General features: G+C 47.5%; 4 protein-coding genes and 1 long non-coding RNA gene across 10 annotated transcripts; 3 read left to right on the top strand and 2 right to left on the bottom strand.

The window, feature by feature from the left end:
* The first annotated feature begins 8,239 nt into the window (after positions 1-8,239).
* On the top strand, positions 8,240-12,545 carry LOC119064892 (uncharacterized). The gene is made up of 3 exons (XR_008392429.1): positions 8,240-8,379; positions 10,854-11,186; positions 12,118-12,545. It is a non-coding gene; the product is annotated as an uncharacterized LOC119064892 (long non-coding RNA).
* Positions 12,546-67,211: 54,666 nt separating this feature from the next.
* On the bottom strand, positions 67,212-77,111 carry TUG1 (taurine up-regulated 1). Its single transcript, XM_053669850.1, has 5 exons — positions 77,060-77,111; positions 74,261-76,603; positions 73,860-73,989; positions 72,531-73,163; positions 67,212-70,928 (listed from the first exon to the last, which is right to left on the bottom strand). The coding sequence occupies exons 1-2, from the start codon at positions 77,109-77,111 to the stop codon at positions 76,149-76,151; spliced, it is 507 nt and encodes a 168-aa protein (XP_053525825.1). The 3' UTR covers positions 67,212-70,928; positions 72,531-73,163; positions 73,860-73,989; positions 74,261-76,148.
* On the top strand, positions 76,591-116,689 carry MORC2 (MORC family CW-type zinc finger 2). Of its 4 annotated transcripts, none has more exons than XM_037166844.2 (27): positions 76,591-78,081; positions 84,965-85,018; positions 86,949-86,983; positions 92,791-92,859; positions 93,392-93,482; positions 96,900-97,008; positions 100,512-100,671; positions 100,782-100,893; positions 101,402-101,527; positions 102,085-102,164; positions 102,857-102,939; positions 103,471-103,556; positions 104,662-104,802; positions 104,895-105,049; positions 105,167-105,295; positions 105,823-105,928; positions 106,237-106,369; positions 107,859-107,933; positions 108,019-108,399; positions 108,953-109,084; positions 109,574-109,628; positions 110,030-110,171; positions 110,282-110,506; positions 110,600-110,693; positions 113,359-113,547; positions 113,640-113,732; positions 114,856-116,686. In XM_037166844.2, the coding sequence occupies exons 1-27, from the start codon at positions 78,014-78,016 to the stop codon at positions 114,922-114,924; spliced, it is 3,192 nt and encodes a 1,063-aa protein (XP_037022739.2). In that variant the 5' UTR covers positions 76,591-78,013; the 3' UTR covers positions 114,925-116,686. The 4 variants fall into 4 exon arrangements, with proteins under 4 accessions (XP_037022739.2, XP_037022741.2, XP_037022740.2 ...); XM_037166847.2 differs by lacking the exon at positions 76,591-78,081 and adding an exon at positions 89,713-89,867 and having other exon boundaries at positions 114,856-116,689; XM_037166846.2 differs by lacking the exon at positions 113,640-113,732 and having other exon boundaries at positions 113,359-113,538; positions 114,856-116,684.
* A 21,490-nt stretch (positions 116,690-138,179) lies between these two features.
* OSBP2 (oxysterol binding protein 2) lies at positions 138,180-270,096 on the bottom strand. 3 transcript variants are annotated; one of them, XM_037166805.2, is made up of 14 exons: positions 269,102-270,096; positions 241,438-241,646; positions 168,322-168,578; positions 153,571-153,766; positions 152,862-152,979; positions 150,828-150,879; positions 150,541-150,687; positions 149,534-149,779; positions 147,080-147,200; positions 146,703-146,806; positions 146,531-146,626; positions 146,265-146,449; positions 139,844-140,070; positions 138,180-139,723 (listed from the first exon to the last, which is right to left on the bottom strand). In XM_037166805.2, exons 1-14 carry the CDS (start codon positions 269,758-269,760, stop codon positions 139,578-139,580), a joined length of 2,763 nt encoding a protein of 920 aa, XP_037022700.2. In that variant the 5' UTR covers positions 269,761-270,096; the 3' UTR covers positions 138,180-139,577. The 3 variants fall into 3 exon arrangements, with proteins under 3 accessions (XP_037022700.2, XP_037022701.2, XP_037022702.2); XM_037166806.2 differs by having other exon boundaries at positions 138,180-139,720; positions 269,102-270,094; XM_037166807.2 differs by lacking the exons at positions 241,438-241,646; positions 269,102-270,096 and adding an exon at positions 196,703-196,902.
* LOC119043603 (charged multivesicular body protein 1B2-like) lies at positions 175,870-179,348 on the top strand. Its single transcript, XM_053669834.1, is given in 3 exon segments — positions 175,870-175,889; positions 178,626-178,774; positions 178,777-179,348. Coding segments are annotated over 3 exon segments (741 nt in total).
* Positions 270,097-271,527: the final 1,431 nt, after the last annotated feature.

Genomic DNA, 271,527 nt, shown 5'->3' with positions numbered 1-271,527 from the left:
AGGAAGGGTGAGAAGAAATCCACCCACTGAATAAAGGTGGGAAAGGCATGGAAAGGCCTCTGTGGCAAAGGAACAATGTGAATAGAGGCAGAGGGGTTTGTAATTGGGAAAAGGAGGAAGGGATGGGCTTGGATTGAGCAGGAAATGGGGGTGGTCCCTCCCATCCGTGAAGGTCCCTGAACACCAGGTGAGGAGGGTGAATATATCTTTGGGGCATTGGGGAGGCCTGGGTTCCAGTCTGTCCATCTGTAAAATGAGGGAGTTGGACTGGTGCACTTCAGGCCCTCCCAGGGCAAAGGGGTGTATCTGGAAGGGTCCACATTCCTCCATGTCCAACCTTGAACTTGGCAGAAAGGGAAGTAGCTGGAGCAGCTCAGGGGCCAATGGTAATATTTTGCTCTAGTGCCTGAGTCTGATAATAAACATTGTACCAGGCTGGCCGTGCCAGATCCCTGAATCACCCTGCTAGCTGGCTCCCACTCCCTCCCAGCCTGGATCCTGCAGAGAAAGCCCAGGCCTGGGGTCGGGACTCCAGAGCGGTGATGGATCTTAGCCCTGGATCCACCCTGGGCAAAGTTTTTGTCCTCTTGAAACCTAGGTTTCCTCATCTTCACAATGGCTGGTGAACTGTGGCCTGAGCTCACTAACCCCTCTCTCTCTAGACTAGACAACTTAAAATTCCAAGATTGTACGGGAGACCCCACCTTGACATGTTCTCGCAAGTGGCTGTGAGGCCAGCCAAGGCCAAGATCTTGGACCCAGGAGGGAGTCCAGGGGCTGCTGTGCACTGGGAGGGTGGGAGAGGTTAGAGATGGATCCAAGTTGGTCCTGCTCTTGGGGTCTCATAGCCTAGTGGTAATAGGGGGAGACATGGTGTGTAGAGTCTAAAAGTTGTCGAGGACGAAGCCCTCACTTGCTCTTTGGCAGGCTGAGGGAATGGGAAAAGGCAGGATGGAGAAAGGAACAGCACGAGCAAAGGAAGGGAGGAGTGTGAGGACTTTTGGGGGGGAAAGTCAGGTTGGTGAGGCTGGAGCATGGGGTCTCTAGAGGAAAATGGGTTCTAGTTAGGATTGGTTGGACCCTTCTTGTCACAGGCAGAACAGGAGGCCCCTAGAGTCATGGCCAGCAGCCCCAGGAGTGGGGCTGGAGACCTGTTTGGAAAACCAGTTTGGCAAGGCTGTCTCCTCCATGATGTCATCCAGCTGCTCTGTTCTCTGAGTGACAGTGCCAGATAAACTTCCGGCCTTGGGGGAGGAGTAAGGGGGACTGGCCCCAGGAGCTGAGGGATGGGAAAGGAGTGACTCTTCAATGTAGGAATCTTGGAGGCAAGTGGACCCCAGGAAGAAGACCTTGGGGGGCTTGAGATGCCCTCTAAGCTGCTGTGATGAACCCCAGGAGACCAGCCTCATGGACGTAGGAGAGGGTTCTATATGGCCTGGCCTGGATTTCCTGTGACTTCTTTGGGTTCCCTGCTGCCCGACTCCATCCAGGCTGCCCAGTGAGTTGGAACTTGGCTCCAGATCACCCTTACAATACATGAGTGGTTATTTTGTCATTACCATGACCCTCACAACTTGAGCCCTGTGAGGTAGGACCATCGTTATACAAATGAGAGGACAGGTTCAGTGAGGCCAAGCCACGCCAACACCTCACCCAGTATTCGAACCTAGAACTCTTGGTCTTAACTCTGGTACCCTGCCATTTGCCATTTGGGATCTCTTCCCACATGGGTCCTTGTCATATTTCTTTTTTTTTTAATCCTCATCTGAAGACATACTTATGATCTTAGAGAGGAAGGAAGGGAGAAAAGAGAAGAATAGAACGATGTGAGAAACGTCAGTTGGTTGCCTTTCGCATGACTGGGGATGAAACCTGCAACCTAGGCATGTGCCCTGACCAGGAATTGAACTCTTGACCTTTTGGTTTGTGGGATGATGCCCAACTGAGTCACACCAGCCAAGGCCATATTTCTTTTTTTTAAAGATTTATTTATTTATTTCTAGGGCAGAGGGGAAGGGAGGTAGAAAGAGAGGGAGAGAAACGATGTGTGGTTGCCTCTCATGCGCCCCCAACTGGGGACCTGGCTCACAATTCAGGCATGTGCCTCTGCTAGGAATCGAACCAGTGACACTCTGGTTCACAGGCTGGGGCTCAACCCACTGAGCCACACGAACCAGGGCCAGGGCCATATTTCTTAACTACTTATGAGCACGGGAGTTGAATCTTGGCATCATAAAGTCCTAGATGCCCACTTCATGGTCCAAATAGGTAATCGGAATCCCTGTATTCTCAGGGACAGGCCTCAGGTCACACAGAAGTTGGGGGTGGGGACACTCTGCCCCCCAGATGCCAGGTTTCCCGAATCCCATGTTTTGCCCTCCGGGCCTGGCACGCCCAAGCATAAAGTGACAATAACGGATACATACTGAGTGCCTACTATGTGCCATTCACTTATTTGATCATTACCACAGCCCTGTGAGGTAGGTGTTAAGATGATATCTATTTTACCCTGGCTGATGTGGCTCAGTAGATTGAGCACTGGCCTGTGAGCCAAAAGGTTGCAGGTTCAATTCCCAGTCAGGGCACATACCTGGGTTGTGGGGTAAGTTTCTAGTTGGGGGCCTACAAGAGGCAACTGGTCTACGTTTCTCTCGCTTCTCTTTCTCCCTCTCTTCCCCTTTCTACAAATAAATAAATAAATAAATAAATATTTTAAAGAGCCAAAAGATTATATTCATTTTATAGATAAAGAAACGGGCTCAGCGGGGGGAAGTCACTTGTCCAAGCTGACACAGTTTGTTGGTGGTAGAGCTGGGACTTGAACCCGGTTGTGTGTGCCCTTCCCCCAGTAGGCCTCGTTGGAGGCATGAAGACCCTTAGGCAAGAGAGTGCATGGTCCCTTTGCAGGATCCAGGGGTGAGCAGTGTCCAGTTCATAGTTTCCATGCAGGCCTGGCCTCCCCGAGGCGGGAAAAAAAGTGCTGAGGCTGTGGAAACACTGCTAACCTTCCCAGAGGAGGCAGCCACGGTGGGAGGGAGTGCTCAGTGCAGACCTCAGAGCCAAGTGCAGACGTGGCAGCCTGGACCCGCTGCAGGCGAGGGAGGGCAGGCAAGGTGGGGCCAAACCCAGACCGGCCTTCCAGCAGTTCCCAGCCCTCTGCCTGCCAGGCCTGGTCCTGCCTGCCCCTCTAGCTCCCCATCTGGATTTAAGATGAGGATTCTAGGCCTTATAATAACTGAATAGCAGCAAGGGCAATGCCTGAGGCTGCAGCCAGTGGTGGGGCTGGGGTCCCCCATAATCTCATGCTGGCCTGCAACAGTTTTCAGAACTTTGAAAATAATAGCAAGTGCTTATGAACTACGTACATGTGCTAAGTGCAGGCATTGTGCTAAAGCTTATCCACAGTAACTCATTTATTCCTTACGATCACCCCAGTGAGATAAGAATGCCAGTAGCCCTATTTAATGGGTAAAGAAACCGAGGCACAGAGGGTTAAGCTACTTGCCCCTGAAGATTATGGCAGCCTCCAATTGCTGAGCACACACATGTCCATCCTGGGCACTGTGCTAAGCACTTCCTGTGTATTTTCCCATTTGAGGAAAATACGTAAGGCATTATGGGCAAATTGCCATTTATTTAGATGAGAAAAAAGTGAGAACCAGAGGAAAAGGAAATTGTTCAAGCACACATGATTGATTGGAAGGGGCAGCGTTGAGACCCAAAGCCAGAACTCGAACTCTAGAGTGGTGAAGACTTGGGCTTCTGGAATCAGACAAACCTGAGTTTGCCAGTGACATCACTGCTCCTTAGCTGTGTGGCCTTGGCAAGTCACATCACCTGCTTGAGTCTCTGTTTTCTCCTCTGTAAAATGGGGGTTTGTTTGAGATGATGCTAATGCCACCTGTCAGATATGAAGGCAACCCTGGGGTCATTTACAGCATGCAATCACATCATGCATATTCACTCATTCAGTGCTCACCACAGCCCCCCAGGTGGGGACTGCTCTTTTCTTACACCTGTATTACAGAAGAGAAATGTGAGGCCCAGAGACGGGAAGGGACTAACCCGAGACCAACAGCAAGTGAGTCAGGATTTGGGCCCAGTTGCTTTGATTCCAGAGGCTGAGCTCTTGTCTCTTTACTCTTTGCATCCTGACACTGAGGCACAGAGAAGGTGTGAGCTATGCCCAGGTCACACAGCGTAGTGGGTCTCTAGAGCCATCTGATGTGAGAAGGCCCGGAGGGGAAGGCCTGTCTGCCAGCCCCAGGTCACTACAATCACAGCTTCTCTGGGCTTGGAGTACAAGATGTTTCCTAGCCTCAGATTTTTGAAAAGATGCCCTGCTCTTCCAAAGTTTAGAGTGAGATCCAGATTTTTGTGCCCCTTCTCTGGGAGGTTAGGACTCCAGATTCAGCTAGCAGAGGTGGGGAGGTCCCTTGTGGCCAAAGAGGACCAGTCCTTGGAGTCACCAGGGAAGCTCGGGGCATGAAAAGGGTTTCAGTTTTTGCTTAAATTCTGATTCTTCCATTCACTAGCCACTTCATCTGCCTGAGCTTCCCTCCTGTAGTAGATTGTTTGCAAAAATGACTTTGAGCTTTGCCTTCTTGAATGCAAGCCCCTTTGTAATGTGACTTCGGAGCTCCTCCCATCAGGAGTTAGAGTCTCTTTCTTCATGCTGTAAATCTGGGCTCAGCCATGTGACTTATTTTGGCTAATAGAATGCAGCAGAGGTGACATTGCCAGTTTTGAGTTGGACCTTAAGAAGCCTTCTAGCTTCTACCTACCTCTTGGAACCCTCCAAACTGTCGTGTGAACAAGCCTGGGCTGTGCTGCCTGAGGATGGGAGACCACTGGAGCAGGAACGAGTCATCCTAGATGAGGCTGTGCTAGTCCAGCACCAGATGATCCAACAGCTGACCACAGACGAATGAATGAGCCCGACTGAGACCAGAAGAACCTTCAGCTGAGCCCAGCCCAAATTGCTAGTCCATGAAATCAAGAGCTACATAAAATGATTTTCAGTTTAAGGTACTGTTTTGGGGTGATTTGTTATATAGCATTGTGGCAATTAATAACTGACACACAGTTTTAAACATTTTTTTAAATTCGGTGTAAGTAACTGGTGTAGCAACCCAGAAATCTCAATGGCTTTACCCAATTAGAGTTTATTTCTTGCTCATGCAAAGTCCGATGTAGGTTGGTGCTCTCCTAACCCATCTCCCTTGCAAGACGGCTCTCTTCCAAGCAGTGACACCCTCAGGCCCTCCCTGGAATTCATTCCTGAACCCAATGCATATGGAAAGGGATCCTAAAAACAAGAAGCTCACCCACTCTTAATTGCCGTGGCCCAGGGGTAATGTGTAATTTCATTTGCTAGAATGTAGTCACATGACTCTACTAAGTACAGGGGAGAATGAGCATATACCCTTCCTGTATATTCAGGAAGAAGAGTCAGGTTGGAGAATAGAAAACATTGCTTCTGCCACATTTCTTCCCTTACCAGGCTGCCGTGGAGATCAAGCAGAGCATTAACATCTATAAAGAATTAACTCCATTACCCAGCACAGGATGGTTTAAACAGGGGCAATTGATAGGTGAGGAATCTGAGACTCAGAGAGGTTGAGGAATTTGCCCAGAATCACACAGCAAGCCAATCAAGTAGCTGTTTTGTGGTGGTGAAGGGCTCAGGACAGGTCTGCCTTTGGACAGGTCTGGGTACAAATCTCAGCTCTCTCCCTTCTCTGCTGTGTGACATCAGGCAAGTTATTCAGTTTCTCTGGGCCTCAGTTTTCTTATCTACAAAATGAAAAGTCAAATAGTTTTAACCTCGTAGGGCTGGGGTGAGCATTTAGGAGCTGGTGTGTTGATCCCTGTCCTGCTTAATAAATGTGAGCCACCTGGGTAGATGTGATGCCATTTCTGATCTTACCTCGCAGGGTCAACGAAACATGTATTATGTTTTGTGCAAATCCTGTTTCTTCTTCCTACCTCTTGTGGTATGAATGGCTTTACTTACCTGGTTAAGAAGAAGAAAATTTCGGCCCTGGCTGGTGTAGCTCAGTGGATTGAGCACGGGCCTGTGAACCAGAGTATCATGGTTCAATTCTCAGTCCGGGCACATGCCTGGGTTGCAGGCCAGTTCCCAGCAGGGGACACATGAGAGGCAACCATACATTGATATTTCTCTCCCTCTCTCCTTCCCTTCCCCTCTAAAGATAAATAAATAAAAAATTTTAAATAAAAGAGAAGAGGAAAAATTTCCCCGGATGGACATCAGTCTCTCAACACACCTTTGAACACCAAGCCCCCAAACACCTGTGGTGGTTCTGACAGAGCTCTGAAATGCCTACATTATTGCTTCCTTTAGACTAAAGCTTGGCTCTGTGAAATGTATCCCCTTCTCAACACCCCTCTAGTACTGTCCCATCACTGGGATGGGGACAGGGCAAGAGGGCCTGGAGCTCCAGCTTGGGAAAGGCCAGGGCCGGGGCAGACCCTGCCGAGTGTGTGGTGTGCGCATTCTGAAAATTCCTGCCCACCCTGAAGGAAGGGACCAAGGTGGGTTGGAGGCAGTGTCCCCTCCTTTCTCCTCCATTTAACCCCTCTCTCAGCCTCCCCTTGGAGCCAGACAGACAGAGATTTGTACGCATCTGCTGATGCTCATAGGCCCTGTGGAGCTCCATCTGAAGGGAGGCAGACTCAGCAAACAGAGCCCTATACAAACAGATCGGGAGCAGCTCCGTGAAGAAGGAGCCACAGGACCCCATGAGAACATGTACCGGGGGACCTACTGTAAATTATTTTTGAAGTTTTCCTTTGAATAGTTAATCCTTGGAGGCCAGAGAAAGTAATTATGCTCAGACCTGGAGGATAAGAAGAAATTTGCTAAACAAGGAACTGAGCTGGTCTTGGGGTGAAGGGTGATGTTCCAGGCAGGGGAACAGGCTGTGAGAATGCTCTGAGGCAGGAACAACCTCTAGGGACTGATGGAGGACCGATGTGACCAGAGTTTGAAGGGTAAGGGACGAGAGGGGTGCAAATGAGGTGGAAGGGGGAGCAGGGGCAAGCCAAGGGGTCCCTGTGGGCAGGACTGGCTTCACAATTTGTGGGGCCTGTTGCAAAATGAAAACGTGAAGCCCCTTGTACAAAAATTATAAAAAATTTCAAGATGGTAGCCCTGGCTGGTATAGCTCAGTGGATTGAGCGCAGGCCTGCGAACCACACGATCGCGGTTTGATTCCCAGTCAGGGCACATGCTTGGGTTGCAGGCCGGTTCCCTGCAGGCCAGTTCCCAGCAGGGGACACAAGAAAGGCAACCATACATTGATGTTCCTCTCTCTCTCTCCTTCCCTCCTTCTCCTCTAAAGATAAATTAAAAAAAAAAAGTTTTAAAAAGAATTTCAAGATGGTGACAATAGGATCAACCAAGCACAGGGCCCTGTGCTACTACATAGGTTGAACACCCATGAAGTTGGTCCTGCCTATGGAAAGTCTGTAGGGAGCCACAGAAGGCTTTTGAGCAGGGGGTGATATGATTTGCATAAGCCTTAGTTGCTATCTTACTATACCACATCTGGATGGTGTGTGACCCTCGCCTCTGCAGAGGTGGCCTGATACATTTTCCTAAAATATTTTACTCAGAATGCCTCACTCCTCTGATCAAGAACCTGCAGTGGCTCCCACCCCCTAATAAGATCCAGCCCAGACTCTCCACCCAGACCCTGAAGGCCCTTCATAATCCACCCTCACCTCGTTTGGGTAACCTGATGTCCACGTAGGCTATTTCCTGAATCCCAGAGATGATGAACTAACCCAAGGACACGACAGTTACAGGAGGGCACGTCAGGACTGGAAGCCTGGTGCCGCCCCTGCCCTGGAGGAAGGTATAGCCACACAGTGTGCTTTGTATCTACCAACCTAGCACAGAAACCTGCATACAGTAGGTGCTCAATATGTACCTGTGGCAGTGGGGCACATCTTTGCCCAGGGTAAGGGTGTTCCAGAATCCAGGATGTAATTAGCATCCTTCTTGGCTCCTTTCTCCCATATCTCTAGGCATTCCCCAGGCCCCACCACACCCTGGGATGCCCAGTGGGTCAGGTCTTGCCCATAGACATGTTGTGTCTGGGCCTGTACAGCTTCTAAAAAGCTTTTTTGAATTTGTCATTGGCATTTAAAAATCAGGAAATTTCTCACGACCATCCAAATTTTTGTTTCTCTGCAGAGTGTCATACTTGGGTCTGAATTCCAGGGCACCACTTCCTCTAAAGTAGGTTCCTCTCTAAACCCCCAGTGGGACTGTGCAGTGTGAGATCTTGAAGAAGGAGCTTCCTAATTACCACCAAGGACCAATGGGGACCCTGGGATCTGACGAATCAGGTGAATAATTCCACCTTCTGAGGGCGGGGCCAGGAGGAGTAAACCCCAGCCCTCCTCTCTGCCAACAGGAAGAATGAGGGATGTTTTGTTCCCATTGTCACAACCAGCTCCAAACTGATGCTGACTCCTGACTCCCTGGGGGCTGAATGGGTGCAGTGGGTACAATGAGTGCTCTCCGCCATGCTGGTCCCTGCCACCAGGTCTTTGCTGTTGCCTTGCTCTCTGCTTGGGCCACTCTTCCTCCTCATCTGCACTCTGGCTGGCTCCTGATTACCATTTATGTCTCAGCTCACATGTCACGCCCATAGAAAGGCCTTCCCAGTGCACCTATCTGAAGCACCAGGCAGTACTCGGTACTGTGTTATTTAGATTTTTTTAATACCAGCTATTGTCTTAAATTATTTATTTGTTGCTGTTTGGCTAATGCTAGATGTGTGAGCTCCATGAAGGCAAGGACTGAGTCTGTCTCGCTCACCACCAAGTCCTCAGGGCCTAGAACAAGACCTGGCTCCAAAGAAGAGGTTGAACACACAGTTGTGGAGCAAGGGAACCTCGGGACTCACAAAGGACCTTTCCCTGGAGGGTGCACATGACCTGTGTGGGTGGGAGCTGGTGATGCGCCAGCCGGTTTACAATTCAGAAGCAATTAGTCACCAGTTAACTGATACAGGATGCAGCTGAGGGGCTGGAATTGACACTCAAAGAGGAGCCTCAGATTTCTTTCTGGGAAAGTATTGAGGGCCATGGGGAATCTCCAGGGGAATGTTTGTAAACCTCTTCTGTGTTATGGAAGGAGATGTAAACGATCAGAAGTCACCCCAAAGGGATCTGGTTCCTTTAAGAAGCAGGTGGGTTTAACCAGGCCATGGTGGCTGCAACCGGAAGAACTGGCCTGGAAGGTAAAGAGTGGGACTGAGGAAGAGTTACCCTCTCCTACTTTTGGGGGCAAGATACTTTAGGGTATCAGGAAAGATTCTTTTGTTTGCAAATGCTGGACACTTCCCTGGATTATCCTGAGCAAAGGGGGACTTATTGGAAGGCCATCAGAAGTGGTATTGAGATTATAAAAATTTCAAGGTAGATAGAGGGTGCCATCAAACCCATTGTTGTTTCAATTCACCCAAAATTATTTTCTGGTTTCCACACTTCCTTCTGATCAGCCCATTGGTGAGAGCTTTGCATTTGGAGTGTGATCTGTGGACCAGCATCTTTGGTGTCTCCTAGGAGCTTGTTGGAAATAGAGTCTCAGGCCTCACCCCAGACCTACTGAAGGAAGATCTGTATTCTCCCAAGATACTCAAGGGATTCGAGTGCACATTGTAGTTTGGGTTTGTGGCCACAGGAATCAACTGGTGTCACCTAAATGTGAAGGTTCCTAGGCCTTCCCTGAGAGCTGCTGCTTTGATGGTCTCAGGGGAATGGGTGTTTCCCAGAGTCCTTGGGGGAGAGGATTCAGCAATAAATTCAGCAAATAGTCTTGAGCTGCTGCCACTAATTCTTGCTCACGTGCTAGCGGGGTGGAAGTCTAGCCTACGGCCTCCTGCTCTGTAGGCAGGAGATGTGGGCCTGAGAAACCCAGGCCTGTGACTTCCCAAGGAGGAAAATGCTCAGGACCCTGGAGGGAACACCCTGTACACTGCTGGGTCTCAACTTAGTGGGGGGCTCTATTTTGAGGGCTTCATCTGCTTGACTGAAGGGAGGCAGAGGGTGGCCTGGGCTGATGTCAGAGCTGGGGCCCTTAACCTGCCTGCTGTGCTGCAGACAAGCAGCTCCTAAAAAGCTGTGTTCAGCCAAAGGATGGGAACAGCAATGTCGACTGGGCCCTATAGGAGTTTCGAAGTGCCTTCGCCCTTCATTATATTTGATCTCCATGACAGTCTCGTACAAAAGACCAAAAAGACACAGCCACACATGGGAGGCTCCTGCCTCTAAAAAAGGTTGACTTCAACCTCAGAAGTGACTGTAACAGTTTAGTGAGGGCTACTGCTTCACTTGTACCTCCCTCTTGGTCCATTAAAATCTGGTTCTCAAAAGTGCCGTTGAGGCCCTGGCTGGTGTGGCTCAGTGGGTTGAGTGTCAGACCGAAAGGTTGCTGGTTCAATTCCCAGTCAGGAGGGCACATGCCTGGGTTGTGGGCCAGGTCCCTGGTTGGGGTGTGCAAGAGGCAACTGATCAATGTTCTTCTTTTCTTTCTCCCTCCCTTACTTTCTCTCTAAAAAAATAAATAAAATCTTTAAAAAAATAGATAAAAATAAAAGTGCTGTTGAGTTAGGAGGTTGGGTCAGGGGTGAACTCATCTTTTCACATTTTGAAGTTAAAGTGTGACCATGTTACACTTGTATGGCTCGGTAAGACACAAGTGTCTATTTGGGCTTGCCCAGTACTCTGGGGTTCAGGAGTTTCATTTTCAGGTCCAAAACATTAACGGAGGAAGACAATTCCTACATCTCCCACTTATTTTCTGCCACCCACAGGTCCCAGGCATTACTTGGCACTTCGAAGTAGCTCCCAAAATTGCAGACAGAGGCTCCAGAGGAAATTGTCAGTCTCTACAAGACTTGCCTGGTGTTTGCAAAACTTATTCGATGACATCACAAGAAAGACTTGGCAAGTAGGATAAGGGAGTCTGGCCAGTGAAGACAGACAGAAGCCTGCAGGCATGGGTTCAGGCAGGACAGAAACGGAGATTGCCAATAGGTGGGGGTGAGGACAGAGCCAAGCACCTTGGAAGGAGAGGGAACAACCAGTTGGCATTACCGAACACGTTCACAAACACGGTCCTCCTGTATCCTCAGCAGCCCTGTAAGGTGAGATGTAATGACACCCCTCATACAGGTAAGGGTCCTAAGACTCATCAAGACCATAGAGCTACGCAAGCCAAGCCATGCACGTTGGACCAGTATGTGGCACATAGTGGGTGAACAGGTGGCATTTGTGGAATAAAAGTAGAATGTGTATATTTGACAGCACTTTTAAAAGGAATTGTAAATGTTGAGAAGTTTCTATTTTTGCATAGTATTGCCCCACAAGATACTAATTACAAAGGGACCCTTTACAGCAGAGAAACCCAGCAGACACCTTAACTGAGTTATCAATGTCACTATTATCAGCAGCAAATGATATCGACAGAATGTAGCTCCTGTGTGATGCACTCAGAAGGCACGACATCACTGCTGTGGTGTTCTTGCCTAAAATGCATAACTTTGATCTCAACGACATCAGACATTCAAATTGAGGGACAGCCTCTGAGATGACTGGCTGGCGCTCTTCAGTGTGAATGTCATAGAGGAAAGAGACTGAGGAGCTGTCGGAACTGAGACTCGACTAAATGCAATGTGGGTTCCCGGGTTGGGTCAAAAGGAACACTGGCAAAATTCAAATAAGTTCTGTGGGTTAGTTAATAATATTGTATTAGTGTTAATTTCCTGGTTCTGATCCTTGTACTTAGGTAAGATGTTAATATTAGGGGAAGCTAAGAGGGGGAGGTATAGGTGGTGAAGAGTTTAGAAGAACCCTCTGAACGATTTTTGCAACTTTTCCGTAAACCTAAAATTATTTCATAATAACAGTTTAAAGAACTGCAAAATACATTTTATGACATATGGAATTATATTTCAATTTAAATAAACTATAAACGTCTTAAGAAGTAAGACGTGAAAATACAGCTTCTTTGGATGATACTTTCTCCCCTTCCCTTGCTCATTTTTCTGTTATAGTTTGAATCTTTCTCTGTTTCAGAGATACTGAGCTCAAACGCCACGTCCTCCAAGAAGCTCTGCTGCATCTACACAGCTAGGAAGGCATCTTCCTCCGCTGAACCCCAGGACATCCTCGTTAGTGCAGACTCCATCCCAAGCCACAACTGATACCCGACGCCTGGATATTGGAACTGAGAAATTAACTGGCCTGTTTCTCATTGTTGGAGCCACGAGATGTGAAAAATAAAAGCTGTTGGCCACGATTCTCTCTGCCACAAAAGGAACCCTGTCTGCCGCTAGAGAGAGAAAACAGTTCACACAGACAGGGACAGAGGGACAGACAGACAGAGACCCATTTGTTCTGGAAATTTTCTGCCCTTGTCAGGAGTGGCTGGTCGGTTGACCCCACTGTCCACTACGTAACCCCCAGTAAAATCTTCTTCCAATAAATCTTTCTTTATTAAGGTGGCCAGAATAGTTTTATGTGTCTCTCAACACAAAGACATCAGTGAATACAGATACTCTGCCAGGGCTGCCCAACCTTTTGGCATCTCTGGGCCACCCTGGAAGGAGAGTTGTCTTGGGCCACACGTTAAATACACAGACACTAACACAAACTGGTGAGTGAAAAAAATGGTTTAAGTAAATTTACGATTTTGTGTTGGGCCGCATTCATAGCCATCCTGGGCCGCATGCAGCCTTCAGGCTGTGGGTTGGGCCCCCTGGTACATGTTTTATCTCCTGCTCATCTGAAGATTGTCAACTACCCACTTCAGATATAGTTCTCACTGGCCTGGGCTTAGGGAGAAAACTAGGACAATGTGCTGAGTTACTTACAAAGGTTACTTAAAAAAAATTGGTTACTTGTGAGATTAGTCTCTCCTATTAAATTTTATGATGACAGTAGAAAGTAGTGCTTTATTTTCTCTTTAATGGACTTTGACGAATAACAAAATGTTGGCAATTGCGTCTCCAACTTGGAAAGAACACTTTACTGGGATGTGAAATCCCAGAGTCTGTGAAGCTCAGGCCAGGTTAGGCTCCTCTGGGCGAGGGCCCTGGCGTGGCTCCCCCCATAGCTCCCGGCTCGGCTGAGGTTGGGCCGAGGTGCCTCCTGAAATCAGTCTGAGTAAGATAAGCTGATGAGTTTAGAAAGCTGCTCTAGTCTGCTGCCTGTCATGTGGGGAGGATCTGACTTAGAACAGTTACAGCTTATTCAATCACTTTATTCTTTTATGATTTTCTTTTTATTTTTTATTTTTTTAAATTGATTATGCTGTTACAGTTGTTCTATTCCCCCCTTCATTCCCCTCCACCCTGCCCCCCCATCCCCACCATTACCCCCCTTTAGTTTATGTCCATGTGTCTCAAGTCCTTCAGGTTCTATATTTCCCATGCTATTCTTGCCCCCCCCATCTATTTTCTATCTACTGTCTATGCTACTTATTTTCTGTACCTTCTCCCCCCATCTCCTCCTCCCACTCCCCTGTTGCTAACCCTCCTTGAGATCTTCATTTCTATGTTTCCACTCCTGATCTAGCTGTCCTTTTAGTTTGCTTTCGTTTTAGGTGTGGTTGTTAATAACTGTGAGCTTGTTGTTCTTTCACTGTTCATGTTTCTTTAACTTCTTTTTCTTAGATAAGTCCCTTTAACATTTCATATAATAAGGGCTTGGTGATGATGAACTCCTTGAATTTGATCTTATCTGAGAAGCACCTTATCTGTCCTTCCATTCTAAATGAAAGTTTTGCTGGATAGAGCAATCTTGGTTGTAGGTCTTTAGATTTCATGACTTGGAATATTTCTTTCCAGCCCCTTCTTGCCTGTAAGGTCTCTTTTGAGAAATCTGCTGACAGTCTGATGGGGACTCCTTTGTAGGTGATTGTCCCCTTAGCTCTTGCTGCTTCTAGGATTCTCTCCTTCATTTTAATTTTGGCTAATGTAATTATGATGTGCCTTGGTGTGTTTCTTCTTGAGTCCAACTTTTTTGGTACTCTCTGAGCTTCTTGGATTTCTTGGAAGTCTATTTCCTTTGCCAGATTGGGGAAATTTTCTTTTATTATTTGTTCAAATAAGTTTTCCACTGGTGGCTGTGCCTTTCCCCCCTTCTGGTACCCCTATAATTCGGATATTGGAGCGTTTAAAGATGTCCTGGAGGTTCCTAAGACTCTCCTCATTTCTTTGAATTCTTGCTCCTTGACTCTTTTCTGTTTGGCCATTATTTGCTTTCTTCTGGACCACTCCATTGATTTGAGTCCCAGTTTCCTTTTCATCGCTATGGGTTTCCTGTGGAATTCCATTCATTTCCATTAGTTTAGCCTTCATATGTTTCTCTAATTTGTGGCTATAATCAACCAGATCTGTGAGGATCCCGATGACCAGTGTTTTAAACTGTGCGTCTGAGAGTTTTGCTATTTCTTCGTCGCTTAGATTTATCTCTGGGGCTTTGAGGTCTTCCTGCGACATTTTTGGTCTGTTCTGGCCCTTTAAGTGGGAGAAGCGGCGCCTTGGACTCCCAAGTCGCTGGGCTGTGACGCTGTATGTGGAGGCGTGGTCAGAGCGGGGAAAATGGCGGCGCCCTCTACCGCCGCGGCCGGTCCAACCGCCCACTCCCTCGCCTGTCCGCTCGCGCGCAAATAGGCAACCGCAGTCAACACGCAGCACTGCCTCCCCACTGTCTCCTCTGCAGTTGCTCACCTGGTGGGTTGCTCGGTCGCTCACTAGGTCCAATCCTGCGTTTGGAACCCGTGCGTCTGGATTCGCGCGTCTGGATTCTGCGCCCGGGTCTGTCCGCCGGAGTCCTCCTGTGCAACCCCTCACCACCCGCCGGTTTCGCCCCTTACCGGTCGGGCTGAAGAATTTGTTGTTAACGAACTTCCGAAAAGTTCAATTTTCCGTGTTCTGGTTGTGTTTTCTGATGCTAATATTTAGTTGTCCCTAAACTTGGTTGTGTGAGAAGGCACGGGATATCCACCTATACCTCCATCTTGGCGGAAGTCATATTCTTTTATGATTTTCAAAGGAAGCCTCATTTCTTTACTCGCAGAATGCCCCACGAGTCCTTCCTAGGTGAGGTGGGGAGAGAGCACTGGAAGGGGAGTCAGACAGCACCGAAGGTCAACTTTGGCTTCCTTTCTGACCAGTTGCAATGTCTCAAGTAACTTGCTTCATTTTCCGAGGCTTGGTTTCCCAACCTGTGAAATGAGGGTGACATCTAACCCACCTTCTTCACAGGGCTGTTGGGAGAGGCTGGATAAGGCTTGGCTGTGATTTGGAAACTGGAAGAGCGGTGGGGACAGATGCTGGGTGTTATTTTACAGAGTTTGTTGGGGATATTTGAAGAGGAAACGATTAAATTACAGAAATGGGAAAGTAGGGAAGTTGCTAAGTACTTCCTAGCTGTCCCTAGCTCTGTTTCCTAGTTGCCTATGACCTCACCTCTCTGTGCCTCAAGTTCTTCATCTGGAAATCCAGGTCCCACCATCGGGAAAGTAATTCTTTGGGACAGCTCCCACCGGGCACCGAGGTACACAGAGAGTGGGTTAGAGAGAGGGTCCCTCCTGGTGAAGGAGGCTGCAGAGCAAAGGCTTCGAGGTAGGAATTCTTGCGCAAGGATGAGAAACACTGGTCTCACATGTTTTGTTTATGAGAACAATGGTAATCTTTCTCCATCTTGATGAGAATTAAGCAAGATAATGAGGGAGAGTGCTTAGCACAGGCTGGCACACTCAGTAATGGCGCTTATCCACACTGCTTTTGTTTTATTTTGCAGATGAAATGGAGCCTCTGAGAGGGGATGTGGCTGGCCCAGTCAGAGTTATCAGAAGTTGAGGATTTGAACCCATTTATTCTGGACTATAGAGGCCAAGCTCCGAACAATTGCATTACAGCCACACCATTGTGGGGCCTCTGCTCCGGCCCCAGCTGCCTGCCCGACCCAGCAGCTATGGGCGGCCTCACTCCTTGTGTGGGCAGCAGGGCCAGCAAGAACCCTCTGAGTTCCTTGAAAACCAAATATGGACAGACTGGGCCCTCTGAGGCCCGACCCCAGGTCTGGGCTTGCTCCTGCCTGCCCATCTGGGCTTGGGCCCTTTTCTCTATGCAACCTCCTGGCTGTGCCCCAGAGGACTCTGGGAGAGCCTCCCTTCAGACCCCCTCCTCAGAGCATCTTGTTGAGCAAGTTACTGAAAGAGAATGATGAGACCAGTGTCTCAAACATGCCACAAAAATTCCTGACCCCAGGCCTTTGTTCATGTGTCCCCTCCACTTGGAGTATCTCTTATCCATCCTTCAGGCCATATTGAGGTAGCAGGAAAGGTTACTTCCTAGCTGTGTGACCTGGAGGAAGTCATTCATTCCATTCATCCATCCATCCATCCATCCATCCATTTGTGTGTCCATCTGTCCGTCTATCCATTCTTTCTTCCATCCAGGGGACACCTACCTGTATAAGGCTCCTTACATATAGTCTCTCTTTCCAGACTAGAATCCCCTTGAGGACCACAGACCCGGTGCCAGAAGATAATTGTTCAACCAATATCCATGGGCCAAAGCTCATCCTAACTATGGTCCTGGTGAGGCTTTTATCTTTGTCACCCTATTTTACAGTTGGGAAGAGACTGACAGAAGGGGAGTCCAAAGGACACACAGAGATGAGTAGAGCTGAGGCTTGAACCCTGATTCGATTCTGGAGGCCTAGTTCTTAACCACTGGGCAGTGCTGCCTAACTCCTAATGGAGGGGGAACCATGGTGAGGGTCAGGTGATTGGGGAGGGCTGGGACCACTTCTCTTTCAGTCCTTGCGTTCTGAGGAGTTCCCTTCACACAGAGCCTGTCCATTTCTGAGGCAGCCGTCCCTCACATACTTTCCCTACACTGGCCCCTCTGTGACTGGAGCTGGTCTGATCCTAGCCTCCTCCTGAATGAGACTTTGAGAGTTCCTGTCCCATCTCATAGCCTACTGAGTCCTTTTCCAGGTCAGCAGAGTGCTCATCTCGGCCCCGTGGGGGAAGCAGGGCAGGGAGGATCTTCTCCATAGTTGAGATGGGGAAACTGAGGCCCCTGCACCGGCCATGTGCTACATCCGGGGTGCAGCTGGGCCTTGAATCTCTTGTTTTGAGGACCGGGGCATGGGATTGGCTGCTAGATCTTCCTTGAAGCCATGGTACGAGGTGCTTCAAGTCTGGCAGATCCCAGCTCCGCCACCACTACTAGCTCTGCAGCCTTGGGGAATCACTTCACCTCTCTGAACCTCAGTTTTCTCCTTCAAAAATGTGGACAGTGCTAGCAATTCTTTGAGAAGTGTTGAGAGGATCAAATGTAAAGAAATACTGGTGAAGCACTTAGTACAGTCTTGGAACACAGTGGGTGTTTAGATAAAGGGGTTATTGTTATACTAAGTGCCTGCGCAGAACATCAGGTCAGGACGATCCACCAGGCCAAGGGTGATGGTATCCACCGTCCCTTTATCACCACTGTGTGCCAGGCACGTTTAACAGGACAACGTCCCCATAACTCAGTGCCAGTTGCAGATGTGGTAACTGAGGCTCAGAAAGACAAAACGACTCGCCCTAACTCCCTACCCAGCTAGAGGAAGAGTCTGGGCTTGGACTCAAGTCTGTGTCTATAACCTTGGCTCTGCTCCTGTGTGCTGGATTGTACCTCCTATGTGGTGGATTCTCTGATCATGCTAAGACCCAGAGAGGAATAAGGAGTTACTTGGGGGTCCCACAGCAGCTGAGGGTAGGTCAGGCCACACGGAGGAGACCGTTTTTGGCAGCTCTGTACAGGTCTGGGTAATTCTGAAGCCCAAGGTTTAAGGCAGGGCCTGACTGACACATTCACAGACCTCAGAAGGATCCTGGAACCTGGTCCACAGTCTTGGGCAGGCCAACAGATCCCATCTTCCCCACTCACCCCTCAGCCCCCACTCTACCCTGTGACCACCCCTTCCCCACCCCTAGCTTTCTGCACGCCCCCCTCCTTTTTAATCAGCTGAACCTTTTGCCAAAGAAAACTTGGTGATGCCCACAAACCAGCCAGCCGGGGAGGAAGCTGCCCTGGAATGTTGGAGGGGGGTCACTGAGCTGTTTGTGAGCAGGCGAGCAGAGAACTGTGAGCAGCTACCTTTTTTGGGGAAAGTCAGAACTCTCTCTGTGGAATAGAATACCGGGGAGGCCAGTTCAGAGGCTCAGGCCTCAGTTTCCCCGTAGTCACCGCCATGGCACCTATGGGGTATGAATAACTTTAGCTGGTAATTTATCAACTATTGGTTGGGTGCCTGTTGGGTGCCAGGCACTGAGTGGGCTGCTTGGGACACTGTGGGGTCAGAGCTAAGCCCTCTCCTGGAGGCTCACTTTTCAAAGGGAGGCAGTTTCTTGGTAAGTCTCCCAATGAGCTAGAGAGTAGATCAAACCCTCGATCAACTCTCTGGGCTTGGATGGGTTTCAGAATTCAGAATTTTGGGGGGGTTTTAAAAGGTGATGCAGTGGGGTCTGGGCCCACCCGTCTCCAATCAAACATGCATATTGTTGTAGCGAGAAGTGAGAATATTTCCTCCAAGTGTAATAAACGTTCTGCACATTCTCAGTCCATTCAGGTCAGGTTTTGCCTCCCAGTGGGTTTTCTTTGAGTATAGAGAAAAGCCCCCAGTTGTTTTCTGGACTGTGGAGCTGAAGATAAAGGATTGAGGGTCTAATTCTCCTCCTCAGGGCAGAGGAGTCATATAGCCAAGGCCCTGGAGCAAGCAAAAGGTGCAGGTGTGTGGGGATACAGGTCTCAGCCATTCCAAACTCAGGAGGCCCAGGGAGGGCAGGGCCTTGCCTGAGGTTATACAGAGAGGCTCAAAATTCCCACACTCCTCCCGACCAACCCAACGACCCTGGCTGGGAGAGAAGCAGGGGGCTGAGTAGAGAAGGCTCCTTGGCCAGACCCTGGGCAGCCCACCAACCAGTTCTGCCAGGAAGGAGTTAAGTGCAAGCTGAACCCCCGCCAGGCCTTGCAGGGCCTGCCTGTCTGGAGCCTGTTTACCAGGCCGTGCTTGCATCATGGGCTTCAACGTGCAATGCAAACACACTCACATTCTTGGGTCATGAGAAATGCACAATTGTGGTGACATCATGCCCAGAGAGGAGGCTTTTCTCCAGCCTCTCCCCTGCCCACAGTCAAAGCTGTTTAATTAGCACCCTTAACTGGAACTCTTGTCTTCTTGTAAAAACCAACTGGAAAAACTATTATGGGTGGGGGCAAAGGGGGTTGGAGTGTGTATGTGTCTTAAGGGATAAAAATAGCCCATCTGGGACTCCTTTTGGGGTATTTGTAAGTATTAGCGCACCACTGTTTATATTATATCTATGTCACACTGGACATTTTCGTGGAGTTTGGCTTGGAGACGGGACAAGAGAAACCACCCATGTCTTTTTGTTCCCTCTAGTTTTTCTTTTTGGGAGGGAGACACGTAGGCCAAGTAAAAGGCTCCTAAGAGATGATTTAGACCAAGCCCTGATTATATGGCCAAGGAAAGGGAGGCCCAGAGAGGGGAGAGCGTTGCCCGAGGTCACACAGCAAGGCTCCAAGTTCCCACACCCCTCACATGCATTTTGCAGCTTTGTCCGCAGCCCCCACTTAGACTCTGTGAGTTGGTTTTTCTTCTTTTGTGAAGAGAGGTGCTTCTGGCTCTCGCTTCCTGGCTGTGTTCTGAGATCAGAGCAGAGGTGATGGTGGCGGCGGTGGTTATGCAGCTGGAATGGGAGCAGAGAAGCGCAGTTGGGACCAGAAGAGGGCTCAGTCTCACCAACCCCACCCCCCCAAAAAAAGCCTGTCCCAGGCTTTGAAACATCTGTTCCTCCCCTAGACCACCACAGGCCTCCTTTTGCTCCCCACTTCCCAAGACATCCCACCCCCTCACTGACTTCCTTCCATGAATTTTGAAGATTATTTCACACCGAGGGGTGCTAGACTTTTTAGTAAATGAAAATAGAAGACACCCTGTTAAATCTGACTTTCAGAGATAAACAACAAATAATGTTTTAGTATCACTATGTCCCCTATTGGGACATAGAGTGATCCAGGGACTCTACTCCCCTTCATCTTTATTGTCATCACTGTGGCAGATACTCTCAACTGCTCTGCCATCAACCTTTCCTCTCGTCTTCATTAACTGAGTCCTGATTTTGTCTGGGGCAGCATCGTGTCCCAGGCGGTGAGTCATGAATAGCCTAAGCCAGTCATGACAATCCTGTTCTCCTTTGATTTTTCCCAGACTCCTTTGCAGTCAGGAATGCTCTGGCGGTTTTAAAATACATCTGCAAATTTTTTGATACCCTCCTTTTCAAAAGGTGGAAATTCATCCCCTCCCCTTGAACACAGGCTAGACTTACTCATTTCAAAGAGTGACTTCCGGGGCTAGGTCAAAAGCACCACTGTCATTTCTGCCTTACTCTCTAGGATGACTCACGCTGGGAGAAGTTAGCTGCCATGTCGTGGGGACACTCAACAGCCCCGTGAAGAGGCCCGTGTGGGAGGAAGTGAGTCCTCCCTCCAATAGCCAGCCCCAACATGCCAGCCCGTGGGTGAGCCACCTTGGAAATAGCTTCAGTTGGATGACTGTGGTAAGCCAGAAAGATTTTTATATTCATCATATTTTTTAAACTTTTTATATTTTGTGATGTTTTAACATCTTGGGGTGCCTTTGTGGCTAGGGAGACACTGGCCTCCCAGGGCTAGTGAGATCCTAGAGACAGAGCACAGCTTGTCGGTGAACCTGCCTTTCATGTACAGACTGATGAGTCCTGAGTCCACACCCCCAACCACCTTATCATCTAACTCTCCCACAATGAGCCATCACAGCCTCTGCCATAAATCCACCCCGGGCCAGGTATCGGACAACTAGGGACAGCCCTTAAGCTCCAAACCCCACTGAAATCCAATCTGGCCAATCCTAAACCGGTTACCTTGAACTACCTGCCTTTCCCATAGCTGTGACCTTGGTCTTCTCTAGCTTCATTCTGCCCTCTGACCAACACCGGTGCTTTCCTTGGTGGCCCTGAAAGTCATGCCATGACTCTTGTTTCTGGGGAAACTGAGTAATACTAAACATTTCTTTCAATGGCAACTGTCCTCTGCATTTTGTCGCAGGGTCACCTGTATGAGTTGACTCAGGCACAGATCACACTTGAGAAATTTTGAATCACCTAACTAAGCCATTCCTGAGTATTGGGCTTGCATAAACTTGGAGAGATAGTACATGTTTCTTACAGCAGCTAGGTTTTGGGTAATTTGTTTTACAGCAATGAATAACTAACCCAGATGGTCACATGACCTAGTTCTGGCTAATGAGCCATAAGGGAAGTTTACTGGGGTGATTCTAGGAAGATGTCCTGATAAAAAGGGTCAGAAGGGACAGGAGAACCTGGAACGAGGATGATGCTTACAAAAGTGATAACCATCATGGGACCATGAGACACTGAAATATAAGAATAAAGGAGTGAGCTCTGGCCAGTGTGGCTCAGTTGGTTGGAGCGTCGTCCCATAACCAAAGGGTTGCAGGTTCGATTCCTGGTCAGGTCATATACCTAGGTTGTGGGTTTGATCCCTGGTCCCAGGTCCAGGTCCAGGCCCCCTGCCATCCTCTCTCTGGGGGCATACAGGAGGCAACCAATCAATGTTTCTCACTTGCATTGATGTTTTTCTTCCTTCCTCTCTCTCTAACAGCAATTAAAAAAAAGGAAAGAAAAAAAGGCCTTGGGTGAGGACAAAAAAAAAGGAAAAGAACAGAGGAGTAAAAATGTAGGAAGAACCTGTGTCTTTTATAACATCTCTAAGCTGGTGGACCGAGTGGCTACCTGTGTCCAGATTTGTAGGCAAGCGAACAATAAATGTCCTTATGGTATGAGCCACAGGATCCTGCAATGTGCAACTTCACGCATTCCTAACTGATATAATCAGCACACACAACAGTATCTCACTTTACTGGAGGAAGTGTAAGCAATCACTTCACTTATCTAGAATCTGAAATGGAGCTAAAAAGGCAACTGAGCACCAAAACCACATTGTCCATACCAAGCACCTTACTCTTAGGCATGCGTTCCTGGTCTTCCTTCATAGCCGTTTTACTTTTACTCTGGATACAGTTCTACTAACTTTCTCTATGGCTCCCATTTAGGCCACAGTAGCTTGGAAATCAAATTCAACTCAGTGAGCAATCAACTTCTACGTGCAAACACTGAAGGAGGCCCCACCCCCCCCACCCCTGCCCCAGGAGGGAGAGCAAAACCATCAATTGACCAAGGTAACTTGGGCTGCAGTGCAGAAATTGGAACAAGCCTGGAAAAAGGAAAAGAGAAAAGTTGCTGGTGAGTGCCAATCTATTAAGAAAATATTTTAAATGATTTTTCCATGGAAAATTCCATCTACAGGACAAACCACTTTCTTTTTAATAGTTGCTAATACTGGCTTCCAAAATACTGCAAGTACTTGTCTGCTTTGACTTCCCAAATCCTGTAAAAGTTTTCACGAGTGAAACAGTGTGCCAGGCCTGGATCTGAGTTCTGAGGAGATGCAGGGTGCAGCAATTCGAAGATATCCCAAAGCACGATTATTCCAGCTCTACCCTTCATAGATGGTATCAAAGCCCCCGGGGCAGGGAAGGAACAGGCTGAGGGACAGAGAAACCCAGTGACAGAGGGAGGACTCAACCGAGAACTCTGAACTTTCCCTTTCCCCAGGCAGTGAAGAAGGCAAGCCAATTCCCTCAAATAACCCCAAATTTCCTCTCATGAGGAGGAGAGCTTGGACCCAGTGCTGTGAGCACCAGGCCCCCACCCCCCACCAACTCCTTGGTCAGGAAGCTCTGCCTGCCCAGGATTTCCTGTGTGTGGGAAAGAAACAGGATGAGCAAATAACTCCTTCAAGTCTTATTTTCAAGCGCTCAGGCCATCTCTTTGCAGGTCTGTAGCAGCCCTGGCCAAGATGACCAACCCGTTGAAATATGTTTTGTGTATTTCTAAAAGTAATCAAAAGGATGACTGTGCGCCTGCGCAGCATGAGGCTGGACGTGGTGGGGAGAGGAGTCTGGGTCGTTGTCCCTGTTCCTGGGGAGCTGCGTTGGTTTGGGTCCTCCCAGAAGCAGACCCTAAGAAAGTACTGAACGCAAATAATCTTACCTGGGAGGTGATTCCCAGGGAATCCGTGCAGAGGAGTAGGGAAGTGAGACAGGGAAGAGAAGGCAGCCAGGAAGAAAAGTATTATCAAGGCAGTTGCCAGGTTGGGAAACCAGAGCTCAACCCTCCAGGGGAACTTTCTGAGACAGTGTGGAGCATGCCTCAGTCATCCCAAAGAAGGAGCGAGGGAGCTGGGCTATCGACCCATCAATTCTCCATCCTTTGTGATGCGGAAGCTCCTGTGCATGTAAGCACAAGTGTGCGCCTGAGGCCAGGACAATGCCATGAGGCATGGAATTACAGGCATTTGCAGTAAACAGCCTTTGGAGGGTGATTGTCAGGGAGATATGGGCAGTGTCTGCTCTCCAGAGGCTGACCATTAATTGGTTTTACACTCACAGGAAAAGGCGAACACAGGCCCAGGAGACATGTCCTCCCCTCCCTGGGTGGGGACGCTGAGGTCACGCACAGTGCAGTGGTGGGGCCTTTTGCCTGTCCAGGCCCGCATCGCCCCTTTCTTTCATGTCGGGAAACCATGTCCCCTCACTGTAGCAGAGTCAGCCAGTGCGCACAAATATCCACGTCTTTGCTTCCATGTCTCAGCCAGACTGCATTTCCCAGTCTCTCTTGTACTAAGGGGGCATGTGACTGATTTCAGCCAATGAAATTCGAGCAGAAGGTATGTGCGCCTCCCCCAGGCTAGAGTCACAAAATCCTCCCTTGCTCTTTCTTGTCTCTTTCCCTTTCTGTGGCAACTTTGTAGATCATGTTATGGCTTCAGAAGTGTGGAGGGAGATATCATGAAAATTGCTATGCAAATCATTATCCTTCATTAGCTCTAAGAAGGAAAAGGTTAAGATGATGTGAGCACTTTGGTGATCCAGGCAGAAGGAAGAGTGTGGGCAAAGGTCCTGAGGCAGGAAGGCAGAACCCAAAGCCCCTGTGACTGGAGGTACTGAGCAAAGGAGAGTGGCATGAGAGGAAGGTGCGTGATACTGATACAGGATTCATGGGTTTGGGGGAGGAATTGGATGGGAATGGGCAGATACTGTCCTGGCCCCCTCCCTCTCCTCCCTGGAGGCAGAGCACCAGTTTAAGAAGCCAGATTGTGACAGGGGGGGCTAAGCCTAGACACTCAGAATTTGGGGGTGTGTGTGGCTTGGATTGTTGTGGGGGTTCAGGGGCCCCCATGCCTGGAGTGCTTTGTCTTAGGGTCAGGGCTCCCTGCCCTGGTCTCCGGTAGGGGATGGGACTTTTGTGTCTTCTAGTCACAGCCAAGCCTCATCCCAGAGGATCATTCCCAAGTCACCTGGACTGAATTTGGTGAATCATGAAGTCAAGTGACTCAGACCCTCTCCTGGGCTGAGTGCCTCTCATCTCAGACTGATGACTCTCTGTTATCAGTGCTATAGGCTCTTCTAGGGGGCTAGTCTGGGAACCTCACCACATTTTTTTGTTAAACCTCAAGTAACATACTTTAAAAAAGTCAGAGCTGTTGAGCCAGAGCTGCTTGTCTGATCCATCCGGGGCTGTCTTTTGCCTGCCCCACCCCCACCCCCCAGAGCAAGGTCCTCTCGGGAAATGTAGCTGACCCAGCTGCATCCGTGGGAAGTCCTGGCCCCCACACTTTGCCCTCTGGCCCTGCTGAGGCCACAGGAAATATCCCTCTTAGCAGCCACGAGCTGTGATCCAGAAGACAATGACCGAGGGACCAAAGCCGGTTTGTCCCAGCTAACTTGTCCGCTTGGGTGGATGCCAGCTGCTGGAAACATAAAACTGAAGATTCAGTGGGAAAAAAATATTTTTAAAAAGCAAACAAACAATCCCAATGGGTGTTAGCTAACTTCTGAGGCTCTGAGGGGTTTTGTTTTCTTTATTTGTGTGTGTTTAAAACATAGGTAAGCCTCAAAGCATCAAAGACTCTGAGGTCTGAAGGTCAGCTGTCCCACCCAAGCAGCAGGCCCCCTGATGGTGTCTGCCTTCATGTGGCGGGGCCCTACCGCTCCATGTGGCTGTTAATCACATCACTTGGCCCTGGCCACTGTTCCCAGTCTACCTCCAATCTCCACCTACAGGCTGGAGAGCTCTTCTCATACACAAGTCAGGTCACCCTTTTTGGGCTGCCGTAGGCCGGCTGGCTCTATCACTTTTCAGGCCTCAGTTCAAACGCCACTTCCGCCGAGGGCTTCTGGACCACTCTATGAAATAGCACCTTTCGATTATTTTTTCTTAAAGCACTCAATGTGCTTAACACATCAAAAATGACCTGGTTTGTTCACACAAGCCTGGTGCATAGTAGGTGCTCGATAAATGTTTGTTGACTGAATATTTTTTCAGTGGTTGTGGCATTCAGATTAGAGTTTAGATCAGAGAATCCAGATTTCAGTGTATGCCAACAAACATTATTGGCTACAAACTGTGCACCAGGGGCGGGAGGCAAAGCAATCAGACATCCACTAATTCATTCATTCATTTATTCATTCATGTGGAGGGTAGAGCCCTGAGTAGATAATGGCTCAGTCTGGGAGCACGGAGACTCTGGCAGTGCATTTGAGGTAGGTTTTCTATAAAAAGAAAAGACAGGTGGGGACGGGGGGACTGTTCAGATTGAGGAAAGTGCCTGAGCAAAGGCTTGAAAGTGCGAGTGTGAATGTTTTTGGAAAAGGAAGAGAGCTGTGGAGTATGGAATTTAATTGATTCCCACTTTGGACCCCAGGGAAGGCAGAGACCTGGTTTTATCTGGGACAGCAGCAGGGACACTCCACCTCGTTTACAGAAGCAATGGAAAGATGGATGGGAATGGCTTAGGTGGGGGTGGTGGGCGGATGAAGCTGTTCTGTTGCTATGGAGGCCTCGAATGCCCTGCTAAGCGTTCTGGACCTTCGTCTATAGGTAACAGAGTCTAATAAAAACAACAATGTTGAGAAGCCTGTTTTAAGAGCCTGGAAGTTGTTGACTCCCGACCAGCAGTTCTCTAGTGATGCAGACTATCCCGAGATGCTTCTGGAAAATACAGAGCTCGGGCCCTATCCTGGAGGAGTCTAATTCTCTCTGAATTGCAGTTGGGCCTGGTTATCTGCCTTTACAGAGTCTTTCCACATGTTCTCATCATTCACCAGGTTTGGTGACCATGGAGGCTCAGAGCGGTGAAGGCTTTTGCCCAGGGTCATAGCCAGACAGCTGCAAAGTGGACATTTGGACCAGGTCTGCCTGGTTTGCCCGCTTCGTCTGCAACCTTCCTCTTCACTAGCTTCTTTTTCCAGCTTTATTTTCCCCTGGATGCGTGAATCTGGACCATGGTTGGGTCTGCCTGCCCCCCTGTTCTTTTTTCCCCTCCCCATCCCCAGTCTGAAAGGTCAGGTACCTCCCAGCGTTCCTCAGCCATGTCCATTTATGGCTCTGTTGTTCCAAAATGAGGCCAAATTTATAAACTCCCCTTTCTCGGAGACACGAAACAGTTTGTGCAGAGTGCAGTGTGGGGGCAGAGCTGGGAGCTTCGTCTGAGGCCTGGACTTCAGCCCAGGCCCAGGCCCAATGAGCTCTGGTGTTGGCTGGGCCCTGCCTCCCACCTTGCGCCTCAGTTTCTCCACCTACAGAGCAAAGGAACTGGACTAGCTCATTCCTTAAGTCCTTCTCAAGTCTAGACACATCCAGTTTACTGCTTACAAGTGCCAGTTCCTTAACCGTGAGCCCAGAGATTGTAAAAAAAGGTGCTGAAGGATGGACTGCAGCCTCTAGCCTCTCTCTTTTGCATGACTTCCTTTTTTAATTTTTGCTTCACTTTTTAAAAAGATTTTATTTATTCATTTTTAGAGAAAGGAGAAGGGAGGGAGAAAGAGGGGGAGAGAAACATCAGTGTATGTTTGCCTCTTGAGCACCCCCTACCAGGGGCCAGGCCTGCAACCCAGGCATGTGCTTTGATGGAAATCGAACTGGTGACTCTTTGGTTCACAGGCCAGCACTCAGTCCACTGAGCCACACCAGCCAGGGCTGATTTTTTTTTAATTAAAAAAAATTACCCGAAGAATCAACTTTCACTGTAAAGTAATAGGCACCCGCTCCAGTCCCCCATTCCTACTCTCCTCCCCACGAGTAGTGATGGTTGCCAGTGTGGGTGGAGCTTTCGAGACAGGGCTCTTTGCATGTGTGTATTCACACATTCATATTCACACAGGACGGGCTTTATTTCACTTACTCTTTACATAAATGGCATTGCTGTATATTTTGTTTGACATCTTATTTGTTTAACCTACTGTTTTATCCCTTTTTTCCTGTGTATACCTCATCTCTTAAAAAGTTTGATTGAGGTGAGATGTACATACTATAAAACTCACCGTGCGTGTAGACTGCAGTGATTTTCAGTAGATTTGCAGAGCTGTGCTATCATCAGCACAAGCCAGTTTGAGAGCCTTTCCACAACCCCCAGAAGTGCCCTTAGGCCCCGTTTTCAAGTCAGTCCTCAGCCTCACCTCCAGCTCCAAGCAACCGCTGAGCTTCTGTCTCTATCGGTTTCCTCTGGATATTTCATACCAACGAAATCATACAATGTGTGATCTTCCCATCTGACTACTTTTATTAACCATGACTATTTGAAGGTTCATCTGTATAATCCTCGCCTGAGAATGTTTTTATTATTGATGAGAGAGAGAGAGAAACGTTGATATGAGAGAGAAACATGATCAGTTGCCTTCTGTCCATGACCCAAGCGGGACTGAACCCTCAACCTTTGGTGTACGGGGTGATGCTTCAACCAGCGGAGACACCAGGCCAGGGCAGGGCAGGGCTGTTGTCTTTTTTATTGCTAATATTCCATTGCACAGGTTTGCCACCTTTTGCTTATCCACTTGCCAGTTGATAGACACTTGTATTATGTCCACTTTGGGGCTATTATGAACAATAGTGTTATAAACATTCATATACAACAAGTTTTGTTTGGGCATGTACGTACATTTCCCCTGGGTAGATACCTCAGTCCTGACCTTTTAAAGTGCTGTGGCGTTCTCCCTTGGAAGGATAGGTTCTGATGTCATAATGGACACTTAGTGTTTCCAAGGTTTCACTCTCACTAACCCTGCTGCTCTCAGCCTATTTACCAATTCACCTTTGGACACATGTGCAAGGAGAGAGATGGCTGGGTCACCGAGTATGTACATTTTACATTTGTTTTTATTGCTGACAGATGATAACAGAATAGTCTTCATTCCTCTTCCAAGGAATGGGGAGTGGCGAGAGAGAAAGTGTGAGAGAGGAAGAGGAGGAGCGAGAAAGAGGAGAGAATCCATTGTAGAGATATCACCACCACTCCCACTCTGCCCACTGAACTTGAAGGACTGAACGAGGAGAAAGACCACTTTCGGGGAGGGGAAAAAGTCCTCAGGGTGCAGGGTGGGGCAGTCCCAGGATAGCTGAGGCCAGGCAGGAGAGAGAAGAGGCTGGGATAAGGACTAGATCCCTTCCTCCCAAGTTTCCACTTTGCAAGCCTGTTAGGTAATGAACCCTCTGTTGCTGGAAGTATGTAAGCGGAAGCTGGCCAGCCGTTTGGAAGGGAGCTGTAAAGGAGCTCTCAGAATCTTATAGAAAATTGAAATATGGGGCCACTGAGGTGTTAAGAATGTGGGCTTCACTGGAAACTCAAACCCAACCTCTGCCAGTCCCTGACTCTGGTGCTCAGAGAGTAAATTCCAGCCTCAATTCTTTCAGCTGTAAGGATGGACTCTGGGTGTGTGTGTGCAGGTGGGGTCCGTGACGTTATGTGGGTGGGGCTCAATTGCAGGATCTATGGTTATGGCTCCCTATGGCTCACAGCACAAGCTGTGCTATCTGGGGACCCCAAGAACTGGGCCTGAGAGGACAGGGATATGTGCCAGTAGTCTCTAGAGAAGAAAGGCCCACAAGAGCCCGCACGAGGTGGGATTCACAACCAGACTCTCCCTACTTCCGATCACGTGACCTTGGGCAACGATTTAATCTGTGACTCAGTGTGCCTCAGGGTCCTCACCTCTATGACAACCTCACATTGCTATCAGATAGGGAGAATAGGTTAAATTCCATGTGACAAGCTCCCAGAACAACGGTGGCTTTCCCAAGAGAGTCATTTCTTTCTCTTGTGTAAAAAAAGTCTAGAGGTGAGCAGGTGAGCAGTCTGGCACTGACGGCGCCATGGAACACTGAGCGATGTAGTTCTCAGCTCCTCCAACCTTGGCGAGTGACCTTAGTCTTCTACCCAGTAGGCCACCCAGAGATCCAGCCCTCACGTCTGTATTCAGAGGGCAAGATGGAGGAAGAGGGGACAGTGGGACCAAGGGCATGAACCAGTCCTTAGAAGGGGTTCCTCCACTGTCCCCTAACAGTTTTGCTTAGGTCTCATTGGGTAGTGGCTACACCAGCTGCAAGGGGGGAGGACAGATATTGGGTAGACAGGGAACAGTGCTGTTTGTTCCTTCTAGCCCCCAAGGAACCCTTATTCAGACTTCTGCCACCATAGATTTATCTCACCTGTTCTAGAACTTTATGCAAATGCCACTACATGGAACATTCTCTTGTATCTGGCTTATTTTGTTCAACATTGTGTTTTTAAATTCCTGAGGTTTAAAAAAAAATCTCTCTCCATCCAGAAGGAGACGTTCATCCACATTCAGTCCTTCATTAATTTCTTCCATCATGAAGGCACTCATTCAACAAATATTTCTTAAACACCTATTGTGTGGGGAGGGCTGGCCTAACATAGTCTCTCAGGACAAAGACTGATGAATTCTGAGTCTCCCAAGATGTTCTCTGAGCCCTAAATATTTTGGTAGCAGCCCTCTTCTGAACTCCCCCTGCACCAGGTAGAATCCCTGGCACACAGAGGCCACATAGCTCGGTAGTAAGGAGCTCAGGCTCTGGCATTCAGAGATGGGCACTTAGTAGTTGCTTAATAAACACATGGCTGTGACTATTTTGTTGGCATGGGAGCATGGTAAGGAGCAGAGCCCTCTTTTCGAACCTTCACTGGCCCCATAAGGTACTATTACAATCTATATTTTACTAATGAGAAAAGGATGCTCAGAGAGGTGAGGTAACTCTCCAAAGGTTACACAGCTGATGAGTGGCTGAGGTGGGGTTAAAACCTAATTTTACAAATTTGAACTTTGATCTTTTCTCTGCAGGATCAGCTCACTCCTCCTTGCCTTCCTTTAAGCCTTGACCCACCCAAGGAAGAGCCCGGAATCACCATGGGCAAAGGCTGTGTATTTTGCTTTGCTATTTCTAGTTGTCTTTTTCCCACTTTAGGGTCCAACCCAGGATGTTATCCTGGCTTTGGATCTTGTCTGTTTCAGCTGAAAAGCATATTGGAGGGGGTGGGGAGAGGCATAACTCTCCAGCAGATCCCCTACCCCACCCCTGTCAAACACCCTGAGCCTGGGTTCTAGACAGTGTCGCTGCAATTTGTCCCCCTCCACCCTGCTTTCTGGGGACTGTCCATCTCAGGGCCCTCCTGGGCTTTCACTCCAAGCTTCTATCAAGTGGCCCCAAACAGCAGCATTTTCCTAAATGATGGGCATGAGATTACACATTTGGGCCACTTGTTACCAACGCCCTGACTCACCCAGCTCTTTTCTGTGAGTGAATGAGCTTTTTATTTTAACTGCTGGCTTTTAAAGGGCCCATACATGTGTTTTTCTGACCATGTAAAATCTATTAGAGAGGAGAAAAATGTGGTTCGGAGAAATAGTTAAGTTTTCTCCATGGGAGCAAATTTTCCAGGGAAGAAAATATGTTGACCTTATGATATAATTGAGTGGCTTTCAAAAAAAATTTCTTTTCAGCACATGAACCCTTTTGCACAGGCTGCTTACGCTGAGGCTCAATGTACAAACAATGAAAGTGGAGCTTCTGTGATAGAAGGAGGAGGGGTGGGGTGGCTGAGAGAAGCAGCTTTCCTCTCACTCCCTGGCCACCCGCTCCTCTGTGGAACCTGCCCCTATATATACGGAACCTAGTTGGAGGACCTCTGCTCACCCTGACCCAGGTGTTGGGACCGTGGGCCTGAGCTCCAGTCCTACCCTTTCTGAGTGTATGACCTTAGGAAAGGCAGCTGGCTTCTCTGGAATCAGTTTTCCCATCTGGGAAATGGCACAGTGGTCCTCACTATATCCTAACCCCCTGACCTTCTTGCCAGCTCTTAGATTTTGTGCTACTGAGGAACGTTGAGCCTAAAGAGGTGAACTATTGGAAATAGAGACTTTTTCAAAAAAGAAACAGAGTTCTCTTGTTCGCAGAGATTCAGTAACAAACCAACTGCTGTAAAAGTGTTTTCCAAGTTGAAGTGCTATGGGCCTCCCCGCAGGAATTGGTGAAAACGACCAATAGTTTCATTTACTTCGTTATCAGAAAGTGGATTAAGTTCAGTCATTCTGGTATATGCCTTAAACTTATATAGCACTATGGGTCAATTATATCTCAGTAAGACTGGGAAACCTGGGGAAAATGTCAAAATGAAAAAGAGAACATAAGAAATGTCACTCCCATAAATCAATGCAGAAATTAATTCATCAGTAATTCTTCCCTCGTGCTCAGTATATGAAACATACTAAGTAATGTGAAGTACTTAGTAATGAAAAGTCAAACTAAACGTTACTGTAGAGTTTTAAAAACCAAACATACACATGCAGCTAGAATAACCAACTGTTCCACTTCACTCAGACTGAGGAGTTTCTTAGGACACAGGACTTTCAGGATTAAACCCCGAGGGTCCCAGGCAAACAGGCATGAGCCGGTCACTCACCCTTCCCATGGCAGTTATTATGTGCCAGACACTGTTACAAACATTTTTCACTGATTCTCTTTTAATCTGCATCACAACCTTATAAGGTAGGTACTATTATTATCTTCGTTTTACACGTCCTCAGGGAAACTGGAGCTCAGAGAGGTTAAGTGGCTTTTCCAAGGAAAGAGCTGGCTGGAGGCAGAGCCAAGATGAAAACCCACCTCGAATGGCTGTGGTGCTTGTAATTGCTACATTGCATTGTTCTCCTCCTAAATTGTGTCTTTGCTGAATCACAGAGCTGTGGCCACTCTGTGACCAAGGCCAGCTGGGTGCTCAGGAGACCAAGGCCTTGCTCTCTATGTAATATTGAGAGGGCCCCACTTCTCCAGATCCTGTCCTCCAACTTGGTGAAATGAGGGGCCAGCATCCCACAGTGGTTTCTCCAGGTTTTCTTTAAAGCAGTAGAGCTTGTCAGACAATTGGGCTCCCAATATATAAAACAGATCATAGCCATAAAGTTTACATCTCCAACACTGAGATGAAAATTCTCCATGGTGTACAGAATTCCTGAAACTCTGCCCTATAGCCCGAGGCTTCCAGAGCAGAGTGTGAAAACTTGTGGTTTAATTGCTCTCTAAGGAGACTTTAGGCTTTAAAAATTAAACCCAACCTTTAATTTGAACATTTCGTTCATCCATGCAGCAAAATTGTTCGAGCTGCGTGAGATTTGCCAGGAACTGGGTCAGACGCTGGAGCTTCAGCGATGAACTAGACCAGGGTTCCTTCACCGTGGCACACTTGTCATTTGGGCCTGGAAAATTCTTTGTTTTGTCCTGGGAACCGTAGAATGTGCGCAGCATGCCCGGCATCTACCCACTAGATGCCAGTTGTGATGGCCCTGAATGTCCCCACGCGTTGCCCAATGTTCCTTGGGGGTAACAGTCAACTCTGGTTAAGGATTACTGAGCTAAACTAATGACGATCTCTCATCTCCTGAGCTTCTGGGGACAGGCCAACAAACATAAAAAAAGAAATGAGCAGAGAATGGTAAATGTGTGATAAAACAAAACGGGGAGATGAGATGTGTTATTGGTGGGGGCTTCTTCAGGTTGAGGGTGCAGAGAAAGTGTCTGAGGCACTGTTTGATCTGAAACTGATCGTCCGGCAGGAAGGAGCCAGTCAAAAATCTGAAGGAAGTGTGCCTCAGTCAGAGGAAGCAGTGAGAGCAAAGGCTGAGAGGCTGCATAAAACTTGGCTTGATTAAGGAACAAAATGGAGGCCAGCCTGCTAGGAGCATTGAGAGTGAGGGGCAGGGGAGGGAGGGTGAGCTGAGCAGGGAGTGGAAGTGAGGTAGAAATGGGGAGGATGAGACCACTGAGGGCCTCATAGATCAGGGAAGGAGGTTTGATTTTATTTTTAAATATGAGCATTTGCTATGTGCTCCTGGGCTAGGAGCTGGGGACACAAATGTGAATAAGATAGTTTACTTGTGCACCCACAGAGGATGAGGTTATTACTTATACCTGGGGTGAGTCTAGGAAAGCTTCATGGTGGAGGCGACATCGGAGCTCCCTTGAAGAATGAACCAGAATTTATCACATGATGAAAGGGAGCAGCAGAAATCACTTCTTCCCACACGTTATGCAAGTGATTCTGTCTATGCAAGTTGTTAAATTGCTGGCTCCTGGGTCCTGTCCCCAGAGGTGCCGGGGCCCAGAAATATATGTATTTGACCAGTATTGTAATGATGCTGAAGCAGGTGGGGGGGGGGTCCCCACTTTGAGAATGGTGCTCTGTGGCTTTCCTGTCACTTGTCTAGGGCTCAGTGGAGTTCTGAGTGCCTAGACAAGGCTCATTCTAGTTGGACAGCATTCACTGGTGTATTCTGTACCAGGACCCAGAGACAGAAGAACAAGGCAGAAGGATCCAGTCTCCACCTCTCTACACCCCCCGGAGGTACTCCCTTCTCTAGTACCGCAGGTCCTCGAGTAATGTTTCATTTTTTGTCATTGTGTTATAATGTTGGTGAGAAAAGAGAAGTCAATTCCTGGTTGGGGCCACTGTCTTTGTGGAGTTAGCACTTTCTCCCCACGTCTGTGTGGACTTTCTCTGGGGACCCCACTTTCTTCCCACATCCCAGAGTTAGGCGTGTGAGGTGAGTTGGTGTGCCTCCAATGTCCCCATCTGGGTGAGTGTGGGTGTGTGTGTATGCACATTGCTATGGAAAGAGGTCCTGTCCACAGTGGGGGTCCCACCTTGCACCCTGAGCTGCCAGGATAGGCTCTGGCCACCTTTGACCATGGCCTGGAATAAGTGGGTTTGAAAATACTTACCTTGCTTGTTTTTATTCATCTTTCTTAAATATATGTATAGCTCACATTTATTTCAGTGTTTAATATCATAAGTGTTTGGGGCCTTTATTTAGAAGTTTGGTGATTTTTTTTTTTTACCAGAAATATGCCATAGGAACTTAGCTCTTGTTTATATCAATTAGCCTGTGGGGAAATTGGTTTTATTACACTGTGCGTCATTTGGCTTAAAGTTGGCTTCCCAAAACCTATCAACAACATTGAGGACTTACTGTACAAGGAAACAGAGACTCAGAGGACATAAATGACACTCCCACGGTCACACAGCTCAGAAGAGGCCCCTCTGGACACTGAATTCAGGCCTGTGGACCCCCAGTACAGTGCTCTTCCCCCCACCAACAACCCAGGATGTTCTTCCCTAGAAGAGACCGCTGTGCACCCCGTCCACGAAGCCAGTGTCCACCGATCGGAAAATCAGCTCTGACTCACACCAGAGGGAGCCACATGAAGCTAGGCCAGTTGCCAAAACCAGGGGAGGAGAGTATGTACACAAAGGATGCTACGCATAAGGCCATGGATGTGCAGGGGCCCCAGTTGCTGGCTGTTTTTCTTCCAACTTGACACACATGGAGATGAAGGGGAAAAATCTCACAAAAATGTTCAGACCACAGGAAATATGTTGGCAACTGTGAGAGGTGTGGACAGAGGCTCTTGCAAGAACAGGCTGGTATGAAGCAGACGCCAGGGATGAGGGTGGGCCTGACTCCTGGGAGTATGACTAAGAACCCTCCTTCTCTGAAATCCAACTCCCTTTCTTTGTTAAGCTGGGTGTCCTTGCAGCTGGGACCCCACCAGATCAGGACCTGGAGCTGCGTGAGTGGGTCTTTAGTATGTAAATGTGTAAGCTTGAAATCAGTAAGTGTGTCATTGTGTCAGTGTGTGTAAGTGGTAATTGTGTAAGTGCCTAAGCAGGTAAAAGGGTAAGCATGGAAGAAGGTAAGCAGAGGAGCAAGTGTGTAATTGTGTCAGCATGTGAGGGTTTAAGTGTGTGTAAAGCACATGTGCAAAGAGGTAAACTTGTGAAGAGGTAGATGTAGGCAGGTAAGTGTGTAAACATATTGAGTAATGAGGTCACAGAGTCAGCAGGTAATTGTTCAGGCAGAAAGTTTATAAGTAAGTAAACACGTAAGCAAGAAAGCCTATAAACAGGCCAGCACGTCAGTGGCTGCACGTGCAAGCCTGTGAGCATGTGGCCACCTGCGTGAGGTGAGACCTGCTGCTTCCACACACCGCACTGACGTGTCCCAAGGCTGTTTCGGAATTTCCACCTGCTCACGGTTCTGGCCTGTGATAGGGTGAGGTGACAACATCTTAGACCTGGATTAGAGTGTTCTCAGTACAAAACGGCCTTAGGTCATTTGGGAGGTTACTTCATCTCCCCACAGTGTCAGGCAGGGCATGCACAGCTCCGGTGTGTCAGTGTACCGTGGGGCTCACATATACATGAAGTGTGCACATATGTGACATGACTTCAGGCGGGACAAGAATAAACCTTTTTTTCCTGTCAATCATTATGTGTGTCTTAGAGGAAAACTTAAAACTGCCCGCTAAAGTCATGATTTGGTTACGGCCATTGTTTCTTAGGGGGAGTTAAAATTGGGAATATAGTTATGTGCCATTTAACAATGGGGACAGATTCTGAAAAGTGTGTTGTTAAGTGATTTTGTCATGGTGCATTTACACAATGTGTGTATTTACACAAATCTAGATGGTATAGCCTACTACTGCAATGGTATGTGCTATACTTTTATGTAACTGGTAGCACAGTAGGTTTGTTTACATCAGCATCACCGCAAACACATGAATAAGGTATTGCGCTGTGACATCACGAGGCGACAGGAATTTTTCAGCTCCATTATGATCTTATGGGACCACTGTTGTATATGTAGTCTGTCGTTGACCAAAATATCATTATGCAGTTCATGATTCTACATGTGTGTGAATTTTGAAAAAGCGAGTTGATCCCACAACTGGGGCCCCTATGGGCAGCCTGGTTTGCAGCAGCAGCGGCTGTAGCAAAGCCCCAGGTCGTCATAGCTTCATTCCACAACCAGGGCAGCAGAATCCTGTTTCCCTGCTCTCCGCCCTATGGCGTAGACAGACCTAGACACAGTGGCTACGGCCTACCCCCATCCCTGCTAGAGGTCCTCAAAGACAGCAGATGATCCAGAATAGGATTTCTTTTCCCCTGATATGGCACCTACAGGATTGAACAGGAGCCTCAGCATCATCAGAAAAATGAAGTAGCCCTGGCTGGTGTGGCTCAGTGGATTGAGCGCAGGCCTGTGAGCCAAAGGGTTGCTGGTTCGATTCCCAGTCAGGGCACATGCCTGGGTTGTGGGCCAGGTCCCCTGTAGGGGGCAAGTGAGAAGCAACGACACATGGATGTTTCTCTCCTTTTCTTTCTCCTTCCTTTCCCCTCTCTCTAAAAATTAAAAAAAAATTAAATCATCTATTATATAAAGAACTAGGAAAATTACCATTTGAATGAGAAAGGAAAATCAACAGATGCTAGTATCAAGATAAAGTAGATGTTGAAATAATCTGACAGGGATTTTAAAGCAGTCATCAAAAAAAATGATTGCTTCACTATAATTATAAATTCTCTTGAAACAAATGCAAAAACAAAATCTCAACAAAGAAATGGAAGTTATAAAAATAACCAAGTCACATTTATAGAACTGAAAAATGCAATAACCAAAATAAGAGCCTTGCTTGATGGACTCATTAGTGTAGTGGATATGACAGAAAGTAGAATTAGTGAACTTGAAGAAAGGTCAATAAAATTTACTGAATCTGCACAACAGAGAGATAAAAGAGTGAAAATATATGCAAAGGACACATATGATAAAGCACTTTTATCCAAAATATACAAAAAGCACTCAAAATTTCATAATGAGGAAACAAAAAAGTTGATTTTAAAATGGGCCAAAAACTTAGACACTTCACCAAACAAATTATAAAGACAGCAAATAAGTATATGAAAACATGTTACGCATTAGAACTTCTGGCCAAGATGGAGGCATAAGTAGATATGCTTTGCTTCCTCACACAATGAAAAGAAGGATAATTTAAAAAAAAGAAACAACCAGAACTGCCAGAAAATCATTTGCATGGAGGTCTAACCAAGGAGTTAAAGATTCATTCGGACCAATAGGAGGGGCAGAAATGGGCAGCCAGGGTGGAGAGGATGCATGGCAAGGCAAGGGGGCATCCACATGGGTGATTCCACATTCATGTGAAGATAAGCTGGGAGGAACAAGGGAAGCAGGACAGACTGCAAAACCCAGGGTTTCAGTGTGGGAAACTAAAGACTCAAAACCTCTGCCTATAAAAAATCCGTGGGGGTTGCAGCAGTGGGGGAAACTCCCAGTCTCCCATGAGAGTCCATTGAAGAGTCCCACAGGGCTTTAAAATGTACACAAACCCACCCACCTGTGAATCAGCACCTGAAAGGGCACAATCCCCTTGTGGGAAGCAAGGGAAGTGATGGAAAGTGGGACAAGAGCTGAGCAAGCAGCATTGTTCCCCCTCTAACACCTCCCCCACAGGCAGTGCCACAACACAGCAAAGAGGGTTGCCCCACCCTCGTGAATATCTAAGGCTCTGCCCCTCACAATGTAGCAGGTGTGCTGAGGTAAAGAAATATGGCCCAGATTAAACTGCAAAAAAAGAACTAAGCAACAAGGAGACAGACAACCTATCAGATGCAGAATTCAAAACACTGGTAATCAGAATGCTCACAGAATTGATTGAGCTTAGTCACAAAATTAAGAAATGAAGGCTATGCAAAGTGACATAAAGGAAAATATACAGGGAACCAACAGTGAAGGGAAGGAAACTGGGACTCAAATCAATGATTTGGAACAAAAGGAAGAAATAAACATCTAACTGGAACAGAATGAAGAAACAAGAATCCAAAATGAGAGGCTGAGGAGCCTCCAAGACAACTTCAAATATTCAAACATCAAATCATAGGGGTGCCAGAAGAAAAGGAAGAACAAGAAATTAAAAACTTATTTAACAAAATAATGAAGAACTTCCTGAATCTGTCAAAGGAAATTGACTTCCAGGAAATCCAGGAAGCTCAGAGAGTCCTCGAAGAAATTGGGTCCAAGGAGGAACATATCAACACATATTATAATTAAGTTACCGAAGTTTAAGGATAAGGAGAGAATCTTAAAAGCAGCAAAAAAAAAAAAAAAGGACACAGTTACCTACAAAGGAGTTTCTATAAGACTGTCAGCTGATTTCTCAAAAGAGACCTTACAGGCAAGAAGGGGCTGGAAAGAAGTATTTGAAGTCATAAAAGGCAAGGACCTACATCCAAGATTACTCTATCCAGAAAAGCTTTCATTTAGAATGGAAGGGCAGATAAAGTGCTTCCCAGATAAGGTCAAGTTAAAGGAATTCATCATCACCAAGCCCTTATTTTATGAAATGTGAAAGGGACTTATCTAAGAAATTAAAGAAGATCGAAACTATGAATACTAAAATGACAACAAACTCACATCTATCAACAACTGAACCTAAAGAACAAAAACAAAAACAAACTAAGCAAACTGACAAAACTGAAAGAAATAGAAAAATCCAGGGAATTTTAACATATTATTCTCAGCAAATGATAGAAGTAATAGTTAGGAAATCAGAAAAGATATAAAAAAATTGAACATAATCAACCAAAAGAATCTAATAGACATTTATAGAACACTCCACCAAACAACAATAATATATATAAATATATATATATTTGAGTGCGCACAGAACATTCTCCAAAATAAACAATATCCTGGTTCATAAAACAAGTCTTAACAATTAAGAAAGATTGAAATCATGTAGTATACATGCTCTGACCATTATGGAATCAAACTAGAAACCAAAAACAGAAAGATAACAGGAAAGTCACCAAACTCTTGGAAATTAAATAACACACTTTAGAATAATCCATGCTTTAAAGAAGACATATCAAAGGAAAAATTTAAAATACAGAAATGAATGAAAGTGAAAGTGCAACATATCAAAATTTAGGGAACACAGCTTAAGCAGTGCCAAGAGGGACATTTACACCATTAAATGCTTACATTAGAAAATAGTAAATATATTAAACTAATGACCTAAATTTTCACTTCTAGGAACTAGAAATAGAAGATAAAAATAAACCCAAAGCAAACAGGATAAAGGAAATAATAAAGGTAAGAATAGAGAACAATGAAATTAAAAAACAATAGAGAAAAGTAAATGAAAACTCTCTTTAGAAAAAAGTCGATAAAACTTTAGCAAGACTGACAAAAAGAGAAATCATATCAGGATGAAATGGGAGACACATGACAGATATTATAAAGGATAATAAGGGAACACTACAAACAATTTCACATTGTTGGACTTAGAAGAGATGGACCAACTCTTTGAAAACCACAAACTACCAAAACCCAGTCAAGTTGAAGTATATACCTTAATAATCTTATAAGTATTAAAGAAATTAAAATTGTAATTTTTAAAGCTATCCAAGAAAAGTTCCAGGCCCTGATGGTTTTACTGGAGAATTTTACCTAACATTAAAAAAATTAATACCAATTTTATACAATCTATTCCACAATATAGAAGAGAAAAGTTCACTTCTTAACTTATTTTATAAAGCTAGTATTATCTTAATACCAAACACAGATGAAGACAACTCAAAAAGAAAAAAAAAAAGCCCGATAGATCACTATCTCACAAATTTAAATACAAAAATTCTCAACAAAGCCCTGGCTGGTGTGGCTCAGTTGGTTGGAGCATTGTCAGGTAGACCAAAATATTTGAATCCTGGTCATAGCACATACCTAGGTTGTGGGTTCGATCCCTGAATGGGGCATGTACCCTGGTTGGGGCCTTGCCTTCTGATTTCATCTGTAACGAGACACATGAGGGAGAAAAGGGCAGCAAGGGTGGTGTCCTGGGCAGTAGAGTCTTCCTTCTCAGTGGAGACAGGCTCTGAAATATGAGAAGGTTATAGGCTTCTTGCCCCAAGGGGCAGGACCAGAATGCTTCTTCCAGAGTAAGACCAGAGCTCTTCATTGAGCACCTGTTCAATGTTGGGAGACAGGCCACAGATTCCCAGAAGAAAATTTTACCAACAAAAGCAGCAGCCTTCTGTCTCCACAATGAACTCACCAGGAGGAGCTGGAAAGTGGTATTCATACTGTTGGGCTAATGAAGAGTGGTCATCTTCCTTGCTTTTATGTGACCACAAGGCTGACCTTTGACCATGAGATGGGTGATGAAAATACCTACAGGTGCCAAGATCTTAACATAAAGGAGAGAAGCTCATTGGGTATAAAAAAAACCCTGAAAATAAAAGACAAAACCCACAAGATCATCTCAGTAGATATAGAAAAATCTCCTCGCAAAATCCAACACCCAGCCATAATAAAAATACACAATAAACTTGGAATAGAAGGTTATTTCCTCAATTTGATGAAAAAACCTACAGCCAACATCATACTTAATGGTAAAAGACTGAAGTGTCTTTCTCTTAAGATCAGAAACAAAGCAAGGCTCTACTTTTGCCACTTGCATTCAGCATTGCACTGGGGGTTCTAGACAGGCAACAGGCAAAAAAATATGAAATGAAATGAAATGAAATGAAATGAAAGGCACCTATCTAGGAATAAAGAAGTAAAACTGTCTTTGTTCACAGAAAACACAATCGTGTATATAGAAAATCTAAGGGAATCTCCCTCCCATCACACACACAAATCTCAAGAACTAATAAACGAGTTCAGGAAAGTCACAGGATACAAGGTCAAAACAAGGAAAACATCAATTGTATTTCTCCACAACAAATAATTTTAAACATGGAGTTAGAAAACTATTTCCATTTACAGTGGCATAAATAAGAATAAAATACTTAGGAATAAATTGATCAAAAGTAGTGTAGGACTTGCAACTGAAAATTATAAGATGTTGCTAAGAGAAATTTAAGAATATCTAAATATATCAGGAGACATTCATGTTCAAGGACTCATTATTGTTAAGATGGCAATTTTCCATAAATTTGATCTATACATTCAATAAAATCCCTATAAAAATTCCAGCAGAATTTTTGGTAGAGATTGTCCAGCTGATCCTAAAATTCATACGGAAATGCAAGGGCTTAAAATAGACAAAAGAATTTGGAAAATGAAGAACAGCTGGAGGATTTACACTACCCAAGTTCATATCTAACTGGCAAAAGGCTAGATACAGATCAATGGAACAGAATCAAGAGTCCATTGACCCTCAGATTTATATTGAATTTCAAGAAAGTCTCAAGGCAGTTTGATAAGAAAAAGGAAGTTTTTTCAGTAAATGGTTCTGGCCTAATTGGATATCAATATGCAAAATGATGAATTTATATCCTTACCTCACACCATACAGAAAAATAAACTACTAAGGGACCAGACACAAATTTAAGAACTAAAACTATAAAGCTTCTAGAAGAAAACATAGGAGGAAAACCTTTGTGATCCTGCATTAGGCAAAGTTCTTAGATATGACACTAAAATGATGAACCACACACACACAAAGATAAATTGGGCTTCATCAAAGTGAAAAACATTTGTGTTTTACTAATCCGTATATATACACATCTATACATTTTCTATATGTCACCATCTATAAAGCTGAATATGAGCTTAAGCAGATGTATCCAATTCTAATCCATCATTACCACACAGAGCCGCCTGCCTTGCTTACCTGTAAACTCCCATTCCAACAGTGAGAAACCTGGCCCCTACTATCTGGTACCCACTTAATCATTCCATTTCAGTACACATGTGTATCAGTCTGAGAATTGTTAACCCACAGGAAACAATGTTATCACCTACAGGATAATGTTATGTGCAGTTCCTTTTGCTCTTAGTCCTATAGACTCCACTTATTTCAAAGATTTACTTAGATCAATCAACAAGCCTATCTCCTTTAGTGAAGTTGTTTCATATATTTATACATTCACATAATTAAATTCTCTTGTCTCAGTTTGCATTTCTTCCTAGGATCTCCCAATCTTGTAAAATTAAAAAAAAATTGCATACAGTAAGGTTCACTCTTTGTGCTGTACAGTTTGATCAGTTTTGAGAAATGCAATAATAAATTGTACCCACAGTTGCAGTATCATACAAAATTTTATCATGTGCTTCGTTACTCTTCTCTCTCACTGAGCACTTGGTTGGTCCAATGAGTGTGTGCCTTTTCCAAAGGAATACTACTTGGAGAAAGCATCAGATCCCAGAAGTTAAGGAACTTTTTAAAATATAATTTTTAGAGAGATGGGAAGGGAGAGAGAGAAATGTCAATCAGTTGCCTCTCACATGCCCCCAACTGGGGCCTTGGAGACCTGGCCAGCAACCCAGGTATGCGTCCTGACTGGGAATTGAACCTGTGACCCTTCAGTTTGCAGGATGGCACTCAACCCATTGGGCACATCATCCAGGGATAAAGTTCCAACCTTTTAATCACATGGTTGATTCCCTTGGCAACCAGCCCCTGTACTTAGCTTGCTCAGGAGCTCCCAAAAGTTACCTATTAACATAACAAAGGAAACATTTTATCTCCTCAGTACTTAGGAAATTCCAAGGGTTTTAGGAGCTCTGTGCCTGAACAGGGATGATGAACACCAAATGTATAATTCTGATTATAAATCACAATGTCACACCTGGCATCCACTGATTATTTTACTCTCTGTGTAGTTTTGTGTTTCCCAATTGGAACTGTGGAGGAGGAAGAAGCTTTCCTCTACCCTTCTAGTTTCTTTCAGCTAATGTCACACTTCAATTTACATGACAGAGGTTAGATCAATGAGAATAACCAAATTTAATTACATATGTGCATATGGGAACCCTACATACATAAGAGGTTCTGGGACAGAAAGTTAAAATGAGGTATATGTGACCTGAGCTACAGATAAGGTGCCCTAGGGCTTAAGAGGTCATTTACAGTAACATAAGAGCGAATGTTAAGTCACTAGGTGCTTGCTTGCCTTGCCCTGTATATAGGTCATAAAAGGTTATCTCTGGTAACAACTCTTCCAGGCAAGTCCCCAAATTCAAATTCTTTAAGAGAGAGATAAAAATCTTTTGTGAGCCCCCAGTGTCTCAATTGTCTTCAGCTCAAAATAATTCACATCTTGGTTTGGCCTGTTCTGAACCTCTTCAGAATTCCACAATATATAATCTTTCACACTGGCTTCTTTCACTTTGAAATGTGCATTCTAGGTTTTTGCATGTCTTTTATGGTTGGATAGTTCATTTCTTTATACCGCTAAATAATAGATTATTGTATTGGTGGATCAGAATTTATTTATTCATCTATTGAAAGACATCTTGGTAGCTTTAGTTTGGGGCAATTGTGAATAAAGCTGCTATAAACATTTCCATGCAGGTGTTTGTGTGAGATGGGATTGATAGTTTTGGCATATCTTGGGATCCTGCCAAGATCTCCTGATCACCCATGCTGGAGAAGATGTAGAGTGAAAAACATCATTCACAGGTTTGCATCTTTACAGTGCTGGTTCTGACCATCGCAGTCTATCTTTCCCTCTGGCTTGGAGAATCCTTCTCTATTCCCAGCCCATGGCTTTGATTAGCCAGCATGCTGCCAACTTGCCCATTCCTGCAACAGCCTTTTCCCCAGAATGTTCCACTAATGACCCACTGCTCCCTGCTCCTCTCCCTCCAACAGTGAATATCAAACCTTCTTCCTTGAACCTGAACTAGGTTCTTTATTCACTTATTTGGTGGGACACTCTCCTCCTGTCACCCATGCCGTCTCCCACTTCCCTCATGTCTAGTCAGTTATTCAGCCTGTGGATTCACCCTGAGGTCTCTTCCTCTTCTGTCCATCATCAGCAGTGCTCCTTAGGGGAGATCTTCCTAATTTCTCCCCCACCCTTTGAACTTGGTGCTTCAGGCAAACTATGCCACTTTATGCCTCTGCACCTTTGCAATCTCTGCTCAGGCATCTGGAAATCTTTGTTTATCTTTTATTTATACTCTTGCTACTGAAAGGGTGGTCTGCAAATGACCAGCACTTGGAATCCCCTGGAAATGGAGAATTTCAGGTTCTGTCCTAGACCTACCAAATCAGGATTTTCATTTTAAAAGATCCCCATGCGATTCGTGTGTGTGCTGAAGTTTGAGAAGTGTTCTATACCACTTCTGAACTGCACTTCCATTGTGACACAAATTGCATTGTTTTATAATAATTTGTGTCTGTTTTCCCCTGGAGAGCCTGAGTTCTCTGAGGTCAGGGTCGGGGTCCATGCCCCATCCAGGGGCCAGCCCAGGCTGTGGTACCTGAAATAAAGCCTAGATATTCATTTGATTCTCAGGGTTCTTCAGACTTGGGTCTGAGCTCAGTGCCAAGGAGAATTGGAGAAGAGAGTTTCTTTACAACATTATTTCACTTTATCCTTATAAAGATACTGTTAAACAATGTGCACCCCTTTTCCCCCCCGTAGGATGAATTAAGAGAAGAATCAAATGGAAATATGAACAAGGTTTACATACAAGAATGTTTAAAATTAGAGTCTAACAGACTTCTAGCCAAGATGGAGGCGTAGGTGGAAACATTGTGCCTCCTTGCACAACCAAAATTAAGGACAATAAAGATTTAGAAACAAAATCACAACCAGAAGAGACAGAAAATTGAGCTGTATAGAAGTCCCACAACCATTCATCCAGACTGGTAAGAGGGGTGGGGGTCGGTGGCTGGTGGAGAAGGGTCATGGCAGGAAAAAGCAGTGGTTGGCAGACCCGGGTATGAGGGGAAAATGAGCAGACCCAGTGAGGCACACATGGTGGCTGGCTGACCCAGGTCACACATGTGTGCTCAGATAAACAAAGCAAAAACAGGCAGTGAGACAGCGTAACCCAGGGCCCCAGAGCCGGGAAATAAAGCCTAAAAGCACTGATTGAAAACACTTGTGGGGACTGAGGTGCTGGGAGAGACTACCAGCCCCACAAGAGAGTTTGTTGGAGAGACCCCCAGGGTCCTAGAATGCACACAAGCCCACCCACCTAGGAACCAGTACCAGAAGGGCCCAGTTTGCTTGTGGGAAGTGGCAGAAGGTACTGAAATATGAGCACAACAAACTCCATTGTCCCCTCTCTGACTCCGCCCCCACATACAGCATCACAACCCAGTATCTGGCTTGCCCTGCCCTGGTGAACATCTAAGGCTCTGCACCTCATACATAATAGGTGCGACCAGACCAAAAAATTATGGCTCAAGTGGAAGAACAGAACAAAGCCCCAGAGCCAATACTTTTAAGTGACCAAGGGAGAGCCAACCTATTAGATGCATAGTTCAAAACACTGGTGATCAGGATGCTCATAGAATTGGTTGATTTTAGTCACAAATTAGATGAGAAAATGAAGGTTACACTAAATGAAATGAAGGAAAATGCACAGGGAACCAATAGTGATGGGGAAAAAAAAACTGGGACTCAAATCAAAGGAGTGGACCAGAAAGAGGAAAAAAATGACCAAACAGAAAAGGATGAAGAAACAAGAATTCATAAAAATGAGCAGAGGCTTAGGAACCTCCAGGACATCTTTAAATGCTCCAACATCCGAATTATAGGGGTACCAGAAGGGGAAGAGGAAGAGCAACAACTGGAAAACTTATTTGAACAAATAATAAAGGAGAATTTCCCCAATCTGGCAAAGAAAATAGACTTCCAAGAAATCCAGGAAGCTCAGAGAGTCCCAAAGAAGTTGGACCCAAGAAGGAACACACCAAGGCACATCATCATTACATTAGCCAAGATTCAAATGAAGGAGAGAATCCTAGAAGCAGCAAGAGATAAGGGGACAATCACCTACAAAGGAGTTCCCATCAGACTGTCAGCGGATTTCTCAAAAGAGACCTTACAGGCAAGAAGAGACTGGAAAGAGGAATGAAATCCTCATGAAATCCAAGTCACCAAATCCAAAGACCTACAACCAAGATTGCTCTATCCAGCAAAGCTTTCATTTAGAATGGAAGGGCAGATAAAGTGCTTCTCAGATAAGATCAAATTCAAGGAGTTCATCATCACCAAACCCTTATTATATGAAATGTTAAAGGGACTTACCTAAGAAAAAGAAGATAAAAAAGATGAACAGTGAAAGGACAGCAAACTCACAGTTATTAACAACCACACCTAAAACAAAAGCAAACTGAGAGGACAGCTAGATCAGGAGCAGAACCATAGAAATGAAGATGACATGGAGGGTTAGCAACAGGGGAGTGGGAGAAGGAGAAGGGGGGAGAAGGTACAGAAAATAAGTAGCATAGACAGTAGGTAGAAAATAGATAGGGGGGAGGGCAAGAATAGTAGGGGAAATATAGAATCTAAAGAACTTGAGACACGTGGTCATAAACTAAAGGGGAGGAATGGTGGGGGAGGGGGTGTGCAGGGTGGAGGGAAATGAAGGGGGGAAATAGAACAACTGTAATGGCATAATCAATAAAATATATTTAAAAAATAAAAAATAAAAAAAGAAATAAAAAGGAAATAATCTAAATAATTTAAATTGGACAATTTTCTGATATATTGATAAAGCTATACTAAAAGTTAAAGAATGTTTAAAATTATAAAAATTAGAAAAGACTTAACTGTTCAACTATACACAGTCATTAAAAATAGTAGGTGAACAGATTAATACAGAATATAATATATATTATGATACTTATAAATCTTTATAATTTTAAAATTATAAATTATGTATAAATATAACAAACCCAAACAATATAGAACTCTATGTGGGTAAGCTTTAAAAATAGCAGTCTGGCTCCCAGCACCTGTTAAGTGATGGGCTTTCATCCTGCTAGAATCTCTGGACCACATATAAAGGGTGAAGTAATGTCTTGTGTGGTGTGAGGCGATGACTTCTACAGTTAGCTCATAATGTAAAATTTTATTATTGTCAAAATTACCCCTAAAACAGTTCACATTTCATATGGTTCAATACATGTGGTCTTGGTATACAGTGTACTTTCTTTTAGTAAGTCTACTCAGTTTTCCTACTTCAAGAAACATTACTTTTTTTCCGCTAAAGTATCAATTTGCATATTCGCATACATATACATACCACTCTCCCTCTTTCTCCCATCCTCAAGCCCTTTGAGTTATATTTGGGTAATTTAAATTGGGCTCCTTCTCCCATATGAAAATGAGAACATATTTTTCTGTAATTTGCTTTTTTTTTTTTTTAAATGATATTTTCATTTATACATCACAACCTGAAGTTAATGCAGAAAGTCTTTTATTTTTTAAAGGATTTTTTAAAAAGATTTTATCTTGGGGAAGGGAAGGAGAAAAGAAGAGAAACATCAATGTATGTTTGCCTCTCATGAGTCCCCTGCTGGGAACTGGCCTGCAACCTAGGCATGTGCCCTGACTGGGAATTGATGTAATTTGCTTTTCTTAATATTTTCCAAGTCCCTTCACATAAGACCACCTTAATCTTTCCTGGAGCTCATTATTTTGACGGTACCATAATGTCACTTTTCCATTTCCTCGTTGACACACACACTTCAGTTGTCACTTTTTGTTCATGTTATCATGAACATTCTTTTACACATGTATTTGGCTTTCTTTTAAATAATAACTTTTTATGCTTTAAAAATGATGTATATTTATGCTTAAGTTTTTAAATTATGGAAAAGCATAACATATAAAAAACGAAAATGAAAAAAATCATGCTGAATTCCTTTTCGTTTTTTAACCCTTAATCCCATCACCATGACCTAGTGAGCCTCACTATTTCAAAACGAAATATTTATTTTAGTAGAATTTAATAGGAGAAAACTGGAGTGAAACCAAGGTCTCCCTTCACCCCCAAAGTCTTCTATATTTAAAAAGAGAGTGTCAAATAGTAAGGAGAATGGGAACATTGTGTTTTTGGTTAAACTTCTTTTTCTTAATAGGTTTAACTTTAAATTTCCATGTAATAAAATTTTGTCACCTGCCAAATGAAAACCAAAAGATAACTACAATGGCTAACTAGACAATAAACACACACATACACATCTTTACCATCTATTGAAAGGAACAAAGTTTAAAACCTGAACTTACTTGAAGAAAATAATTGAGAAAGGCTGATCTCCAAGAAAACATCCAATAAAAGTAACAAATTGCTTGTAGGAGGAAAAAAAAGACATCCTGGGGAGACACATCTGCTATATATTATAAACCCAACAAAGTTAATCATGAATTCAGAATATTAATCTTACTCGTTCCTCAATTATTTTGTCCAATAGGAGTTGGGCACTGTTTCATACTGGTAAAAAAATAAAAATAAGACGCGAGTTAAACTTTGAACATACACATTTAGGCATCTCTCTGCTGAATGACCTGAGGCCCAGGGGAATCTTTTATAACATGTCTTGGACTTGCTTGACATCAAGTTCTTTGTGTCGGTGACAGAGCTTGAAGATGACGACCTGCTTTGTGAGCCGACTGGAGACCATAATTCAGAATTTGGCTTTATTTGTGCAATTCTTCCCTGCCTTATCTATTTACTTTAATTTTTGCCCAGAGAGACTTGTGGAACTTGTGTTCAAATGGCATGGCTCTCTCCCTTGCCAGGAAGGCAGTAAATTCAACTTTGTTTCAGACTGCGATTTGGTGCTGTTTGTTCCTTACTATTGAAATCACTATCAGTTGTTCTAAAATATGTACATTTTAGCTTGACCATGATTGTCCAGCACAGCTTATTCCCTCCGCCACCTCACCCCCAAAGTTTCTAGCTGCACCCTCTTTTCAATTGAAGTCTGGTAATCGAAGTCTTTTGTTTTCACTTTAAAAACCTCCAGATTTTCATTTAGTCATTTTGTGCAATGACAACTATTTTATTCTTGATGTCTTTGTCTCAGAGACGTCTGACTTCTGATTACAGTTTTCACAATTTTTGTTTTAGGTCAGCTGTATAGATATCAGATTGGGATTTTTTTTCAAACCACCGCTTGTCTTAGTTCTGCTGTTTCTTGTTTTGAAAGTCTTTTTCCTGAATTCCTTTATCAGTTTGAATACATTCTCAAGTAAGTTTTTTCTATTGCTTTGTTTTTGTTTTCAGAGAAGGTAAATGAGAGAAAGTTCCAGAGTCCCTGTTTGTCATCAGATATCTTCTTTGCCCTCATATTTGCTTGACAGCATGGCTGGGTATGAACTTTTTTTTCAAAATTACTTTTTCTATACAAATCATTACATTAAAAAAGACTTTTAAAAACTGAAGCTTTGTTATTTTAACAACTGGCACCAAATTCATTTAAGGGAAGGAACTATAAGAAATATGAAAAATATATTGATAAGCTCTGGAGACCAGGAGAGAAAGTTAATCAACTATATTGCTTGTTCTGAGACAAGGGAGTGGAACTTACACTGATTTTAAGAGAGCAGAGAACTGGAGGGGGTCCAATGCCCAATATGAGGTCAAATACGTTGCTGTTATAGTGTCTTGGAAAAATTACATCCATAAATTCATTGATACTCCTCTCTTCAAGAGACAGAGCTTACCGCCCCTTCCCCTGAGTGTGGGCTGGACTTAGTAACCTGCTTTTAATAAATAGAATAAAGCATAAGTAATGATGTGTGACTTTAGAAACTAGGTCATAAAAAAAAGCACTGTGGCTTCTGTCTTGATCACCTTGAAGAGGATTGGACGTTTTCACTTTGTCTTTCCAGGAATGTTTGGTCTGGAGGAGCCAGCTGACACGTAGAAATCAGACTATCCTGAGACTGCCATGCTGAGAGGAAGCCCAGGTTAGCCATGTGGAAAGATAGCATTGCAGAAAGATGCTAAATCTACCTCCTGCTCTCCAACTCTAGCCAGCCCAGGTGCCAGACATGGAAGTGAAGGAGCCATCTTGGACACGTCATGGAGAAGAACTGAGGCCCTAGATACATGGCCCTGGTTGAGCCGTCCCAGCCATCTTTAGCCATCCTGGGCACTTCTGCTGGTGTTCAGATGTTCGAGCATAGTGAGGAGTCATCTGTACTGTGCTCTGCCCAGTTCCGGTTCACAGAATCGTGAGTATAAAAAATGATGCTTTATGCTACAAAGTTCTGGGGTAGTTGGTTATGTAGCATTAAATAACAGGAACAATCACACTGTTTATAGATGTTAAACTAATTCAGGCATTTTTTGTAAAAACGTTACTAAACATTTTTTCATTGTAAAAGTAACACCTGTTGGTTGTACCTCATTCAAATACAAAAGAATTGTTTAAGGATGAGTCATTGAGGTACTTATCTTATAGTTCCGGTACTTAGGATAGGGCCTGGACTTCCAGAGACTTGATAAAGCTTAATGAATAAATGATTCCTGCCTTTCTTTTCCCAACTCCTTCTTTGCTAGCTTTCAGCTCACACTGAAGAGCGTCAGACCCTACATGTTCTGGAATGGTGGTCCAGCAGTTGAGTTTCAGCTGCTGTGAGGGCCAGGGCAGAATCAGGCCTCATGGGGTGGTGGGATGGCCACTTCTCAGGCTAAGAGGTGCTGGCTTACTCCTATTTCAAGCTGCTCTGATCATTCCTTGTGATTTAAGGATGAGGTTGTGGCTTACAGAAACCAAACTCTGACAATAATTTCAAGGGTAATTGCTTTGGGGATAAAGCTGCTCAACTACAATGTTTCGAGGAGTTTGGAGGGGGAGAAATTCCTGGGTGAGGAGAGGTTATTTTGGCTTTGGGTATATTCTCTCCTCTTAGGCCTCAGTTTCCACTTTATGAGTTTTCATTGCCAAAGCCCAGCCTGGAGAAAACCTGAGGTCATTAAAAGTAGGATCTGGCAACATCCCAAAATGCCAGGAACAAATTTACCCCCCTGATGCTTCAAATTCTTCAGAAAACATGGGCTGACATGTGGAGAGGGCAAGTTACAAAACAGTCTGTACAGAGTACAGAGCGTTCTCTGTTTTTAACTTTATCTAGCTTCTTTGCACAGAACCAAGTTGGGGAAGGTTGTTTGCCAAAATAATATCTGTGGTTATCTGAGGGGGTGGGAGGATATTATTCCTGGTAACTTCGTTTAACTTTCTTTTTGGTATGCTTCCAAATTTTCTACAATGAACATCTATTACTTTTCATAATTAAGGAATTAAAACATTTTTTAAAGCATGAAGTTTGGCACATGCTTTTCAGCATGCTTAGTAGGTACACAACTTGCTGCTGGGTTGAAGTAAAAAAAAAAAAGAGGAATCATCTGTGCAGTCTTATTAGTGGAGCATGTGGGGTTTTTAATGTGTTAGTTTTCCACTGTGTAACAAATGACCACCAACTTATCGGCTTAGAGCAGCACATATTATCTCACAGTCTCTTTGAGTTGGGAGTATAAGCGTGGCTTATCTGAGTCCTCAAGGACTTACAAGGTTACAATCAAGGGTTTGGCCAGGCTGTGTTCTCATCTGGATGCACAAATGGGGAAGCATCAGTTTCCCAGGTCACTCAAGTTGTTGACAGAAATCAGTTCCTTGTGGCTGTAGGACTGAGGGACCCAGCTTCTTACTTATCTTTGTTTTCAAGCCACCTTCAGTTTCTAGAGGGTACCCAGTTTCTTGCCATATGGGCTTTCCCAACATGGCCCCTTCAACAAACCATCAAGGAGAACCTCTAGAGCAAGTTTGCAAGCAAGATGGAGTCTTATATTATTAATGTAAGGTAATGACAGAGTGACATCCCATCACCCTTGCTTGATGTTATTGGTTAGAAGCAAACCACACATCCCATTTCAGGCGAAATCCAATTCAAGGAGAAGGGATTACACAAAGGTGGTGTTATGGACTCAGTTCTTGTGTCCCCCCCCCCCCCCCCGCTCAATTCATGTTGAAGCCCTAACCTATAGCTGTATTTGGAGATAGGCCTCTAAAGAAGTAAGTAGGGTTAAATGAGGTCATAAAGATGGGGCTCTGATCTGACTGGATTAGTGCCCTTACAAAAGTAAAGATCAGAGAGATTACTCTCTCTCTCACTGAGGAAAGGCCATGTGAGGACAAAGCAAGAAGGTAACCATCCGCAAGCCTGGAAGTGAGGCCTCATTAGAAGCCAAATTGATTGATCATTCTGATCTCAGACTTCTAGAACTGTCAGAGAATAAATTGGTGCTGTTTAAGCCACTTAATCTGTGGTATTCTCTATGGCAGCCTGCGCTGAGACAGGTGTGAATGCTAGGAATCACTGATCCTGGTAGGGACACCTTCGAGTCTGTCTGCCATACTTCATATTGTGACATTGGCTGGAATTCCAAATAGAAATTCCAGAAGCTCCTAGGTAACATGTGGGATATGTAAAAAAAAAAAAAATGCAGATTCTCCTCAGAGATTTTCATTCTGTCGGTCAGTGAGGGGACTGGGAAGTCTCAATGAGCTCTCCCAAGGGGATTCCAGTGCTGGAGCAGGTGGTAAACATTTGGGCTTCAAATGAATAGTCCAACAGCTTCACAAGTCCAACAGCTTCAAATTTCAGGCACTTCCTAGCTCTAAGACCTTAGATCAGCAATTCCTCCTTCCAGCCAGAGTTTCTTTATTTGATGTAACAGGGCAAGTTATTTAAAGAAAATAGAAAACACTCTCTGGTGTTAGTGGCTCCTCTTGCCAGCCCACCCCCAGCAAAAGAAGGCTGGAACTGCTGCCTGACATCCCCATCCCCACATCATTAGTGCTTAGTGTTTCAAGGCCATGGAAAAGTTTGAAACCTGAAAGGGATCTGGGGGATGTTTAAACATGGAGGTGACCTGGATCTTGCTTGTTCTTATAGATCCTTCTGGGGGATGATGAAATAATATGACTGGGGGTTGGAGGAATGAGGGTCCAGGTGTAGATCTGAGGTCAGGCCAGTGTCCCTGGACACCAGTAGAAAATGTAGTTCTTGGCCATGGGGTCCCCGAGCCGGTGGAACGGCCTTCATGTAGTTACCATCATGGAGTCCATGGCTGTGTGTGGGCAAGCTGACTCAGGGCAGTATGAACTGACCTATAAAGTATAGGATAATTAGGGCCATGGAATAAAATTTACACTAGAATGTCAAGTGATGCATGTAAATTGCAGAGCACAGTTCTTGACACATACTAAGTGTTTGATAAACAAGTTACTACTCTATTATATCAAAATCTCTCAGTTCGAGTGTACATAATGCTTCTGTTCTTATTTATCTACTGTCATGGGTCCCATTGTTTTTCAGGTTGAAATAGATCCATGGTTTAAAGGATGGGGCTTTGGTGAGAAACCAGGGTAGAAGACCACCTACAAGCTGAGGAACCTTGATTTTCCTCATCTATGATGATTGGAATGTAATGAGTATTAACTGAATTAATTAAGGTAGAAGGCTTAACTCCATTACTGGCCCTGGTAAGTGACAGATACTACCACTTATTTTAATGATGCAAAATGCTGGCCAGAACTGGGAGACAAGATGTCATGGACATGTTTTAGACTGTTAACTAAAGGGTATGTGAGTGAAACATACTACCAGGACAAGATTCCCGTGCATGAGATTGTACAGTCACACAAGGCTTGCCCCCCACCTTAGAAGGGCCAGGTGATTAGGAGACCTGTTGTTATCTTGGAATTCCTAATAATTTTTGAACAAGGCCTCTGCATTTTCATTTTGCTCTGTACCATACAAATTATGTAGCTGGTTCTGTAATACCACATCTTGACTGTTCTTAGTAGCAATCTACACATCAAGTTTCCAAATTTCTTATAGCCCTTTATCTTGTATTCTTGACATATCTTGAGTGCCATCCTCCATATAAAATTTTACAAGGCAGGGGAAGGAGACAGTTGACACTATAGGATTAGAAAAAGAAGGGGACTGGCCAGGTGTCTCAGTTGGTTAGAGTGTTGTTCTGTACACGAAATAGGTTGCGGGTTTGATCCCAGGTCAGGGCACATGTATAGGTTGCAAGTTCAACTTCAATCTGGGTGTATATGAGAGGCAACTGGTTGAGGTTTCTTACACTGATGTTTCTCTCTCTCCTTTCCTCTCTAAAAATCAATAAATAGATCTTTGGGTGAAGAAAGAAAGAAAAGGAAGGGGAAAGCAAGGCAAAGCAAGGCAAGGAAAGAAAAGAGAAAGAGAAAAAGAAAAGAAAAAAGAAAAAAGAAAAAAGGAGAGGGAGTCAGAGTTGGAGAGAGGGTATGAGGATACTCTCTGTATAGACCTGGTACCCACAGATGTGTGAAAGGAAATGGTTTCCTGTAAGGCCCATGTGTGAGGCACATGGAAGCTTGTCTTCAAGTTTTCTTATTGGAAGAAAGACCAGGGAATGAGAGAAGCAAGGAACTACAGGAACAAGCAGGTTCTCCTTCTTCTCCTAAGGCTGTTACATCCAAGGACAAGTACAGAAAGTGAAGCCAAGAGTATCTAGTTATCATAAAACTGGTCCACATAAGCAAGGTCAGGCTCTGGGGGACAGAATGCTATTAGAACAGGGCTCTTTGCCTTAAAAGAGGAAACTGGGAGAGGTATCCAGGCAAAGAGCCATAAGTACCACTTGAGATCTTGTTCCCTTTTTGGGTGCCCTGGGCACAAAGAAACAGCAATCCTTTTGGCGAAGTGCTAAGAACAACTTGGTATCCATTTGCTTTTCCACCAAAGCCAACGATGTCTGCTATTATAGACCTGAGGTCTCTTGAAACTTTTCCACATTCACTTTTGCTCGCTTGGTGAGCAAATTTTCTCGCAAATTTTCCCATTGTTAGAGACAGTGAAACACCTCTGAGTGGTGATGGGGGCTTGTATTGGGCCAGGAAGTGATGGAAAGAAGCCTGTAACTACTCATTTCCTCTGTATGATCTTTGAGGAGGTCTGACCCTCTTCTGCCACAGGCTGCCTTTCACGGAGACCCCAGGTAGCCCTTGTCTCTGAGGCCAGCCTCCTGGGCTGTCCCTGCTTAGCAGTAGTGGTGACCAGGTGTGTGTGTGTGTGTGTGTGTGTGTGTGTGTGTGTGTGTGTGTCTGGACTCTAATTTCATGCTTGCTTTATCGTATATTCTCCATAATTTGTGCTATAACTTCAATGATTAAATTGGACAATGAATATTGTAAAATACACACAGAATATACTTTAGTGTAATTGTGCTGGTCAGAAGAGAACCAGAGGATTGATTTCTAAGTGTTAATTCATAGTGCACTAAAAGCAATGTGTCCTGAAGATGGGATACAAGTTGAATGCCCTTTTGAGGACTGTCGTTGTCTTTTGGGCATGGCAGCAAATCTTTTGACCAGAGTGAAATCTGGGCTTGTTGGTCTTCCTGCCCGTCCCCACCCTATCTACACCCCAACACTGAAGGCTTTGAAACCCTGATCTGTGTATGTTTTCTCAAGTCCTGAACCACGAAAAGCAGCATCTGCACTTGAATATTTTTCTGGGCAAATTCTCTTATCTCCAACTTTAAACAGTCCCAAGCGTCTTCCAAGCTGAGAAATCAGACCTCCTGTCCAAAAAGGACTGTCATTGAATCTTGCAAATGTGACTGGGATGTTTCTGTTCTGCTGCTGTTGCCTCAGGAGAATGGCAAGGATGAGCCTAGGGTTTTCTAAGGCCCTCAGTACTTGCCTCTTGAAATCTGGCTTCAGTCCATTTCCCTGACCTAATGGTTAGTTTTGATTTCAGCTACTCTCCCTAAGCTTTGAGGGCCAGGCAGTTCAGGATGGCAACCTGGGATAAAGCCATAAATCCTCTGGGATATTTGGAATTACATAAACAGGAAAAAAAACCCCAAACTTTTGCTCTTGTTAGTGTGAAGGTCCAGGATTCTTAACTCTGTGTCTTAAACTTATACATCTTAAACCAAGGAGCAGTGGGTGTGCTGGGCCTCAATCCCCCACGCAGTGAAGTGGTGAGCCTCACATACATCCGGAGTGTTCCCAGGCTCTCAAACTGGCTGCCTGCTCTGGTATAAATGAGAGAGAACATATTTCCATCAATGGGAATTGGACCTTCTTAACCTAGGCCTCTCACTGCATTTGCTAACAGGCAAACTGGCACAGGGAGCATCCAAACACCTACACACATGAGAGCCACGGAATGAGACATGTTCTATTGCTACCAGCACTCCTGGCAGCGATGGGGCAAATAAAGAACTGATTTTCCTCATAAACAAGATTGAATATGATAAAATACATATGTCATCGACACTGGCCAGTTAAGGTTAAAAAGATTGCAAGAAAATGGCTGGCTGGCTGGTCGAGCTGAGAGGCTTCCAGGGTACTGTCACCTTAATAACATTACTAACAACCGCTATTTACTGAGAGATTACTAAATGCCAGGCATGGTGCTCAGAACTGTGTGCTCATCATCTCTCCAAATCCTTACAATCTTTAAAGTAGTAACTGTTAGCTACTCCTTTTTTAAAAAAATGAATTAAGAAACAAGTTCAAAGAGGTTAAGTGCTTGTCAGTGTCCTGAGTTTTGCCAATGCAGAAGTTTCTGTGGCTCAGTCTACTGGAGTTAACAGGTTCTAAGTTTCCACCTCTTATAACACAATGTCATATTTCACTATATGTCAGGTGCTGGTAGTAAGTCAAAATGGAGTGGATTAGTCAGGACTCTCCATTTAATGAAGAGAAGACAATCAAACTGAATAGGAAAGAATTGAATTTATTGGCTTGCAAAAAATGTCCAGGGTTAGTTTAGCTTCAGGCATGGGTGGATCCAGGGGACAATAATGTTTTAAGGACTCTCTTTTTCAGTCCTTGTGTAAGTTCCATTCTCAGATAGGCAATCTGTGGTGGTGAGATGGTTACCAGTAGTGTCAGGCTTATAACCTTACAGTTCTAAAGTCAGTGGATTAAAAACAAAAGAAAATGCCTTTTTCAACTATTTAAAACTCTGGGAGGTCCTCCAACCTCCCAGAACTAACTGTTTCTATAAGATTGGTTTGGCTTAGATCATACAAGATTTACCCAGAATGTACCCAGCCATGTAATATGAAAACAAAACATGTATTGAAGAAGATACATAATACAAGAAGCATTATACATAGGACATTGACACCTCAGTCCCCTTCAAAGAAAGCACCTTGGGACTTCACACAGTTCTCCCAATTGCCATCAGCTGCCCCATCGTATTTTCCTGAATCTCATCCATGGTCTGAAATCTCTTCTGTTTCAAAGATGATTTTAGTTTTGGGAAAAGCCAGGAGTTGCAGGGCGCCAAATCCGGGCTGTAGAGGAGCTAAGTCACACGGGTGATTTGATGTTTCACTAGAACACTACATGAGATGTGATGCATGAGCAGGTACATTGTTGTGATGAAGTTGCCAATCACCAGTTGCCCATAGCTGTGGCTTTTTAATCACCCCAATATATTCAGTGAGGGAATGTTCAAGCTTAACACAAAATTTGGTACAGATTTGTTGCTCTACTTGCTCGGTCATTTTGAATGTGATGGCCACACAGTAAACATACTCACTCAACAGGCATCTACAGGCCACACTGACTAGTACAGTGAAGTCGTCATTGTTCACAGATGTGCATTCCAGTCCTCTCTCCTTGGCTGGCAGGTTACATTGATATCATGCAACTGTTCTTGTTATATTAAGAATGGCTGGACTTTTCCCTGACAGACTGTGTATACTCATTCCTTACCCAGCTACCCTGAACAAGGGGCTGCAGGGCTTTGGTAAGTCAGTCTGGGTAATGTGCTCAAACTGGAGCCAGGGACAGTTAGCCTATGGACACAAAGTAGAGGAGGGCTGGAAACCCAGAGGGCAAATTAATGTACAGTTATCAAAAGAAGTGGGGATGAGTATTAGGAGGACAAAAGCAACAGATGTCTATAGTAGTGGGGGTTCTAAGAGAATAAGTGAGAGTCCCCTATCTAATAAGGGGACAATTTATTAATTTATGATGGCAGATATATGACTGGCTCAGGACCCAAACAGTCATCCACCAAGGGCACTTCCCTCCTGTCAGTGAGTCAGCTTGGGGCAGGTTGCTTCAGTAGAATAAAATTAGAATCAATGGAATTAGAGGTTCCTCAGAGATACTTCCATCAAACTATTTGTGGACAAATTAAGTTCAGTTGTGAGAGAGAAAAAACTTCATATGCAAACTATGTAAAGAGGATATATGCTTATCTTGTAAAAGAAGTCTAGAGGTGAACATTTCAGGCCTGTATGGTTGGCTCCACATTCATCATGAACCTAGGCTCCTTCTCACTGTTGCTCCATCACCATTTACACAGAGCTGTTTCTCTTTCATGCTCCAAGTGACATGCTCAAGGTCTAGCCATCAAGCCTGTGTTCTAGCCAGCAGAATGGAAGGAGATGGGCACACACGCTTTTAAGGACAAGTCCCAGAAGTTGCTCATGCCCCACTGGCTAAAATTTAATTTTTCTGCAGTGGAGGTTGGGAAATGTGGCCTTTACTTTGGGAAGAAGAGATACAGGGAGACAACCAGTCTTTATCAGAATGTGGCACCCTAATGGGCAACCTTTTCTTGGCTTTAGAGAGTGACCTATCTAAAGGTTGAGGACAGTCATCTGGCAATCAATCACCTTCAAAAGACAACCCTAAATATGTAAGATATAACTGTTAACCTTTGTTGCCCTCTTCACTATTCTATTAGCATATTCGAATTCAAAAACATTCAGCCCTGGCTGGGGTGGCTCGGTGGATTGAGTGACTGCCTGTGAACCAAAGGATAGCCAGTTTGATTCCCAGTCAGGGCACATGCCTGGGTTGCAGGCCAGGGGGTACATGAGAGGCAACCACACATTGACATTTCTCTCCCTCCCTTTTCCTCTCTCTAAAAATAAATAAAATATTAAAAAAAAAAACCATCCAGTTGCAATTCGATTGCCTCCTAAAAGTTTCCTATGAGTAAGCTTTTTCTTAAAAACAAGGGCATGTGCTTCTCACAAGTAGTGAGATAGTGCCAACATTTATAAAATGCTGTTTCTCCAAACTCAATTTAAACCATAATAGCCTGCTGTATGTCCTTCCACCTTTCTTTTACAACCATTCATTTTGACACATTTGTAGGTTTTGTTTTCACAAAAAATGGGTTCTCACGACATACATGGATCACTTTGTAACTTTTGTTTTTTCCTTTATTGATTATGCTATTACAGTCATCCCATTTTCTTCTCCCCTTTATTGCTCTTTGCCTTCTACACCCCCTCTCCCACCTGCATTACCCCACCTTAGTTCATGTCCACGAATCACACATATAAGTCCTTTGGCTTCTCCATTTCTCATACTATTCTTAACCTCCCCCTGTCATATACATCACGGACATGCCACAGGTTAAAAGCTGGAGAGCTGGCTCATTCTTTTCAACAGCTGTAGAATACTCCAGAGTGTAACTGTTCTATAACTCACTCAAACATTCTCTTTTGATGGACTGTCAAGTGGTTTCCATTTTTCTGGTACCACAGGCCATGCTGCAAACTTCTTGTACTGATGTCCTTTTATCTCAGTGCTTTTAGTTGTTTGAGAGTCTTTGATGTAAACTTCTGGGTTAAAAGATGCATTTAAAAAATTTCATCAAGGCCCTGGCTGGTGTAGCTCAGTGGATTGAGCATGGGCCTTCGAACTAAAAGATTGTGGTTTGATTCCCAGTCAGGGCACATGCCTGCTGGCAGGCCAGTTCCCAGCAGGGGTCCCATGAGAAGCAACCATACATTGAAAAAAATTTCATCAATATGGCCAGATTACCTTCTCAAAAGATTAGAACAATTCACATCACCACCAACAAGGTACAATAGTTTTCTCTTACCCTAATTCTTGTCTGCAATGGAGGTAATTTTTTTTTAATTGTGCCATATGATAGGTGACTGATGGTACCTTGCTTGCTTTGATGTGTGTCTCATTGACCATGTATACACCTGATCCTCTTTCATATGCTTATTGAAATGCAGAACAGCATAATGGTTCAAAGTAGACTGCAGTCACACCACTTAAGTTTTAATCATAGCTCAAAACATGCGACTGCCTATTATTATGGCTTGGGCAAGTTATTTTTCTGAGCCTGTTTCTCTAGCTACAAAACAGGGATATTATGTTTTTCATAGGGTAAGTTGTGAAGATAAAATGAGATAATACTTATAAAATGCCTGAAACAATGTCTAGCGTGTAGCAAACAAGTAAATGTTAGTGGGTATTACCATTGATCTTTTAGATGTCTTCTGAGTTCCCTTTTGGGTGTTCTCTATTAGGGTGATTGTTTTGTAGTGATCAGTTTGTAGGAACTCTTGTATAGTAGAGACATTATGTCAGAAATAATTCCCCAGTCTATCATGTTTCTTATATAGAACAAAGACCTCTGTTTTCCCCAGATTTCCATTTATATAATCAAGTATGTCTAGAATTTACTTTAGGGCTTATACGTTTCCGATTTCACTTATGATCTCCCATCACTATTGTAAAAAGTCTCCCAAAAATTCTTCTAAGATTTTAACATTTAAATTTGAAGTTCTTCTGGTATGTATGTGTGGGTATATCGTGAGACAGAGATTTGGTTACTCTCTAGACACCTTACTGTAGCTCTATTTATATAGTAGTTATATCAGCTCATAGAAACTTCATGAAAAGAGAAATTTGGAAGAAATTACAGTATTCATAGTGATAGGTAATAATTGGCTAGTTCTGAACATCAATGTTCTTTTTTTTAAATTTATTGATTTTAGAGAGAGGAGAAAAGAGAAAAAACACCCACTTGCTGTTCTGCTTATTTATGCACTCACTGGTTGCTTTTTCTATGTACCCAATTGGGGATTGAAACTACAACATCGGTGTATCACGACAATGCTCTAACAGAGCTACCTGGCCAGGCTTGGGGTTTTGAATTATTTATTTATTTTAATATATTTTATTGACTATGCTATTACAGTTGTCCCAATTTCCCCCCCTTTACCCCCTTTTACCCAGTACCCCTATTATCCCCAAGTTCTTTGGCTACTCAATTTCCTATACTGTTCTTAACATCCTCCTGCCTATTCTGTACCTACAAATTTGTACTTTTTAAAAAACAATTTTATTTTAAAAATATATTTTATTGATTATGCTATTACGGTCGTCCCATTTTCTTCTCCCCTTTACTGCCCTTTGCCTTCTACACCCCCCTCCCACCTGCATTCCCCCACCTTAGTTCATGTCCACGAATCACACATATAAGTCCTTTGGCTTCTCCATTTCTCATACTATTCTTAACCTCCCCCTGTCTACTTTGTACCTGTCATATATGCTTCTTATTCCCTGTACCTTTTGCTCCATTCTCCCCCGTCCCTCTCCCCGCTGATAACCCTCCATGCGATCTCCATTTCTGTGAATCTGCTCCTCTTCTAGTTGTTTGCTTAATTTGTTTTTGCTTTTGCTTTTTTAAGTTCGGTTGTTGATAGTTGTGTTTGTCATCATTTTACTGTTCATAATTTTTATCTTTTTCTTAGATAAGTTCCTTTAACATTTCATGTAATAAGGGCTTGGTGATGATCAACTCCTTAAACTTGACCTTATCTGGGAAGCACTTTATCTGCCCTTCCATTCTAAATGAAAGCTTTGCTGGAGAGTAATCTTGGATGTAGGTCCTTGCCTCTCATGACTTGGAATACTTCTTTCCAGCTCCTTCTCGCCTACAAGGTTTCTTTTGAGAAATCAGCTGACAGTCTGATGGGAACTCCTTTGTAGGTAACTGTCTCCTTTTCTCTTGCTGCTTTTAAGATTCTCTCCTTATCTGTAATCTTGGGTAATGTAATTATAATGTGCCTTGGTGTGTGCTTTTTTGGGTTCAAGTTCTTTGGGACTCTCTGAGCTTCCAGGACTTCCTGGAAGTCTATTTCCTTTGCTAGATTAAGGAAGTTCTCCATGATTCTTTCATATAAATTTTAAATTTCTTGCTCTTCCTCTTCTCCTTCTGGCACCCCTATTATTCGGATGTTGGAATGTTTTAAGTTGTCCTGGAGGTTCATAAGCCTCTCCTCATTTTGAATTCTTGTTTCTTCCTCCTGTTCTGGTTGAATGTTTATTTCTTCCTTCTGGTCCAAACTGTTGATATGAATCAGTCCACTGAGCCACACCAGCCAGGGCTCTTCTTGCTTTCTGACTTAACTTTTTCTTCTTCGTTGTGTTCCAAATCATTGACTTGATTCTTTGCTTCATCCACTCCACTGTTGATTCCCTGTAAATTTTTAATTCACTAGTGTGACCTTCATTTCTGCCTGCGTCTTTTTTATTCTTTTTTTAAAAATTTAATTATTTTTCAAGTAGTTTTCTATTTCTCCCATCCCAGCCCACCCTGCCCAGTGCTCCCTACCTCCCTCCCATTTCCACCCCCCTTAGTTATTGTCCCTGTGTCCTTTATACTTGTTCCTCTAAATTTTTATTCTGGTGAAGTACCCAGTGTGTTCCTTGAGCACTCTGATAACTATGTTTTAAACTCTGCATCTGATAGATTGTTTATCTCCATTTTTGTTTAGTTCTTGTTCTGGAGTTTTGTTCTGTTCTTCCATTTTGTCCATATTTCTTTGTTTCCTCATTTTGGCAGCCACCCCCCCCCCCATGTTTCTGTGTATTAAGTGGAGTTGCTTTGACTCTTAGTAGGTTGCCTAATGTAGAAAAGTGCACTGTTAAGTTGGATGGAGTGGAGCCTTAGGTAATCACCTGGGTGGGCAACCCATTTGAACCATGTTGATGGAGTTTCAGATATGCTTTCATCACTCTGTGGTTCTGTGTGGGAGAGAGACTTGGCTGCTGCCTGGCCTCTGAAGTTTTGCCCAGGACGATGTTGTCCCTGGGCACTTGCCCTCATACCAGACACTTCACTTTCTCCCCAAATGCTATTGGTGCCCTTCAAGCTGCTGCCCCAATGGTGCTGGAACTTAAAGGGGGCGAGTCTGCCTATGTCCTAAGTCTGTGTAGACCATTTAAGAGGACATGCCTGAGAATCCCACAGTTTATTCTGCTTCCCCAACTCCCACTGGTTTTTACAGCCAGAAGAAATAGGAACTTATCATTCTGGCACTGGAATGTTGTGCTGGGTGATCTGAGATCCCTCACTCACAAAATATATCTCCCAGTTTTTGTCCACTACATGTGGGTTTGGACTGCCCATTACACATCTCAACACTTCCTAACTTGCCTGAATTAACGTGACTTAATTCCTCGGTTATCAGACTTCTATACAGCTCCATTTTCTGACTATTCTGGATGATATTTGTTTTGTAGTTAAACTTTTTGCTGTGGTTGTTCAAGGAAGAGATGAGCTGTCTTTATGTCTCCATCCTGTGATTTTGGGTTATCTTCTTAAATGAAAATTTCTTTTTAAAAATGTGAAATTGTTTTGAAATAAATTATTACAGGAAACACCAATACACAAAACCGAGTTATGTTTGAAGTGGTGAAAGATGGGGCTTGAGAAGGAACATAATGAGGAACCTTGTAAACAAGGATATGATTTCAGAATAAAAGTTTAGATTATATTCTGAAAAAGTGGGGGAACTACTAAAAGGTTTTATGCAGGTGAGTGACACAATTAGATCTGTGTATCAAAGAGTCCTCCAAACTGCTCTGTAAGTACAGCAGGGTAACAGTAGAGGCACTGAAACTGATAGAAGAGTATCACAATAGTCTTAGCAAGATACTGTTTTTTTGGACAAGGGTGATAAAAGTGAAGACGGTTTTGTGGTATATCTTCATGATATACCAAGAAAATTTAGTGATTAATAGAAATGTGGTGTGAAAGAGAAGATAAAGCAGCATCAAAAATAATGGCCACACTCTGGTTTAACAAGCATGGCCAAGGGTGGTACCATTTGTCATGAAAAGGGAACAGTGGAAGAGCAGATTTTGAGGGGAAAATGATGGGGTCATTGTGAGGCATCTGTATGGTAATCAAGTGGGGGAATATACAGATGACAGGTGGACATTCAGATCTGAAGCTCAGGCAATACATCTGATAATTGTAATCCATTAAGTTAGCAACATACAATTGGAAACCAAAGCCTTGGGAATGAGATTTTTGAGTCAATGGGGGAAAGAACACCTAAGACACAGGAGAAACACTGCATCAGTTAGGGTTCCCTGAATGTAAAGAACAAAAATCAACCCCGGCTACAGGATCTCTCCATGGTTGTGTGGGCATACCTTGTGCAGCCACATGTAGCAGGCTGCTCAGCCAATGTTATTTACTGAAGGGACATGAAGCAGTTCACAAAAATTAGAGCAGCTTAACCAGGAACCTGGGAAACTGAGGAAATCTCAGTAATAGGAACTCATATGCCTCTTACATATTATCATCTGGTTAGCATGTGAGGGGGGTAACTTCTCAAAGGAAAGGTGAGGAGTTATTCTCAAAGGCAGAGGGAAAAGACACTGGGTAGGTAATGCAGCTGTCTACTAGGTTCTATGCCTTGGCTGCCAGTACACGGATTCTTTATTGTGAACAATTTTATAAATGCTTCCATTCAACACACTGTAGAAAAGGCATTCATCTTCTCCCCAAGGGAGATAATATAATTTCTAGTCATCACACACAGCATCAAGTCTAAGATTTCTGGGTGACATTCATTCTCTAGTTCTTAACCCCATCTTGATAACCTACAATTTATTGATACAGTTAACCTTCACCAATACATCCATATACATTGGTGAGGGGGATATTGCCAACAAAACCACTCAGTTCAAATGGAGGGGAAATTAGATTGGACTAACTTGGATCATACTTGCACTTCAGCCAGGTGTTAGGGGCAAAGTACTAAAATGGAGAGGAGAGGTGGATAAAAAGACAAGGCAAATTAAGAGATATTGGGTAAAGGCTATAGATCTTATTTCTACAGTAAGTCACAGAGCTGTAATTGATACTTATCTGCTGTTTCTCTGTAAGCTCTATAGCTTTTCTTCAGGTAAGGTTTTATTTTTCCTTTTTGACTAATAAATAATAGGAAGACCCCAACTTTCATTCCTGATATATGCAGGGATTGGTATTTTCCAAATCTTTTGAATGCTCCCAGATACCAGAATTCCACAAGCCTCTTTTTTGATTAATGCCTCTGCAAATTCCATCAGCACTGTGATTTTTGCAATTTGTGGAATTAAATTCTTGAATTGCAGTTTTGGAATTAAACACAAAGAGATTCATTCATCCAGGATGCAGAAAGGCCTTGGCTTTTTTTCCCCCATGCCTGTAGGTAAGTTTCTGGGTTAGAGCTTGTTAACTTAAATTGTCCAATGTAACCCAAGTAACTTAAACATTTTAACTCAATGGTTTTGGCCTTATTCAATTCTAGTGGTCCTATCGTCAATAGCTACCTAGATATTTAAATTTTGCCTGTAACAGGCACACAATTCTAGATATCAAGGGGAGGTAACTTTACTTGCTGTTTTGTTACTATAAACTCTTCACTGCCACTGCTGTGTCCCCCCCACCCGAGGGACATAAAGCAAGAATTATTGCCTTTAATTTAGTCTCAGTACAATAATCACTTACAGATTGTTCATGTTCCTGAAAGTCTAAAGCCTATCATTTAGCTGCTGTCAATCTCAAAAATCATTCAGTCATTTGGTTGCAAGCAAAGAAATCCTCTTTGGCTTAAAAATAAAAAATTAAAAATTAAAAAAAAGGAAACATAGGAGGATATATGGTAGTCTATACAAAGGCAAATCTACATTACCAGGCCTGACAATGGGAATCAGGGCACCTGTGGGGATGTCCCTGCACCCACTCTTAAATGCTTTCCAGAATGACTCAGGTCCTATATACTTCTGTCTGTCACCTGTCTTTAAAACTCAAAATCCTGGCAGATGGGGAAGTTTTTATTGGACAAGCTCAGAGCACACATCCAACCTCAGCTAGGAGGCCAGAATACTGTAATTTAGTTTCATTGACACCACAGAATGGGAAGTAATGGTCCAAAGGCAAAGTGTGGATCTGTCACTAAAGGAAAGGGAAAATGATTTGGGGGAGGCAAAAGTAAAGGGATGTCTACTACATCACTATTTTAATGATGGGAAGATGGGAAGAACCTTTGCACCTAAAGATGTCAAGACACTGGTGGGAGTTGTCCATGCTGCTGAGAGTTCAGGTACAATGTGTATGCAATGAACTTAGCAAACAAAACAAAACCCAAAACAAAACAAAACCCCGGTTATTTTGGACCCTGATTGCAGTGAGATCATAACTCCTATTTCAAAGAAAATGTGACTTTTCCTTCCTTTCTGCCTAGTGTGAAAACTGCAAGAGATCTTCGTAAGTTAACATCAGTAGAGAACTAAAACAATCTTTTGGTGACTGAAACTACAAAAATCTGGTATCTTTGACACCTGAACATTTAAAGAAGTGTGCTTGAAAATTTAAAGGGCAACTATTGAGCTCAGAGTTTCTCAAACAAGGTGCAGCAATCTGTCACTTTGAGCAATGGATGATGAGTATCTTTATAAAAACATTCACTAAGGTAAAGGTGCACATTTAAAATTATTTGATGAAACAGGCTCAGTGTTAAGTAAGTTTCCAAACAGTGAGCACTAAAATTAAGAATTCTTTACTTTTAAATAAAGTTTACAAGTACTGTGAGTTGTGAAAAATAGTCCAATACAGAAGAGTATCAAGTTCAAAATCTCATAATCTATGCTGTTCAAAGAAAGCCATTAGTAGGCTTTCCTACATAATTATAAACACAAATTTTTAAATTAGTTCATACTATATATTTTTATCAGTAGCTTTTTTCACTTAACATGGCCATTTTCCCATGTCCATATACAATTGAGTATACCTTACTCATTTTAAAAGACGTGAATTTTCTTGATATTTTCAGTGTGGCCTTGACCTATAGTTTAATAAATATTTGGACTTGCCAAGCTTCAATATTGGTATAGTATATTAGGACTCAATTTCAAGCAATAGAGACCCAACTCAAAGTAACTTAAACAAAAGAGTATTTATTGGTTCACAAAACTGAAAAAATCCAGAGGATATATAGCTTCAGGCACGGGTGGATCCAGGAGCACAAACATTGTCATCAGGACTCAAGTCTCCATCATTTGGCTCCGCTTTCCTCTGCACTGGCTTCATTTTCTGACTGGCTCATTTGATATGGTGGACTCTTGGTGGTCTGAAGTTTTTTCTCATCCTACAAAGTTAAGCAACCTCAGTAAATTGAGTTTCTGAGCTTCCATAGTTCAGTAAAACTCCTAGGGTTGAGTATCACTGGGTCAACTTGAATCACATGACCATTCCTGAATCAATCACTATGGTGAAGGAGATGACTCTTGACTAATCAGGCATGAACTACATGTCCAACATGAAACTTAAGGTTAGGTCAGACTGTGTCAAGTATGCAGACTGAAAATGAATATAGTCCCAAGAAACATCAGGGAGTTGTTACAAAGAGATGGAATGAATTGCTGGTCAATTAAAAACAGTATCAGTGATAAGACCGGATATTGTAAAAGTTTAATCTTTGCTCATAAAGTTGAATGATAACAGCTGGCACTGTTACTCTAAAAAAGTATTAAAACAAAAACAAAACCACCATGGGGATGTATTTCCTGTACTCAGAAAACTTATTGGAATGGAATAATCATGTCCAGTAACATACTCTGGATGATTCAATACTTTCAATATAAGTAACATGAGTCAGAGAGCCCAACTATCAAGCTGACATAATGCAAGACAACTAGCCTCCCAATGGCAAATAGTACGTGAGGATTTTCAAGTCAGTGGTAAATTTTAAGTTCATGGAAAACTTTTCTTGTGTTCAAGTCTTTTGCCAAGTTGAACATTTCTCATTTCTGAACTGGTGATTCAGACTCACTTCTGTATTACTGTAGAAGAAACTGACTGCTTTAAATCTGCTGTACTCCTTCAGATGTGGTATAAGGGATGCCAGGTGCTGAAAATGATCAAATATATACAGGTTTAGAGGCTTCCTCTGCACTTAAAAAGAAAAAAAAAAAAGGCTGCTGCTGGTCACAGTATACAGCATGGTCCTTCTTGTTGAGAACATCAAAGTCCTGGTGGGGTGAGGTGCAGGTTGCTTCTGTTCAAAAATCTTGGTGGAACTGGGTATAAAATAGGCTGAGATCAGTTGTAATCACCTTGAGGACACAAGTCTGATTGCACAAACATCACCAAAGGCAGGCAGGGGCTGAGTCAGACAAATAGGTAAGTAGGGTACCTTACTTATTCAGTAGGGCCAGCCATACCAATAACCAGGATATAATATGGAAGAACACATAGTTTAATACCAAAGCTCTGTAAATTAGTTTTTACCCTGAGCACTCCAGGGTTAATCTATAGCGTTTACTCTGGATACAACTTTCTGACCTTAAATAGCCAGTTAGGTACAGCAGCTTTCACTTTCCTGCTCGTTTGCCCGAAAATGTTCAGCTTAGGAGAAGGCTATATTCTCAATCCAATTGAGGTTCTGTTTAGGTGTTTATGCTACACTTGTGAGTGATAGGGTTCATCAAAGTTGGCCCTACTTTCTTTGGTAATCAAGTCTCCATTTTCTGTGATTCGGCACATGTCTGGGAATTAAATACAAGTCAAGGCCTCAAACTGGTTGAATGGCGCTGCTGGACAGACTTAGATGAGATTTGAGGCATGGAGATTAGTAGGTAAGTTTCTAGGCTTGATTTTTAGGCTTTTCATCCATCAATTCTGACACATGGTATTCATTAGACTCTTGAAAGACGGTCATCTTCACTTTAAGCCCCTCATTTTGACTGAGTTGGACAGGACTGAAGGGAATGAATGGCAGTATAGATCAACATCTTTTTCTATACAGGTGAAAAAAATCCAGCTGATATTTTGAAGGTAGTAAGAAAACTGAGTTTGTAGATAATTTTTTCTTCACAAATGATAGTTGTATATACAAGCAGGATAGTCATCTTTTATTTTTATTTGTTGATGGCGAGCAGTCTAGAGTAACCAGACTTAGGCCACTTGGACGATCTGCAGACCAAGTCACGTAATCATAATTAGTCTAGTGGATGAGATAGATATAAAGAAACCATTCCCAATATTTAACCAGTGCATTCATTAGAGTAGTTGAGGACAGCTGGCCCTTAAGTCAACTGTGAAGTATATGAGATTTTCCTCATGATATAAATCAAAGTTTAGTTGTTCAACATAATCTGGTCTGGAAGTTCATAAGCTGAATCCTTCCTGCAGAAACAGGTAAGTTGTTTCAATGCCTGAGAGCATCTCATGGCAAGGAATGAGGTTGGCCACTCTGAATCAGTGTAAAACAGTATCGAGACAGCTAAAATTCCATGCACATATCCACAATAATGGACCGTGGTCTTGTGACATTAGAAAGCAGCAGCAGGAAGTCTGAGTCTCCTGACAAAATCCTTAGCTATAGGTTTTGTAGATGATTCTCACGTCTCTATTTCCAAGAAGGGAAAAAAAAAGTAGATGATACACCAACTTGAGAGTCCCAGCAAGTAAGCTATCACAGCCTAGTCAAAAGGCCTACCTCAAAATATCCCTAATACCTAGAGCTGGTAGTAGCAGACATCATAGGACCCACCTTAAGGAAAAACGCTCAGTGGCATAAAAATTTTTCCAAATGATCACATTTTAAATCACATACATGAGAAAAGATGTTCAAAGACTGTCTCTTGTGGATCAGGTCTTACATGTAGTTAGAGATCGGTATTCCTAATTTTAGAGCAGAATATGCCAGGCAGATAAACCAATGATGAAGAAACTGTTTTAGCTTTTTAAAGGTTATTAGCTCATTTATCCCGAAAACAGAAGTTGAAATGAATAAAAACCAAGCAGCAGTAACACTGTCACTGGTTGAGTCATAGTAACTTGTAGTTTGAGAATAAGATGAATGGTAAAACCAGGTACCCTTTTGGTTAATGTTGCCAATATCTGAATTTTGCTTCATAGTTAACGGTTATCACTTGCATATGAAAGAGTACCAAAGCTGATGATGGGAGGTCCAAATGTACAAGTTGGTCTACTACGGCCTCAATGAGGCATCAGCTTCAACACCTGGCAATTCAGGTATTCAAGGAGAATCAAGACTTCAAACTCACATTTCAAGTACCACTAGAGCATCTGGTATTTGTGAAAGATGTTGGGTAAGGGAGTTTGTCAGTGTTATGTAGGAATCACTCAAGTCTATATCCAAACCCAGCAATTACTGGAAGTCCATCAGGGGGTAGAGGGCTGTTAACTTTAGGTCCAGTTGATAACCACTTTTAGCCCATATAACTTCTTGGGGGGTGGGCGGCAGGACAAAGACACACCAGTCTTCTTAGACTTTCCTGAGTTTGCCCACAGTAAGTATGCCTAAAAATGTTCTGTACCACCTGAACATGGACTGTGCTGGGTAGAGGTACAGATCAGAATACCATTCAGGTCACACATATTGTTGTCTAGGGCAGTGTTTTTCAAAATGTGTTCTGAAGAATTCTAGGTGTTATAAAGAAGTCTCCTTAGGTGTCACCATGGTGGTAAAGGAAGATGCTTGTAGCAGGTTTCAGGCCTCCCACTCCTGGTTCATCCAGAACAGCTTCACTTGTACTTTAGGTTTCCACATAGTTTTCATTCAAAGGGCTTCATGGCCACAAAGCCTTTGGAAAACCAATGATCTAAGAATAAGTTGTTCACAAAATGCTGAAATACAAAAAATGTCACAGAAACCAAACTGTGAGCAAAGCCTTTGGTAAGCCAAGGTGTTTCCTATTCATTCTTCCCCTAAGGTGGGCTACATTTACAAAATTAAGAAATTAACATTCAAATCTGCTATAAATTCTCATTGCCTGAAACTGGGCTTGTGACTATCAGAAACACTATTGGTTTTAAGTGACAACAGCTCTGGGGTTTTTGCAGTCAGCATACAGCTGCAAAATGCATTCATTCCTTTGTAAATATTATTCCAAGAACTGCATGGTTGGATGACTTCTCTTCAACTACTGGTAAGATCTCGGTGGGCCACAACTCAGAAATTCTAAGAAAATAACTCCTTTTCACCCCTCCTCCCCTTTTTGCCCCTTTCCCCTTCCCTTTCCAATCTTCTCACCCACCTGAGATGCAATGCCCTTGAACTAGGTTTATAGTACAATTCTAGGGACAGAGAAGTACATGGCTAAATGTCATAGAATCCATCCAAATTCAGATGAATTAACTTTCCCCTACCCTCCCACCACCCATATTCTCACAAATCTTCTAGAGGTTCCCTTGACAGGAAAATCAAGGTAATGGTCAAGATAAAGAACTCTCAGATCATATTAAGTCACATATTAAGTCAAAGCACTTACTGGTAAGAGGGGGAAGGTTTCAAAGATGCAGTTTACTCCTGGGGTTCTAGGGTAATCTATTGGCATCCAGGAAGCACTGGCTATGCCATCTTAAGGCAGCTGCCTCATTTCAATAAAATGCTACAAAAATAACATCCTTTGCTTGATTAACTTAGAACTAGGCTAAACAGTTAAATGAGTTTTTTGCTCTAAGCCCTCTGTGATCTTCTAATATACTATAATGTATTACCAATCAGGGAGGAGACAATTTACAGTATTTTTACCACCTTACTGGACTACAGAAACTATATGACATGTTATAAGGACATGTCACATATATAAACCCATGTATAAACAGCACTGCTCTAAATGGATGGCTCATTTTGTATAAATATTTGTTTGGGGATAAAGAACAATAGCTAAGATCTTGGGTGACCTAGAGTCTAAGACTTAAAAACAAACAAAGGGATCCTCAGTTAGTCTGTCTTTGGGAAGACCACATAGATGGACAAAAAGATCTCTAAGTAGCTTTGTGTTTCATGTCAGGTAGTGTTGCTATCAGATGAAAATGTGTCTTGTTGACTGGATAATCTATCATAGAAGACAGCCTGCTCCTAAACTTTAGGGGTGTTTCCATAGAATTCTGGTCCAGGTATAGTTTATGACATCCTGGTTGAGGGTACATGATAAGGAAGCTAGAAAACTTTTCTTGAATTCCTAACCTGCAGTCATTTTAACACTGTGGGTTAAGCAGAGGCTAACAATTCCAAGGAGAGAACTGGACTGGGAGTCAGAAGGCTTGGCTTCTACCACTTGGTAGCTATGTCACCTTGGATGACCTTTCAAATCCCATTTTCTCATTTGCAAAAAGGGATTATAATTTATTGTATGATTTTGATAATTGGTATTAATACACGTAAAAGTGCTTTGAAACTGTAAAGTGCGATATAAAAATAAGGGTTTACCATACAGGTTCTACCTGGATGTCTCAAGAGGCCTTTTCTGGAATCTGATTGAAGCCTTGTAAGATGCCGTTAGGTAAAGGATTCCTTTGTAAAATTTCTTACATGTGCATGAAAAGTTCTGGTTCCTGAGTAATCCCAACGAAGATGCTATGAGGCCTTCACTGTGCCTTTGTTTTAATTCCAGTAAGTCAGAATATCTGCTTTCTCTTTCAGTAGGATACTACAGATTTGAAGTGGAAAAAGAACAGTGTCCAGTGACATGGATGGGATTCTTGATATATTTCAAACATGTCAGACTGTGGGATGTGGTTCTCAAGGAGATGTCATCATTCTTCAGACAGTGTTGAAAACTAAAAATCCCCTGGTCCAAATTTATTATGTGTCTCTGAAGGTTTGAACTGAAGAAACAAAACACACACTCATGGGCCTCTGTTGTAATTAAACAGCTTCCTTTAGCTATTTGGCTTCAGGAGTTTGACTTCACATAAAGGGTGGTGCTCAATCTTGGCAGAATAGGAGTGGGTGAAGGCCACATCATGATGGTTCAATGCTCCTGGGGTCACAGTGGTCCACTGGAATGGTGTCTTCTTCCGTTGTAAGGTAACAGGAATCACCATGGGCAAAAATCCAGGTACCAAATCTGTAGGCTGATGGAATAGCACAAGGAAGATGATGAGAAGGTTCAGTGACAAAACAAATGCAAGGCATTATCAACACCAGACTCTTAACACTGGAGTGGGCCTACTGTCAGCATATTAGCTAATTACTGAAAAGTTGACAATGCTAAAGAAAAAAAAAAAAAGCCTTAAAATCAGTGATGATAAGAACATAAAGAGTTCTCTGGGAAAGACTATTGCCTGACTCTTGAAAATAAACTGTCTCTGGAACTGCCCTAAGTCTCATACTTAGGGGGAGTAACTTGATTGCATTCAGGCTGCTGGGCAGTGGTTGGTGGGGAAAAAGGGCTGCGCAAAAGGGACAAGAACAGAATTTAAGTTTACATAACATCAATGAGATACTGCCCTCCTTTCTTTTCTAATGCCTTTCTTAAATCATCTTATGAAAAAAAAAAGCTGTCCTTAACCTTCATTTTAGCAAGATGCCATCTTGAATGGGGGAGAATAAAGCACCTAGGCCATAAACCTAGTCTGTGGACCCTTCTGTAATAATCTATACAACTTTTTAGTTTCTCTTTCTTTGGGGACTCCTGAAATATTTTTAAATTTAGAATTAAAAAAATAATAAAAACATGAAACAAAGGAAGAAGCATGGCCCATAACTGGTGATTTTTTCCATAATCAAGAGACACCAGGTTATCACATAATGATTAAGGAAGCACTTACTGAATGCTTATTCTGAGATAGCCTGCTCTCTAAATTCCTCCTTTCTATTAAAAGCTTCATCATATGTGGTAGTATGTGTGGGCAAGATTCGTTAAGACAAGATCCCTTTTTTCCTCAACGGGTTTGCTGTCTGCAAGAGAACAAAGGAAGAAAAGCATGCAAATAACTATTTTACAGGGTATCATATATAAAGATAAAAGATACACTAACAAAAATTTTACAAGATTATTTCTGGCTAAAGTTAAGAGACAGATGGAGGAGAGAGCATCTGAGGTAGATAGTGAGAAAATGGCAGAGTTTTGGCAGGTGAACTGGAGGAAGACATTTCAGGGTAGAAAAGAGAGTATGAACAAAAGTGTGGAGATGGTAAAGAATGATTCATTTTGGAAAACTGCAAGTACCGTAGTTCACTTTGGATGCAGTGTCACCAGTTTGCAACTGAGGATCCAGCAGAAACTCAGGACTTCGAATTCTCCATAATGGCGCTGGTGGCATAGTTTGTTTAGTCAATCTCTCTTCTGAAAGTGAGGTCAATAGTCCCAAAGTTCAAAAATAAAAGTATCCAACTCCAGAGTTCTTGTCACATCCTCATAAGCTCTTGCAGGTCCCCGTCTTGCAAATCTGGAGCCTATGCCATGGCTACACTGAAAGACATCTGCTCCAGCTAGTGCAGAATACTGTAGTGACACACTTTCAACCTCCTATCTTGGACATCTCACATTTTGTCACAGAATTTCAAGCTTAGAGTTCCAGTTGTTTTTTTCCCCTTCTGCCAAGAAAAGCATCTTATCACCACAGTCTTGTGATTCTTTTGTAGTACATCCACATTTTATTACAAAAAAACCTAAAAGACCAATACATCTTTCTCCAAAAAAGTTATTTCTCTGGCAGTGAGATCATTTGTCTCTGCCCTTTAGGTAAAGGGTACAGTCAATCGATTTTTTTTCCAGATATTTGTATGCAATAGTGGAACCAGGTAACACCTAACCAGACAAAATACACTTAAACTTGTGTGTTCACTTGCTTAGAGCTGTACCACTCCACAAAACAAAAATGTCTGAATTCCAAATGTTCAAACATTTCTATAGTGTTTGCTGGGCAATAGCCTGGAATTAGATAAAAGCAGCTGACAATTAACAAAGAAGCAAAAAACTGGCATTTTGGCCATCTTAGTAACACATTTGCAAGCTAATAGAATACAAAGCAGTCCAGGAAAAAGTTAAGCTTTGAAACACTTCCAAATCCACTGATGGTGAGGTTCTGTAGAGGTTCTAACAAAACTTTTCAGTGAATGTTAACCTGCAGTTAATAAAGATAACCCCCAATATCTTCAGGAATTCCATGGTTGGTCTGTTCCAGTGAGCCAGCCTGCTAAAATCCACCTGCACCATTAATTAGCTAGACTTGGCAGCACCATTTAAAAAGAAACCTGCTCATCACTAACCATATAGACTAGGGATATAAAATAGGATCAAGTAACAGATGGCAAACATGGTCGTGGAAAATGGTCAGTGAAAGAGTCAGAAAGGCAGTCAGGCACCAGTATAAGCAGCAACAAACAGTTATTGGGCCAAAGATTAAATATGCTTCTTGACACTACAGAATATGTCCACTCTTATTTTCCGCTGCTTTATAATGGGTGCCACAGTACCATATGCATTAGTCACCCTTCAGGCACCCTATGAGGAAAGAAAAGACTCAGAAAAGAAGCCAAGCAGTGGAGTGTTGTTACCCCGAATACCCAATATGCACAAAAAAGCTCACATATCCCAGGGATTCAAACAGGGGATTCGAATTGGTTGTGAAGGATCCCAAATGACATCTAGGCCTCAGTTTCCTCCCTACAGCATGAACAAATTGTGGTTCTTAACTCTTCAGGGGTGATACCTCCCTTTGAAAACTTGTTGGAGATGGATCCTCATTCCCTTAAAATGCACAGTCCCACTAATGCTGCATACAAGTTCAGGGAGTTTGGGGATCTCCAACTCCAAACCAAGGTTCCCAGGTTCAAAATCCATGGATTGGGCAATTGCTGTTTTCTTACAACTCAAAAAAATTGACAAACGATAATTATCCCTTACGTACACTGACGCTTTATACACTATAAAGCGATTTTAACCCCACAAACATCGATAGGCAGAGGAGGAAACTGAGGCGCAGACAGATTACAGAGTGACTTGCCTAAGGTCACTCGGCCAGCTGGTGGCTAGGCCCGGAAGCAAACCCAGTTCTTCCGACTCCGGAGCTTGTCTCCCACCCCCGAGCTGCCGCCAGAGCTCCCGCCTCCCACTAAGGCGGCATAAGGAGAAAAAGGCAAAGTAGAAAGCCCACCACCAACCATCCCCCAGCACCTTCCTGTGCCTCCAACTGGGTCCTTGCAGGCCCCGAAGGGTGGCGCCAGGCCTCCAGGCCCGCCCCGGCCACCCCCGCTTCCCCGGACGCGCCAAATCCCGCCGCCGCCTCCCCGGGAGCGGGGCGGAGCAGTTGCCCGCCACCGCCGACCACCCGGACGACTCCTCGTCGAATCGCAAACGCATAGGCCGCCGCCCGAGTTCTGCGTACGAGAAGAAAGACACGGCGCGAGCGCCAACGGCCACCGGGCGCGCGCCGCGGCGGCCGGGCCTGCGCCCCAAGAGCTGGATGCCAGAGCAGGAGAAAGAGCCGCCAACCGATCGCTCGATCGACCGCGCGCCCGCTCCTTCGCCCTACCAGACCGGGGAGGGGGGGAGGGCGCGCCAGGGCTTCTTCGAATTAGGGGCCTGACTCCCCGGCGACGAGACAAGATGGCTCCTCCGGTCCGCTCTGCAGCTACCGTCCCGGCTGCGTCGCTCGGCCCGCCCCCGGTACTGTTTCTTTAAATGGCGGAGAGGGTCAGGAAAGCAGGAAGAGAGGCGCGTTCTCTCACGTGACAGGGGTGGACCCAACTAACAAGATCCGGTCACGTGTAGACACATTGTCAACCAATCAGGGGACACCGTTTTAGGGTGGGGGTGGGAGGAGCTACGGCTCTGTGATTGGCTGAATGCGCCGCGGAGGCCTCGGGGGTTTGGGCGTCGGGGAGTGCGCGAGGCCGGCTCTTTCGTGTGCACTAGCGGAGACAAAGCGGAGGCTGAGGGGGCCGCGGAAGCGGCTGCAAAGCAGCCCTAAAAGCCCAATTTCGTGGTGCTGAGTCCTGTCATCATCTCATTCGTCGCACGGGCGGCTTGGGTCGTGGCGGCAGCGGTGGCGGCGGCAGCGGAGGCGGCAGCACATGGTTCCAAGAACGCCCTGCGGTTATAGGGTTCCAGTTCCGTGGGGAGGGACAAAGGCAGCTGTGATCGCTGGGCAACGCCCGGTTGGGTACTGCGCTCTCCATTGCCCTGGATCTGGGCTCTGAAAACTGGGCCTGACTCCTATTCCTGAGGACAAGCCTGGGAAGGGCCTGAGAGGCTGAGGAGAGGGGGAGGGGCGCGCGGCCCTCTTGAGGTGATTTGGGCAGGTTAATTCTGAGGCCTTTTAGTGGGCCTTTGTGAGGTAATTTGACCCACGAGCCTGGGGAGACTGGGGCGGGGCTCTGAAAACAGGAATCCGCCATCAGCGGTTAAGAGATCTTTCAGTTGGGAGCTGGTGAAGCCGGAAGTATCGCCATATATTCTTCACAACGCGGTCGCCAGTCTGGTGTGTGTGTAAGGATCCCGGGATCATTGATGGCGAAGACATGGGTGATTGTCCAGTTTTATAACAGAAGTTGATAAGTTTCCGGATTGGTAAGTTTCCGGATTGCTAAATTTTCTAGAAGAACGAAAAAGGGCTGAAAGAAAATGAAGATCGAGCAGTAATAAAACCGCCAACTCCGTACCATCTATTTCAAGATCATCCACGTTTCGACTCGTTGAACTATCACAACTTAACGCCAAAGCTCCTTGAGACTGCAGATTTATTGACATAGTTCTATTCGAGATACTACATCAGAGTCTGAGAAGATAAAAACTTGCAGGAGAAATCAATTGTAGTTTTAGATATTTCTGGATATATTTTGGATAGGTACTCAGTAATCTTGTTTAATTGTGAGGAGCACAGTCGTAATTACCATATCTTTCTGGGAGGAATCCTGGAAAATCTATTCCATTCTAAGGTATTTCCCAGTTGGTAAAGGACTGGACCTCACCGCACTTATGGCTTTCACAAATTACAGCAGTCTGAATCGAGCCCAGCTAACCTTTGAATATCTGCACACAAATTCGTAAGTACCTGTAGGTGCTACTGTAGTCACTGATAACTCCTTTCCTGATACTAGTGAGGAAATCCTCTTCTCAGAAAAGTTTGCTTTTTCACTTTTGGGGATGTATCGCTGGATGAACTGAGATCAGTGAAATATTTCTTGCTAATCCAGAAGAATACGACCATTTATTGGATCAAAATTTATTTGATGAAATGCAAACTAGTTGTGTGAGGTTACTATATCAACTTCTTTCTCAAGTGTTTGTTAGGAATCCAACAAGTACTTTCTTTGGATCACCAAAAGTTGGACTATCCTAGTATATTTTTTCTAGTGACAACAGCCAAAACAGTTTGGTTATAACAAGTTTTATTCTTTCTAACAAGGAAAAAAGTAAATGAAGATATTTAAATGACAACTTATTAGAAGAAAAAATTTTTTTCCCCAGCAAACAGTTGGCTTTATATTCCTGGGAAATTCGTCCCCACATCCAACATAGTTTTAATATGCTTGCTAAGCAGGAAATGGCAAATTGTTTAAAACCATGATTTAAATAGCCATTGCCAAAACGTGTGCAAATCTCAGAACATGTAGAGTGTTCGTGGTTCATTAGTTCATGAAGAGATTACCATCACTCCACGTTGATCTGCAGTGTTTCTTGGTCAATCCTTAAGCTCACTCATGGAAGCTACACTTCGATTGTAGCTACTTAGTGTTTTATGTTTTAATACATTCATTTGTCACTTTTGAGATCAAGGTAAGTAGCCTAACATTTTAGGATGTGGAGAGGTGATGAACACCTAAATGATGGCCCAGAGATCTGAAGAATCACCTTCAGGGCTGAGAATTATTCAACAATACTATAGTAATTTTTATCCTTTCATGGGAAAGGACTTAGAAAAAAACCAAAACCCCTACGTTTTCAGAGTTTCTGTGATCATGTCTGTAACTTTTTGTTTGCTATCTTTCCTATCAAGGAAATAAAATTTCTCTTAAGTGAAATGAATTACCAAACTATGAGAGCCTGGATTTATTTTGCTTTGTATAGGAAGCTTATTATTGAACTAGTGTGTCTGAGTAGGTGCTGTAGAGGCTACTTAGGCAAATTCTTGTGCTGTAGATGGTGAATCTGAAATCCAGTTAGGTAAGTTGCTGACTACTTTATAATACAGCCTTGGGCAGAACCTTAATTTTCCTTTTTTATGTTTGAACTGTCATATTAAGAATCAGCAGTTAAAAAAGAAATCAGCAGTTGAAGCCACTAGATGGTCACAGATGATTGTGCTTTGGAATGAGAAGCCAAATTTGGAATGGTAGACTCTTTAATAATCTTGGAAGAATATGAACAGGGCTTAAGAAACTGGATTCTTGTTTCAGCTTTCCTAAAGACTATTTGATTATGAAATAGTAGTAACAATAATTGATTGTGCCAGTTACTGTTTTAAACGTGGCTGAAAGTCATCTTTGTAGCAACACTGCTGGAATTATTCCGATTTTGTGTATGAGGAAACTGAGGCCCAGCTTCACCTTTCAGGACTTCTCTCCTTGCCTATACAGAGAAGGGTTTACTTATTGCTTTATAATTTTTTAAAATTGATTTTAGAGAGAGATGAAGGTGGAGAGAGGGGGAGAAACATCAATTTGTTCCACTCTTCCACGCATTCATTGGTTGATTCCTGCATGTGCCCCAACTAGGTATCGAACCTGCAACCTTGGGTTGTGGTGGGATGATGCTTTAACCAAATGAGCTCTCTGGCCAAGACTACTTCTCACTTTAAAAGTCTTCAATTTTATCTCAGCAAGCCTCCAGTTTGAGGATTCTGGGATATTTCTCTCTGCTTGTTCTGCTATTTTATAGCTTATTAACATTAGGTGGACACAGCCAAAGCGAAGAATTGAACCTCAGGTAAATCACTTCTTTAAAGTGATAATGGAGAATTTTCTTTACCGATGTTGAATTGAAGTCACCTGTTTGCATAGAAATTTGAGGGTTGGTTGTAGCATTTTGGAAGCTCTATAATATTTGGGTTACACCATTGAATTAGTCTACTTTTAAATATCCCCAGTTATGCCTGAAGAAAATATGAACCCTAGAATGACAAGATAAAATAAGTTCCTGGTTTGTAACTAATTAAGAGATTTCTTTAATATGGTGACCTGACTGGAAGCTCACTTCTAGAGGAAACAATTTTAAGTTTCCTTTTTTTTTTTTTTTAATTGTTTGATTGTAGAGAGAGGAAAAGCAAGCAAGAGAGAGAAGTGTTGATTTATTGTGCTACTTACGCATTCATATGTTATTTCTTGTATGTGTCCTTGCTGGGGATCAAACCCAAAACCATGTATCAGGACGATTCTGTAATCAACTGAATACCCGACCAGGGCCTTAAATTTTCTTAAGATGTGACTTGGTACTCTTAAAGATGGTAGATATATATCCTGTGTAATAAGTGGTGCAATGTTACCTTCAGAGAAGGGGAAGTTTGTCTTACAGTATCTTCTCCTTTGTTCTGTTATGTTAAAAAGCTCACTTTGGGGTGTCTGACATCTGCAGTATACGCCATGTTGTTAATTATGAAAAGAAATTGCCTTTTCCTTACCTTCTAGGTAATGGAGAGTTGTAAGCAGAGCCCAGCCTGGAAAGGGTGGAAATCAGTGTGATACACTGGAAAGATCATGGGTTTGGGAGCATGCCAAGCTTGAATTTGATTGCTTCTTGGCTATGTCCTTGGGCAGAGATCGACTTCTCTGAGCCTCAGTTTCTTCATCTGTAAAATGGGACTAATTTAACAGTGTGTTTCTGAGTACTATGTAATGTTTATAAAGTAATTGGCTCTTATGTGGTACATGGTAAACATTGAATAGATGGTGATGATTATTCTGTTTATAATATAGCTTATATAAACCAAAAGTTGGAAGCATGGTAGCAATTTGCTCTTTGGTGCTAGTCATTAGGCAGGTAAATTCCTAGTAGATTCTGGCCCATCTGTTAGAGACAGTGAACATCTGGTGTTGTTTTTTTTTTTGTATTAGATCAGTGGTAACTACTGATGGTTATTTTCTTGGTTTCCATTAGCATTAAGGTTTAAAGCAAGCATGGGAAATTCTCAGGATATGAAAGTCTTAGGATAATTTCTTTTAATACTGGATATTCTAGGAGTTTTTATTTTTAAGATTTTATTTATTTATTTTTAGAGAAAGGGGAAGGGAGGGAAAAAGAGGGAGAGAAACAGCAATGTGTGGTTGCCTCTCGCTTATCCCACACTAGGGACCTATCCTGCAACCAAGGCCCGTGCCCTGACTGGGAATTGAACTGGTGACCCTTTCCTTTGCAATCCAGTGCTCAATCCATTGAGCCACACCAGCCAGGGCGAAAGTTTTGTAGATAGAAGGAGTTTTATGCTGTTATTGCGCTTTGGTGGCGGGTTTTGTGACTGATAGTAAAAAAAAGTTCATGAGCAATCTAAGTGTAGTGCTGGTGATAATGTTCCTTTGGCATAAGATACATATCTTAAGTCACTCTTTGCAGTAATGCTAAGCAGTAGGATAGAGCAGGATGCTGAAGTATAACATGTCTGCTTTCTATGTCTGTTCCTGTTGGCACATTTAATAATTTTTATCTTGGCTATTGATATTTTTGGTTTGTTTTATCCATAAAGTGGTTATGGAGGAACCTGTTAACTCTAGAGACAATTCTTATGACATAATTCTGTTGAAATGTGGGTTCTTACTCTAATTATATTAAAACAGTAAGAATGAAAATGGTTGCTCTAGAATTTCTCCATTTTATTGATCAGGGAAATTAACTAATTGTCAACATATCCAAGAGCTTAGCTGGTTTAAATTCAGGCTGAGTATGAATTGGGAGACCATTTCCTTACATAATAAATAGATTTACATGTGAATTTGTCACTGGAAATGCTGAGCTGCAAAACAGTTTTTTTGCAGCACAAATTATATAAAAGCCTTGATCAGTTCAAAGTAGAGTTTGTTAAAATATTTTTTTTTTAGATGGTAGATCTTTCTTGGGTCACAAACAAGGAGTTGTTGGGTCTGTGAAGAATTTCCTTTGGTAGTTATTCAAATATTCGTATCTCAGATACTAACTAGAAATGAGTGCATCTCTGAATATTATTTGAAAAAAAGGGAGAACTTGTGTAGTTGGTACATTTTTGGTTCTTACCATTTTAAGAGGTATTTAGAACTCTGGCTTTAACATTTGACAAAATAGGATCCGTCCTTAATCAGTTGGAGGACTGGAGAAGATTTTGAGTGTTATCTCTCATTAACAGTTGTCACAAAAGATCCCTTTTATGATGTAACAGTATACATCACAAAAATACCTGTTACAGTTTTTTTCTTTCCTTTTTTTTTTTTAGAAGGGAAGGGAGGGAAGAAAGAAGCATCAATGTGAGAGGGAAATATTGATTGGCTGCTTCTCAAACATGCCTGCTCTGGGGACTGAACCGCTACCTCAGCATTTGCCCTGACTGGGTCTAACCTGTGACCTTTTTGGTTTACTGGATGATGCTCCAACCAACTGAGCCACACCGGCCAGGGCCCCCTTAGTTACATTTTAAAGATACCTGTTAATTTATCTGAAATATGTACGTGTGGAACAGCAATGATACTGTGTGGAACAAGGAAAACTATTCGGAATGTTTATTTTTAATTCTAAAGGTATAAGGCACATTTCTAAACATTGTATAGGAAGTAGTGAAAACTTAGCCAGAGATAGTTTGTACTTTCTCTTTTGAGATCTTACTATTGAATTCTAAATGTCTCATTTTTTTATATGAATATTAGAAATATGTATTCCTGAGAACTAGTTGCTATTCCTATTTTTTATTTCTTTGCTCTGATGGCAAAGGCTATCAGAATTAGTTTTCTAGATTATTCATATTCACCATTCTCACGACCAAAGGCCAGATTCTTCATTCTGTAATATATTAATCCAGAGCTTTCTGCTTACAAATTGTAGTTTCATTTTTATTATTCTTTTTTTTTTCTTCAGGAGCTCTATTTCTGAGATTTTTTGACTTAAAGTGCTAATTCTTACTGAGATAAAGAAGTATTGCGACAATTTGTATTTTTATGTAACTGCTCAAAAATTAAAAAATTTAGAACATTAAAAGACTAGTTCAATTTGTAAGTTTCTTAATCAGTTATAAGTCAGGGAAATAACTGGTTGAAAGCTCGAAAGCAAATGTTAGATTTATTTTTAACTTATGTTACTTTAAGCAAATCATGTTAGTTTTCTAGCTTACTTTTTAGTGGAATAATTTACAGAATACTTATTTGTATTTCGGTTGATAATTTGAAGAATTTAATATGATTCTAGAGGCTTAAACTTTTTTATTTATTGATCTTTGGAAAGGGAGAGAGGAAGAAAGAAAGATCAATTTGTTGTTCCATTTATTTATGCATTTATTAGTTGATTCTTCTATGTGCCCTGACCAGGGATCAAACCTGCAGCCTTGGCATATCGGGATGATGCTCTTACCAACTTAGCTACCTGTCCATGGCCTTAGAGACTTAAGTATTTTTAGTAATGAAAGATATGGGTGTTTTATGCAGGTTTTTTCTCTTAGAAATTGTGGGGGGTTTTATGTAAAATAATTGAGATTTTGATTTTGGAACATTTTGAGCTCTATTTTCTAGTTGAATTGGAGAGAAATTTTTCTTCTTTTTGTTAAAACTTATTGGTGTCACCTTTGGATTAGCAACATATTCACTGATCTCATGGAAAAGTTCTTCCTAAAGTTCCCAGAACTGTTAGTTTTAACTCAAAATTTGCATTTGTGAAAATTTCCTGACAGTGTAGTTTTGAGTATTTTACAAACAAACATTTTACACCCTACATGCTGATTATTTAGTATTGGTATACATATTTTTAAATTTTAGAAAATTTCAGTTTATCTATTGGGTGAAACATTATACAAAAACAAAATCAGCTGTAATAATTTGGTTATTTTCGAAAACTTGATGATGGTAATGCATTATGTGTGTTAATGATTTTGTATTTTCCCTAATCCAAAGTCATTGTTTTCTAGGTGGTTCTAGGTGGACACATCCTACTTTTATATCTAATGAGAACTACTATAAGAAATTAAAGAGAGTTTAAATGCAAGGAGAATTGTATGGATAAATATTATGTATAAATATCAGTTTTATTGAATTCTGAATATCTTGGTAACCCAACCCAAACTTTGAGCATTTTCTCCAAGGAGATGACCATTAGCTTCTCTCTTAGGAGTGGTTAACTTCAACAGCAGCCCCAGTATCATATCATGCTCTTGTTTTCCTAGAAGGAGTTGTTCAAAAGGGTCTTGCATTCCCTTAAGGTGTGAAAAAGCTCTACTTTTAGCCAGAATAAAAGAAAGTCAGGAAATGGATTTCTCTCTCCTATCTCTCCCCTTTCAAATGGAATATATTTGCTTATAAATTGCACAATAGTGAATGGATTTTCTACTTTTACCAGTAGATCATACATAGATATTAGTAAAGCAAATTGCTAACAAGTTGTTCATTGACTGTATTTTGAGATATGTAGAAACAGCTGGTTAAGGCAGTGAAAAACAAATTGCAGGCATTTTTTCTAGGCAGGATATGAGAAGTACTGCTTTTTAGCGATAGTACACGTAGGAATATTTGAACACTTTGGAGTAAGTTTTTCAATATAGCAAGAGTAAACATTTCTGTGTAGATATCAGGACTTGGTAGATTAATACTTAAGGGAGATTAACGAGCTAATGGTGGAGAAGTTTAAGTTTCAGTTGTGTAGACTGATACAAATGGTGATTTTAGTTTTTTTTCCAACAATCAATATTTTATAACCTTGACTTTTTTATTAGGATTCATAGTTCAATCCCATAATTCTTTTGCTGACTCTTAGTGTTTATCATTTCAGAACCACTCATGAATTCTTGTTTGGTGCTCTTGCTGAACTGGTTGATAATGCAAGGTATGTAGTTTTGGGGCATACAGGCTGTGCTTGAAGAGTTTTGGGGTGGTTGTGACCTTTTTGCTGTGAAGACGTGGGAGGAATGCAAATCTGTAACAACTGTAACTCACTCCTGAGAGGCCCATTACCCAAAAGACTGTTTTTAATAACATGTTAGTTGATATTTCCACTTTATTTGATTAACTTTAATTTATTTATTGCTTTGTGTTCCAGCATAAAAATAATGAACCTATAACCTCCAAAGCTACTTTCCCTTGTGTATTACAGCAAGATAATTGTAAAACAATTAAGATAGAAATTGAGGAATCAAATTAATGAGATAGATAAGCTCTGGTTTAATTTGAATTATGAGAAGAGTATACCATCTAATGTCTCTAAAATTATATCCCATTTCTGTTTCTTTCCAAACTGTATATTTTGTTGTCTGATGACTGCAGTTTATCAAAGCATTTTCCATTATTAGCAGCTGTGCTTGAAGAAATCATTCTGTAGCACTGTGTTATATATACTGAGTTGTTCTTGGTGATGGAAGTGTATAAATGTTACTGTGTAAGACTGAAAAGTTTAAGTTGCTTCAAAGATAAGCAAACAAAAACCTAAGCAAGATTCTGTTTATATTGAAAGTGTTTGTCTAGTTTCTGAATGCAAACATAAAATTTAGACATTGTTTATCAACTAGGCATTGGTGACTAATGAAGAGGGAAAGAGTTGACAAAGTACTTTTTTGTTTTTGAAGATTTTGTTTATTTTTAAAGAGAGAGATAGGAAGACAGAAATAGAAGAAGAGAAACATCATTCGCCTCTCGCATGCCCCAGTTGGGGACCTGACTCGCAACCCAGATGTGTCCTGACTGGGAATCAAACCGGGGAAATCAAACCCCTGAGACATTTGGTCTGAGGGGACAATGCCCCATCCACTGAGCCACACCAGTCAAGGCTAGAAATAGTTTTAAATAGATTGCCAGCTATTGAGTTTGCTGATAATTTTCTGTCTACCTGTGTTTATACTGTAAACCTATACTATTGTTACTTTTAACTCTACTATTCATGGGAGTACGAGGTCTGTCCAAAAAAAGTCCAGCCATTGTCAAAATGAGAACAGTTTGCGCAACATCGATGTAGCCTGGCAGCCAAGGAGAGTAGACTGGAATGTACATGTGTGAACGATGACGACTTCACTGTACTAGTCAGTATGGGCAGTAGATGCCTTTTGAGTGAGTATGTGTACTGTGTGGCCATTCGCATTCAAAATGACTGAGCAACGAATCTACATTAAATTTTGCATTAAGCTTGAACATTCCTTCACCGGATCTATTGGGATGATTTAGAAAGTCACAGCCATGGGCAACTGCTGATTGGCAACTGAGCTTGTGTTTCAGTTGATGGCAAGACTATAATGGGATACCTCAACTTCCTTTCAGTGTTAGGGAGGATAAGATTATGGGCTCGTGAGTCTACTGACTACAGTCTGCTGACTGTAGTGCATATATCATGAGGCTTGATTTTTCGTAAGCTTTGTGGCAGGTTATTGTTTTCCTTTTTTCTCAATCTCTTGTTGAGAAGGAAAAATGGAGAAGTTATTGGAACATTTTTTATGATTGTAACAAAGAAGAACATAGACTTAAGTCAGTTCTTAACATCTAAAGAGGAATGTTTTTACTTCTAGATGTTTTCACTAATACATATCTAGGTTCTATGTGTCATGTGGTTATTTTAAATAATTTGGAGCTCCAGAAGTTTTAATAATACAAGGAAAATTGTATTACCAAGTGTAAAATGTATAGCTTTAATGTATGTTGAATGACTGTCTGAATTTCTGAAAGTAGACTCAAAATAGTATCCATCCTACTTGAGAAACTATGCATATTTATTGCTGATACTTCAGATTCTAATTTAAATCTTGATTTTTTTTTCCCTTTTAATTTTGCAGAGATGCTGATGCCACCAGAATAGATATTTATGCAGGTAAGATGGATGTCACTTTTTTCTTCTAGTGCCCAGTTCCTTTTCATTGCTATGCCTAAGAAGAAATGAATAGTAAATAACTGGTTTTTGGAGCCTAAGGATATGGCACAGTCACTCTAGGTTGTAGGTAGAAACAGGGTAGCCCTGGTTAGGCATGGATAATAATAGAACCCAAGAATATTGGTGTAAAGAAACTAACACAGGGTGACCAGATCTATAGATCTATTCAAATAGCCACCAGAAGATTTATGGGGATGGTAGAGTAGGGTAGTGGGGAGTGTAATACCAATAACCAGTGATTTTACTGGTTGAACTTAGGAGGTGAACAGGTTTGTGGTACCTGTGGCCAAAGAGAGATCTTGTTGGGAGTCCAGTTTCTCCTGCAGCTGTGGTGAAGAGCAGTCCCAACTTGTAAAGTTGCTGGTGTCCATTGCATAAAACAGCTGAGTAACTGGGTTGGCACTAAGGTTTGCAAGGAAATGTTCTCAAACAGGTGTCAGGTAGGAAGGAGGGCTGCTGTGCTTAGAATTTAAAGATATTGAAGCGTGTACTATTTGCTTATTTAATTGGCTCTGTTTGTCAGTAAGAGGGGGTGCAACGGTAGGATAATTCTTAGTCATTATCAGTAGCTTTTTTTTTAGCAGTTTGCTTTCTGATTGTTCAGTGTTTGTACTAGTACTTCTTTTTGGTTGTTTGAATGCTTAAAATCTGGAAGCCAAATAGAGGAAGAAGATAAATCCAGTTTGGATAGCATGATCTGTTTTTCAGAGGACTTATGAAGTCCTCTGAAATGTTTGAGGTAATCTTTTGAATAACATCGACTAGCTTCTGAAAAGATTTGAATGTTATGGAAATACACAGTTACCCGATGATTTCTTTTCTTCATAGATCCCTTTGAGAAATGATAACAAGCACACAACTAAGAAGTAATTATTAGAAACTCCAATTTAATATAATATGAAGAATCTCCCCAGATACGAATTTCTCATGCCTGATAAACTTTTGAGTAAAGAAAATATTCAACAAATATTCAGAACAGCTAAAAGCCAGCTATACTGCTTAATTTCCAAAAGCCTTTTGTTTAAAAAGCTCTGCCAGAGTGGTGAAAATAAGACTCCTTTATTTTTAGAAGAAGCTAACAGGAAAAAGGGGTACGGCAGACCATTTGAAGATGGTTACTAAACCCTCAGGCCACATGGAGGTGCCAATGTGTATCTTACAACTTAGTGTACTTTATTGAGGAGTAATTACAGCTATCTCTGAAAGAAGTGGTAGCTGTTTTAATCATTGCACAATAGCAGAGCAGAGAATGAGCCCATACTCCAAGAGACATTGAAGGGACAAATCATCTTAACCAAGTCTATTTGGAAGGTGCTTTTAAAAAAAGATAATCTCTGCTCCCTTCTCTCTCACCTTTGGTAGGTGAATTTCAACAAGGAAATTTAGTCCTTGACACTGAGAATGCAGAACAGTTAGATTTTAATTTAAATGAATAAAAGGCTGAGTGCCCATTTATTCTGTGCTCAGTGCTATTCCTTTTTAGCTTTAGGAGGAGTCTAGAGAGAATGAGATTGGACAGACAGCACTCTATGGAGAATTAGATAACAATAAGGTAGTTAGGGATTAAATGGTACGATAGAAACGCTACACACTATAGCATTTTGGAAAAAGACATGATTCACTCTTAAGATTGGAAGTCTTGGCTGAAGTGTCCTTTATACTTTTCTATGGGAGGAATAAAAGCAACCTCGTTTTACAAGTAAAATTATATGATTAGTAATATCTAATATAGGGGCATCTTGCTTTATTGTGCCTCACTTTATTGTGACTCATAGATGTTGCACTTTTTACAAGTTCAAGGCAAGATCCTCTACTAGCAAGAAGATTATGACTTGCTTTTATTGCATTGGTCTGGTACTGAACCTGCAATATCTCCAAGGTGTGTCTACAGTATAAAGTTTTTTGGGGGCAGTATTATTCTATCTCCTGTTTTGAAACTAGATTGATTCTGAACTTGGCAATTTCCTCAAATATAATATGTAGTTTCAATTCACCATAAAGTCACTTTTTAGAAGATTTATTTAAACTTAAGAAGGGTGCCTTGGTGGGTGTGGCTCAGTTGGTTGGAGCGTTGTCCCACAAACAAAAAAGGCTTGTGGGTTCAATTCCCAGTCAGGGCACAGGCCTAGGTTGTGGGTTCAGTCTCCAACCCCTTGTTGGGTAAGTGTAAGAGACAGCTGAATGACATTTCTCTCCTCCCTCTCCCTCCCTTCTCCTGCATAAAATCAATAAGCATGTCCTTGGTTGAAGATTTTTTTAAAAATGATAATTAAGAAGATAAAGCTAAGAAGGGTGAGAAAGGAACCAGACTGTCAAAATGTAGAGGTGTCCACTTACCCAAAGCATTCCTATTAGATGGGGCCAGACAATAAGGTGCCTGTAGAAGTAGACTGTGTTTTTACTTCTTAACTTTGTTGGTTAGGTAGGGAGTTCCACCCCTCAAAGATCTCTTCTGTGAGGTCAGGTCAGTGGTTCGTAAATGGAAAATTAGTGGGAGCAAATGGAACTGAAATGAATACTGTTCAAATAGATTGAAAAGTACAGTGAAGAACTTGGGAGTCATTTTATTACAACCTCTGCTAAGGAAAACAGTATTTTATCTTTTCTGACTTTTGGCTTATAGTTGCATCTTACATCCTTTCATTTCTTTCTTTTTGCTGTCTTTTCAGTGGAGTTGGTGGAGAGATGTGAGGCTAATTTGGAGAAGCCAGACTTGGCCATGTTGGGGGAATCTTAGATGTATAGCCTTCCAAACTGGCTCTGATAATCTTACATAGCTGCTGCCAGGATCTGAAGCACAACTCAAAGAAGACAGTTTGGCTTTGTATGACGAGAGGGGGATAATACAACCCCCAGCTACTTAGACTCTCCTCTGTCTAGAACCCCTCTTCCCCCTTTCATCAAAATCTTTTCCTTAGAGGCTTCCGATATCACTCGATTGACTGATTAAAGTAAATACCAGATGTTAGGAATGTATCTCTAACTTGTGGAGTGTCTGGGGAGATAATTTTGAGCAGGAAACCTTGTAGTTCTTGCTCTAGCTCAGTTATTCTTAGAGTGGTCCACTGATGGACAGTATTGGGATCATGTGGGAGCATGTTAGAAAGGCAAACACTTAGGTACCACCTCAGACCCACACAATCAGGCTGTCTAGGGTGGACCCCAGAATCTTTAATAAGCTTTCAGCTAGAGCAAACTACATTTTGCTGTAGCTGATATTCCTCTTAGTCTCCTGCGTAAATCCTCCTATTTACCGGATTTGCTACAGTGTAGCATCAGTTAGACTGTAAGCTCCATGAAGGCAGTACTCACATCTGCATTGTTCACTGCTGTTATCTTCACCACAGAGTCAGGCGCAAAGGGAGTACTCAGTAAATATTCATCAAATAAACAAGTGATGTGGATAAACATTGTAGTTAGGTAAAGATGCCACACTGCCTGTTTGCAAAGTTTGAGGAAGTCATTGCTGTGTTGGCTAGTTTCTGTTGGCCCTGAAGGGTTGCACATGACCATGCATCTGGACACTACAGCAGCTTACAGGCTCTAGGTCACCATGTGGCTAGGAGGATCCTCCACAGATGGGTTTCTTAACTTCATAAACCAAATGGAAACTCTTGAAATGAAGTCCTTGAACAAGAAAGGAATCTCAGATCCATTGTTTAGTAATGTCTGCAAGTCCTGTTAAAGAAACAAAAGGGCCCAAAAGTAACTTCCTACATAGCATTCAAGAAATGCCACCAGTGATCCTTGGGGACTTTTTTTTGGTGATTTTTTTTGTATTCATTATGCTATTACAGTTGTTCTATTCCCCTCCCTTCATTCCCCTCCACCCTACCCCCCCGTCCCCACCATTACCCCCCCTTTGTTTATGATCATGTGTCTCAAGTTCTTTAGATTCTATATTTCCCATACTATTCTTGCCCCCCCCATCTATTTTCTATCTACTGTCTATGCTACTTATTTTCTGTACCTTCTCCCCCCTTCTCCTCCTCCCACTCCCCTGTTGCTAACCCTCCTTCCAGGACATCTTTAAACGCTCCAACATCCGAATTATAGGGGTACCAGAGGGGGAAAGGAACAGCCACCTTGGGGACTTTTCTAATGCACTTGGTTTGAACCAATTTCCAGGTCCCAAAGCAGCGTCTTCATGTACAGTTTTATGGCTGAAGTGTACAGCATAATGACTCTTGGCTAGATTTAGAACATTTTTACCATAATCTCTACCTGAATTAGTTTGGGTCTCCATATGACACTCTACTTACTCCCTCTAGAATGAACTTTGGGACCTTTATGCACTTTTTTCTTGTACTTGGTCCTGCTTGCTAGATCTCATTTGGATTCTCTAGACTGATAAGAGGCACTGCCATAAGAATAATTTTTCTTATCTACCAGTAATACTCCCAGGAATGTTCTTGTTCTTTAACTTTCAAGAAGCACTTACTAATGTTTCAGCAAAGCTAAAAATGTTTAGCTTCCTGAACACTGAATGATACTTGAAAATCTGTGGTATATATACTTCTGAAATACTATTTTAAATTACATTAACTAGTCTATTTAACAGAAGGGGGTCATGACTCACTTGAATCTTTAGCATGAGGGGAGGACACAGAGCATTTTAAACAGATTCCTCAGCTTAAATAGTAGTATAAGTTGGTGAACTGCAGCTTAGGGGAGACAAAAATTCTTTAGTTAGGAACTAGGCTTCAAAGCAGCCCTGGATGTGTTCCTGTAGTACCTTACATAGACCTCCCTTTTAATAGAAGTGCTCTTCTGATTCCAAGGCCTCTGCTGTCCCTCCTTTGCCTACCTAGTCCTCATCACTGGGTCAAAAGGTACCTTGGAAACTCTAGTATGGGCCTTGCCCTATCTGGGAATCTTCTCCAGTGTTCATGATATGACCCAGACTACTTTGAGTAACCACTTGCCACTGCAGAAGACAGCTGCTAAAAGAAGAGTGTCTTCTACTCACTGGAATGGCAGTCACAGTCTGTTGCACTGCTTCCTGTTGTCAGAGAAGCTCTGCCATGGCTGCTCTGTAACTTACCCTCAAAGGATTATTCCTTCTTGCAGTCAAGCTTACCCAGCTGGGAACCAGGCAGCTTTCACTATGCTGCCTGTGCCATCTTAATTCTTGGTAGAGGAGCCATTTGAAGGACCCATAGCCATGTGGAGGTTCAGTTGGTGAATACAGATAGCCCAGAAACTGCAGTCTGCGGGGAATAGTCCCATAGAGACTTAATAATTTGTATTATAGATGGCAGCTGCCACCCACCACTATGCACATAGTATGTCTGGCTTGATCACTTTGTGTGAACCTAACCCAGAAAGGAGATTCCTTGTTGGATTTGAGCAGGTATAGCAGGCAGTAGTGGGAGTACTTCAGTGGCTTGGGGTTCACAATAGAAAGTAGAAGTGGACATAATCAAGGTGGAGACAGGCAGAGGGGTGGTTGAGGTATGTGTGAAATACATATCTATTCAGTGGTCCTACGTGCTGGGCCAGGTATTCCTTATCCTCCATATGCAGTCTCTCAAGCTTTGTCATGAACTGGAAATTATTGGAGAAGCTTTGGGAATTTCCATCTCTAAGGGCCCTGATTTAACTCACACTAGTTAGGTCTGTTACAAGAAGCTAGGTTTACCTCACCTTTGTGAACTAACCTTCACATTGATCCACCTTTTGATCATACCCATGTTGCTGCTCTCTGGAGGGTAACCGCCTAGTAATGGCAGCCTTTGCTTTTACAGAAAGACGAGAGGATCTTCGAGGAGGATTTATGCTTTGTTTTTTGGATGATGGAGCAGGAATGGATTCAAGTAAGTGATTGCTTATTTGGGGGAGGATATACCGTAAACATTTTTATAAGCTACTTACTGTATTAACTTCTGTTTTTGTTGCTTCGCTTTTGTGACTTGAAGATCTATCCATAGAGAGAAGAGTCTGTTGCAACATCTCAGGCTTAATTCCACTAATGGATTTGCGGGGTCTTGTCTTAGCGTGGGAGCTAGCATCTGAATGGTAGCCTGAATCAGTCAGATTGCCTGTCTTTTGACATTATATGTGCCAGCTTGCACAACATCCTTGAGCCAAAACTATAGGACCCCCTCTCCTAGCCTCAAGCCTTATTACTGTGTTTGGGTAACAGAACATGGCCATAGTCATGGCTAAACTTAAACTGACAGGCTAGTCAGGGGTTCTGTCCAGTTGCCTCATGGTTGTAAATTTCCTTGGACAAAGGTTTTCATTAAACACACAGCCCTGCTTTGGTTAGCAAGGCTCAGACCTTCATTTTTGAGGAGCCCGAGAAAGAAATGCAAACTTTTTACTCTCCTATGCCTGTCACTTCAGGTGATGCTGCCAGTGTGATCCAGTTTGGGAAGTCAGCCAAACGAACGCCTGAGTCCACGCAGATTGGGCAGTATGGGAATGGGTTAAAATCGTAAGTACACTAGAAGCCTGTCACAGGACTTAAAATCAAGTGACACTGTCCTGTTTCTGTCCCATGAAAACTTTCCTCTTGCTTGTCTCTATCCCTGTAACTCTGGAGCAGAAGACAAGTTAAAAAGGAGTAGTTGGGGACTTACTGTTGTTCAGCCTAGTGTACTTCACAGATTGAGAAGTATGAATGTCCAGAACTAGTTGGGGTGGGAGAAGCTTTTCTTTTGGCACTGCGTTCTGGTACAGCACCTCCCGTCCTGTTGAAAATTGTTATTTTACCCCAGGGTTGAGGTATTGAGGTTTTGTGGGGTTGGTATATATCTGATAGTGAGGAGGTTGCTTCATGGCGTAGCAGTGTACCCTGAGCATCTGCCACATATCACATTCTGTGCTAGGCACTGAGATCTAGGTGAGTTGGAGAGATCCAAACCCTCCCCTCTTGGAGGACATGGTCTCCACTCTCATACCCTGCTAGGTCCTGTAGCAGGAACCTACCTAATGTCTTTAAATCCTTGGGACTTCTTTCTTGGTTCCCAGCCCTTGGTTCCCACTTGTTTTGTGTTTGGAATGTGTTGTTCTGGTTTTGACTGAAACCCCAAGAGAAAGGTTTCTATTTCTGAAATGCTCACTTCCAGCTGTACATACCTTTGAATGGAATAAGTTTTAGTGGAATTGGAGTTTGCACAAATGGAATTCTAGGTCACATTTCCAATCTTGCTGTGGAAACGTGTTATTTTGTTTGTTAGAATGTGGTGGTCAACAGCATTAGTTGTCCCTCACATGGAGCCTGCTTTGAAGGAAAGTGACTTTGGGGACCTGGTTCCTGGGCTTTTCAGTTTGTCTCTCAGGGCAGGAACCAAATGGTGATAATAGGCACTTACCACGTGCCAGGCACTATGCTAAAAACTTTACTTGAATGATTTTGTTTAATCTTCACTGTGGTCCTATGAGTTGTAAGTACTTTTATTCTCATTTTCAGATGAGGAAATTGAGGTTTATAGGGGTGAAGTGATCTGCCTAAAAATATAAAAATGTCCAAGTGTAGAGATATGAACCAGGGATTTCTGAAGGCAAAGTCAGAGCTGTTCGTCTCATTTAAGTCAGAAACTAAAGTTCAAATCTCACCTCAGCCCCTTAATTACTTCTTTGAGCCTCAGCTTCCTCTTCTATAAATTGAAATTATGATTTCATACCGAGTCGGTTAAGGATTAAATGCTATCATTGCTGTGAGAGCCCTAGCCAGGTTCTAGCCTCTTTTTTTTCTTTTTTAAGATTTTATTTATTTACTTTTAGAGAGGGGGAAGGGAGTGAGAGAGGGAGAGAAACATGCAAGAGATACATTAACCCAGGCATGTGCCCTGACTGGGAGTCAAACCAGTAACCATTCAATTCAATTCACAGGCTGGCGTTCAGTCCACTGAGCCATACCAGCCAGGGCTAGTCTCTTTTTTAATTTCTTTTTTTTGATCTTTCCATGTCAGATTCCTGACCTAAATCACTGGGTCTCGGGCAGGGCCTAGGAATCTCTGTTTTTCATAGGTTCCATAGGGGATTCTGGTGTGGGCCAGGTAAGTCCTCAACGACTAAGGTCCTCCAGAGTCATTGTGGTGTAAGGAGCACTGCCTTGATTGTAGGCCACCTTTGTCCTGTCTGTCTTTTCAGTTCTCTGGCCTCAGGTAAGCCATTTGATCTCTCCAAATATCTATTTTCTAATCAAGAAAACAGGATTCTCATCTCTGGTAGTCCTTCTTACAGAGTAAGTTTCATCAGCAAATAAAATGTGACTGAAAGCTTAGAAAACTGGGAAGGAAAGCATACAGAAGTTGAAGGTGTTGTCATTACTATATTTGTAGTAGGACAACTTTTATAAAGGACCCATTGAGATGGAGCCATCTGGTGTTCAGAGTGAATTTATTTTGAAACCAATTCAGAAGTTCAAAAAGAGTTTTAGGAAAAAGTGATTTGTGGTGAGAATAGGGCTGAGAAGCAGGGAAGCCAGCAGAAAGATGGCATTTCAGGGATGTTGCTATTCAGCCTCCACGGTCATGTTCAAAGACAGTAAGAAGAAAGAGGCACAAATTGAGAGTTTTTGCCAAAATTAGGCAAGAATAAGCTTTGCAAAAGACAAGATAATCTGCCTTATATTGCCACCCAAAAGCTTTAGGGAAGGAGGACTATGAAATTGTCAGGGGAAGGAGCATTGCCAGAACTTGGGAACTAGAAGAGGAGAAAAAGAACTTGGCAGCCCCCAGAGTGTCTCTGGATAGTGTCCTGGGAGTTTTCCTGAGCATTTGGGAAAATGGGACAGGGCATTCATTTGTGTATTTGGCATACCAGTCTGGTTTATATTTGTACATAGATGAGAGTAATAAGACTTTATTGCCATCACCTCCCTAGGGGTATTATGAGGACTAATGAGATAATAGCCATAAAGCTTACATGCTGCTCAGAAGAAAGGAACTAAATCGCTCCATTGTTCAGTGGGTAGTCCTGCCAGTGGTGCTCACGCATCTTCCGGGCAACTGTTCCATGTTGTCTGGAAGGGCCTGTCCTGGCCTGTTCCTCGGATGAACCAGATAGAGGAAGGAAGCAGTTGATTCTGTTCAGACTTTTGCCTTGTGGAAGTGAGTCTCTAGGCACATTTCCCGGAAACAGTTGCATCCAAAAGCAGGGACCCGCCTGTGTCATAATGAGCTTGAGATGGTGAAACAATTTTGAGACTGAGTATGGCTGTAGTTATAGGACCTGAGCCAATTATACACCTCTTTGAAAACTGATCAAGAATTATATTTTATACAGTTAGCCTCCATTTTGGCTGAGGCCTGAGATTGTACTTTTTTTTTTTTTTTTAGGACTTGTGAGCATAGATAGTAAGTAGGTTGTTTCCTTGACAGTGCTGCCATTTGATGAATGGATGGGAGGGAGTTTATGTCAATAAAGGAAGGACAGGATGGGAGCTGGTTGTGGTTAGCATGGAAGATGACGTATTAAAGGTATCAGTTTCTGGAGTGAAATCTGATGGGGGCACAGTCAGAGGGTATATATAGCAGGCCTTGTGTGACTGGAATAAACCTAGAACATGGGCAGCAGGGTTACTTGTTATCATTGTGGCAGCAGCCGGAGGGAGAGACTAATGATTGACTAATGAATGTGCCTTAGAAGGGTGTTGAGCTATCCCTGCGTGGTAAGTGTGGTTGAGAAGGTTTGAACGAAGGACTGAGGCCAGGGGAAGGGCAGAGAAGGAGTGTCAGATGGGAGGAAAGGGGATGAGGGCTGTGGAGCTTAGCTCAGGATCCTGGGACCTTCTTAGGGAGGCCTTTCGGAAGCCCTCCAAAGGGCTTGAAAAAGGTAGATTTGCTCCTTTTTCAGATGAGCTTCTGAATCTCTTGGAGAATAACCCATTTCTTCTTTTTTTCAGAGGTTCAATGCGAATTGGGAAGGATTTTATCCTTTTCACCAAAAAGGAAGACACCATGACCTGCCTCTTCCTGTCTCGTACCTTTCATGAGGAGGAAGGCATTGATGAAGTAGGTCTCATCCTTGTCCGAGTTGCCATTCCATGTTTCCTGGGTCTGCCCAGGCTGTTTTTCATAGGTCATTTGCAATTCTGGGCTCATTGGGGTTACAAGATTGCAGCCATGCCCCTGTTAAGTGGGGTAGCTGGTTGGATGAATCGGTTGAGGGGTTAAAGCAGATATCTTAATGTGAAGTAAAATCTCAAAGCTTCAGGCAGTCAAGTGGCAGGAACCAAGATTTGAATTTATAACTCCCCTAGATCTATAGCTTCATTCAATCTCTTCAGTGTCACTATTGGAGAATTGTTTTTTTCAAGGGGGATATTTGGGGCTTCTGCGACTATGGGTGGAAACCACAGCTGGCAATAATAACAAGAATAGCACTGTCTTTCCCGTATGATGGTGATTTTGTGGAATGCACTGTGAGTGCATTTTCTATCTATGTCATAAGCTACAAGTTAGATGCCCACAGGGACTGGGTAGGTACTGAAACTGGTGAGCATATGGAAGAGATCATTGTAAGATTTTTGCTAAATGGCAATTGACACTCAGCCCCGGGCGATTATCATTATGCTGTAAGGAAGGCCTAGTGAATCTACAATATCCTGATTCCAGATATCTGCAGAGCTAGTCTGGTGAGGCCTTTGCCTCCTCATGGGGGTGGGGGGGTGGGAGTGGATCACAGAAGGCCTTGGTCTGTCTAGTCTCAGACTAGACTTTTATCTCCTTTCATATGTGAGAAATGGAGGCCAGAGCTTGAGAGAAGGGGCTAAGAGGGTCTGCAGAGAGAATTCTGTGGCTGTCACATTAGCAGAGTGGTGAATTCAGTTAAAATTTTCAATCTTCTTTCTTTTGGTTACCTATGATTAAATTTGTATTAGTCCTGTTTAGATATGAGCCTAAATCATAGCAAATTAGTTCATGTTGGGAATAAAAGGTTATCTTTTTCTACCATCTTCCCTTAGCAAGCCAGTGAATTGAGTTTGCCTTTTTGGTGAGTGTTCGTTCTTTGAGAATGAGGAAAGTGCTGCAGCTGGGGAGAGCAGGCTCCTGGGAAAAGGTGGGGCAGGAGAATTTAGCCTAGGCTGGGGTTTTAAGGAATGTTTCCTTATAGACTGAGGGTGGCCGGAGGAGGGTGTTTAAGTGACTATAAATAGGCTGTTCGGGTTGTGGGAAGGGACTTGTTAGAGAGGCCACTTGAAGAAAGATGGTGGCCTCTAAGGAGCAGGGAAGGCCAGGTCAGGCTTGACCTCAGGGCCTTGGTGAGTATGAGACTTTATTAAAAGCACCTGTTACAGAGAATTTAAACAAGTGTGTGGTGGTATCAGGTTCTCTTTTAAAAAGATAGTTTGGTTATTGTGTAGTGATTGGACTGGAGAGATTGGCGTATTAGAGTGGACTAGTTGAAAAGCCCTCTGTTTAGCCTGAAGGGACTTGCAGCAGGGAGGTGAGAGAAAGTAGGAGTCCTCTTCATCTTTTTAGCATGTGGGACCCACAGGTTAGGTATGTCAGTGGAGAGAGGAAAGGGGAAGAAGGTGTCATGAATGACTCAGGTTCTAGCGTGGCAGTGGGCATGGTGGGCTGGTTGGCTGGAGCTGGGGAAGAATGGAAGAGGAACAATTGTAGGGGAAGAGTGTTTTGTCCAGGGCATTCAAAATTAAGTTGGAGCTTGAGGGAGCCTGACTCAGGATTCATGGTAGTAGGTGAGCTTAACTAAAAGAGCTTGTAGGGTGGGAAGAGGACCAAGGATCTCAAGAAGGCTGAAATTTAAAGACTGGGGAGAGGAGAAAGTGCCAGAGGAGACAGGAGTGGCTAGAGTAATAGGAGAGCCGGAACAGTGGTTACATTGAAACTAAAGGAGAAGTGTTTCAGTGACAGGGACGAGTGCCAGTGGGACTGAATGAATGCCCACAGTTTAAATAATGCCATTGTCACCTGGGACTGCTGTGAAGAATGGGAGGTGCAGATGAGATAAAAATTCACAGAACACAAATGGAATTCAATTCCCTGGTGAAAAGCTAGGTTGGAATTTTTTCCTTACTTGGTGCTAGAAGGTCACTGTTTTTTTGGATTGTACTGTAGTGTGAACTCAGCCAAGATTTCAAAATAAGATCATTTTTGGCTGGTTAGGAATGTGTCCAAACCAGTTCTGGGGGTGGATACTATAGGCATGAAGTTTCTTAGAAACCAACAAAATCTCTTAGAACTCTTCTAACAGTTTATCACCGTAGCACTTGTCAAAATAGGGTTTTTTTTTCCCTCACTGGTGGGCCATCTGATTTGAACTTCTGAGGGAATCCCAGCAGGCAGCCCATCTGCAGGGCTCCCTGAGAAACCTGTCTGGGGAGGGGGCGAAGCACAGTGAGGCCTCTGGGGAAGTGGCATTTGAGGTAGGGTTTTTAATGAAAGAGTAGGATTTTTTTTCCAGTTTTATTGAGGCATAATTGACAAGGGTAGGGTTTTTTAAAACATTACTTAGACGTAAGATTTAATTCTACACTTAAGAGTATATTAAAATGTATGTACAGTTTAGTGAATAGTCACAAAGCAAACACCCATGTAGCCACCATCAGTGGACTAATGCCAGAAGTTCCCAGTGTGTCTTTCAATCAGATTGCTTATTGCACCCCTGAAGGAACTATCTTCAGGTGACTTTGTGATGATTATTTTATTGTTTTTCTTTATAATTTAGTCACTTATGTATGCATTCGTGAATAACTGAGTTGTGCATATTTATGAATTTTATATAAGTGGACTTGTAGGTTTTTAAAAGTTTTTTCTTTTGTAATGTGACATCGTGAGATTCATCTGTGTTGATGCTAGCAGCTGTTAGTTCATTTTCATCACTGTATGATACTCCATTGTATGAATATGCTACAGTTTAATTGTTTACTTTGTAGTGGATATTTTGCTGTTCTTACATGTTTGCTGGTACATACAGGGTCAGCGCAACTAACGCCTTTTTTAATTACAAAATCATAAGCATGTAATTCTGTATCATAATATCTCAAATAAGCACTCCATATGACATTTTAGGTAAGGTGTTCAAATTAGAACTGTCAATTACTACACCCATATTATTACTCTGCCAACCACAATCAAGCAGGCATTACTTTTGCTGGATCCTGTATATACAAAAGTTTGTCTCAGGATGTATACCTGGGAGTGGAATTACTGAGTTGTAAGTTATGCTTATGTGTATTTTCAGCTTTAGTAAATAATGGCAAATACATTTTCCCTAGTGGAAAGAGTAAAATTATTAACAAACTAAGGAAATGGCCAAGGACATTCTAAGCAGGAAGCTCCCTTTGCATAGGCCCCCAGGGCATAACCCAGCATATGTCAGAGGACCTAGTGATATGAGGCTGACTCTTGGAAAGAGCAGGAGCCACAGAGCCTCTGGTGAAGGGCTGTGGAGCTTGAGCCTCATGTCTGGGTCAGTGTGGAGCCACCGTGGGGAGGGATAAGATGAACGCACCTTTTAGGGGAAGTGTCCGTCTGTGCTTACTCCAAAGGTGATAGTCCCATTGCCCACCTGGAATGCTCGGACCCGGGAGCCTGTCACAGACAACATGGAAAAGTTCTCTATTGAGACAGAGCTCATCTACAAGTATTCTCCCTTCCGCAATGAGGAAGAAGTGATGACTCAGTTCATGAAGATTCCTGGGGACAGTGGTAAGTAGGCTTTGAACCTGCATTGCCTGGAATCTGGAGCTTCAGAGCCATGAGTGGTGTGGGAAGGGGCTGGGGGCACCTGGCACAAAGAAAGGATTTCTGTTCTCTAGGAACACTGGTGATCATCTTTAATCTCAAACTCATGGATAATGGACAGCCAGAGCTAGACATAATGTCAAATCCAAGAGATATCCAGATGGCAGAGACTTCCCCAGAGGGCACGTGAGTGTGGCTGGGAAGGGAGGGAAGCCCTGGAATTGGTGCCCATTCTCTCAGTTGGGAGAAGCCCAGGAGGTGACTTAAGGAGAGAGGGGAGAGCTCATTCCCCAGTTTCCCAGTATTAGAGTTCATGAAGCTGAGAACTCCACATCTTGGCTCAAGGCAGAGGGATGAGTAGGACAGCAGATCCTCAGCTAAGCCAGAAGAAAAGATGAATGATTCCTTGCTTTCAACTCCTTGATTTGACAGAAGAAACTGAGGCTCTAGATTGGGGAGAGGAATTATCAGGTCATGGTGGGACTGAGTCAGATGTCTTGTGGGGCATCTGTGCTGGGGACATGAGAGAGGGCAGGATGCGATGCCAACACTGTGGGAGTACACTTTTGTGGCAGGAGAAGCCGAGATGTGAGGTGGAAAGGTGGAGGGCCTACAGAAAGGCCGTCCTACTGTTTTCTTGGTGAGGCTGGTTGTGGGGTGGGTGACAATACTCCTTTGTTCTTGCCACCTCCAGGAAGCCTGAGCGACGCTCATTCCGAGCCTATGCTGCTGTTCTTTATATTGATCCCCGGATGAGAATCTTCATCCACGGGCACAAGGTGCAGACCAAGAGGCTCTCTTGCTGCCTGTATAAGCCCAGGTAGGGGCCTGCCCACCTTGCCTTGCTGTTTCCCTTAGACCTGGCAACACTTCTCTAGGGCGTTTTTGGAGTGATGCTAGATAGGCTGTACCTGTGTTGGCTGTGTTAGAGCCTTCAAGCTGTCTATGATTTACTGTGGGAAACTTCAGGCTCTTGGGGGAGAAACAGGTAGCCGATGGGCTGTAGAGATTGGCTGGTGAAGCTCATTGAGTGTGAGTGCCCTCTGTGACATGGAGGGTGCCCAGCCTGGCACAGTTAGCTGTCCAAGCCTCTTGGCTTCAGGGCTTTTAGACACTATACAGCAAAGCAAAGACCCTGGCTAATTACTGAGGTATGTTTATGCCGTGGGATTAATAACACCTTGTGAGTAGTTAGGTTGCTTATCCAACTGCATCAGGAGGCAAGGGGCAAGTAGAATGAGTTGTCTTTTTGCTGAAATAAGCTTGGCTCTGACTCACCAGGAGGGGCCAGGAAGTCAGGGTGCTTCCTGAGCTGCTTTGGGTTGTTGCCCTGCCCTCTACTGTTGGGGCCCTTAGGTCGCTTTTTCCCCTGTTCAGGATGTACAAGTACACATCAAGCCGTTTCAAGACTCGGGCAGAGCAGGAGGTGAAGAAAGCCGAGCATGTAGCACGGATTGGTAATGTTACCCCTTTGTAGGAGGGGTTAAGTGGGGGTCACCTGGGTACACAGCTCATGGCCAAAGTAAGATCCAGGAAAAAGCTCCAATACCCTGGGGCAGTTCCTCCCCACACCCCTCCCCACTCTGGCCAATCTTAGCAAGTTTTTCTCCCCAGACCCTTTCCTCTTCTTCAGCCATTTGTAGGAACTTATCTAAAACAGTGTCAACTGCTGGGCTTGCCCAGAGTGAAGAGTCCCACATTGTCCTCTGGCCCATATATTTGTTAAACTGGTTTTTATGTCTCTAGGGCAAAAACCTCAAGGTCTGCCATGATAACAGGGCTTCTTGGTTGCTTAATGGAGAGTGATTGGCTGAGGATTTTGATAACTTCCAGCTCTTGCTGAGTGTTTAACTTGGGTTGCCTTTAGCAGTTTTTGACATGTTCTGATTCATTTGTAAAGTTTGAAAAGCATGTGTCAGGTATAATAGTGCCAGTTTCCTTGTGCTCTCCTTGATCTTCCTTTTTGAACTGACTCTGCAGTCCAAGCAGGGAGGTTGTTCACCAGCTCACTTGTACCTTGACAGTGTACACACACCCCCCACTCCCCACATACCCCTTGTTCAGTAGGGACTGCATTGTGGGATCCAAGAGGGATTGCTAAGACTTTTGAACCTTTGAACTCCTTGTCATGGTTTCTTCTGGTATTCAGCTGAAGAGAAGGCCCGGGAGGCGGAGACCAAAGCTCGGACATTAGAACTACGCTTAGGGGGAGACCTCACACGAGACTCCAGGGTAAGGATTCAGACCCACACAGCTCTTCTCCAGCATTTCTGCTAGTAGGGTCCCAGAGCTGGCCTGGCTCTGCCCCAGGACAGTCCTGAAACCTTTGCCCTAAAGCTGGGAGGCTTTGATGTTTCCCTAATCACTGTTGAACACACTGTATGGCAAAGTCTTGGCTGATCATTTCAACATCCCAAATAACCATATAAAGTATGAACACTGTTAGTATCCTCAGTTTATAGAAAGAGAAATTGAAGTGAAAAGCATTACTTGCCCCAGGTTACACAGTGGCGAGGGTCAGAGCAGTTCTCTGACCCTCCCAGTCTGACACACACCTCTGTAGGCTATTGTTTCAGTAAGCCTGGCCAAGTGAGACACAGCTTTTGGGCTTGTCCCCATTTTCTCTAGAAAAGAAGTAAATATCTAGGTGTTGTTCTGCTTCCATGTGATGTAAAGTAAGAAAGTTTTAGATGTGTTGTAATGTTTCCTGCTATGGCCCAGAGCACCCGCCAACCCTCATGGGGTGCTGACATTTGTTTCCAGGTAATGTTGAGGCAAGTCCAGAACACAGCCATCACCCTGCGTAGAGAAGCCGATGTCAAGAAGCGGATCAAGGATGCTAAGCAGCGGTGAGTGCTAGAGCTGGCCTTTGACCTTTTAAGATTATGGAGTTTTTGTACTGATTTTTGACAGAACTTGAGGAATTCCCCCTCACCCTGTAAGTTTGCCATTCTGTCACAAAGATTGCTTTCAGAAAGCCATTTATGTTTTAATCCCAAATGCTGGTCAAATGTCTATTATAGAACAGTTTTTTCCTAGCTTAGTTTCTTGAGCTAGGAAAAGGCAGGGCAGTGCCAGTGCCTGGAATTGTTTACCAAACCTTTCTCACTGGCACCTATTTGTCTGTGTATCTTTCCTTCCTTCTCTTCGCCCTTCTCTGTCTCTCTCCTCTTTTAATCTCCTCCCCATTCCCTCCTTGCCTTTCCTCTTTATTTTCTTTTAAAGACTACATAAAATACTCATTGTATAAAGCTTGTAAAATACAGAACATCAAAAAGTTTTTTAAACTTAGCTATACTTATACTACCTGGTGATATCTACTCTTAATTTTGTTATTTCTGGTTACAGTTGTGGGATAATGCTATAGCTTGAGTTTTGGACCTTTCTCATCTAGAGGGTGTTTGTCTTGGCTTATTAAAGTATCTCCCTGTCCCACCTCTGTGTGTGGAGCCCCTCTGGGCTCTGGGCCTTGAGTTCCCGGCTTGCTTACGGCCTCCTTGTCAGAGGCACAGGCTTCAGGTTTCTTCTGTCGGAGTCAGTCTGTTGCATCTGTCTTTCAGTTTCCATGATTTTGCTGACATTTGTCACATGAAAGTCTCTTCTGTCACATATATGTCCATTGTTGTGAATATTTGCATTTTCAAAATTAGTTACTGTCACATTAGTGGAGTAGGTGCGCAGAAAACCTTGTGTTTATTCACTGTGTAACACAGGTTTGCAGCAGTGATATAGTATCCCCTTAATAACTAAATACACTCTGTTTTGTTACCAAAGGTCAAAGTTGTATGCTGTTAATTATGTGTTTATCCCGATCAAGTCTTAATAATTTACATATTGAATGAAAATACAGAACTTTTTGCTAAACATGTCTCAATTTAAGCTTAACACATTTTAAATACCATGGTAATCACGTGTTAATTGGTTGATCTACTAGAATTTCTTTTGCCTTCTCAGAGCGCTTAAAGAACCTAAGGAATTAAATTTTGTGTTTGGGGTCAACATCGAACACCGGGATCTGGATGGCATGTTCATCTACAACTGTAGCCGCCTGATCAAGATGTATGAGAAAGTGGGCCCACAGCTGGAAGGGGGCATGTGAGTACCGGGAGAGCTTTCCAGCCCAAGGCAGATGGTGGGAGGATTTCAGCCAGTGGAGTGACAGAGCTGTGTCGTCTTTCTCCATGCAGGGCATGTGGTGGGGTTGTTGGAGTTGTTGATGTGCCCTACCTGGTCCTGGAGCCCACACACAACAAGCAGGACTTCGCTGATGCCAAGGAGTACCGGCACCTACTGAGGGCAATGGGGGAGCACCTGGCACAGTACTGGAAAGACATTGCAATTGGTAATCTTCATTTCTCTTCATCTCCTTTATGGTACTCTCACTCACTGCCTAAGAGGGTGAAATTAGGAAAAAGGAGAAGCTGTCTCCTAACTAGATGTGTGGGTGTTTGCCTTCCAGCCCAGCGGGGAATCATCAAATTCTGGGATGAGTTTGGCTACCTCTCTGCCAACTGGAACCAGCCCCCATCTAGTGATCTGCGTTACAAACGCCGGAGAGCTATGGAAATCCCAATCACCATTCAGTGCGGTGAGTCAGTGGTCAGAACCTTCTTCTGACTCCTTCCCATCATAGTCCATGACTGTCTTTTCTCTTTGTCCCCATGCTGGTGTTCTAATTGGACTGACGTTCATGGACTCAGAGTCCCACTAGGATATGAGTCTGTTTGGTGATGGTCCTGGGAGCTCAGTCATAAGGCTGTGCTGAGTTTCACTGGTCCCTCCTGATTGAGCCAGAAAGTCATCCAACCTGCCAGATTTCAATGGGTTTGGGACCACATTGTTTATAGTGTGAGCGATGACTGAGCCAGGGTCCTGCTGGAGGAGGGAGGGGGGCTGGGGCATTGAGAGTCCATGATACAAAACTTCCATCCTTGCTGGTATCACTTCCTGAGAAGTAGTATTGTTCTGTAAGAAAGACACAGTTGGAGCCAGAGTAAAGGGCTTTGAATAGAAAGTCACAGGGGCATCTTTGCCTTGGACCTATCTGGGAGGAGCCTGACTATAGATATTGTTGGTTGGCGTGGCTGACTTTGGGGGGTGATTTCTGTGTCACAGATTTGTGTCTGAAGTGGCGGACGCTCCCCTTCCAGCTGAATTCTGTCGAAAAAGATTATCCTGACACCTGGGTTTGCTCCATGAATCCTGATCCTGAGCAGGACCGGTGAGCACTTTTTTCTAACACGGAGATTGTGGGTATCTCCATCCTCCCACCATGTTTTTTCCACTCTTTGGGCAAATAACTTACTATGCTTCTTGAGGTCAGTGCTCACATCTTTACATCTGTCTTGCTGCACATAATAAGTGTCCTGGAAATAAGAATATTTGTGTCCTACAGTGAGTATAACTCCATGCACTGGGAATTCTGAGGTGATTGCTCTGGTGAGAGAATGGGTTGGCTGAAGAGGAAGGACCTTACCCTGCCTGGAGCCCTGTTTTGCCATGGCCTCCTTTAGCAACTTCTCTATACAGGTGCGAGGCTTCTGAGCAGAAGCAGAAGGTTCCCTTAGGGACGTTCAAGAAGGACCTTAAGACACAGGAAGAGAAGCAGAAGCAGCTGACAGAGAAAATTCGCCAACAGCAGGAGAAGCTAGAAGCCCTGCAGGTGCGTAGTCACGGGCAGTGGCCAGAGCCAGGCTGTGTCAGTGTTCTGTCCAGGTTGGGATGGAGACTGTCAGTGGTTCCCTTTTTTCTGCAGGCTCAGTCTCACTCTGAACTGCCACCCATGAGTACTGCCAAAGGTTTCCAACCTCAGTCTCCATGCACACTGGTTCTCAAGTATGCCCAATTACTCTTAAAAAGACATTTTGTTTATATATCAAAAAGTGATCCAATTAATTTTTGGACTGTTTAATTAAACATTCATTTAAAATGAATGTTTAAAAACTCCAGAAAATGAGTATCTTACTTTGGAGGTAACCACCATTAACTACATATCCTTCTACCTTTTTATGACTGCTTGCATACACGTAAATAGAAAGAGCATGATGTATCATGATATACATATAAATATAGTTTTTTAGATATATAGTTATTTTTTTAAGACTTTATTTTATTTTTAGGGAGAGGGGAAGGGTGGGAGAAAGAAAGGGAGAGAAACATCAATGCGTGGTTGCTTCTCACATGCCCCTACCCGGGACCTGGCCTGCAACTCGGGCATGCGCCCTGACTGGGAATGGAACCAGTGACCTTTTAATTCACAAGCTGACACTCAGTCCACTGAGCTACACCAGCCAGGGCCATACATTCATTTTTAAATGTTTTTGCAAATTTGATTGGCAGAGGTATACGTTTTATCATTTGAATTTCTTTCATATTTCTAAAATTGGACAGTTTTTCATGTGTCTTTTTGTTTCTTATAGAATTACTAAATTTCTGTTTTCTCCCCTTGATTTGTCACTTTTTTTTTTTTTTAAGATTTATGTATTTTTTAGAGGGGAAGGGAAGAAGAGAGGGAGAGAAACATCAATGTGTGACTGCCTCTCATGCGCCCCCTACTGGGGACCTGGCCCATAGCTGAGGCATGTGCCTTAGACTGGCAATTGAACTGGTGAATCTTGGATTCGCAGGCACTCAGTCCACTGAGTCATACCAGGCAGGTCAGGGTGTTTTTGTTTTGTTTTTTTTAAATAGATTTGTGGTATCAACCCTTTATTTTATGTATTATAAAAGCTTTTTGCTTCCCAGCTTCTATGTCTGTACAGATACTCTAATTCAGACATCTTGTACATGCTTCCCACCTGTCCTTTCAATGGATGCCGGCCTCTCATGCGCCCCCTACTGGGGACCTGGCCTGCAACCCAGGCATGTGCACTGACTCATTCACCAGGCTTTTCCCATCTCTTTTGGGCTGCTTAAGGGAATTTAGCCCAGTCTCTCAATTGCAAGGTTAATCATAGAGAATCCTGCAACTTGCTAATGGTTTAGTGTATAGGTATTTTTTTGTCTTCCCAGTGAGAATGGGAGGCTTATACTATTAGGACTGTGGCCCAGGTTTTCTTTTGTATTTGTCCGCTCTCCTAGATAGTGGGATCCAAAGAATTTGCCTGAATGTACCAGGATAGGCAAACAACCTTATTATGTTTCCTCTGCAGAAAACCACACCCATCCGCTCCCAAGCTGACCTGAAGAAATTGCCTTTGGAAGTAACCACCAGACCTTCCACTGAGGTAAAGCCTAGGGGCAAGAGAGGGGCTTTTCCTCAGGTGTCTTGTACTAGCATCAGTGTTTTCAATCTCTCTGGACCTCTTTTAGGAACCTGCACGTAGACCTCAGCGTCCTCGGTCACCTCCTTTACCTGCTGTGATCAAGAATGCCCCGAGCAGACCCCCTTCCTTGCAAGCTCCAAGGCTCACCAGCCAGCCCAGAAAGGCTTCTGTCATCAGCAGCACCCCAAAGCCTCCTACCCTGGCAGCCCGGGAGGAGGCCTGTACATCTAGGCTTCTCCAGCCACCCGAGGCACCCCGAAAGCCTGTTAACACTGCAGTCAAGACTGTGCCTCGGCCCACCCCTCTAGTGCAGCCACTGTCACCATCTGTGCTGCTCAACTCCAAGACCCCTCGGGAGGTCCCTGCCCCCAGAGCCATCAGGACTCCAGTGGTCAAGAAGCCCGAGCTACCTAGTAAACTTCCCTTGGTGAGATGCTTTTCTTCTTTCAGCCCCCAGCCCATCCTCAGTGGTATAAGGGTAGAGTTGGGCAGTGGTCAGCTTGTGCTGGGAGAGCCTGAGAGGGGAGGAGTTGTCTGGATAGCTGAAGGGACTTGGTCAGGGGCATAGAGCAGTTTGGTTCTTTATCCAGGGAGCTTTTCACTGCTCCTCTGAGTTTTGGTTTGCCACAGACTTGAAATGCCTCTACTGGCTTCTCATGCTGTGGACATAGGTGGGTGGTCTAGCTCAGACAACCTTGCTGAGCTATAGTAGTGGCTGGTGTGTCTCAGGGAGCTCACAGCTGGCTGGACAGGCAGGCTGGCCAAGTATGGAGTGAACTAAGAGACTTCCCCTATGAGAGTTTTGAGCAAAGGTCCTCATGGGCACAGGGGCCAGGAGATTGATGTGTACTTAGTGTCAGGGGGGTGCTTAGCCCTGACATTGGCCTGCAAGCTTCTCTCTGAAGCTCCTTTAGGCCAGATGGAATCTTCTGCACTTCAGGGGCTGACATGGCTCCTTAATATTCCTTCTCTTGTTCTAGGCGCCCCCTGCTCGGAAGCGGACTCTTGAGGTCTCTGATGAAGAAGAGGCTGAGGAAGAGTCTGAGAGGAGGAAGGAGAAGTCCAAACGGGGCAAAATTTCTGTGAAGGAGGAAAAGAAGGACTTGAATGAGGTAGGTGCTCAAGGTGAAGTTCTCAGAGCTTGCTTCCTTCCTTCTCAGAGCTTCCACCCCCCACCTGCAGTCTATGTGCTAGCTCCATTTGTGCTCTGGGATATGAGCCTGCTAGAAGCCTGGTTCATCTCTGAAGGACTTGAGGTCACAAAGAGGACTGGAAACAGTGCTGGGTAGGATCCTGAGTTAGAGTGGCCTCTGGCTCTAAGCACAGGTCTGAGGTTACATGGTGCAGATCAGGGAGGCTTGAAACCCCTTGCTTCCTGTGTCTGTGATATTCTGCCCCATTGCCTGCTATCTTATTTGTAAAGGTACAGAAGGGTAGATACCTAAGATAGTGGTTTAAGGAGTGGCTGTCAGCCAGGCAATTTAAACTGCCACGTAAATCAGCACAAAGGTGACAGCTGATGACCCTGGGAAGTCAGTTATGCAAAAGTCTGCTCTTTGGGGGCCCTGGGGAAAGCCTCTAACAGACTGTTTTCCTTGTAGCTCTCAGACAGTCCTGAGGAAGAAGACTCAGCTGACTTTAAGAAGGCTCAGAAAGGTGAGTTCAGGAATGTACCTGGCAGTCTGTTGGGGAAGTGGGGCATCTCAGCCAGCAGGTCAGCTTATCCTGAAAGCTTATGGAGGCTTTCCTGGACCTGGGCCCCTGTGCTACAGTGGTTCCAAGTCTTATTCTTAGAATTCTGCAGAAAGCACACTCTTATGTATATTTTTAGCACTTAATTCCATGGTGTTCACATCTGGCAGTCACTCATCCTGCTGCTCTTTGCAACTCTCAGGGAAGGAAACCAGGGTCTCTGGGCTCCATGTCCCTGGCATAGTGCCAGTAAGCACCTAGGGGTTCTTGTCCCTGAAAACCCTGGGACAGCCTTCTTCTAGATGTCGCTGACTGAGTGAGGGACTCAGTCTAGTTTTATGACTTCTCCCCATCCCCATTCTCAGATAAAGGGCTGCACGTGGAGGTGCGTGTGAACAGGGAGTGGTACACAGGCCGTGTCACAGCTGTGGAGGTGGGCAAGCATGTGGTGCGGTGGAAGGTGAAGTTTGACTACGTGCCCACAGACACAACACCAAGAGACCGCTGGTAATGCCCCCTTTAAGAGGCTGGGTTGAAAGCTGGCCAGGGCAGGAGGAGGCTGTATGCCATCCTCGGAGCTCGTGGTACACCTGACATAAGCACTTTATCCTCCATAGGGTGGAAAAAGACAGTGAGGATGTGCGGCTGATGAAGCCCCCTTCCCCGGAGTATCAGAGTCCTGACACACAGCAGGAAGGTGGAGAGGAGGCGGAGTCCACGGTGGTCCAGCAGGCTGTGGTTGTGACAGATCCTTCCACTTCTGAATGCATCCGCATTGAGCCTGACACCACTGCCCCAAGCTCCAATCACGAGACCATTGACCTGCTCGTCCAGATCCTCCGGTGTGTTTGTCATCCTGCTCTGGGGCCGGCAGCGGTTCCCCACCCTCCACGCCATTCTGATTTCCTATCCGTGCCTTTTTCTTTCTTGTTTAGGAATTGTTTACGGTACTTCCTGCCTCCAAGTTTCCCTATCTCCAAGAAGGAGTTGAGTGCTATGAATTCAGATGAGCTGATATCGTTTCCTCTGGTGAGTCTGGCCTGACCTTTAATTTTGCACTCCACATGCCCCCTTGGAGATTGTTTTGATTGCCAGCTTTCAGCTGTGCACCTCACAGCCAGCTTCCCTTTCTTATGATGAGAGAATGGAGGGAGAGGAAGAGACTTTACATTGTGAAAAAGATATGGCCTAGCTGGACATGGCTTTGGTGTCATGAGACCTTGGGCCTGAGTCCTCACTTAGGGACAGTAGGCCTGGTTTGACATTTTACAATAAATACACCATTTTTCCTTTATCCCAGACAACAGTGAAGAACAGTCTCAAAGTTTCTGAAACTTGACTTTTAAGAGGGGTATATATAGAGAGAAGCTCATGATGTGTGGAAATGAGCAACGAGTCTTACTTAACCCAGCAAATGCTGATGTGGCACTTTCCCTGAGCAGGCCCTGTGCTAGTAGGGAGCAGAGAAAGAGTCCTGCTTCCAAGGGGCTTAAGATTCAGTAGAGACTGACTTTTTACCGGGTAGCCGAATGTGAGGTGGAGAGCAGTAAGTGTCGTGGAAGTGGGTAGCCTGGGAGAAGAGGAGAGAGTGGCAGGGGGGCTTTTTTGAATAAAGGCTCAGAAGGATGAAAGGGTATGTGGGGGTGAATATTTAGGAAAGAAGGGGGCCAGAGAGCCAGTATATGATTCATTTTGAATCTCTAGTCTTAAGCACAATGGCTTCACTCTCTGTATGAAATGAGAGAGCCAGCAAAATGTTTGAGCTGATGGAACTGTCAATCTGAACCATGTCTAGGACAGGGGTCAACAGACTTTTTCTATATAGGGTCTGTTAGCAGATTATTTTCAGCTTTGTAGGCTACGTAGTTTCTGGCAACTACTCATCTCTATTATATCCTGAGAGCCACCGTAGACAGACAATATGTGAAGGAAAGGATGTGGCTGTGTTCAGTAAAGCTTTATTTACAAAAACAGGCAACAGGCTGATTTGGCTCATGGGCCATAGTCTGTTGACCCTGCCCCGAAGAGGGTAACTCTGGTAGAATGTTTGGGAAGGATGGGTGGATGGGAGGTACAGGGATGAGGAGGCTGGTCCAGTTGTAAAAGATCAGAGGTGAGGGACTGAGAATGGAAGCCAGAATGGTAGGAGTGGACCAGAAGGTGGAAAGGCCATGTCACATGTCATTAGACTGGTTTTTCATTGTAGGCAAGTGATGGGGGAGGAGGCAGGGGCCGCCTGCCTCCTTGTGATTCAAGCCTGAGGGAATTGAAGGTTTATGACAAAGCTGTTAACTGGGAGAGAAAACAGGGTTTCCATCAGAGAAGGATAGTTACCCGAAATTTAATTGTGTTGGGCTGGAAGTACTGGCACTAAATTTCTGATTATGTCCATTGGGCACGAGTAGAGTGGGGGCTGTTACTTGGGGGCAGGAAGGTTGGACTAGAGATAGGGATCTCGGAGTCATCCACATCAAGTGGGATGAGTTTATGGTAGGAATAGCTAAGTTTTCTAGGGTGGTTTTTCTAGAAAAGGGAAATGGAATTGAAACTGCAGGATTGTATATTCAAGATGCTGGGCCCTCATTTGGCAGTATGTTCTTAATAAGCTTTTCCAGAAAGAAAAATACGGGGTTTTATCTCCATTCCACTTTAAAAAAAGAAATGAGGCTAGGAGTCAACACTAAACCTCCGGGAGGTGAAGAGTCTATTGTGACAGAGCCCAGATTTAAATCTGCTTTAGCTTAAAGTTGTTGCCAAACTCAAGGCAGAGCCTGGGTGCAGTGGGATCTCTGCAGTGGGCTCAGTGGCTCAAACTGAAACATGGTCAGCAGGAGCTTCTGAGCCTGAAGTAGTCTGTTAGCTTGTTCTTGTACAAGGAGGTATATCACTAATGCATCAACTTGATGCCCTCCTGACTGTAGTGCCTAAAATAACTCAAACTTTAATTTTTTAAATGTCAGGGATACAACAGAGTCTAGTGTTCATTATGTCGTTGTCAGTCTGAATGATCATGTTTTTTCCCACCATGCTGGACCAGGAGTTGCATAAAGTCCATGGGGACCCTGCAAATATATTATATATATATCTCTCTCTTGGTGGGTGTAGCTCAGTGGGTTGAGTGTGGGCCTGTGAGCCAAAGGGTTGTGGGCTCAATTCCCAGTCAGGGTACATGCCTGGGTTGTGGGCCAAGTCCCCAAGAGGGGGCATATGAGAGGCAACCACACATTGATGTTTCTCTCCCTTCTTTCTCCTTCACTTCCCCTCTAACAGTAAATAAGTAAAGTCTTAAAAAGTGCATATGTATATAACACTGAATTTATAATTTCTTTAAAATAAAATGTTTTAATTACTTAAAAAAAGACAAAGTAATTACTAAAAAAACTAATACAGATTTCAGTCAGATTCAAGACAATGTATACTGAATTTTAATATTTTGGAGCAAGTTCGAACATTAATTTTGTGCCGCCAAGATAATTGTTTTGTGTAGAACTTGAAGTTTCTTTTGCCATCTTGGTTTAATGAGATAACATTCTTGATTGTAAGGTGAATGACACAGGTAAATACTTAGAGTAATGGTTTTTAAAGACAGTCAGGAGCTACCCAATGCTAGGTAGCTCATATATCTTCCGAGAAGCAAATAAATGCTAGAGTTGGTAAGACTCATGCACCAACCCTCTGGCTTCCTTCCTGACAGAAAGAGTACTTCAGGCAGTATGAGGTGGGGCTCCAGAATCTGTGCCATTCCTACCAGAGTCGCGCTGACTCGAGGGCCAAGGCTTCTGAGGAAAGCCTGCGTGCCTCTGAGAGAAAGCTCCGTGAAACAGAGGAGAAGCTGCAGAAGCTGAGGACCAACATCGTGGCGCTCCTGCAAAAGGTGCAGGAGGTGAGCCAGGCAGCCCTCTCATTGCAGCTGGACCACCTGGTCTCTAAGGGAGGGGGCTTGGGCACCTCTCGCTCCCTTCTCCCCACTCGCAGGAATCTGTGGTTCCAACCTTGGCTGCACAGCATCCCGACCAGGCGGGCTGGAGGTGGTGCGGCTGCCTGGGCCTCATCCCAGCCAGACCCACGGTATCAGACTTTTGCCCTTGTTTTAGACATTTCGAAGTACAACCTGGTTTGAGAATGCTTCAAGCCATAAAATAGAAGTTCTCACTTTTCCAGATGACGCCCAGATGGGATTGGGTGGCCCTAAAATGGGGGGTGCCCTGGAGGGTCTCAGTTCTTCCTTCAGGCAGTAAACACTGAGGGCCTGCTCCCTGCTTGTCCCATGGATACCCAGTGAACCAGACAGGCGAAGAGACAGTCTCTGCTCTCACAGCCTGACACTCCAGTCGAGGAGATGGAATTATTGATGGTGGGAAGTGCCACCATGAAGTAGATGGAATGAGAGACTGGAAAAGGGGAGGCCACTTTACTAAGATGCTCAGGGGTGGTCTCTCTGAGGAGGCATTTGAGCTGGGAGTGGAACCGATCATGCAAGAGCGAGTGTGACTGCTTCTGGCTGAGAGAAGAGCAGGACTCTGGACCTGAAAGCAGGGAGTTGTGGGCTGTGGGAGAAGTGGTGGGGTCAGTAGGAGATGAGAAGTCCCTGGAGGGGTGTGGCATCATCCAGTTTACAATCTTAAGACTTACTCCGGTTGTTATAGGAGGGCCTGGAGGGGGCAGAGGTTAGAATCTGGGACTCCAGTGAGTTTCCCACACTTGTCTGGGTGAGAGATTCTGGTGGCCTTAACCTTGGAGGGTGACAGTGAGGAGGGTGGGAAGTGGGCAGATCTGTAATATCTGAGGGAAAGGGAGGAAACAAGGGTGATACTTGTGGTCTGTCTTGAGCCTGTGGGTGGAGGGAGGGTCGTGGCCTGTACTGAGATGGGAACAACTTGGGATAGGGTGGTCTGACTGGTCTGGCTGTGTTGTTTTGGATGTATTGAGTCTGAGAAGCCTGTGACACCTCTAAGGCAACCTGGAACTTGGGGTAGTCAGGACAGAAGCAAAAAATCTGGGCGTCATCTGTGCGGAGGATTGGGGTGGGAAGGGCTGATCTTGATGGGACAGGGCTAACAGCTGGGGGCGGGAAGGAGTGGAGGGAGAGGAGGGGGCTCTGGGCTCAGGCCCCACAGGCTGCAAGGAGGGTGGGGGAGGCAGGCCCCCCATCACGTTATGATCCCCAGCTGACTGCGCTGCTCTGTTTCAGGACATTGACATCAATACTGACGATGAGCTGGATGCCTACATCGAGGACCTGATCACCAAGGGGGACTAAGGGGCTTGGAGCCAGAGATCAGCTCCCCTGCTTCTCAAGGCACAGCTCTCGGGTGGGGGTGCGGGGAGCTGTTTCATTAATGGGTTGGTGGACTTAGTTTGACACACATGGGACATTTGTGCTTTTTGGAGGGAAAAAAACTCTGATTCTTTAAATCTTCCTCCCTAAGTTTATAAATATTTATTTTTTAAAAGAAACAAGATGCTGTGCCTGCTGTGAGACTATACTTTTTTTTTTTTTTTTTTTTTTGTGACTCTGGGGCAAAGAACGGAGAGCCAGAATGTCAAGCTTGAGCAGCTCCTCTCAGCTCCTGGCTCCTCAAGATGTGGCAAGTCCAGCACCATCCATAAGTTGGAGAGGTTCTATGGGCAGGGTTGGTTTCTCTCCTAGAGGATGAATAATGTTGGGGTCCTGAGGGATAGGGGAGGGAGAGAGCTCCCTGGTGTCCTGCCTCCCCCAGGGGTTCTGACCCAGGGGACACCCAAGGGATTATGGGTCAGAAGGAGGTTTGGCACTGAGTGGCTTCTATCTCAGATCAGTGGCTTTAAATAGGTTGGAGAAAAAAAGATCCTCTTGTTCAATCTTAGCATCCACCACCCAAGTTCTCACTGCTGGAGTGATTTCCTCAAGTTTAAGCATTGACAGTGAGGTTTCCTGCCTCAGTAACTTGAGGTTGAGGAGTAGGCAGATCCGACACTGGTCAGACTGTTGACCTGGGTATTATAACATCAAATGTTTGAATTGCAAAGGATTTATTTTAAGAGAGGACATTGTGTGTGAAAGAGCCCCTGGTACCGATGTGGTGGTGGCCTCCGTCCATGGTGTGGCAGGGTCTAGAGCCTGTTGCTCTTTCTTCCTGCTTCCTCTCTGTCCTGCACCACCACACTCAGTCAAGGTCCCTGCTGTGGGGCTGACGGAAGGGTCTCTGAGCCACACTCACCCACAGGTGCAGGAGGTGGGCCCCAGGTTCTCCTGAGGCATACCACGCCTTTCCCCGTCAGTCACCGCCTCATACAGCTGTGTCCCTCAAAAACTTCTCAGGGTCAAATACAAAGGCAAGAGTTGCTTTAATAGCTATTGGGAAAGTTCTGGTTTGATTCCCCATCCCCCAACTCTTCTTTCCAGTCTTTTATTTGGGGACTTTGGGGTTTCTGAAGGCCATGTACCACTGGTCTCTGGTTCAAACCAGCATGTACCCACCCCATGTCAGCAGTGGCCCATATGCTGCCCTTTGAGGTCTGCGTAAGATGAAGCACTGGAGAGGGAAGCAGGCCACACTGCACAGGAGTCTTTATCCACTTGTGCACATGCCCAGAGGCACGTATGGCATGTGGGTTTTGGACTTCCCCAAACTACATCCCTGGGAGAGGGTTGTTTGGAGGAAATACCATTGGGACCCACCCTGGCTTCCTCTGGGAGGTTGAGTGTCTTGGGATGTCTTGAGCTGGTGATTCCTCCCCTGTCCAGCTCTCTCCATCCCAGGCAGCATGTGGTCCATTCTTGTCCCCAAACCTGTTTTAATCTAAAAGGAAGTTGGTTCTGCATTTTTACCAGAGGGTAATACTCAAGTTTTTTATTTACACATCTGTAATCAAAATGCAATACTATAAACTTTTACTGGTGAGACTCCTGAACTCAGTCTGTTTTCTTCTCTTAGTAAAATTCAGCACCTTCCTCCTCTTCATTCTTTCTATCATGACACTTTTAAACTGTCTTCAAATTCTTTATCTCTACCATCTTCATTGTTTTCTGTCTTCATCCTCAACACCCACAGAAACTGAAATACTGAATTTCTTTAATGTTTTACCTTCGACTTCTGGATGTGCCCACTGTGCTGACTGCCACCTGTTACCCAGGAGACTTCCTGCCTTTTCTTGGTGGGAAGATAAAATGCAGAGGTCCCTTCCTCTGCTTGGTCTTGGAATAGTTGACCTGCTTGGGAGGAGGGAGGTCGTCTGGCTGATCTGTGGCAGGAAGGACCCTCCTTAGTTTAAGTCAGCAAACAGGTGAAGGAGTGCAAACCGGTGAAGGAGTACAGCAACCCTTGTTAAGGAGTGGGGGTGGGGGTTTACCTTTAGTCTTTTTTTTTTTTTTTGACACATGGTAAAAATTCTAACAGTACAAAAGGCTGGATCATGAAAAGCAAGGTTTCCTTCTACCCTGATCCCCATCTTCCTGGAGACAGTATCCAGTCTGAGCACAGAAATATACACCCATTCTGTTCTGTTTCCCACTTAGTGTTATCTTGGAACCTGTTTCAGAATAGCCCATATGGATCTATGTTATTCTGAACAACCACATAGCACTTCAGTGACTCGGATGTACTGTCATTTGACAGTCCCCTATTTATAAACATTTCAATTTTTAACATTTAAGAAAATGCCATGATGAGTGTGTATATATTCATTAACTCATCTGTCTGCACGTAGGATAAATTTTAAAGAGAAATGGCTGTCAGATGGTGGATGTATTAAAATTCTAAGCTACATTCCAGAAGAGAATTCCAATTTCAACTACCAACAGTGTATTTCCCCCACCCACTTGCCAGCATGCAGTCTCTTTACTAGTCTGAAAGGTGAAAAGTGAAGGTTTTTTAGTTGAACTAATTTAAGTGAGATGGAATATCTTCATTGGCCAGTTGTATTTCTCTTCTGGTACAGGCTGTAATTCTGAATCTGGTTAGGGACTTTACAAAAGTTTACAAAAAACATGAAAAACAAGGGGCGAATGTCTCAGGAAAATGTCTACCTTACATGATCCCCCTCCACCCCTAAGTGTCCCATGGATTTATGATTAAAAACTAAAACTCCACTTTAGGATTAATACTGTTTATTACCAGATCAGGACAAGGTTTACCAAAGGAAGGCATGGCTTAATAACAGGCTGAGAAATAATCCATCTGAATGACAACACTTTCCGGCTCCTCTTGCTGGGTCCAGTTCCCTGTTAACATGACTCAAACTTGTAGTTAAAGCAGTGTTAGCCAAGAGTTCACAGCTCTAGACCCATAAGTAAATCTGACGAAGCTCAAACATACTTGCCACGTACATAAAACACAAGGTTTTGTCTAAGTAGGGGGTACTTCCACTGGCTACTTGTCCCTTTTGGAAGGTGGTTCTGCAGCTGGCCCAGGTTGTAAGGGGTTCATTGGTGGTCACCAAGGTGCCAGAAACATCCTCAGAATTCCACTGGAGGGTTCTGTCTTTGTTAGAGATGGAAGCTTTGAGGCCTCCTTTGGAACCAAGAGGCCACATTGCTCTTGGTTCCATGAGCAGTTTTAACAGCTGGCAAGGCCATGGGAGGTAGAGTTCCTTCTCAAGCAACATGTTTTCTCCACTGAGGCATCTGAAGCCTCAGACTCATTCTCAGCACTGCTGGGGGCACTGTCTCTTTAGTAAGCAAAACAGACTGGACAGATGAAGGGTGTGGCTGGCAAGGCGCATCCTGTTTAACAATGAGCCAAGATGTTAATAAGCCTGTTTTATTAATTTTTTTTCTGTTACCACTTATCCCCCCTATATCCTCTTCTACTCTGCCCCGCTTCCTGGCCAAGCCTGTTTCTCATTCTGGCTATTTTCATTTGGTAACTTGGAATGTGCCAGGCCCAACTAGGGCTCCTGGTAGGTGCTACAGAACCTTCCTTGGAACTCTGAAGGCTTCAGACAAATCACTGCCCCCCTGGTTTCCCATTACTCTTAAAGGAATCAGAACAGTACAGGTTTCCCAGCTTTTTTTAGCCACAGGGCCAGTTCTCCACCGGAAATTTATCCAGAGGTCCATATAAATTGCCAATCGTCTGGACTTGGTGTGGTTGAAGTTGGAATAGTGGCCCACAGCCCCTTGCTGCCCTACCCCCCAATCTTTGTATCCAAGATTCACTGGTCTCCATCTGCTACCTGTAGGTCTTCCACTGCTTCCTCAACCCCATGGCCATCCTCATGGCTTTTTTTTTTTTTTTTAAATCCTCACCTGAGGCTATGATTTTAGAGAGAGGAAGCAGGGAGAGAGTCACACATTGACTGGTTGCCTCCTCTACGTGCCCCAACCAGGGATCAAACCCTCAACCTTTTGGTGTACAGGGCAACACACCAACCAAGTGAACTACTGAGCTAGAGCATCCGCATGGCCTTTTAACCATTTGGCCAGTTTCAGTATCTCCTAAGGGTGAGGTGGGTGCAGCTTTCACCCAGCCTCTGGGCCTGCACCTGAGGTGGTAATAATGGGGCTCTGACATGCTCAACAGCTGCCAGCCAAGCCCTGGAGGATACGGAGATCCCGCCTACTACTGAGGCAAACGGATCAGTGAGAAGGGAAGGATCCGAAGGACACATTCCCTCCTTTCTTGTCCACTCTGGTAAGATACTTCCGTGAGATTCTTTGGAAGCACTTCCTTCCTGAACAACTGCAGGTTTCTTGGGAAGCTGTGGCCAGCTCTAACCCTCCACTTAGAATTTGCCCCTCCTTCCCCACCATTATGCTCCAGAGAAACTCTGGACTCTCACTCCCCTCCCCAGTGCCCTACCATTTAAACCAATCTTGTTAATGGCTGGGTTTGGGTTGCGGCGGTGGGAGGAGAGCCATATTAGAAGGAAGTGAGTTTTGAGTTCGCAATGCTAAATTATAATACAACATGAGCCTGAGGGCTGGCTTCAGTCTCTCACCTGGCCTATAGAGCATGGCTAAGACCCAGTCATCTCTCCAGAGGTTTTTCGGGGGTATCCAACGCTCATTCGTACTGGGGTCGGCCTTCTCCGGACCCCCAACACTTGTGCTCTCCGAGGACTTCTACTTACACCGCTTTAGACCCTCCAGACGGGTGCGCAACGGCGCCTGCGTAGTGTGGCTACTCCGCAGGTGCTGCTGCGTCCTGCGCACGAGCCTTGGAAGCCACGGGCGCCCGCCCACGTGGCACGTACTTGGTGGGCTGGTGTCCACGCCCCTTCACGCCCCAGCACAGGTGCCAGGAGAGCGCCCTGAGCAGACTCGGCATGAGAGGCAGGCAGCAGGACCTGAGGTCGGGTGCCAGCGTCCCATTGAGCATGACTTGACTTCAGGGCCAGCCTGGGGGCAGCAGCCGTAAGGGTCTCCTTACATCCCAGGGCAAGTGGAAGGCCTTGCAGACCCGATGGCTGGCTCACACTCCAAGAAAAATGGAGAATTTTTTCCTCTGGCGTTTGCGTATTAACATTGAGCGCAGATGAAAACTTTTACCTGGATTGTTTTCCAACTTTTTTTGGTCGCTACAGAAAACATTAAAAAAGAAAAAAGGTTATCCTTAAGGTGTGGTGCTTCCATATCTGCAGGATAGAAGACCTGGAAAGGAAGCTGCATGCTTTACATTGTAAAAGAGACATCTCCAGGTAAGTTTCCTTGAAGGTCCAGCCTGCATATAGCCTGTTGACTCCTCTCTGCAATGGCTGCCTCTTTGTTTCACAACCTTGGCTCCTTTTCTACTGATTTGTCCTTGGCTTGGTGTATGGTGTTTTTTGAAAGGTAAACATTTTAGGTTTGGGGGGTTTCCTATCATGATTTAAAATATCTTGCCACCCCCACCCCACCCTATAGCATTCTCTTAACATTTTGTTGAAATGTTTTTAAGTTTTTGTGTCGACCCCCACTCCTTGTGGAGCATATTTCAGTAAAAATGGGTAAAGCAGGAGTCAAAGCTTTGTTTTTTGTTTGTTTTCCCAGATGGAAATTCACTTATGCCAGCTTCATTTATTAAATGAACTACCTTGGTCACTATTTATATTCCACTCTGTTTGATTTTGGGTCTGTTGGGTTTAAGATACCCTTGAGGTCAATGGGGAGACATCCTGATATTGGTTGGATGGGCAATTCCTATGTGAGGGGTGAGATCCTACCTGAAACTAGAATTTTGGACATCATCAGTATCTAGATGGGTCAATCCCCCTATTTTTATTTTTAAGATAGTCTTCTAGGGTATTCTTAGAATTTGGTCTTTCACATGAAATTTAAAATCACTTTAATTCTCTCCCATTCTTGCCCAAACCAAAAATTATATTGGGATTTAAATAATTATATTAAATTTAGATGTAAGTTTTGGGGGACTTGATATTTTTATGATCCTTAGAACTCTCCAGACAATAAAAAAATGGTTTCCATTTGTTAGAGTTTTTTTAGGTTCTCCAATATGATTTTATACTTTCTCTATATGGGTTCTATAACTTTCTCATTAAACTTATTCCTAGTATTTTATGGCTTTTGTTATTGTGAATGGGATATTTTTCCCGATTTTAACATCCTGATTTTAATATAGAGAAAAGCTAATGATTTAATATAATCTATTTTCTATTTTATGAACTCTGGTAGTTTAAAAAAAACACCTGTGTTTTATAGGCATAATCTGTTGATTTGTCAGTATACCACGTTAGTTGCTAGTTTGCTTTAGTTAGAACTCTGAAATCACATCAAATAATCATCCGTGTCTTGTTTCCAATGCAGATTGAAGTCCACATGTGATGTGGATAGAAATCACATGTTAATAATTGAGCAGGCCCTGGCTGGTGTAGCTCAGTGAATTGAGCTCAGGCCTGCGAACCAAAGGATTGAGGTTCGATTCCCAGTCAGGGCACATGCCTGGGTTGCAGGCCAGTTCCCAGCAGGGGATGCATGAGAGGCAACCATACATTGATATTTCTCTCCCTCTCTCCTTCCCTTCCCCTCTAAAAATAAATGAATAAAAAATCTTAAAAAAAATAATTGAGTGGGATGTCAGCTATTGGTTTCTGCAAACAGCCTTTGAAGTGTAGAAGTAGTTTTTTAAGTAGTTTTTCCTTCTATTTTTTAAACCGTTTTTTTATTTGTCAATTACAGTTGACATTCAGTATTATTTTCTATCAGTTCATGCGTACAGCATAGTGGTTAGACATTTATATAATTTATGAAGTGATACCCCCCATATGTCTAGTACATACCCAGCACCGTATATAGTTATTATAATATTACTATATTCGTTATGCCATACTTGACATCTCTGTGACTGTTTTCTAACTGCAATTTATACTTCTTAATCCCTTCAACTTTTTCAACCAGACCCCCAACCCTCCTTCCATCTGGCAACCATTAGCTTGTTTTCTCTTTATGAATGTTTGTTTTGCTTATTTTGTTCTTCAGATTCCACATATAAGTGACATTATATGGTATTGTCTTTTTTAATGTTTTATTGATTATGCCATTACAGTTGTCCTATTTCCCCCCTTCATTCCCATCCACCCTGCACACCCCTCCCCCACCATCCCCCCACTTTAGTTCATGTCCACCTGTCTCAAGTTCTTTAGATTCTATATTTCCCATACTATTCTTGCCCTCCCCCTATCTATTTTCTACCTACCATTTATGCTACTTATTTTCTGTACCTTCTCCCCCCTTCTCCTCCTCCCACTCCCCTGTTGCTAACCCTCCAGGTGATCTTCATTTCTGTGATTCCACTCCTGATCTAGCTGTCCTCTTAGTTTGCTTTATTTTAGGTGTGGTTGTTAATAACTATGAGTTTGCTGTCCTTTCACTGTTCATATTTTTTATCTTCTTTGTCTTAGATAAGTCCCTTCAACACTTCATATAATAAGGGCTTGGTGATGATGAACTCTTTGAATTTGATCTTATCTGAGAAGCACTTTATCTGCCCTTCCATTCTAAATGAAAGCTTTGCTGCATAGAGCATTTTTGGATATAGGTATTTGGATTTTATGACTTGGAATACTTCTTTCCAGCCCCTTCTTGCCTGTAAGGTCTCTTTTGAGAAATCACTGACAGTCTGATGGGAACTCCTTTGTAGGTGACTCTCCTCTTATCTCTTGCTGCTCCTAGGATTCTCTCCTTCATTTGAATCTTGGCTAATGTAATGATGATGTGCCTTGGTGTGTTCCTTCTTGGGTCCAGCTTCTTTGGGACTCTCTGAGCTTCCTGGATTTCCTGGCAGTCTATTTCCTTTGCCAGATTGGGCAAGTTCTCCTTTATTATTTGTTCAAATAAGTTTTCCACTCGTGGCTGTTCCTCTTCCCCTTCTGGTACCCCTATAATTCAGATGTTGGAATGTTTAAAGATGTTGTGGAGGTTCCTAAGCCTATGCTCATTTTTTTTGAATTCTTCTTTCTTCATCCTTTTCTGTTTGGTTATTTTTTTCTTCCTTCTGGTCCACTCCTTTGATTTGACTCCCAGTTTCCTTTCCATCACTATTGGTTTCCTGTGCATTTCCCTTCATTTGAATTAGTTTAGCCTTCATATGTTCCTCTAACTTGTGACTAAAATCAACCAGTTCTGTGAGCATCCTGATCACTAGTGTTTTTAACTGTGCATCTGATAGGTTGGCTATTTCTTGGTCGCTTAAGAGTTAGTTATTGGCTCTCGGGCTTTGAGTTCTTCTTGAGCCATAATGTTTTGGCCTGTTCGCACCTGTTATGTATGAGGGGCAGAGCCCTAGGTGTTCACCAGGGCGGGGCCCCTCAGGTTGCTGGGTTGTGATGCTGTATGTGGGGGTGGGGTCAGAGAGGGTCAGTGACGCTGCCCTCTGCTGCTTCCTGCTGCTGGGGCCTGCGTGGTCTGTCTCACTCCTTTGCCTGGTTTATCTGCGCACGAATGTGTGACCACAATCAGCCTGCCACCTTGTGCCCTCACTGGGTCTGCCCCTAATGACCCCATGCCTGGGATCTGCCAACTGCCGCTGGCATCTGGGTTGGTTGGGCTGTTTTCCTCCGCAACCCCACTCTGCCAGCCACTAGCTTTGCCCCTCTTACCCTTCTGGCTGAAAGGTTCGTTGTTGTTGGAGTTCAATTTTCTGTAATTTGGTTGCATTTTTGTTACTAAAACTTTGTTGTCTTTAAACTTGGTTGTGGGAGGAGGCACAGTGTTTCCACCTTTGCCTCCATCTTGGCCGGAAGTCTGGTATTGTCTTTTTCTGACTGACTTATTTCACTTATCATAATACCCTCTCAAGTCCATCCATGTCTCACATGGTACGATTTCATTCTTTTTCTCTGGCCGAGTAACATTCCATTGTATTGGTGACCAAAAAGTTCATTACATTTTTTTTCATAAGATGGCTCTAGTAGTACTTAGTTGTGTTTAACTTCACTTGAAACAATTTTGTCAAATTGTTAGTTGTATGAATTCTTTATAAATGTTTAGGTATTAACCTCACAAGTTTTATCATTGGTGAATATCTTCTCTTCCTATAGGTTGTCTTTTGTTTTGTTGATGGTTTCCATTGCTGTGCAAAAACTTTTCAGTTAGATGTAGTCCCATTTGTTTATTTTTTCCTTTTTTCTCCCTTGCCCAGAGATATATCAACAAAAATATTAATAAGAGCTATGTGAGAGAGTTTACTGCCTATGTTTTCTTTTAGGAGTTTTATGGTTTCAAGTCTAACATTTAAGTCTCTAATCCATCTTGAATTTTCTTGTATATGGTGTAAGAAGGTGGTTTGGTTTTGTTTTTTTGCATGTAACTGTCCAGGTTTCCTGACACCATTTATTGAATAGACTACCTTTATCTCATTGTATATTCTTGCCTCTTTTGTCATAGATTAACTGACCAAATAGGCACGAATTTATTTCTGAGCTCTCTGTTCTGTGCCATTTAATGTGTGTCTTTTTTCTGCCAATATTATGCCATTAGGATTATTATAGCCTTGTAGTATAGTTAATATCAGGTAGTGTGATATCACCAGCTTTGTTCATCTTTCTCAAGATTGCTTTGGCTATTTGGGGTCTCTTCTGCTTCCATATACATTTTTGGATTATTTGTTCTTGTTCTGTGAAAAATGCCATTGGTATTTTGATAAGAATTGTATTTAATCTATAGGTTGTTTTGGGTAGTATGGACATTTTAATGATGTTAGTTCTTCTTATCCATGAGCATGGTATATACTTCCAGATATTGGCATTTTTTATTTCTTTCATCAATATCTTGTGATTTTCTGAGTACAGGTCTTTTACCTCCTTGGCTAAATGTATTTCTAGGTATTTTATTTATTTTTGATGCGATTGTAAATGGGATTGTTTATTTAATTTTCTTTTCTGATAATTCATTATTTGGTATATAAAAATGCAGCCAATTTCCGAGTACTAATTTCGTATCCTGCCACTTTACTAAATTCATTTTTCAGTTCAAATAGTTTTTTGATGAATCTTTAGGGTTCTCTCTATATAGTAACACTTCAACTGCAAATAATGAGTTTTATTTTTCCTGAACAGTTTGGATGCCTTTTATTTCTTTTTCTCATCTGATGGTATGGCTGGGCTTTCCTGTAAAAAACAGAACAGGACACATGGGGTCCCTGGATCTGAGCCGTGGCTGCCAGTGCTGCCCGAGTCTGTTGCCAGGAGGGCACCAGTGACACAGAATGAAATGTGGTTGTGCCCCCCAGGAGGTGGTCGTCAACCTTATAAATTAAACAACAAAGATTATCAGCAGATGACTTGCAATTCAGGACAAGCAAAGTATGGGGAACCATAGGCAAGTCCGGAGAACAAAGGAGGAACATACTTGTATAGGGGAAGGGGGGGAATAGTGAGAGGCAGTTTTGACAAAAGTTCATTGGAGAGGATGGAGAGTTAAGGGTTGTTGGTGGGCAAAGAGAAAAATCTTCCCCCTTTCTGTGGGGCTATGTGAAGCAGGCTGCTGTATGGTGGGGTGTGGAGAAAAAGCTATGCCAAGTAGTGTGTGTTTGAGGGCCTTCCCTTCATGACTTCCAAACTCTGTTTCCAATGAGGTGTTCCTTTATTCATTTTTACATTGTCACATTCCTTTCCAGCATCGATCAATACAACCATATGGGGTTTTCCTCCTTTAAGCTGCTGTTTTAACAATTACTTTTATTAAACATGGAATAGCTACAAAAGAATACTGCACTTGTAAAATATTTATAAAGTAAAAAGAATATACAATGTACTGGTTTAAGAAAAAGCCTTATTACTACTTTATAAATCTTTGTCTTCCCTTCCTGGATCCTTTCTCCTCCTCTCCCTGTTTAATGGGTAATCACCATCCAGTATTGTGTGTTCCTCTTTTTCTTTGCTCTTTTAATACTTTGCATGTACTTGGTTCGTATTCCTAAAATGTTTTATTTGGCCTGCTTTTAAACTTTTGGACATGACATTTTATTTACTATTCTGAAATTTGCTTTTTCTTTTCAGTATTGTCTTCCATAAATTTATCCAAGTTGTTGGATGTAGCTGTAGCATATTCATCTTCACTGTTGCGTTCTATCACTGCTGAATACTTGCTATACAGTAAAGAAAACAAGTGAAGTACACCTGCAGTTGAACCGGTGTACTTTACCTCATTGCCTCATTGCCACCTCATTTGGGTGTTTCCAGTTTTTTTGCTATCACAATACGTCTGTGGGTATTCTCGTTTATGTCTCAGGTTGCATGCCTGCAGCACTCTCTCTGTAGGCTATAATCCTTGGAGTAGAATCATTGAGTCATAGGTCATGCCCATTTCAACTTTACTAGGTAATGCAAAATTGTTTTCAGAAGCAGCGCATTGGCACTAAGTGCTTCATTTTTCTGCTTCCTTGCCCTACTTGCTAGACCTGAATTTCTTTTTTGTCAGTCTGATGGGCGTGTAGTGGTATTTCACTGTTGTTTAATTTGCAGTTTCCTGATTTCTAATGTGGTTGAGCATTTCTTCATGTGTATTGGCCACTTAGATTTCTCCTTTGATAGAGTGTTTGCTCAAGACTTTTGCCCATTTTTCTAATCTTTTGTATTTTTTGTATATTTTGGATACCAGATCTTTGTAAGTTTTCTGTGTTGCAAATTTCTTTCAGTCTTTGGCATACTTTTTTTTTACTCTTTTTAAAATCTTTTGATGAGTAGACGTTCTTAATTTTAATAAAGGCTAATTTAATCTTTTCTCTTTTATTGTTTGCATTTCTCGTTTAAGAAATGCTTTCCCGGAAGTGGAAAACCCAACAGGTGATTCCCACTGTAGAACCCCAAGAACCCGAGCTCAAACTAATATGCCACCAGCCACTGGATAAAAACAATCCTAGGAACAGATCTTTTCCTCTTATATCTGTGTGGTAAACAAGTGTGAACTTGCAGCCATTTGTACAATCATCAGTACTGAAGAAGAACAGACCAAACTGGTGAGGGGTCAGAAGGGGCAGAGGTCTCTGACTCTGCCTCCCAGCAGCAAGGCACTCCCAGCCCTGTCCTTCCTGCTGTGGGGACCTGTGGTGACAGTGTCTTGTTGGGGGCTTGGTTTGCTCTCTGTGCGTTCAGTGGGCCAGTTACTGGGACACATGTGATTGACCTCTTGTGACCCTTTTATGCCTGAGATTATGCAGCTACTTTCCCAAAGAACCCACCTCTTAAGAAGGCAGAGCAGAGTTGAGGTAAGTCACTAGAGTGCTTCTAGTGCCTCCAAGAGAGACACTGAGGAGCAGCAGCAGGAACAGAGGATCCTGGTTGCCCACCCCCAGTTTAAAGGACAACACCACTGAGAAGACTGTGATGTCTTCTGAGAGACCAGAGGCCCTCGGTCCCTGGCCTAGGGGCTCCCCTGTAAAGAAGCAACCATGGAGGGTAGCAGTGAAAAGCCAGCTCAAAGCCCTCAATGCCCCTACTTCAGAAAGTGGCCCCAAGCTGGAGTTACAAATCCCCGAACTACCTCTCGACAGCCATGAATTTTGGGTCCATGAAGGTTGTATTCTCTGGGTGGATGGAACCTGCCTGGTCTGTGGCAGGCTCTACCACCTGTAGGAAGCGCTGGAAATAGATTAAATGTTTCCACTGCCAGGAGGCAGGTGCCACCTTGGGCTGCTGTGCAAAGGCTGTGTGTTCCGCTACCCTCACCCATGTGCCATTGATGCAGATTAGAATGTGCGACCTTTTTGGTGAGGTGCCCCAAGCTCGAGGCAAGAAGGTGGTGGGCGCTGTTGGTGGAATGGAAAGGTGCGTCTGTGTAGCCATACCCCTTATGCCGGCACCTCCTAAATCCTCACACATCACTCAAACTGTGACACTACAGGAAAGAAAGACCCAAGAACTCGGAATGGCTATTTCCATGGACATAATCTCCATAGTGACAGTGTGGTCGGGGGAGGGGAGAGGGATGGGGTGTTGGGAATGGCTGGGGAGAATTGAAAGAGAGGGATAAAAAAATGTTTATATATAGGCCCTGGCTGGTTAGCTGTGTTGGTTAGAGCATCATTCCCATATACTAAGGTACCGGTTAGATCCCTGCTCAGGGCACACATGAGAAACTACCAGTTAATATATAAATAAGTGGAACAATAAATCGATATTTCTCTCTCCCTCTCCCACATTCTCTCTCTCTCTCTCTCTCCCCCTCCCTTCCCTTCCTTTCTCTCTAAAATCAATTAAAAACATATATATATATATAAATTTATTTTGGTCTGGAAAGACTTTAAGTGAAAGGTGCAGTGTCCCTTTTGATTCTATTTTAAAATTATCTAGTTCAAGAACTCCAGATTGGAGGACTTCCGCCAAGATGGAGGCATAAGTGGACACACTGTGCCTTCTCACATAACCAAGTTTAAAAACAACAAAGTTTTAGCAACAAAAATGCAGCCAAACCATAGAAAATTGAACTATATGGAAGTCTGACAACAATGAATTCTTCAGCCAGACCAGTAAGAGGGGCAGTGCCAGCAGCAGAGTGGGGTCAGGCAGGAAAGATCCACAGGACCAACCCAGGAGCGTGACCCAGGTGCACCAGCAGCCGTGGGCGGATCCCAGATGGGAGAAGCGGGCAGACCCACTGAGGGCTGACAGTGGTCACACATTTGAGCGCAGATAAACCTGTGAAGGAGCGAGCAGTGAGACTGACTGCGCAGGCCCCAGCTGCAGGAAGCAGCAGAGGGGACCGCTATTGTCCCTCTCTGACTCCGTCCCCACATACAGCATCACAAACCAGCCCCTGGGTAGCCCCAACCTTGTGAACATCTAAGGCTCCACTCCTTATACGTAACTGGCACAAACAGATCAAAACATGGCTCAAGCACAACTCAGAGCCCCAGAGCCAATAAATCTGAGCGACGAAGGAATAGCCAAACTTTCAGATGCACAGTTCAAAACACTGGTGATCAGGATGCTCACAGAACTGGTTGATTTTAGTCACAAATTAGAGGAACATATGAAGGCTAAACTAATTGAAATGAAGGGGAATGCACAGGAAACCAATAGTAATGGAAAGGAAACTGGGACTCAAATCAAAGGAGTGGACCAGAAGGAAGAAAAAAATGACCACACAGAAAAGGATGAAGAAACAAGAATTCAAAAAAAAAAAATGAGCAGAGGCTTAGGAACCTCCACAACATCTTTAAACATTCCAACATCCAAATTATAGGGGTACCAGAAGAGGGAGAGGAAGAGCAACAACTGGAAAACTTATTTGAACAAATAATAAAGGAGAACTTACCCAGTCTGGCAAAGGAACTAGAATTCCAGGAAATCCAGGAAGCTCAGAGAGTCCCAAAGAAGTTGGACCCAAGAAGGAACACACCAAGGCACATCATCATTATATTAGCCAAGATTAAAGTGAAGGAGAGAATCCTAGAAGCAACAAGAGATAAGGGGACAGTCACCTACAAAGGAATTCCCATCAGACTGTCAGCGGATTTCTCAAAAGAGACCTTACAGGCAAGAAGGGGCTGGAAAGAGGTATTCCAAGTCATGAAATCCAAAGGTCTATATAAAAAAATGCTCTATGCAGCAAAGCTTTCATTTAGAATGGAAGGGCAGATAAAGTGCTTCTCAGATAAGATCAAATTCAAGGAGTTCATCATCACCAAGCCCTCATTATATGAAATGTTAATGGCACTTATCTAAGACAAGATAAAAAATATGAACAGTGAAAGGACAGCAAACTCACAGTTATTAACAACCACACCTAAAACAAAAGCAAACTAAGTACAGCTAGATCAGGAGCAGAACCATAGAAATGAAGATCACATGGACGGTTAGCAACAGGGGAGTGGGAGAAGGAGAAGGGGGGAGAAGATACAGAAAATAAGTAGCATAGATGGTAGGTAGAAAATAGACAGGGGGGAGGGCAAGAATAGTATGGGAAATATAGAATCTAAAGAACTTGAGACACATGGTCATAAACTGAAGGGGAGGATGGTGGGGGAGGGGTGTGCAGGGTGGAGGGGAATGAAGGGGGAAATGGGACAACTGTAATGGCATAATCAATAACATATATTTTAAAAAAAACAACTCCAGATTGTTTCCAATAACAGTGAAACTTAAATGTGAAATCGAACTCAACAAACTCATAAAGGAGAGGTATGTTGGGTTAATGGGGAGCCTGTCTCCCTCACACCAACTCAGAGATCTCTTGGCTCAGGACTGAGAGCAGGTGGACCACACCCAAACCACCATTTGGCATTAATTTGTCTCAAAGTGGGAAGGTATGAGGGGGAGGAAGTGGGAATGGTCCATGTTTTCTATAATGGGAGAATCATGGTTAAACACAAAAATCAATTTTTCATTTCCAGGGAAAAAAAAGAAAGAAAAATGCTTCCTACCTGAGGCCATGAAGATCTTATCGATCTTATTTTCTATTACTATTTTAATTTTTACTTTTAAATACTGCATGCATGTTGAGTTTTACCTAAAGCGTTTTATCCATCCATTCTCCTTTAATTTGTTAATGTGGCGCATTACACTGCTTACTTTTTCTTAGTGCATTGCCTTTCTGATACTGCATTCTGGAGTAAGGATTGTAAGTTTTCTGTATTGGGAGATCTGTTAAGATGTTGTTTTGAATTGTACCATCATTTGAATGACACAAACTAGTCATCTTCCTTCCTCACACTGTCCTTGTTAGGTTTCAGTGACCAGGTTATATACTGGCCTCAAGAAATGAGTTAGAGGGATGTCCCTCTTTTTCTTTAGTCTTGTGATGGCCTCTGCAAGATTGGTTATTTCTTGGTAATCAGTGTCTAGAGTTTTGAGTGCATATGTGTGAGGGAAGATTTTTAACTGTTTTAAATTTTTAAAAAAATGGTTATAATTGTGTTTAGGTTTTTCTGATTTTTTGGAGCCAGTTTTAAGTTGTATTTTTCTAGGGTTTTAACCTCAGTTTCCAAACAAATTGTCACAAAGTTGCTCACAATATCCTTATTTTAAAATGTTTGTGGCATCTGTGTTTATTTCCTCTTTTCATTCCAAATACTGTTTTTGGTTCATTCAGTTCTCAAGAGACCTCATAGGCAAGAAGGGGCTGGAAAGAAGTATTTCAACTCATGAAATCCAAAGACCTACATCCAAGATTGCTCTGTCCAGCAAAGCTTTCATTTAGAATGGAAGGGCAGATAAAGTGCTTCTCAGATAAGATCAAATTCAAGGAGTTCATCATCACCAAGCCCTTATTATATGAAATGTTGATAGGACTTATCTAAGACAAAGAAGATAAAATAGATGAACAGTGAAAGGACAGCAAACTCACAGTTATTAACAACCACACCTAAAACAAAAACAAACTAAGAGGACAGCTAGATCAGGAGCAGAACCATAGAAATGGAGATCACATGGAGGGCTAGCAACAGGGGAGTGGGAGAGTCGTCCTTCCTGCTCTTCTTCCCTTTTCTGTCTTGCCGATCAATACAGTTTCTCAGTTCTAGTTTTTGTAAGAACTTTCTTGATCCTCCCTGTCATGTTTGTTTCATCTTTTATTTCTGATCTTTATTTCTTTTCTTGTCCTTCCTTTGAGTTTATCCTGATATTCATTTTCTTAGATTAGATGTGTAGCTTATTATTTTTAGCCTTTCTTTTACAATGTGATTTTTAAAATATATATTTTATTGATTATGCCATTACAGTTGTCCCATTTCCCCCCTTCATTCCCCTTCACCCTGCACACCCTCCCCCACCATTACCCTCTCTTTAGTTTATGTCCATGTGTCAAAAGACAAGTTCTTTAGATTCTATATTTCCCACACTATTCTTGCCCTCCCCCCTGTCTATTTTCTACCTGCCGTCTATGCTATTTATTCTCTGTACCTTCTCCCCCCTTCTCCTCCTCCCACTCCCCTGTTGCTAACCCTCCATGTGATCTTCATTTCTGTGGTTCCACTCCTGATCTAGCTGTCCTCTCAGTTTGCTTTTGTTTTAGGTGTGGTTGTTAATAACTGTGAATTTGCTGTCTTTTCACTGTTCAAATTTTTTATCTTTGTCTTAGATAAGTCCCTTTAACATTTCATATAATAAGGGCTTGGTGATGATGAATTCCTTGAATTTGATCTTATCTGAGAAGCACTTTATCTGCCCTTCCATTCTAAATGATAGCTTTGCTGCATAGAGCATTTTTTTATATAGGCCTTTGGATTTCATGACTTGGAATACTTCTTTCCAGCCCCTTCTTGCTTGTAAGGTCTCTTTTGAGAAACCCACTGACAGTCTGATGGGAACTCCTTTGTAGGTGACTGTCCCCTTATCTCTTGCTGCTTCTAGGATTCTTTCCTTCATTTTAATCTTGGCTAGTATAATTATGATGTGCCTTGGTGTGTTCCTTCTTGGGTCCAACTTCTTTGGGACTCTCTAAGCTTCCTGGATTTCCTGGCAGTCTATTTCCTTTGCCAGATTGGGCAAGTTCTCCTTTATTATTTGTTCAAATAACTTTTCCACTCGTGGCTGTTCCTCTCCCCCTTCTGGTACCCCTGTAATTCGGATGTTGGAACGTTTAAAGATGTTGTGGAGGTTCCTAAGCCTCTGCTCATTTTTTTGAATTCTTGTTTCTTCATCCTTTTCTGTTTGGTCATTTTTTTCCTCTTTCTGGTCCACTCCTTTGATTTGAGTCCCAGTTTCCTTTCCATTACTATTGGTTTCCTGTGCATTCCCCTTCATTTCAATTAGTTTAGCCTTTATATGTTCCTCTAATTTGTGACTAAAATCAACCAGTTCTGTGAGCATCCTGATCACCAGTGTTTTGAACTGTGCATCTGACAGGTTGGCTATCTCTTGGTTGCTTAGAAGTATTGGCCCTGGGGCTTGAGCTGTTCTTCTTGAGGTGTAATGTTTTAGTCTGTTTGTGCCTGTTATGTATGAGGGGCAGAGCCTTAGGTGTTTACCAGGGCGGGGCAACCCAGGTTTCTGGTTGTGACATTGTATGTGGCGGCGGGGTCGGAGAGGAGCAATGGCACTTCTTCCACGCTCTCTCTCGGATTTCAGTCCCCACTGCTGCTTCCCACAAGCAAATAGGGCCCTTCTGGTGCTGGTTCCTGGGTGTGTGGGCCTGTGCACCCTCCAGGACCCTGTGGGTCTCTCCAACAAACTGTGAGCCTGGGAGCTTCTCCCAGCTCCTCAACCCTGAAAGTTTTTTTACAATTGGTGCCTTTAGGCTTTAATTCCAAGTGCTGGGACCCTAGCCTGCGTGGTCTGTCTCACTGCTCGCTCCTTCGCCTGGTTTATCTGCATGTGGATGTGTGACCGCAGTCAGCCAGCCGCCTTGAGCCCTCACTGGGTCTGCCTCTTGCCATCCCATGCCTGGGATTTGCCAACTGCTGCCTGAGCACCTGGTGTGGTCTGGCCGCTTTTTTCTTCGGGACCCCTCTCCGCCAGCTGCTGACACCACCCCTCTTACTGGTCTGAATGAATGGTTCGTTGTTGTTGGACTTTGGCACAGTTCAATTTTCTGTGTTTTGGCCGTGTTTTTGTCACTAAAACTTTGTTGTCTTTAAACATGGTTGTGCGAGGAGGCACAGTGTTTTCACCTATGCTTCCATCTTGGCTGGAAGTCCTACAATGTGATTTTTAAATGCTATAAATTTTCCTTTAAGTACTCCTTTATCTGTATCCTGCAAGTTTTGCTGTATATATTTTAATTTTTAACTGTATTTTTGATTTGTTATGGTCCCCTTTGATCCATGAATTATTTAAAACTATTTTTTAATATTCAAAGGCTTTTTTTCTAGTTATCCTTTTTTATTGATTTTGAAATGTCCTCTGTGGTCTGAGAATGTGGTCTGTATACCAGTAGTTTGAAATTTGCTAAGGCTTTATGACCAACCCAGATATGTGGTTAATATTCATAAATGTTCATGTGTGTCTCAGAAACATACGTTCTGCAGTTATGTGTACTGCCCTGTTTCCATAACATCAGGTTTGTTCATTATTTGAAAACTTGCTGATATTTTTGTGTGTCTGAGCTCTTATTACTGCAAAAGATATGTTAAAATCTTCCATTAGATTTTGGATTTATCTGGATTTATTTGGATTTATTTGGATTGTGGCTGTCCATTTGACTTTATTTTGAGATGTTACTGGGTGCCATAAGAGTTTTAAAACTTTATGATTTTACCTTTTATCATTATAAAGTGATTTTTTCCCTAGGAATCGGCATCTAGTAATATTTTTTGCCTTAAAGTTTTCTCTGTATACAGGCATACCTCATTTTATTATGCTTAGCTTTATTGTACTTGACAGATACTGAATTTTCATCATCGAGGCAAGAACATCCACCAGCAAAAAGATTAGAACTGGCTGAAGGTTCAGATGGTATTAAGCTTTTTTTTTTTTTAGCAAGAGAATATTTTTTAACTTAAGGAATATACATTTTTAGATGTAATGCACTTATTAGACTACAGTATAGTGTATGCATGATTTTTGTAGGCACCGAGAACCAAAAAATTCCTGTGGTTCACTGTGTTGCAATATTTGCTTTGTTGATGCGGTCTGGAACTGGACCTGCGGTCCTCCTGCGGTGAGCCTGTTATTTATGTTTTATGTGTATTCTTGTCAATAGCCTACAGTTGGATTATGTTTTTACTCCAGGTGTTATTTTTATCTGAAACATTTAACTTAAATTCTGTGTGGTTATTGATGCATTGATTATTGACTTTGTACTGCATTGATTTGTAATGCATTGATTATTCTGAACTCTTTGTACTTTTTATTCCACCTTATCTGCATTCTTTTCATGTCTTTTTATTATTTATTTATTAGATTTTATTTATTTATTTTTAGAGGGGATGGGAAGGAGAGAGGGAGAGAAATATCAATGTATGGTTGCCTCTCGTGTGTCCCCTGCCGGGAACTGGCCTGCAACTCAGGCATGTGCCCTCACTGGGAATCGAACTGTGGTTGTTTGGTTTGCAGGCCCGTGCTCAATCCACTGAGCTACACCAGCCAGAACTCATATCTTCTTTTAGATAAAAATTTTCTCCTCTGCCTGAATGTTTTTCCTCTGTTTTGGAAATTTAGCATTCCTATTCCTTTAGTAATTACTCTAAGATGTTTTACATAATGTTTAACTCATCAAAGTCTAACTGCACAGGACACTATTAATATTGTTTTACTAAGTTTTTGTTAGTGTCTTTATTTTCCTTTGGTTCCTGAAAGATGTTTTCATTGGGAATGCTAATATTTTTTTCCTCCACTTTGGAGATAACACTTTATTCTTGTCTTTCTTTGGAGGTCAACTCCCAGTCTGATGCTCTTTGAAGGTAATTTTGGATGGTTTTTTTTCCTCCCTAATCTGGCTTCTTTTAAGGTTTTGGCATTTTAAGGGCCTTGCAATTTCACCGCATTGTATTTAGTTGTGGATGTCTTTTATCTACCCTGATTAGGATTCACTCTGTGTATTGGTGTTTCTTACGAGCTCTCAGAAATCTTTTAGCCATTAACTCTTCAAAGATTGTTCCTATTCCTTGACAAAGACTGATTAGATGCATGTAGGAAGTTCTCACTTTACCCTCCATGTCTCTAACTTCTTTTTCATATTTGTTCACCTCTTTGTGTCTGTGTTGCATTCTGGGTACTTTCTTTAGTTCTCACTTCTGTGTCACTCTCTCCATTGTGTAACCTGTTACAAAACCATTATTTTTAGTGATTTTTCCCAGTTTCTGGAATTTTAGTATTTTTTTAAATACTCATTTTTGAGCCCCCCCTTCTGTTTCTAGAAATACATTTAGCATGCTTATTTTATATTCCGATCATTTCATTATACGGAGGAGTCTTTTGTCTTACTCTGCTGTTAGTTCAGTTAGCCCCTGCCTGTTCCTGGGCCAGCTTGTGGATTGAGTCTGTGTGTTTAGAGACAGTACACTGTGAACTGCTCATTTTTCTTGCAACTTCACATCTGGGGTTCCATAAGGCCTGGCATGATGGGAAGATCCTCCACAGGATTTTTTTGTTTCTCCCATGTGACTGGTGACATTGCATTTGGGAGCATGATGTATTCTGTGCTGGAAGTTTCAGTGGGTCATCCAGGTAGTATGTACTTAGACTGCAAAACCAGGTGAGGGCCCACTCCTGGTTACAAATTCTTAGGGGACTTTTTTCTCTGTTTAGGGCTAACTTTTATTAAAACAAGCAGTTTTCCCTGCATTTTATTTTTGATTCACCATTATATTTAAGGTTTAGCTTTCTGGAGACCCAGCTTTCTAGGAGGTATCTCCTTTTGGATGCCCTACTTTGGGATGGTCATTTGAGGCCGTGAGACCTACTTCCCAGCCCCTGGGCTCTGTAAATGGCTGTAGGAGAGAAGCAGGCTTCAGAGCGCTCTCTCCTCCCAGGTTTCTGCATCCATGTAACTTCTGGCCTGAGGATTCGATACATTCTTTCTAGCTCATGGATGCATTTAAGGTGTCTTAAAATTTTATCCAGCATGTCTAGTTTTCGATTATCCAGGCACCTAGTCTACCCACCGTATTGCCAGAAAGAGAAGTCTTCCTTGAACTGCTCGTTGATACAATGATTTTCAGTGAAAAGCATCCTGGCATTTCTGTGGTAAACCCAACTTGGGCATAGGTTTACCAATTTGGGGTATCTGTCTTTTTGATTGTGGCTGGATTCTATTTGTTATTGTCATATCGGGATATATGAAAATTCTGTTCTTGAAACTGAATTATATATTTAGTTCAGTCATTATCAGGTGTTTGTCGTTAAAGTTATGCTGCCTTCATAAAAGAAAACATACCATCTCTGGTTCTATTCTCTGTGTAGCCTCTGACATTTTTCTCTTCCATGTCCTCTCCTCTCCATCCCTCTTGTGCTCAGCCCTGCCCAGCCCCAGAGAGGAGGAGCCATAGGCCTCCCCCGTGACAGTCTGGAGCAATGATTTGGACTCTGGAGTCTGGGGGAAGCAGGAGTTTCCTGGGTCCCCAGGTTCAGCTCTTCCCAGCTCTGTCTCTGAAGCCCACTCACAATTTGAGGCCACAGTCAGGCTCCCTAGGGGTTTCCCCCGAAACTTTTCTTGAGCTGGGTTTCCTGGCCTGAAATTAATTCACTCAATACCTATTTAAGGAGCACCTACTAAATGTGAGACACTGGGATGCCACAGTGTATAAACGAGACAAGATTCCTCCTCTCGTGAACCTCACAGTCCATCGGGGGTCCTGGAAGCAGGCAGTCACCCTGTCTTGTTCTTTTTAAGAACTGCCTTAGCTTAGCTACTTCTTGTACAGTTACTCTCCCATATAAATTTCACAATCAGCTTGTCAAGTTCTTGAAAAATATTGGGGGAATTTTGACTTGGACCATGTTGAATTTGTAGGTTTGGGAAGAACCAATGTAATTGAGTTTGCCCATCCACGAAAATGGCATTTTTCTAGAATGTAAACTTGGTGTTGTGTCCTGTTCGGAGTTCTGTCTGGCTCCACTCCAGGATCTCTGATTCCTCAGTCTGCCTCAGGGGACTGGCCTCTGCCCACGCAGCCCATCCCTGCCCTGGCAGACCCCCTCCACTGCCCCCAGGTAAGGTCCCTCCTGGGGCTGCCTCACTATCCCCACCCTTGCACCCAGTGGGAGCTGCCCTGCCAGCCCCGCTGCCGGGACTCACCAGTGCCTGCCTCCACCTACAAGGGCAAGCGAGGCCCTGGGAAGGAAGCAGGGCAGCCTTGGATCCCACAGCGCCCGGGTGTCAGGACAGATGGTTAGAGGTTGGCTCTGATGTCCCTGTGGTGCCCTGTTCCACTCCAACCCCTCACCTGGAAGCAGTAGTAGTGGGAAGAGGACCCACTAGGCCAGATCAGCTTCCCAGTCCTGGCAACTAGTGATCTGGGTTGCTTGGCAACCTAGGCAACAGAATCTGCTAGGATGCTGACTCAGCCCTTACACATTTTTCTAAAAAAGCCTTTTCTGGCCCAGACGCCATCCCATTAGGTCTTCACCCCACCCCTCCCATGCACACCAATGTCCTGCTGCTCAGAATGGGCAGAGTAAAGCCCTGTGCTCTTCCCCGACGCCATCTGTGGGCTGTCACGCGTGCTCTTGCATCACCCCTGCTCCACCCAGTCACAGATTCAGGGACAGGGCCACGGAAAACGCCAAATCCAAGGTTTTTATTACCGGTCAGAAGGCGCTCACCACAAACAGTGTTGAGAAGAGGTACAGTGTACAGTGTACAGCGCTGCCGCAGGCCCGGTGGGCCGCCTGCCGCCCTCTCTGGAGTGGGCCCCCTAAGGCATTTCACAGGGTGGTGTTTTCACGTTTTTTTCCTTATAAAAACAAAACCAGTCCTGGAGTAGAAAGAAAAACCCTGTGGTGGATTTTCAGGACAAAACTGAAGTGGGAAGGGTTGGAGTGGGGGGTACTAAGGGTTGGGACAGTGGCCACAGAGGCCCAGTCCCCCCACTGTTGGCAGAAGCCACCGGAAGGGGATCCAGGGAGAGGGCGGGGCGCAGCCGACAGGAGGGCCAAACTCAGACGGGATGAAGCCCTGTCTTCATCATTTTTTCATTTCCACATACCATAGAAATTTAAGCAAAATAGCTATTTTATGTATATTTATATATTATATATATATAAATCAGGCAAATAAAGGGTCCAGGGATGCTGAGATGGGGCCTCCCAGAGGTGCCTGAAGCCAAGGCCAGATGCTAGGTCTCTGGTGCCTAGGGCAACACCCAGGCTGAGCTGAGGGTTTGTTCTTATTGCTGATTTGGGGCCTGGTTCTGGGGTGAGGAGCACCTGCAGGCCCTGCCCCCAGCCTTTCCTACCTCTTTGGGGCAGAGGAACAGCCTCTGGATGGCCAAGGCTAGGTTGCCCTCAAATCATGGGGGCCCCTCAGTGTCCTCCTCCTCCGAGGTGGCTGTAGCTCCAGAGACAACCTGTGCTCTCCTGGGCCCAGCGGCCCCTCCCTGTCCCTTCTCTGTGGGTTCTGGGGGGCAGTCTTGCTATGTTGAGCTACAAAATACTCTGGACTCAAAGGGTCTTTCTGGCTTCCTGATGTCTTAAAAAGAAGGGACTCCTGCCAGGAAACTTTTGTGGCAAGGAAGCACACTTAGAAAGTTGTCTACTAAGTGCTGTACTAAAAATATTTACTAAACATCTTGGCTGGAAAGAAGTGGAGATCATCTTTTCTAAAAAAGTGGAGAGCGGCTCCCTAGGAGGCGTCAGTTCCTCCCTGGGTGGGGCTGGTGACAGGGCCGTCCAGAGCCCGGGCCAGCTGCCTGAGTTGTGGAAACTGGGAGCTGGGGCCGAGGGGGCCCAAGTCCATAATGAAGGGGCACAGGAGACCAGGGGCACTCAGGGGCTGGAGAGAACCCGGCCAGCACTTCCTCCTAACAGGGTGGGAGCCCCCAAAAAAGTGTTTAAAAAAAAAAAAAGGAAAGGAAAAAGGTGGGGTATGAGGGCCGTTAAGTACTAACTTGAGTGCATTCAGTATAAGGGGGGCCAGGCTGTGCAGAGCCTGTATTTGCCGGGGGGCAGGGGTGGCGCTCAGAAGATGTTGGGACACATGTGCCAGTCCTGCTTCTCCTTGGCCTCCCAGTAGCCGCCCTTGTACACGCAGGCCGTCTCCCCGGTCAGCGGGTCCAGCCTCTTCTCGAACCACAGCGGTGTGTACACGTCGGCCTCCTTCTCTGCTGGGCAAGCACAGGGGGCCATGGCAGGCGGCCCCTCCCTCACCCACCGGGAACCCCGTCCAGGCCCCCGGGCACCCCTTTCCGCCCCCCTGGGACACCCCCTTCGTCCCCTGGCCTCACCATCCTCCATGCCGCATCCCCGCGAGCAGGCCTCCAGCCGCCGGCGCCGGGACTGGCGCTGCTTCTCCTCCAGCCGCTGCTTCTCCGTGTTGGCCTCGTCCCATTGCCCCTTCTCCATCAGCCGCTGGTCCGGCCGCAGGCGGCTGTCGGTGGGCGCCACACCATCTTCGTGCTCGTTGAGGGTCAGGGCCAGCTCGGAGAAGTAGTACATGTTCTCCGCGTTCTCCCTGCGTGACGCACGGCATGAGCATACCGCCCCCCTCCGCGGCCCTCTACCGCCCCCGGGCGCCCCTGGACCCCGGTCCTGCCCCACTGCGCCTTCGGGTGTGCGCACTGGAGGAGCCCCGGAAGCCCAGCTGCTCCCTTCAGCTAGAGCAGCTCCTCCCCGCACCACCATCTGCGTCTGTTTTGCTACATTATACTTCTCTGAGAATTCTCCCGTTTTGTTCACTTTTTTTGTTTATCAGTGTGAAGTTGTTTCATAATATTCTCATTACTATTGCTGTGATGTCTGTGATGTTGGTTGTATGTGCCTTCTCTTCTCAATGCAGGTTAGAGTTTTGTCCATTTTCTTCATTGGTGGGAGATGAAATTTAGTTGGCCCTGTTTTAGGGTTTTTTTTTTTCTCATTGCTTTTGCTTTTACAGTCCTCCTCCTGCCTCGTTGAAGTTTATTTTGCTGTTCTTTTTCTCACCTCTAGTTGTCTCAGCTTTTCTAATACGTGCACTTTGAAGTCTGTATTTCACACCATTTTTGGTCTGCATACTGGCAACAGCATGCAGCTGTAAATGTTGTCTAATTTCCGTATCTTCTTTGACCTGAAGAATGGTTTGGAAGTATGCTTCTTAAGCTTACGAGGATTTTTCTAGTCATTTTCATTTCTAGCATAATTGCCTTGGAGTCGCATAGTATACTTGGTACAATTTCAGTTCTTTGAAATTTGATTTATGGTGCATGATTTGGTCGATTTTCACAAATGTTCCATGTGTTCTTTGTATTCCATACATGTTCCATGTGTTCCATCCATGTTCTTTGACTAGTCCCTGCACCTTCTTCACACCATTATCTCCTCCCCTCCGGTCACTGTCAGTCTGCTCCATGTTTCCATCCTCCCGACTTTTAAAAATGTTGCTGCTTCTATCCATTTGCTGCGTCTAACCATTTGTAAGAGAGGTTGTGTGAAAACTGCCTACTTTGGTTGCAAATTAGTCCATTTCTCCTTATATTTCTACCAGCTTCTGCTGTATATATTTTGAGGCTATGTTATTAGGTACAGGGTACATTAAAATTTAAAACGCATCTTCATGGTGAATTGAACCTTTATCATTATGTCCTTCTTATCTCAAGTCTTTTTGTTTTAAAGTCTGGTTTTAACCATTAATATGGCCACAGTAGGTTTTTTGGCATTTCTGTAGATATACCTTTTTCCATCCTTTTATTCCAATCTTTATTTTTTAAGAACTATCTCTTGTAAACCACGTATAGTTAGATTTTAAAAACTTGTCTGAAGTCTAATACCTCTAATGGAGTTAAATCTATCTAGTTTTTTCTTCTCTTTTTTTTTGACCTCTGATGCACAGCTATGGGTTACTCATCGTCCTTGGTGCATGACATCCTCTCTACTTGTATTAATGCAAACTCCCCACCCTAAACCAAAGGGGTAATCCTGCAGAACGCCCGTCGGACGGTGTGGACAGTTCGCCAGTCCTTCCCCTTCTCAGGCAGCCCTCAGCAAGTCTCCTGGGCTCATTCCCTCGCTTTCCTTTTAGTAAAATTTTACTGCCTCTTTAAATAGTCTTAAGTGTGTGTGTGTGTGTGTGTGTGTGTGTATTCATATATATTTTTTTTACATACTTGTTTTTAGTTGTAGGAAAAGAGTATCATGATGTATTTAACTTTCTAGGACTTATTTTTTAACTTTTATCGATAATACTGCTTAAATTTATATCGTTGCCAACCTGCTGTGGTTCATTTGTTTCGACTACTGTATAATATTCTCTCCTGTGAACTCATCACAATTTTTCCTCCAGTAAATGTAGTTGTTTCTGAGCTTTTGCTGTGGAGTTAACTGTCTTGTGCATGTTGCCTGTTGTACACTTGCAGGACTTTCTCTGGAGTGCACACCTCGAGCTGGAGTTGCTGCGCTATAGAGTCTGCGATGTTCTCCTTTAAGAGGTGAGGCCGACCTGCTTGCCAGTGTGGTTGTACCAAGCACCAGTGATGGCTGAGAGATGCTGTGGACCCACATCACCTTCAGTGCTTGATTTTGTCTGACTGTCAGTGTTTTGAATTAAGTGAAGGTAAAACAGTATCTCACTGTGGCTTTGATTTGCCCTCCCTCGATTATCAATGACATTGATCATTTTCATGAGGCGACTGGCCATACATGCTTTTCTTGTTCATGACTATTGTGCTTTTCCCCTGTGTCATTTTTATTCATTGATTAGAAGTTCTTGATATATTTTGTTATTTTTAATTGTGGAAAAACACTTTTTATATATTTTGATGCTAATCGTTTGTTGGGTATAAGTATTGTGATTATCTTCAAGTTTTTATATTCTTTTCACTTTTTAAAAGTTTTTTTTAAAAAAAGATTTTATTTTTAGAGGAGAAAAGGAGAAAGAGAAACATTGAAGTGAATATATTCTACCTTTTATTAGAAGGTCCTTGGTGGTCTCTGATAGTATAATTTGTGTTCTTTCTTGAATTATACCTTTTGGCTGTTTTAGTGTGCAGAAATGCAGGTGACTTTTGTGTATTAATCTTATATTAAGGCACTTAAGATACTTTTTTTCTGAGTCTATGGAGATCTGTTATTGTGATGAATTAACTTTTGGATTTTCTTTTTTTTTTAAGAGGTTTTTTAAAATTTTTTAAAAAGATTTTATTTACTTATCTTTAGGGGGGAAGGGAAGGAGAGAGGGAGAGAAATATCAATGTATGGTTGCCTCTCGTGTGTCCCCTGTGGGGAACTGGCTTGCAACCCAGGCATGTGCCCTGACTGGGAATCGAACCACAATACTCTGGTTCGCAGGCCCAATCCACTGAGCTACACCAGCCAGGGCTTGGATTTTCTAATATAAAACCATCCTTGCATACTCAGGATAAACTCAACATAGTTGAAGAATGTTATCCTCTCTATACACAGTTGGGTTTTCTGATGTTTTGTTTTGGACTTTTGCTTATATATTCCTGAGTAAAATAAGGTAAAGCTTTTATTTTCCTACTACTCTCTTAGCCTGGTTTGGTATAAGGATTACCCTGGCTTCATTATAAGACAGCAGAATATTTTTTTCTATGGTCTGGAAGATTTTATATAAAATTAGAATAGCATCAGGGTCTGGCACAAATAACACCCCCTTTTTATTATAAAATCTTTTATTACAAAATCATAAGCATGTAATTCTGTAATATAATATACTCAAGCACACCATGTGACATTTTGGGTGAAATGTTCAAATTAAAACTATAAATTACTACACCCACATTATTAGCCTACCAGCCATACTCAAGCAGGCGTTACTTTTTCTGGATCCTATATTTCTTGAAAATTTGGTAGGATTCACTTATAAAATTATCTGGGGTTTGTGTTTTCCTTGTGGGACTTTCAAGAATATTTATTGATTTTAGAGAAACATCGATTTGTTGTTCCACCTATTCATGCATTCTTTGGCTGACTCTCGAACCTGCCCTGACTGGCCTGGCCAGGGCCCCTCGTGGGAGTTTTAAAACTGCTGCTTCAGTTTCTTAAATTACTCTAGGACTATTTATAAACTTTATTTCTTCTATACTCAGTTCTTATAAGTGATTTTTTTAAAGAAGTTGTCCTCATCTGAATTTTCTCTTTGTGCTTTACATGTCATATGAAACTTCTAATAATAATATTTATTTCTACATTTTCTCTTAGTCAGTCTTGCCAATAGTTCCCATCAGTTTATTTTTCAAAGAATCAACTTTTAGCTTTTGAAACTTCTTTTACTTTGTTTCTATTGTATTGATGTTTGCTCTTTCAAAGTATATTTTCTCCTTTTCTTGGGTTTGTATTTTGAATTTTCTTTAATTCTTAGGATAGAAACTCAGAAAAGAAAAAAAAAACCTCAAAATTAATGAGCTTATATACCTATTTAAAGTCAAAACATTCTTTGAAAGTATTGCCTTTGTTACATCCAGCCAGTTTTGTTATCTTTTCATTCTCATCCAGGTATTTTAATACTTCTGTTCAAATTTATTTTCTACCCATAATTTATTTAGCAACTTAAAATACTTTCCAAATATGTGGGGATTTTTTGTCATCCTTTTTTTTTAATGTTGTTGTTCAAGTACAGTTTTCTGCTTTTTAACTGGTGACTTTCATGTATTTATTATTCTTGGATCTATTTCTGCTGTGTGCATTTACAGTTTTTATTTGTTATACTTTTAAAAAAATGTTTGAGAGTGTGTTTATTAAAGCTGGGGAGAGTGAAACAAGGAAGGGCCTAGGAAAGCAGTGGCAACAGGAGTGAGCCGAGGCGGGGCTGCTGCCAGCTCCCTGGGGAGTCAGAGAAAAGGGGCCTTGGAGACGGTTCAGGGGGTCAGCCTGGGATGAGCTGCCCATTGCTGCCCTGGTTGCAGGGACCTTCTCTCTCTCCCTCCCTTCTAATAAAAAGTTAGCGTTCCTTCACATCCCTTGGTGCCCTTCTGTCTCCCCGAACCCCATTTTGTCATTATCTGTACCTTCAATTCTGGTTTGATACTGGCACATTTCCTCTTTTTCTTTTGTATATTGCAGCCCTGCTGGTGTTTTCTCCCCCTTTTAACGTACTGTACTGGGTACCTTTTCCATTGTGCGTCTTAGGGTATCAAACCTGTGGAGGCTGTTCCCTGAGGACATCCTTTTCTCGTGCACTCATATAGCTTGGAGTGATAGCTTAGCTGGATAGAAAATTTTACCTTCTAATTTCTTTTCTTCATTACTTTGCATATTTACTCCAAAACTGGCTGTTGAAAAATCTGATGTTAATCTGATTGATTCTTCATCCTTGAAATCTTTCACTCCTGTCTGGAAGCTATCAGAATTTTCTACTCGGTATTCTTAATTTCCAGTGTAGTGTGGTCTCGGCAAAAGTCTTCTTCATCTCTTGTTCCTAAAACTCTATAGGCCCTTTCAACCCGGGGTCTTTCATTTCTTTATTTTGGAAAATTCATCTCCTTTATTTAACTATCGCTCCTCTTCATTTCGTTATCTACTGAGATCCAAGTTACACATATTACTTTAGTGAGGACTTTACAAATCACAATATGCAAACTTCATGCACATCCTGACCCTCCTCTTGGGCAGCACGAGGGTTTTCAAGAAGTTTCCTTCCGTTTATTCCTCTTGACTTAGGTGATTGCAGTTACACTTTACATTTAGGTGTTAAACCCCACATTATTATTTGGGTTTATTCAGTGTTCACTTAGGTTCACTTAAGTTTCTGTTCTCCATTCATACATCGTAGATTTGCCACCTGGTATCAGTTTCCTTCTGCTGGAGGCATGTCCTTTAGTGCAGGTCTGCCGTTGGCAGAATGAGTTTTTATTTGTTGGAAGATGTCTATTTCAACTTCTGGCAGGGTCTTTACATACATGGAAGAGCTCATGTGACTGTCCTCAAGCTCCTATTGTTGCCACTGAGGTGACAGCTGTGTCTGCTGTTCCTCAAGTAGTAATGTCTTTTCAAAATCTGGCTGCTTAGTATTTTCTTTTTTAAGTCATACCAACAGTTTCACTGTATGTAAATTCACGTGTGGGAAATTCTCTGCTGTCTTCCCTTCAGATAACGGTCTCTTCCCTTCCAGGCCAGATCCCGCTGTCAAACTGGACGTCCGCAGGGACACCCCGGGGATCCGGTGGAGGCTGTGCACTGTCACAGGCTCAGGGCTGCCAATGTCACTGCTTCAAGGACTCACTCCCGGTTCCCAGGCGGTAAGCCTTCTCGCTCCAGTGTCTTCTCTTTTCCAGGGTTGTCTCCTGGTTCTGGTTTCTTCTGACCTATGTTCCGCTGATGGAGTCCACTGAACCTTCCTGTGGCGTTCTCAGTTTCAGTTACTTTTCTTTAGTGCAACTTCTGCTTCACTATCTTTGGAGCTTGTCATACCACTTTTTATAGTTTTCTGTTTCTTGGTTTTCATTCATTGGACCGTGGGGACTCCATCCCACAAACTGTTCGCAGCCTCTGCAAAGGACTTACTACCATCGGGTAGTGTTACTGATTTACAGTTGGGTGTCTGGCTCCCACGCTGGCATGTCACACAGCACTGCTGTCCCCCACATGTGGACTGAAGCCCTTGGACCCCCAGGCCGCCTGCTTCCTGTCTGGCCGGGCAGAGTCCCTTGCCTGCCCACTGCCCACTTGCCTCCTTCCCTTCCTGTCCTTGCCTGCTCCTCACCCAGCCCCACTCACGGCAGCGGGTACTTCTTCCACAGCGGCTTGGCCGGCAGTGTCTGGTACACGGTCTTCTGCTTCCCATCCACGCTGGGGCTGCTGGGGCCGCTTTGCACGACCTTGGCGCACTCCATCTGTTCATCCCACGAGCCAGACAGCACGTACTGGGCCTTCCCCTGGCCATCGCTCACCACGCCTGTCACCTGTGGACATTGGCAGGGTGAGCGGAGGCACAGGCCGGCTCTGGGCCAGCCCCCAAGGCTCTGAGAGGTGGCCTTGCTTACCTTCCGGGCCACCTCTTTAGAGAAGTAGCTGTAGGGTAGGAACTTCAGCTGGCACCGGTCCTTGGTCTTATGGTTCACAATCTCAATGTCCCCTGTCTGGTGAGGGAGGGTAGTGAGTGGTCAGTGGCCTATGATCGGACCACACCCCCCCCACCCTAAGGTGCCCTGTGACCTGGTCGATCCAGAGCTTGCCCACAATGATGTTGTGCACAGTTGAGGTGCTTTTCCTCCACACGTAGTGATTCCCACTGGCCTGGAATTCTAAGTGGATGGCACCTAGAGGTGAGATACGGGGTCAGGCGCTGTGGCCCACGGTGCCAGGCCTCAACCGGCCTGTTCGCCTGCAGTCCCAGGGTCCTGAGAGCTGGCAGCAGTATTCATGCAGATGGGGAAGGGGGCACAGGCCAGGGAGGCACCCAGGGACCTGGGGGAGGGAGCAGGGAAACTAACGTCACCCCTGGAGGCCCCAAGCTGGCTTCTGGGTTTGGCAAAACCCTCCCCCTGTCCAGAAAGGCTGTCTGCCCTGGGGGAGCACAGGGCCCAGCTCACCCAGCGGCATGATGGAGAGGTATTTCCCCCGGAACTTGCTGGAGATGGTGATCTCCTGCCAGAGGCTCCAGCCGTTCTTGGAGGACACGTAGTGTGCGGCTGACGGAGGGTGGTGGCTCACCTGAGACCAGGCCCACAGGACGTGAGTGTCTGCCGCACATGGGCCCAGACGCCCAGGTCTGCCCCCAGCCAGCCGGGGACAGCAGGCCAGGCTGCTCCTCTGGGGACCACAGACCCGTGGAAGGCCCCCGGGAAGGACAGTGCGCCAGGGGGAGAAGCAAGGGCATGGCCGTGGGTGCAGCCTGGGTGGCCGTCCTGTCTGTGCTGTGGTCCTGAGACTGGGGCTGTGAGGTGGGGGTGATGACAGAGCCTGTGCCTCCGGGATGTCCTGTCACTGGTGACGGGCTGTGCCGAAGGCTGATAAAGTGAGGGTGCGCCTCTCTAGTGAGGGCGCCTGTGCCCACTTCCCAGCTGCCCTCCCCACACCCCCCCAGAGGGCACGTCTGCGGTGCTGTTCCAGTGACCAGGCCCAGGCCGAGGGAGCCACTTTAACTGAGGGGCAGAGTTAGGGCCCTGCCTCCGGCCAGCCTGGCCCGAGGGTGGGTGTCCGGGTGGGTGACCTGCTCCAGGCCTGGATGGTGGTGCCGTGAGTTCTGCTCACCCACGCCAGGCCCCCAACACCTCCACCCATTCCTCTCACAGAACTGGGCTCCGCTGGTCCCTGTCTCCTTGCCAGGACACCCTCCCTGTCTGTCCTTCCTCATTTCCGTGTGGCTCCTTTGGTCACAAGGTCCTAGGGTGCAGCCTCACCCAGCACTGAGCCGTGCCCCACAGCTGCCCACGGACGACACTACTCAGACTGCCCAGGGCTCCTGATGCGCCCCCTGCACCTCTCATCTCCGTAAGGGGCACCGCCGCTCTCTTCCTACATCTCGGGAGCACAGGCCAAACCTGTCACCCATTCCCTTGCGCTGGCTGAGTGTCCCTGAGCCTGCCTGTTGCCTATGGCCCAGGGACCCCGGTGCCTGCTAGCAGACTCAGGGATGTGACCCCAGGGGCTGGGGCTCCCTGTCATCAGTTCCATCTCAGGCAGGCATTCTGGTCTTTCCAGCTGCTTTACCCCACGTGATTTGGAGTTGGCCCTGCCCCTCCTTCTCATGCACCTGATTTCATCCTAAGCAAATCCTAACTGTTCTTTCTTCAAAATTCATCCAGAATCCACCCCTTCCCAGCCCCCATGTCCCCAGGCCACAGTGCATGGTGCAAAGTCTCCCTGCTCCGCTCTTATGCTTTGTGCTCTCCGCTCACCACAGCAGCGGGGGGACCCTGTGACACAACTCAGGATGTCATGCCTCCTCCAGCCGCCGGTCTCCTGGCTGCCTGCCCATCTTCCTCTCCGCTGTCCCTCACTGTGTCAGAAAAACTCATTCCGTGACCACCCCTTACAAAAATAGCCAAACCCACCCGACAGCCATAGCCCCTGCCCCATGAGAGCAGTCACTTCCCAGCTGGCTGCACCCTCAACACCTGAGCAGCCCTTGGCATAGTGTGGGCACCTGATCAACTCCGCTGAACAAAGTGATGCATTCGCTCACTAGTTCAGGCCAAGAACCCGGGGTCATCCTTGCTGCACCCCCCCCCCCCGCTTCACCCTTTCTGTCCACATCTGGAGCATCAGCAGAGCCCTGGGCTCTACCTTAACTGACGGGCCTGGGCTCTGCCCTCGCTGCTCCGGCCGCCGCAGCCGCCTCCTGCAGGTGCACACAGCAGCAGTGCCCGCCTTTCTGGCTCACTGCCAGCCTGAACCATCTACTTTCTGAGCTCATGCCCAGCACACAGGAGATGCCTGGCAGTGGCCCATCCCGGGTGCCTCCCTGCACACCTGTCTGGATACTCTCAGCCCCCACAGAATTGCCCCTCTTCACAGAAGGACACCACAGGTCAGTCTGAGAGGCCACTGCTGACGCTCCTAGCTTGAGGGCCTGGTTTTGGCCCTGTCCCAGGGGGAGACAGTGTCTCTGCTGGGGAGGCACGGAGGGGGAGGGGAGCTGACCTCATGCCAGGAACGCTGCGTTCCTCACACTCCAGGCCACTATTATCACTGACCAGGCCCCAGGTGCAGGCTCTTCCCTGCCAGCTCAGTGGTGACTCCACACCCTGACCCTGTTGGACTCCCCAGCAATGCCCTGCAAATGTCCCCTGACTGCTGCCCCTCGGTACCTGGCCAGGAGAGGAGCCTTCCCCGTCCCCATCCTCCGCACACTGTCCTCACCAAACTCTCCTCCCACAGTGGCCCTCACCGTGTCCCTGGGCCCGCCCCAGCTGCCTGTCTGGACCTCAGCTTGACGGCCCCTTGGGCATGGGCAAGTCAGGGTCAGAGGCTGTGCCCCGCTGGTCTCATTCTGACCCCCAGGCCTGGCAGGAGCAGCTTGGCCGGAGTGTGAGCGGCCTCACCTGCTCGCAGAGGGAGCGCAGGCCCATGTCGTCGAGGCGGTCCAGCTCGAAGGTCTCCCCCAGCATGGGGTTGAAAGGCTTGGCGATGCGGTGCACGGTGGTGGAGTAGGAGGACACAGAGAAGGCGGCCACCAGGCACATCTGCTCCACCGAGCTGGTGCAGTGCACCGCCTTGTCCAGCAGGTGGTGGTACTCCAGGTCCTCTGTCAGCCGCTGGAGCATGGACAGGGGCTCGTTGAAGTTGACCTGCAGGCAGGCAAGGGAGGGGGTCAGGCCGGCTGAGACCGCTGCTCCCAGCTCAGGCCTGGGGTTAGCACAGCGCCCTTGCCTTTCTCCGATGTTCAGGGACATTGCTGCTCAGATGACACCTTCAGGGGCGTTTCTCTGACGACCCCATCTGTGTGCCTCCCGAGCCCCACCTGCCTGCCTTCTCCACAGCCCTCACCACCTCCCAGCCCGCTGTGCCTTGCACACTTGCATCACGTTTGCTGTCAGCTGCCCATCCTACGACAGAAACACCAGGAAGGCCTAACCTGGAGCCCCCGACTCCTCCCTTGTGTAGAGGCTGTGGTGGCCAGGCAGCAGGAGCAAGCCCGTCCTGCCCTCTGCCCACTGTGTGACCTTGCTAGAGGGGGCACCGGGGACAGCTCCTGGCACAGGGGAGGACCAGCCTGTCAACACACACGGCCCAATCCTGCCATTCCCCGTCTACGAGGTCAGGACAGCAGGGACATCGTGAGGCCCCATCAGGTGCAGCAATGCTCTGGGCGCCCCCAAGTCTCTGCTCAACACAGCTGCTTCCGGGCTCCTTCCCTCAGGGCCGGAGACCTGTGCTCTTGGGGGACTGTGGCAGTGCCACTGAACGTGAGCGAACAGTTTGCCCGCTCCGCAGGTGTAAAAAAATGACCCTCGGGGCTGCCTGTGTCTCACACAGGCCATTACTTCTTCTCTACACACAAGAAAACAGCCCCGGGGACCCAGGGCGGCCACCCCGGCTGAATCCCTACCGGCATGGGGATCTTGGAGAGCTCCCGGCCAATGCAGTTCTTCATGATGCTCCAGAGATTAAGGCTGTAGTTGGGCTTGTCGGGGATGCGGGCACGCCTCTTGACTTTGGGGGGGCCCTGGGGCACAAGTGAGGCGCAGTCCAGCACCTGCCAGAGAAGCAAGAGTGTGTGTGTCAGCAGACGCCAAGAGCACTCCCAGGGGTGTCTGCAGGCCAGCTGTGGGCCGGACTGTCCCAGGGGTCCCAAGCTCAAAGTGCCAGCCACCCTCAGGTCACCCCCTCACTCACATTGTCTGCCGGGGTCCATTCCACAGAGCTTGTAGTTCCCCCCTCAGCTTTTCTGCAGGAAACACAAAAGGCAGGTTATTAACAAACCCAGCGTCCTCCCCAGGATGCGGCTGCCTTCTATACAGACCCTGCAGAGAGGTCCGAGGGGGCATCTCTCGATTCAGGACACTCATGTGAGGCTGCAGGACCCCCAGGCAGGGATTCGGAGGGGCTCCTGCTCACTGATGTCTCACAGCGGCAAAGGCTGGGGTCCCTGCACACGGCCTCCAGCTAGCCCAGGACCAGATGAGGCCGGGGGCAGTCCCTCCTCGAGAAGACCCTCCTGGAGTCCTGAGGGCCCTTTTGTCACAGATACACCTCACTGTGTCGTCTGCTAGTCTGACTCCCTCCCTAGATGGGCTCTGGAAGGGCAGGATGTGGGTCTGAGGCATCCCCGTACCCATGATGACTGGGGTGGATGGTCAGCCAGAGCAGCAGGGGCACTGTGGCTGACGGCCCCAGGTCAGCTGGGATGAGGGTCTGGCACTCATCAGTCAGGGCCTCAGAATGGGAAGGGCTCACGCAGGTCACTGGGGGAAGTGGGGGTGCTGGGGAGCACTCAGGGCCCGTAGGCAGAGGACCTGCTACTGGCCAGCGTGGCCACAGCACAAGGGAGGGACGGCTGTGCTGGGAGGGTCACCTGCTTGCTGGTTGGGTGGGAGCAGAGAGGCCTGGGGCTGTGGCCGAGGTATGGACATTGCTGGGGAAGGGGCAGGAAGGAAGCTGAGCCCTGGGCCTGCAGGTGCAGGTGCAGAGGGCAGGGAGCCCGAGCAGGACCCTTCCAGCTGCAGAGCCCAGAGGGCGCCACTATTGCCTGATGAAGTGGAAGGAAGTTCTGAACGGCCCAGCCACATTCATCTGGGAGGCAATACAAGCACCTTTAAAGCACTGGGAACTGGACAGTGATTCTGAGCTGGAAATACACAGCTGATGGGACCAGAAGCCCCATGAGGGGTAAGAGGGATAACAGCCCTTCCCCTGGAAGAAACCATGAGAGGAAAGGGGTGAAACACCTGGATCCGAGAGGCAACAAAGGAGCGGCCAGGGGTTCTCCCCAGCCTGCTCTGTTGGACTGCAGGTGGGGTGTAGGGGGCAGCAGGAATCCTGCAGTTCCTCCTCCACTCCTGGGCAAGCCCGGGAGGCGCTGTGCCTGTGACAGACCCCATGGGTAACAACGGCAGTGCGCAGCACAGGCTGCGTCTGTTACGTCACTGTCCCCAGGACTTGGCTCCTTCAGTAGGGCCCCAGATGCCTACGGAGCTTATCGCCACCTCTGTGTCCCCCAACCCCTTCCACACTCACCAAAACTTGTTTTTAGGACCTTGAGCAATTTGATTATGAGAATAAAGATCCTAATGAGGACAAAACTCCCTATTATATTAAAATGACCAATTCCAGCCCCAGCATGCTCCCCTCTGGCCTCGATCCAGCCCACCCGCCTGGCTAACACCTCGCTCTGCACACATGTAGCAGCAGGGTCACCCCATGGGCATGTCCTGGGGTCCCCACAGAGTCTGGCAGTAGGGCTTTCAGTGATGATCAATGTCCCAGTTGTGCATTTAGAAATATTCTAAAGAGTGGGCTTTTGTGAACAACAAAACATGCTTGGAACTAGAAAATAAAAGGCTTTCTGCTTCTCGTCTGTTCTGGAATGCCGAATGCCCAAGTGGTAGGTAGAGGGGGCAGCTGGGCCCCTGTGTGGCCTGAGGTGAGACGGAGGGAGCCCGGCCCAGCCCCAACCCCACTCCAGGATGAATCTGGATCCGGCCAGCGCCCTGGTCTCCATTTCCATTTAACATGAAACCCGGATACAAACTTGACTTGGGCATTTTTGCCTAAGGAATGAAAGAGCCCATCAAAGCACAAAGGCCATCAGGACCGAGACCTAAAACCCCACGTGCAAAGAGGAACAGATGGAGCACAGGACGAACAAGGCAGGGACGGCAGACCCAGGAGAGGGTCCCTCCAGGGCAGGTGTCCCCCGGGAGAGCCCACCTGTCCTCCTTGGCCGCTGTGATCACGGTGATGAAGGATGTGGAGTCTTCCATGGCATCGAAGTACTCGGTATCCTCATCTTCCTCACTGTCCTCTTCTTTAGGAGTCAGGAAGCTTCCTGGGGACACGGGCAGAGCTGCTGCCTCAGTTGGCAACTTCACAGAACTCGTCTCACCCATCTGGGGAAGCGATCGCCTGAAGGGCCCCACCTCCCTCTTCTGCCCTTCCCTGCTCTGGTCACTGGTCACCGGGTCCTGGTTGACTAGGCTGTGGCCGCCTCACTCGGTTTTCCAGACTGTGCTTTCCTCTCCGTGCTCTGGCGCGGAGGCCTCCTTCCCTGCAGAAGCCTCCCCTGACCTCTCAGTAACGCTGGTCGGTCTGCCTGTGGCCCCGCTGCCCTTTCTGCCCTCCCCAGGGTGCCCATGACTCTCAGCCTGAGGTGGTCACCTGGCAGCCCTACCACAGGGGGGACAGTTGGGCTCACTGAATTTATCTTTTGAGGACTGGAACCTAGACATGAGGAGACTTGCCATGTGCGGGCAGGCACAGGGAATACAAAGGCACGGAGAGGCTGGCCAGAGTCAGCCACAGCAAGACCCAATGTGGGCCCGGCCGGGGTAGCCAGTGGGCAGAGGGGGAGGCTGAGGGCGGAGTGGACAGAGCGCGCTCACTAGTCGATGGGCAGAGTCCCACGCCCTGGCCCTCTCACCCTCGCTGAAGCTCTGGGTGGGGTTGGTGGCCCGGCCAGGGATGCTGCTGCGGAAGGCCCGCTCGAGGCTGTTGTGCTGCTTGGCCAGCTGCTCAATCGTCTCCTCCAGGTGGACGCGCTGCTCTTGCTCATACTGCAGCGCACGCTGCCATTTCCGGCTGTGTGTCTCCGCTAGTTCCAAGAAGTCCTTGCAGGCCTGGGCGGGAGGGAGCAGGGGACTGTGAGCACAGGGCGTGTCTGTTCCTGTCCTGTCGCCCCCCACCCCACCTCCACAGGGCAGTGAGGAAGACCCTGGGGTACTATCTCCCCTCCCCTCTCCTTCCCTTCCTTGGGTGGTCAGGAACAGCTCTGCTGCCCCCTCTGGCTTTCATGGAAACACGGGGACCCTGGCTTTCTCAGAGCCAGCCTAGGAACCGCTCTGGTTGGCATTCCACAGTCCCGATGCCACCTGATAGCTCCAGAGCCAGGTGTGCTGGCTGAGGCCACCCAGCCTGCAGCAGCTAGGGACGCTGGCTTTTCATCAAGAGTGGGGCCCAAGCTCTCAGCTGTCACATCCTCAGTGTGTGCCAGACCTGAGGTCTGTCATAACCCCTGTCCCCACTGGGCCCCAAGGTGCCCCTGGCAGCTCAGGCCAATCCCTGGCTTTGGCACAGAAGGAGGGAGAGTCACTGCGTTTGGCTATACTGCCTGGTTCACAAAAGTGATGGGGTCTCGTCTGGCGGAGGAACTGGGACTGGAGTTACCCCAAAGTCTGTTACCACACAAGGCTGCTTTTAAGGTTCCCGTTTCACACCTGTGGCCCACTATGACATCCAGATTCCTGGCGGCCCCACCACACTCTGACGCAGCAGGGGTTGGTCACTCTGCCCCTGTCATCACAGTGGATGGGAGGACCGAGGCCTCAGCTGTTGTCCCCGGAGGGCGTCAAAGACCAGACTGGGGACCTCCGGATCTGCCCTTTCTGAACTCCCGACCGGGTGAGGAAGGACACATTTCCTCGGCCCAACCTGTCTCAGGTTCTGGCTGCCCCTCCCCAGCGCTTCCCTCCCAGACCTCCAGGCACCAGCCACGGGGCTCCACGCACACCACACGCTGTCTGACCCTGAGCTTCAGAGACGTGCTTTCCCAGAGGGTGCAGGGCACACGGACCCTTGCCTGTGGCACAGGGACAGCACCATCCTAAAGGGCCGCTGTGAAGAGCCAGGCGATGTGGAGACTCCACAGACACTCCTTGGGGGGGGGGCGGGGGGGCCCTGCCAGCATCAGCACCACACCCAGCGCACCTGCTACCCCACGGTGGCGCTCAGACCTCTCCCGTGCCCCCCAGGGAAGGGCCCTGACCCCGCTCAGGCCCCTTGGACATTCCCCTCCGGGCCATGTCACGTCTGCAAAGTCAGCTTCTCCAGTGACTGTGTCTGTTTCTCTTTGTCCCACGGAATCCCCCAAACTCAGCAGCTGGCCCAGCACGCCTCCCCTGGGGAGGTGTCCTGGACGGACCAGCACCCGCCCACGGGGCAGGCTCCTCATGGCTCTGTGCCAGCCCCCTGCCTGTGCTCGGCTGGCCTGGCTTAGCAGAAAGGACCCCATCCCGGAGCTCCAGAGGGCTGGCTGCTCAGCTGGCCCCGGGCACATCACTTCTTTAACAAGCCCTCTGGGCACCTGTCCTCCATCACCTCAACCCCAGCAGCCATGCAGAATGTGCAGGGTGAGGGCTCCTCGCCCTCCCCCCATTTTGGAGATGTGGAAATGGAGGCCCAAGGAAACCAGTGAAGTACAGTGGGAAAGGCGCGGTATCAGGGACGAGGCCAGGTTCCTGCACAAGCCCCCCACCCTCTGCACTGTGTCCTGTCTGTGGGACGGAACAGTAATGTCTGACCCTGTGCTCACGGCTCCCGTCTCCTCATCCAGCCAAATCCTCAAGGTGGAAGGAGGGGTATCCCCATCTGATAGGGAAACAGGGGCTCAGGTCCCAACAGCTCCCCTGCAAGACTCTGGGGAGGTGTATTCAGTGCACTTTGGGCCTCCCAACCCCCCAAAAAGGTCGAGGATGGCCATGCCTAAGCCACCGTCACCGGCTTTTCCAGAAGAGCCACAGATTTATACTGACAGGCATCCTGGCATAGGTTGGGGGTGGGGAGACCTCAGGGAAGAAATCTTCTCAGGCACTTAGGCCCTGGGGACGGGAGAGCCTGCGTCCAGGGCGGTCCGAGTCTGGGGCTACTGGAGTTTGCGAGTTGCGGATCTACAAGGCTCACCTGCTGCTGCGGAGCTGCACTCGCTGACCACCATGCTATTTGGGGGCCCGCGGGGGGTGGGCCTTGGTGAGCCCGGTGAGGCTCGGCTCCAGGCCTGACCCGGCTGCTGTCTGGCTTGTGACCGGCAGCCAAGGCTCTGTCACCCTGGGCCCTACAGTGGCCTCCACCTCGCCCAGTCCCCATCCCTCCCCACCAATGCAGGCCCCAGGGCGGGGCCCTGACAGTGGACACGGGGAGCACCTGCACCAGTGGCCTGACTATAAGGCGCCTCTTTGTTGGCTGTGCACCAGTGGGTGTCAGAGGCGATGGTAGTGGGGAGGCGGCAGACAATCGCTCTGGGTGGAAATGCTCCAGACCCTTACAGGAGTCCAGGGAGATGGGTGGGCAGGGACCCCTGACCCCATTCCACAGACAGTGAAACTGAGGATTTGAGGTCACACAGCAGGAGATGGCCAACCTGGACCCAGAACCCAGGGCCTGGGCCTAGAGCTCGGTCCACCCCGAGCTGCTACTTCCATGAGACTCCTGTCCCACTCACCCCTTTCCCATGGCCCGAAGCTTGGCCCCAGGGCCCAGTCACATTAGTTTTGGCTCCTGCCCCCTGCTTGCTAACGAGGGAGGAGCCCTAACACGGGAGGGCGCTGGCTGGCTCTGGGACTGGCTCAGGCAACTGCCAGAGCAGGTGCGCTGTGCTCCTCGCAAACTCCACAGGAGGTTTGGTGCTGGTGGAGGGGGAGCACCCTCATGTCCCCGGGTGGGCACTGGGCACAAGGGACACCACTTCAGGGAAGCCCCTTGCTGGGTCCTCCTGTCTCCCCTGAGACTGAGGCCCAGGGAGAAGGTGCTGCCCAGGCCAACAGGGGGAAGTGGATGGGATCCCAGGTCTGTCTGTCCCCAGAGCCATGTCTCCCGTGCAGAGCCGGGGCCCGTCTGCAGGAGGCACAGCCCCCTGGCCTGCCTGCCTGCCTTGCAGTAGGTTGCAGAGGCCGCCCCGCGTCCCCCACAGAGCCTTCATGTGGATGCAACATGTGGGTGAGACACATGACAGGTGCTTTGTGGTTTTCCAGTTCTCGGCAGTCTGTGGGCGCCCTGCAGGTCCCTGACTGGCCTAGCAGCTGCACGATGCCATTGCCTCTGCCCTTGACCTTCCTTAGCTCTCCTCCATCGTGTCTGCTGCCATCCGTCCCTGCCAACCCCACACGGCTCCTGCAGCCATCTGTGAGTTTTAACGGGTGGGTGCTTTGCGTTCACATAGCTCGTGGCATTTACAACAGGACTTGGTAAATAGTCACTAACAGGAGTAGACCACAGTAGCCAAAGGTAATGGTAAATAATTCCCATGAACTCACCACAGAGGGTGCTTCTCTGGCCTCTGGGCTTCCTAGCAGCAAAATCAAAGTGGGCAAGATGATTGCAGTGTTCCCTTAAACCAGGGTCTCGAGATCTGGGCAGTTCTAAATGTTACACTTGTCTAAATGTTAAAACACAGCACAGTATTTGGCAGATGTAGCCATAAACAAGATGAGCCTCACAGGCACGCAACCCAGTGAGCCACCCGGTGAATGTCACCAAGTGCAGAGAAGAAATCCACGTGTGATCGTCAGACAGTGTCCACGTGCAGTGGCTGGGCCTCCTCCCCGGAAGGCGGAGCTTTCCGGATGTGAATCCCCTCTCCCTCACCCGCTGCAAGTAAATAAAACTCGGCCTTGTGACAACTGCATCTAGCTCTCCAAGTGGCGAACCCTTTGAGTTCAGTAACCCCAAAAAGACGAATTAGGCTCTTACCTCTACCCCCAACATTCGTGAGCTCTGTACTTTAGAATGACCATCTTCTCTTCCCAGGGAAAGTGCAGGTGGGCTGTATATGCCAGGGCTGCTGACAGCCCCTCGCTGACCTGCCCCTAAATCCTCTCCAGCCACCTCTCCTAGGGCGCCCCCCTCCCCACACCGGTGTGTATTCCCACCAGGCACACTCTTCCTCCCCTTCTGCGGCTCATCCCAAACACCCCCGCGTACTCTGATGCAGCTACCGTGGGCCAGGGCTGTCTGGGCATCCTCGCCAGTGCCGAGGCAGCTGTTTTCAGGGAGGCCAAGGGACTTAGTCCAGGCCACAAAGCACTATGTGTAAGGAACCAGGTGCAAGTGCCCCTGGTCCCCACCTGCAAGTGTCCCAGGTCATGGGACCAGCACTGCCACTGTTTATTTGGTAAAGCTGACTCCTGATGGCCGCCTGGGTGCCCCTTGAGGGCACAGGTGGTGTGGCATCCCGTGGCCTTGCTGGACAGCAGCGGGGGTCCAAAGAGGCTAGTGAGCAAGGGTGTCCGGGAATAACCTCATTCAAACCACAGGACCCAGCCTGCCTCGGCCGTGCCTGCCTCCCAGCCCCTGGTCCTGCTGCCGGGGACATCGCCCACACAGCCAGGGCTACTGGCTCTAACCTGGCTGTGTCACCTCCTTGTTGGGGATGCAGGACAGGCTGCTGCAGAGCAGCCAGGAGAGAAGAGAAAGCCCTGGGACAGCTGTGGCTTCCTTCTGGCTACTTGTGGCTGGACTGTGCACTCAAAGATCAGAGTGTCACAGTCGCTAAAGAGGGGGCAGGGCAACAGTATCTGGGGACTCATGTGGCTGGGCCTTTGCCACTGCCACCGTTGGGGGAGGTGGGGAGGCCATCTGCAGCAGATGAACTGCCCCTGCCACCCTGAGGGCCGTGGAAAGCCCGACTGTCCCCCCCCCCGCACCCCAATGCACCTACCTGGTATCCGCCCCCAACTCCCAGGGTTTCCTCTGGCGCTGCCACCCTTCTCGGGCCCCATCCTGGCCACACAGCCCAGAGAGGCAGGTGCAGGCCCGGCCTGCCACCTGCTCAGGAATGCTGAGTTAGTCGGTGTGCTATAGTTTGCTCACTAAGCTGGATTAGGCCTGGGGCCCAGCAGGGGCTGGTGGGGGGGGGGGGGGGCTCCCGGGGAGGGCCTGGCTGCTGCAGGCTCTGCACCCAGGGTCCCGTTGCCCCTGAGGCTCTGCCACAACCCTCTGAGCTCCTGCCTAGAACTGAGCAGGAGCAGCACCTGGGACACCTGAATCCTCCTGCCCACACTACACTTGCTCCTAAATCACGCAAGGGGCAGGGAGCAGGCAGAATAAGGAGCCCAGCATCTGGGCCCCTTGTGGGTGCTGCCTCACTGCCCGCCCTGGGTAGTCTATGACCCCCTGGGCCTTGGTGTCCTCATGGGACAGAGGGCTGAACCCCAGGACTCCTAAGGAATCCCTGATTCTGTGGCCCATCAGGGTGACTGTCCCCGGGATGGGAACGGGCTTCCAGGCTCCTGGCCCTGCCCCTTCCTCCCGCCCCCAGGGACGTGGAGAGGCTCCTTGAGACGGGGAGGCACGGGGCCTACGGCGCTGTGGGCCTCCCTCTGCGGGGAGGGCAGGGAGCCTACTAAGCCGCTCAGAGGAGAGTGAGAACCGAAAAGCCCGGCACAGAAAGGCGGCTCCCACATGGGGTGGGCCCTGCCTGCCCACGGGGGACCTGCCTTCCCAGAGCCTGGCCTGGTGGGAGGGGCCGTGAGGCTGCCCACCCAGAGGGAACCGGGTTGGGGCCGAGCTGTGTGACTCCAAGGGAAGCTGCTGCTGGTCACCCCCACGGCCGTCCCCACGGGGCAGCCTCTGCCCAGCTGTGCCCAGGAGGACAAACTCTAATCGCTTTTGCAGTTCCTAATCCTAATCCCGACAGTGACCTTGCTGCTCCCCAGACTCGGGCAGGTGAGCAGGGTGAGGGGTCAGCCAGCCGGGGCCCCTCCCTGTCTGGTGTGTGGTCCAGGGAAGCCTCCCAAGCTCTCGGGAGGGTCTGCGAGCCAGGACCCCACAGGGGCCGGCCCTGCAGCGGCTGCTTGGAAACCATCAGTCACTCTCCTGAACCCTCACTGCCCTCCTAGACAGGGGCATGGAAAGGGTGCTAGAAGGTGACTGGACATTGGGGTTGGCGGCCCCGGGACTCACAGAGGAGGTAGAAGGTGGGCCAGAGCCAGAGGTTCCAGGCTGGGCTCAGAGGTGCCCTGGGCCGACAGGGCCAGCTCGGTGACTGGCTCTGTCTCCACAGCACACAGAAAGTTCCAGTGACCCTGGTGCAAGGGCGGGTGGGAGAAGGGCTGTGTTTCCAACTGCAGCCAGCTCAGACCTGCCAGGTGTGACAGTGATGTGTCGGGTCTGCAGCAACACTCAGGCTTTGCGGGTCCCCAGGTGGGTGGGTGGCTGGGGCCAAGGTTGCCCGCCCACCATCTACCCCACTACGTAGATCCTCGTGTGGCCAGCATTGCTGCAGACCCACCTCCCACCGGCCTGTGATCCGAAAGGTGAAGAATCTGAGGCAGCTGTGTGGAGTCATGGTGTCCTGGAGCCCCTCTGTGTGGCCAGAAACTCACACCAGGGGACACCCCAGGGCCAACAGGGTCTCCCCCCCGCCCACTGAGGAACAGCAGGCCGGCCTCGGTACACACTGCATAAAGGCAGGAAGGGGCAGGGTGCTGAGGTTCAGGCCAGGGCTACCTGGCTCAGAGGCTGCCACGTGAGAAGGAACAGGGCCATCTCCGGCCTCCAAGAGCACGAGTGGGGCCCCTGAACCTGTGACAGCACCCTGGGCTCAGACGGAGGGGGTTCCTTGGGGTCAGGACCAGTCAAGCTGCCATTTGTGTATCTACCGCCCCCTGGGCCCGGGCAGCTCCCAGGGCTGGGCGGGCGTCTGCCCCTGCCCGCTCCTCACGCGGCACTCAGCACAGGTGGCCCGGCACACGCAGGCCCAGCCAGCCCTCCCCGACACCAAAGGGACAGTCACCGCCTCTCCCTGACGGACTAATGGCGCCAGGGAGGCAGCTTTTCACTTTGATTCAAACTTTAAAATAGCCCTTTCCACATTCAAAATAGCTTAGTCCTTGCACATAGAATAGCACCATCTGGCCACCAGTTTGCCGACTGATTTTAGACTGTTCTGGAATCTATTTTTATTCATCTCCCCAGGACTCAAATGAGCAAGTTGTCAGCAGCAGGACAGTGGTCGGCTGGACAGGAACCTGCCCGTGGGCCCCGGAAGCAGGAGGCGGGCAGCTCTGGGGCTGCACCATTGCTCCGCTTGGGCGAGTGCAAGGAGCCCCACGTGATCACCAATGGGGCTCAGAGGGGCCTCCGCGTGTTTCCAGCAGTGACACGCCTAGGGTCTGGGTCTTTAAATCTGTGATGCCCTGCATCTGAGCCTTGGCTCTAAACTGCTGTCTCTGCGTTAGCAAACCTGCTGCACCTGACCTCAACCTGTCCCCCCACCCCCCACCCCCGCCCCTGTGACCCACTCTGGCCTCTGCACAACCCCGCCCATGCCTCTGTGGCCCCTGCTCTGCAGCTTCTTTCAGCTGGAGTTGGAGCCAACTCCCTCCCCCTCCGGCTGCACAGGGCTTTCCCGAGTCCCTGCTGTCAGGGTCCACACCCCCGTCCTGCCCAACCGGCTCCACTGGAAGCACCAAAGAGTGACCCTCGTGGGCCTGCCTTGGTAAACGGGGGACCTAGAGCCCGGTGGGCAGCCTCTCTGTTTTCTGCCCTCACTGGGCACCTCGACCACCTCTGGTCTCCTGTGGGGCTTGCCCTCCAACCGGCTCTGCTCACTGGTTGGCTGCACAAAACCTGTCCCTGGGAAAGGGTCTGCATCCTGCCAGCATCTGTGGGACCGACCCGTGCGCGCATGGCCCGACGTGAGGGCTGGGACGGGGTCGGACAGCACCCCCCCCATTCTTCCAGTGGCTCAGGCCCTGTTCTTCCTGGAGGCCCTGTTCTCTCAGCCCCGGAGCAACCCCACTGGCGCTTCCCTCCACTCACAGCAGCAGCCGCAGCTTCTCTAGATCCTCTCCCCTAGGCCAAGCCACCACTCCCCTAGGCCTCCGCCTACTTGCCCCACCTCACAACAGCCCTTCTTCCAAGCAGTGGCCGGCTCTTGTTGAAATGTGGGTTGGACCATTCTCCTGCACGAGCCCCTCATCCAGCGTGGAGGGCAACGTGCTCTCTGTGCCCACACGTGAGGCCCCCCGTGGCCAGTGTCTGTCCCCCCAGGCGTCCCTCCCACAGTCACCCCAGCCTGCCTGGCTCAGGCTCTTCTCCCCACCTCCCTGCAGGCCCCCCCCACCCCTCCCCTCCCCTCCAGCCAGTCTGTGTCCGTGACCTCTTGCTGCATGCCCCAGCCTGCTGTTTTCTCTCTTTGCCTCTGACATGCTCCATCATCTCCATGGTTACAGCTCCTGGGCTTTGCTCACCGTCTACCAAGGGCCTAGGCCAAGGCCTGGCTGGACCATGGAGGGACCATGGAGGGACCATGGAGGGCCTCCTATGCCCCAGCGTCCACCAGCAGCCATGTGCTGCCCTGTCAAAGTGCTGGGTGAGGTGGGGGGAGAGCTGGGCTGACCTGAACTCAGGGTCACGTGGTTGGAGGGGTCGTGTCCTGGGTCCTGCAGGAGTCACCCGCTCTGCGGAGCCTCTCCCGGCTCAGTTGTGGGGCTGCACCGGGAGCAGTCTGCCTTGCTCAGCCCCACCTCTGAGGCCTGGAGGAGCAGCCGTGGGGAGACAAGCCCGGCGAGGGGCCCCACACTGCAGAGGGAGACGACCGCCACCTGCCCTGCAGTTCTCAGTGCCTCTGACTGGGCCTGTGGCTGCCTCTCCCAGGGCCAGGGCAAGAGGAGATGTGGGTGGGTGGCTTACGGAGGTCGCAAGGGCTCGGGACAGGGAAGTGGAAGTGAAAGCACAGAAACAGCACTTCTCTGGCCAGGCGTGGCTGCCTGGGCCTGCGGACAGGGCCTGCTCCCACGGGCCAGGAAGGGGAGCCTGGCACGGGGAGGTGAGGATGCCCCCAGAACGACCACGCAGTACTGCAGGTTCTTCTGTCCAGGGCAGCGGCCACGAGGCTAGAACTCAAGGGCCGCCCGCGGGGAGCTCAGGCCGACCAGAGAGCACCAGTGTGCTGGGCCAGCCGACAAGTGACGTGACCTTTCTGTACTCACCCTGGCCTGGTAACACCCAGCACATGGTCTCTCAGCCCTGGCCTGGGAGAGGCGGCCACATTCCCAAACAGAAGGTGTGGTGACAGGTGACACAGCCCTTCCCACACACCCCAGGGCCATCACTGGGGACGGCCTGGAGGCTGATGGCCATGATACCAAGGCCTCCCGCAGCTGGGCCTGTGACCCTGGGGCAAAATGACTGCTCTGGCCTCAGGGCGGCACCTGAATAATACAAATGACAAGGACACGGAAGCTGTGATGACACCAATCTGCTGTGGCTGCAGCAAGGAGCAGACCAAGGGGAAGAAAGTGGGGCTGGTTGCTGTGGTCACACTGCCACCTGCCCCGGGGCCTGTCTTAAAACCAGGGCACTTTGCCTCACCACAAAGACAGGCATAGGAAAAAGAATGAAAACTGAGTCTATTTTTTCTCACTTTATAAAAATTAATACCCAAAGCATAAGATAGTAATATGCACCAATGCCATTACCCTTCACCTTAAACCACGTGACTGGGCCAATGCGGCCACGTCAGGCGCATCTTGGCTGCGGGGCTTGCCGTCCCCACACCCGGGCCGGCGGAGCGCCTGCTCACGGGCTCGGTGTAAGACCCAGAGTCATTTCTAGTGCTGTGCGCTTCCTCCTAAGTGGCAGGCTAATTCACAGTCACCCAAACAGTGATCCAACCAGGGGACTGCCGGGCTGCCTTTGATCAGACTCACAAAACCGCCCACTAGGGAACTGTGCCCGACACCATGCGATTCATTCATTCGCTCCTGCATTCTTTCACAACCTGCTCTCTCTCATCTGCCGAGGCTCCTGTGTGCTGGGCACAGTGCCAGGCACGGGCGCCCCGGGCCAGTAGGATTGCAAGGGAGACTGTGTCCTGTCCTTGCAGGAGGCAGGGAGGACCTGCCAAGACGCTGCAGTAAAAAAGCCTATGAGATGCCAGACCCACAGACAGGGCGGTGGTCAGCAGTGGTGGGGGTGGGGCCTTGGGGTGAGGGTGGCGGGGGCGGGTTTCCTAACTCTCCCGCCCCAGCACAAGGGAGGGATGAGTTTATTTCTCCCCAGTGAGGCAGCAGGTTATAGAAGCTTCTGGAATCAGGAAGACAGGGGCTCATAGCCTCTGCAGCTGCCTCAGTTTCACCACTGTGATGCTGAGTGGGTGAGGGGAGGTCAGCGTGCAGAGGTCTGGGACACAGTGCGACCATGGGATGTTAATTCCTTTTCCTGTCCTGGCCCCTCATTGGCCAGCGGCCCACCCCAAGGCCTCCCAGCTCCTCCCTCAGGAGCTGGGGCCTGGGGCAGAAGAACTGCCACCTGGGAGGGAAGACGGCACCCAGGGCTGACTCAGCTGGGTGAACTGTGAGGAGGGGCCCTGGGAGCAGAGAGAGACAGACAGACACGACGGCTTCCCCGAAAAAGTAACCTCCGTCTGAGGTGGGACAGGTGGGCAGGGGCTGACAGACTGGCCTCTTCAGATCTGGTGAGCTGTCCGGGCTGACGGGAACCCCAAGACAGGTGGCCAGGGGGGAATGAAGGGAGATACGGCTGGGGAGGCGCTGCTGGGCCCACAGGGGGCGCTCAGGAGGTGTGTGAATCCCGAGCACCATTTCTCCCTCCCTGCCGAGAAGGGAAAATGTGTCTGCTCTCCCAAGGCAGCAGGGTGGTGAGGCTGCCACCTACGCGGTCAGGGAGGTTGGCCCACAGCCAGGTCCTACCCACGGGGCCACCACGACTGGAGAACCATCCACAGAGGCCCAGGAAGGGGGGGGGCTTTAGAGATAAACTAGTGTGGGTCCCCGTCCCAGGGCATCTCTTACAGGGAGGTGGGTAAGGAGCTCAGCACCCAGCAATGGCCCAGAAGCGGCCACTGTTAGTATTTTCCTTCCCTGCCAGGGAGAAACCCTCTTTACCCTTCTGAGCCCAGCTCCGTGGCCACTGCTTCTGCCCTCTGCAGACCCCACCCTGGCTGACAGGACACATGGCTGGCATCCCAGGGTCACTCTCCTGCTGGGCTGTGGTCAGCTTGGCCTGAGTCCACCTTCCAGCCACTCTAGAAACTTGGCCTTCAAAGGTGGGAGCGTGAGCTGCTGCCCCTATGTAACTACTCCTCAAGGAGGCTATGATGCTGAACCCACGTGTGACGGACCCTCACTGGGAGAGTCCTCTGGTCTATGAGCTCCAGGGACAGAGCTGAGTCCCTGCCTGGCGCGGGCCCGGGGCAGCTGCGCAGTTCTGGGTTTGAGTCCCATCAGGCAGGACCTCCCTAACTGCCTGAGCCACGTGGTCACGGCTTTGCCATGTGCCGAGGGGGAGGGTTACCCTGAGCTCACTCTGGTGCTGCTGACCTGCTCGGACGCTGCCCCCAGAGGGCTGGCCCAAGGCCCACCCCGCTCTGAGTCCTGCCAGCTGAGACCACAGAGCAGGCGGGGAGGCCGGGGCTCAGTATGACGTCCCCGTGGCTTCATTTCAGAGCACTGTTCCTACTTCTCAGCGACCAGGCTGGGTCATTTCTCTGCAAGGCGGGTGACCAGGGTGGCAGCGGGTGGTGACAGGTGGCTCTGCGGCCCAGGGCTGCGAGCAGAGCCTGTGCTTTCTCGCTGACCTCGTTCAGGTGAGGGCTCCTTGGAATGTTTTTCTTGAGGCATGAGACCTGCTATAAAATATCACATCCTGGGCAGTCCCACTGGGCCACTGCTGGGGACTCACCACCCTGCTGCCTTGGAAGGAAGAGCAGACACGTTTTCCCTTCTCGGCAGTGAGGGAGAAATGGAGCCCGGGATGGTGCTTGGGGAGTGGAGGGTGGGGGGCGCACAAAGCCTAGTGAGAAGGCAGAGGTCAAAACAGCAGGCTGAACTCCATAAGGCGGGCTCAGCACCACAGCAGTGCCCCTGGATTCCAGGGCTGTCTAGCCAGGAGGACCGGCTCCCTGAGCCGGCTCCGGGCCATGGTGAGATCCATGTGGGGCTTCTGAAGGAGGAAGGGGGACTGTCAGTTATCTGGGAGGTGGGGAAAGGTTGTGCTAGCGGGTATAGCACGGGCGGTGGGCAGAGGTGATGGGCAGAGACCTGAAAGGGGGGAAACTGTCGCTGTTCAATATTTCTGGTCCCGAAATCTCCTGGGTGCATCCTGTTCCCTCAAACAGCTACAGGGGGCGCCATCCTGTACACGAGGTGAGATCAGCACCTGAGGAGCAGTGGCCCAGTAACAGCCTCGTCACTAACCCTGCTCTTCTGGGAGCCAGTGCCCTGAAGGCTAATGATACAGACAGCCTTTCCTAAATTTGGAGGAGGTTAAAAAACCATCCCTCCACTTTTCTCCTGAAAGCTGAACAGCCCCAGATTCTCAGCCGTCTTGGGGAAAGAGAAGAGGAAGCAGCGGTCTCTCCCGCTGTGGGAAGGTGCTGCTTGCCCTGGGCCCTTTGATGGATGCATGTCCCTACGGGCTCTGGCTGGCAGTCTCTCCTTTCCATTCTACTTGCAGGACCCAGGCTCAGTCGGAGCCCACGGTCATTCACCATTCACAGCGCTGGGTGGGGACGGGTATTCCCCCAGCTCAGGCTGGGGGACTGCTGGACGCTTCCCTACGGGTCGGGCAGGGCAGGGCTGTGGAGCTGCTGTGGACCTGACGGTGGGGAAAACACAACTTCCTCCTACAGTGAGATCTGGAGGGACCGGAGGGATGCCGATTGGTGCCTTCTGGGGACAACTGGGGTGGCCTCCCCCATTCTCTATCCCCAACTTCCCAGAAAGGGCCCTGGCCGGGCTGCAACCCAGAGTTAGAAGGCATGCCAGGGACTCAGGTTCCTGAGATTGGGGGTTCACTACGGGGAGATGCGAGGTCGCCCTCCGTGTGCTGACCTCAAAGTGGGAGGGGCCTCCACAGCCCTCCTTACCCTCACCACCTGGGGGGAGGCATCACGCCCTCGGTGGGCCACACAGACCTGGGCTGGCACCCACGCTCGGCTGGGTGGGCGACTGGGCAGCTCAGGGGACTTCTCTGAGCCTCAGTTTCCACTCAGGCACTAACGATATCTGATGATACTAAGGAGGCGGTAGGGAGGGCAAAGTGGTCCTGGGTGTGAGGGGCTCCGCCTGGGCCTGGGGTGGGGGAGTGGGAGCCACACTGCTGCCTTAGTTACAGGTCCCTGGTCCAACCCCCTCCTTGTATCAGGTGGAGGTCAAGGCCTGGCCGGGGGCGGGGAAGCTCTGCCTAGGTGGCCCCTCTGCACACAGTGGGGCTTTGGGCACTGGGGTCTGACAGCCGTGCAAACTGCCTTCCCAGAACCGGCCTATTGGAGTCCCTTCCAGGTGAGGAGCGGCGCTCAGGAAGGCCGCCCAGAAGAGACGCAGGCCTCTGCACACACCGGGGCTACCAGCATGGCCTGTCAGGGCCGGCGCCCCACTTCTCTGCACCCCCTCCCCCAGTGGAGGGGACAGGGAGAAGCCCTGACGTCGGATGCACGCTAGCAGGTGGCAGAGCCCCGCCCGGAGCACGGCTCTCCTGTCACTCCTGTCCGACCTCCTGGTGCCAGAACCGAAAACAGGGTCACCATCAAACCCAGGGGCCCTGCTTCCCAGGAGGCGACTCACTGTGCACTCGGAGCGTGTGAGCCGTGTCTGTGGCTCTCGAGCAGGGACAAGCCTATGACGCCTGATCAAACGCTGCGCTGGAGACACCAGCGGAGCAGCTTGTTATCTGGGGAGACCCAGACTGCTACTCAAGGCAAAGTGGCTTCCACCTCAGTGGGTGGGCGGTGGCGGTGGCTTTGGGGATGGACAAGGAAACAGGAACCCGTCATTATGCCATTAAATGCTTAATATACCTGCAGGGATGCAGGGACCTGGGTCCCCGGTGTCGAGGGGCAGTAAGGAGGCCGGGGGCTGTGAGGGTGGTCACAGGAAAACGTGAATGCAGAGTGACGACGGGGCCAGCACGGAGGGCTGTGACTTGCCTCTCAGTTTACAGACTGGAGTTACTCGTTTGGCTACTGTCAGCTTGGCCTGACCCACAGCAGCCTCTGCTCTAAGGGTCTCCTGGCTCCTGGAACCCCCCACGCCTCTACCAGACATGTGTGCCCCTGTGGTCCCAATCCTGCCGCATCTGCCTCGTGACTCCAAAAAGCAGGAGCAGCCGTTGTAGGCCAGCGTGGCAGCCACGTGCTCACCGTGTGGGCACAGCTGGGAGCCCTGGCCGTCCTCAGCCAGGACTGGCCTTTCGCGGCCTCAACCCGATTCCATGCCAGCCCTGGTTTCCACCAGACAGTTAAAAAGAACGTCCTTGCCCAGAGACGCCTGCACGGATGGGATGACAAAGAGGACAGAACACGCGGGAGACGGCCAGCTTCGGGGAGGACCCAAGGCCACCTGAAGCGAAGCCCTTGACCTGTCGAGCGCCCCAGCGTCCCTCGGGTGCTGGTGACAGGGAGGCACCTCCCCCCTGGGCAGCCTGCGCAGGCACTTACGTTGATCATAGCATTCGACGTGATGCGGAAGAGCGTGGCCCGCTCGTTCACGGCCTTCAGCTTCTCGCTGCTCTCGGAGGGGATCCTGAGGCTGTCCAGCTCGTTCAGGGAGCGCTGGAGCGCCGCACCGTGCTTGGCGATGAGGTCATTGCACGTGCTGAGGTCATCTAACTTCAAGGAGAGGTTCTTGATGGTGTTGTGCAGTTCGCTCTTGTCTGTTGGGGTGGCAGTCTCGTCGTCGTCGTCCCCCGAGTCATCTGTGGGGAGACGCAGGGTCACTGTGTTTATCACTGACAGTATGACAGGCCCGCCCGGCCTGGGCGCACTCAGCAAGCACAGAGTTCTACGCCGTGCCGGTTCCTGCCCCCGGGCAAGGCAAGGTACCTGCCAGCTTTCCCTGGGTGGGCACAGGCCCTCCTGGGTCCGTGGGAGGGGACGTAAAGGGGGACCAGCTTCCATGATGGGCTACAGCTATGCTTTGGAGGGGGTAGGCCTATAGGCACCTGCCACCCCCCATGCAGGGCATCAGCCCCCTGGGCAGGGATGTGCAAGCAAGAGGGGCTGTACTGTGTGGGGAGCGGGGACACTGCGTGGGAGCAGCTCTCATTTCAGGGCCAGAGACCCCAGATAGAGCCCAGTCCCTTTCTCTGCATTCCAGGCCCCGCCCGAAGCAACCCACGCTTTCCCGCTGACCTCACTCAGCTCTCCCTGCTCTATGCCTCCCCGGCCACGCCAAACTGCCCTGTTCCCTGCAAACATGTGAGTGCCTGTACTTGGGCCCTTTCCCACTGTGCCCGCCTCACCGCACCTGCATTGGACTTGTTATTAGCAGTACACTTTAGTAAGCAGCTCAGAGGGTCCAAGTTCTGGTCCAGCTGCTGGGGATGCCTCCCCTACCCAGTCAATGCTGCTGGGTCTTCAAAGCCTGCCTGAAGACCCCCAGGCCAAAGTCCCAGCTCCCTGTCCTGATTCTGCCCCACCCGGTCCTGCTGCAGGTCATTAAACCCGTCTCCCCTGAGGGAGCAAGGCCAATCGCACCGACCAAATGCCTTCTGTTGTAGACACTGACTGTGGCCTCTCCAGGGTCCCATCAAGGTGGAGACTGTACTATTCCCAGGGGACAGATGAGGGAACTGAGGCTCAAAGAAGGGAAGTCATGCCCAGGTCACCCAGCTACTGTGCTGCTTCCAGAACCACTTTCTTCCTGTGAACTGGCCAGGTGGGAGCTCACTCTCCTCCCGGTCCCACCTCCTGCACAGCTGCCCAGGCGCCCTTGGTGAGCCCCTTCCTGGGAGTCTGCGTGCCTTAGATCCTGGCCCACCGCCAGCCCAGTGGTCACTGAGCTGTGGGAGCCTCTGGGGGTTCAGTGGGCAGCTGGTCTGGGCCCTGCTCCTGCTTTAATGCAGAGCACGGAGCAACCAAGAGGCTAACCGAGACCTGGGGATGCCGGAGCCTGTAACCAACTGCTGAGGGGTTTCTGAAACGCCTTCTTTCAGAAGTGATCAGCAAGAAACTTTTTTTGTAGATACAGGAAGTCTATAACCCAAGTCACAAAATTTTTCAAAAGTGCATGTTGTGAGAGAGCAGATTTTTGCCACGGTGAGCAGGATGTGTGGGGGTGGCCACGGCCGAGTCACGGCTCTGAGCTGGTGGCACTGCCAGGCCAGCCAGTGGCGTGGGCCCAGCTGAGAGGGGGTGCGGGGGGAAGCATCCATTGTACACTGTGTCCCTGCAGCCGTGAGGAGCCTTCGGCCAGCACCCAGGCTGGGGACAGGAGCCTCTCCCCCGGGGCCTGCCCAACTGCAGCCCCCAAATGACCTGCACCTGGAGACCGCACGCGCCAGGCTGGGGGCCGCTGGCTTTATGGATGTGAACGCTGAGCCTTACGGGGGTCAGCAGACCTTGACTACTCTTCCTGCTCTGCAGGTGAGAAAGTACGAGTTCCTGGAAGACGAGCCACCAGTTCAGATCTGAATCCTCTCCTCTCTCTGGATCGCCATAGAAAAGCTCCAGTGGCCAATGCCAGGCCCTGAGGGGGGCAGTGCTTCTGTTCATGCATGTTGATAACCCAGTGAGGGAGGCCTTCACCATATGCAATAACGTATTCACAGGTTCTGGGAATAAGGACATGGACACCATTGGGGGCCATTATTAAGTGACTGCACCGAGCACCTGGGGCTGAGCTGAACGCGCTGGGCTGTGCTCTCACTCTATCAGTGACCATCACATTTGACTTACTGGCCTAGGACGTGGTCCCCAGATGCTCCCGAGTTGATCACCAAGGCTCCTACCTGGTCACGGAGACCTCACAAGTCCCTCTGTCCTCCCCTCAAAGCCTGGCACCCATGCCACCTGACTGGTCAGGGGTGGGTGGTTCTGGGTCGGGCAGTCCTGCTGCGACCCCATGTGGCTTTGGTTAAGTGCCCTCGTCCACACACCGGGGATATTAACACCTCTTTGGGAAAGGACATTACGCCCCCAGTGCACAGCCAGTGCACAGCCCGTGCACAGCATCTGCCCACTGATATCTCTGCACCTTCATCAGCACAGCTCACTCTTGCAAATAAATAACCACTCTCAAATTTACTTCAAATCACAGAAACTTGGAACCAGTGGGAGCCCCTGTGTGTTTGCTCTGCCCCCGCCCCCATTCCCTTGAACCCTTAAAGAGCCCGCTCTGGCTGAAGAACCCACTGGGCACCTGTGCCAGGGCTGGGATCCTCTTTCCTGGGGGGGCTCCTGGGGAGGAATGGGTTGCCATGGAAGCAGCCAGCTCAGCGGAGCCAGGTAAGCTATTTTAAGAAGTGGAGCTTTTTTACACCTTCACAGGAAAATGGATCAAATTTCTGGGTGGGAAGTCATGCCAGGAGGCAGCTTTCTGAAACTCAAAAACCAGAAGGCTGCACAGCTGGTTTTGGATGGGGGCAGGGTGGTGACAAGGTGGGGGGTCAGAGGCCCCACAGCCGCCCCATTTTGCACTGTCTGTTGCTTGTTGTCTGGGAAACATGGCTTTGCCTTCACATGCCCACAACCTCCTTGGCTCAAGATGCAGGATGACTGGGGGGGGGGGGGTCTCCTCCCCCTCACACACCAAGGCTGGAGATGATTGAGAACAGCTCTGGCTCAGGATGGGGGGGCCTCAGGGCATGCAAGGTCAAGGGCCTGGGCAAGCCCAGTGCTCACCCCTCCCTCTGCACCCAGTGCTGGGCTGGACAAGTTTTGGGGGGAGGGGTGCAGAGATGGGTCTTGACAGGAGGACAGGACTGCAGGCAAAGGAAACAGGTCTGTGGGGGTGAGGGGACAAGCACAGGGGCCCCAGCAGGGTCCTGAGCAGGGAGGGACATGTAGGTAGCTCCTCTGTGTCTAGGTGCCGAGAAGGTGGAGACCCCGTGTCCCGTGCCCAGGAAGGCCCGGCACAGTGTCTGCCAGCGTCTCATCTCCTTCCTCCTCGGTTCTCCAGCCCCTCCCGTGACATCGGTGGACACCGAGGGCCCTGGTGCTTCCCTGCCTTTGCGCCTCCCCTGGACTTCTTTCCTCCTCTCTTCTGTCTGGTGACCGCCGCTCTCCCAAGGCCTGGCACTGGCCATGGCAACTGAGCCACTGCCCTGGACCCTCGGGCTCTGTCTCTTGGACTCCTGAGAGTTGAGCCTCTTGACCAGTCTCCAGCCAACTGGAGTAACATCCAAACATGTACAAAGAGCCCAGTGGCACCTTGGAGGACCAAGGTCACAGATTGCTCATCTCTGCAGGCCCAGGGGCTAGCTGGGCAGGAGACCACAGGGCTCTGGGGGCGCGGGTCCTGGGGGGAGACAAGGAGAGAAGCCTTGCCCCACTCTGCGGGGAGAGGGAGGAGGCAGCCACACCAGGAAACCCAAACTGCCATCTGCAGGAGGGCGGAGTAAGGCGGAGGAGGCCTAAGGCAGCCAGAGAATGTCACTGGACTGGCTGATTCGGGTTGGGGATGATGGGAGTAAGGGATACATATCGTCTGTGTCTGTGTGTCCCTGCTCACCCCAGGCTGCCCCACTGGCCCTGTCCTGCTGTCCTGCCATGCCACAGAAAAGAGAGCATAGGGAGGGAGGGCAGGCACACACAAGGCAGGCGACCCACTGCACCAGGGTCCTGAGGCCCACATGTCGGGCCGTGGCTTATGAGCACTTAGGTCACCAGCAGGACTAACCTGATCCAGCAGTGCCCCACTGGGCCGGCAGCACCGTTAATGGGGACAGGCACTGCTCCCTCCCCTCTCTGCCTAATTCCTGAGCCTCAGGATCTTTCTAGCTGGTAGTCCCAGCCCCTGGGTGGCCACACCTCCTTGGTGCTCCCAGACCACCTGCCATTTGGGGGCGGCTCTCATCCCATCCTGAGCACAAAGGACACTCGCTGAGCAGGGAGTGCAGCCTTTTTTTTTTTTGCAGCCTGGCTGCCCAAAGACACACCCACCACAGGGCCCCTGAGGGACAGAGACGCAGCAAGTGTGTCAGTTTCGGTTTCGTTTGGGTTTCGAGTGGGAGCCGTGGGAGTTGCACTCTTGGCAAAGCCCAGCCGTTTCCAGTCTGCAATGTTAGCACCTCAAACTTTCAGTTTCAGCAGGTCTGGTGATTTCTATTTAGATTTCAGGAGGTTTGTTAAGCTGCCCCAATTTGATCACAGAAAGCAATCAGTCGAATGCTGAGGAGCGACAGAAAAACGCTTCGGGGGGAGTCCGTGGGACGTCCCATAACCTCAGTGGGTCTGAGAGTGAGCAGTTGGGTTGCTGGGCGACTGCCTGTTCCGTGCCCCCACCTGTCATGCCATTCCCATGGCGACACGGCATGCCACAGAAATCACACCCCGCAGGGGAAAGGGTGGCGTGAGTCCAGCACAGTGTCTAAGGCCCCAAAGCGGCAGAGCTGGGGTGGGTGGCCAGGTCTCCACAGAGAGGCTGGTGGCACTTGCCACCCCATGGCCCTGGAGGTCAAGAGATTACAGGAGCTTTCCCACCCCCAGCCCTGAGATGGAGCCCGCACCTGCGGGGACCCTCCAACTGGCCTGGTGTGGGCAGATGGGGAGACCGGCCCTGCCTGGGGCGGCGCTGGTCCTCTGGTCCCCTGCGCAGGAGGTGGACCCTGCCTCACTCAGGCAATGGCGAGAAGGAGACTGAGAGGCCTTCCCGGAGCTCCGGAGAGAACAGGTTGCTCAAGACTATTGACAAGGAGAGGGCTCAGACAGTAGCCCTCGGGGCAGGGGTGTTGGAGAAATGTCCTGAGGCAGGGGCTGGGGGACGGCTGGCGCCCTGCAAGGGGCCTTTGGGAGGAGGTGGTTGCCTTGTGGAGGCTCAGGGCGGGAGGGCCATGTGGTGGCGCTGGTGCAGGAAGAGGGTGCCACTCCGGGGCGGGGCGGAGCCCTGAGTATGGGCACCCCTAAACCGCAGCACCTGAACACGGAGCATGGGGGCCAGGTCAGATGCGACAGGAAGCCACTGAGGGCCCTTGGGTCCCCTGAGGCCGGGCCAACCCTTCCTAACTGGGGAACCCAGAGGAAAGCAGGTCTGCCTTCCCCAGAACAGGTCCCGTGGGACGCTAGTCCTGCAGGGGGTTCTGCAGAAGCAGCGACCAGTGATGGACAGACAGCTTCGGAAAGCAGGGTGACGCCCCTCCCGCCAAGGGGGTAAGTGATTTAACGCTGAGACGTTGGGGCCTGAGGACAGTGGAAGGCATGTCAGGATCTAATCTGGTGGAAAATCAGATCATAATAAATAATAAATCATGAAACCTTGGCAGGCGGGTGGAAACCACAAGCCAGAATACCAGCGACCACTGGACCTTCATGGCCCCTCTGGGGCCTGGCTCCCCTCCTTCCTCACTGGTGTCAACACGGGTGTGCCTGGGGCACCGTGCAACCCCGTGAGGCTCTCTAGCACCTTCCTCAGGAGCGGGGTGCAGGGGCTGCACCCTCACCAGGGACAGCTATCAGCTATCAACAAGGACAAGGCAGGGCCTCAGGGATGGGTTTGGCCTCCATTCTCCCAGAGCTGCAGGGGCAAACACCTCACCCCACGAACACGGGTCTGCAGGGTTGTCTGTGCGGCAGCTGAGTCTCTGATCCTCCAAGACCCCTGGAGGGGCAGAGAGGCCAGCAAGCAGTGGAAGGCTGGGCAAACCCTTTGGAGAACAAAAGAACAGGCCTCTTTCCCTCACAGGAGAGGGCCGCGCACAGGGTTCAAAGCCACAAGACACAGGGAGGATGAAAAATAAGTGCATGAGTAATGTTAGGGTGTTAGGACACCCACAGAACTGGGTGCCAACAGGAGGCTGTGACCCCGCAGCCACAGTGTCCTCGGGATGACGAACGCTCTGCAGCAGGGCCCGCCTCCTCTAAGGAAACAAACCCTAGTGCAGAAATGGGGCATAAAAATAGAAGGCGTGCTCCAATTATGGCATCTGCTGTGATGCTGACAATAACCAACTGCCCACAGCCGTCCGCAGCGGGCAGAGTGCCCAGCCCACAATCGCTTCCACACTTAACCGGGGTTTCCATGGGGTCTCCTTCCTGGGTCATGCACCGCAGGGAGCTGACCCTTCTCCCAGGGCCTGCGTGCTCACTCACCTGCCCTGTCCAGGGAGGTCCCAGGGTGCAGAGGTGTGCTGCCCCCTGGCCACCCCAAGGCAGGGGCAGGAGGGCCAGGCCTCATGCCGACTAAGCTTGAGCCGTGATACTGCAGCCCACACCCCTGTGTGAACTGGCGAGGCAAGGCGGGGCCGCTGCTGCTCTCCCGAGCCCTCGTTTAGTGTGTGCGGGAGGCGCTGGGAGCGGCAGCTCCCTCTCTCCCGTGCCTTGTGCTGCCTGCTGGGGAGCCAAAGAAAAGGAAAACAAATCCTCTCCTTATCCCAACGGTGCAGGGAATGCGATTTCCTTGTGTCTGTGTTGAAGACCAGCCTTCGTCCCCGTAACACAAGTTCGGTTTTGTGTGCTGCTTGCTCACCTACTAGTCTATAGGGCTTTTCCGGGCTCTGTGACTCGGTCACTTGTTCACAGCTGTCCCGTAGGCCTTTGGGTTACGAGCTGTGGCCTCCCCTTGGCACTGACGGCTGGAGCCACCATGGGAACGTGGTGGGAGGGCCTCCTTCTGCCTTTGCTGGCACTTAAGGGGGCACCACCCTCAGCCCGACTCTGAGCAGAGCTCCTCAGAAAGTGCGGACCCTGCCCCCCACTTCTCCTACCGAGTCACCAGGCGCCCCTGGGACCCCGTCGCCCGGCTGACTGCCCGACCTGTAAGGGGAGCCTTTCATGCACAAGAAGCCCTCATGTGAGTGTTTCATTTCACTCAGCACGAATATCTGCTTCAAGGCCAGTGGGGCTAATTTCTACAGCGAGGCCTGGCAGGTCATACACGAGGACCCACTGGTCTGTCGCAGACGGCGTCCGCACTGCTGAGCAGGTCACTGGAAACTACTAACGTACATTTTCCTGGCCCCAGGACAGCCACGGCCGCTTATCCTTGGAAATCATCTGATGCCAAGTGATCACACTCGAGAAGTTTCCACGTGCAGCTGGCTCTTGGTGTCAATGACGGAGAGTGAGCTGAGGTGGGGGCCCAGCGTGGGGAGAGGGCTCCTGCCCCCAAGGAGCCACGGGGCCCCGAGGGGGCAAGGGCTGCACCTGCCTGGCTGCTCCCCACATCCTAGAGCTGGGCGAGCAGGAGGAGCTGAGTACAAACCTGTCGGATGAACTGAGTGGAGAGAAAGGGGGAGCAAAGTGTCTTGGGAACTGCAAGGCAGTGTGCAGGGGTGAGCCGTGAGGGGCATTAAGGTGCTTTGGGGTTAGAAGACAACTATGGGTTCAGGATATTCCTCATGCCAGCCCTGACTTTTGAGCCCATACAGGAATCCAAAGTGACATGAATCCCAACTCCATTGCCCTTGCGACCGGCCCCACCTCAGCCAGACCTTGGCTGGCCTTGGCTCCTACGCAGTTCCTGCAAGGAATCTCTTTTGCCCTGCAGACATTCTGGAGCACTCGCCCACCTTCTCTGTCTGCAGTGTGGTGGGTGGGGGTCCTGGCCCTAGGAAGAGCTCTGTGGGAAGCCAAGGAGGGGACCCAGTCCCTGCTGGAACCTCATCCTTTGAGCCATGTAAGGCAGACAGGCAAATTCATGTCCTAGAGAAACAGGAGCTAAAGCAGCCCCTGTAGTTTAATCAAGTTACAGACAGACTGGTCGTCTATGAAGAAGCCTTGGGAGCCAGCCCAGGGGCCGGGGTCTGCGGGACACGGTGATGGAACAGAAGGCAGATGATGAGAGGGACTGGGGCAGCCTGGCAGGCAGACCCAGGCCTGACAGCTGGGAACCAGGCCCCAGGGCTCGGAGCCGGAGTGTGGAGAAGGGGCTGGAGGGGGTCTGCTGTGGAAAAGACTCAGGGAGCCATTCACCAGCACCCCCACCCCTCTGCACTGGTCCTCCCTGTGCTGGTCAGCATGAAGCGGCTCCTGCGGAGGCTGCACTCTGAGCACCCAGGTCCACCACCACCACCCTGGCCTGGTCTCCTCCATATCCTGCCTGCTGATGGCAGTCACCGCCCCCCCACACCGGTTACAGGGAACCCATCAGCAGGACCAGGGAGGAAAGCTATCTGAGCAGCTGCTGCTGAGAAGGAACATCGATCTGAAGATACAGCCGTATTTGGGAAGAAGCTGTGTAAGAGGAGCCTGGGCGAAGACGAGTGAGGAGGGAGTGAGCTGGCTCTTTCCCCGAGAGGAAGAGCACGCAGGCCGGCTCCAGCCACCTGCTTGCCCAGCCGCCTTCAGTGGAGAGCTGCTGTCTACAGGGCCAGCGAGCTTCATTCTCAGATCCTTGACAGTTATATTCCTTACTGTAAATTAGTACATTGGGGTTTTTACTTTCTAAAAGAAACAGAAATTAGAAATCCCAACATGTGGGTGTGGGTAGGGCAGGGGAGAGTAATGGGGGAGGGAGAGGGGGACATCTGCAATTGCACAATAATAAAAAACAAAGAAACAAAGAAAAAGAAATTCCAACATGTGATACTATTTGTCAAGAACCTGAAGGCAACTATTCCTAAAAACGACAGAGAGATGCTTCAAACCGCCCAGTCCTGGTGACCAGGAGCTGGTACCTGGTCAGGAAATCTGGCCTTGGGGAGCCATGGTGGGGGGACAGGCGCAGAGTCACTGTGAGAGCAGGGGGGAGGGGAGGGGGGTGGGCTGAGGGGGAGGGAAGAAGAGGTGAGAAGGTCAGAATGGAGAAGGAAGAACCTAGTCACAGCAAAGTTTGTGAGGAGGACCGTTTGCCCACCTCAGGTGGGGCCAGCTGGCTCTCCTCCAGTTGCGGGGACCTCTCTGCTCAGGTGCTGTGCCCACGGGGAACCCCCCACAACCAGAGCCAGGCTGGGACCCTCTCCTCAACTTCGGAGCCACTTGAGGCACAAGGGTGTCTCACCTGTGCCACGGGGCCGAGGAAGGAACCTGGATGCACCAGAAGACACGCGTGCCACGCAGCCCGCAAGGGCATCAGAGCGCAACCTGGCAAAACCCGAAACCCCACAGCCGGGTGGGCTTGAGTTACAACCAGACGGTCTGCAGAGATCCGACATCGTTGGGCCAAGTTTCCGCCCAAGACCCATTTCATACTCCCCTTAAGGAGGTCACCCTGTGGTTGACAACTTTCTGGTGTCTTCCTACCGTATTCATCCTCATTGGAAGGGGGAGGGACTGGTGGGCATGTAGTGGGGGGGCTGTGAGGCCTCGGGGGGGCTGTGCTGAGGAATCTCAAAGGCCATTAAGCCCTGGAGGAACTCGGGCCTTGGAATGGCTGTGTCTTAAAAAGGCCCCTTTTCTGGAGCAGGTGAGCCCGAGGCGGAGGCCCAGGCAGCAGCAGCAGCCACCGCCTGCTGACGACACAGTCACATTACAGTTCCTCAGGCACTCTGCCAGACACGTCCCCCTGTCATCGCACCCCTGTGCCCTGGTTACCACTTCCACTGCCCTGAAATGTCAGGGGTGCCCAGGTTCTGGGAGGCGAGGTCTGACTCTGGACTTTGGCTGCTGGGGCCCTGAGAAAGGGATGTGGGGGCAGTGAGCACGTAATCCAGGGGACAAAAGAACAGCTTCTTTACAGTGAGGAAGGAACCCCCCGTAGAATTAGATATCTCATAAAAAAATGCCCTTCAAATAAAGGTAAACTAGAGCCGGCTGTGTGCAGAAACCAGAGGTGGGGTCGCAGGCCTGGTGCACAGCCAGCCACACGCAGGTCGGGACCAGGATGGACCTTAACCGCCCCCCCCAACAAACCTGTGCCGCTGTCCCAGGCTGTGGCCTCCTGGGAGCCATGGGGCAAGGTCGAGTGTGGAGAAGCACCTATTTCACTGGAAATTTTTTGGAAAGGAGCTTAATAGGAACGCCAAGAAATGCAGTGAAGAAAAGGCAGAAAAGGCCAAGACGAAGAAGGCCATTCAGAAAGCAACACAGAAGTTGCAGGAACGCCTGCTGAAAACGTGACCTGCCAGAAGAACCGAGCAATTTATTTCTTGGGAATGAGTGTGAGGGTGGATGCCGTGGCAGCGGGAGTTCAAACCACGGTGACCAGGGGCACGGTGACCAAGTCCACGGCGGGTGTAGTTAAATCTACGGAGGCTGCACTGAGAAGCAGGAACCTTGAAAAGATTTCTGCCCTGATGGGCACATTTGCACACCAATTGGGAACACTGGACGTTCAATCACAGCAAATGGAAGGCACCGGCTGCAGCACTACAACCCTAACACCACCGCACAACCAAGCGGATGGGCTGCTTCAACAAGCGGCAGGCGAGGCTGGCCCTGATCTCAATATGGAACCACCACAGGGTCAGACAGCACCTGCCGGCACCCGTGCCGCCTCCGCGGGGCAGGATGGACTGTGGCGGAGACTTGCTCACGTGTGGTCCAGAGGACCAGCACTTCTGTTCACTTCCCCTGCTTCTGGAATATTCCGTGTGCACACGGACAAGGTGCCCCCCATTCACGCCAAGAACACTGCATTATGGAATGCCTGAACACTGTTTACATGGCATGCCTTCACTTCACTTTTTTTTTAAGATTTTTATTTATTTATTTTTAGAGAGGGGAAGGGGGGGAGAAAGAGAAGGAGAGAGAAATATCACTGTGTGGTTGCCTCTCCTGTGGCCCCCACTGGGGACCTGGCCCGCAACCCAGGCATGTGCCCTGACTAGGGATGGAACCTGCGACCCTTTGGTTCACAGCCTGCGCTCAATCCACTGAGCTATACCAGCCAGGGCTGGCGTGCCTTCTTTTGCCATGCTGTCCTTTCCAGTACTTTAAGAAATTCCAGAGGGTTTCTACCTTGACAGACTTTACAGCTTTGTGTATTCTGTTGAAAGGTGAGGACTTTTTTTTTTTTTGGTAAATGACTTTGACCAAGCTGACATTAGCTTGTTGTACCTGAAACATCTTCGAAAACTGAGTCAAACATCTAGCAATGAAGTACTACAGAAGGAAAATGTAAAGGTTTCAGTTTCTTCTGAATTCAAAGTCATTTTAAATCTCTGTATTCACGTGCTGCACAAAACAAAGGCACAGATGACATGTGTACTTGACATGTGTGCGCAGCCCAAACCCCTCAGGTGGCGTCATTCGGCAGACACGCTCTTTCTTGTGTTTGCTTTTGCTCAAAAGCACGAATGTGGTTGATTCGCATTCTGTGTTCATTAGCTTTTGAATTTAGATAATTATTGGGATTTTTACCCAGTAATTTAATGACTATGATTCAAATTTCTGAAATTAAAAAAAAGGTCTGACAATTATACAATATAACTAGAAAAAATCTATGAAATTAAAGAAAGTAAGGCTTCCTTGGTTTTTAAATTTTTCTTGGCTAAATATTGTAAATATTGTAAATGTGTTGTTAAGACTCAGGGAAATTTAATCTTTCGTACTTACAAATGAAATTGAAACACATTTTAAGTGATTCTTCCATTTCTACCTTAACCTCCGTATACTGTATCTTAAAAGATTAATTTAAGATAAATGTAAATGCATCATTTACATTTTCCATAGGATTGTTAGTTGTTTTTTGATAATCTTGGCCTAAGGTTTTAAACCAACCAACAAAAAATAACAAAGAAAACAAAATAGAATCAACTCAAGTTATAACTATCAAAAGCCCTAGTTAAATGTGTTTGTCCTTTTTTTTTTTAAAGATTTTATTCACTTATTTTTAGAGAGGAGAGAGAAAGAAGAGAGAAACATCAACATGTGGTTGCCTCTCACACGCCCCCTACTGGGGACCCGGCCCTCCACCCAGGCATGTGTCCTGACTGGGAATCGAACCAATGACCGTTTGGTTTGCAGGCCAGCACTCTACTGAGCCACATCAGCCAGGGCTGTCCTTTTATCCTAAGCAAAAACTCTTTAATAACGGGAAGAAATGGAGTAGAAATGAGTGTTAGAATAAAAGGCTTTGCTTGTCCATGTGAACGACTTTAGACCAATGGGAGTTGCTGTACAACACGGTGGGTAGGGATATAGAAAGTCCTCAGGTCAAATGAAGACTAGACTCTGGAAGGCCAGGATCCTTGGGGGGAAACATTTGATGGTCAACTGTGCTCCTTTCAATCATCCCAGAAATCTCTGTTTTACCAACTAAAATGAACAAATGCCTGCAATTTCCTGCTGTAACAGCCTCAAATATGGAGAGGTGACCAAATTATATTTTAGCTGGGATACTACCAATCTAGGTTAAGTAGGTAAGGTGTTCTTCATTACTTGCTGCATGATCGACCCATGAAGGAATTTTAGTATTTCGTGAAGTTCTATTGAAAATCAGATCTGCTTAGAAAATCTTTCCATTGTTAAGTCATGAATGCATTCGAGATGTGATTATGGAGACTTATTTACTGAGCATTCACCATTCGGATGTGTTTCCTATTATAAATGAGAGTGTGTATAAGTGAAGATTATTTTCACTGATTAATGAAATGAGGAATTACTCTTTTGCTAAGTTTTAGGTAAGCCTATTTCATTTTCTTGGTAGCTGACTATATATGGTGTGGTTTCTATGCAGCAATCTTCCGTTTTGTTTACAATTGGTGCTTTGTCCTTTCTACTTAAAAGGTAAGTTTGTTTATATTAGAACATCCTGGGAGGCAGAGAAGAGGTTATTACCAACTACAATATCTATGAAACAGAGTTGTCTTATTTGCCATTGGTGGAAATTGTAGCTTTTGTTCTGTTAAATTCAATAAACATTGCTAAATTGTGAATATGGCTTACTTCAATCTAAAAATGTAAGTGGTTCCTATCTAAAAATACTATTCATAGTTTTGTTTAACAGCCATATCAGATTTGTTTTTTAAAAATATTGTATTTTGCTAGACATCAAGTTTTACTTTTGGATTTATTATCATAAATAGAATTAAAAACTTTTTAAATATATGAAGGTAAAGGAAGTTCTTCAAGCTGAAAGAAAATGATATCAAATGGAAACTCAGATCGAGACAAAGGAATAAAGAGTGCTAGAAAAGATAAGTATGTGAGTAAATACAAAGGATGCTGGTTTTCTTTCTTTTTTTAAAAATTTATTTATCTTTAGAAGTGAAGGGAAGGAGAGAAATATCAATGTATGGTTGCTTCTGGTGCATCCCCTGCTGGGAACTGGCCCCTGCTGGGAACTGGCCCTTGCTGAGAACTGGCCTGCAACCCAGGCATGTGCCCTGACAGGGAATTGAACCGCGATCTTTTGGTTTGCAGGCCCATGCTCAATCCACTGAGCTACACCAGCCAGGGCTAGATGCTGGTTTTCTCACTTTAAAATTTCATTTAAAGCTCAGCTCAACTTCCGGCCAAGATGGAGGCGTAGGTGGAAACATTGTGCCTCCTCGCACAACCAAAATTAAGGACAACAAGATTTAGAAACAAAAACACAACCAGAACTGACAGAAAATTGAACTATACGGCAACCATTCAACCAGACTGGTAAGAGGGGCAGAGTTGGCAGCCGGTGGAGAGGGGCTGCAGCAGAAAAAGACAGTGGCTGGCAGACCCTGGTGTGCAGGTGGCGTGGGGCTAGCGAACCCTGGGTGAAGGGTGGCAACAAGCAGACCCAGTGAGGTGTGCAACGTGGTTGGCTGACGGTGGTGACACATTCGTGCACAGATAAACCAGGCAAAAATGGGCAGTGAAACAGACCACACAACCCAGGGCCCCAGTGCTGGGAAATAAAGCCTAAAAGCACCTGTTGAAAACACTTGTGGGGGTTGAGGTGCCAAGAGTGACTCCCAGCCTCGCAGAAAAGTTCGTTGGAGAGACCCACAGGGTCCTAGACCATGCACAAGCACCCCCTACCCAGGAACCAGCACCAGAAGGGCCCAATCTGCTTGTGGTAAGCAGCAGAAGGGACTGAAATCCAAGAGAGAACAGAGCAAGCTCCATTGTTCCCTCTCTGACCCCGCCCCCACATCCAGCATCACAACCCAGCATCTGGGTCGCCCCACCCTGGTGAACATCTAAGGCTCCGTACCTCATACATAACAGGCATGAACAGACCAAAAAATTATGGCTCAAATAGAAGAACAGACCAAAGCCCCAGAGCCAATACTTTTAAGTGACTAAGAGATAAACAACCTACCAGATGCACAGTTCAAAACACTGGTGATCAGGATGCTCACAGAACTGGTTGCTTTTAGTCACAAATCAGATGAAAAATGAAGGCTACACTAAGTGAAATGAAGGAAAATGCACAGGGAACCAATAGTGATGGAAAGGAAACTGGGACTCAAATCAATGGAGTGGACCAGAAGGAAGAAAGAAACAACCAAACAGAAAACGATGAAGAAACAAGAATTCAAAAAAATGAGAAGAGGCTTAGGAACCTCCACATCTTTAAACGTTCCAACATCTGAATTATAGGGGTACCAGAAGGGGAAGAGGAAGAGCAACAAGTGGAACACTTATTTGAACAAATAATAAAGAACTTCCCCAATCTGGCAAAGGAAATGGACTTCCAGGAAATCCAGGAAGCTCAGAGAGTCCCAAAGAAGTTGGACTCAAAAAGGAACATACCAAGGCACATCATAATTACATTAGCCAAGATTAAAATGAAGGAGAGAATCCTAGAAGCAGCAGGAGATAAGGGGACAGTCACCTACAAAGGAGTTCCCATCAGACTGTCAGTGGATTTCTCAAAAGAGACCTTATAGGCAAGAAGGGGCTGGAAAGAAGGATTCCAAGTCATGAAAGGCAAGGACCTACTACCTACACCCAAGACTGCTCTACCCAGCAAAGCTTTCGTTTAGAATGGAAGGGCAGATAAAATGCTTCTTAGATAAGGTCACTTTAAAAGAGTTCATCATCACCAAGCCCTTGTTATATGAAATGTTAAAGGGACTTATCTAAGAAAAAGAAGATAAAAGATACGAACAGTAAAAAGGCAGCAAACTCACAGTTATTAACAACCACACCTAAAACAAAAGTAAACTAAGCAAACAACTAGAATAGAACAGAACCACAGAAATAGAGATCACATGGAGGGTTAGCAACAGGGGAGTGGGAGGAGGAGAGCGGGGGAGAAGGTACAGAGAATAAGTAGCATAGAAGGTGGGGAGAAAATAGACAGGGGGAAGACAAGAGTAGTGTGGGAAATGTAGAAGCTAAAGAACTTATGACACATGGACATGAATTAAAGTGGGGGATGTGGGTGGGAGGGGGTGTGCAGGGTGGAGGGGAATGAAGTAGGGGGGAATGGGATAACTGTAATGGCATAATCAATAAAATATATTATTTAAAAATTCATTTAAAGATAACTGACTAAATAGGGCAAGAAAAAGTGTGTTGGAGGGTTTATATCATCTTCAAAAGTAAAACGGGGTACAGCGGAAAGGATGGGAGGCAATGGAATGACATCACTGTAAAGTTCTTATATTATAGCTGAAACGGTATATGATTTGAAGGAAGATTGTGATAAGCTAAAGATGTGTGATGTCAACCCTGACAACCACTAGAAAAGAGAGCTGTACAGTTATGAGCTAATAAAGGAAAGGTCATTAAATACTAAAAATAATACCCCAGATGTCAGGAAAAGAGAAAACACACATACAAAAATAAAAACAAAAAAACAAGAAACAAAAACCAGATGGGACCAAATAGCAAAATGGTAGATTTAAACCCAACCACGTCAATAATTATACTAACTTAAAATGGTCTCGACAATCTAATTAAAAGTCAGGGACTATCAGACTAGATTAAAAAGCAAAGCAAGACTCATTCTATACTATCTATAATAAAATCCCTTTAAATATAAAAGCATAGATAAAATAATCAACCATATGCTACCTACATGAAACACACTGTGAATATAAAGATACCAATGACTTAAGAGAAAAACATTAGAAAAAGAAACACAGGCAACAGCAATTGCAAGAAAGCTGCATAGGCCTTAACATTTGAAAGGAGGCCTGAGGACAGAGATAATGAGGGAAATTTCATAATGACAAAAGAAGTCCATTCATCAAGCTGACACAAATTCCTGAATGTGCATGCACCTCATAACAGAGCTTGAAATTACATGAAGCGAAACAGAAATGAATGGGGAACGAGAAATCTGCAATTATAGTTAGAGATTTCAATACTCTCTTAGCAACTGATAGAAACGGACAAAAGAAATAAGAATTTAGAAGATGTGAATCATCAAGCATCCTTTATCAATTAACTTGACCTAACTGACATTTACAGAACACTATACAAAACAATGGCAGAATATACATTCTTTTCAACGATACATGAAATCCTCACCAAGACAGAGTATATAATGGGCCATAAATCACTCTCAAATTTAAAATGATAAAATGTACATTCTCTGGCTACTACAGAATTAAACTAGAAAACAATAACAAAAAGATAAGATAAAAATGCTCAAATGCATGGAAATGAAGCTACAAATTTTGAAATAACTAATGGGTCAAATAAATCACAAGGGGAATTAGAAAACATCTTGAAATAAATTATAGAAAAAAATACAACAGATCAAAATTTATGGGATGCAGCTAAAATGGCACTTGGAGGGAAATGCATAGCTTTAAATAATTATTCTAGAAAACAGAAGAAGGGTTTAATTAATTATCTAAGTTTCTACCTTAAGCAGCTCCAGAGAGAAGAGCAAATTATATTCAAAATGAGTAGAAGAAATAAAATCATAAAGAGCAGAAATCAATGAAACAGAAAATATTAACAATAGAAAAAATTAAACTAAAAGGTTTTGTTCCCCCCCTCCCCCAGCTGGTGTAGCTCAGTGGATTGAGCACGGGCCTGAGAACCAGATCACAGATCAATTCCCAGTCAGGGCACATGCCTGGGTTGCAGGCCAGTCCCCAGCAGGGGATACACAAGAGGCAACCATACATTGATGTTTCTCTTCCTCTCTCCTTCCCTTCCCCTCTAAAGATAAATAAATAAAATCTTTTTTTACAAAAGCTTTTTTTTTTAGTGGTCTCATGTTGTTTTATTATAATTTAAAGGGCACACTACAGAAAAAGTCAAGTTTTCCTTGTTAGCAGACAGGCTACTACAAACTGTTAGAAAAATCAAAATTTATAATGATAAAGCACATCTAGATGCCTTGTAACTGAAAAAAGCCAAGAGAGGGAGTTTCCACTGCAGGAGACGGGTGAGTGTGCTTTGTTTCTCTGCTTAGTGCCTCTCCTTTGGAAAGATAAATGTCAAGTGTTCTTCTAATCCAGATGTCTGTTCAATGTAGTACAGAAAATTAGAAGTTAGATATCAAGATTTATGGCTATTTAGACATTAACTAGATACATTACAAATTAGAATGCTTTTTCATCATTTGGCTCAATTATAAGATTGTCACTGAAATATTAAATAGTGATTTTTATTATATTCTAATGCTCTTTAATAAACATGCTGAGAAAAACTCAAATGAAGTATGAAAAACTAAGAACTCTGAATACACTAGTAAATAACTAAAAAGTCAAGCTAATTGCTAGGGGATATGAGATTTAACTTATTCAATGCAATCACAGAAAACATAACTAAGTTTGGGGTTAGGGTTATGTTGGGCTACTTCCCTTAATTAGAGATTTCAATATTTTCTTAGTTGATTTTTCTGCATTCAGTGATCAACTTCCATTAATAGTCCTTCCAAGTGTCTAGAATATAGAAAGAGCTCACACAATTGTAAAAAGACAGATAAATAAAAACAGACAAAAGATTTAAATAGACATTTCTCCAAAGAAGATATAGAAATGGTCAATAAGCACATGAAAAAATGCTCCCCATTATTAGTCGTCAGGGAAATGCAAATCAAAACTACAGTGAGATACGACTTCACACCCACTGGTACGGCAATACTACTACTACCACCAGATAACAGATGTTGGCCAGGGTGTGGAGAAATTAGAACCCTAACACACTGCTGCCTGCAGTCATGTAAAATGCTATGAAAAACAGGTTGGCAGTTCCTTTACAAGGTAGACCACACGACCCAGCACTCCCACCCCTAGGTGTCTACTCAAATGAAAACGTGTGTCCACACACTTATCCAGGAATGTTCACAGCAGCATTGTCTGTAATAGCCAGAAGGACTCCAATGCCCGTCAACTGATGAACAGATAAATGAAATGTGGTATAACAATACAATGGACTATTTATTACACAGTAGTGAGGAGGAAGGAGGTACTGATGCATGCTGCAACTTGGACAACCTCTGAAAACATTGAGGGAAAGAAACCTGACCCAAAAGGCCACACATTGTAGAGGTTCGTTCTTATGAAATACCCAGAATAGGCACATCTATACAGACAACAGACGGATGGGTGGTTGCTTAGAGTTGGGGGTTGGCTGGTGGAGGGAGGAGGGCAGAAGGATGGGACTGATTGTGGGCACATGGTTTCTTTCCAGAGGGACAAAAATGGTCTGTGATGAGGCTGTGGTGATAGTTGTACATCTGTGATTATACTGCAAGAGTGAACTGTACCCTTTATATGAGTAACTTTTATAGTATATAAATTATATTTCAATAAAGCTACTTTTTAAAAAGTAACATGTTCACCAAAAGGCATCATAAATGATAAAACAATATAAACTAAAAGCGTATAGCTGACAAAGGGTAGATACCCATATCACATAAAGCTACAGAAGGAATACAGAAGAAAAAGACAAAGCACCCAACAGAAAAGTGCATTTTGCAAAGGAGAAGCATACTCAACAATCAAATGCTCACACCATTTTGATATCAGGAAAGTGCAAATTAAGGTCATAGAAAAACTCCATTTCAGGGGTATTAGACTTGCAAGAACAAGTGTTTCAGGACCCGGTGCCAGAGACACGGCGATTAAAGGGAACTCACCCGCTGACGATGGGAAGCAGAAACCATGTGGTATTGTTTTTAAAGCTTGTCACTCATGCACCCCATGGCCAGAAATGGCGCCCTGAGGTACACCCTTGGCAAACTTCTGTACACGTGTGCCTGCAAATGTGTACAGTAACGTTCATATTGCAGCAAAGTTCATTACTGCTAAGCATTGGGAACATATCTAATGTCCACCGACAGAGAAGGGTAAATGAGCTGTAATGCGGTCACACAAAATATTAGAAGCAGTGGAAATAAAGGAACAACAGCTACACCCAACAGCATAGATACATCTCAGAAACACAATGTTCAAAGAAAAATTCAAGTCCTAAAAAATGCATTTTAATTTTTACTTGAGCTAAAAGAAAAAGAAAGGTACCTAAACATTGTAACCTCCAAACAAAATGACTGTCATAAAACTATATTTTAAAAAAAAACAATCAAAAGTTTGGAAAGGGGAAGGTAAGAGAAATGTGGGTGAGATGCTACCTGTCCCTCCTGGCGTGAGTAGGTAAAGAGGAAGGGAAGGGCCAGCTGTCCACCAGAAAGAGCTGCTAGGGGTCAAGGTGGGGGGAATGCGGACACAGAAATGGCCAGGGCTAGAAAACCATGGAGGGTGCACAGCCAACACAGGTCAAAGGCAGCAGGGGCACTGGCTTCTGATGGCCACTAGCAGCCCCACCAGAAGCCGGTTCACGCCTGGATCTGGAGTGGCCCTGGGGGGAAGCTAAAGCGTGGACTGAGAACAGCCAGGTGGCCACTTTCTAACTCCACTTCCAACTAGATGACTCCAGGGGATGGGGGAGTGTGGGCATCACAGGCACGTGACCCGTGATGTCACCTGGGGCTGCAGTCAGAGGGGCCTAACACTTGGCTTACTACTCAGCTGTCTCTGTCTTGAAATCCTTACTTTTTGAACCAGGAAGCTGGCGGATCCTGCTAGGGAACGACAGTCCCGGGGACCACTTATCTGAGCCCTCCCCGCCGGCACCGTGCACGGTGCCAGGGTTCCAGCCACACCCAACGTAAACCAACAACGTTCACGATGCTCCCCTCTGGGTTTCCACGCAAGGGCAGGGGAAGCTGCACCTGATGGGCAAGGGAAGGGAAACCACAAATAACAACTGAACTTTGAGGGGAAAATTCATCCTTTTTTCATTAGTCAAATCCAAGTCAAAACGCTAACAAGGCACAACTTTATGCCTGGTCAAAAGTCACTCTCGGGACCATGGAAGTCGAATGCCGGCAGATGCCCACACCCAGCCCCTAGAGCATCGTGGACCAGAACGCTTCAGCCAGAGGGCGATGGGTGCCACGGGGAAGGAGTCACACCCTTGACTCTGTGATCACGCACTTGGGGATTTGTCTCAGAAAGAAACAAGGAAGAAGAAGGGCGCACGTCAAAGACGCTCAGGCAGCAGCTGGGCTCTGACAATCTGGGAGGAACCAAAACGTCCAACAGAAGGAAACGGCGCCCCAGCCGTGGCGCAGACGCAGACTGAGCCTGCAGGAACGTGGGGAAGTGTGTAAGATGCACAGTCATGTGAGGATGGCGTGTTTTCTACACCAATGATGTAGAAAGGATGCTCGCATAAAGGAAAAAATGCAGACTTAGAACAGAGACCCAAAAACAGGAACATGAGAGGCAAATGGAGGGATGGAAACACCATGACCTGAAACATCTGGAATCGCTGCCTTTGCTAAATAACCCTCACAAATAGTGAATGTTTACATGGAGGGGCAGAGGACTGCCCAGATGAACCTCCCAGTTTGGGGGAGGGTGTGTGTGTGGGGGGGATGAGGGGGGGTTTGGGCAGGGAATTTCGTCAGGCAGATGAGCAGCTGCCAAATGCTCCAGGGGCCCCACCCCATACAAACTGCTCTGCTTCTGAAACAGAAATGTCCTGGGTGGAGGGGTGTCCCCAGGGGGCTTGGCTGGCTGTCAGTCCCAGCCTCTCAGGAAGAACATCTGTCTTCTAACCAGCGCCCACCCACAGCCAGGATGCTGGGCACGCCGGGCCCCAAGGGCTGCCCCGGGGCGCTGTCCAGGCGGGTTCCGTCCCCGAGTCTGCAGCTTCCTTCCCCCCTCGCCACACCGCTCAGCCGGAGCAGCTACTATTTCTGAAGACGTGCGTCAGGCCTCATTTCAACACACACGTCAGAGGGAAGCAGAACATAAAAGGAAGTTTATCTCTGGCAGCCTGAGGCCCCTGGCTTCATCTGTATTCATATTGCTCATCTATTGGATCAGATGCTGCTGCCGGTCTGAGCTGACTGCCACTTTACAGGAAAACCAGGTGTCAGGGGAATGACTCACGTCCTCAGAGGGCGGTGCTGTGTACCGTGTGACACTCCTTGACGAGGTCACAGGGAGATGTACGGGGAGCAAGTCTGTCAGTCCTGGGCAGGAGGGGCCTGGGGCTTGAGCCCGACCCACTCTGACCTGCCAGACTCCGGCTGCCCCCTCCCCACGGTGGCTCAGAGGCCCCTCTCCCCATTTCCCTCACCACCCTGGGGCCTCCCCTCCCAGCTTCCCAGGGCCTCTCCATGTCCAGCTCCCACCTTGGCCTGTGCTGAGCCCCCTGCAGGGTGACATGTCTTAGCCTGGCACATGGGCAGCCCTCTCTCTCTGCCTGGAGGCCACAGAGGTCATTGATAGTCCTCCAGAGCCACCAAACTGCCCCTGATCAATGTTGCACACAGTTGAGCAGGTTGTGCCTGGCACATCCCTAGGAAGCACATTTCACAACAGACACTGTAGACTTTTTCTTAATAACATGTCAAACAAGTGAAAGAAAAGAATATTGCTCTGACAGAGTCAGCATATCACCACGATTTCAGGAGAGGTAGGAGGGAAGGGTCTTGAGGAAGCAGTGCCTTTTCCTAGAGATGGGCGCCAAGTGGACCCATCACCTCCCTGCACGGCAACCTGTGAGCAAATGAAATGACCCCCAACAGAGCGCATTACATTCCCCGGGTTCCTTGGGGCCACCGGTGGCAACAGAGCCCCACCAGAGGCAGCCCAGGGCCTGTCACAGCCCCATCCCCCCCACGCTGCTAATACCCTCCTCACTGGCACGCTGTTGTTTGAGAAAATGGCCACGAGTGCATGACCAGCTCCCATTCTCTGCAAAGGCAAAGGTCACTCCAGACCATGACACCCTTTCCCCCGTCAGCCCGTGCAATCCAGCACAGTGGTCTGCTTGCAGCCCAGAGGCCCAGAGCTGGCACAGACAGGAAGCCTCTTTGCAGAGGTGAGCTATACAGCACAGCTAATCCGAAGCACCAGGGCGAGGGGCAGGGGAGGCCTGCTCTGCCCACATCTCCCGCCCCTCCTCCTACCTGTCCCCCTGCCCACACACAGGGACACCCTCATGCCTGTGTGTGTTTGGTCCTTTTCAGCGCCTCCAACACGCTGCTCCCTTAACCTAGAAAACCCCTGCATGTAGCCCACCTAACCCACCCCCTTAGATACTGGCCTGCAGAGGGCCCCCCATGCAGGGCTCCATGCCTGCCTCTCTGCCCCCAGCAGAGCCTTTCCTCAGAGCTCGTGGGCTCCTGTGCACCTTAGATTGCATCTACCTTCTCAAATCTTCTCTCCGTGGTGTGACCAGCACCTCCTGGGCTCTGAATCTGGCCAGCCAGGGTCATGCCCTGTCTTCTTTTCATTGGTGTGGGGAGATCAGAATGATGCTGGCCAGGCTGTACCGCCTCTGCATTCCTGACACCTGGCTGTGGATGCTGGGTACCCCACGTAGCTGCCAGGACAGTTCTTAGCATGGAATGAATGACTAGCCAGATATTCTGCTAAACAGAGGAGACTAATTTTCTATCTTCTCTTACCATGTACTGCTCTTTATTCTTCACTCTGACTCAAATCATCAAAATATTTGAAACTTCCCCCTGGTATTTAGCCTCTTTCCACAAGAAATCCCCCCAAATCACCACGCTCGACATGCCCCAGGTTCTGCCCCAGAAGTTGAGCCCCCAGCCCCACCCACTGTGGCCTCTGCTCAGCCAGGCTCCCGCAGAGTCTGGCATGTTTCCAGTCTGTGGCCGTCTGCACCCAGGGTCAGCGCTGGCAGAGTGTGCAGGCTCCGGTCCCACCTTTGCCTGTGGGATCTGAGCAAAGTCACCTCTCTTTCCCTCTATCACAGTGTCCCCCTCTGTAGAACAACAGAGCTACCATCGGTTTACTCACAACCACTGATGAAGCCCCTTACGTTTGCCAAGGGGCACGTGCTCCAAGGCAGCCCTGCTTTGCCAGACGGGAATGCTGGAGTGGCCACGCCCAGGTCTCGTCTGGCTCTGGAGTCCAGGCTTGTGCCAGGCACGAGAGCCCATGGCTGCCTCATCAGGCTGGCTCACTGAAACTGGCCTCAGCCTCTGTGAAAACCATGGTGGTAAAACACCGATCTGCCAACAACTACCTCCTTGTGAAGCAACACATACGCACACAAGTTTGGTGGGCGAGACCCACAAAGGGGTAATCATAATAAGGTGCAGCTGCCACGTGCCTGGAAGAGGCGGGGGCTGTCATACATCACCGCCGTCAGGTTAATTCACCAAGTGGAATTCTTACCTGTAGAACCCAACAGGCAAGCAGACAGAGGACCCACCAGGTGACATGTCTATAAGGGGCTGTTGTACATCCAAGTAGCACACCAAGTAACTGAGCTCTCGTGAGGCGAGATATACTTCCCTTCTCTGGGTGCAGAAAGGACTAAATGAGTAGGTGCTACCCTGAAGCCTCCTTTCCCTAAGCCACACATGGCCTCCAACCTGACAGAGCTCAAGCCACTTCTGGCCCGCCTGTCCTTTATGATCCAACCCACCAGTGGGGCTTGCTCCTACCTCTCACCTGTCATGAAGCCCCGACACCTCACTCAAACCTAACTGAGCACCTGTCTGCCCCCGTCCTCCACCTGCCTACTCATCCTCATCCTCCAACATCCAACTGGGTGTCACCTCCTCCGGGAAGCTCTTCGTGATGCCCTGGTTTACCTAAGAGCCTCCACCTCCCACATCTCGGAGCTTCCCCAGTTGTTCCAAGGGAGCCATTCACTATAATGGGACCAGAGAGGGAAGATAGGACAGATTCTATCCGCTGCTCCAATCCTGAGTTGGGCAGAGTCCCAGTGAATCAGGAGAACCCCAGCTGGAAGGGAAAAACACCAGCCAAGCATGCACTTGCCACATGTCCTCAGGGGCCCCTTCCCTCTGCTCACATCTATGCTGGCAGGCTGTTTATAGAATAGCAATCAGCTGAAGTGCTGAGTGCTAGAGGTGGTGGTTGGGACACATCACAGACACAGCTGAGACCTGGCCTCCACCTGTGGGGGTTTACGGCCGCAGAAGGGAAAACTTGCATTCAAACAACCCAGGCTGCTGCAGAAGGGAGACCAGGAGGGGTCTGAAGAAAGGGGTCACCACCAGCCTTGGGGGTACAGAAAACTTCAGGAGGAGCTGAAATGGGCACTGGACCTGCAAGGATGGATTTGATTAAAATGTGAGGAAGAGGCAAGGGCATCTGGTCAAATGGGCGGAGCAGAGCACCCTGACACCAGGCCCGGTGAGGTGCCGGTCCCCTGGCACCAGAAGGCTACTCTGCACACCCACGGAAGGTGACTGGGGCAAAGAGCCAGTCCCTCACCTCAGGCCTTAGTCCTTCTTCCCAAGGACCCTTGCAGATGCCAATGGCAGGGGATGTGACGGTAGACACCTTGGCAAGCCAGGCCCAAAAGGACCCTACCTGTAAATTTTTGAAGGACACTCACTATACCCAAGTCTCAGCTGATGTTCTGTGAGGCTCCTTCTCTGAGAACAGCACCTGCTCCAAGCCTCACAGATGCAAAAACAAAAACAAAAACAAAACAAACCCCCAAACAAACAAAAAAACTCAAAAAAGCCCTCAGACCATTCAAGTACCTGGCACCCACAACCCTGATCCCTCTGGTTTCCCTGCGAAGCTCAGTTCAGCAACCTACACAACATAACAACAAGTGCTGCCGGTCAGAAGGTGGGGGCTGGCTGGTGGGCATCAGCAGCTTTTGAAGTCCCCCATTAGAAAGTGGTGACCTTAGCACTGTCATAAGCAGGAATGCCCAAGGCCACCTGACCCTGACCTCTGGCAAGGCCAGGGTGAGGGGTCCCTATCATCTGCAATTTCAGAGCTTTACATTCTGACCAGAAAAGGTGCAGAAGTCCTATACACACACACACACACACACACACACACACACACACACACACACACACACGCCAAGCAGTGAGCTGAATTCAGAGCTCACAAAAGACCCAAATGAGCATTTCCCCATTTGTGGTGCCTGGCTCTGTTTGAAGCGAAGAGAGAAAGGAGAGACTGATTAATTAGCAGTTTTAGATATACATATTACCCATTTCAACCTTCCAGCCAGGTAAGCAGGCTTAATACCATCTTTTAGATGAGGAAATTGAGGCTCTCAAAGGCTAAGACCCCAGCTGAAGGTCAGGCACATGGTAGAGGAGCAGTTTGAATACGCCACTGCCCACTGAGGAGCAGCCTCCTGTAAACAGACCTGTCCCCAGGCCTGACAGCAGGGCGGAGGCCAGTCCTTCTCAACCCACCCCGCCTCTCATTTACGGGGCTGGGGGCAACTGAGGCCCACAGAGGGGCAGGGATTTGCTCACAGCCACACAGCCCAGAGGCTGCCAGGACAAGAACCCAGGCACCTAATGCCCCAGCTGCGCTACGGGGCCCCCAGAGCACCAGCTTTTGTGATGAACCTTGGTTCAGCCCCAGTGTTGTCCTGCCACTGAAATGGTCACTGGCTGGACTTCAGTCCTTAGGATGCAAGCCCAGCTCCCCTTCAACCTGTACGAAGGAGGGCTCAGGGGTGTGACACAGTTTCTCTGGGACCCTGTTCTAAGGGGAAATTTGTCTGGAGTAACCTCTCATTTCAATACCTTTCAACATGGTAAGAGGAGGCCAGTCGCGCCCCATTTGCACGCTGGGGACGTAGGCCCCACCTCCATGCCTGCCACACCCACAGTGCGAGGGGCCAGGAGGCTCTCACGTCCCAAAGCTGACAGCTAGGCAGGCCTCCTGCAGCCTCTCTCACTCTTTGGTTGTCCAGGTTTATGGGCATTATCCTGCCTGAGTGTTTAAAATAAGTATTTTGGCCAACATTTAAACACTGAGAGATTTCCAGTTCTTCCTGAAAACCCCTCCACTCTGGACCTCCTAGGCCCACCTTCACACAAGGCCCCCAAGGGAGACGCTCTACAGATCGCCCCTGGGGCACCGACACTAAGGCTGAGTCCTTGCTACGACTCACCACCGCGGTGGCCCCGGGCCTCCTCCTGCCAGCGCAGCACGCTCTGCTCCGGGCCCTTTTCAGAGCACTAGGCCCAACACACCTCCTGCGTGAATCCCTCGTCCCCAGACCTACTGTGTAGAGGGGGACAGTGACAAGAAGGGTAGGAAGGCGGGCCTGGCACACAGGGTCTGGCAATCAAATTGGTTGCCATGTCACCATTCTTGAGGTGTAGCTGCTTTCACCGTGCCTGGCAAAGGTGAGCATCACCCCCACAACCAGGCAGAAAACCCGTAGATACCAGGCCACGTGATTCTTGTCAGCAGCAAATCTTCTAGAGAACGGCAGCCAGCAAAACCATCACGCAGGGAGAAAGCAGAGAAGCCTTTTAATGCCCAACTGATGCACACTTTCTGTTCTGTTCCTTTTTTTTTTTCTAACTCCAAACTTCACCCTCAGAATAAATCCATCCAAACAACAGGAGCATCATTCAAACTTTGCATAAGGAACATACCTGCTTTAGAAATGACACTATATCCCACATTAAAACTGGAAATGATGGCCAATCACACTTGGGACAAAATTCACTTGCAAGTTTCTTTAAAGGATTCTTAAGCCAGAGCTATAGGATCAGCCTCCCACAAAATAAATCTCCAGGGTTTACAATGACAAACACCCTAAGACTTCAGATGGTTTTTTCAGGAGAGTTTGCATGGTTAAACCTGACTCCAGGGCTGGGGCCTGGAGCCTGCAACTTCAAGGGCACTTGCACTGGGCCAGGGCATCAGGAAGCTCTCGTTAGCACAACCGACTAGCAAAAGTTTGTCAGCAGGCAAAGCTAATGACAAGTTTTATTACAGGTCAGAGGGCATTAATGTCTAAAAGAAGCTGCTTTTAATAAAGTAGAGATAAGTAAAATGAACGGTTTCTGTCTTTCAGGTCTAGGGTCAAAGAACCCTAATTTTCCCCTAGACTTTCAAATGATAATAGAAACACTCATTAAGGTAAACACAGCTAGTTTCACTCATGCAAAATCTCCAGTAATGAAGGTTTCAAGCATCAGGAATTTCAAGCCAGTGCTTAATGAGTTTGCTTTAATCAACAGCTAAACCCCATCCCCCTACCCCACCCCCCCAAACGCTGACAAGGGGCTCTCAGGCAATCAATCGCGCCTGCACGCCCTGAGGCTGTCATTCTGGACCACTATCCCTCAGCGGGGCATCCTCAGGGCGGGCCATTGCTCAAACGCAGGCGGCCACTTACAGTGACTCTCCTGATCGGCAAAGGGGAGGGGGCTGGGCCATGCGTGGAGCACAGCTGACATCTCAGGTAACCCCAGGACAAAGCCGTTGGGGCCGAAGCAGCCATTGTGCCCAGGCTCCAGGACATGAGGGCCCCAAGCAGACTTTAATCCAACTATGGTTGGATTAAATGGGGACTGCCGCTTCCCCCTTCTTTTAAGAAAGCTCTGGATTATATTTTGGTTCCTTTCTACAGAAGTGAATCAGACAGACACGTCTATAGCTGCAGCCCCCTCTCCACAATGCCCTGCGCTTAAAGAGAAAGTAGAGCGCACACCGGCGAGATACCAGGACGGGGGTTCCCCAGGCTCCCCGCACTCCCCAAGGCAGGAGGGAGTGACATCAGAAGCTCGCGTGGATTAATCATGCAGCAAGCCCCGCTCTGGGAATGCGCGGGGAGCTGGGCCTCTGGGCGGAAGCGGGGCAACACTAACCCTTCTTAAATTTATTCAGGCAGCCGGAGCTGCAGAAGGAGCGCACGGAGGCCGTCTCCCAGCAGCCGCGTCCCTTCATCCCCGCGGCGGGGCGGCCTCCGAGCAGTTGGGCGCTACATGGCTCCGGGCCGGGGACTCGCACAGATGCACAGCTCGGTGGGCCGCCCGGCGGAGGCGGCAGGCGCTCGTGGGTCCCAGTGCCGCGTTACCACAATGCACCACTGCCGCCCGCCACCCGGTGAACGAGCCCGTTAACCCCGTCTGCGCCGCGGGAGCCAAGTAGAGCACCAGCCACACAGCGGCCGCCCCCTTCTCCTCCCCCGAGAGTGCCAGTGAGGCCTCCGCCCCCTCTCCCACAACGAACCCCAGGGCACCCCAGCGCGCCAGGCGGGCTCCCCGTTGAAACGTCACAGCCAACGGGAAAATCCGAGCAAAGGTGCCGCCTCACTGCAGCAGCAGGCTTGGCGTTTCAAAGGGAAAGTTGCCCTTGAGAGCCAAGGGGCACATGGAAAATGGAGATGGCTGGGGCCCTGATGATGATTCCAGGAAATCCGGGTCACCTACGATTCTGCTGCGGTAGCTGGTGCACCTGTGTCCTGCCACCTGCAGCTACCTGTCCACTGTCTCGGGAGAAGGCAACAGGCGGGGCCCCAGGGAACTGGGCTCCCTTGGCACCGCTACCACAAGGCTGCGGGCATCTGGGGACAAATGTCTGTCTCCGCCCAGACCTCCCAGAACACAACTGGCCTGTCCGGCTGCTCACAGGACTTATCCAAGGGATGTCCGATGGGCATCAAAAGCATCAAAAGCGTGACTCTCCAAATCTGAGCCCCCAGCGTGCCCCAACCTTCCCTAGTCCTCCCCACCTCAGCTGGTAAGCGGCAGTGCCATCCTCCTACTTGAAACCTTGGAGTCATCTTTGACCTTCCTGTGTCAGACTCACCTCCAAATTGGTTAACACATCCTGACAGCTCTACCCTTAGAGCACAGCCAGGGTTCATTCCCTTCTCCAACCCCCCATACACCCCCCACCCCCTACACTGCTGCCACCGAGGCCTACCTAGCCACTGTCGCCTACCAAGCCACCGTCATGCCTATGGACTGTTCCAGAGCCTCCCCTCAGGTCTCCTACTTCCACTCAGCGCCACCCCTCCACCTCCCCAGACTATGTTCAGTACAACAGTCAGACCCTGTTCCAACATATGTCAGACTCTATCACTCTTCCCCTCTGTGGTCCCCAAGTCCCTACCAGCAGGTCCACCCTGTTCCCCTCCCTCTCCCTGCTGATCACACTGACATCTTGGCTTGAATGGACAGTAGCTGCAAGGCAGTCCACGCTGGGACCAGCCCCAGTCCTTGGCCTCGGCCCCCACCTCGCTGTGCCCTGATTATGTCTTTCCCACTGGACTGCAGACTCTGAGCACTGGCGTTGGGGTTTACCCATTGTTCCATCCCCAAGGAAGCGACGTCCGCTCCCAAAAAAAACACCACCACCTCATAGGAGGCTCAGTCAACAGAATTTATCAACTGTAACTTACTGAAATGGAATCAACAAATTTTCAGCAATTTAAAGGTTTTCATATCTACAATGAGCTCCTGTTATAACATGTAACAGACTCAGACAGGATGGTGTTGGGTCCATATGTCCTTTCCAGGTCTTTGAAGCAACTGAGCGTGCCTCCCACCTACAGAATTAATCCTCAGCAATTGCGTTAAGAGTCGCTGTCCCCTGTGATATAAGGCATTTAGCCACTCTAGGCCTTGATTTTTTGACTACAAAATGAAAACCATAAGGATGCAAATGGTAACCAGTGATGGAGTGCTGATTGAATGCCAAGTGCAAGGCTGTTAGCTTCACCTGCATTTCCTCATTTAAGGCTTTGTTTCCTCTTTTACGGAGGAGGAAACTATGGCTTGGAGGTGAAGTGACTTGCCCAGGATCAATACGCTTGTGAGACAGGACAATAAGAAACTAGAAAAATTCCTTGGCAAGGGGAGTAGGGAAACTGAGGCAGGTAGCTGAATGCAATGGCTGAGCAACTTACAGCCAGAATCGAAAGGTCACCTCCCTAGAGATAACATCTAGGCCTCAGTTGTATTTCAGCCCCAGGCCCAGAAAAACAGCAAAACCTGGTGGACGATGCTAGAGCCAAACGCAGTGACCAAAGACCCCTCTGTCACTGGCCAATCAGTGGAGACCATGACCCTGAAAGAGCACACCTGGGGAACTGATGAATATTCTACTGAAACCCTCCCCTGAGACCTCCCCGAAGGTTCCTGCCAGAGAGAGAGATGAAAGCCTCCAGACAGAGGACCCAGGGCACAGCGCCCTGCCCGTGGGGTGCAGCCCACGCTGCTGGCACTAGGCACTCGCCACTCCCTTGTCTTCCTCTGCTTCTCTCCTCAAACGTACATGTCTCCTAAACTCTCGCAGGGGTGTCCAACCTTTTGGTTTCTCTGGGGCACACTAGAAGAAGAACAGTTGTCTTGGGCCACACATTCAATATACAAACGCTACTGACGAGCAAAAAATGTTTTAAGTAACTTATGATTTTGTGTTGGGCCGCATTCATAGCCATCCTGGGCTGCATGTGGCCTGCAGGACGAGGGTTGGACACCCCTACAGGCAACAGGCAGCTGGCAGCATGTCCCAGGCTGATCCCCTGAACCTGTCCCCAAAGCCCCCTTTCTCTGACTCCCCAGTGAGCTAAGGCCGCCCAGCCTAGGTTCTCCTGTTGCTTCTTCTATGCTAAGCCCTTCCTTGTTTCTTTGTCCCCAGCTTTAATAAATGTGTGCTCCTAGTCACCCAGACTGGTGTTGTGAAATCTTTCCTACACGAAGTCAAGAACCCGCACAGTACTGACTGGCCCTGCCCCTGTCCGGTAACACTTGAAACTGGCCTGTTCTGGCTGATCCTGGAGGCCACAGTCTGAACCTGCTCTATGGGGTCCCATAAGCAGAAACTTGCTTCCTGGGCTGCCAGGGACCTCATGAGGAAAAATGAGGTGAGACTAGAGTGGTGTCCTCAGTGCTTCGGGAAATGCTCATACGCACACAGGTGATATTCACAGGACTTACACGGGCGGGAATACATCCAACCCAGAATATTTAATGAGACACTCTGAGTACTGTGGGATCTGGAAGCTGGAAGAATCGTTTGAAGGCATGGCCGTGCCCTGTCTCAGAGCGGAGGAAGGGGAGGGCAGGGGGGCTGCGTGCCTTGTGGTGCTCTCACAGCAAGTCAATGCCACGGTCACTGACGCTATTTCCTTTGTCTCCCCACCCTCACCAACAGCCATGGCGGCCTGACAGCCGTGTTGTGGAGAAAACGGAGCAACAGCCAGCCAGGAGGAAACTACAAGAATAAAGAAAAATATGAAAGCAGACTGTGCAGTCTTACTAAGGCAAACACACACAATTTCTCCTATGTAATTGTTTTAAGCTGTAAGTCACATCAAACAATGATCAGATTCTGCTCATGTGAAATACTTAAAAATCTACAACCTAACTTAACAGGCACCCCAAAGGGTGCCAATTTGTCCTTCAAGAAGATACATTAGCTGGAAAGTCTTAGTTACCCAGTGGCAATAAAGCCGAGAGACCGAGCATGCGATGACCGGGAGGTAGATAAATCCAGCTGTTCTTTGGACTGCCCTGGGCCTCACACTAGTTTCCCTCCTGGCTGTGTGAAGGTGGCGCTGAACCCCATCCCCCTCCAGCCCCCCATCTGCCTGCATGCGTGGAAAGCATCTTTTGAACAGCTCCAGGAAGAAGGCCCCCAACACTCTAAACATCACCTTCTAAAGCCAACTCTGCAACCTTCCTGAGGTCCACTCATCCCAAATACCCTGCACCGGCAACCCTGAAGGCAGCTGCAACCCTCCTTTGAAGCTGTATCTGACCCCGCAACCAGACTAGAGGATTTGGCCACTTCAGAGCCCTTGGTTTTCCTTTCCTGTCTACAGTGACCACTTCTCTGGTCAGGTCCCACCTGGGTGCTGCCGCTGCAACAGCCTCCCCACGGACCAGCCTCCCCACTCCCACTCGCTGCCGGAACACTGTTAATCAGCCTCAGTTTCCAATGTCTTCCCTCCTTTGCTCAGTAACGTGGCGCACACACACTCAATTGAAATTCGCATATCCCTATCTGTGTGTGTGTCTGGGGGTGGGCGTATCTGCTGCCCATCCCAGTACCGGACACCAGCGTGAGGGCAAGGGAGGGAGGAGAATCCATGGCAGTGCATGAGGAGAACCACAAGCAAATCCGTGACCTTTATTTAGCCCTGAGTGCACGATGGGGAAGGAGCACAGGACTCCATATCCAATGTCATTTGTCCCAAAAACCTAGAAGCAACCTAGGAGTGTAACAGTAGGTGAATGTTTATTTCGTCAACCTTGCAAATACCATGGAGCCATTCAGACTTTCGTAGGTGATGGCTCTGCAAAAGTAAGAAACTGGGCTTAAAAACAAGATATGGAAACGAGAAAGGCAAATCACGCAATAGAGTATAATGGAAAAACTATGCATCTATAGAAATATTAAAATAATAGGATCACAGGCAAATTCCCTTGAGTCTGGGCTGCCAGAATGCCCTGGGCTCCTCTCCTCCCCAAGACCCAGCATGCCCTGCTGTAGGTTCCGATTCTCCCACGACAGACTGTGCACTCCTTGATGGCAGACACTGTGGTCTTTTCTCACTGCTCTCAGCCCGCAGTGTGGCCCAGCCCATGGGAGTCACACACTGAATGAATGAGTGTGGGAATAAACACATCCATCAATGGATTAATGAACTGATGGATGAAAGCAACTTACTCATCGGAAGGCCTGCCTGGTCCAGCCGTCACACCCACATCGCTTTCTTGCCTTCCCAAGCCTTCCATCACTGCCCGCCCTCCGGACCCTTCTTGTCCACGACACCACACAGCCCTTCTTCCCTGCACCACTGCCCTTGACTGCACCTTGACTGCACCTTGACTGTACCACACAGAGGGGAGCACAGGCTGGGGAGTGCTGCATATCTGATGGTGGCTTCCAGACCCAAGTTGGCCACAGCCCTCCACCTCTGTGGGAATTAAAGACCTTTACTTCCCACTCTGGGCCTCAGGCTCATCACTAGTAAGGGGCTTGGGCCCACAGGAGACAGGCACTGACCTCTGCGTTGTCTAAGCCATCAAGTTCTCCAAGGGTCTGTCTAGCATACGAGTTCCTTGTGGGGGGTATCTTAGAAATGAAGCCCTTTTAAACAGCAGTGTTCTAAGAATAGCCCTGCATAGATGCTAACTGCCATCCTCTTTAATAAATGATTCTGTACCAAAGCCAAAGAATTAATTTGAGAGCAATTTATGATAATGTGTTGCTAGGCAATTAAAGTAAACTTCCGAGGGAAAAAAAACTGCCATTTATCATTGATCATTTTAGATCAGAAAAATAGAATGAGGGAAAGGGCACCATTCAAGTGAGTTTGAAAAAAAGGCAAAAATGAGACCGATTTCACTAGGGATGGAGCCTCGGCCTGACCCTGCCTGTAGTGTGCGTGCCCTCTGCTGCTGGGGGCAGTTGGAGAGGTGGGGGGCCCTGTCTGGGATCTGAGGCTCACAGGCTTTGCTCTGGGGCAGGCCAGGGTCGCACGGCCTCCTTGCACATGTGTGTGGAAGGGGTGGCCTGCCTGAGAACCAGGTCACCTGGAGTACCCTGCAAACAACTGGTGACAGGTCCCACCAGGGACCTCTGAGGACTTTGGCCTCTTCTCAGTCCCATCTGCTCCCAGAGCGGCAGGCCCATCTGGCCGTGTCTGATAGCTTCTGTCTGTTATTGACCAAAAGGCTTTGCTTATTGAAGTCTAAATATTCCTTGTACCAACAAACTCTTCAAGATAATCAAAGAGCTGCTATTCCCCAAAGGACTACTATCCATTTGCCTAGACTGCAAGTATTCCCTTTTTTTTCTCCCAAAGATTTTATTTATTTATCTTTAGAGGGGAAGAGAAGGAGAGAAGGAGAGAAACATCAATGTATGGTTGCCTCTCGTGTGTCCCCTGCTGGGAACTGGCCTGTAATCCAGGCATGTGCCCTGACTGGGAATGGACCACAATTTTCTGGTTCTCAGGCCCGCACTCAATCCACTGATCTACACCAGCCAGGGCTCTATTCCCTTTACTTAAAAAAGATTTTATTATTTTTAGAGAGAGGGGAAGGGAGGGAGAAACAGAAGGAGAGGAACATGAATGTGTGAGAGAAACATCCATCGGTTGCCCCTTGTACGGCCCCAACCAGGGACCTGGCCCAGGCACGTGCCCTGACTGGGAATCAAATGAGCAACCCTTCAGTTCGCAAGCCGGCACTCAATCCACTGAGCCACACCAGCCAGGGCCATACTTTTTTTTTAAAGAAAGGGACATCGAAAAGAATTGAAAATACAAATCTATGGCAGAATGTTGTTGCTTCTTTGTTGGTTATTAAAGCAGCACAAATTAAAGCAACCTTGAGGTAGGTACCCTTTGAAGTACACGAAAATGGTCAAGTCGTATTAACACCTGATGCCAGGGCCAGCCCAGTGCAGCTGCCATGGTCACGCCATGGTGGTGGCATATGGAACACTGATCGGCATGCTAACTCCATAGAGAGATGTGATGGCCCATCAAAGTACTGTGAGGCTGCTGCCACCCTTACCTTAGTAACCCGACTCCGGGGAAGTTTTCCTCAGGCAGTAATGCAAGGGAAGCGAAAAGCTTCCTGTACAAAGGCATTCATTGCATCGTTGTCTATAACGCCACAAATGGGAAATTCAAATGCTCAACAGTTGGAGGATGCATCCGAACATCAGAGCACAGCAACCCAGTGAACTACTATGCAGCCATTAAAATGCCCATTATAAAGACAGGGAAACTGTTAGCTATAATGTGGGTGAAAAAGGCAGAGCATGAAGTGCCACGTCTAATGTGATGCCAAATATGTGAAATATAAGTGTTGGTCAGAGGGGAGAAGGTAACATGCAAACATCAAAAGCAGTTTCGTGAAGGTGTGAGACCATTGGAGAATTTCCTGCATTCCAAATGTCCTTTATTTTACTATGCAATTTTTCCCACAAAAACACAGCTGTAGCTGGAACAAGTTACAGTCAATCATTTGAATTATTATTTGAAACCCTTTTCAGAGGGGACAAAGGAGGTACAGAAGATGGGAGGATGGACCCTGCACAAGAAGTGTGAATTACGGGGCCACAGGATGGCACGGCCACAGGAAGTCAGGAAGGCAGGAAGGAAGGAAGCATTGAAGACAGGGCAGTGGAACTAAAACAGTCTTGACATCAGTCAGGCTGCCTGGGGGGTGGGGGGTGGGGTGGAGAGCCTGAATGTAGGGGTCAAATATATGGGCCTGAGTTCAGATCGGCAACCCACTTACTGAGTGACTTGAAGCAAGTGCAGGAACCTCTCTGAGCCTTAATTCCCCGATTCTCAGACACTGTGCCTCCCTGATTCATATGTTGGAGTCCAAACTTGCATTGCCTCAGAATGTGAATGTATTTGGAGATGGATCTTTGAAGAGGTGATTATGGCAAAATGAGGGCATATAGGTGGGCCCTAACCCAAGATGACTGATGTCCTTATAAGGAGAGGAGATTAAGACATATCCAAGGGATGACCACGTGAGGAGATAAAAGAACGTGGCCATCAGCAAGCCATGAAGACAGGCCTCAATAGAAACCAACCCTGTTGATAATCTTGAATGTCTGGCTTCCAGAGTGTGAGAAAAAAACATTCCGGTTGTGAAAGCCACCCAGCCTTGGTATCCTGTACGGCAGCTCAAGCAAACCAACACACTTCCCTTCGCAGAGTCGTGAGTGGACATCCCCAGCACGGGCGGGCACTCAGGAAAGACCCGGGAAAAGGGAACCACGTCTGGGACAGGGCACTGAGGCCCTGAAAACCACTGCCTGCAACAAGACCTGTGCTGAAGAAGCGGACCTCAACGTCCACCAGTACATTCACTTAACTGTGACGTGCAGAACAGCTATGAGGCTTTGTCCAATGATCCCTGTGGCAGCTGGGGGTGAGGTTGGGCAGGAGGCACTAACGTAGTCGGCAAAACTGAAGTTCAGTGAAGTTAAGGAGTTTTGATCAAAGTCAAAGAGCAAACAGACCAGAGAAGGGTCAAGAATGCAACGTTACAAATCTCCCAGCTCCATTTTGCCGTACTACTTAAAAAAGGAGCCTCTGATTGATGGATCTTACAACATAAGTGTTTGGAAATTCCCACAGCACCATGGCCGCCATAAACAGAGTTGAAAGATAAGCAACAAAGGGAAAATTATTGACAAAGTAACTTAGAGCTCCTATAATTCAGTATAACAAAATATAAATATCTAAACAGTAAAATGACAATGGATATGAATATACAAGTCCCAAAATATATACACCTAGTCAAACAGACAGAAGTATATTCAGTCTCACTGGTAATAAGGGAAATGGAAAACAGAGCAAGAAGATGCCTTTTCATTCACCCATCAGAGGAACAAGAGTAAAAGGAACGATGGGCTAGCCTCTATGGACAAATCCACACTGTTGGGGAACACAAAAAAATGCATGCGTGCTTTTTAGCTGAGAGTTTGACAGCATCTGTTGAATTTGCCACGGGCATGCCCTTGTAGCCTAGCAATTCCACACCCAGCAATCTACGCTGTGGAGAGATGTACTCACATGCACAAAGAGGCACGTGCAAGAAGGTTCATAAGAGCACTCTGTGGAATGAGAGCAACATGGAAAGAACCTAACTGTCCATCAAGAGGGAAACAATGAAACAAATGATGATGCACTACAGAATTCTATCGATTTACTTTTAATATTTGTATTGACGTGTAAAGATCTCCAGATACACTGGTTGTTGGTAAGGGAAAAAGCAGGCTTCTTATCAACATGCACGACTCGATTTCCTTTATATAACATGTAAGCTGTATGTGGGGGGGGGCAGAGTGTGCACTCACATGGCTTTGTGAATGTGCCGGGCAGGACGTGGAAAAGCGCCACTGCTAACAAAGGGTGCGTATCTGCTGGGAGGGGAGTGAGATGGAAGGCGGGGATGAAAGATGACTACATTTCATGTTATATTATTATAGAATCTTTTGGCTATTTTACAATCTGATTCTTGACTAAAGTAATTTCTCAACCAGTTACTACTGCAAAGAAAGTGCCAGAATCAACTCCTGCTTGTGCTGAAACCTATGAGACCCCATAAAAGACTCTCTAATGGTGGAAGGTCAGGCAGGAAGGGAGGTTCATAATAGGTGAGTTTGGGGGCAGGAGGGCCCAGAAGTCACATCAGAGAAGCCACCACATCAGTGCACACAGACCAACCTGGCAGGCAGCAATCAGAGAGGGGCTGGATCATTTGGCGCACCCGTGGCACAATCCCCATGAAGCGGAGGAGCAGAGCCGCCCATGGTGACGGGCCCTGCAAAGAACGGACACAGCTGCAACCGGGTGCGGGGGCAGGAGGCTCAGGCACCTGACACCAGGCCAGGCTGCAGCCTCACCCTACCCTCAGTCACCAGGCTGCTGTTAGACGCTCACAGCCGCAGGCACCAGTGATCCTGACAGCAATGCCTGGCTCAGGGATGGGGCCCAGGGGAAGCCACTGTATGGGTGTCCAGGCATCCACCTGTGCTCCCCTCACCAGGCCTGCTCCGGGCTGCATGGCTCAGAGACACGTCAGGGGAGGTGCCAGAAAAGGAGAGATTGCTTACGCAAGTGTCGACAGAAGACACAAGGAAGGCAAGAAGGGGTGGACTCACTGCTGCTCAGAAAGGCATTCCTGAAAGCAGTGGCCCTGTCGGATGCCCTCCTTAGGGTCTTCACTGTGGTGTGCCTGAGTCACACCACTGCCCCTCTTCGGAACCCCCTGCTTCCTGGTGCTGCGGCCACACGCCATTGTCTTCCCAATTTCTCTCTCCCAGCTCCCAGGCAGGAGTCAGTTCTCACCCCCACGCTCTTCCCACTCCATGCTGGGACCGAAAACAGGACCTGTGCTCATGGCTCCAGGTCCTATTTCCCATCTGAACCATCAGCACAGTCCTCCCTTCCAAGCTTCAGACCTCCACAGCCACCCGGGTGCCCCCCCCACACTCAACCTGTCCCTAGCTGAGCCCAGAATCTCTCCTCTGCTCCCTCATGACAACGATTTCCTCTCCAGAGAGTTCTCTGGGCCCCGGGCTCATCATAACCTGAAAGGCCAGCTTCACCAATGTCCAAGGACCCTTCCACCTTCTAGATCTGCTTACAGGAACCAGATTGGAGACCTGAGTCAGCTCCTGTGGCTTCTCCCTCTCCTTGGGCCCCTGCATGCAATGAGCCCCTAAGTTCTGATGCCATTAAGTTCTAAATAATTTGCAAATCCATAGCCTCTTTTCCACCTGGGGGAACCACCCTCGGCTCACTTCCAAGGTATCAGCTTCTATTAACACTTTTACCTTTCTGATCCATCCTTCATGTCAGCATGAGACAATTTGCTGAAAAATACCATCTGCTCCCTGTCACTTTCTTTCCATGGTTTGCTGATACCCGCAGAAGCTAGTCCAAGTTCAAACTCTTTGGCAAGCCACAGCCCCTATGAGCTAAGCTTGTGGGCCTCAGCAATCACTCACTCCCTGCTCCTCAGCTCTACCTGCTGCTCCTCTGCCCCGTGCCTTTGCTTATCTGGCCCGGGACACCTGCCTTTCTTTCCCTTGGCTGGCTCCTGTCATCTCTGGGCACTGGGGTGTGGGCCTCCCCTCCCTAAGGCGGCCTTGCTTAACAACTGCCACCCAGATAGGGGACGCAAGGCTACTTGGAGAGTCCTTCCTCAGGGTTCTCATCACGCCCTTGCGTACCTCCTGTGACACTCATTACACTGACTCATAAGGAGTTTGTCTGTCTCCCTGCAAATGGTCAGCACCCTGAGGGCTGGGACCGGGTCCTCCTCCACTGTGTTAGTTACCTCTGTCTGGTACACACTGGGCAGCTTCAAACAACAGAAATTCATTTCTCACAATTCTGGAGGCTAAAGTCCACAATCAAGGTGCTGGTAGGGCCACACCCCCCTCGAAGGCTGGAGGGGCGGATCCTTCCTTGCCTCTTCCATCTTCTGGTGGCCTCAGGCATTTTTTTGCTTAGGGCAGCATAACTTGAATCTCTGCCTCTACCTTCCTGTGTGCTCCCCTGACCTGTCCTCTGGGCCTGCGTCTGAGTCCAAATTCCTCTCTTCTCAATGAGGACACCAATCCTACTGAATTAGGGACCACTCTGATTACATGTACAAAGACCCTATTTCCAAATAAAGTCACACTCATAGGTACTGGGGGCTACCACTTCAACATATCTTCTGGGGGGACACAACACAACCAACGACACACACTTTGGCATTACTGGTACCCAGCACTGAACTTGACTTGCAGCAAGGCTCAGCTGATTCCTGGGAATGAATGACTGAGTGTGCTCTGGGTCTGGGTGGGGAAGGGGGGAGCTGGAGGAGGGAGGCAGCTTGGAGGAGGCAGCTCTGCAGCTGGGTCTGGAGGAGGTGGGATAGGGAAGGGACGCGTCCAGGCAGAAGGAAGAGCCCTGCATGGGAGAGGAGGGAGTGCCAGGCTACAGGAGAGGCCTTGGCTCTGCGCTTTGCAATGCAAGGAGCTGGGTCAGCCTGCAGGAAGACGTTCCAGTCAGGGCTCAGGCATCTGCCCTCCTGCTGGAGGCGGCAGGGGGCCAAGGCAGGGGGCCAGGGGTCAGGAGAGCAGTGACAAGCTCAGAGCCAGTGTTCCTGAAAGGGGAACCTGCTAAGGCATCCAAGGGTAAGTCTAAAGGTAGCCCACCAATGCCTGCCATGCTGGGAGACAGCTAGGTCAAAGGATATTGCAAAAAGTCAGCGATAATGAGGAACTTAATCAGGGTTGTGGCAGCAAGGCCTGGGGGAAAGGACAGTATCCAGAGAAAATGTTGTAGGGAAACAGAGAGCATGGCCTCAGGGGGTAGGAGAGGAAGGAGTTGAAGCATGCAGGAGCCAGGGGCTGGAGCTCCGCTCAGGGCAGGAGACAGAAGGGGCAGGGGCAGTGACCGAAAATAGCAGCTGGGGGAGAGTAGCGTGCCTGCAAAAATGGCAGCTGGGTTAGCCTCATGAAATGCCCTTCAATTAAGAAAGCAAGCTCACGAGTATGCTCATTAAATAACCACCGAGGCGGGGCATCTGTGCAAAGTGGCTATAAGAGATCTAAACGCTTCATAAGTAATTCAAGTTTATGGGCAACAAGCATACCTTTTTATATCAATGCCTTGTTCCCAGGCTGTTAGCAGCAGGCATTTTTGGAGGAAGGTCTTAAGCCAAGGGAACTAGAAACTCAACTGAATAACCTTTAAATTACCTCCTCACCAGGGAAATGGAAATCAATGCAGTGTGCAAATGCAACCTTGTGCCAGCAGAGGCCAGAGGGATCCGCTTCCTGGGCAGAGAAGCCAGGGCCAGAGGGAGCTGCACACCGTGGGGGCATCTCTGAGACCCACAGAGGTTCCTGGATTTAGAAAGCCCTTTCTATCAGAGCCACCGGCAACCCCTTGGGCTGCCCAGAAAGGTGCTGCTGGAGCAGTCCACTAGAAGGGATGAAATAAAGACCCCCGCCCCCCTTCCACCCACCAAAGATGAGTCATTCCTGCTCTGGGCCTCGGGATCTTCACACCTTGAGAAATCAGTCTCATTAATTTCCAAGGACCCTTCCACTTTCTAGATCTGCTTCCGGCTGTGGCTGCTGTCCCTGTGGCCTGATCACAAGCTCCGTCCTTGGGTGAGGATGGGGTGCTCTGACTGGCCAGGAAGGGAGGGTGCTGTCACCTCTGTGTGAGGACGGAGCTCCATCCTGAGCCTGGAGATCAGGATGACCCCTTGGCTCATCTGCGAGGCCTCTCCTTGTGCCGGAGGGGCAGGTGCCGCAGTCAGACCTTGGGCACCTGTGATCTAACCTCCCTGAGCCTCAGTTTCCTCACTGGTTTTATTAGGGCTGGTAATGGTTCTTACCTCCCAGAGCTACTATGAGGATGGAGTTACTACAGGAAAGCCTGGCCCGGAGTAATCTCTCAGCCACTGTTACCTGCTGTCATCGCAAGCATGTGGGACAGAAAAAGACACACATGACGAAGACACACATGTGTCTCAGAGAAACCCAGAATTGGGGAGAACCTCAGGAAGCACCATGGCAGCCTCTCCCTGCAACAAAACCTCTCCTTTCCCAAAGGGATTTCTCTGAAAGAGACCCCTCATGGCCTTGGACATCGAAGCTCCATTTCTCCTGAAGGGAACAGTCCACTGGCCTTTAGCCCAAGCTCCACGGCTGGCAGCCGAAGCCCCTGGATGAGAGCAGACCCAAGGACAGTCCCCACCTTGGGAATACCATCACTGGCAGGACCAGGCTACCCCAAGGCAAACCACCAAGTCCTTTGATGGCCCTCATGGTTTGAGGACAGACACCAGTGTGTGAGGATTTTATCTCAACGCGCTCACGTTCCTCTGATCACCAGCGGTGGTGGCCTATGGCGAGAGAGACTAGGAATGGTGCTGGGCAACTACAATCCTGTCCTTGGCTTACATACCAGGCAGCTACTACTTTCTCTACATTACAAATGATAAAACTGAGGCCCAGAGAGACTAAATCATGGCAGAGTTACTCAGAGGTAAAGTGGGAACTGGAGCTCAGGTCTTTCCATCTCCAAGGCTGAGCCCCTTTTTTACTCCCTTACAAAAAAACGGCTGTTACCACCATCCCTCACACCCTTCTACCAGGACCCCAAGATCAATTGCTTTCATTAAAACAAAACTTGTTCTACTGCTAACCATCATCACCATAGCTTTAATTTCTGCCCTGGCCTTGAGAAATCCAGTCAGACAGGTTTTGTTCAGATTTTTCATGCATCTTGTATGACTGTGCACAGACGCAGGCTTGCATGTGCCACCACCACGTGCAAGACTTCTGCACCGAGACTGCGAAGTGATCTAGGACCACGTGCCGCCCAGCCAACCACCAACGTGGCCTTCCTCAGTTACACAGGAGAACTTGAGCCCACCTTAATTATTGAGGAGGTTTCAGGTTGGTCAGACTATGAATAAAAACAGGCAGGCTGATCCCAACTTGATCCTATTACAGCAAACTTTTGGGCTAGTAAGTATATTTTCACAACGAACAGCATGCAAAGCTCAAGTACACTGTTTTCCCAAAACAAAAGCAATGGCCTGCTGCTTAGCTGGGCTTCCCATTTTTATGAACCCCGTCAGCAAGGATGTCAAAGTCCAGTTCAGCTCCGAGTCAGACATCCTTCCAGGCAACTACTCTCTCAAGAGATTTATTCATCTGGCTGAAATACAAAGTGTTTACGTGATAGGTAAAAAAACTACACACCCAAAACAAAAATGCTTTTCTTGACCATGAAAACAAGTGGTCAAGAATAATGTAAATTGAGTATACGGCAGACCTGCAATTATTATACTTTCCCCTTGGGACCTTTCATTTCTACAGAACACTGGCCAGAGACAAATGGTACCTGGGTACCAAGTGGTCTGCTTTATGCAAGTGACGCTAGCACGTTCTTGGCACGCATCTCCACCAGCACTGCAGCACCATTGCAGCTCGCACGGACCCTAGAACCAGCACATCATCTCCCACATCTTTGCCATCTCTCTCTCTCTCTCTCTCTCATTTCATCGGCACCGTTAGACATCCGATGATCTAAGGAAACTGCCCACCAGAGTCATATCCGATGCACACAGCTTAGGCTACACAGAACAAAACACACACCCGGTCCTCCAGCATGAGCCTGAATAATAATTCAGAAGCTTCATTTGCACACGTTAGGTTAGAATGGGCGCCTCACACGGCTTGGAATCTAGTACAACTAGACCTCTCCTGGGCTCTGGAGGATGGTCCCTCCACCTCCGCCCCGCTTCCTTCCACCCCCTCGCCTCCCAACACATCAAAAGTCCTTTGTCAAGGTAGAAAAGCACCCCCGCCCCCCACAGCAGTCTACCCATCAGGTTCTAGGAGTCAAGACGTCTAGCTGTCTGACCTTGCCAGGTGATGGAGATGGGAACTGAATTCTGGTGGGATCGAAGGCAGAGGTGACCCATCAAGTTTAAACACATTTCCCCTTTCAGCAGATGGCTCAAGGCAGGAGGGGGGCAGCTTTAGGACCGAGGAAGCCCAAGATTCCTCTGGCTGGGTAGCTGCCCAGTGTGACCCCAAACTGCTTACTCAGAGGCACAAGCTGGCTGGAGAAGGGCTTTTCCTGTGACTGGCGCTACCGGAGTTTAAAATCCCCTTTGCGTGCTGGGAAAACACACGCGCGCACACACACACACACACATACACACACACTAGCAGACAGTGCCTTCCCAGTCTCCACTCCAGAGCACCTCTGCCTGAGTCCAGCTCACTCACAACAGCCAGGTGCAGTGAAGTGACCCTCACCCCGAAAGCCCTCCCTAGTCACGGCAGCTCAGGTGCCTAAGGAGACGGGAGAAGGGCGGGGAAAGGGCTTTACCTCTGGCTTGCAGTCCCCGTGATGGTTCAAGCCTGCCTTCCCTGCTAAAAGATGGCTGGCCTCTCTCTGGACCAAATTCCAGGGGCTAGGCTCTCTGGGGCCAGCCCCCTGCACAGAGAAGGGAAGGTATTTCCCCTGTGTCACCAGTCTGGGCACAGAGCTGTTCCCAGTGCCGTGCAGTGGGGCTGCACTTAGGATGGGAGGAGGATACACCTTGTGACTGTCCTTAGACTTCTGGCTAAGCCCTTTGTCCTCTACCTTGTGGGGGGCAGAGGGGCCTTGCTCCCTATCCCAGGACTGGGGAAGTACCAAGTGAGAGAGGGCTGAGCCCTCAGTCCTATGAGATGCTCAAGATGAGGGCTGGAAGAAATTTACAACGGGGAAGGAAAATTTAAAAGCCCAAGAGAGCCCTAGAAGCCCCAGGACCCGTCGGCCCCGCCCCTGCTCTGCCTGCCCCAACTCACCCCAGAGAGGGGCTCCCGGGTGTGGAAGTGGGTCCGGCTCCGAGGCTGCGGGGACTCTCGCAGCTGCCGCTGCCTCCGCCTTCCCGTCGCCGTGATCTCAGTCCATCTCGGTGCAGTGCCGGCTGCCACCGCCGCGCCAAGCCCAGGAGGAGGGCGGTCCCCGGATTGGGTGTGTGCTGCCCTTCGGACCCGGGCCCGCCTTCCCGCCACGGACGCCCCTTCAGCACCTCGGACAGCGGCCAGCCCTTGCTCTCGGAGCACAGCCAAGGCGAGAGGACCCGTGAGCCCTGTTTCCTCTGCCGGTCCGGTCCGTCAGCCTGAGCGCGGCAGAGGCGCTGCACGCTGCGTCCTCATTCCTCCAGCCTCCTTCCCACCCGCCCAAGGAAGCTGCCTGTCCCCCAGGGATACTCTCCAAGAGCAAAGGGTGCCTGGAGAGGCCACCTGCCAGTCCCCGGAGAACTGGACACAGCCCTGTCTCCAGGAGCGGGGTCAGTGCTCTCCTCTCGCCCAGCTGGCAAGACAAAGACGAGCTCTCCGTGGCGGGACACTGGCGCACCACAGCTCAACCTCTTAAAATACGCAAGCATGGCTCGAAACCGGACCCAGCACTAACGGTGCTATCGCGGCCCAATCGAGGCCAAAGAAGGTTGGCCCTTTGCCTGGGTCTGCCGGTGGGGGAGCGGCCTTTGGGTAGCCCTTGGCCCAGTCCCTCACCTCTCCACCGTCTTATGCCCTGGGTTGCAAGAGGTTAACCAATTAGAGTCTGTCTCAGGAGGTAGGTGAGGGAGGGCCTTTAAGGCCCCATTCCCACCTCAAATTCAATTCCCTCCCCCACATCCTTGGTGTCAGAATATCAATGAACCAAAAGATGGAAATGCAGAACCCCTTTAAAATTTTTCATTTCTGTTCAAATCCCTCCCACTGCTCCTCACTTCCAACCAGGAGAGTCCCAGACAAAGATGGGGTCTGACTCTGACTTTGCCTCTGACGCAGACCAGAAATAGGGCCCGGGACACCCTCACCTATGCCCTCGGTGAGCCTCAGATTCTCCTCTAGGACTGGGTGGGGGGTCGGGTGGGGCACCCTCTGGTTCCAGAGGTGGATCCACAGACTGGACAGTCACCCCTGGCCCTGCCCACCTCACAGCCTCCCTTGGGCCTTTCTGGGGTCTGGAGACCATCCCCTTGGACAGGCTGAATTAACAACTCCTCCCTAACTCTTTTTAAAGTAACCACAACTTTTATGCCTCATTAATGCAAAGACATCTTTATCTTTACCCTTTAGTTGAGTCTCCACTTTGAAGGGGAAAGACCAAACGGAATGAGCTCAAGTTGAAGTTAATATTGCAACTGCTGCCCAAGCAGGCACAAGGGACTCTGCTCAAACACGCGTGGGCCATGGCTACTACACACAGAGCACAGAGCCGAAACATCCATGAGGGGCACGGAAGGAACAGGAGTGGGCATTCATCACTCAGGACACATGGCAGGGGGTGGGGGGGGCGGGCAGGGGCTCCTCCAGTTTTATATCAAGGAAGAAGAGGGATGATCTGCAAGTGGTACCAATAAATAAGTAAACAAAACCAGGACCCGCCTTCTGGGCGGGGCTTTTAATTTAACGTCTTCTCCTTTAAAAATTACTTCTAAGAACTTTTTTTTTAAGTAGCATACCATCAAAATCCAAAGACAAGAAACAAATCAGGCGCCAGGAGCACCAGGCACGGGTCTGCCTGCTGCAATGGACCCCGGCGTCCGATGGGAGAATGGGGGGCCCGCCCGCCTTCCAAACACCCAGCGTCGGCCAAGTGGACATGTCGGCACTCGTAAGGAGGGTCTCAAGTTGGTCTTTGTGCATTTCTTCATTCGGAATGGAATTTCTTGAGGATTTGGTGACAAAGGGTTCCTTCCATTGGACTCCTTGCATTGTCTAACTTACAACAGCACTTTCTGCAATCACCGGCTGTCCACATCCTCACCTTCCCGGAGACCACTGAAGCTCACTCCTGCGCATGCGCATGCACACGGCGCCACGCCCCCACTAGCTTTGTGTTGAACTGTCAGAATTTCTGACATGATATGCCCACCTGTATACTGAAGACCCCAAAAGATTCAGAATTTGTAACTAACAGGTACAATCCAAGCCACAGGGCAAGATTTTAAATTTCAGTTCAGTTATTCGGTTATTTTCTAGGTTCCGGAAAAGCCTAAAAACTGGAATAGAGCCCACGGATTTTCATCCACAGAGGCAGGAGGGCACGTCTGGCCCAGGTCCCCCTCCTCCCCCTGCATGCCCCCACCTGGGTGGGCAGACCAGGACTGCCGCTCCTGCTGACAACCAGTAAACTACCCCCAACCTGCCTGGAACGCCCCCTTTTCTCCTAGTGCTGCTGTCAAACCCCAACCAAATCCACCCCGTGCCCTCCCGGCCCAGCTGTGCGCTGCCGCCTCCGTTATGCCCTGAAAACACAAGTGTGTGCCCTCCTCCTCCCTCACAACCAACCCGGTCCAGGTTCTACGAGCACTTCCTTAGCCAACTCTTTCCTTCTGACCCCACTGAGGACCTGGATGGCCACGTGACTCTTCCTAAGACATTTGGTGCCGCCTGTAGTTGCCTCCTAAATGCCATCGCCCTGCTTCTGACCGAGTTCGATGTCCAAGCCTAACCCTCTCTACCCCGTCTCCCAGACCCACTAGCGACAGCTCTGCTCTCCTGTTATGATATTCAAGTCTTTGCCTCACGACCCTGACTGTCCCTTGTCAACTCTGAGCCTCGGCTCCACTGTCCCTCACCTGGAAACCTGGTTCTCTGTCCATCTCCTGGAACTGCAGAGTCCTTAACTGAGAAGCTCTCCCCAGCGCTGCAGTGCTGGGCCTGCTGCCGTGGGTGCTTGTGTAGACACCTACCGCCCAGGGGGGTGGCTCTGCACCTTGTCCTCTGCCTCCACCTCCATTGCCTTGAGCCACAGAACACGCCCTGCAGTGCCATGCACCAGAAAACCATTCTAACCACCTATGTTGCCAGCTACATGCTCCGTGCCCAGGAGTCCTTCCTCTCCAGAAAGTCTACAGGAGTCCTTGTGGTGTTCTGGGTTTTTTTTTTTTTTTGGGGGGGGGGGGGGGGCGGCTGTCAGTTCTCAGCAAAGTGTTCACAGTACTATTGAGGGGCACACATTAGTTCCTGAATGAGCAAATCCAGCACAGGTACTACCCAAAACTGGCATAATTTCAAACATCCTTTGGAATTTTATCTAATTCATATTCTCATTCTCTTTCTCTCTCTCCCCTCAGCCCCAGGCCACACCCTCCCAAGTTGGTCTTGGAATGGCAGGCAGAGGCCCCCAAATACTGGTGTAGAAAACACCTAAGGCTTGTACTTTTCACACTGTTTGTTTTCACCCCCACAGACAACAACCCAAAGCAGCTGCCTATCAACTTTTATCTCCATGTCAACCAATGACAACTGGCCAAAGAGTATTTTACATTTTGCTTAAAGATATTGTTTCTAGCCCTGGCTGGTGCGGCTCAGTGGAATGAGTGTGAACCAAAGGGTCATCAGTTCGATTCCCAATCAGGGCACATGCCTGGGTTGCAGGCCGGTCCCCAGTAGGGGGCGTGCAAGAGGCGGCAATCACACACTGAGGTTTCTCGCCCTCTCTTTCTCCTTCCCTTCCCCTCTCTCTAAAAATAAATAAAATCTTAAAAATATATATTGTTTCTATTCATCTGACTTAAACTGCCATGTGCTGGTGGCAAACCCAGATTATGAATGATTCATGCATAGACACAATGACTAATTAAACTTCCTAAAGGGACTATTCATTAAGAAACGTAAGTGCAAACTTTTACTCATGTGCTTGCAAATAACTATCTGCAGGAAGGTTTATAACCTCAGTTTCTTCAGTAAACAATACTGCAGATGGTTGATGAAAAAATATTTGCATTCATAAACTATTTCTTATCATGCAAACCATGGTGATTCAAGATTCTGCTTGTGGTTCCTGAATGGGTAGTTTTTTGCTGTTTTGATAAACAGTTATGAATTATTTAATCATGAGCCCTCTGACTCTATTGCTATATTTTAGTGATATTTATCTATTTACATATTGATCTGGGGACATGGTAGGAGGCTAGCCAGGTTATCAATCAAACTATTCACTGCAAAGTCTCCTGAAACCCTCACCGGCCTGGACCCAGCCCTGGAAGGCGACTGTGACCCTCTGTCTCACTGCTCTGTACCAGCCGAGGCACCTGCCACTCCACAATCTGCTTTTCTCTATCCATAACGTAGAAGTAATGAACACTGACAATGAACTTCAGAAGACTGTGACATAAATATAGTAAAGAGACAAGATTGATCATATCTAGAACAACAGATACAAGCGCCTGCAACCTGGAAAAGGGCAGTGTTTGAAGCAGGAATCGCCTTGGCCTTGACTGTCAAAGTCCTTCCAAGTAATGGCACTTAAAAACTAATTACACAGACCCCATTCTCCTTGGCTTTGGGGCAGCCACGCAGTACAATGAGGCACAGAGATGATGGAAGAAACATCCCCTGACTGATTTTAAATGGTTGATCCAAGAACTTACCAATCTTGAAATGACCCTTAACCATATTTGCCAGTGGATTCCCAGCAAGTTATGTCTAAAACAAAACAATTTTAACCTATAAAGTGTCCCTTAACATTTCTCGCTCTCTTTCTCCCTATTGACTTCTGTCTCTCAAATACAATTTGTTACATCCCTTTGGGGTTGCTTTTTGCATGTTGCTTTGAGTCTTGCTAAACTGTTGCCCAAAAGCTATGGGCAGACACTTTCTGGGAGCAAGCGGTGGTAGAAAATGTTTGGAACGAACACACACGCACGCACGCACGCGCGCGCGCACACACACACACACACGCATGCACATGCGCGTGCTCCATACCCAGCAGCACCCAAACTGAGATGTCCTTGAATTCTCAAGACTAACACCGAGCCTCTGGCTTTGTCCCCTTTCCTGTCATGGATCTCGTGTGTGTGGAAACTAGACAAGCAGCCACAACTGCTACATATGAATGATACGGTTCCGAGTGGTGAAGCCTCTCTCCCTCTGCCTCCCTAGAAAGGGGGTCAACAGTGGTGTCACGCATTTTTGTGGGGCTACATAGTCAAAGTCTCTCCTGAACCCGGGAATGCCTGCTGCCGAGGGTAAAACTTAAGAGGACATACAGACTAAGTCCCACGGGTCATCCAGCCCACCATGACCTCCAAGGAACCACACACGATGGGTCACTGCTACAAAACCACACGTCTGCCAAGCCCAGGGGCTCACGTCTTCCTCAGCCCAGTTGCCTTCTGACGTGGAGACAGAGTCACCCCCTCTGTGATACCCTGCTTCTTTCTGCTGACAGTCATTGTCACGCGTACAGGGAGGTGCTCTCACTGAGATTCGCATTCATCTTATCCCCAAATAACACGGCACAAACTAAAATTGAGCTGCGCTCTAAAATGGGAACAGAGCTCTGCTGGAGGAGGTGGCAAGACTGTTACAGAGAAAGAACCTCGAGGGCAGACCATGTTTTTAGAGAAAGTACCACCCTCCCTTGTGCTCTTGGGGCTGGAATTGAAGTCTGTCCACATTCCGGTCAGTTCTGCTGCTTTCTGGAAAGGCTGCACCGAAATCGCCTCCGATTAAACCATTTCTCTCCCCTCAGGGTCCACCGGCAGACTCGGGAGTCTAAGCAAATGTGCTCTGTAAGTTTCTGCAAGTATCTGAGCTGCATGGGCGGGGTCAGTGGAGAGGGAAGCTCACTGACTTGTTAGCTACCGGCTCCTGGAAACGGTGGGATGTATGCAGTCTGGAGAGGCAGACCAGGCTGTTTTTAAGGGGAGGCTGATTTCGTTGCCCTGAAATCATTGCTTCTGAAGGAGTGGAGGACATGGCCCGTCCCCAACTGCCAGACTTGGGCCCTCTCCCTCTCGTCAGGGTTGGGCTTCCTTCTAGAACCTCTGGGATGTACCTCAGAGACTGCACAATAAATCCTCCAAGAGCCTTCATTTAAGCTTAAAAATAGTGCAGTTCTTTCCAGGAGGAAATCAAAATTCTAGCAAGAATCAAAAGCTGACACTTCCAGCTTTTGACACCAGAAACAAATGCTTCATATTCATCCCTTTCCTTGTGGCACAGTTTCTGAGATGGCCAACAGAGAGAGAGTTCCGGCACACCCGTAAATGGGGAATGCCTAGCCATTTTATGCTCTTTTGTGATATCACATGTAGATTTGTCCAAAGCTATTAAAATTAATTATCCACTCCAAAGAAGGCCTGAATCAAAAGTCAACATTTACAACTTACTAATTAACACGGTCCCGGGCATTAAAGACTCATTACATGGGAGCTGCAGTGCTAATCTAATTTTACATGAAAAGAGACGTGTAATCGCAAGGGCTCTGCAAGTCTGAGCCATGGCAAAATCATTTTATGCTTCTCTCTGACTCCGTAGATGAAATCACACCAAAGGCCGTGGCCGGTGTGGCCGCCACCCCAGAGCACATCTGGTGCTTTGACTGAGGGTCCTGAACAAAAAGGAAGTAACTCAGCTGAGAGGCCAGGGCCTGGCTCTACGCACGCCACCCACCACCAGCTCTCCAAGCTGCAAAGGGCTGGGGTCACTTTCCTCAAATGTCATCCTTGGAGGAAAATCTTCCACGGGAACTGGGTGGGATTCTGCTTGGTGTCTCGGCAGCAGGTTCAGGGTGACCAACGTGACCCTGGGGAAACAGAAGCTAAAAGGCGTTGGAGTCTCCCCCTCTTCTTTCTCACTCAGCAGAAGGGGACCTTCTGCAGCTGATGGAACTGTCACCACCCTCCACCGTTATCATTGCCACTTGTATTGATGCCATGGGGACCAGATACAGTGCTGACCCTTTACACATCCTCACAACAGCAGAATTCTTCAAATAAAAGAACAGACTGGGAAAGGTGGAGGGTGAGTTTGTCCCAGGTCATGTGGCTAGAAAGTGATCCCAGTTTGGTTAATTACATGATTGTAAGCACCAGGAGGAACAAACTGGATACAGAGTTTGTCTCTGCTCAGTGAAGCCCCCTCAGATCATGCTGCTTCTCTCCTTCCCCACTGACACCACTCCCTGCCAGTGCCACCTGTCGCCTGGACCCACTGGCCCCCTCAGGCACCACCCTGCCTCTCTCTGACACTCTCCACCCTGCAGCCGGAGAAGAACAACTGAGAGTACCAGGCTGCCACTGGCAGCCGTTGGGATCCAGCAGAGAATCTGGCTAGGAAGGCCCTTTATGGTCTATGGTCTGGCCCCTTGCTGGTCTCTCCTGCTTCCCCTTGGGATACCCCTTACCCTACCCCCTCCCTGCTCCTGCTACCTTTGAATTGTCTTTAGCTCTCTGGTGGGCCATGCTGTTTCCCCCACCTCCAAGCCTCACATTCACTTGGACTCCACTCACCTCCACCAGACTAATTCCTTCTTGCCTTGCAGGTCTTAGTTTACCCATTGCCTCCTCCAGGCAGCCTTCCCTGACCCTCCAAACTGGGCTAGGTGCCTCTCTTGGTGCTTCCTTTGCCAGGGTGAAGCATCAGACATACTTCGCTGGGATTTCCTGTTGGCTTGTCTACCTTCCCACAGCAGACAGTGAGGTCCTCGGCAGCTGGGGCTGGTTTTGTCTCCCACTGAATCCTCACCTCCCAGCACTTTCTGGCTCAGAGAGGCAATTGAGTACTGTGCAGTAAATACTTACTGTACACTGACTTGAATATACTTATCTCTACAAAATGTAGTAAGAAAGCAAGTTTTCTAACTCAGAGATATTAGCACTAACGTGTGCATGGCACTGGCTGCCCCGGGTCTATGACTATAATTATCCAAAGAACAGAGCATGACCCGCACAGTGAGCAGTTAGAGAGGAAAATCAATCTGCAGTTAAAATGCAACCCTAAACAAAATCCCAATGTGTATTTTAAATAAAACTTAAACTAATTCTGAAATTTACATAGGAAAAGATCCCAATACATTCTTCAAATTACATAACAATGAGGGAGGATTTATCCTATCAGCTGTCAAACTATGCCATGAAGCTATAGTTATTAAACTGTGGATACAGGTATAGGAAATGATAGCAAGAGACCGATGGGGAGCCGAGTGTTCAACATGGAAAAAATTCTGTTGGGAAAATTAGTACACAGTGGTACCTCGGCACTTGCTCGCCCCTCATTGCACTTGCTAGAACCTGTGTGAGTCACGGTGCTGCCCTGCAAGAGAAAGCACTTCATCCATCATCGTTTGCTCACCACTCATTGGGGCGAATTACTGACAAGCACACAGGCGTCACTGTACCACTTGTGGGAAACATAAAGTTAGACGCTCGCCTCATACCCTGCACAGAAGCAAAGTCCAGAAGGATATAACTCAATGCACACTTGTTAATGGTCTCTTCTTCCCAGGTGATTTGAATAGCACCTTTATCACTAAGCGACTTTCCGTAAATACATAAATCTATTTCTGGAGATGCCGTCCTGGTTTTAAAAAGGAAAACCAGGGATTTTCACCAGCTGCATTCTAACAGGCAACCAACCGCACACTTGGCTCTGTGAGACTACTACTCAGGACAGAGCCACAGATGCATTATGCCAACTCTGAGAGCAAGTGTCCCTGCTTCTGAAGCCTTGTCATGAGATGAAACAGTCATTCTGTGGATACTCACATGCTGAAAACAACTGTCAGTAAAGCCGGTACTGAGTGATGATGGGTTTTTTTTCTGAGTTTCAAGCTCTCCTCTCTGTTACTTGCCAGGCACCTCTGGGACACTTCCAGGGCCCAGGGACAATGCTGGTGAAGAATTGTCACCAGCATTGACAATTGAGATGAGGCACGTCTGGGTAAAGTAGTCACTGTTTCTCTACTTCCAAAATAAGCACTTTCCAAAAACTGCATTCTATTCCAACGCTCCCAAAGGCAAATCTTTTCCCTGATCAGTCAGACTTGAGGAACAGCAGTATTAGCAATATTATAGAGTTATTCCTTTACCTTTAGACAGAAATATGCTCTCAGAACGAGCCTCCCTGCCTCTAAGACCTGGTATTTCATGTCCCCGGGGAATGAACACAGGCAGAATCTGTGTCTGCAGTGAGCCGCCTTTACCGATTCCCCTCCAGGGACCAGTAAATAAAATACACAGGTCCCAACTCTTTGCAACAAAGAGGACATATAAGACAGACACTATAATATTTGAGAAAACATACAACCATTTTTTAAAGGCAAAATGAGTATCTGTTCATCAGGAAAACCTGTGCTGAGCGCTCCCTTCCTGGGTTGCCCTGGGAGGGCTGGCTTGGTGTCCCCAGGCCCTGACTCTGCCGCAGGTGGTGGCCACATAAATGGCACAGCCTCTTTGGAAGTCAGTGTAGCAGTTTCTTTAAAAGTCACACACATATCCATTCTGTGATCCAGCCATTCCACTCCTAGGTACCTACCCAAGAGAACAGAAAGCATTATGTCCACACACAGGCTTGGGCACAGACGTTCACAGTGAGGCAGGTTAGTAAGAAACTAGAGAAATTCCCTGGCCAATGGAATGAGGAAACTGAGACAAATGGCTGAGCAAACAGCCAGAACAGCTGAGCAATTAACAGCCAGCTAATAAATCACAAGACCCTATCTTCCCTAGTAAAGATGCTAAGAGCAGATGGTTTATATCACCTTAGTCAGGGAGATAGACAGCAAAAAAACAATTAGAGCCAGACTAATCCAAGACAGAGGTGAAACTAACCAGACAACGACCCCTGACCCCACTGGATGGTTATTTTGATACATTAGCACACTAAACAACACACCTGCAGATCTGATGAATATTCTGTTGAGATCTTCCCCTGGGACCTCCCCTAAAATTCCTATGGAAAACAGATAAAACCCTCAGGACTGAGAATGCCCGCGCCTCCCTTTCCTCAGACGCACACTTGGCTTCTTCTATCCTAAGGGCCTTTCCTTTGCCTCGCTGTCCCAGGCCTTAATAAACTTACTCTCACTTTCACCTCCACTCGTGTCTTCAGTCCTGCATGAGTCAAGAGCCTGCAGGTTGCCTGACACGCAAGAGGTCCTGGACCGTGTCGGGGCAGGGCCAGTGCCTGCTGCAGAATCGGTCTGGTAACAATGGCAGCTGTCTGTAACAGCCAAAGCCTGCCATGAACCCAAATGCCCCAAAGCAGGCAGTGGGTACGGTGAGGGTGCATCTAGCAGTGAATACCACTTGGCAATGAAAAGGAACCAATGGGCGATATGTGCAATGACGTGAAAGGATTTCAAAATAGTTGTGCCCGGTAAAAGAAGCCAAATAGAAAGAGCATATACTGTATAATTCCATTTTTACATAATGCTAGAAAATGCAAACTGACCTCTCGTGCCAGAAAGCAGATTAGTGGTTGCCTGGGGAGGAAGAAGGGGAGGGAGAGGAATTACAAAGGGACACGGGAGCCTTTGGGGGTGCTGGTGACACCCATTATCTTGATTGTGGCGATGGTTTCACAAGTGCACACACAGGTCAATGCTCACCAAATTGTACACTTTAACTATAGGCAGTTTATTGCATGGCAATTATACATCGGTAAATATTTTTTCTTTTTAAAAGACGTGTACTGGTGACAAAAATGAGTGGGTGTCTATGAAGAAACTGAGCTCCACACACCCTTCAGTGGGGACAGTCACCAAAAGCCCTCCCTCAGGGCAGCATCTTCCCGCAGTGGGCAGATCCCACTCCCCAGGTAGCCCACACAAGGCCAGTGCATGGTCCAAGGTCCAATCAGGGCCATGATTCGTGTTCCCTGGGAATCCAGGCCCCAGCGGGCTAGGACCACCGCAGGGGCAGAGGTGTTCCTCTGACCGGATTCCATTTGTGGCTGCAGATCATCCTCTCCAGCTGCTTTTAGGCAGGCGGGCATCAGCACCAAGGCCAATAAAAATCCAGTTCACAAGCTGAATGTCCCTCTCCCTGTGAGGGTCAGTGTAGCGAAACAGCTGCTATTCCAAGACAGCCAGAGAGCGCCTGGACTTTGGGGAGGCTGTGCTACCTCTTTCAAGCTACGAACTATAGATCTCCAGGGTCACCTCCTGAGAAAACCGGCCTACTCTTGGGTGTCCCCTACCAAAAAATAAACAAAAGAAGCCCTACGTGTTCCTGTCCTTCACTATGTTCTCATCCAGGGGATGCAACGAGCATAGCTTTGAAGCTTCAGAAGTCTGTCTGGGTTTTGGTGCCGCCATGCATTCCCTGGACATTTCCTGGGCATCTCCTGTGTGTCAGGCCGTGCACTTGGCGCTCTTTGGAGCCAACAGTCTACCTGAGCAGACAGGTGTCAATCAAAGCATTACCGCTTCCTAACTATGATCTCGGGCAACACACCGAGGTCCTCCTGCGTGAACGGAGGTAATGCTTCCGTCCTCTCAGTGGACCACTCCACTCACTGAGAAGACGCCCCAGATGTCCCCTACTCCGAACCCAGCACCTCTCACGGTCAGGGTCAGCACCTGAGTGCGGGGAAAGGACGCGGGGTATGTCCGTCCTTCAGTGGGTCTCCTTCCCTCCAAGCAGCCCAAGGTCGCGATGGTTCATTTCAGAGCATTTTACACAAAGAAATGCAGAGAGTCAGCCTGTCAGTGGGGAGGTGGACGGTGGGCGCCCTGGCCTCTCCACACCCACAACTCACGTCGGGGCCTGAGCCAAAGGACAAATGGCTGAGTGTGCGGCAGAAAACACGGGGCTACCCCAATGTAGGTAGGAATGGCTGCTGAGAGGGGCAGGTGAGGGGAGCCAGACGCTGCCTTTCAGTGTAGCGCTACCTTCACTCCCGTGTGTGTGCACAGTGGGGTAAGAGAAACATCTTCAATGTTAAAATAAAATTAGTGCATTGCATTGACCTTTGGGTTGTTTGAAATGAGGCAAATGGGGAGAGGCTGATCACACAGATGCCAAAGGGATTAAAGTAGAACAGTTTAAGGGTAGCTTAGTGGCCAGGGTACATTACAGTGGAATGTGGAAAATGCCAGAGTCACCACTCTGTGGCTGTGGTGTCTGTCACCTCCTTCCAAGTGTCAGGTTACACACAGTAGGGCCAAGTGAAACCCACGGATGAGAGTTTCAGCAGCTGTGTCACTCACTGGCTGGCGGCTGAGTCTGTCCCCAGGAACTGCTACCGCACAGTCACTTTGCCACATTCTGAGAGGAGATGGAGAGTTACGGTTTTTACTGCGGAAGCATCGATGCTGGGAGCCAGACACTGATACTGGGTGACTTGCAGATGCTCAGTAACCTGCCTTTCCACTCGCTGCCCAGAGCTGTGAGCCTCTTACAGGCTCAGACCGCTCAGCCTGAATGATCTCTCAATTCAGGAGTCTGCATTTGGTTTTCAATAGACTCCAGACAGGTTAAGGATTTTTGCTCTGTAGTGAATGGCGATCAGCTGGCACATGTGAAACACAGGGCTAAAAAAAATGATGAGAAAAGGAATACTGAGGTGCCTCAGGTGAGCCTGAGGAGCGGGGATGCACTGGGAGGGAACGTGAGGAGGAAAGGAGCAGCGAAGGGCAGGCCTGCGCAGGTACCAGGCAGACAGCAAGGGCCAGCCACTTGCAGGGGAAGGAGTATCCAACCCACAAAGGGTCCACAGTCCTTCTGCCAGTCACTCAAGCACAAAGCTGAATCCCTCTTTCGTCCCCTCAGCTCTATTTCTATTTTATTCTGGAAACAAACTGGGGGTACTTTTTTAAAAAGGAAACTTTCTGGAGCTCTCCCAGGGAGGGCTGGATGGACACGCGTCCTGGTGACTAGGAGGCACTCCCGTCCAGCTTCTACAGTAACTACAGTAGTGAGCGCACCCCGGAGGCACGGGGAGGCCAAGGCAGGAAGACACTGGAGCAAGCCAGGCGGCAGGGCTGCCCAGGACCACCTTCTGGAAACATTTGCCCAAGTCCGTGGAGTGGCCACTCTGTTCTGGGTGCTGGGCAGAGACAGTGAGTAGGAGAGGTGACGCTGGTTCTCCAAGAAGCCACAAGCCAGGTGTCCCAGTCACCAGGCGTATGTACTTCATCAAAAACCAAGTGTAATCACGTGCCACAATATATGACTGATTATTTCTAGATAACACACGTGTTGTGCTACTTATGATTTATGAGCTTATGGCCCTCCTGAGAGGCACCCCTCTCCTTGAAAACAACTGGGCCTGAGCACAGTGGAATTGAGAGCTTTAATACCATTCGCACCTCCTACCCAGCAGGACTTTCCTTGGAAAGTATCAGGAGAGAGAGGGGAGCTACACTCGTGGACATGTTCGGGGGGGGGGCATTACATTTGTAACAGGCCACCACAGGGAGCAGCTCAAATGTCCAAGCAAAGAACAGCAGGGTTAAAAAAGGGGTTGGACTCTCATCGACAGAACAGAACATGAGAAACAGAACGGAAAGAAACAACACCCAAGGCTGCAGGGTGGCTGGGCACGCTGATGCCGTGAAGCCAGGTGGAAGGGAATGCACTCACGGTCGGTCCCACAATTTCAGGTGTGTGCGTGGCGGGGGTCTGTGTGCCAGGAGCAGGGCCCCGAGGGAATGGCAATGGCTGGTAGCCTGCTGATGCTTTCATTTGGTTTAAATTCCCTTTAATGTCACTATAATGTTTTTAACAGCACAGGAAATCCAGTTTGAGAGAACAGCACAGGAGGGTTGTTCTCACGGGTTCCCTGGCCTCGCTCTCGCCCAAAAGACAGAGTATTGATTTCCTCCCACCCGCTTCTCTGGCTTCCAGACTGATGAGCACGTCTGCGAACCAGCCCGGCTCCACTAACTGTGCCTTCTGTCTCCCGCCCTCCGAGGCTGCTGCCATCACTCTCCCCGGCAGCTCCGCTCCTGCTCCTCCGCAGAAGGGCCCTGGGGGCTGTCACTGTGGGTGCTGCCACATGTTTCTCCCTCATTCAGTGTTCACCCCATGGCCTTGAGCTGTGATAGTCCTGGGGGACCCTGAGCCCAGGGTAACAAGCATTTCTGTACAAATGGAACAGTAATGGCACATTCACGTGAGGTACAGTGAAGAATTTCCATGGAGTGCCTTCCCTTACCCAAGCCACACGTTTCTGCTAAAAGAGAGTATGAACTGCAATGATCTTTGTAGAAGATACCTTGGTAAGAGTATCAAAAGGGGAAGCATACACTTGACCCAGTAGTCCCTTTTCTAAGAATTTGCCCTTGGAAATATTCATACCACTGCCCAAAAAAAAGGGGGGGGGGAAGGCGGGCACAGAAATCCCATCCCAGTGTCTTTAAATATACATATTATTTATTTATTTTTAGAGAGAAAGGAAGGGAGGGAGGGAGGAAAACATCAATGTGTGGTTGCCTCTCGAGCGCCCCCTCCTGGGGACCTGGCCTGCAGCCCAGGCATGTTCCCCAACTGGGAACTGAACTGGCCACCCTTTGGTTCGCAGGCCAGCACTCAATCCACTGAGCCACACCACCCAGAGCCCAGTGTCTTTTTTGATAACAGGGAATCAGCGCAAACAACCTAAATAACTTTAAAATGTTTAATTAGAATATGCTACAGCCATTTGATGGAATACTGTACGCCATTAAAAATGACATTTCAATAAGATATCTAAATAGGTGATGATATTAAAGATTTGTTCTTTCAGGTGTGACAGTGGTTCTGAATTTTAAGGGTCCTTGTTTTTTAGAGATATAAGTAGACACATATAATGTAAAATGTGGCTGCTTTAAAATAATAGGTGAGAAAGCATATTAATAGGTACAAGGGTGCTGAAAATGTTCTGGAACTAGAAAGAGGTCACGGTTACACAACACTGTGAATGCTAAATGCCACTAATGGTGAATTTGATGATATGTGTATTTACCACACGAAAAAAAATAATGGGGGGGAGAATATGAAGCTGAAATAAGATTGGCCATTAAGTAGCTGATTGTTGAAAGGTGAATGATAAGAACATGGGATTCTGTATGTGCAGGTGTGTATATACATGTATATAATCTATTAGAAAGTTTCCATAATACAAAGTTATACAAAGTGATGGCACATTGTTGAGTTTGTTTAACCATTCAGTTACAAAACTGAGTATTGGGAATTTTCCCACTGATATGAAATTATATACCTTACATCTAATCGTATATATCTGCACAAAGAAATGACTGAAATGCTGTTCAGTAAAGATTTTACAGTGATCTTTTCAGGGTTCACAGATTACAGAATTTTCTCCCTTTTATGTATTTTTCAGTATGGTTTGCACCTTTCTTTTTATGTTTGGGTATTTTTACAAAAACAATAAAGCTTTTTTTATTAAAAAGAAGGAGTGTTCAAGAACATCCTCTAGCACTCTGACGGGATGGCCTCCGGTGGCGGCGCATCCCTAACTAAAGCACCGAGCTAGCTTCCTGGCACCTGGCACTTAACTCCAGCGACAAGGCTCCCCATGGAGGCCATCACACCACAGGGGGCTGAGGACAGCCCAAGTCTATTGGACACCCTGCCAATGACAATGGCAACCCCAGTGGCGACCCTGGCAACTCTTTTTCCTGCACACGCTCACCCAGCCTCACAGCCACCCCGTGGTCCTCTGGGCCAGGATTGAGACCGTCCTTGCCGCAGAGATGAGGAATCCACAAACCACAGCGAAGAGCCGAGTGGGGCCCAGCCCTACAGGAACTCTTCCTTCTCCCAGGAGCCACCTCTCACCAGTGCTCAGGACCCTGCTGCTGGAGCCCAGGGCTGGCCCTCCACTGAGACACAGAACGCTCTATGTTGATCTTGCACAGGTGCAAAGCTCAGACACCTGTATTATCACTTACAGCCAAGCGTCTCCCGCCCCCACTGCATTTTGAGGGAACAGCAGCAGCTGGATGGCTAAATATGGCGACCGCCCCTGGACCACTCATTGCTAAGGATGCCATTGCTCCCACTGCAATCAGCTTGGAGTCCCTCCTGGCCTCCTGCATTCCCGGTAATGGTCATTAGGATGACTTGCTCTTCAAACGTGGCTCCGTGGGGACCCCCACACAATCCTCATCTGAAGGCTCAGGAGGCTCTGCACCTGGTGTGGATGGGCCAAAGGAACCACTGTGCCTGGCAAAGCGTCAGGCCCTTACTCCTCACCCTCATTCTTTCATTCGTGCTCCCTCCCTCTCTTCATCCCTCCCTTTATCCACCCAGTAAATAGCTGCTGCCTGTCTACTCTGATCTAGGCACTGGGATTATTAGGGAAGTCAGACATTAGACAGACAGGTATGCAAGCGAGTAATAACCACAGCTGTGGTGAGCGCTATGAAGAAGAAAAGGCACCAGGGCCAGGAAAGCACCCACTGGGGGTGGGGAATAGATCTGGGCTGGGGAGTCAGGACAGTGGTTGGAGAACACTCATGACATAACAATAGGCATCGTGTGTGTTTGAGAAAGAGAGAGACAGAGACACACACAGAGAAAGACAGAGATTGAGAGAGAGACAGAGAGAGACCCTCCACAGCACGCAGGGCTTACCCCGGGCGTCTAACTGCTGCCTTACCCTTTCCCTTCTGCAGACAGGAACCTGAGGCCCACAGAGGCAAAAGGCAATGGCGGATGGTGCTCATCAGAGGAGATGAAGAGCAGACCTGACCAGTCATAGGCCCATCTGAACCCACCAGAGCTGCCACCAGGATGGCCAAGGCTAAGGAATTCTGTAGGTGACACTTCTGACTGAGCTCACGAAACACCTGTGAGTAGGAGCTCTCTGCAAAGGCACTGATGCCTGTCGGTGACACGATGTCCTGCGGGCCAGTCTGGTGTCCCCCCTTCCGATGCTTAGTGGAGAGGAGGAACGATGGGCTTGGTGAAGCGGTGCTTCTTCCCGGGAGGCCTGGGGGGCCACCACTCAACAGTCTTACTCAAATGGAAATCCCATTCCTCAAGAAAAGCTACCCCATCTTTGAGCAGTCAAGCGTCTCCAGTTGTCTTCCAAAGGAAAATGTAAACTGGATGCTGGCGGGAGAGGAACACCTACCACTCAGTCATCTAAAACCAGAACCCACCCAGCGGAATCCCGCCTGGCCATCTCCACCCTGGTCCCACCTGAACCCACTACAAGGACTTCCTGTCTGTCCACGGAGGGCAGTGCCCCAGGCTGCAGGTACCGCCAATTCCTACCTTGGCAGCCAGGGCACAACCTGCCCAAGGGCAGCCTGCATTCAACCTGGCTCCCTGCTCGATGGCTCCCTGCTCGATGGCTCCCTGTTGGCCCAACTCCACTCTTCCTGGCTCTCACCTGGACACGAGTGGCTTATGCGTGTGTGGCCCTGCGCACACCCAACACCTGGGGGCAGGACAGAATGTTCCTTCTGCATCCAGGCATTGAGTGCCCACGTGGACAGAGAAAGGACCTGGGACATGGCGGTTGCTGGAGAGCCCTGCCAGCCTGACCAGGGTATGGGAAGTCTCCCGGGAGTTGCCCCCACGCTCCCCTTCATGTGTGGAGTCGGGAGGCTATGGTTTAGGGAGCAGGGAGGTCATGGAGCAACAAAGCCCTGCCCCTTGCCTGAGCCCCTGCCGCCCTCAGGCTCAGCATTGGTTTTGAGAGCCAACCCAGATGTCAGGCGAAAGCTCTGGACTAACGGTTTTCAAAACCTCTGCAGTGGAGCCCATTTTTCAAATGGGTATCTTTGTCCATCACCAGAGACTGCCAGCCACAGAACAAAGGAAGCTGCCTAAGCTGACAGAGTGGGAGCTGACCCTGCCCCGGGCAAGCCCTGCAGAGGAGGACAGCAGCTCACACCGGCCCACGGTGCGGGTGCCGGAATCACACCGAGGCCCTGGGCTGCGGGCGCCAGGGCGCCCAGGGGCACCTCGCACGGCCAGCGGCAGTTGTGATGCTGCCCAGCGGCTGCCTCTACTGGGCCCAACTCTTCCCGTGCTCACGGGCCCTGCCTGGCCATCCAGCCTGCCTGTCAGGGGCCTCGAGAATTTTCTGTGCCTCCTGCCCCTGCCTCCAGGGATGTGTCCTTTCCACGAGTCACAGCTGTCGCACCTGCCTGCCTGCTGGCCTGGCCTTCCTCCAGAGCTGAGTCTGAGTCCACAGTAGTTCCCTGGCCTCGGCCAGGCCCAGGCCATGGCAGCCACAGAGATCGAGAAGCCCACACGGCTGCTGCCAGCCCCCCGGTTGGTGGGGTTTTTTTGCTGTTCCTGCTCCTGCTCCTGGTGGGGGCAGAGGGGGGCCACTGGATGGAAGCTGGAGGTAGTCAGGGAGGAGCCTGCAGAAGGGACGGCATCTCAGGAGAACCCGAAAGGGAAGTGGGATTTCAAGTTCCCTCACTGGACACTTTTATGTTGCCCCTTCAGCATGACCTTGCCGACCTCTGGCCACGCCTGAGGGGACTCGGGCTGGTACCTGCTCCAGGCGGCGCTGAAGCCTCCCACTCAGGAATGTGAAACTGGGACACAGAGGAAGCAGCATGAGGCCAGGCACAGCCAGGTCAGGCCCAGGGGAGAACAAAGTTGTTGAGGAACAAAGACGCCAGTCTGCAGAAGGAAAGGAAACGAAGAGCACCCTGGGAGAGAGCCAGAAATGGGAAGCCAGCGGGAGCAGCTGCTGACACATCCTGTCCCCCCAGGACGCGCCCTGAGCACAGCCCCTTACTTTCACTTAAGACAGTTTCAGTGGGGTTTTGTTCCCTGCCACCAACTGACCCTGAATAGAAAGCCATGACAAAACAATAATTTTAAAAATATTACTAAACAGTCCCAGGCCTATAAAGGAGTTTCCACCATAGTTAGGAGACATCCGGACATGCATGAGAACATCGCACACTTTTCTATCAACTAGATTCAGCCTGAAGATCCAGGGGCTGCAGGTGGTAGTGAGGCCTGATATTTGTCACCTGCACCACAAGGTTCTCTCTCACCTAAAGTTGTTTTGTATTCTTTTACTTATTACTGTTGCTGTTATTACCATCTCGTGATAGACTTTATTCTTCCCTTTGATGGGCAGAGAAATTGAGGCTAGAGGGATTGAGGACCCTGTCCAAAGTCACAAAGGGACTCAGCAAAGCCAGGATCCCAAAGGTTGCACCCCTTTTATTAGTCACAGCCCTTCAAGCCACCAAGCAAATGAGACTCTGCTCTGCTGGCGGTGGGGGTATTGGGGGTAGGGAAGGTGCAACAGAACCAGCCTTCGAGTTCCACAGCCCAGAATACCTAGCCATGACCTTTCCAAGTTTATCTCCAAATCAAAGGTCTAACTGGCAGAGTGAGATGCAGGAGGTACTCAGAGAGATGTCCCAGCCTCACATGCCCTGGGCTTAGGTCACGTATTCTAACCTGTCCCCCAGACCCTCTGCCTCGGGAACTAGTGACAGTGAGTGAGCCACAGCCGTGCCTGCGTCAGAGCCTGGAGCTCATGCCTGCAGCTCCACAAGCAGGTTAACATCTACGTGGCAACAAAGCATAATCCTTTCCAATCAGTAACTAATCACAAAGGTAACTGCTATCATGTCCTTTCTTACCAAGGAAGCAATTAATAACCAAGATACTTGCCCCGGCAGGGAAATGATACTTAAACCACCTTAATGGTAAGACTATGTCAAATACAGAATGACCTTTTTGTCTACTTTTTCTTGTCAAATGACTCTGACCTTCTGATCCTACTCATCCTCTTATGAAGGACACCCCCTCCCGACAAAAAAAAAAGTTTCAGAACACCTAATTTTCTACTGAAATAAGGGGGCCACCTCTGAGCTGGCTCTTGAGCTTAGCAGGCAAAGGCTTCTATGGGAAGAGGCAAGGTCAGAACAGACACTGCCTGTCCCCCTTACAGTGAAAATCCAACTCTCTTTCTCTGAGAATCGAGCATCAATATCCTTGAATCCTGCCCAGATATTCAAACTCGCTGGTGACCCATTTACCCTGAGCCTCTATCAGTGGGCACTGATTTATATGGGTGCCTCATGGGTAAGCCACTGCCATGTGTATGGGTCACAGGATTGTGTCTAAATCCAAATCGTCAACACCTCTTACAGAACAAAACTCAATTACTTTGCTAAGTTCTTCTCTGGTGGCTCTTGACTTTGCTAGTGTGGACGCTTGAGAACTGACGCCAACTCAGGGCCCACCCTTGACCCTGCAGGGCCCCCTGGCAAGGCCACGCCGTCAGAGGTCCCCATCCTTCAGTGACCTCCTGCTCTGTGCCAAGCCTGCTTCTTCGGGAAGGGTTCCCCCCCAGCGGAGGAGTGCTGACTTCAGACTGGACACACCCAGCCTTCTCTGCTGGAGTCCACGTCCCCATTTCTCAGCCCCTCCCTTCCCTTTTCCAGCTCCCTCACATCCTCTTGGACACCAGGGAGAGTATGGAGTCCTTTCAATAAGTCTCAATCCAATGCAGTGTTAAATTTTTAGATGTGTTCATAGTACTTTGGTTATGTTATTTTTTTAAAAAAGGAAGCTTTATCTTTTAAAGACATACCCTTAAATACTGACAAATGGAATGACACAATGACTGCAAATGGCTTCAAAATGATACAGGATGAGGAAGAAGGCGGAGACACAGAGACAAGATTGAGTGGATAACTGGGTGACAGGTATGTGCAGGATCCTGACACACTTCTGTTCCACTTCTGTTTATGTCTTAAATGTTCCATAATAGCAACAAAGGTTTTTAAAATCCTATCGCCGGATTTTGCAACATTCTTGAATCCAACTGTCCTACCTAAGGCTTTTGCCTTCTACTCTCTTTCAACGGACACATGTTTACTGAGCAACAACTGCATGCGAGGTTCTGCTGAAGCTGCAAAGAAAAAGCAAGTGGTGACCCGGGTAATGAGTGAGCACAGAGAAGAGTCTGAGGAGAAGGGAGCCTGTCCATCCATATTTTGAAGGGTTTGGGTGAGGTCAGCCCCTCCGTCCTGCAACCTGAGGGCCAAGAACCAAGGGGCAGGACGTGTGATGCCTCACACCTGCACCAGAAGCACAAAGGAAGAACTGAGACCACAAGGGCTGCAGGCCTGGACTCCTGGACACTGAGCCCTGCTTAATCCAAAGGGCTCGAAAGCAGAAGCCAATGTCCCCTCCAAACTAGGCTGAGATAGCATCTGTTTGTTCTGAGGGCTGTGTGACATTCTTGGGAAAGCCAGAGTTCACAGCCAAAGTGGGCAGGGAACACCCACCTTGAGCTGCTGACCATGAGCAATGGCTGCCCTTCCAGGCACCACTAAATGTCCAGCTGGGGCCACCCAAAGCCAGTCCCTTTGCTCAGCAACACCCTTCACCACTACCTGTTTCACTGACCCGAAATTCAGACCCATGTTCCCACCTCTCAGGTCAGGTGAGGACTGCAAAGAGTCTGTGACCGGTGGCGGCTACAGCACTCCCCATACAGACACAACACCTCTTCTTGGGAAGAAAGAAATGGCTGTACCTACACCTGGAAGTCACAGGCCAAGAATTTATGTGCGAATGCACCTGGTGAACACACTACACAGTCCTTTTTTCTCTGGATCCAGAACATTGAAAAAGTGATAGTCACACAGAATTAAACCCTCATTATTCCATGGAAAGCACAGGGTCTGTAAGTGGGAAAAACAAACCAGATGCGGCAAGCAACCCAGGGAGTCTGGGTGGAAACCCTGTTTCTCCAAACGAGATCCATGGGGGGCTGGATCCCTGCGGGATCCATTCCATGAGATCCCTGCATGGAATCCTTATTAGAAATGGGAATTTCTGGGAGCCACCTGGCCATCAGATCAAAATCTTGGTGATCCTTTCTGAAGAATTTTTACATGCTCACTCTAGGGGATTTCAAGGTCACCAAAATTAGAGAAAAGTGATTGTGTTGTTTAATCCATGCCATTCAATATTTTACTAACTTAATGAGCTCACAAGAGCCTTCATTATACCCTCTGAGAAGCTAAGCAGACGGGGCTTTTCCTTGCAACTGTGGGGTCTGAGAGTTAACAGTTTGCATGTGGCTATGTTTTCCTTTTGTCTTGAGAAAGGTATACACCCATGTCCCTGCCCGGTCACTAGAGAGGGGGTACAAAGGAGGTGGTCATGGAAGAACTCACCGTGGTACCAGGTTTGCAGGTATTTTCCAAGAGCGAAGGAGCAACTCCCCCCAACAAGTAAAAAAGCCCACACTTCGGGAAGCCATTCCTTCTATAGGAAGAGAAGACTGTTGAGTGGACCAAGGAGACACCACCATTTCTCCAGCCACTTGCACCCCAAGGCACGGAGGCAGCAGGTTCTCTATGATCTGTCTAGAGCCAGAACAATCCCAGGATTTATTTCCACCCTGGGGGACCACAGCCAACAGGGACAGCAGGAAGGCCTTCCAAGTCCTACCTTTTAGAGGGTTTCCATTGTGGAGCCAAAGGATGGCAGGCCACCCAGATGTTCTTTAGGGTCAGCCCCCAGGGCCCCCAGCCACCCAAGCCCCCCTCACCACTGAGAGACGTCAGTCGGCCTTGGCTGCTCTAAGGGCAGAATCTGGGCTGCCTGGGAACCTTCCAAGTGCTGGGCTGTGATATCAGAATGGGGTTATGACATCAGTGTGGGGGCCACCAGCCTGGGGAAACAGGGCAGGAGAGAGGGAACCCCTGAGGGGCTGGATTAGCGCCCCCACCTTGAAGTAAGGCCCAAGAGAGAGAGCTGGCTGGCTCTGTATTCCATTCTTACAACCCCCCAGCACCCCATGGGGAGGTGAACCTGAAGATCTGAATATGATTCCAAAATATAGAGAGGTCTGTTGCGAGCCAGACAACCTGCTGGTACTTCCTTAGACCCCAATCCAGCAGCAAAGAAAGTGAACCAACCATCCTCTGGCTCCCCCCTGTGTCAAGTGAAAGAATATTCTCCGTTTTCTGACTGGGAAGTTCAACTCTGGTCCCCACCTGGAGTCAGGAGCAGAGCCCTCAGGTGGGCTGGCTGTGGAGGGCCGCCCTGCCCCCACCCTGGGGATATAGTTAAAAGCAGTGGGGAGATGAAAGGCAGGATACCCTTTATATCTGAATTTCAGATACACAGTAAATAAATTTTAGTATAAGTATGCCCCAACTATTGCATGGGACACATTTATGTAAATATATTATTTGTTGTGTATTTGAAGTTCAAATTAAGCTGGGTGACCCGTATTTTTATTTGCTAAATATTGTGATCATACCCAGGGAGATTTTTCCTTAAATGCAGGGCCCCCAGTGCTGCTCTCATTCATTTGGATTTATCAGGGCAGGGCAGCTTGGGAACCTGTGTTATTTTTAAGCTGCCAAGGTCACCATTATCAGTAACTACAGCTAACTTTTGCCAGCGCTTACCAAGCCACGTGCTAAGTCCTTTTTATGCATTATCTAGGTTAATCCTCACTGCATCTCTAAGAGGTGGTTCTATTAGTCAGCCTGCTTTACAGAGGAATAAGACAAAAGACAGCAAGCAACTTGCCCAAGGTCACACAGTCAGGCAGCCATGGTTTTGAACCCAGGAAGGTTGGCTCTGACTGACCTAGAAATCTCTGAATTGGAAGGACCCTGGGAGCGACATAATAGAAGCCTCCAGCTGACTGACAAATGGGGAATCTGAGCTTCTGGGAAGGCCATGTTTGCACTAACCACTCTGCAACCGTGCACGGAGGGCTGAGCCAGGCTGCGGAAAGCAAGCATCTGGTCCAGGCAGGGGGCTGGCTCAGGGGGAGTTTCCAGAGCGGCCTCTCCTTGAAGGCTAAGCAAACGTAAGGGGAAGCAGGTCATGGGAAGGGGCTGGGTGCCAGGGAAGAGGGTATGCAGGCAAGAGGTTCAGCACACACGCTGGCCTGGCGGCAAGAGAGTTTGCCAGTGAGCATGGAGGGAGCTGGACTGATCTGGAAGGCAGGGGAGAGCCAAAGAAGGACTGTTCGTCAAAACTGCATTTTCTTTTCCAATTAATGTGCAGTAAATTTACCCTTTTTTGTACAGTTATACACATTTTAACATATGTATAGATTCATAACATACCTCCACAAGCAGGATAGAGGGCTCCCTCACCCCCAAACGCTTCCTCATGCCATTACTTGGTATTACCCTCCCCAAACCCCTCACTGCTGGCAACCACTGACCTGTTCTTCATCTCTATAGTTTTAGCCTTTTCCAAAAGGTCACATAAATGGAATCATACAGCTTTTTAAAAGTGTCTTCTTTCGCTCAGCGTAATTCCTTGGATATTCATCCAAAATGCTCACTCATTGTCACTGCTGAGTAGTACATCACTGTGTGAACGTACATTGTATGAAGGGTTTGCACAACCATTTACCCACTGAAGCACATTGGTGTCGTTTCCAATATCTTGCTATTAAAAACAGTGCTACGAACATGGTGTGCAGGTTTTCGTGTAACTACAAATTTCCATTTCTCTGGGATGAATGTGCAGGGGTATGGTTGCCGGGTCACATGGTAAGTGCATGCTGAGTTTTGTAAGAAACCGCCAAACTGTTCCCCAAAATGGCTACTCCCAACAGCAACAGATGCCAGACGGACCCTCGCTGGCATTTAGTACCCTTGTTACTTTTAAATTTGAACTGTTCTAATGTGTCAATAGCTCATTTTGATCTTAATCTGCTTTGCTCTAATAGCTAGTGATAATGAGCAACTTTTCATGTGCTTATCTGCCATCTGTGTCCTTTCTTCAGTGAAATATCTATTCTTGTTTGTGTATACTTTATAATTACATTATTTTTTTACTGTTAAGTTTTGAGAGTTCTATGTATATTCTAGATACCAGTCCTTTGTCAGACAAGCGGCTTGCCAATATTGTTATTTTCTCTCAGTCTGTACTCTGTCTTTCATCCTTTTAACAGACTTTTGCAATGCAAAAAAGTTTTCAATTTTGGAGTCCAAAATATGGGCTCCATATTATTAATTTTTCAAATAAGTTTTCAATTTTGGAGTCCAACTTATTAATTTTTTTCCATGGAGCATGCCTTTCATGTCTTAGACATGATGTCTAAGAATTCTTCACGGAGCCCCGGGTCCTGATTATGGAGGTATGTCATGAATCCATATACGTGTTAAAATGCATATAACTGCACCCAAGAAAGTGTAAAACTTACTGTATACCAATGTGAAAATAAAATGCAAGTTTGACCTGCAGCCTTTCTCTGGCTCTCCCCTGCCCTCCAGATCTGTCTGGCCTCCCCTGCCAGGCCCAGTGCGCCCTCAGAAGGGCCTGGATCCGCCACCAGGGGGCAGCTGTAGACGCCAGAGAGTCAAACCTCACACTTCGGAAGCTACTTAAACAGCAAACTAACCAGGCCCAGTTGCTCATCGGAACATCAGAAAACTCCGCATCCTTCCTCACACGGATTTCTCTAGTAACACACAGGAAAGGGCTTGTGATTTCACGAATAACAACAAACCGTCTTGAAAAGCTGCTTGGCCCCACTGTGAGCTCCAGTCTCGCTGGTGACATTGGGCCCTGCCTGTCACCAGTCTAGCAGAAAGGTCCTGGGATTAGCTGCCCAGGACATCACCTGAGACCCCAGCCATCAGCCACCCACAGCTCCACACACTCGCTGCTCCCAGACTCCCCAGGCCTGGCATGCTGGGTGGCTGTGACCCGCGCAGGCGCAGATGTTGTCTGCCGCGCTGATACTGTTTCCTTCCTTCTGCTGGCTTTGGGTCTAACTTGGTCTTCTTTATCTAGTTCCTGAAGATGTGAGGTTGAGTTACTGACTGCAGATTTTCCTCCTTTTCAAATGGACCGTCCTACAGCTACAACCTTCCCACTGAGCACTGCCTTTGCTGCATCCCATACGCTTTTGGAATGTTATGTTTTCATCTTCATTCATTGCAAAATATTTTCTAATTTCCCTTGTGATTTCACCTTTGACTCATTTGTTTAGAGTATGTTTAATTTCTGCATATTTGTGAACTTTCAAATGCTTCTTCTTTCATTGATTTCTAGCTTCATTCCACTGTGGAATATGTACGATTTCAATCTTCTTAAAGTTACTGAGACTTGTTTGGGGACCTAACATAGAGTCTGCCCTGGAGAATGTTCCCCGTGCAACTTAGAAAAAGTCCTACTGCTGTTGGGTGGGGTGTTCTGTATATGTCTGTTAAGTTCTGTTGGTTTATAGCACTTAGGAGTTGTGAGCAGTGCAGTTATATGAACAAATTCCCATTTTTTACATGGCCTTCTGTTTAAAGAAGTGACTGGAGGCAGGAAGACAGAGGGTTGCAGACGTCAGATAAGAGGAGAGGAGATCTGGGGGTGGCAGAGAAGCTGGAGAATAGCAGCTGGAAAGCTGGCTTCCTACTGGGTGACACGTGTTCTACAACCTGGGAAGGGACAGACAGGCCTCAGGACAACCTGAAGGGATCTGTCCAGAGTACTGTATGTGCCCTTGGCCCAGCTGGTCACCGTCAGCTGGACAAGGAGAACCTCACCAGGCAGACTTCCCTCATTCAGGGTTACCTGAAGCTGACTCCAAGCAAAAGGTTACAAACCACAGCTCTCCAGCGTCAGCCTGAGAACTGTGGGAGAAGGCTGCTGCCTTGCAGAGGGGCCCTCACTGCCACTATTCTTCAAGAAATAACCAGGTGGCCTCACTCTATATATATGTAAGCACAGTACCTGCCTGAAGGCTTCTCCCTCAGTACATTAGTTCAAGCTTCAAAAAGCCAAAAGGAGAGGAATCCTACCACTTCTAACTCGCATGTGGTACCTTGAGTTGTACTTGAATGTCTGTCCCGTGTCCTTACCCAGAAAGCTAAAGGCTTGGAAAAACACGATATGTGCTGCGTCTCCAGCCCCTGGCAGCCCTAAGGGGCATGCAGCGAAGGAAGGGGGGGCCTGAGGCTGCTCCCTTCCCAGGGTCCCGGCTTCCCCTAGAGGAGATCCAGACGAGCAGTCCCTAGCACTGCCCGGGTGTGAACCAGCACTTTCGCCCCGCTGCAAAAGAAACCCCCGCCCACTGGCTGTGCCACGAAAACTGTTCCAGAATGATGAAACCAGTAAATGCTATCTGCTACATTATGTTCAGAACTTCCTAGAAAAGAAAGAAATTTGTTATTTATTTTACTTGGGAGAAGCTGGAAGGAGGAAGCTAGTTCTTCCATGAGCCCCAGTGTCCCCACACCTAGCCAATGGCGTCGTCCTGAGCCCAGTCACATCACTGGCCACAGTGGCTTTCCACAGGCATCCCCACTGAGACCACTTATCCCACGCAAGAGAGATGGCCCTGATGCTCTCCTTCACCACGAAATGGAGTGGCACCCTGGGGACCCCTCGCCAGGATCAATACCACATGAGTGCTGACCCCGAGGAAAAGAGTCACTGTGGTGGGGGAACCCACGCTCCAAAAGGGTGAGACTGAAGGAGAAGATCAGACTGATGATATTCAATGACCTTCAATGTGCACTGAGAAGCCAGTGCTGAGGCAGAAGCAAGGCAGGGGGTAGGGTATGGGGCATGGTGACCGACGTCCCTAGCCCCTCATCCTGCTTTGCGTTAAATCTCCTTCCACAGGACTCACTGGCTCCCCCACCAGCCCATGAGATAATCCCAGACAGCAGGGGCTGTGCCTCATTCTCACCTGGAGTCCTGCCTCCCTGGAAAAAAAAAATGCACAGATCTGTGGACATACACACTGTTCTGCTTATAAATTTGAAAGGATCACAGCTTCCCAATCCCCCATCTCTATCTGTGTGGACTGTTTTCACCCAACAGAAACACTGGCTCTGTTGCTGGGGGTGGTCAAGGCTGTGGGCAGGCAGGCATCTCACACGCTGCCTCAGGCATCTAATGGAGCAGCCCCCGTGGAAGGCAGCTGGACAAACCCTCAGAATTACCAATGCACATTCCTGTGGACCCAGGAGCCCCACTTCCTGGAGCACACATTTCATTTGTACTTGTACACATGTGACATGGGTTGCGAGGTTACTCACTGAAGAGCAAAGAAACCCACAGGGTCATCAACAAGCTACAGGTTATAAACCACGGGACGTCCATACAATGAAACACTACACTGTTGTAAAAACAAGGAAGAAGATTTTAGGTACTGATAGGGAAACATTCCAAGTTATATTGTTAAGTGGGGAGAAAAGCAAAGTGGGGAACTGCATGTATTTTAAAGTAAGTACCTGCTTAAATATATACGCAAAGACACAAGACACTGGCAGCTCTGGCTGCCCCTGGGTAGGAGAGCAGGGAGGGGTGGCTGGGGGCAGAGGCAAGGGAGAAGTCACTCCATATGCTTTGAAGCCAGTGGTTTATGAATCATACAAAGACATTATGTATTTTTAAAAAGAAATGCATTTAAGTAAAAAATAAAATGTCTTGCTCAGGACACATGAGCGAGCCGTGCACCTGGGAGAAAGTCTAGCCCGAGGCCCAGGTGCACAGTCCTGGGCTCCCACCCGTGACTGCTGCTTCTGGAGCTGACCCTCTGCAGCATCCGGATGGTCTTCTCAAGTCCAGAAACTGGCTTCTTCCAAAGACAGGGGCAACAGGCCTCACCCACAACAAACATTTCCATCCTCCAAATTGCTAGCCACCCCAACCACATAACATAAGCACCTCGCTGCTGAGGACCCACAGAGCCAAGTGGGAAGGACAAACACACACCTTGACCTTCTGAGGCTGGTCTGGAGTAAACTGGGTCTCCTGGTTACCACCATCCCCCAAATGCTTTCGGCTCCCACTTTTTCCAGACACATCATACTGCACGTACACCCACTGCACCAAGTGCTCACTACCTGAATGGCTGTTCATCATGCGGACAGCCTTGGCCTTGGCCAGCTCCAGGGCGGTGATCCACTGCTGCCGCTCCACCTCCGAGCTGGCCTTGAGGTGGTAGGTCCTTGCCCCACTGGTCAGCACAATACCGCAAGAATCCTCCGTGTCAAAGTGCGTGGTGGACAGGTTGATGGTGCCACGGCAGGTGTGGGCCATTTCACCCTGATTTCTGTAGGATGCAAGAGAAGGAAGGAGGTGAGGCTCCCAAATTCCATAGCTCCAGACTGAAGAAAGCCTCAGGGACCCTTGGAGCTGGGAGAGGCCCCCCGGAGTCAGAGCTGGGAGATGATGCCTGCTGGGACTGACTGGGAGAGACTTGGTCAAGGGGCACTCAGGGGGGCAGAATGACAGAAGGACAAAGGCCTGCATCAGTGCCACGGGCAGGACTTGCCTGCTGTGGTCTGAGCCCTCGAAGACATCCAGAGGTGGAGAAGGGTGACTCCCCAGGGTCCTGGTAGGTGGCACAGACCTCTAACTCCACCCCAGGCTCTTCCCCTTAAGCCTGAGAACAACAGAGGTGGAACAGGAAGGAAACCTGCCACTAAAGCAGAGATTAGAGGCCCAGAACTCCAGGGGTCACCTTGACAGCACCCCTTGCTGGGGGTGACCTGGGGACTGAGACCCGCAGAGCCAGGATGCCACCATCCTCCTCTAGCTCCACAGCGAAGGTGAGGGCTGGGTCAACACATACTGCCTTATGACAAGGGACTGATGGCCCTCTGGTATAAGGTTACGGAGCTAATGGTACCAAAGTAAGGGGAAGTGGAGGCCACGTACAGCTGTGACCAGTGTCTGCAAACTGAGTTCCAACTCTCATGACTACTTAACTCATGCTCCCTTAGAGACTCAGAGGGAATTCAGAACCCCCAAGATGCACTGAACCTCTTTCCACAGAAGGTGCTGGAAAAGGAAGAGCGACTGATCAGCAGGCCACAGTGCCATTGGCAGGGGCTCATGTGGCGATTCTGCCGCCCTTCGATGCTCGTTCATTTTCCCTGGCTGTCATCATCTGTCATTTTTTAGATGTTGCTGCCAGTTCTAAAGTCAAATGACATGGCACTTGCTAAGACAGTCATCTTGCACTTGAGCAGCTGCTGCCTTTCCTGATTCCCTCCCGCTTTGACATTCCTTAGAGCAGATGATGCGATCTGTACCTGAAGAAAGACCGAGTTCCTGGGTGCTGACTGACACCTTCCACTTGAAGGAAACTCATTCTAAGTTACAAAACAGTCAATGCTGGGCATGCCTGTTGGAAGCCTACGGTTTTAGATTCAAGGACCTTTCAGGCTAGAGAGTGTTCAGGTGTTAAACAGTGTCATAATTACCATATTTTGCTGTGTATGGTGTGCACCCACGTTTTTCCATGCATTATACATGAGATTATTATACCCATGATTATACCCACCGTATGTAATCATTATACCCATGCATAACACACATCTTTATTTTGCCCTCAAAAATTTGGGCAAAAACGTGTGCATTACACATGGCAAAAAGACAGTAACCCAAAATGCCACTATGGCTTCGTTCAAAAAAGAAGCAGGGTGGTGGCAGTGCTCTAGGCAAAGGTGAAAAGCAGGGGCAAAGATGATGACTCTGAGGCAAGAAGGAGTTTACGGCTTTCAAAGAAGAGGAAGTGTCTGCCTGTGGCCGGAGCATTGAGAATAAGACAGTAGATGAGAAAAAAATGATGCTGGAAAATCAGGCAGGGACCAAGTGTAGTGCCTTGCAGGCCACACAAAGTACACAGATTTTTAACCCAAAACTAAAATAGTGGGCCTCCTGGGCCTACTGCCAGGAGAGGAACAAGGATGACCTGGAGTGCCTGAAGCTTCTGAGGGACACAGGAATAAAAGTGCCGCGTGCACAGCAGGAGACGGAAGCCAGGCCACTGTGTGAGATCAGGGCTGAGCTGCAAGATAGCCAGTGTAACCCATCGCTGAGCTAAATATCCACAAGTCTGTCCAGATGTAAGTAAGTAATTGAAGGAATAAATATATGGGGAAGAAGGCACAGATCTTCCTTAATAAGATTAGAGGGAATTATGGAAATAGAAAAATCACTAAATCCGATGTGGGATCCTGGATTGAATTATAAAACAGAAAAAGGCCATTCGTGGAAAAGCTTACGAAATACAAATAAGGTTTGTAATAGTCTTATAACAACGTTAATGTCAATTGTACTTTGGTGAGGTGAGATGGTGACTTTAGGGGAAGCTAGATGAAGAGTATATGGGAACTCTGTACTATATTCGCAACTTTTCTGTGAGTCTGAGTTATTTTGAAATAAAAAGAAAATTTAACGATGCCATCATTTCTTCCCAGGGTCATAGATGGTAAGAAGTTTTATAACCAGAACCCGAACTGCCTGGCCCTCACGCTTAGCAACTGGGCTGGAGATATTCCCAAAGTCACTGAAGGACTGAAGCCCCCAGCCCCCAGCATAAAGCCTGGTTCTGGAGTGGGCTCTCCAAGGCAGAGGTTCTATAAAAATCACTAGACCGAGAAGAGGAGAGTGGTGTGTGAGGCTCGGGGCAGGGCGGGGAGGGGGCAGAGAATGTCCCAGTCAAGACAAGCCTGAAAAACCAAAACGCAAACATCCCTGAAGAAAATCAATGCTCAGAGGATGAGGCGCTTAAGACGGAACATAATTATCAGAACAGTATAAAAAATTCATGTAACTAGGTTTAGGATTCTCGAAGAAGAAGGAATAACATCCAATAAAAGAAACAATATTTGTGAAACAAAAGTAGGTAAAAATGAAACGAGAATGAGTAGATATGAAAAAGCGACAAAACAATTTCAGAAAATGAAGATACAGCAGATAAGCTGGATCACCCACCTAACATCTAAATCTAAATTTAACTTGAACTCGTGGTAATTAGAGCTGCTTTTCATTTCAGGACTTGAGGAGCTTCATGTTTCAGTTTTATTTTTCTGTTATTGGGAAGAACTCCTGCAGGGGCAGCTGTGATTTTGGGTCTGAAGTCCCCTTAAAACGATTGAGTTTCCATGCACTGTCCCATCCTGGAATTTGGCTGTGCTCTTTTTTTCTTTCATTTAGCTGTTTTGTGGCCAATCCATTATCCACCAGTAGCCCAAGTGATATTTTTTGTCCTGTTTAGTCAAGTCTTTAAAAATTTCAACAGCTACCAATTCAGTCCTGAAAGGGCCTAAAATTCCCAGGCATATCTTAAAATTCAGGTTGCTTTTGGGAGTGGTGCACCCGCCCACGTTGCCTCTAACAGGGTCTGTTTCTCCCACTGGGAGTTTTGGCTTCCAAAAGGCTCGCTCTGAAGGTCTGCCTTCCAGAGCGACCCCAAACCTCCGAGGGTGGGGAGGTTCGGGCCCCACTCACCCCACACTGTAAGCTGCAGTGGCAACGCCTCTCCCAACTGGGGCCTTTGGAGGCGCACGACTCAGAACCGTCTACTTTCCCGGAGCCTGGGCAGCTTCAGTGGCCTCGCTACCACAAGACAAACCAGGGCCTAGTAGGCACTGGGCCACCTCCCACCTGAGTGGGGTAAGCAGCCTGTCCTTAATTTCTGCGATGAGTCACCACTTTCCACAGTTATCGCATCCTCATCTACCAGCCTTGATTCCCCCGCAACACGGCCTCAGACCAAGTCACCCATTTCAGGCAAGGAGGTGCACCAATGAGTCCCCACTGGTGAATCCACTGGTCTCAGCATGAGCGCTGCTATCAGTCAGGGGCAGCCAGTCTGACAGACAATGGGATGGCCTACTGAAGGCTCAGCTGGGGACGTGACTGGGGAGATGGCTTCCCGGCTTGAGCTTCTGTCCTCCAGGATGCAGTTCACGCCTTGAACTGACAACTGGCATTTGTTGCCATGTCCTCTGTAACTGCAGCAGATACAGCCAAGAGTGGTCCTGCTCACCATCACGCGTAGTAACCCCTTGCAGAGTTTGTACTTCCCACTCCCATGCACTTGGCCTCAGCTGGGTTAGGGGTTCTAGTTCCAGGCTGAGGGGGGAATGTGACAATAAGGCTTCCCACTGAATAGAAAACTAACTCTACTGCGTGGCCACCTTTCGCTCCTCATATCAGGGAGGAACAGATCAAAGAGAGTGACTATACTGTGGGGGTCTCTTAAGCTAATTGCCATAAAGAATTAGGTTAGTGACACATAAGGGGAAGGGAGAAGAATGTCTGGATAGAGCTCAGGGCCTTCCCTGGGTCATCTCTTAACACTTCAATGTCTGGTAATGGCTGTTAATAGGTAAGGCAATGGGGAACTCAGACCCCTTAGGGCAAACGGCACAGACCAGCCGGAGAACCCAAGCAGAGTGACCAGGATCTAGAATAGGAGCAGGGAGGCGGCGAATATCAATTACAGTGTCAGGACCAGCCACACAGCAGAGAATGAGCTTGTCTCACAACCTTCTTGCTTCGGTTCCCAGGTGGCTGCAGCTATACACCAGGAAGGGGACTCTGTCACTGACTGGGACTTGCACCTGTCATCTCAGAGAAGGACTAAAGATGACTTCATCTTCTCAGGAGAATGTAAGTCCCCCCATCACAGTAGGAGAGCTGACACTATGGCAGGGCACGGTGGACCTAAGTCACACAAGGTCTGGGCAGTACTGGACACAAACCTTGTGTGCCTTCTCAGATTCCCTGGGCTGCATCCTTCTCTGTCTCTCTGGGTTGGTGTCTTATCCTCGTCCAGTGGTCCCTCCACTTCTGTACTTGCATAAAATGCCACAGTGAGAAACGGGGGGTGGAAGTGAGTGGGGAAGACAAATTCCCCTCCGCTCTTCCCTCTGCAGGCTGCTCGGAGGAACGTGTTTCTCCTCGCGTGCCTTCTAGAGAAGTCCACACACACCGTGTCTCTGCAGCTCACTGAGCCTTGGCCTCCCGCAAGGGCACGCACTGTACTGCCTTGTCACTTCCCTCTCTCTTCTCTTCACTTTCCTTTTCTGCATCACTGCCCTGGGATTGCATCTCCCAAGTAAAGGGAGCTAGCTCTTTAATCTCTGCCTTGGGCTACGTTTTCTAGGGAACCTTCACAGAAATGTTCATGGACAAAAAAAAAAAAAAAAAAAAAAGGGCAGCAAATTTGAAACCAGACACATGGGAAGACAAAAGCTATTAATCTGGGGCAAAGCACGTGGCCTGAGTGACTTTCATTCAACTCTAGCTCAGGCTGACTCTGAGTCACTTCGTAAATATCCCCACCAGCAGTCTTCTAAATTCTAACTCAGCGAGCACTTCCTGTGGGCTACTATATAAAGAAACTGTGTTAGACACTGGAGAAAGCATAGATATTAAGATAAATTAGACACATTTTGAGGCCTCAAGGAACGATTCACCTTGTGAAACAGACAGGCCTATAAATTGCAAGCTACTATTTAATAAGCAGAGGGAAATAAACTCAAAATAAAGGGCATGTTCACTATGAAAATTTATTGAGCTATCTACCCTTATAAGTTACCACTTTTCTGTATATATGCTACCCACATGCAGTACGTTCTATGTTACAGACATATCCGTTGTCTATGCAATGTTGGCTTTAAATACAAACTCAAAATGAAAGAATAAGCTGTCGGTAGTAGGAGCTCAGGAAACAGAATGACCGTCTGTCCCAGAGGGACTGGGGGGTACACTGGGGCAGAGTCTCAGACAATGGGCAGACTCTGCCCCGGCAAGGACGAGGAGGGCCCAGCCAACCCACAACAGGGCGTTGGGGGAACGTGGCTCTGGGAAGGCGCAGAGACCCAGAGCAGCTGAAGGCGAGGGGCCAGCCATGGCCCGGAGTGACGATGGGTGTTGTAAATTAAACTGCATCCCCCAGAAAGATATGTTGAAGTCCTAACCCCCAGCACCTGTGGACGTGACCTAATTTAGAAATAGGGTCTTTGAAGATATGATCAAGTTAAGATGAGGTCAGTCATTAGCAGACCCTAATCCAGTATGACTATTGTCCTTTATAAGAGGAGGAAGAGACAGACACACAGGGAAATGCCACGTGACAATGGACGCAGAGGTGGGAGTGAGCATCTACAAATCAAGGGGCACCAAGGGTTACTGGCAAACAGTAAGTCAGGAAACACTGGGGACACCTTGACTTTGGACGTCTAGCCTCCAGGACTGTGAAACAATACATTTCTGTTGTTTTAAGCCACCCAGCGTATGGTGCTTTTTTCCCCCCTGCTTTTTATCAAATGTACTGGGGCAACACTGATGAATGAAACTTTATACAGGTTTCAGGCACACAATTCCACAACATCAGGCTTACTAACAATAGCCCCAGGGCATTGACACAATGGCTCAACAGATGAATGGAGGAATGACCTTCTGGAACCTCCCAGGCAGCTGAGCTGGTTTATTCCCACATGCCAAATCATGGGCTGCTCTTGAACTTTCCACATAGTTCCCATCCAGAACATTTAGCTAATGTGGCACCCGCATGGTTTCTCTCGTTACTGGAACAGCTGTGCCCCAGAACCGTCCATCCTGCTTGGACTTTTGACCTCATCTCATACCACAGAGGCCAGAGAACCAAAAGCTGCCCGCAGCAAAGATCCCAAGGTTCATGTTCTTCCACTGACATGCATCACACGAGACTTAAATGTGACAGCAACTTAAGAGGGGAGCAAGAGGGTATGAGGTATCCATTGCCATGGCAGGAACTGTGACACAGGAGCAAGCTTCTGCAGCCACTGGCTGCAAGATTCCATGGCTCCCTGTGCTAACGCCTGCAGTTCAACCCATCACAGCAGAGGGGACCCAGATGTTACGCCACCTGTCAGCCTCCAGCTGCTCCTCCAGCCTCCCAGTGAGACAGGCTGAGCCTCTCTTAAGATACATGGAAATGTTCTTCAGTTACTTCAGTTACTCCAGTTACTCTTTGAGACTCTCTCCTGGATAAGATTGAAGTTTCTCTTCAGGTACTCCCCAAACCAATGCATCTGGGCCTGCACCGGTCAATGCCAACCCACAGCAGGAACCTGGAGAACAAAGAAATCTACTTTGCACCGGCATGAAGAAACCCAGCACTATATAAGCCAGATCCCCGCAGCAGTTCGAGGGGCAGGAAGCTGCCTCAACCTGACAGCTCAGCCTTTCTGCTAACACTAGCCAGAGTCGTTTGTGCTGAGTGCGGCCAGTCCTGGCCGAGGCGCCTCCCCAGAGGCGATGTCACCTGGGAATGGACATCTTGGAAGGACTGCAGACAAGGTTTGCTGTTGAGGATCACAAAATCCGGTCCTGTGCAATGGCAGAGGTTTTTACATCTGGATCTAGAGATGCAAAAAGGTGTGTTCAGAAAACACAAACTACAGACTGGGAGAGATATTCACAATAAATATGGCCAACAAAGAACTTGTACCAAGGAAATATAAAGAACCCCTAAAACCAGCAAGAAAAAAGCTAACAACATAATTTTAAAATGTGCAAAAGACTTGAACAGGCACTTCACAAAAGAGGATAGATACCCTCTCCAGTTATTAATAAACACAGACTGCCCTGTGATCCAGCAATTCCACCCCTACCAACCTCCCATCAGGGACGTACATCTGGCTGCCAAAAGACATGTAGGAAATGTCTGCAGCACCCTCCCTAACATCCAAAAGCTGACAGCCCACATGTCTGTCCACACTAGATGGCTAAACAAATGCTGGTTTATCCATTTGGTGCTTTCCGAATGGTGGGCCATTATACAGCAATGACAATAAATGCACTGGAATTACGTATAACAAACAACCCGGAAGAACCTCGCAAACAGTGTTGAGCAAAAGAAGCCAGACACAAACAGAACGTATTGTGTGATTCCACTTCCAGAAAGTACAAACACGGACAAAACCGAGCTCTGGGTGGGAAGTCAAGACAGCAGTTATCCTTGGGGGCACAGCTCCCGCGGTCTCCTGGGAGCCTGGTCACGTTTCGTTTCTTCAGCAGGGGGTGCTTACTCCATGTGCTCATTTTGTGAGCACTCCCTTAGCCGCGCCCTTTCTCGCCTACTTTTCCCTATGCATATTGTACTTTATTAAAAGTTCACGTTGAAAAGAACAGGGATGAGGAGAATTCTTTCCTGGCAGTGGTGGCAGTAGCAATGACTGGTTTTCAGGGGTAGCAGAGGTGGGGTGCCTGCGTGACATCAGTGTCCAGTGCTTGGGTATCAGTGTCTCTCCAGGATGATTCTGTGGCATGACCTCAGTCATCGGTCTGGCTTCTCAGCCTGCCTTGTCCTCACCTCTCCTCTGAGAGCTCCATTCTCTTGCCTTTTGGGGGATCCTATGAGCTCTTGACAAGCCTTCCAGTAACTTTTTCCCCCCAATATACCCGTGCTGGTTTTCTGTTGTTCTGGACTAAGAACCTGCTGGTACACACAGGCAATGGCTGTAGAAGGGACGTTGGGAGGCAGGGAGGGCAGTGAAGAAGGTCGGACAAGAGACACAGGCAAGGGAAGCAGCAGTTTTCAGTTCTTCTGCCTCTGAAGCCATGGGAATGCTGTTAGGATCCTTCTGGGTCTAAGTAACGAAGCTCAGCTTATTCAGTCTAACTAGCGCATCCTGATGGCTTACCTTAGAAGTGTCTCATGTGCATTAACCATTTAAGATGCGATAAGAAAGGTAGGAAGGTTACCTCCCTGTTCCAGATGCTCAGGCTGACACTAGGGGATGTGGGCAACTCACTGGTGGTCCCAAGCGGTGACCAGGCTACAAGCAAGCAGGCCCACCCCACCAGGCTGCACAGACTTGCCCCCCAGGTTTTACTTATCCTCTCAGAGCTGGCGGAAAGGCACCATTCGGAAAACGCTCAGCATCCAAAGTGGCCCGTCAAACAGAAGCAACTACTGTGCAGTGTTTGCTTCTGGGGACGAGACTGTCGCTGCGAGACCTGACACCATTTTATTTTGCCTCTGGCCTCATTCGTTGCCACTTAGAGCTTCCCTGGAGGAATGTCAAATAAAAGCTATTATACATCCTGCAGGAAGGATTTTTCTAATGCAGTTTTTAAAATAAAAAAAGAGACTTGAGAGCCATTCCGCAGCCACTGAAGTGCATGTCACTTCATTTTTTGCACACATGGCACCACAAGCACAGCATCCTCATCAGCACACCGCACATCTGGGCAGCATTTCCCTCTGTGTAAGTGTCTGTCACAGACACGGCTCTCGTGATCCTCATAAGGGCTTATCAGTGGGCAATGCAAACACTGATGTGTTTGGCAGACACTTACCAAACATATTCTATATGGCAGGCACTTGTGGGGGGAAATTAATGCCTCATTTTAGAGCCAAGAAAGCAGGGGGCGTGGAGGGGAGAGACCAGGAAAAGGTAAATCATGTGTCCTGATCCATAGAACTGATACACAACAAAGCCAGAAATGGAACTTGGTTTCTTCGCCACCAGCACAGGGCTCTTTCCCTGGAGAACACTGGGGTAGTGATCCAGAGAATATGTCTTGCTTTGCTCGGTCACTGTATTTGCCACTCTCGAGCTAGAACTTATGTTGCATGAGACACAGACCTGGCCTGTCTTTTCCCTGCTTGGCTGAGAGCTGACACAGGGTGACAGCTCTGAGACGATGAGCTGGCTGAGTGAATTCACATGTCGGTGTTACACAAGCAGTGGAGCAAACCCAGGGACATGACCCAGCCGCCCCACAAAGTTCTGCTGACCTCACACGCTGAAGGTGCAGTAACAGGGTAACAACACTCATCCCACCAACACTCCTCACTAAAAATCCATCAGATGCTCTTTGTGGTTCCATCAAAAAACATCAGAATGCCATGCACCACCCGGCAACACTAAAGGTGGTTCTAAGATTAAGTGGAAAGCTTGTCACAGAATATCAGGCAAATGCTCCAGATTTCAGGTTTAGATGAAAAGGTCACGTCAAAGTGGGAAAAGGCAGGAACATGCTACCTTCCCTGCCAACGCAATGATAACCAACAATATACTCCCCAGTTACTTAAGTTTAAATTGTACGGTTTGTCTGCCTCAGGTCTCACCTTTGGCCTTCACCAAGCAGAATTCCAAGTCCTCTCCAGCACCCCTCCTCAACCTCTCAATGCACCCCCTTTGCTGAAGCTGCCCTGCTCAGCCCTGCGCTAGCTAATGGTCACCTCCCTCCTGGACAACACCCACAGCCGAGAGGTTTCCGCATCTTGCCCTGCCCCTGCTAATCCACTCCTCTGCTACGCTGTTTTCTAAAACTTCACTTGGACTCTGGTCAACGTGCTGCTTCAAACCCTCCAACTATTCTTTGCTTTCCTTAGGATGAAGTCCTCACTCCTGAAAAACATTTACCAGTCCTTTCTGGGCTAGCTCCTCCCTGCCCATTGCTTCCAATCCAGCCTGCCAGTCCCCCGGCCTGAAATGCAACTTCTTTTTTGTTTGTTTGTTTGTTTGTTTAGCTTTTTATTTATTTATTTTTTTATTGATTATGCCATTACAGTTGTTCTATTCCCCCCTTCATTCCCCTCCACCCTATCCTCCCATCCCCACCATTACTCCTCCCTTTAGTTTATGACCATGTGTCTCAAGTTCTTTAGATTCTATATTTCCCCTACTATTCCTGCCCTCCCCCTATCTATTTTCTGCCTACCGTCTATGCTACTTATTTTCTGTACCTTCTCCCCCCTTCTCCTTCTCCCAGTCCCCTGTTGCTAACCCTCCTTGAGATCTTCATTTCTATGTTTCCATTCCTGATCTAGCTGTCCTTTTAGTTTGCTTTTGTTTTAGGTGTGGTTGTTAATAACTGTGAGTTTGCTGTCCTTTCACTGTTCATGTTTTTTTAACTTCTTTTTCTTAGATAAGTCCCATTAACATTTCAAGAAACATTCCTCACGTGCCCTGCTATTTCCCTCGGCCCCGCAGGCTTCCTCTCTTACTGTTCTTACCATATCAATATTCTTATCAGTGCTTTATCCTTCTGATGCAGAAGCTGTAGCTGTCTCGTTCACTGCTGTATCTCCAGAATCTAAAAAGTATTGGTCACATAGCTGGTGCTCAGTAAATATGTGTTAAATGAATCAACTCAACTTTCACCATTTTTCATTTCATCACAAAGACCACTGGCCAGAGGCACTAGCAAGGTCAGTAACACCAAAGTCAAAAAATGTTTACTGGCATGACTGACTGTGCAGGAACTAAAAGGATTTGACCAGCATGCCAGGAAGGAGAGTTTTATACAGGGACTGAACAAATAAGTAAATATATTCAGGATAACTGGAGCCAGATCTCTTACTGTCAGAGTCTGCAGTTGGAAATACAGAAGAAAGTAAAAAAAAAAACTATCTGTGAAAAGAACCTAGAAGAAATGATGTCCCAATAACGATGAACATAGCTAGCACCCAGATTTTGGCTTCTAGATACCAATGTCCACTAAAAGGAACCACGGCTCATTGTAGAAAAGGCAGGTTCCAGTACAAGAAGAACGAGGAAAATTTTGTTGTGCCGAAAAGTAAGAAAGTGTTCAAAGAGTGACGGAGAACATAAAAATGACACAGGAGCCTGTTTAAAAGGACTCCTCCTGGCCAAAGCTGGGGCAATTTGGGAATCAAAATAAGTAACAGTTACAGATTGTAACACACTGAATAAGTCAGAAGTCCATGAGTTCATACTGATATAAATAAATTATTTCCTTATCGTACAATGCTCATTACTAAATGTAGAAGGAATGCTGTTACTAGAAACTCTCCATTTGGCATCCACCGTAATAACTAATTCAGGAAGGAATCACCAAAGGATGTTACAACCAAGTGGGTGAAGATCTGCTAATGAACAGGGTTTAACAGAGCCTCAAAGTGTCTCCCCATTAAAATGCTTTCTAATTCCTTATTAAAATTTACAAAATTCATTAACTTCACAGTGGAGAAATCCGGCAAACAGCATCCTAACCAAACGATAAAAGTTCCGTCACTAGTGGGAGAACGAAGCAATGTCAGGAGCCACCTGAGACGGTGCACGGTGAAGCACACAGCGGTGCAGCCTGTGGTCTTCCTGCCACAGATGCAGGACCCAAGTCTACACATAAAGAAACGCCAGGCAAGCCCAAGTCAAGTCTCATTCTACAAAGTGACTGGCCCGTACTCATCGGAAATGCAGGTCATGAAAGACAAGAAAAATGGAAGGACTATTCCAGACTGAAACTAAACTGGCACAACAACCAAATGTAATCTCTGAGCCTAGAATAGATCTTGAACATATACAGGGTATTATTTGACGACTGGCAAAATAGGAATGGGGTCCATGGAGTAGATGATAGTATCATATCAATGTCTGCACTTTGGTATGTATAGTAGAATGTCCCTGTTTGCAGAAATACACACTGAAGTATTAAGTGATAATGAGCTTCATGCCTGAAACTTGCTATTAAATTTTTTAAAAATATATGTATCAATATATAGAGAGAATAAGGTGCATATAATATAATAACAACTGAGGGCTCTGAAGAAGGGGTACGTAGGAGTTCTCTGTACAAGTCTGGTGACTGTCCTCTAAACTTGAAATCATTTCAAACAGAACAAAAGGTTTATTTTTTAAATCTGGGAGACAATAGCAATAATTACAATAAGTAGCGCTTACTTGAATCCTGATTTCTAGAAACTGTAAAAAACATTTTAATCATTGGGAAATTTTTAATATTGACTCACTGCATGTTTGATAATATTAAGGAACTGGTAAATTTTCAGAGACAGTAATGCTGTAAAGAGAGACATACTAATATATAAATATTATTAGCCCTGGCTGGTGTAGCTCAGTGGATTGAGCCCGGGCCTGTGAACCAGACGATCGTGGTTCGATTCCCAGTCAGGGCACATGCCTGGGTTGCAGGCCAGTTCCCAGCAGGGGCCAGTTCCCAGCAGGGGATGCACCAGAAGCAACCATACATTGATATTTCTCTCCCTCTCTCCTTCCCTTCCCCTCTAAAGATAAATAAATAAAATTAAAAAATATATATAAATATTATTGTTAAAATGACTTCTAATTGGTTTTAGAGAGGAAGGGACAGAGGGAAGGAGGGAGAGAGAGAAACATTGATTTGTTGTGTTACTTATGTGTTCATTGATCGATTCTTTTTTAAAAGATTTTATTTATTTTTAATGTATTTAATTATTGTTCAAGTACAGTTTTCTGTCTTTTACTCCCATCCCGGCCCACCCCCCCCAATGCTCCCTACCTCCCAGGGATGGATTCTTGTATGTGCCCTAAGTGGGATTCACACCGCAACCTTGGCGTATCAGGACAACGCTCTAACCAGCTGAGCTCCTCAGCAAGAGCCTAAAATTGTTTTTTTAAACTCAGTAATTAAAATTAAAGATGCCTGAGATTTGCTTCAAGTTAAGTGAGGGTGGCGAGGCCATATACTGACCCTAAGGTGAGACTTGCCGACACTGGGTGATGGGGACCAGGGGTCATTAAACCAGCATCTCTACTTTCACGTCTTTGAAAATCTCCATAATAAAAACCCCCACAAAATCTATTTAAGATCCAAGGTATTTAAAATTCTTCCCCCGTGCGGAACAAGGGCCAATAGCAGTGCTGACTGACTCTGGGGATGAAGGGGGCTTCTCGAGTCTCAGCGAGGCAGGCGCAGGAATGAGGCTGAGTGCCTCGGGGAAAGAAGGAAGGACGACAGGTCCCTCGGGCACCCGGCTGGATCTATCTCGAGTGAGGCTGTAGGCCTGTAAATCCAAGTTCTCCTACACAGAACAATTCGGGATTCTTGAATAGGCTTTTTAAAAAAATCATCACACAACCTCTATAGCTACAGCCACAATCTACAGGATGTTCCGGCAACCCAGACTCTTCCTTTCACAAGTGAGCTGTTCAAAATCCAGCAGCACAAAAATACACCCCCAAAGAATACTACACTAGCCAAGGAGGTCCTAAAAAAGAAACCAGTTACCAAGCTGAGCAAAAGACTGAAATGCTATGAATTAGAGGTTCATTAAGGAAACATCTGAGTCAAAATTTAACACACCAAGGCCAGTTACAGGTCTAAATACGCAGATTGGGAGTTTACAGGTCTGATGGCGAGACACAGAATTCATTCAGGAATTCTACTTTTTCTCTTCATGGCCTCCGGTATTATAGGCACTGATATTAACACTCGATGAAATGAAAGTTACATAAAAGTGACTCCCACCACATTTCAACTGAAGCAGAAATGACAGCTCAGCTCCTGTCAAAATGTGCCAGCAGCCTGCAAACCCGAAGGTCTCACGCCGTGGGGAGTGCCTAATTCCCCGAACAGAGCCTGTGTTTAAAAGAACCATCATCGCTGCTTGGGCAGGCACTGGGTTCAGATAAGGAACAAGACAGACAAGCTCTGGGCGTCCATGGGGTAGGAAGTCTCTTGGGCCCCCACAGCACCCAATAAGAGTGTGTGACCTTCTGTGTCTCCTCCATCATTTGGACTGAATGAGGGTAGGGCCCTGGCAGCACGGGGGCGGGGGGTCTCCCCATGACAAGGTTCCTGAACTCCAGAAAGATAGCCCACGGCCTGGCTACCTCCCAACGAAGGCCTCAAATATGCCTTCCCCATCCTGTGGCAAATCTGGCCTCACTTCCTGGGGTTAAATAGGAGGTTTTCACTAGTTGGGCAAGCAAAACCGACCCTTACATTCAAAACAGCCCTTTCACTTATGAAACAGTTTACCAAGTACTTCTTCATGGTTTGTTTTGAACAACAAAGCAGGGCTACTGACAGATAAGGAAAGTGGGGGTCACAGAGGTTTGGAGCCCTCCTCCCACATTGGGTAGGGCTGACCAGTGTGACCGACAGGATACTGTGAAAGTGACAGAGTGTGACTTGAAGGGTACATCAGAAAAGACGCTGTGGTTCTTGCTTGCTCTCTCTTGCATCGTTCCTCCGGGGAGAAGCCCACTGCCATGTTGGGAGGACACCCCAGCAGCCTTTTGGAGAGGTCCACAAAGTGAGGGGCCGGGCCTCCTGCCAACGACTGGATCACTTTGTGAGGCAGATGAGGGAGCCGCCTTGGAAGTGCAGCCTCCAGCTCCAGTCAAGCCTTCAGATGACTGCATCCTTCATGAAACACCCTGAGCCAGAATCATCCCAACTAGCTGCCCACTCATGCATCCTTGACCCATGGAAACTCTACAGTGTTTATTACTGTTTTAAGCCTCTAAATTCTGAGACAATTTGTTAGGTGGCAATAGATAATACACAGGGACACTGAACCAGTCTCCCCGAAGATGAAGAGTGTAGCCATGTGGAAGGGACAAGTCCAGCTGTGTGGGACAGGGAAACATCCCAGTAAGGACAGCTGTTGCCTGGAAACCCATCTCAGCTCAACAAAAGACAAATTTGCTAACATTCAGAGTTGTCTACGGCACACCGGGTTGTCATGGCAGACAAAGATTTGCTCTCTGTCACCTGAGAGATTTGCTCAGAGGCTGGTGCTGATGGGGCAGAGATGCTATAGGAAGAAGTCTATGAACAGAGAGATGGTTGGACTAGATGACCTTGAGGTTCCTTTCCTACCTAGAGATTCTTCCACTGCCACACCGTGCAACTGAACCAGGGACCCGAGGAACCTCACTCGTCAGCCTCCCAGGCACTGAAGACATACCTGTGCAATGTATGGCCAGCTAGCAGTTACTGAACACTGGTTTTAATGGGTGCTGGGCCTTCTGGGGGGAAATAGATGAGACGTGAGTTACTTGTCCTGCCCGGAAGCTGCTTTACATGCACCTAAATGACACAGTGCCACCAAGTACAACCTAGGGCAGCAAGGGGAAGGGAGACAGGAGGGCTGCGCACGAAGCCAGCGATAACGTCTGGAAGGCGGGTCATGAGGCGCTCGGGGGAGAGAGAAGGCACTATGGGTATCTTCCCAGAGGTTACGAATGCCTTAACCATCTCCAGAAGGTGAAGACTCAAGCTGATGAGCAAAATACATTCAAACTTAGGAGAAGTACAGGCCTCAGAAGAAGAAAATCACTCCTGTGCCTACATCTAGCAAAATAACTTCATTTTCTAAAACTGAAGGATTTTAGGCAGGCACCTTTCATGGCATAGCATGTGAACAACTCAGCAAAGGGTGGTGCCCCCACTCAGTCTGCTTGCAAGTCTCCCAAGACTAGAAACTGGAATACATCATTTAGCTCTGTTCCCATGTTCCCCTGGGGCTCAAGAGCAAGAGGCCTTACTGTCCCTGGCCCAAATCCATTAGCAACAGCAGGAAAAAAAGGAACAGAAGCACCTGGATGCTGCAACAGCAACTCCTGCTTCCAAAAAGCCTGTGGCTCCAGGGACAAGAAGGCCAGTGAACATCTATCTGGGCCAGCAAGTCTTTCTCTACCAGGTCAGCCACCAGCTTCCCGGACACCTGGACTCTAATTCCAAGTCGTTAAGTCAATAGACGTTTCCTGGGCATTTTGATGTGCCAAGCCCGTGCCAGGCATAGATCATCTATGACAGGGATCCCCTAACATCCACACCCCCACACCAGGCCGCAGAGAAGGAGGTGAGCTTGAATGTAATGCACTTGAATCATCCCGACACCATCCCCCTACTCCCAGTCTGTGGAAAAACTGTCTTCCACGAAACCAGTCCCTTGTGCCAAAAAGGTTGAGGGCTGCTAGTCTCTGACACCTGATCTCCTTCCACTTGGTACCTCATCACATTCTCATGAAGGTGGGGCTAGAAGGAAGCCGAGGTCACCTAATCCAGCAGTCCTACCTTACAGGTGAAGGGTGGGATTGCTGGGAGGAAAGTCAGAGCCTAGAACAGACTGAAGCATTTTGCCCAATTCTTAACACCCTCCCTAAATTAAAATCCCATGTCTGTCCACACCCTTTGCCATGGGACTTTGCAGAATTACCCACTAGAACGGGTGTGGGTATGTTTCCGCCCCACTGAGACACTGGACAGGGCCGTGTGCCTTGAAACAGCCAGGGGAATGTGGCCCAGAGTGAGGGTGTGCAGGCTCGAGGCAGGGTGCTGTGGGCAGCAGCCACCTTCTGCCACACGGCCCAAAGAGAAGAACAAGAACACTGGACTAGAGAGGAAAACAAGAAGAGACACAGACATAAGAAATTTAAAAAAAAAAGAAAAGAAAAGAAAAGAAAGAAAGAAACAGTGCAAACCACTGGGCAAACTTTATAAAACTCTTCTTTGGTCTCACAAGAAAATCTTTCACCCTTCCTGCCCTAGTTGCTCTGGAAGGTTTTTGCTACTTGCAACCAAAAAGCCTAAAAAAATCAAGACAACATTGACCTAATTTCTGGGTTCACTATGTCTCATGTTGTTGATTCAGAGGGTAAAAATTACTAGGAAATATTTCTAGCTCGATTCTTGGTGAGGTGATTAAAACAGCACTGTGGGGCTGAAAACGTGCTCTCTGGTTCAGTCCTGGCCCGTGCATGTCCACCTTATTCTTCTGAGATGCTCACTGTGAGCTAAGTCAGCCACCAGGAGCTCACGTGGACAGAGCTGGTGGAGAAACCCTGAGGCTCTATGGAGAAAGAGAGATGCTCCGTCAGCCTCCAGATGGTCCAGCTCCTGCCAGTTCCACTCCCGCCCTCTGAATGCAGCCCCATGAGAGGGCCTGAGCCAGAACTGTCCAGCCAACCCCCTTTCTGAATTCCCAACCAACAGAAACTGCAAGCAATAATAAAATCTTTGTTGTTTTAAGCCTCAACATTATACAACAATAGATAACTGATCAACCTACTACACATGGGCAGCTGATCTTGCCAACTGTTTGAGCGTTTGGCAAGCATCTGATCATAAAGGAACAAAACTAGCTTCTTATGAAGCCTCCCGAGCCAATACTCTCACTGCATGGTCACAGGCAGAGCCAATCCTGAAGAAAGGGGAGCCAGGCTGGGGGTCTCCTAAATAAAGGTAACAGGTGGGGAGCCAAGAATGAGGGAAGGATCCCCTAACATCACAGCCAACAGGGGTGCACACCCAAATCATAATACACAAGAATGTCAGAGGAAGGATGGTCCCACCAGCCCAGCTCATTGCAGGGCAGTCCAGGTAGGTCCATGCTGAGGTGACCTGGAGTTAAGACTGCCCTGCTAGGATGTCTGCAGCAATGAGAAGGGGTCTCCTGGGTGAGGGGATGGCAGGTGCAGAGATCTTGAGGGGAGCATGAAGGGCATGTGGTTTGCTGAGGGTCAATAAGGTGCGTTGGGCAGAAGAAGGATCAAGGCCCAGGGAAGGGTGGGGAGGGGTAGAAATGAGAGAGGGGCCTGACTGAGAAGGGCAGAGAGCAGTGAGCCCAGGGAAGCCACACAGCATATTTTAGGAAGACAGCACCTGCTGCTGCTTCAAAGGACAACACTATCTGGCATTCCCTCTGCAAGCTCAGTAATGCCATCTGCCCTCTTCCTGGTTTAGGCAGTGGCCCAGCGATGCAGATCAAATGGTGTGAGTCAAGGTTGTTAAACTGGTATTAAATGCACAGGGCTATGGATGAGCATGTGATGAGGTGTCAAGGAGTGAAGCTAAGTGATCAGAACTCTGAGAACTCTTAAAAATGAAAATGGACGCGGGGAAGAGTCCCACTTCAAAGACAAAAGCACCCAGCACCCAGCATGACCCTGGTACTCACGGACAGTTTGCTTCATGTATGTGATTAAAGCCACATCTCTGTGTGGTGACACCTGCTATGTGATTCGCCGCACATCAAGCTGCCAATTTCAATTTTGTCCAGAGTGTTTCCTACCATCTCCTCCTCCCACGTGTCAGGATCGAGTACTTATCCAGGAAACAGGCCCAAGCTCCTCCATTTCTGCTTGAAATGAGTAGATTAAGGAACCTCACACCCTTTTCACAGACCTGGCTTTCTTTATTGACATAGTTTGCCAACTAGATTCCAGAAGACTACACGAGGTATGAAAGCTGCATACCTGAATACCCAGCTCCCTGGGGGGCTCCCCCTCAGCACTTGGCCTGAACCTGCTGGTTTTTACTGCCGGGCCAGGGTGGATGTAGATTTCCCTCCTCCTGTTCTTCCCCCCCCCCTTCTTCCTCGTCCATGCACTGGTTTGATGATGGTATGCAGGTCTATCTCCCACAGTGCCTTGTACATTGTTGGTCCTCAGTAAATGATTCAACCAAGGCTGGTGTATTCTCACTGTCGCAACATTCCAGACTGCTCAGCAGGCCCCAAGCTTGGAGTAACGGACCCTCCCAAAGAAGGCACAAGGGCCAGTAATAGCTGGAGAACTCACACTAGACATCCTACCAAAGTCACAAGAGTACCCGCAGACGAAGGAGGTCCATGTGGCATGTACACCCCCATCATATGCAAAAACAAAGCCACCAAAAGCCTTGGGGCCTTGGCCAGGCCCCAACTTGGCCTTAGCTCAGTTGGTTAGAGCATCGCCTAGGTAAGTGAAGGTTACGGATTTAATCCCTAGTCAATGCACATACAGAATCAACCAATGAATGCTTAATTAGGTGGAACAATGAATCAATGGTTTTTTCCTTTCTCTCCCCCTTCCTATCTCTCTCTCAAAAGTCAACTAAAAAAAAAGCCGACTTCCGGCCAAGATGGAGGCATAGGTGGAAACATTGTGCCTCCTCACACAACCAAGTTTAAAGACAACAAAGTTTTAGTAACAAAAACACAACCAAAACTCAGAAAATTGAACTGTATGGAAGTCCGACAACAACGAACCATTCAGCCAGATGGGTAAGAGGGGCAGAGTCAGTGGCTGGCGGAGCAGGGTCAGGCAGGAAAAAGTGGCCTGACCAACCCAGGAGCACAGGTGGTGGTTGGCAGGTCCCAGGCTGGGGGGGTGGGAGGGGGCAATGGTCAGACCCAGTGAGGGGGCAAGGTGGCTGGCTGACCACGGTCACACATCCACATGCAGATAAACCAGGTGAAGGAGCGAGCAGTGAGACAGACCACACAGGCTAAGGCCCCACCAACAGGAATTGAAGCCTAAAAGCAACAATTGGAAAAACTTTCGGGGTTGAGGTGCCGGAAGCTCCCAGTCTCACAGAGAGTTTGTTGGAGAGACCCACAGGGTCCTGGAGGGTGCACAGGCCCACAAACCTGGAAGCCGGCACCAGGGAGGCCTGGTTTGCTTGCAGGAAGCAGCTAAGGGGACCAGGATCCAAGAGAGAGCAGAACAACTCCCTTGCCCCTCTCTGACCCTGCCCCCATATACAGCGTCACAAACCAGCATCTGGGCCGCCCCATCCTGGTGAACACCTAAAGCTCCACCCCTCATACATAACAGGCGTGAACAGACCAAAACATTATGACTCAGGAAGAACAGCTCAAATCCCCAGAGCCAATACTTCTAAGTGACCAAGAGACAGGCAACCTATCAGATGCACAAAACAATGGTGATCAGGATGCTCACAGAACTGGTTGATTTTTAGTCACAAATTAGAAGGACAAATGAAGGAAAATGCACAGGGAACCAATAGTGATGGAAAGGAAACTGGGACTCAAATCAAGGGAGTGGACCAGAAGGAAGAAAAAAATGACCAAACAGAAAAGGATGAAGAAACAAGAATTCAAAAAAATGAGGAGAAGCTTAGGAACCTCCAGGACATCTTTAAACGTTCCAACATCTGAATTATAGGGGTACCAGAAGGGGAAGAAGGACAGCAACAAGTGGAAAAGTTATTTGAACAAATAATAAAGGAGAACTTCCCCAATCTGGCAAAGGAAATAGACTTCCAGGAAATCCAGGAAGCTCAGAGAGTCCCAAAGAAGTCGGACCCGAGAAGGAACATACCAAGACACATCATCATTATATTAGCCAATATTAAAATAAAGGAGAGAATCCTAGAAGCAGCAAGAGATAAGGGGACAGTCACCTAAAAAGGAGTTCCCATCAGGCTCTCAGCTCATTTCTCAAAAGAGACCTTACAGGCAAGAAGGGGCTGGAAAGAGGTATTCCAAGTCATGAAATCCAAAGACCTACAACCAAGACTGCTCTACCCAGCAAAGCTTTCATTTAGAATGGAAGGGCAGATAAAGTGCTTCTCAGATAAGGTCACATTCAAGGAGTTCATCATCGCCAAGCCCTTATTATATGAAATGTTAAAGGGACTTATCTAAATAAAAATAAGATAAAAAATATGAACAGTGAAAGGACAGCAAACTCACAGTTATTAACAACCACACCTAAAACAAAAGCAAACTAAGAGGACAGCTAGATCAGGAGCAAACCATAGAAATGAAGATCACATGGGGGGTTAGCAACAGGGGACTGGGAGGAGAAGGGGAGAGAAGGTACAGAGAATAAGTAGCATAGACGGTAGGTAGAAAATAGATAGGGGGAGGGTAAGAATAGTATGGGAAATATAGAATCTAAAGAACTTGTGACACATGGACATAAACTAAAGGGGGGCTGGTGGGGGAGGGGTGTGCAAGGTGGAGGGGAATGAAGGAGGGAAATGGAACAACTGTAATGGCACAATCAATAAAATATATTTTAAAAAGTAAAAAAAAAAAAGCCTTAGGGAAGGTATAGATCAGAAAAGTGTCTCTGAAGCAATAAACCAACTACATGGTCAGAGGCTTCACAGAGAAGGCCCTCAGCACACAGAGCAGCAGACTCTGTGGTGGGTTAGACGTTCTGAAAAGCTGGCATGTGCTTCATCTGATAGGAAAGTGGAAGCCACTCTGCCACCTAAAGTCAAGTGTAAGCACTCATCTCTTACACTTGAACCACAGTGAGGACTGACCCTTACCCTTGACTGATATCACTGAAATCTGAAAAGAGGAAGATCAGATCTGGGCAGAAAGAATTAATACAGCAGGCCTGATGCTGCTCATCCTTTGAAAGGCCCGTGTCCAAGGCTGGGCCTTGGCTGGAGTCCGCGAGTCCGGATTTGGAGAGCACACCCCTCTCCTGACTGGAAAGGGAGGCTGACTGCACCTAACTGCTGGTACAGTGCGGTCTATGCTGAACACCTGCTTTCCTACTGGGAGTCTGAACTTGGCAACGTGCCTGAGGGTGCCCATGTGACCAGCCCCCAGGGAAAACCCTGAGCACTGAGTGTCTAACAATCCTCCCTGGTGGGCATCATTTCACATGTGTTGTCACAACTTGTTGTTGGAGGAATTAGTGTCTCCTGTGTGACTAAAATGGCAAAGGACCCCTGGATGCCGGCACCTGCCTTTTGCTAATTGTGCTTTGCTGCCATAAAGCACAGCTGTGAGCACAGCTTGGTGAGTGAGTCCTGGAGTCCTAGTGGTCATCGAACCTGGAGTTAGTCTCAGAGACCTTGACGCAGGACCCCAGCGAAGAGTCTCCACAATGTGTGGCGGGTAGACACCTTGGCACAGGCTAAGTCAGAAGGCTTTTTGAGCCCTGGTGCTGCCTGTGAGCTCCCACTTCTTCCTCCACTTGAAAGAAAAATAAGGAAGAGCCTGCACTTCTCACCAAAATTGCAAACTAAAAATCACTTTGACACCGGTAGAGAATCCCGGAGATGTGAGGGACTATTAGCCAATTGGATCTAACACAGAGTGGAGGCCTCACCTCTGACCCGTGGCCTGCTTCCCATAGGATCTTGATTACTTCGCATATGCAAGGCAGACCATCGAGCACTGGAGAAACCAGTTAAAGAGTTCTGTGATTGTGAAAAGCCCTTTTAAAAGCTTTACCTTTGCTCCCCATTCCTCCAGCCACTGCCACACTTTCAACGTGACATCATTCCAGGTATATACAGACGACATGGGCAAACTCGTGCAACGCCACATAAATGCAAATGAGGACCAGACTCGGATTACTGTCTCACAGAGGAGGCTATTTCAACACATTCAGATTCTGTCAACATAAAATATCCAGACAATCTGCGTTTTTGTAACTGTCACTTTTTCAGCCCTCCTAGCTTAACAGCAATCTCCAATTAATCTTCCCCCATCTTATTTCAGCAAACAGGGTTTGGAAATTTAAAACATTAAGAAAATCCAAGCTTGCACTAACATCCTTGGCTTTCTGAAATCTTACAGAATCAAAGGCCACTCTCGTTCACTCACTCAATCATTGAGACCGGCCCCGCTACTGAGGGCTTCTCGGTGGCAAAGGTAAGAGCCATGCCAGGCTCTATGCTGAACACAAAGATGCCACGGACAGGGCCATGGTGTCCCTTTGACACAGAGCTGTCTGCAGAGATGCCCACATCCACTCCCTGTCCTTGGATCAGTCAGGGGCCAATGTGGATATTTCAAATGGAAGAAATCCAAACCAGGAAACTGCTAACACAGAACATGGAACTATTGAAAGAGAATCCTGGAAAGGACGAGGCAACCCCAGAGCCACCAGTAGGGAGCAGGCACCATGGGGGGGGGGGGGCTGTACTGTCCAGGGCAGAAGCTGGAAGCTGGGACATCAGTTAAGCAGAAGGAGGACCTGAACCACGATGTGGCTCTAGGAATGGAGAGGAGAGACATGAAGCAGGGTGTGTCGATTCCATGTGATGTGGGGTGAGGAAGGGAGGAGACAGCAAGAATGACTCAGAGGTTTTTCAGCTATTCATAGAAAGAAAAGTTAGGAGGAAGAGCAGGTTTTGTGGGGGAAATTACAATTTGTGTCACTAGACCTTGCTAAGAACATTGTTTTCCATTGTGCTCCTCCAAAACACACGACTAGTCCACTCAAAACCTCTTTGCAACACGCTGTGCTATATACTGATAAACTTCAAACAAATGTTTACATATTATCAACTTGTGCACTCCTTTTCAGCCTCCTAATGGTCTCACGGTACTGAACGCTGAGTGAGATTCCAAATTAAAGCTGAATCCAATATAATAAGGTCCCTTCTAGGGTGGAGACCCCAACGGCGTAACCTGCAGACGTGCACTCCCAACGACACGTTTTCAGGGGCACTTTGCAACTGGATAGTCTTTCTCCATCTCCGTCCCTCAAGGATTTCCTACAGTGACACTGAAAACCTCATTCCCCGGGGCCCCGTCCCCAGGAGAGGCTGCCTTTGAGAGTCAGCCTACATGATCCCTCCTGGAGGCGAAGGTGTCTGGGTTTGACATCTTCTGTTTTACCTAACACCCCAGAAAGGGTCCGGGTCACCAAATGGTCAGTGGCCTTCCTTAGCCAGGGGACTTCCCAAATTTACTTTCACTTGACTGTGAAGCCTTGTTTCTTAGAGACACGGACTAGAGTCTTTGAGGCCTTCCTTGCTAATTGGCTTAGCCATTCCTACCCATAGATCAGTCTGAACAAATTAATGAAAACAAATGTTTCTCTTTGAAATATTTTCCTGCTGAACAAATGTCATTTAGGATGTCACCAAACAGGCAACTGGTATACAACAAAACAGGATTTTGCTGAACCAGATCACTTTTGTCATTAATATGGATAACGCTAATGCCGGGCACACTGTCTCCTGAAGGATCTGCCGCAGCCAAGCACCTTTGAAAATTCGACATCATTTATGCTTTTGTCCCTAATTTCACATAATTATGAAATTTCATGTTTCACGTATTTTAGCTATTTTAATGTCATGAAATATTTTAATTTCATGTTTCCTGAGAGATCAGAACTGGGGAATGACGTTTTTAATGTGCACTAACACCTCCTTCCCCCCCATGGAAAAAAAAAAAGAAAACTGAGCACAAAACCATATTCTCCTTGTTGGGACCCAAACAGATGTGTGATTAAGAATGCTACATGCAATAGGATAAGAACCTCATCTCCTGTGTTTGTTTATTTATGTTCCTACCACATTGTTGGAAAGAAATAAAAGCCTGCTAACAATTACCCATACTTCCCAGAAATTCTTTCTATATGTGACAATATTTACAAAAAGCATTTTTATTCCTGATAATATAAATGTTACTAAGCCCAGCTGTTTAGCATTATGTATTTTCTCCCTCAGAATAAGTGTAAGTGAACACACAAGCTTCTCCAGCAAAGTCCAGGGCAGAAGCACCCTAGGAAGCCACGTTCATGGAGAAAGTCTAATTCGAACCCCCCCGTGGTTTTTCTATTAAGATAAAAATAATAGGAATTGAAATGCAGGTCAAGACTGTGAGATGCCATTGAATACCCATTTGATTCAAGTCAATGCTGATAATATCAAGTGTTGCAAAGAATACAGATCCGTAAAATTGATTAATCGCAGGTGGGAGTATAGATTGGTACAAACATTTTGGAAAACAGTTTGGCAAATATGAGGCAAACATTCATATTGCCTACATCCCAGATATTTAATCCAAGAGAGATTCCTTCACATGTCCCAGAAATTTCAGTCACCCACTGAGAGGAAAAGGAATAAATAAAAAGCGGTACACTCACATTCTCAACTGTTACAAAGCAATCAGAATAAGTCCCCCAAAATCATATGCTGTAAAACACCCTTTTTCAATGAAGTTAAAGACAGTTGAAATGAAAAATATGTTTTTTAAGAACTGCATGTAGATGAAATAAAACTAAACAAAAAGGAAAGAAAGGGGCCGGTGACCAGGATTTGGGACGAAAGTGGGGGCAGGTTGGAGGGTGGGATGGGGGAGGGAGTATGAGAAATACGTGCCCACATTTTCTCCAAACACCAGGCTTCACTTAGTTAAAAGAGAGAGAGAGAGAGAGAGAGAGAGAGGGAGAGAGAGAAAAGAAGAAGAAGAAAGAAGAAGGTGAAGAAAAATTATGGAGTGGTCTTTCCAGAAGGGAATCCTGTAAGAGCAATGACTGTTTCCTTCTCTACCAGCCATATCTCCCCAGCAGGTAAACCTGACTCTGCCTGGCCCCTAAGGAGAGATAATAAAAATTCTTTCCCTCTGTTTTAGCTCACAAGCACGGGAATCTTGCCTCTATTCCAACCACACGCACTTGGAGAGCTACCACGAGCTGGAGGTCTGGGGAGGGTGGGAAGAGAGAGCATGTGCGAGGTACAGGGTGCAGATGGGGCCCGGATAACCCACCCTCCTGCTGTCAGTTATGGGTGACAGGCCTGGAGGGCACTCAGTCCTTGACCCCCGCAGGCAGGATGGCCCTGCCTGGTCTAGAGGCCAGGATTCAGATCAGAAGCAGGAACCAGAAAGTGGTGTCAAACATCTAAAGTGCTGAGAGGCACAAGGAGGGGCAGACCAAAGTGTTTTCCAGAAGGCAGAATTGGAGTACATGGGAAAAAGTGGTAATTCTGCCCCCGCTTCAAAGTGTCTTTTCTGGAGCCGCCTGACAGTGTGATTGTGAAGCTGAAATACTCGTAAATGAACATAACATAAAACAGGATTTGTGGCCCACAACCGACATGCGCTATGTGTTATATCCCTAGCCTTTAAGAAAACAAAGTGATATTTACACCAAATCACTGATAATTCCTATCACTGCATGTCAGTGAAGTGTTGACTTAGCTGACAATATGATAAATGGGATAAAAAAAACCACTTGGAAAAGGATCTCTCTGCTCCATTGCCCAACTCCAAGAACGCCATGTTCTGCGTGATGTGTATTGGCACAGCTGAGTGGGCTGAGGGGCCTCAATACACCGCACGGGAAGGGAATATTAGAAACACATGTCAGCTTTCTCCTCTGCCAGGACTTAAAGACAGGGGATCCCCGCTTTGGAATGGGAGCCATCGCTTAAGTTCAGAGGAGTTCCCAAATTTTCTGGGGTGCTCAATCATCCTCTAGAAGCTATGTTCCAAAAAGTCTAGGAAAGACCATATTAAGTCCTATGGTGGGCAGCCTGAAGGGATACTGCCTAGCCGAGTGACTCGAGCAAATAGCAAGTCAGGGCCCTCTTGTTTGCAATGATAATGGAGCAGTGCTTCTCAGACTATGGTCAGAAGCAGTGTCACCTGGGAACTTGATAGAAATATCCAAGCTCAGGTGCCTCCCGGATCTACTGCATCAGAAACTCAGCAGGTGTGAAGAGGGGCGAAGCAGCACTTGTTGTTTCAACAAGCCCTTCAGGGAAATCTGATGCTCTCTCAGGTTTGAGAATCAAGGATATATAGAGTGCCCTGAGATTTCAAAGTTTAAACCAACCATCACCAGGAAACACACCAAGGCTACAGTAAAAAAGGAGAGAAAGCCTTCAGTACCTTTCTCTTTCCAACCATTTCAGTGGTCAAACAGTGTTGCTACATCCCACCACTAAACAATTTTGAATCCCATGGGGCTTCTGGAATAAGGAAGGCCACAGCAGGCTGCTTCCTGAGTCTCCAAAGAATGCCAAGATGACTCTTCAAGGGCGAGAGCTGTGTCTCATACATCTGTGAGTCTGCCATGCCCATCCCAAGGCCTGGCAACTAGCAGGCATCGGGAAAGGTGGGAGACAGAGAGACCAACTGAGGAGATAACCATGAATGGGCCCCAAGGACTGGACAAAGTTAGCTCCTGAATCAAGTACTCCATGGGGCTGACTGGCTAAGGGCCCCAGGTCCCACAATCACCAACGCCAAAGGGGCCCTGAGGCACCAGATCACTCCCACACTCCACCTTCCCGCTCACACCCAAAATCCTCTTGGCTTGCCAGAGGTCATGTCCACAGGGGGTTCCCTTGCCAGAGGTCAGGGCGCCCAGCCTTGGGAGGTTGGCTGAAGACACTACTTCTGCTAGAGTGCATGTTCCCAAACATCCCTAGGCTAGTAGCGGTGTCCTCCAACTCCAAATGCCCTCTGTCACCACTGCAGCATCACCATCCTCCAAACTCAGGTGCCCCACGGTGGCACTTTCATACCTGTAGTAAGACAGCAGCCCGTTGCTGAGCACGAACCAGCGGCGCTGGTAGCCCTTCAGGTAGTTGGTCCACTTGAGGAGCCAGCCCTTGAAGCTGTCCAGAGGCAGCGAGGCCATTGGGACAGTGGAGGTCGTGCCGGTTCCTGACATTGGAACCCCCAAAGGCATCCTCGCCTGTCCAGGTCGCAGAGGAGGTGGGAGCTTTGACACCGGCTGCGACCCTGACTCGGGTCTGGAAAAGGACGTGCTCCCCACTCCTGGCCCCAGAGCAGGTAACTGTTCAGATGAGGCCTTGGTGAAGTGGGCTGCCCCTACACTTGAGCCGAACTCTTCCCCGGGCCCTGACCCCGGACCCAGCAGCAGTTCCGATTCCTGTTTGTGCCCTGGCCTTGGAGAAGACGTCTTCTGGGACCCAGGCTGCGATCTCGGTACCAGCTCCGAAACTGGCTCCGACACCTGTTCGGACGCCGACTCCCGCTCCGGCTCAGGCACTGGCTGGGGCTGAGGCTTCGGCTCCACTCCGGAGCCGGGCGTGGAAGCGCTCATGCTCGGTGCCGCCGTGTGGCACGACAGGCAGGGAACAACCGTGAACAGCGACGAGAGCCCGCGGGAGCGGCCGCCGCAGCCGCCGCCTCGGCACAGAGCGGCCGCTTTCCCCATAGAGCCAGCGGACCCGAGCGCGGCCGAGCTGGGGGGAGGGGGCGGCGGGAGGCGGGGCCGCGGGCGGGGCCGGGGCGTGCGGGTCCCTCCGCTGTCCCGTGCCCCTGGCGCCGCCTGCGTCGGCCGGCTGTTTCCTCCTCGCGCTCGGCGAGCGGGCACCTCGTCCCTCTTCGGCGTCGCTGGCGCCCAGCTAGTGTCTGGCACTCGGGAGGCGCCCTTGGAACACCTGTGGGGCCGAGAGCTTCGTGGGCGGGCGGCTGGGAAGCGACGGCGCGCTTCAGGCCACCGTCCCAGCCTGCGCCCCAACCCGTGCCAGGCGCTGGGGGAACAATGATGAATGCGGGGCCGCCGGCTCCCAGCGCCGCCTCTCCCAGCGCAGCCTCTGCCCGCGGGCCCCTGCGCCGGCGCTCTGTCCTGGGTGAGTTTGCGCCCGAAACCGAGCGAAGCGGAGGTGAGGGGTAGGCGGAGAGCAGGTGCCGCGCTCACAAACCAATAAATGCGCCCGAAGCACTGGGGCCCAGCCCGATGACGCTAAACGCTGAGGGGGACGCCCACCGCCCCCCGTGGCAGCCATTACCTGGCTGTGGATCCTTCCCGCGGCGACCAGACTTGGTGGCTCGAAGCCATCGCCGCCTCCACCTCCCGGGCCAGCTGGCCTCTACTTCGTGCCAGAGCGGCGGCATAGTTCAGGTTCCGTATAAACAAATACAGAAATGTGGTCCAAAAGTAGATTCTTAACTCGGACCCCATGGACAGCCCTGGTAATCTTGGCTGGTGGTCTCTGATGCTTCCGCAACGGTCTGCAGAGTGTTACTTGTCTGTGCATTTTTTTTCTAGGGAGAAGTTCCATAGTTTTCATGGTATTCCGGGAGGAGTCTTTGATCCTAGAAATGTTAAACATCAGTGATTAAGAATCCATCCTATAAAAAAAGGTCGATGGTTACCACTATCGGAAATCCAATTAGAAAGGTTGGATATTGGGCTTCTGCCCAGGCCCTCGCAGCTCTAGACCTCTGGGCAGGCGGGCTCCCCTGTGCTCATCCGACGCGCCTTGCACCCTCCCCTTACCCAGGGATTATACCTGATCTTGAGATGAGACCGGCTGTGCGAGGACCACACTTACATGAAGTGATGGCAGGAGCTGAACAGACCAGAAGATCCTAGAAACAGGAAGGGCGGACACCCCCCTAAACTCTATGTGGGGCAGAATCACAACTACCAGAATGAGGAGGGTTCAGTTCTGTGGCGCCAACATCCATAAGGGCCTTACGACATCCAGCTGTAAGCCCTAGCTGACCTCCGGTATTTAGTTCAGTCACTTTAGAGAAGAGCCATATTGTTTTCTGCTTGGGAAATATGTCACCCTGTACTTTGCAAACTTGAGAGTAGAGAAGAGTAGGGCAGTGGGTTGGAGCAGTTAATCCCTCCTTCCCTGCCCCAGGTTGTGTGTGAATCTATATTTATTATATACTGGGTAGATACAAAAGAATATTGTAAAATATGTGTAGGGCATACAAATAACAAGACAAGATACCCAAGGACTTGCTAACCAGTTTTAGTAATAAAATCCCCCATTTTAGTTCCCTGTGCTCCCTCCCACCCTCTCCCATAATCTGTTGACTTGGAGCCCAGAGGCTCCCTGGGTTCTTTCAAGCCAGCTGGCTCCCACCTCCTCTTTAGTTGGCTAAGACAGTGTTCCCGGCTGCTGCTTCCACCTGTTTTATTCATCAAGCGCTCACATCCTCTTTCCATATTTCCAAGGGCTTG

The sequence above is a fragment of the Artibeus jamaicensis genome, unplaced genomic scaffold (assembly GCF_021234435.1).
Source record: "Artibeus jamaicensis isolate MK-2021 breed Jamaican fruit bat unplaced genomic scaffold, CSHL_Jam_final contig_525, whole genome shotgun sequence".
NCBI lineage: Eukaryota > Metazoa > Chordata > Mammalia > Chiroptera > Phyllostomidae > Artibeus > Artibeus jamaicensis.
The sequence above is the reverse complement of the archived record's forward strand: the minus strand, read 5'-3'. Positions and strand labels throughout refer to the sequence as shown.

What these genes read in the sequence shown, in the direction of transcription:
- TUG1 (XM_053669850.1), bottom strand. Translation starts at nt 77,111, where the DNA reads ATGTGCTGCCGCCTCCGCTGCCGCCGCCACCGCTGCCGCCACGACCCA. An exon ending in CTGCCGCCACGACCCAAGCC is followed by an intron (nt 76,604 to 77,059) that starts GCCCGTGCGACG and finishes CCTAATTCGAAG; the next exon opens with AAGCCCTGGCGCGCCCTCCC.
- MORC2 (XM_037166844.2), top strand. Translation starts at nt 78,014, where the DNA reads ATGGCTTTCACAAATTACAGCAGTCTGAATCGAGCCCAGCTAACCTTT. An exon ending in CAGAATAGATATTTATGCAG is followed by an intron (nt 86,984 to 92,790) that starts GTAAGATGGATG and finishes TTGCTTTTACAG; the next exon opens with AAAGACGAGAGGATCTTCGA. An exon ending in TACCTAGTAAACTTCCCTTG is followed by an intron (nt 108,400 to 108,952) that starts GTGAGATGCTTT and finishes CTCTTGTTCTAG; the next exon opens with GCGCCCCCTGCTCGGAAGCG.
- OSBP2 (XM_037166805.2), bottom strand. Translation starts at nt 269,760, where the DNA reads ATGGGGAAAGCGGCCGCTCTGTGCCGAGGCGGCGGCTGCGGCGGCCGC. An exon ending in CATGATGAACAGCCATTCAG is followed by an intron (nt 168,579 to 241,437) that starts GTAGTGAGCACT and finishes GTCTCCCCACAG; the next exon opens with ATGACTCGGGGGACGACGAC. An exon ending in TGCGCTCCCTCTGCGAGCAG is followed by an intron (nt 147,201 to 149,533) that starts GTGAGGCCGCTC and finishes GCCTGGTCTCAG; the next exon opens with GTGAGCCACCACCCTCCGTC.